The sequence below is a fragment of the Bufo gargarizans genome, chromosome 10, assembly GCF_014858855.1.
Source record: "Bufo gargarizans isolate SCDJY-AF-19 chromosome 10, ASM1485885v1, whole genome shotgun sequence".
Classification (NCBI taxonomy): domain Eukaryota; kingdom Metazoa; phylum Chordata; class Amphibia; order Anura; family Bufonidae; genus Bufo; species Bufo gargarizans.
Genome location: NC_058089.1, coordinates 99,633,340 through 99,886,251, shown reverse-complemented (window position 1 = coordinate 99,886,251; position 252,912 = coordinate 99,633,340). Strand labels below are relative to the sequence as shown.

The 252,912-nt window shown below is 45.5% G+C and overlaps 4 protein-coding genes and 1 pseudogene across 9 annotated transcripts; 3 read left to right on the top strand and 2 right to left on the bottom strand.

The window, feature by feature from the left end:
• Positions 1 to 9,389: 9,389 nt before the first annotated feature.
• Positions 9,390 to 154,339, bottom strand: NLRC5 (NLR family CARD domain containing 5). Of its 6 annotated transcripts, none has more exons than XM_044269918.1 (47): positions 154,265 to 154,339; positions 149,576 to 149,874; positions 148,397 to 148,462; positions 146,595 to 148,305; positions 144,874 to 144,957; positions 140,582 to 140,665; positions 137,692 to 137,775; positions 134,338 to 134,427; positions 134,201 to 134,248; positions 133,470 to 133,529; positions 131,795 to 131,875; positions 128,335 to 128,418; positions 127,192 to 127,281; positions 127,022 to 127,087; positions 124,985 to 125,068; positions 124,815 to 124,898; positions 121,459 to 121,548; positions 121,327 to 121,374; positions 108,220 to 108,285; positions 105,960 to 106,043; positions 105,369 to 105,452; positions 101,758 to 101,847; positions 93,721 to 93,783; positions 85,702 to 85,785; positions 81,944 to 82,024; positions 72,858 to 72,923; positions 72,415 to 72,498; positions 58,800 to 58,883; positions 57,726 to 57,812; positions 55,271 to 55,327; positions 53,026 to 53,061; positions 52,654 to 52,737; positions 51,346 to 51,429; positions 50,075 to 50,158; positions 48,083 to 48,166; positions 45,198 to 45,287; positions 44,450 to 44,533; positions 43,691 to 43,774; positions 40,211 to 40,294; positions 39,096 to 39,179; positions 37,328 to 37,411; positions 22,565 to 22,648; positions 19,390 to 19,473; positions 17,606 to 17,689; positions 15,530 to 15,613; positions 13,881 to 13,964; positions 9,390 to 11,037 (listed from the first exon to the last, which is right to left on the bottom strand). In XM_044269918.1, the coding sequence occupies exons 2-47, from the start codon at positions 149,865 to 149,867 to the stop codon at positions 10,965 to 10,967; spliced, it is 5,451 nt and encodes a 1,816-aa protein (XP_044125853.1). In that variant the 5' UTR covers positions 149,868 to 149,874; positions 154,265 to 154,339; the 3' UTR covers positions 9,390 to 10,964. The 6 variants fall into 6 exon arrangements, with proteins under 6 accessions (XP_044125853.1, XP_044125854.1, XP_044125855.1 ...); XM_044269919.1 differs by having other exon boundaries at positions 154,239 to 154,309; XM_044269920.1 differs by lacking the exon at positions 53,026 to 53,061.
• Positions 154,340 to 172,815: 18,476 nt separating this feature from the next.
• Positions 172,816 to 189,417, top strand: LOC122920091 (annotated as a pseudogene).
• A 19,534-nt stretch (positions 189,418 to 208,951) lies between these two features.
• Positions 208,952 to 217,174, top strand: ATMIN (ATM interactor). Its single transcript, XM_044270078.1, has 4 exons — positions 208,952 to 209,226; positions 211,007 to 211,132; positions 211,955 to 212,154; positions 215,107 to 217,174. Exons 1-4 carry the CDS (start codon positions 209,035 to 209,037, stop codon positions 216,824 to 216,826), a joined length of 2,238 nt encoding a protein of 745 aa, XP_044126013.1. The 5' UTR covers positions 208,952 to 209,034; the 3' UTR covers positions 216,827 to 217,174.
• Positions 217,175 to 222,032: 4,858 nt separating this feature from the next.
• On the bottom strand, positions 222,033 to 233,080 carry C10H16orf46 (chromosome 10 C16orf46 homolog). Its single transcript, XM_044269299.1, has 4 exons — positions 232,798 to 233,080; positions 224,802 to 225,011; positions 222,983 to 223,108; positions 222,033 to 222,951 (listed from the first exon to the last, which is right to left on the bottom strand). The coding sequence occupies exons 2-4, from the start codon at positions 224,994 to 224,996 to the stop codon at positions 222,136 to 222,138; spliced, it is 1,137 nt and encodes a 378-aa protein (XP_044125234.1). The 5' UTR covers positions 224,997 to 225,011; positions 232,798 to 233,080; the 3' UTR covers positions 222,033 to 222,135.
• A 16,283-nt stretch (positions 233,081 to 249,363) lies between these two features.
• On the top strand, positions 249,364 to 251,149 carry LOC122921060 (protein phosphatase 1 regulatory subunit 3E-like). The gene has a single exon (XM_044270953.1). It carries the CDS (start codon positions 249,458 to 249,460, stop codon positions 250,475 to 250,477), a length of 1,020 nt encoding a protein of 339 aa, XP_044126888.1. The 5' UTR covers positions 249,364 to 249,457; the 3' UTR covers positions 250,478 to 251,149.
• Positions 251,150 to 252,912: the final 1,763 nt, after the last annotated feature.

The following is a 252,912-nucleotide window of genomic DNA, read 5'->3' as shown; positions in this document are numbered from 1 at the left end:
CCCCCCGTACACACGAAATTTCTTTCATTTCTTCACGCCATACCTCGCCCGCTTTGTGGGAATATATTGGCGGAAACTGAGTCTCCCCTTGAACACAACGAGAGACTCATCAACCGCGACCTCCCTTCCAGGTACGTAGGCCTGCTGAAATGTGGCCCCAAAGTGATCGATGACCGGCCGTATCTTATACAGACGGTCATAGGCAGGATCACCTTGGGGTGGACATGCTGCATTATCGGAATAATGCAGACATTTCCGGATGGCCTCAAACCGGGGGCGTGTCATGGCCATACTGTAGAGTGGGGTCTGGTATAGGACGTCCCCACTCCAGTATTGCCTGACACTGGGTTTTTGGACTAGACCCATATGCAGCACGAGGCCCCAAAATGTCCTCATCTCGGCTGCACTGACCGGCGTCCAGCCACCGAGTCTAGCCAAAAATGAGCCTGGGTTTTGAGCGACGAACTGTTGGGCGTACAGGTTCGTCTGCTCCACCATCAGATTCACCAGTGGGTTACTGAAAAAAAAACTAAAATAGTCAATTTCAGTAAACCCCACTGTGGAAATCTGGATTCCAGGATTGCCAGCAAAATCCGGAATCTCAGGCTCAAAGTCCACTGGGGGACACCAATTAAGTTCATCGGCAGGGGCTGGTGGAGGGGGGCAAGTGGCAGGGGGGGGGGGGTCTGATAGATGGATCAAAGAAAGTTTAGAATAAAAGTGCTTTTTTTTTTTTTTTTCCTAACTAACTTTTCCCTTCTTTCCCTGCCTAACGGTGCCTCTCCCTCACTGACCCTAACCTACCTGGGTGGTGATGGGTGCAGGAGGGTGATGGATGGCGATTAGGGGGGACTCAGGAGCTGGTGCTGGACGATGCTGTCGGGTGCTCGTGCAGAACAGGAAGAGGAGGGGAGAGAGGAGCGCAGGAAGTTTAAATCTCGCGCCTCTCTCCCCTGCACCAATCGGCACCCTGGACAGCAGTGTTCAGCACCAGGGCCAGCACCGCCTCTCCAAATCCTCGGACTGCGATTGGTGGTGTATAATTACGCCACCGATCGCAGTCTTTTTCCGGTTCATCGGGTCACAGGACACCCGAATGGACCGGAAACGCAGAAAACCGCAGGTCTGAATTGACCTGCGGTTTTCTGCGATCGTCGATGCGGGGGGGTCAAATGACCCCCCCTGCATTGTTACGGGATGCCGGCTGAATGATTTCAGCCGAAATCCCGTTCCGATTAACCCCTGGGGCGCCGGAATACCGATTTCAAGTTAGGACGTACCGGTACGCCCTGAGTCCTTAAGGACTCGGGAAATAGGGCGCACCGATACGCCCTGCGTCCTTAAGGGGTTAAAGAGGACCTTTCACTGATTTTTACACTGTGAACTAAGTATACAGACATGTAGAGCGGCGCCCAGGAATCTCACTACACTTACTATTATCCCCGGGCGCCGCTCCGTTCTCCTGCTATGCCCTCCGGTATCTCCGGTCACTAAGTTATAGTAGGCAGAGATTTCACCAGTGACCGGAGATACCGGAGGGAATAGCAGGAGAACGGAGCGGCGCCCAGGGATAATAGTAAGTGCAGCAAGATCCCCGGGCGCCGCTCTACATGTCTGTATAATTAGTTCACAGTGTAAAAATTGGTGAAAGGTCCTCTTTAAGCCTGTATTACACTTGCCTATTTTTTGGAAGATGACCTCTAACGAGTGCTTGTATGAACGCTCGTTAGCAATCATCTGCCAGTGTAAGACTGCTGCTGATTTCCCAATGAATGAGCAAACACTCGATCATTGGGCAATCATCGGCATGTAATAGCAGCGATCTCCTCAGCTAGCTAGCAAGCGATTGCTGGGAAGGACACATCGGACTGTGTAATACCACTTTATGGTCCTTCATTCTCGACAATAGTGAGGTCCACCAAGGGTTGTCTGACTAATGGCAGGTCATTAAAGTAGAGTAATAAACAGGAGTATTAAACAGTGATGGCACAGTACAGGAGTAATATTGATGTCACAGTACATAAATAATAGTGATGTCACATTACAGTAGTAATAAACAGTGATGTCACAGTACTGGATTAATAGTGATTTCACAGTACAGGAGTAATAAACAGTGATGTTACAGCACAGGAGTAATATTGATGTCACAGTACAGGAGTAATATTGATGTCACAGTACAGGAATAATAAACAGTGATGTCACACTACAGGATAATAAATGCATTTATGTCACAGTACAGGGAGCATTACAATTTATAGGGCTCATATGCATATGGATTATAACAGAACATATCATATGTTCATCTGTCTTGATATAATTTAATTATATATTTTCAGCAATAAAAGTTTATTGATATGAATGTATCAGTGGCATTTCAGTGTGGCTATCAGGTTAAAAAAAAAAGTTTAAAAAGTGTAAAGTGCCCTGAGCTAAGTAACAATAAGGTCCCAAGACAGCCTTTCATAGCTACTGGCATTGTATCTGGAGATTCATCTGAAATCAAAAATCATTACGGGGAAAATGATATTACTTTGGTTTACACTGTCTAGGAGCTACCTCTGGGTTAGGCTGTGATCACGGTGCTAAACGTGGTTAGTTTTTATCTATTTACAGCTATTTTTGTCTCTGGCAGCACTAATGCCCATGAGATATATCCATCTCACAAGGAGATTCATGCAAGAAATGAGCAGTTGCTACACGTAATTAGTTTGGTAATGTTTCAAGGTAAATTAAATATCTGACGTTGAAAGGGTTGTCTCATGACACCCTGGTGCTGGATGGGAATTTGGTGGGAATTTAAAAATGTGAGCGATTTTAATTTTTGCTAAATTATTTTTACAAATCATTTAATTTTTTTATTTTGGTCAAACGACCCCCGGACATTTTAAAAACCATTAGAGTTAAAAGGGTTATCCAAGATCTATAATGCCCCCCATATGCCCGGGCCCTCACAGAGGTTGCACTTACCTCGTTTCCCGACACCCGCATCGCTTCTCATACCGGCACGGCAGCCTCTATATGGGGAGGGGGGGCATTACAGATCTTGGATAACCCCTTTAAAAGAAACGAGATCTGGAAATATGTTTCTTGTTGGGATCCGAATGTAATCACAGGCTCTCTGGATTAGAACCGTTCAGAGTGAATCATGGGTTACATGTCTCCACAGATTGCTGCATTTAATTTTGACATTTTTATTTCAAGGACTTCAAGGCAAGAAGAAGAAAAAAAAGAAAAAAAGAGGAAGGAGGCTGAAGATGTTTCAGCAAATAATCTTTATTTGACTGTCAACTATTTTGCTGACTCCACCATAACCGTGCATGCTTACCTTGGCCAAGCTTGCATGTTTATTGCAATGGGAAAAGGAAAGTGAGCCCCTCCAATACCCTCCTGGCAATGGTTTAGGGTCTATTTACCCTGCAAACATCAGAGGATTTCCCAATTTGGTGAACGGTTGGGTGTATGCTCCAGGAACTTTCCCAGCTACAATCCACCATGCCTGATCTGTTTTGTGTTAGTGTTCATTAAAAGGGGGTTGGCCCCAATTAGATGCAGAGTCCAATAAAAACAAAGGTTCAGCATCTTTTTTGAATAAATGGTCAAAAAATGTTGTCAAACATTTATCGACAGAAGACACAAGAACGCTCATGAACAACTTCAAACATACTGAGTGGTACTTACAGAAAGACATAAGAGGCACCCTAGGAAAGTTGAAAGTTACATGAAAGGAGACATAGGTATAGGAGGTGTATTACTCTTCATGTAGGCAAGGTAAAAAGGAGGAAAAATATAGTATTAAGGTGGAGTTACATCCAGACAGTAGGGGTTGGGTTGAGGGAGGGGGGTGTTGAAATTTGTTTATTATTCATTCACCAGATCTAGTGCTCCTTCTTTGGCTATTGTCAGAAACGATATAATTGCTATAAATTGATGCTCAAGACTTGTGAAATATATGTATCCTATATATGTGAGTATTTCTGTAAAAATTTTCAGTCTGCAAAATGGAATAAAATGTTTAAAAAAAAAAAAAAAAAAGGGGGTTAGCCCATCTCGCACTTTGTTGGCATATCACTAGAATACGCCACCAATGTCCGATAGGTGCAGGTCCCACCTCTGGGACACACACCTATCTCTAGAACGGGGCCCCTTAAGTGAACGAAGATGCACTGTGCAAGCATGGCCATCCTCTATTCATTTCGGAGTGACGAAAATAGTTGAGCGCTGGTTTAGCTATTTTCAAAACTCCCCTAGAGGCCGGGGCTTAAAGGGAACCTGTCACCGGGATTTTGTGTATAGAGCTGAGGACATGGGTTACTAGATGGCCGCTAGCACATCCACAATACCCAATCCCCATAGCTCTGTGTGCTTTTATTGTGTAAAAAAAACCGATTTGATACATATGCAAATTACCCTGAGATGTGTCCTTTACGTGAGATGAGTCAGGGACAGGACTCATCTCAGGTTAATTTGCATATATATCAAATCGGTTTTTTTACACAATAAAAGCACACAGAGCTATGGGGACTGGGTATTGCGGATGTGCTAGCGGCCATCTAGCAACCCATGTCCTCAGCTCTATACACAAAATTCAGGTGACAGGTTCCCTTTAACTACCATAGCAGCAGACCATGTGAATGCTTTGGGGCCCAGGGCAAGACGGGGCCCAGTCTTAGTTGGGATTATCTCCTCTTCTACCGGAGGTGAAAACTTGGTCAGGACTCTACCCTGTAAAGGAACAATTTTTAGCAAATGAGGCAGTGGATAAATGGCCCTTTCATTGAAAAGGGTTTAGGCACAAACCCTTCTGTCCTGTGTGGGGGGCCCCTATGGGGCCCTTACTTCTCTATCTACGCCACAGCCTAGAGGAGAATGGATAAGTGGCCGCACTTGCGCGGTGCGCTCTTCATTCACTTCTATGGGAGTTTTGGAACTAGCCATGCACACTTACTCGGCTTATTTTGAAACTCCCATAGAAGTGAATGGTAAGCACATGTGCGGTGCGCTCTTCTATGCATTGCGGGCCTATTTAAGAGGTAGGTGTGGGTCCCAGAGGTTTTGGACATTGGTGGCATATCCTGGCCATATGTCACCAGTTTGAGATGGGCCAACCCCTTTAAAGGGTTGTCTGGGGTACAGAGAATGATGGCCTATAAACAAGCTAGGACATCAGTATGGGATTGGAACGGGACTCACGTTTCTCCTACTGAATTACTGTTTTGGGCAGCCATGGTACAGGAAACTATACAGTGCACAGAGTGGATGTAGAAGGCTCCATACACTGTGTAATTTCCGGGCCTGTTGTACTGCAGTTCAGCTTCCATTCACTGCTACTACACAGTATATAGAGCTGTCTGCTTTCAGCTCCGTGCGCTGTACAAATCTATCTGCCGGTGGCAGCACTGGGAACAAGAGAGAGTTGAGGCGAGTCTATATCCTTTGTTATTTTACCACATTTAGGCACTTTGGGAGGTTTTAAAATAAGTCGGACAACCCCTTTAAGGCTCATTTACCCAGATTTATGAAACCGTCTAAAATAAAAAATGTTGTTGCCCATAGCAACAATAGCAGCACCGTTTCCTTTCCAAGAGCACTATTAGACATGAAAGCTGTGCTGTGATTGCCTGCTATGTGCAAAACAACAGGTTTTCTCTTAGACAGTGCCATAAATCTCACCCACTTTGTGAATCCAATTTTCATGCAAATCCATGTTCTTGAGCAGTGCTTCATTTACACAGCCAGACTTAAAACTTGCAATAAAAATGTATGGTGTTATCAGCTCTGTTCTGAACAATAAGAGTAGTCAGACTATTTGGGTACAGTACCCCCTTTTGTATGAGGCCTACCACCAAAATTAGCTGAATATATACATTTTGAACCATTAAACAGCAATGACTCCTACAGAATACGTGGAAATATGTAGTAAAAAAACAGACATACACTTTCTAAAGAAATAAAAGAAATTTTTTAATGAAGATCTACGGTATTTGGTAACCACAAAAAAAGAAGTATTTTGGGAGCAACAAAGGGCATAGGAATTGAAGAATAAGAATAAGAATTCTTAGACTGGAATCACACATGCAGTTTTTGAAACAGTACAGAAGTGGATAAAAAGAAGGAGAAGAATCAGTCTTTCCTCTTATACTTTACATTTTTTATGGATCCTCTCTGCTTGTGTGATACCAGCCTAAGGGAAGCGAAGTGTGTGACTTAAACAAATACCTAAGAACTCAGACAGTGTACCTCTTGTGTAGTTTAGACCAATGAAGTTGATTTTGCTCAGAGAGTGTAGCCTCATTAGCTGTCTACAAACTGGATACATCACTGAGGCTCCTCGTGGGCTGAACCAGCAGCCACAAGAAAGCAACCAATCCTCTTTCAGGAGCTAGGGCTGCTCACAAAATAGCATGCAAAAAATTTGCTGTATCATTTCAGCTTTTTACTAAACCAGCATAACCCAGATCATAAAATAAAAATTGAGCAAGAAAAAAAGTGCATGTTCAGGCTGACCTGAGGGTTCATAGCTGCCACTTGATCAACATTCTCATCTACATTATATACATGTGCAAACTTGTCACATAAAAACCAATACATCATCTACAAATTTTATGTAAACATACTGGCCTCATTCATGAAAATTAGTGTAGGCAAAAAAGTGGACCAATACGTAACCAATCCGATCATTGCTTTAATAGAAACCAATCAGATCATGGCTTGTACAGAAACCAACCAGATCTCTGCTCTTATTAGAAATCAGACAGCACACAAAATACGTATGGCAGCACACTGTTATACATGCACACTGTTATACATGCAAACAATTTGGGATTAGGGAGTATTCTGGATTACAGTGTTACTACATGAAAAATGTAAGCCCTTCGCGCACATTTTTGATCAAATGTGTGTCGGGCCCATCTACCAACGTCAAAGTGACTTCTGCACAGGTACCCATCTGCAGAAGTCACCTTGATGTTGGTAGATGGCCCGACACACGTTTGATCAAAAATATGCCCAAAGAGTTTCCATTTTTCATGTATCGTAGGTATAGTACCACTGTAATCCAAAATAATCCCTAGTTCTTTTGTTAGCATGTATAACAGTTTGCTGCCATACATATTTTGTTTGCTGTACGCATGTTAGCTTTATGGATGTGCACCTGTGATTTTGGATATGCTAGTCTTAATTTTCTTGCAGTTTATTAGAAATCAGTCAGATCACTCCTTCAGACAAATGGCAGATAAAATGTGACTGATTCCGATGGGTCGCACATTCCCTTTATTTGATTACCCAATTTTTTTTTTTATGAGACCTATTATAAATACACATCCGATTATCTATGAATGATCTTTGTTTTAATGAAAGATAATTGTCCGACTATCGGACAAAAATTTCAAACATCAGCGGACTACTGTTCAGATGGTCTGTCATCAGTGATCAAAATATCATTTTGGTAATGTGTCTGGCCCAGTGGCGTAGCGTGAGTTGCCAGCACCCGGGGCAAGCCAAGTATTGCGCCCCCCCCCCACCTGTGACCACGCCCCTTTTTACAGATAATGTAGTAGATGTCACTTGCACTCATGCGTAACACCACAGATAACTCTCTGAGGACAGATAATGTAGTAGATTGGTGTGAGGCCCCAGAACACGCACAGTGTGACCTGTCTGGGGCCAGGCTGCTGCAGTGTGGGCCAAATTCTATATCTACCCTCCCATCACTACAGAACATACAGGGTAATACAGCGCCACATACCTCTTACATCCAGGGACGTCTCCTTTGATGTAGTTTTTCATCTCCCACCTTCTGGACAAATCATCCTACCACCCCCAATACTGTGCTCCCCAATATTATACTGCAGAAACAGATAAACCCCCTGATAATACTAGTACCACACAGATAATGCCCCTTCAATAATTATTGGCACACAATGCCATAAAATAACTGCCCCCAGCAAGAAGTGTAAACATAACATCCCCCAAAAATAATTGTGGTAAGCTGATACTGTGCCAGGGAGCCCCCACAGTAATAGTGCTCCCAAAAGTCCCACAAATAGTAATAATTCTCTGCTAGAGAACACATGGTAGTAATAATGCTCCCATAGTGCCCATACTAGTAATCATGTTCCCCATAGACTCCCAGTAGTAATAAAGCCCACCATAATGTCTCCCAGTAGTAATAATTCTTGTGGCGAAACCAACCTCGCCACTGGGTTTTGAAGAGGGCTGTTTGAAGGCCTCTTGCCTCAGGATTATGGCCCATAGTAACTTTAAAGGAGAAGACAGACCGGCCGCACAGCTTAAATCTGTCTGTAGAATTGTATTTTATGTTATTATGCGTTCGGTTAAATTGTATGTTATGTGAGGGCACCCAGATAGCTAATATTATTGTATTTGTGTATTCTGAGTGCCATTCACCTAATGATATGCACTCAGACTTGAGCTATCTGGGGATATGTTAAATGTCTGTGTTTGCTGTGGGGGTGTGCCATTGTGTGTTTGGGTGGTGATTCCTGTCCTGTTGTCTCCACATGTGTATTGGTGATCTCCCCTTTGTCCTGAGAGATAATTGGATTGTCTTCGGTCGTCTCCGGGACAGAGGGGAGGAAACCATGATGCATTGTGGGGATATGTTGTATCTGCAACAAACTGTAATAAAAACCAGGCTGGGTGTGCCAGCACTTCAGATCACTGCTTGACCCTCAAGACGGAGCCTTGTCTCGTTATTGGGGGGATTCCCTGTATGCTGTTGGAGACTGATTGCCAGGAGTGTAAGCTGACGGATACGCTTTTCCTGTTCGTCTGACTGACAGCTATTTGTGAGGTTCCAGTTTGGATTGCTATTTTGTATCCAGTTCGGGAGGTTGGTGTTCTGCAGTAGCTGTGCCTGTCTCTCGGAAAGGGGCATATCGCCTAAACGGATCTTAACCCCTTGTCTGCCGAAACGGTGCCGTTACAATTCTCCTTATAATGTTCCAGTGCAAAAAATACTCCCTTATAATGCCCCCAATTGAGCTAATGTCCCCCTTAATGTGCCAGCATAAAATACCCCTATATAGTGCCCCCAGTAAATGACCCCATAGTGCTCCTCTCCCCCCTTCCTCCTAGTGCCCCCCATAATGTACCAGTATAAAATGCTCCTATACAGAGCCCCCCATATAAAATACCCCTTATTTGTGGCCCCCCAATAATGTGCCTGTAAGAAGTGCCCCCATAGATGCCCCGATAGTGACACTCAATAATGTGCCAGTAAAAAATGCCCCATACTGCCCCCAATCATGTTCCAGTAAGAAGTGCCCCACATAGATGCCCCCCCAAACATGTGGCAGTAAAATGTGCCCCCAATCATGTACCAGTAAGATGTGCCCCCCATAGATGCCCTCCCAATCATGTGCCAGTAACAAGTGCCCCCTAATCATGTGCCAGTAACAAGTGCCCCCACAGCGCTTCTCTCCTGTATTGTACCATATAAAAAAAAATAATACTTATACTTACCTCCATCAGGCTGGCAGCAATGCGATGCAGGACTCTTCCGGGCTATGTCCCACACTGTACGGCTCAGGCGGAGCGATGACGTCATTGCGCCGCCTGCACCAACCTCTGATAGACTGATAGGCACTAGGCCTGCAGCCTATCAGAGGAACGGGGAAGGGAGACGCCTCTCCCTCCCCGGCCCCGCAACATCCACCTGTATCACTGTCCTATTTTGCGCACGGGGCAACGCCCCCCCCCCCCCCCCGGCCCTTCCACGCTACGCCACTGGTCTGGCCACCTTAATGCGACCCTCCTGTTTAAGAAAAAGAAAAATCTCATTAACTGGGAGGCGATCAGAACACTTATCTGGTGTCTTCTTTTTAAGATGGCCGCCCTGCTTCTCAGACTGGTTTACACTGTGCTTCAGAAGGTCAAGACACTTCCTGCTTGTCCAGCCCTGCTCTTTTATTGACCAGCAATATTCAGTGAGCAGTGCTAGTCAATCGGAGGGCAGGAGGAACTGTCTTTGACTACCTAATACACAGTGTGTAAGTGCATTAGGCAGCCTGAGACGCGGTGCATCCATTTTGGATAAGAGAAGTCCAGGAAATGATGTAAAGGAGGTCACATTGTTAAGTGTTCTGTTTGTTCCCCAGTTAATATTATAATTTTTTCCTAAACTAGAGAATCACTTTTAGGTTCAGTTCACATTTTGCTATACTGCACTGGCTTTTATTGTTCTGTACCACAGTTAAACCACACACAACATAAATGCAAATAGTTTTTGCTATTTTAGGCAAACACTATATGAACAGGATTCTTAGAAAACGCTCACATGTGTAACAGCAGGCCACTGCACTGATCAGTAGGCTCATGCAGAGCTTTACAGTCGATCAGCAGACCTATAGGCTATGTGCAATTTGCAGTCACACAAGGATGAAGCAACTAGTAGTCTCCATTAAAAAAAATGTGTATACAGCTCCTATGCAGATGTATGCATCTCCATGATAACAGTCTACAGACAAGCCATCTGATCCTGTTATCATGTGTTGTTCTGTTTCATTTGTGTCCCCTCATATTGCCAAATTACAGAACTTGAAAGAGGGGCCAGATGCAACAGAGTAAGGTGAGACAGACTCACTAGCTGTTGGCCATGCAATCTTTCCCAGTCCCTCTACATACATACTTACTTGGCTCGGCCAAGCATGCATGTGTCCTGAACAGAGAGATTGGGGAGAAAGTGGCTGTCACACACCTCAGGCAGTGTTTTTTCCCCTGAGGACAAAAGAATTGGCTGCGTCGGGAGGCCACTATAGGCATCAGATGGTCGGCTGGTCCTGCTGAAATTGGCAGGTTTGACCAACCTTTATCTTACGTCCATGTCCAGCTAAACACAAGTCTGCAGGATCTGATTCTTTTTTCTCAAGCCTATTTGCAAAGTTGCTTCCTTGTTTTGTATTTGTTTTAGAAGCAGCTTTTTGAAAGCCTTTAAAGTTTTTTTTTCAAAAGCTGAGCCTTGCATTTTCTTTGTGTAGCTTCTCTGCCATCTCCTTTGTTAGGAGATTGCCCCATAAGCTGTAAAAAACACAAGAATGTTAAATCAACATTGCGCTCATTTTAATTATGAAGGAATCAATGAAAGCAATAATGGACGCGGCATAAACACGTTACTAACCCTTTCCTTACCACAAGAACATACAGAATCATTGTGTGTCTCTATGAGGAACTGGAATGGGTGGGTGGGTCATACTATAGAGAGAGATAAGACCCACTGTTTATATAGTAGGTAGGGGAGGTCAGTGGTGACCTGATCAGTAGGGATAATTCCTACATACAACATCTATTCTGTGCACAGGAACCTGCAGTGAGAAAAGGGGTGATCATAAACAAAATGGACTTGGCTTCGGCTACATTTACATGACAGTGAAAAAAAGACTATTAAAAACGTCTCACTGGCTATTCTGCATCCATGTGTGCATCCATTTCCTGGCCGTTTGTCCGTTTTTTTTAATATCTGTTTTTCATGGCTGTTAAAAATGGCCATGAAAAACTGATACATTTTTTGAAGCATCGCAACCCCTTTAGTGCCTTCAGTACCCCCCACAGTGCCCCCAGTATCTATAATGCTCCCCTGTATTGCCCCAAGTGTCTATAATGACCCCCATAGTAGCCCCAGTATATATAAGGCTCTATACAGTGCCACCCTATATATAAAATGATGCCCCCTGTATATTAAATGTCCCCCAATAGTGTTCACCTAGTATAAAATCTGCCCCAATGGTGCCCCCTGTATATAAAATGCCCACCCAATAGTGCCCCCCTACTGTATATATAAAATGCCCACCCAATAGTGCCCCCCTGTATATAAAATGCCCTCCTAATAGTGTTCCCTTAGTATAAAAAGGCCACTAAAAATACCCCAGTATAAATTAGGCTCACCCCAGTAGTAGGTGACGTCATGACACAAGATTCTTCCAGTTTTCCTCCAGTGCAGAGAGAGTGTCAGCGCATTCAAGTGGATGAGGTGAATATATACAGTATATCTTTTTTATTCTAATCCGTTTTTAATGGCCGTTAGACAGCTGCGCTCCTGTCTACATGGCCATTAAAAGTGGGCCCATTGATTTCAATGGGGTCGGTCTGCCTGTGAAAATGGCCAAAAATAGTACATGACCCTTTAAAAGCATCCATGTGAATAGCCCCATAGACTTTGGCCATGTGACAGCCGATACTAAAATGTGAATGTAGCCTTCTTCACCCAGATCCTTACCTTACATTGCCAGATTCTTCTGAACCGTTATAATTCTATTTTGTAATCATTAAAGGTTTTTTTCAAGTCTTCAACTTATTTCCTAGAAAGTTTTGAGGAAGAAATCGGCAGCATACACCACAATTTATTTCTTAAAGGTGTAAGTACTGTACTGTATTTTCAGTTGAAAGAGGCTAGAACGGTCCGAAACGCATCCTGACTGAATACTGTACTTATGCTATAAGAAATCATGGAAAATGTAAAGAAAATATTGTGGCGGATGCTGGGGATTTCTTCCTCTAAACTTTTGGGATTATCCTACCCAAATGATCTGCTCATGCTTGGATCGAGTGTCATTCTATCTTTAAACTTATTTCCTGCCCATAGGCTGACTTCTGGGACCCACTACTGATCACAAGAACAAGGTTCCTGTGTCCCCGTCCCGGATGAAGAGAGCAACAGTAGAGCATGCATGGTGCCGCTCCATTCATTCTTTACAGTACTGCTAGCTGAGTACAGCGCTCAGCCGTCTTATAGAGATAGAGTGTCAATGTGCATCTTCATAGACTGCCATTCTATTCTCAGGAATATATAAAAAAGGTCTCGTCTGCACTGGATACGTGCGGCGAGCCAATGGACTTAAGGCGCAAATCACAACCCGAGCTTGGATACGAGATTTTTTATTTTGAAAAGACAACGCGTTTCGGGGTACTCAGGACCCCTTTATCAAGTTTGAAAAAACATATGGTTGTTACAGACCGCTGTAACAACCATATGTTTTTTCAGACTTGATAAAGGGGTCCTGAGTACCCCGAAACGCGTCGTCTTTTCAAAATAAAAAATCTCGTATCCAAGCTCGGGTTGTGATTTGCGCCTTAAGTCCATTGGCTCGCCGCACGTATCCAGTGCATACGAGACCTTTTTTATATATTCCAATACCCACCCAAGTGGCGGTTTGGCCCCCGCCCAGGGTTGTTTCGGACACCATCCGGCAGCACTAATCCAGACAACCTCAACTCTTCAAACCTCCCTCCACCAAGGTTGCACCACAATCAGTGCAAACCAAACCAGGTGAGTAACTTCACTCATCTTGGTCAGGGGGAAGGGACATCTATCTGTTTACCCTCACCTATGAGCACCTTCTCTCCTCTCTTGGCCATCTGATCATTCTATTCTCAGGATCTGTGGCATTGAGTATCAGCAGCAGTGCATATATTGTGGGATACAGTCAGGAGAGGAGCTGTACGTGCTGGTGGACTCTACGCTAGATTAGAGTGGTAGGTCTTTTTTGTATTCATAATGGCAGATATGTGGTGGAGTGGCAGAGAGAAATGGTAGTTAGGTATTATAGGTATTGTGTAATGGTAGGTAGGTATTATAAATAAGAACAGTAGGGATTAGTCGGGAAGGGAAGGTGACTGATTGTTCAGCTATCAAACTGTACTTCACGGGTCCAGGGTGGAGAAGACACATCCTGATGCCTCCTCTGCCCCACCACTGCTTGAGCTACCAGGAGCAGCTTAGGGTTTATAGGTATCTGGAAATTCAGGTTATACTGGTGGGTTACTCGTATTTTGATGGATTATTATACTAGCCACTCAAGAGAATGTTTTTTTCTTTATGTTCTACCTATGAGGTTCCATGACTATAATCAGTATTTCTCACTTACCTTATCACTTTAATCCAAAGACAGACACTTAATGCTTGGGCCATCGCTTCTGCGCCTTTCACTCTAATCTGGTTTTTCTCAAGACTTCAAGGAAAAGATAATTGGGATATATCAGATGGGTCTCCAGCGTGTACAGTATAGGCTCTGCTTCATCCTAATTCTATGTCTACAGGAACAATCCATGTCTCCTACAGTTTCTAACATTGGACTGGGTTGGATTTTAAACCGTGTAATTCATCCAAAGAAGTGGTGTGTCACATTTAGTGGACGTGGATCCACTATGTCAAATGACTGGTTTAAATTTAGGCTACTTCTAAGGGCGTTATCCTGGATGTCCCCTGGTATTCATCCAATTACCCTAATACAGGGATCTGGGCTTCACTGCAGAGGAGCCACCAGGCCGCTACCTCCTGAAATAACAGTTGACCCACAGGGGTCAGAGATTCTGGTGCATAGCAGTGAGGGATCAGGCTAAACTTGTGGTCGGTAACAGGCCGAGATCAGGGCATGCAGAGTTTGTGCAAACCTGAGAAACAGTCCAAGAGTTTGGGAAGGCAGCCCCGGGTTAGTACAATGATTCAGACATGGTTCATGTCAGGCAGCAGAAGGTCAGAATCCGGAAATCAGGCAGAGGCTGGTATACGTGCAGACAAACAGATTATAGCACTTTTATAGGATCTAGCATTCTAGAAAACCTATTACTCAGGCATCTCTCCCTTGGAAAATGTGCCTTAAAGGGGTTGTCCATTAAAAATATTCAACAGTTTTTAAGCCGGCACCTGGATCTGAATACATTTGTAATTGCATGTAATTAAAAATTTTGCAAAGCCGCTGAGTTATCCAATAAAATGTATCTATATAGCACCACCTGTTTTTTTTTCTTATTTATTTGTCCTGCTCATTGAGAAGGCCACACATGCTCAGTTTCATCCTTCAGCTTCCTCCTGAGCTGTGATAGGGAGAGCTGAGACACGCCCCCTGAGCTGTGATAGGGAGAGCTGAGACACGCCCCCTGAGCTGCAGCAGAAAAGACACTCCCTTGAGCTGTCAGCTTGATATAAATCTAGCAGATCCATGAATGTGGAGATCTCTGGATCCATGTGAGGTACAGGGCTGGTTCTAGCTTTGTTAGAAAGAGATTGACATGTACTATTTGATGTCTGATTTTCATTTTTTACATTAGTCATAAGATAACCCCTTTAAGTAACCATAGGTGTCCAGCCATTGCCTGGCAGAGACTAGAGTAATTGCGTACTAGCCGTTTAAGAGGCAGGAAACATGTGTGTGTCCAACTGGAGACAGGAAGAGGCCTTCCAGTCTGGCACAGGCCGTGTCCCGCAGCAAGGGACACAGGACGCTGAAAGCCAGTCCCGCTGCTGGAGGGAAGATGTGGGCCAGCAGGGCCCAGCTGCCGGACAGGGGATAGATGAGTGAAGTAGCACCTTGTACCAGAATAGCAGCGAGCACAGAGACAGGGGGTTAAGTGGCTGTTAAAAACATATGGCACCATGTCATGGCAGCACTCTGTGCCTGCCGCCATTCCTCTACCCAGGGTGGGCATGCCCATTTAGCCAAATCTAAGTTATCTATTAGCTTATGAATATCAGTCTACATCCTAAATGTATTGAGTAGTTAAGATTTGCACTTACTCCATCTTCTTTAGTCTTCTCATGTGTTTTAAAGAAGAAGACAGAGCACACAATCCATCATCTCCAATTCTGTTCCAAGACAATCTACAATGATATTTTTATTAATTGTGATCAATGTATATTATCATGTTATTATTGCAGTATATGATTATATGTCTATACAAAGTATGACATGGTAGAAAAATCTATCCAGCTTTTATCTAATCTGTGTTTTTTCACTCTGTTAATTGTACTGTAGAAATATTTTTTTTATGTTTGGCTTTACAACTGCAGTGGACCATTGGAACATGAGGGATGTGCTAGCACCGTGAAAACTGTCCTGCCAGAGGTGAGAGAAGTACTGCAGTGTCGGACTGGTTTCTTGATTGACTCCATCAGCTCCAAATGTTTTTTTTGTCTTTTTTTTATCCTGGACCTTTGGACTCCCCTATGGCATGAGAGCCAGGGGCCCACAATGTACTCTGTTGGTCCAGTCCGACCCTGGAGTTTTGCCAGAGAGTTAAAAATGTGTTTAACATAAAGACCTGATATTAACATCAGGTCATTTTCTAATGACACATTCCCTTCAAAGGTCCCACAGAAGAAGGGCACACAAAAGAAAAGGATGCCTTTGAACAAAGTAGACAGGGGCTGATCATTTGTGCATTGCATGTAAAAAAGATGAAGGGGTTGGCTAACAGGAGGAGATAAAGCAATACAACTCTCCTCCAGGCTTGTGAGTCTCCGCTGGGCTCCCTCAATGTAAACGTCTAGTTTTACATCTTTGCAGCCAATCACTGGCCGCGGCAAAGAACAGATCCCCCTACGTCATTTGACCGTTTATCGGTAACCTCTGCTGCTAGGGATTGGCTGTAGCGATGTCAAACCGGATGTTTACATTGTGGGGGCTCAGTGAGCATCGCAGGCCTGAAGGAGATGCGAGGAGCCAGCATCGGGAAGGACGTAAATAATCTTCCCTTTACAGGTCAGGTAAAGTGGGGGAGTTTGCCAATCCCACTTTCTTGAAAAACCCCTTTAAAGGGGTTGTTCCACAAAAAATATTCAGCATTTTTCAAACCAACACTAACAGCGAACTCTGTGCGTCGCTGTTCCCCCACTCATCACCGTGGTCCCGGGCGCCGTGATCATCTGTGATCTCTACTTCCAGTCTCTGTTTCAGCTCTGGACTCTGCCTATGCGGTTGGTATTACCTATGTGGACTCCACTCCACAATTTCCATTTATCCTGGAAACTGCTTGTACTCGGATGCTGATGTGGCGGGGCTGAGTCATGTGATCTCGTTAACCTACCCTGGCTCTCCTGCAGGTGTTTAAGTGGCTCAGCCCTTTCCCAGATGCCTCAGAGTCAACGTCCTAATCTTGCGCTAAAGAGCTTGCTTACCACTCGTGTTCCTGAATTCCTGGACCAGCTGCCACTGACTGGTTTACGCTCTGGAGTAGCCCCTGGCAATTACCGACGGTCAAGCCTATCCTCACCATCTGAGGCTCTAGTGAAATCCGGGTAGTTGCTTAGTTACTCCCCTCCAGAGTATTGCTATAGTCAGTGGCAAAGTGGGTTCACACCTGCTGATCCGTGACAAACACTTGGATCTGAATACTTTTGTAACTCCATGTAATGAAACATTTAGTATAGCCAGTGAGTTATGCAACAAAACCCTGTATAGCGCCACCTGCTGTCTGTTCTTTGTCTTACTTCTCTGTCCACCCACCTGAGGTGCTCGCACATACTTAGTTCCATCCTTTATCAGGCACCAGTCCTATCTACTGTCACAGTTAGGCCTCTAGCACATGAACCTGTGCTGCCCGTGCCTGTCCTGCGGACCGCAAATTGTTATTTACTATATGATGTCTGATTTTCATTTTTTTTTACATTACTTAAGAGATAACCCCTTCAAATCTATGTGATGGAATGCAGTACTCTTATACAGTAATACATTATATAAAATAGACTTTACCATATTAAATAGCTCTGATATAACCGAACAGCATTGCCTTTTTCATAGAATCTGGTTATTTGCTGCCACTAATTTTCATATTATCGAGTGTTTCGTATTCTCTACACATTTTACATACTTACACGATTTCTTCCAGGTTCTGGCAGCATCCGAGCACATTTGCCAGAGATTTGCAAACACTGTCAGATACGCCACATAATTTTAGGCTGTGGAAACACAGAGGAAAGGGTTAAAGTCACTTCAGCAATACCTACGAGCAGTGAGGCATTTTTTCTGTAGAAGCAGAACGGCCGGAGAATAGATTACGGTTTACATGATCTTCATCATGTAGACACCATAGAGCATCATTCTGCAACCTGTGGTATGTGAAGGGGGTGCATGCCTCAGGTCTAAACCTGTCTATATGGAGTGTGCCAGACTATTAAAGGTTTGCTATGTCGTGGGGGCACCCTTGCAGGCTACCGCTGTTATAGCAGCACTGTGGAGCACTATGGTTTTGATTCTAATGGAGGAGATGTGACTGGCTCGGTTATATTGGTAAGGTGTCTGACTCCTTTATGGAATAAATGTGGCGCCTTAAAAATGTGCCAAGATGTCTACATCACACCACATATTTATGTTGCTCTCTCCATCTAAAAAAATTTGAAATATCTACTTACTTCTCCCTGGCCTTGATATGACTAAGGGCGCATTCACACGACCGTAGTGTGAGTTCCGCAATTTCCGGACCGCACACGGCCAGCACTGTGATAGAAAGGCCTATTCTTGTGCGCAATTGCTCTATCTTTGTGGAACGGAACTACGGATGCAGATAGAACATCTTTTGCGGCCCCATTAAAATAAATGGGTCCGCACCTGTTCCGTAAAATTGTGTCATGTGAATGAGCCCTAAGCCATATGGAGATATCTAACTCCATAAGCCCAGACTCCAAACATGAATCACAGCAACATTTACTGTACAACAGAGGCAGCCTTGGAGGTACTTGGTTGAAATTTCCTTGACTAATATAGTGAGATAGTTTGTAAGGCTTAAAACCCCTCAATTTTCCTCACTTTAGGGGAAAAATTCCTTCCCGACTCCAATCAGGCAATCAGATAACTCACTGGATCAACGACCCCTCTCTAGTAGCTATAGCCTGTAATATTATTACACTCCAGAAATACATCCAGGCCCCTCTTGAAATCTTTTAGTGAATTCACCATCACCACCTCCTCAGGCAGAGAGTTCCATAGTCTCACTGCTCTTACAGTAAAGAATCCTCTTCTATGCTTGTGTAGAAACCTTCTATCCTCCAGACGCAGAGGATGTCTCCTCGTCTTAGTCCTGGGTATAAATAGATGATGGTAGAGATCTCTGTACTGACCCCTGATATATTTATACATGGTTATTAGATCTCCCGTCAGTCAACTTTTTTCTAAACTAAATAAACCTAATTTTGATAATGTTTGGGTACTGTAGACAACCCATTCCAGTTACCGGTATTTCTTTTGTTACCCACTTTTGACCCCTTTCTAGCTCTGCTATGTCTTTCTTTTGCCCAAAGTTGTACACAATCCTCCATGTGAGGTCTGGCTAGTGAGTCCTCAACTAGTAACATCAACTAGTCTGTAACTGCTGCGTGGGGGAAATACTTCTTACACTGGTCGTCTACTATAGTAATAGCCCAGTGATGTGCAAAATATAATAAAATAGTCTTCTGCCTTGATAGGACTTTTAGGAGGCCCCTGGACAAATAAGATGGTCAGCAGATCTTGCCGAAATCACAGATGGGGAGCTACAACCTAGTAGACAATTTTAGGAATTTTAGCATTTTTAAAGCTATGTCATTTACACAGGATCCATTGAAGAACAGATCTGCTATAAAGAATGTAGAACAAAGAGACTTTGAGAAGTAAAAGGTCTTACTCAAGTTTCCTTAGCAAACTCAAATGTGGAAGTTGTTCTGCAAGTTTCAGTAGGTACTGCTCCGTAAATGCGTTTTCTGACAAACTGTGGAGAATATAATAAGAAATGTTAAAATACAGTCCAACACAAAACACATTCAAGCCTCAAAGGCAACAGTTCAGTTACTCTAGCCCTGTAACTAGATTTTGCATACAGAAGTTTGGGGACGCTAGGTCATAGTTGGTCATTTAGTTTTTCCTTATTTATTAAAACAGTGGGGGGATATTAATCTTCCAAAACAGTAGCATGGCACACAACTGTGTTTTTTTATCTGTGTTATATGGGGTTCATAGACTATTATGGGCACATACTGTGCCTATGGTAGTATACTGGGCAAACAGTAAAATCATGACATGTTCCATCACATGTCTTATTATGGATGTGCCATGTCCCTCTAGGCCACTGCTAGTGTAACACCCCAAAGTGGCATTACCAACCCTCCGCCTTGCTACTGTCTTTATTGTTTAACCTAATGTCATCTTATGTATTAATTTCCAGGTCTAGCAAAATGTGTATTTCTATTTCTTGTTATGTGACTGTTCAAGTGTAGTGTGCCTGGTTCACCAGCAGATGGCGGCAACATTGGCAGAGCTACACTTGCAGAGGATGGAACCTTCTTTCCATTCTCTTACCCCCCTCTAGGGAGGAGTTTAGTCTAGTTAGTCAGAATCAGTCCAGCTTTCCCCCTGCTAGGGGAGAGTCTAGCTTACCCCCTGCTTGGGAAAGGAAGCAGGAGCTGTCCCCGCTGGACGAGTCCTGCCTAAGCCAGCTAGAGCACCTTCAGCTCTGCTGGACACAGAGGTCAAAGCCTGAAGCCTCAGAAGCCAGGAGGAGAAAGTTCCCAGGATAAAGTTAGAGACAGACTACCAAATAAGAAGTTGCAGCACCCAAAGAAGCTGAGTTCCATAGTCAGCCTGTTAGCAGAGCAGAGCCAGAGAGCAACAGATGTAGCGGAGCTGAGTTTGTTTGCCTGCCAAAGTTAATGCCAAAGCCTGCTGCAAACCAAGACAAAGCATGTAAATCGTTTGGAGAGAAGTTTATTCAAGTAAAGCAGTTATCAACTTCATCACAAGGTCTGGACTCCATTTATTTCATGATCCCCTTCACCAACCATCCCTTTTTCCGCAGTTTCGGAGGGCCACGCCTGGGGATCCAGTGTATCCATGTAGGAGCACCGTGACAAGTGCAACACCATTAAGGGACATGAGGCCACCCTACACCCAGTGGTGTATCTTGGTTTTGTGCTGCCCTAGGCGAGACTAAACTCGGGCACCCCCCTAATATAAATTTGACCCACCCCTTCCTTGTTAAAAAACAATGTGCAGCTAGAGTTAGTACAGTATTAATCCCTCCCCAATTCTCCCCCCTCTAACCACCCAACGGGTCCCAACCCCCTTACCCCATAAAACAACTAAGTAATTGTTTTTTTGTGAATTACTGTAATTTAAGTACTTACAGTTTTTGAAGACCGCAGGCTCAGGGATCAGTGCATTGGTGGCGGGGCCTGGCCTCAGTGTTCACGGTGACCGTGTGCAGGATCTGTTCTGCACTTGGAGGAGATAAGGCTCACCCTAGCATTGCCGGCCCGTGACTCCACCTCCGTGTGATGACACGACGGCAACGTGAGAACGCAAAAGGCAGGGGAGGTCGGGAGAAAGTCAGGAGGGGGAGGAAGTACGTTTTTCAACTCCTTCACTATGTGGCGCCGGCGATGCCGCTTGCATAATGAAGGATCGGACAAGGGGCAAAAAATATATTTAGCATATTGTGTAACTATCACTAAGCAAACAAGGCATTTTGCCGCCCCCCTTTTCAAGTGCCGCCCTAGGCAAATGCCTTGTTTGCCTTGTGATAGATACACCCCTGCCTACACCACTCTGGCATTCCTACCATCCTTATAACTAAAAGGGGCCCTGTGCCCTTGTTGCTTCACTGCCACTGGCGTCACGACAAAAAATATGTACTTTAAAAACAAAAAGCCCCAGGCAGTGCGCCCCCCGTTTACCGCACTAGTGTTTAAAGCATGAATATTCTATAGGAATTCATGTGGTGTTATATATTCCTGATGTTCTGCAGTGTTATCATTTTTTGCACTGCTTTACGCCATTTGCATGTAAATGGTCATTTGCGCCGCAATCGGCGCCAGAAATATGCCAGATAGGCGTATTTCTGGTTAGTAAATGACCCCCAAAGTTTTTTGTCTGTGAGGGTAATGCACATCTATGGCTGGTTTTTAGGTTTCCGAATCCCTTTTCCTACAAGTTGGCAGCTTACATAGTTTATTTTGGAGTCTGAACCTTGCTGCCTCTGACCTCGGACTTTGTTTACAGACCTTGCTTGATCTCTGCCTGCCCTGACCACATACTTCCCCTCGGGGCTTGCATCGGTATCTCTGATCCCCTGGTCAGCTGCCACTGACTCGGGGACTGCTCTGGAGTGGCACCTGGCAACTACCCTAACGGCCCAAGCCTATCCTCACCATCAGAGGCTCTAGTGTAGACCAGGTAGTTGCTTAGTCACGCCCCTCCAGAGTATAGCCAGTCAGTGGCGCAGTGGGTCCAAGGAATTTCTGTGTAAAGATTTGTATCTCAGAGGGACTTTGTAGGATACCCATGGTGCAGCCAGAACTTATTGGAACCGCTGTACTAAGATTTGTGCCTCCATCGTGTGTGGAAGTGTTTGTAGCTGCTGCACATTTCATCACTCTCTGCTATTTTTTTCAACCGCACTTTGCTCCGCTCTGGTCAGCTAGGAGACTCCAACCAGGGTGTGCCCTGGGGGAAACAACTACTACTCCTATCTGCGGCCTCCCCATCATTGTGCCAGCCATGGGAGTGTGGAAGGAGGAACCAGCCACTGTGAGTACTGTGACGACTACCACTCCTATCCTCCTCCTCCGCACTCCCGCTGGGTTGCTGCAGATGTATTATTCCTCAGTACCATATGGCTGCACAAGTATTGCTTACAGCACAGGGTCTGTACACATGGCTTTGCATGGATCCTTCCATTGAAAAAACTAGTAACAGCAGACATTTCTAACATGCTTTAAACTGTGTGGCTCCCAGCAATTTGTTTTGATCAGATTGCTAAATTATGCATTAGAAAATCCAGAAGAAAAAGCATTTGTTGCAATTACCTGAGATCTTCCATTTGCTGACATGATCCCAAAGCCTCCGTAAGTGCACTTTCAGATTTCACCCCCAAACCGCAGGTGCGCAGACTGTGTAAAGTAAACACATTGTCATGTAATGGTGGAAATTAGATGTCATCATATTAGATTATCATAGAATAAAAACACATATCTCTACCAAGAAACACATTCTGCTGCAAAACGTACCCCGCGACCCGCTCTCAATTGTTAAGTAAACATGTGATGTGCGCCATTCTATGCCATGCAAGCCAACATTATGTACTCGCAGAAACACCAGAAGTGTACTACATACAAATTTTAATTTATCCATTACATTTCCATCTTACACCCACACATCTTCTAAGCAGAAAACACTCCATTCATAAAGTAGCGCTGCTACATAGTACACCAGATCCAATTAACCCTTGTCTTTCCAGCCATAGCTGCAGTGTAGTTGCTGTAGTGCCAAAGCGACTGGCGAGGGAAAGGTTACCCGTGCCCATTGTGCTCAATGCACACAGCAAAAATGACACTGTATTTTACATGTTTTCTGTTATTATTTGCTAAAACCAATGCAATAGCCGTTGAAACACTATATAAATATATAGAAAACAGAGGGTGGTTATTAACGGTACACACTCAGATTGGGTCACTGTCACTAGGGGAGTACCTCAGGGGTCAGTACTGGGCCCTATTCTCTTCAATATATTTATTAATGATCTTGTAGAAGGCTTGCATAGTAAAGTATCAATTTTCGCAGATGACACTAAACTGTGTAAAGTAATTTACACTGATGAGGACAGTATACTACTACAGAGGGATCTGGATAGACTGGAGGCTTGGGCAGATAAGTGGCAGATGGGGTTTAACACTGATAAATGTAAAGTTATGCACATGGGAAGGAAAAATGCAAGTCAACCGTACATACTAAATGGTAAAACACTCGGTAACACTGACATGGAAAAGGATCTAGGAATTTTAATAAACAGCAAACTAAGCTGCAAAAACCAGTGTCAGGCAGCTGCTGCCAAGGCCAACAAGATAATGGGTTGCATCAGAAGGGGCATAGATTCCCGTGATGAGAACATAGTCCTACCACTTTACAAATCGCTAGTCAGACCACACATGGAGTACTGTGTACAGTTCTGGGCTCCTGTAAACAAGGCAGACATAGCAGAGCTGGAGAGGGTCCAGAGGAGGGCAACTAAAGTAATAACTGGAATGGGGCAACTACAGTACCCTGAAAGATTATCAAAATTAGAGTTATTCACTTTAGAAAACAGACGACTGAGGGGAGATCTAATTACTATGTATAAATATATCAGGGGTCAGTACAGAGATCTCTCCCATCATCTATTTATCCCCAGGACTGTGACTGTGACGAGGGGACATCCTCTGCGTCTGGAGGAAAGAAGGTTTGTACACAAACATAGAAAAGGATTCTTTACGATAAGAGCAGTGAGACTATGGAACTCTCTGCCTGAGGAGGTGGTGATGGTGAGTACAATAAAGGAATTTAAGAGGGGCCTGGATGTATTTCTGGAGTGTAATAATATTACAGGCTATAGCTACTAGAGAGGGGTCTTCCTCTGGATCAACTTGCGGGATAACAGGCCGAACTGGATGGACAAATGTCTTTTTTCAGCCTTATGTACTATGTTACTATGTAAATATGTAATATACCCCTAAAAAACTAGGATATTTATCCTCCCTTAATGAGCGCCCAGGACCGGTCGTGACTGCACCCTAAGTAACTACAGCCCTGTTACAACACATTATTCCGCAGATAATACGGTCATCGTGTTGTCTATAATGAACGTGGCTGACAAGGGATGGAGTTGCCTATAGGCATATTAGGCCTGTTCCTATAGGCAGCCATAGAGGAAGGGCTACAGAGCATATTTGCATGTGCTTACACTGAACAGTCTTCACACTGTATGTAAGTCTGCATATCAATGTTTTTTTTTGGTTATTACAAGTTATCCCCTATCCACTGAATAGGAGATAACTGTTTGGTGGGGGTCTGACCCCTGGGACCACCACTGATCCCAAGAAGAAGAGTCCCAAGAAGAAGGGTATTGAAGGAGCAGCGGGGTGAGAATGCTTCCTGCCACGCCATTCATTCTCTATGGCAGGGATACTCAACTAGCGGACTGCGGTTCAAATCCAAACCACGGGTGCCAGCAGTCCGGAGCTTTGCATGTCCTGCCTTCTACAGCATGCTGTGGTTTTATCTCCGTCCAAAATTCCGGAACACTTGCCAGAATGCCGGATCCGGCATTTTTTCTCATTGACGTCCATTAATCCCGAGTGTTCCGGCAAAACGGATCCGGCATTGCGGTCTGCGCATGCTCAGACTGAAAAAAAATGTGAAAAAAAATAGATGCCGGATCAGGATCTATTTGCCAGACGGATCAGGATCCTGATCCGTCTGACAAATGCCATCAGTTTGTGTCCGTATTGCCGGAATCCTCTGCCGCAAGTGTGAAAGTAGCCTAAGGTGCAGGTGGACAGACAGAATGATACACAGTGCATTTAACTCTTTCTTTCCTGTGAGCAGGCAAATTCTAAACAAAAAACTCATGTCTGCCACAGTGACGCAGAAGGTCGGTGTAATCCCTGTAAATCTATGGACACCTTCGGGGCATTTCTTTTAATCATTGCATATTACTGATTTTGGGCTAAAATAATTTGTTTGGTCTTTATTAAAAATTTTCAGCAGTTTTTGTGATGCATGCGATTAAAAATCTGTCTATTTGCAGAATGTCCCTCCTGAGTTCCGTCAGCTGACGGCTCATGTGAACCCTTATCTCTGATCTCCTGTTCTCATAAACAGTCTTTGATAAGAGTATAGCTATATCAAATGTTTATGAGGTCAGGTGATCAGAGATAAGGCTTAACATGAGCCATCAGCTGATGGAACTCAGCTGGGACATTTTGCAAATAGACTGTTTTTAACTGCATGTATCATAAAAACAGCAGAAATTTTTTAATAAAGACCGAAATAAAAACTGAAAAAACGATTTTTAGCCCAAAATGAGTAAAATGCAATCATAAAAAAATTGCCCCAAAAGTATCTATAGCCTTTAAGAATCAATCCTTTCTTACCCGTCGTGCCTTTTTATTGTGCAGGGCCATGGTACCATATACTGTAGATGTGCGCTTGATTGCTATACAATGTATATAAAAATAGCACTACGTTAAAAATTATAGGGCCATGGCCACCATGTGTAAGTGGGGTTTTGACAGCCTTTCAGTAGCTCACGCTCAGACAGCAGCACTGCGCTGTCTGAGCATGAGCTGCAGCAACTGACTGAGGCTTCTCTCACCCCCAGTCAGTCACTAGAGCCCGCAGACATGGCTCCCTGTGGCTGACTGAGGAAGAGAGAAGCACCCCAGGCTGCCCCCAGCTCACATTCCCCTCAGAAACTTCTTCGCTCTCCTCCCCCCGTTTTTTAACCTGCCCGCGATGGGGCGTGGCTTCACGGGGCTGGGTGTCGCTTAACTGAGCCAGGCGTGGCTTGTCCATTTGGGGGCGTGGCCGGTGAGGTCCGGCTTTCTGGGATGAAGTCAGTGGCCACCCTAGGCAGACCATGCGACTGCTATAGGGCCCAGGGCAAGAGGGGGCCCAGTCTTGGGATTATCTCCTCTTCTACTGGAGGGGAAAACTTGGTCAGGACTCTACCCTCTAAAGCAGGGGTGTCAAACTCAAATTCATCGGGGGCCGCATCAGCAGTTTGGTCACCCTCAAAGGGCCGGTTGTATCGGACTTATGGGGGATCTGTGGGTGACACTTATGGGGGATCTGTGGGTGACACTTATGGGGGATCTGTGGGTGACACTTATGGGGGATCTGTGGGTGACACTTATGGGGGATCTGTGGGTGACACTTATGGGGGATCTGTGGGTGACACTTATGGGGGATCTGTGGGTGACACTTATGGGGGATCTGTGGGTGACACTTATGGGGGATCTGTGGGTGACACTTATGGGGGATCTGTGGGTGACACTTATGGGGGATCTGTGGGTGATACTTATGGGGGATCTGTGGGTGATACTTATGGGGGATCTGTGGGTGGCACTTATGGGGGATCTGTGGGTGACACTTATGGGGGATCTGTGGGGGATCTGTGGGTGGCTCTTATGGGGGATCTGTGTATGACAGTTATGGGGGGGGGGATCAGTGGATGACACATATATAGCATTTTATGCTATGTGTCATCCACAGATCCCCTCCATAAGTGTCCCTGTAGTGAATGACCCTCAATACACGGGCTAGGGGCCGGCATCTGCTTTTATAATGACAGCGGGGCCCGTGCAGTGACTATTCTACTACACGGGCCCCGCTCACTGTATAATCGTATCTCTAATAGTTAATGGTTACCGTATGTATATAATCGCATAAGGAGCGCTGTGTATTACCGGTACTTACAACTACAAGCGCTCGCCGAGAGGAGGGAGGAGGCAGGCCGGAAGGACAGGCGCTGGCAGCGTGAGTCATACGTCATGCGCCCACGCCGCCTGCTTCATTCATAAAGTGGGCGGCGCAGGTGCGTAACGTATGACTCACACTGCCAGCGCCCATCCTCCCAGCCTGCCTCCTCCCTCCTCTCGGCGAGTGCTTGTAGTTGTAAGTACCGGTAATACACAGCGCTCCTTATGCGATTTATTATCACTTCCTGCAGGGGCCGCCTGCAGGAAGTGATAATAAAAAGTGAAGGCTGGCGGCCAGCGGCGGCTACGCGGGCCACATGACGAGGTCTGGCGGGCCGGATTCGGCCCGCGGGCCTTGTGTTTGACACCCGTGCTCTAAAGGAACAACTTTTAGCAAATGAGGTAGTGGAAAAATGGCCCAAGGGTCATTGAAAAGGGTTTAGGCAGAAACCCTTCTGTCCGGTGTGGGGGGCCTGGTTTGATCCTTGCTATGGGACCCTTACTCCTTTATGTACGCCACTGTTCACATAACTGTATGTATTTTGCGGTACGCGTGCATCCTGCACTTTCCTCGATCCCCATTATAGAAATGGCTATTCTGGTCCACAAATAGACAAGAATAGGATATGTTCTATAATTTGCAGGCATGCGGACAGAACATGGATGACATCCGTGTGCTGTCCACATCTTTTGCAGCCCTATAGAAATGAATGGGTCCACATCCAAACTGGAAAAAATTTGCATCAGACACGGACCAAAATTACGGTAGTTTGCATGAAGCCTTATAGGTCCCCTGGTCAGTACGTCTATTATGCGTCATAATTATGTTACAACTGATCCAATAATAGGGAATGTAGTAGTACCACAATGATTATTGCTATGACTGGTAATATTCGGTCAGATCTACTAGCTATGTGCACATTTAGATATTGTGTGCTGCAGCCGCAGCTCCGTCCTATTTCCCGGGCAGGGTCAGACAGCCATCAGCTGAAAAATACTTCAACTGATGAGATCATTAGCCTTTATAAAGAGTTCACACCTTGCATAATGTGCGACGGGCATCAAGCACCTCCTGCTCCGCCATTCCAATGCCATGAGACTATGGATAGTCGGTATCACTGGCACACATGTGCTCCAGGCATGTGCCTCCCATGGAGATCTAGGACCTCCTTGACTGCGTGCATTATGTGATATCATCGTGCACCCACCACATAAACAGAAGCCTATGTAGAACAATTGTCTTCTCCATATAACTGTAAGTTTGCATGATAGCCTTGTATAAGAAGGTACCTGGAATCATATGTGTCACCGAGGTTCCTGGCCTCTGTGAAGTAAGAGCCGGTATTTTATGCGTCAGCAGCAGCTATTGCTAATTGACAACTTGAGAGTTAGCATGGCTTTCATAGCTGATCCGGGACGGCTCTTACTGGGAGTAGTAAAGTGCTGGGTGGGTGACTACTCCCCATGTTCCAGGTCGGGTTTTGCCAGGCATAAAAACCAGCCAGCACTGTCAGGTGTGGTGGATTTACCTCCCTCTGACAGTGTGTAACACCCCAGAGTTGTGTTACGAAACTCTTTTACCCCGCTACAATCTGTTAGAAGCATTTACATTGTCATCAGATGTATTTTTACATAATATCCTCACAAATGTGCATTGTAAGCCTTGTTAAATGTATATTGTTGCAATTTTCATGTTCACCAGCAGATTGCAGCAATGTGTTAGCAAGGACTTAAAGGGATTCTGTCACCTCATTTTAGGTTATAGAGCTGCGGACATGCACGGCTAGATCGCAGCTAGCATGTCCGCAATATACCTGTCCTATAGGGCTGTGTCCTTTTATTTTGTTTAAAAAATGATTTGAGATATGTAAATGAGCCTTGTAAGGTCCCCAAGGGGCTGTACTAACCTTCTTGGTGCCCAGCCACGCCCCCTGTGAAGGAGCCCAGCACCGCCTGTGTCCTCCGAATCTCCTCCTTTCGTCACAGTTAGATTGCCGTAATCTCGCGATGTGCGAGCTCGCGCATGCGCAGTGCCAGTATAGTGTTTCTTCCCTGTGCTGGCATCAGCCTCTGGGAAGGAACTGCACATGCACGAGCTCGCGCATTGCAAGATTACGGCAATCTAACTGTGAAGAAAGGAGGAGATTCGGAGGACACAGGCGGTGCTGGGCTCCTTCACAGGGGGCGTGGCTGGGCACCAAGAAGGTTAGTACAGCCCCTTGGGGACCTTACAAGGCTCATTTACATATCTCAAATCATTTTTTAAACAAAATAAAAGGACACAGCCCTATAGGACAGGTATATTGTGGACATGCTAGTGGCGATCTAGCTGTGCATGTCCGCATCTCTATAGCCTAAAACGAGGTGACAGAATCCCTTTAAGTCAGTTTAGTGTTTCTGAGCTGGAATAGTTCATTCCAGTTTAGCTCCCCCCTCTGTGAGCAAAGTGGGCTGTGCCCATATCCTGCCTCATGGGGAGAGAAGGAAGTTAGAGTTAGTGTGCGAGCTACCCCTGCTAGGAGAAGGCTGTGTGCGTGTAGGAGCTCCCAGATATAGGGATCAAAGCCAGGATCTTGTCTCGGCTGAGATAATTAATCATCATACCCAGCCTGAGCCCTTCAGCCCCAGCTGGAAGAAGCAAGCAGACAACTCCAGTTCCAGGAAGAAGCATACCCTGTGAAGATAACTGTGAGTAAAGACCAGAGACCCAGGAGAAGCCATATTCCTCCTCAGCTAGTCAGTCCCCAGACAGCAGAAGATAGAAAGTGCAGAAGCCAAATTCCTGCTACAGTTTAGAGCTAACAAGCAGACGTCCTTTCCTGCAAGTACATGATAGAGCAGAAGATATATTCCTGCCACACATTGCCAATACCTGCTGGGACCAAAGACTAATGCTGTATCTTGCTTGGATGAAAGCTACAACCAGTAAAGACAAGTTTGAACTTTACCCAAGGTCTGGATCTCAATTACTGCTGCAAATCCCTCTATTACTCCTACTAGCACCACACTCATTCCTAACCTGGGACGTGCGTTATAACACTCTTAAAGGGACCTGTGATAGTACCCTGCGCACGCTGCAATTGGCGTCACGGACAAAACCTATAGACTATCACCTACACCTGACTCAGCCATTGCATAATTGGGCGTCAGAGTGCATACCCCGATCCAGCTCACCGCAAGTGGAGCTCAGGAGTCTGTGATGCTGTGAACTGAGGGCTGTGCTGGGATTTGAGGTTTGAGCCGGGCTGGAGGACTCAGGCCCCTCTAAAGGCAAACAGGCTGCCTATGGACTTGATGAGGATGAACGGCCAACAGTGATGTGAATTAACACCCAGGAGAAAAGGTGACTTATTGTTTATGGACTTTCCTTGTGTGTGAACAAACACCAAGCCACCTGCGTTTTGTGATACACATTATCTGCATTTTGTTATACACCAATGTGTGAATAAACACCGCTACCAGAGAGAATCCCCACACTTGTAAGATATAGATGCAGCAGAGCTGAGTTTGTTTGTGCATCCCCTCCCAGGACTGCAGTGTATTATCTTAGCACCAAGAATCTGCAAACAGAATTGAAGGCTGCTATAGCAGTGGCATGAATAGGGTATGCCATATTTAATAAGCACATGAGTGCCCCGTGTACGAGCCGCATGAGCGCGATGCTGTGCGGCATTATTCTCTGTGATAGATCTGAGCCACAGTGACAGAAGCCTGGTGCTGGGTGCAGCCCGCGCTTGGCAATAACATAGGTCAGCACACAGGATATTAGCTCTGGCATGCACAGCGAAGAAAATAAAATGTTCTTTTCACTTGCTGCTAAAAAGGAAGTTGCCATGGCAACCTGTCAGTGCCTGTCTGTGTACACGCCTCACAGGTGATGTCATCAGATGCCCCAGGACTACGAGCCCATGAAATAAACAGCAGCTGACATGGGCGAGCCGTTAGGAAGTGTGTGGGTTACGTAAACAGTCGTGTGGTGGCACTTAGTACTACCGTCGTACACCAGGGGTCACCGACAGCCCGGCGCCAAGTCATTAGTGAGAATGACGGCCACTACAGTTGTGACTGTGATAGGAATTGCAGCTTGTAACAACATCACATCTGAAATGCATTGTACACATCACTTGGAATGGATTATATATCATTCGTGCCAATCAGAACAGTCTGTGTGGCACGGTGGCATGTGTGCCTGGTGCACCGAGGCTTGTTACAGCATCCCTGTGATCAGACGCAGAACGCATCTGTCCAAGAGGCAAATGATCCAATATGGAAGTATTAAGGGAATGGAATTGTACCCATCCCCTCCAAATATTGGGGGGAAAACTCCCATTCATTCCGGTGACATGACATTGAAAGGGCAAATTTACTATTAAAGGGCATCTGTCAGCAGACATGTACCTATGACACTGGCTGACCTGTAACATGTGCGCTTGGCACTTGATGTTTTATTTTATGCAAATGAGCTTTTTAGAGCAACGGGGGCGTTGCCATTACACCTAGAGGCTCTACTCTCTCTGCATTCTATCTGCTCTCTCTATTCATAGACTTCTCTGCTGGATTAGGGAAAATTCCTATGATAAATAGCGCTGCTAAAGTTAGATGGTGGAAAGGATATGTGCCAAGAAGTTTACAGTTTACATTCATGATCGCAGTCTACCGCCAGACCCTTGCGGTTTCAGACTACTCATATGTATCTAATATCTACTCATATGTATCTATACCAGTCATACACAGTTCCGTTAAGGGGGTGTCACGAACATTCCTGTGACAAATGCCAAGACATCAGTGAGACTGGCAACACGTGGTTTGATCTGACAGGTTCCTTGTGGATCAATTTGTGTCTGTGTTGTTTCTGGTAACTGCCACACCTCTTGCCTCAGGTGTTGCTTATGTGGTCATTTTACCTTCCCTATTTATTGTAGCTTCTCCCACCAAGCTTCAGTCTTTGTGGATTGCTGGTGTTTGGTTCTCGGTGGAGTTCTTGCGCTTCCATAGCTATTTGAAGTTAAGTGTCTTCTTCCCCTATTGTGTATTTTTGGAGTTTTCTTGTGTTGCTCTTTTCCCGTCCATTTGTGTTTAGGCCTGAGGGAGACTCCTGTTTGTCCTACCCTTTGGAGGAACAGGTTGTCTCTTGTCCTGACATTAGTACCAGCAGGGCTGGCGTCGGCACCCGGCAAACCCAGGCAAGTGCCGGGGCCCACTGCTCCTAGGGGGCCCACTCAGGTCTATGCTGAAGATCGCTGTACAGGGAATCCCCCAGTGTTACTGAACAGTCAGGACTCTAGATCCTGGCTTAGGAGTCCCTACTCTGACTCCATATATGGCTATGTCCATATATGGATTTAGTGCTATGAATATGAAGGGGGTATCCCCAAGCATTATCAGTATGCTTGGGGACACCCAGTGTATTTAAGTCTAATTTAGCCTCTATTTCAGAAATGTTTCTGCCCAGATTTGAACTCACAACCTTCTACATTAGAGGCAAGAACCTTAACCACTGAGCTCAATGCTAAACTGTGCTAGAAAAACCTCATAGTAGTTTCTCATGCATTAGGTATTCCTATACAGCAGAAGTATAATTATATATATATTTTTTTGTAATTGTAAAAAAATGTATGGCACAAAATAAATGCGTAATTACAAAAAAATTATATATATATATATATATATATATATATAAAATCATACTTCTGATATATATATATATATATATATGAATGCATAATATGTGGGAAACTACTACTGAGGTTTTTAGCCATAATATATGGACAGCAGGTGATCGTGAAGCTCTTTAGCCCAGTGGTTAAGGTTCTTGACTTTAATGTAGAAGGTTGTGAGTTCAAATCCCAGCATAATCATTTCAAAAATAGAGGCTAAACAGACACACCAACTTCTTTAATTTGTGTAACTATTATTTTTTGTTGGGAAAGGTGGCAACCCTAACAGAACCTGCTCCTCGGTGACCCCCATAACTTTTTTTTATAGTTATGTCTACAGAGATGTGTGGGGGCTCATTTGAGGGAAATCTGTCTTATTTTACAATACTATTTTGGGGTGTATATGACTTGATGTCACGGCCTTTGGTTTGCACTTTGACACTGTTGCCACACTTGCTGTGAGAGCATGCGGTGGCAGTGTCTCGGCCTTCTGGGTGATTGCCGTGACATGGTTGCCACGCATGCTGTTGCCGGTGGTAATGTGTGGTTTGGTATGCTTGTGTGTGCACTTCCTGTTTAAGTGGCTTCCTTCCTCTGTCTGGTGTTGGAAGGGTTAACTCCCTTCCTAGTGTTTTGTGAACACTGGGTTTATGTGTGTGTGTGGGTGTGGCTGCTTTGGCTATTTAGCCTCTGCTGTATGCCTGAGGCTCAGGGTTCCTCCAGCCTTGGTGTATGCTGGTGGTTCACTGTTCCTGGCTTTTACCATCTGTCCAGTAAGGGCCATCCTTGTGGTCATTGATGTTATTATGGTGTCTCTTTACCTTCTTATCTTTTGGTTTGCGTGGGTTATGTTCAGGGTGTTGTGTTACATGGCTGGTGATGTTTGGTGTCCAGCATGTTTGCTAGACATTCCCCTGTCTCACGTTTATTGCAGCTATGGGTGTCCTGGGTTCCTGTGTGGTTGTGGTTTGTGCTGTGTCCTTTAATGTTGGTGTGGACACCAGTACTTGTGCACGGGTTCCAGTCAGTGTGTCTGTGGCAGGTAAGTGTGTTATGGGTTTCGCTTACCTGCCATCTCCTTATGCTGTATGTGTTCCCCTCTCCTTGCAGCCTGGCCTCAGATAGAGACTCCTGTTCCTCCATGACTGGGATGAACAGGTCGTCTCTTCCCGGCTCCTTGGTGAGAGATTACCAGGGCGACTTAGGGTCTCTAGAAATCCTGAGTATGAGTCGTCCTACCATCGGGGTCCGCTCATACGGTGAGGAGTCAGAGAGAGGATTAGGGACGCTGTAGGAGGTGACCTGCTCCCTTATTACTCCTTTTGGCCAGGCTGATCCTCTTTTACCCTTTGACACTGTACGGGGAAGGGGGGGGGGGGGTGTTCCCCACCGTGACACTATCACTTTTTATTCAATTCTCTTGGGAGATAAAGTGATGAAAAAACGGCAAATCAGCCTTTTTTTTATTTTTAATAGTATGGGTGTTTTGGCATGCGACAATGCCTATAATTTTATTCTTTTTTTGTTCATTTTGGGGGAAAGTGAGGTGATTTTACGTTTTAAGTTTTTAAAATATTTTCAAAACTTTTTTTACTTTTTTAAAGTTACTTTTAATCAGATTGCAACTTATACAGAAAAATGGAAATTGCTCCATTATTCTCTATAGAAATCACTACATCACAGTTTAGTGCTGCCACCCAGTGGCCTGAACTGGGATATACTAACAATAAGCCTGGAAACCTAGTACAGGCTACGGCTCATTTTAGAACAGGGTGCTTTCTCTGATCTCTGCTGGGGGAAGGCGCGTCTGAGCAGGAGGCCCACGCTTCAGTTTTTTTAACACTCTCAGATGCTGTGGTATCATTTGACAAATGCCATAAGGGGGCCCACTGAGATTTATCGCCCAAGGGCCCACATGAACCTGGAGCCGGCCCTGAGTACCAGGGTCCTACAGGGAGAGTTAGGACTTTAGGTTCCTGTATATGAACTCACCTACCTCTGGGGTCAGTTCATACTGGCAGTCAGTCAGGACTTTGATTAGGGTATTTCTAGGAGGTGACCTGCTCCTTTCCCTAGTTTCCAGGCCTTTACCCTTCACCCCTTTCCCTCCTCCTAATAGGGGGTTGTGCAGCGCTCCAATATACGATAATCTATCTTCAGGATAGGTCATCAATATTATATCAGCAGGGGTTACACCCTTGGTCATGGTTTGGAGGGGTTGCGGCACTCGTGCAAGAACTGCTTCTTCTTCAAAATGACCTGCACTGGAGCAAAGTAATTACAATACATTCACTTGAATGGGACAGAGCAGCTGCAATTACACTGTGCCACTCTACAAATGAGATGATGTGCAGGCAGAGGTGCACCTAGCCTTTCTGCTGCCTTAGGCGAAAATAGAAACGGCGCCCCTCCCTCCCCAATAGCCTACATGCACACGAACATGGTTTGGTTTTGCATCCGAGCCGCATTTTTTGCGGCTCGGGTGCGGACCTATTCACTTGAATGGGGCCGCAAAAGATGCTCTATTTTGTCCGTTTGCGGACAAGGATAGGCATTGTTACAATGGATACGGAAAAAAAGAACGGATGCCATACGGACGCGATACATTTTTTTTTCTTTAGGGATCCGCAATTTGCGGCCCGCAAAACACAAACGTTCATGTGCATGTAGGCTTTTGCTAACCCCTTCCCTTCAGCCTATGGCCAATATTTGTAAAATGGTGCCAAACTTTAAGGAACATCAGAAATATAAATCCTTATGGAATACGCACTTATCTGGCACTAGTAGTATTTAGTGGGAAAATGCACAAGAGGGGTAATGCTCCTCTGATTCAAACTGAACAAATGTGCCCACAGCTTCCTAACTGGGTGAGAGGGACCTTATTATCTTTAACATTTCACTGATGTGTGATTTATGTCATTAGAATACTAATACCATCCGCACTAACAGCCTGTTATACAGTAATTGCCAAATCACCCCAGTGCATGAATACAATTGAGTGTAATTACCGCTGTCCGAATATATATTACAAAAGTATAGGAAAGAGGTGTCTCCCAGGAAAAGAGAACTGTCACACTAGCACCACCTTTTGGAAGTGGTTCAGCTCCCTGTGATCTAGCAGTGCTAGTATATGAATATGACCTGACCTAGCAGTGCTGTCTATTATATGAATATGTTCTGATCTAGAAGTGCTGTCTATTATATGAATATGTTCTGATCTAGAAGTGCTGTCTATTATATGTATATGATCTGATCTAGAAGTGCTGTCTATTATATAAATATGACCTGATCTAGAAGTGCTGTCTATTATATGAATATGACCTGATCTAGCAGTGCTGTCTATTATATGAATATGACCTGATCTAGGAGTGCTGTCTATTATATGTATATGATCTGATCTAGGAGTGCTGTCTATTATATGAATATGTTCTGATCTAGAAGTGCTGTCTATTATATAAATATGTTCTGATCTAGAAGTGCTGTCTATTATATGAATATGTTCTGATCTAGAAGTGCTGTCTATTATATAAATATGACCTGATCTAGCAGTGCTGTCTATTATATGAATATGACCTGATCTAGCAGTGCTGTCTATTATATGAATATGACCTGATCTAGGAGTGCTGTCTATTATATGTATATGATCTGATCTAGGAGTGCTGTCTATTATATGTATATGATCTGATTTAGGAGTGCTGTCTATTATATGAATATGACCTGATCTAGAAGTGCTGTCTATTATATGAATATGACCTGATCTAGAAGTGCTGTCTATTATATGAATATGACCTGATCTAGCAGTGCTGTCTATTATATGAATATGACCTGATCTAGGAGTGCTGTCTATTATATGTATATGATCTGATTTAGGAGTGCTGTCTATTATATGTATATGATCTGATTTAGGAGTGCTGTCTATTATATGAATATTATCTGATTTAGCAGAGCTGTCTATTATATGAATATGATCTGATCTAGTGGTCCTGTCTATGAGTTAGATTTTTACGTGACATAATTTTTTTTTCACATTGTAATATTTCAATAGTGTTTTGTTTAACATTGTTGTTGGGTGACATTACATTATTAACTGTGGGGTTATAATAAATTGGCCCAAAACTGTGGAGTCTAGCAAGCCGGGCTGTTGATCCACATAAATCCCAGTACACCTGGCCTCAGTGGTTTTTCAGTGGGAATCAGTTAGGTTGTCAGGCAGTAATGCCATGATTTTACTATAAGTTTTACTATGCAGGCCAGACTGCTAATTTAAAAAAATTAATTTAAAGGGAAATACTCCTATATTTTTTTTCTCATTTTGAGATCTGACATACGTATGGTATATTAGCAGTAGATATATGTTGGCTGAACCCACTGATTTGTTTTTACATGAATGGCCGACTATCTACTCTATGTGCGTTTCCCAATCTGCCCTGGTTTCAGATGTCGAAGAGGATGTCAGCATGTCCAGTCCTTTCGTTCTCAGGGTAGATAAGTTGCTGCCAGAGCTGTCTGCTAATGATTGTTCCCCGACACTCTGTAACACATGCATGCTTGGCCAAATGTGTACAGCATGTGGGGTCAGGAGGAGTAGCTGTCAGCAGAACAAGCATTCCACTGACAGCTACTGTTGTGTTTGGCTATTCATTGTGATATATAAATTGTAAAAATCAGTTTTGCTTACTGGAGAACCTTTAAATGCTGTACTTGAGCCAGAGCAGCGAAGAGATGACACGTGGCTTTGTTTTCAAAATTGTTTCCAGATAAACTGCAAAGAAAGTGAAATGTATTGTAGTTATGTTATATTGCAAGTGACATGCATGATATATAATGCGCCCACATCAAATTCTATTGATCTGTGTTAAAAGACAGCTCCAACCAAGAAATGGTTAACAAATATGAAAAAAAAAGGGTAAATAATTGTAAGTGTCTGGGCATAATCTTAAAGGGAATCTATCATGAGCAACCTCCAACTATTTGCACAGTGACATAGCTGTGGTTCACCCGATTAAAATATGGTTTTTCTTTTCTTGATCCGAGACTCTGTTCTCGAGTTATGATATTTTTTCCTAATATGTAATTTAGGCTTTTGGTGCAATGAGAGCGTCACCATTGCTCTTTTTGCACCCAAGCTCTGCTCACTTCTGTGGTTAGCCCATCGCTCGCTGCTTTGACGGACAGGGCCAGACAGTAACAGAGCAGTGAGGGAGGAGCTACCCACAGAAAGGAGCAGAGCTTGGGTGCAACAAGAGCAATGGTGATGCCCTCATTGCACCAAAAGCCTTATTTGCATATTCTGAAAAAGTATCATAACTCGGGAATGAAGCCTGATAGTAATATATATAAAATAGCACTTTAAGTAGGTGAACCACAGTTATATACCCAATGCAAACAGCTGGATAGGGAGGTTGCTGGTGACAGATCCCTTTTAATTCACTTCTGATCTTCACCCTCCCACAGAAATGCAACTAGAGCCCTGTAATGAGATGTCGGATCTTCAGGACTCGGCGTGACCATTTGCAGTGGTACGCTGCTATCATTTGACTGTGCACCTTGTAATACCAGATTTCTCCATTATCTGCTTTCCCTCACAATAACAGCTGATTGCCAAAGGTTTCATCAGTCAGACACAAGGTGATCAACTGATCGTCAGCAGATTCTCATGTGGTAGAGAGTTGTGCAGGTATTCAAAAGCACCAGTCAGCAGGATCAGCCCTATTAAACCAAGCATACTGAATTGTAGGGTTGATTCTGCTGATTAAAATGACACCTGTTCTGCAGGGGCGGACTGGGAACTTAAAGTGGCCCTGGAAAAAAAAAACGAAAAGTGGCCCTGTTTGTAGTCAGGTCCAAGTTGATGGAAAGCAGGTCTCAGCAATACCATATTGCGGTACATTATACCACCCCCAACAAAGCCAAATACCACAGTCCATCACAAAATACATCCCCAAAAACTTCCACTGGCCGGCAGTGAGGAGGGCTAAGGCAGCCCCCTGGGTATCGGCCCACCGGGAAATTTCTCTGTAAGGTCTATGGACAATCCGTCCCTGCTGTCCTGTGAAAAATCTGTTGCAAAGTTCAGAGAAAAAAGACTTTTATGCTTCATGCAAATTAGGGCTTCAGTGCACTGAGGGGTGGGGCCTAGCACCCGAGTGCACTGGAGCTCCTCATCTTTCTAGTGCTGGCCACGCCCCTCGGTGTACTGAATCCTTCATTCGCATGGATATAGAAAAAAAGTATTTTATCTCTGGAACGCCATAATCGATTTTAGGATCAACCCTACCAGGCAGTATATCGGGTTTGAGAGGGTTCATCCTGCTGAAAGGTGCTCTTTAAGGATAATCAAAGAGAGAATAAATAAATAAAAGTAGATGATTCCCAGACTGTGGTGTCCATGCTATGGGACAGAGTTCTCTACTTATTAAATCAGAGGATATCTGTAGGTGACTCACTCGATCTCTTCCACAAGCGGGCACTGTCTTAGCGCTTCTGCAAGTTTGAATCCTCCTGTCGAGCTGATGCCACATTGTGGGAGCCTGGAAAGTAGTATGAGGATTCACGGTTTACAACACAGCTCCAATCCTAACTGTACTTGCACACTTGTATCCCCCTTACATGTGACCTATAGGATCTGTAGAAAAATTCACTGTTTTGGAACCAAGGCACAGCTATAACTAAGAGTACATTCTATCCTAAAATGTATAAGCATGTGCAGTACCCCAGAACAGGGTCACTGCAAAGGGTAATCTGTTATGTTATATTGTTGAGAGAAATGTTCTAATTTACTGGACAGCATTGTATGGACAAGCAAGGGTTAAAAACCTTGGCTCATCCCCTTAGGTTACTAGGAGATGGACCTGGGTGTGCCCCCCTAGTTAGTGAAGAGTCTATGTTTAGCTGAGGAAGAGAGAGGACCTATGTTGTAAGAGCATCTTAGAACTAGGCCTGAGCTCAGAGAACCTTCATCTGTGAGGCATTCACAGCCATTGCTCCAGACAAAGAAAGGACACTTGAAGGTCTAGAATCAACGAGGCCGGGTACTGGAGTCAGACAGCAAGGTGTTGTGAAAATGTATGGCAGACACAGACTTTGCTGCTGTGAGAAGGAATATTGCTAACGCACTCTTGCACACTTTGAGATCATTTGGCCAGCCATATCTTAATTCTGTACCCCTCAGCAGATTTATTTTAAGGGCCCAGGGAGCAGTGAGTATAAGCGCTAGAGACTGACTGGGGGTGAGAGAAAGCCTCAGTCAGTCTGTAGCTGTAGGAATGATGCTGTCTGCGCGTGGAGTCAAAAGAAGACCCATGCGTCCATCCAGGTCTTGCGCCGGACAGAGAACAGGCAGCCAGGAAGCCGGACTGTCCAGCCTAAAGCTGGGCATCTGGACACCCTAGTGTTAGTGGATTCAAGGCAAAAGTATATGCATGCAAGCAAAAGTGCCCCATAGAGCTCTGCTAACTAGGATGAACACTTATGGGTGTCATACCTGTATGGGTGTTAAAGGGAAAAAATAAAGTGTGGCTTAGGAGCCATGGTCAGCTGTAAATAATGGACTGGAACTTACTTAATTTTCTTCAAGTTCTTCAAATTTGGCAAAAGTGCAGCAAGTCTTTCAATACCGATATCAGCAATGCTATTGCAGCCCAAACTGCAAAATAAAAAGACTGTCAGTGGCATCTGCCAATATCAAGTGCGTTTATCAGACATCACATACGGTATATCTAAAATTAAAAGAATATACAGCACCTAATGCAGAATTATTTGTCTCCATGATTACAGACCATAAACAAAACCTGTGTAGTCTGTTTCTGCAGTCACACTCACTCTTATGCTTCATCTACTTCAACCACCGGCCGCTGTGGTGATGTCAGTGAGGTCAACATGACACTTCATTGCTGGAGCGGCTTCCACAAAGAACATTAGTGGAGAAGCACTGGGAGATCTGAAGGCTGAGTAGAATGTATTCTTTTATTTTGAATATTTTGAAGGAAATGTAATTGTTTAAAAAATATGGGTCTAAAAAAAAACTTAAAGGGTCACCCCAAAGCTGGTCCCAAAAACAGCTGATAATGCTGGAGGAATTCGCAGCCAGACAGGCATTTCCCCTGCATGTAGCATTAATGGTGGCCATTCAGATGACTGGTCCACCATTTAATACAAGGATTGCTTGAGTCTCTCCTTTTTAGCTAATAGAGGGGGGAAACACCCTTCTCTGAAATTTATATGCCCTATTAGCGCCAGGTGTCATCATGAGACAATTCCTTTACAGATGGGCTTTAAAGATAATCTGTCTTCAGGACCAACCCTATTAAACCAGGCACAATGCTTGAGTCTACCACAGCGTGGGATCAAACCCCTTGGAACACCAGAGCTCCACTGACCTGCAACTCTTGTCACAGTCCCCATCCCCTTAAATAACAGTGCCCCTGGCTCTGTGATCTCATAAAATCAGTGCTGTAGTTATGTTGGCAGCCCGTGCCCACCACTCTCCGACTACTCTGGGCGTGCATGGGTGCCACTTCAATTACCTTGCTGCTGCTGCTGTGTTTTCCAGTGGCCCGGACCTGCTGGCCCTCCTCTTACCTACAGCAGTGGCCCCGGCTGACGGTGTTCTGTGCCCCAATCTTCAGCTACAGACCACAGCCTGTGATTGTCTGCTGAATCTCCACTGCCGAACCGTAGAGCATGCGTCTTCCCCAGCTCTTAAAGTGCAAGAGCATGCACCCCAATCTACTGCAGCCAATGGATGGTAGCCCTGGGGTACTTAAAGGGGTTGTCTCATCATGGACAATGGGGGCATACTACTAGGATATGCCCCCATTGTCTTATAGGTGCGTATATCGAGAACAGAGCCCCATAAGGTGGTGGCTGGAGGATTCTGGTCAAGCCACCACGGAGCCGGCTCCCCATAGAAGTGAATGGGAGCATACTACGCACATGCGCGGCCCCCGCTCCCATTCATTTCTATGGGGCCGATGGAAATAGCCGAGCCAGCACTCGGCTATGTTCGCCGGCCCCCAAAGAAAATGAATGGAGGGTGGCTGTGCATGTGCAGTGCGTCCTCCTTCACTTGCGGGGCTCCATTCTAAATATAGGTACTGGTCCCAGCCATGGGACCCGCACCTATAAGACAACGGGGGCATATCCTAGCGATATGCCCCCATTGTCCATGATGAGACAACCCCTTTAAAGGGGTTCTCCAGGAATAAAAAAATGAAAATACTTAAATATTATTTTATAATAAATTATATTTACAAATACCTTTCATTCATGATAATGGCTTGTTATGTCTAGGGAGCAATCATTGTGAGAAATAAAATGGCTGCTGCCCTATTAGTACACACAAAACCTGTCCTAATCAGACAGGAGGACAAGTTACTTTACAACACTGAGGTAAAGAGCTGCTCCATCCTCCTCCCCCTCCTCTCTACTTGTCAGGGATTATGATCCTGAATACAGATAAGAACTTTAGCTGCATGTTTGGGGAATTTAGTTCATAAAGAGACCTGAAGTACAAAGAGGACGGACAGGACAGACTGTGGTAATGTGTTGCTATGGTCAGGGGCGTAGCTAAAGGCCATCAGGACAGGTTTTGTGTGAACTGATGGGACAGCAGCCATTTTGTTTCCCCTGATGATTGCTCCCCACACAAAACGAGCCATTATAAATAATGAAAGGTATTTGAGAATATATTTATAATAAAGTAATATTTAAGTATTTTCATTTTCTTAATTCCCGGAGAACCCCTTTAAGGCACTGTCCTCTATGGGAGGGTATCTGAGCAATAGGCTAGTTTTCTACTAGTCCTGCAAAGGTGTGCTACTCTGTTTGTCTGCCCATGTACTGATTCTTGGCTGTTACCCGTACCTAACCCTACACTGCCTGACCTATGCCTGTTCATCATATTGACCCTTCATTGCCTGCTTTCACCTAGGATTACCATATCAGATTGCCTGTATGGTACCTGCCCTGACCTCAGACTGTCCCTGACTTTTTGTTCTCACCTGATTCCCCGGTGCTACTACTCACTAGTGTCTCGGGCCCCTGTAGGCCAGCTGTCAACAACACCAGGACTATTCCAAAAGGTTGAGGCCTGGAGGCTCCCCCACAATGAAGTCCAGTTCCCTCTATAGGGTTGAAAGGGTGAAAACCATGGGACCGCCAAGATAACGCCTTTAGGGTCCATTCACACGTCTGTTGTTTCTTTCCTGATCTGTTCCGTTTTTTGCGGAACAGATCTGGACCCATTCATTTTCAATGGGTCCTGAAAAAAATCGGACAGCACAATGTCCGATTCTTTTTTCAGGACCCATTTAAAATGAATGGGTCCAGATCTGGTCCAGATCTGTTCCGCAAAAAACGGAACAGATCAGGAAAGAAACAACGGACGTGTGAATGGACCCTTAGGATTAGACCAAAGTCAAACCGTTTAGTTGACACAGTGGTTCCACACCCACTGCTTGTAACAGATTTAGTTCTCCCTATCGGATCATGCGCAGTGCATTTGGCTCTTCTTCCCCAGGAGTTTAGATGACTACTGCGCATCTGCCGCTGACGTAGTCCTTTGTTGATAGAGGATAACGTCATTGGCGAATGTTCAGTAGTCACCTGTGCAGAGACAGATCAGAAGCACAGACAGATGCACTGTTCATGCACCAGTAGTGTCATTTACAGAGCAAGGAGAGATACCGGACTCTGTCAATCAAGGGAACAGGGGGTTAAGAGGAGGTGCACCGAAGGGCTCTGACCTGCTTGTCGGTGCACCGAAGACCTACTTTACATATCACCCCAAAAAATTATATATCTCAGGAACAGCACAGCAGAGACACATACATAAGATATCGTTTTTACTGATCAGAATAAACAATACCAGGCATTATTCCTGGTTTAATAGGGTTGATCCTGATGACAGATGCTCTTTTAAAAGTCATGAGAGATGTATAAGATGTACTCTCTGTACAGAAGCTCAGTGCTGAGAAAATCATTGATGATAAGAGAATGAAGAGTGCTTTATAATCGGATGTTGCAGCGTAGTCAGACTTACTCTATGCTCTCTATGGCAGTACAATGGTTGATATTTTCAGTCAAGTGAAAAACACCTTCATGGGTTATTTTGTTGTTGGCGAGCCTAAAGAAATATGACAAAAAAAGAATAGATGATGACGCCTCTAAATGACGCACAGGCTTTTGGTGAGAGGTAATTACACAGTTAGGGTATACATTACACCAATGTGATAACTGATCTCTAGGAGCAAGTCTATACATACGTCATCTTGGCACCAGGGTATGCAACAGTCATATGGCCAGATTCAGCCATATAGACTTGGCTTTCCATCCTCTTAATTTGGGTCGATCATAAAGCAATGACAAAGGATTTTTTTTTTCCAACTGGGTGTAGGGATTTCCTTGCACAGTCTGACAATATCCAATCAATGCTCATATTGTCAGACAGAAAGGACACGGCCTTAACTGGTAACACCCAGCAGGACCTTCAATGCAAACTGCTGGCAAATCATATATAACTTCTAGTAGTAATAATAGAAGAATGGCACAACATAGAGTCATAAGAATAGATGCTCTACCATTGACATATCATGGGGGATGCAAGTGGTTGCTACAACAGACATGTCAGGAGAGGGGACAGCTCCTCTTTAAAGAGTTTTTGGGGGCGATAAATAGTTAATGATGGGTTTTTTAAATATATATATATATATTTTTACGATTTTTTTACTGATTACAAAGGACAAGCATCTATTCTATCAATGGTGTATTAGAAGTGTACACTACAAGCTCACAAACTTACATTAGTTTCCGCATTGATAACATCTGTGGAAATGCTTGGCACAGAACGAGGAGAGAGTCATCATCCGCCGACATATACTGCAAACTGGTCAAAAGAGAAAACACTGTGATAAATGCCATGTTAGGTATTTCCAGCGTAAGGCCTTATGCACACGACTGTTTTTCGGGTCCGCATCCGAGTCGCAGTTTTTGCGGCTCGGATGCGGACCCATTCACTTCAATGGGGCCGCAGAAGATGCCGACAGCACTCCGTGTGCTGTCCGCATCCATTGCTCCTTTCCGAGGCCCCGACCAAAAAAATATAGCATGTCCTATTCTTGTCCGTTTTGCGGACAAGAATAGGCATTTCTACAATGGGCCGCCTGTTCTGTAAAATGCGGAAAGCACACGGGCGGCTTCCGTTTTTGCAAATCCGCCGTTTGCGGACCGCAAATAACGGCACGGTCATGTGCTTGTAGCCTAAGTCAGATAATGAGATTTCAGCATAAACATACATTGAGGCGGAGGGGGGGGGGGGGGAGAAGGGATTGGTTATGTTGAAATAAAAAATTCCTGACCCTTGTTTCCCAAACGGCAGATGTCCACAGAGAAGCAGCTGCCTGACACATCAGGTTTCGGCAGTTCTGGACTATATCAGCATGTGCATAGATTATCTAATTATCATTACTTATCTAATCTATCCAGTTTGTTGTTATATAATATGTATAATATATAAAATTATAATATGTAATATGAATATGCTTTCTTACTTCAATTCTTGAAGATCATGACACTTGGTTAATTCTGCAATAAATTGTCTTCCTTCTTCTGAAGTTGCTGAGAAGTCACAGCCACATACACTGAAAAAGATTTGTTACAGCAGTCTTTTGATGCAGCTTTAAGAGGTTGTTCAACACTTTATCTGATCAGAGGGGGTCTGACCCTTGGGACCCTTGTCGATCAGCTGTTTGAGAAGGCGCAGCGCTCCCGCAAGCAATGTGGCCTTCTCGCAGCTTACCCTAGGCCAGTGACGTCACATTCATCGGTCATGTGGCCTAGGCGCAGCTCAGCACCATTGAATGGAATGGGGCTGAGTGTAATACCAAGCACAGCCACTATACATGTATGGCGCTGTGCTTGGTTAGCTGTGAGAAGGCCGTGGTGCTGCTCATAGGCATGCCGGTGCTTTCCTACACAGCTAATAGCGGGGGTCCCGGGTGTCAGACCCCCACCGATCAGATATGCCTTTAAAGGGGTGTTCCCATCTGGTAGTGGCAGATCAGTAGGATATGCCATAAATGTTCAATAGGTGCGGGTGCAACCTCTGGGACTTGCACCTATCTCAAGAATAGGGTCCCCGACGTGAACGAAAAGCAAACCACGAATTCACTGCTATGGAACTTATTTTCGGAAATCCCATAGTGGTCAATGGAGGGGTGGCTATGCATGCGTAGTGTCCTCTTAGTTCACTACTATGGTTCTTCTGAAAATAGCTCAGCTATTTCCGGGAGTCCTATAGCAGTGAATGGAGGGGACAGTGTGCATGTGCAGTGTGCTCTTCATTCATGTTGGGGCTCTGTTCTTGAGAAAGACGCGAGTCCCATAGTTGGGACCTGCAACTATTGGACATTTACGGCATGGCCTAGTGATATGACTTAAATGTCCAGATGAAACAACCCCTTTGAATGTATTTAATATTTTATATTCATATGACATAAAGATAAACTTGATCTTCCCCATCCTATACAATTATGGATGGATGCAGATATATAAAGCTAAGTTATGTGTAGGTTGGAGCTCAATTCAGTAAGTTTTAATCCATGGATGAAGATACACTACATGACCTATTTTCTTAACTACGATAAGATAGTATTTTAGTCAGATCCAACCAGCTGTGATCCAGTAGATTCTTGAGCAAGTCATATTGTCTTTTTTAGATATAAGAAGATCCAACTCAATGGAAATAGAGTTGTACAGGAATCGACTGATGGACGCTACTGTAAGTTATGCAGAGATCTCCTTCCCTCTAAAAATATGTGAGGCTATTGATAACTGTTATACATATGGTTTGTATAACAGTATCCAAACTGTGTCAAGTTATGAAATTGTGTATGTGCAGCAGGACCTATTGGTCCCATGGCCCTCTCCTGAGGGTCATTGAAACAGAAAGAGACCAGGCCCCCTGTAAGTGCATGTACAGTGGCAGGGCAAAGAAAACTGGAGTCTGCCATGTGTGGTGGAGCAGCCTGGCCGCTAAATATCCCCTGCAGTGTCCAAGTGCAGTACCAGAGTAATGTCTTAGTGGGGAAGATGACTGCACATTGCTGTGGTGATACAACGGTGGAACCAGCCACAATTTGAAGGAACAGCCTAGGAGGAGTTTTGGCGTCACACTTGGGGTCTCAGCAGCCCCCTGGTTCATTTTGGTGCTGAGCATGTCGGTCCGTCCTCACGCACTTTCGTAGCTGATGTTCGCCTCTCCCATCAATGGCACATGGTGCTCTGCAGGTTCCACATCGCATATTCACAATGGTGCCTTTAGTCCACTCATGATACACTTTCACCACAGCAGCACCGGCCAGAAACTGCCCAGTTTCAGAAATGCACTGGCACTGTTGGCCCGAAAGCCAATAATCATCCGTTTTTGCTCTGACAAATCGGCCTTTTTATCCATGACAGCAACGAAGGATATGTGTGTAGGCAGCCTACCACACACCTTATATACCCACCGAGCCAGCTCAGCACACATGACTTCCTTCATGAGCAACATGCTGCCGTCGTCGAAAGTAGGAGGTGGTCATAATAATGTGACCCGACGGTGTATATGTGTATCCTGTGGGCTGTATATCCTACAGCAACATAGCAGTTGATTTCCACCACTGCCTCAGTGCCGGGACGTCCTCCTGTACATTTTATACAACCACTGAAATCCTAAACATTCCACTGAAAGATATGAAGGACACAGCACAGAAGACTGGACATTCTGAAGAAACCACGGAGAAGGTTTGCTCATTGATGATATCCAGTCTCTATATAGTACAGTGGTCCATAAAGAATAATCAGTCTTCTCGCGTATACAGGTGAGACTCGAAAAATTTGAATATAGTGCAAAAGTCAATTTATTTAAGTAAAGCAAATTAAAAGGAATTGCATTAATGGAGCTTAAAATTAGAATTTTGTGAAAAGGTTCAATATTCTCGGCTCAAAGTGTCGCCCTCTAGTCAGCTAATTAGTCCATATCCCCTGAGAAAAGGGGACCTGAGATAGTGACCTTTGGGGTTTCATAAGCTGTAAGCCATAATCATCCAAATTATAACAAATAAAGGCTTGAAATATCTCGCTTTGCCTGTAATGAGTCTCATGTGTTAGTTTCACCTGAAGTTTCATTACTGAAATAAATGAAATTTGCGCAATATTCTAATTTTTCGAGTTTCACCTGTATAGTACCAACCTATTGTGCAGTGTTTTACAACTGGGACGATACCACACATGTAAAATGAGAGTCAAGGGGATATGTCTCTGCCCGTAAATGAATCTAAAATTTCAGCAAAGACTGGACCAGTTTATCCTGAATGAGGATGCACAAGGCAACTGTCAGCTTCTCCCCGCAGCTCTCTGATATTACAGTCCGTCACCTTTTTTTAGTGAAACTTACTTGATGGCATTCAGTGTCCTCTTCTGTGTCAGTAAATGTGTCAGAGATTTTGCTCCCTCTTCACCAATGGCATTACTGGACAAACTGAGAAATACACAGAGGGGAGCGGTGAAAATAGTAGTAGTGAAAAGATGACATCATAACACATGCTGGAGACCACAAAGGGAGAGATTTACTTAGACTGGTGTTCTATCTGCTAGTCTTACTCTAAATCACCAGCCTCTTGTTCAGTTTTTGACTCTCCATATTTATGCAGCTATAACTTCTTATTTATTTTCTTTGATTGATATAGTGGTATACGGCCTGGTTTTATGCAAGAGATTCAGTCAGGCTCGGACTGGCCCACAGGGGTACAGGTGATCCCCCGGTGGGCCCCTAGTCTTCCACCACCTGCACAAGTGGCACATAACACAGTAGACTTACAGCACTACATACATATATTCAATGTACAGCACCTCAACCAGCCTATGTTCATATAAAAAACCTGATAACTTATTAAAGAAACTCCCCAGTTTATTATTATAGACACGATCAGAGCTGAGATGACTTCTAGGTATAGAGGAAAGCTACCACTGTCCTCTTCTCCCCAGGACCTACCTTCTCAAAGTTGCTGCAAGGACCCCCATATTCAATCATTTGATAGCATCTTGCTGCTGCGTGAGCAAGTCATATTTGAATGTATCTGTACAGTGGGCCCCCCAGTCCGACACTGGATACAGTGATCCCTCAGGATACAATGGCCTCAGGATACAATATTACATACAATGGTCTTTTCTGACCCATCGTAAGTTGAAAACAGACTCAACATACAATGTCTCAGACTCAGATCCAACCAATCAAGGTCACTTCTCTGGTAAAATACCTGTATTAGGCTCCTTTTACATCACCGTTTCTCCTTTCCGTTCTCTGGCTCCGTTGAGGAGCAGGAAAACGGAAAGGACGGATTCTGCAGATAACTGAGACCTAACTGAGCGTAACGGAGCCTAAAGACCCCATAGACTATAATAGGGTCCGTTCGCTGTCCGCTCAAAAATCTGAAAAAACTAACAAAACTGAAGTGTCTCCGTGTGCATTCCGTTTCTGTATTTCCATTCCGTTCAAAGATAAAACATGTCCTATTATTCCTCGCAAATCATGTACAAGTCAATGGGTCCGCAAAAAAAACGGAACACATACGGAATGTATTCCGCATGTCTTTCATATATGTTCCATTTTTGCGGAACCATCTATTGGAAATTTTTTGCCCAGCCCAATTTTTTCTATGTAATTACTGTATATTGTATATGACGAACGGAAATGAAACACAACGGAAAAAAATAAAAAAACGGAACAACGGATCCATGAAAAACAGAATGCAAAATACTGAAAAAGCCATACGGTCGTGTGAAAGAGGCCTAACAGTAGGATTACTGGATTTACAGTCCTGGGGTCTTTTCTAGGTTTGACTGCAGAGGGCTTACCTATCCTCCGATCAGATCACTAGGACCCCTTTGATCATACTGTAGTGCCATACTGCGACAATCAAAGGATTAATACTTGGGAGTGGAGCTACCGCCGATTCGGGCTGTAGACAAATTGCTGCTTAAAGAACCGGAGCTGTTACAGTTTATTTGTAGAGCAGGAGTATTCACTAAAGCGCTAACACAGCATACAACAAAAGACAGTGGGTGGTCCTTAAGGTGTTAATTTGAGGACGATGTGCCGATTTTATAAAAAGAAATGTGGTGTTGAACTGTGGTCCAACCTAAGGACACGATTCTGGGGTGCACCGTCCATCTACGTGTCCACTTTTAATTGCAAACAATGTTATTGTACACACAGGGCATATCATCAATAGTTGTGGACAAGAACCCACGTGATTTGAAATGCATAAATGCTTGTGGACTATATTGCCTATGTTTTATAGATATTGAAAACAACCTTTTGATTTTAATGATTGATTGGGTTGTAAAAAGTTGTACAATTTCGACACTAGGGGTTCGCAGTACTTACTCAATGTCTTTGATTGCTTTGCAGTTCTTCAGGCTTTCTGTAAGAGGAATAATGCCGATATGGGACATGTTTACAGATGCCAATCTATTATAAAAGTTAAAAAGAAAGGATTATGTCTTAATCATATAGATCAATGTCTTTGAGCGTAGGTGTTGGAGAGATGTTGGACATGCTCAAGCCACTTCCACCTGAAGAACAAATCTCATTATAATTGATTTATGAGAAGGTCCAGTGCACTGAAAAAAATCCACCAAAGAGGATGGCAACACGAGGGATGATATTGATTCAGAAAGCACATAGAAGCTACTGAAGAGCTTCAAGAATTCACAACTTTCCATAACTCTCATTTATACTCCAGAGCTGTATGCAAGTAACCGGTATGGCCACGCACAGCTTCTATGACTCTGTGTTATGGAGCTGTAGGCAATCCAAGTGCCACCATATTGTGCTTCCATATGGCATTCAATCTAGTGTACCACAAATTATATCTGAATTCAGAGGTATATCAAGATACAATGTGATTTCACTGTTACTGTGTATGTAGAGGTCATTGGGTCCCACTGCGAAAATCAGAATGGTTCCCTTTCTTAGCTGGATTATCCCACCATCATACCTAAAAATGAAGACCCAGTAATTGTAATCATCTTCCAATCTCGTCAGACAGGAGGGTAGCCCAAGATTTCTTTTAGTCTTTACTCATTATTATTGTGGAGCCCTATGGTTTATACAGGGGTGCACCACCAATGAGGCCAGGTGAGGTGATCACCTCAGGCATCACCAGGTAGGGGCAAAAGGGGGGCAGTGGAAGAGCCATGGGCATTAGGCGATTTCATTGTGGCAAAGTGGTTAGGTTAAGAAATTGGCATTGGAGGGGGTGCCGTTTCATTTTTCGCCTCAGGCAGCAGAAAGGCTAAGTGCACCCCTGGGTTTATACCAACCAAGAGGAAAAGGGATGGGGAAACCTGAGATGACCCCCCCCCCCCCCCCCCCACATCCATGCAGCCCACAGCATGGCTGAATCTCTAGTATGTGCACCCTTGCCTCCACACTTTACAGTTATATTTTGGACCCAAGCTTGATATATGTTCCACCACTGTATGTCCATGTTATAGAATCCACCATGTAGTTCTAGCAGAAGAAGAGAGAATCTTACAGCAGAGCTATAGAAACCTGAACTCTAAGAATATAATATATCCAACTCAGAGTAGTATTGACTAGTATTGACTCTAAACGATTACACCCCAGACTGGAAGTGAAGAATTATTACTCACTTGATGATCCTAAGGGTTGGAAGTGAGGTCAGTAAACTCGAAACAATCTGAACTCCTGTATCACCAAGGTTGGTTCTCGATAAACTGTGAACATGAATGGAACATTTCCGTCTGAGAAACAGCACTTTCTAAGGAAATAACAGGGGTTTGCGCTAGGAGTAAAGCATCACTATAGTAAAGTATCAGGTTTCTATAGTTTATCGACATAAAAATAAATGAAACTATTTGTCACCGAACCGGTTGTTGAGATCATTATAAGCCACACATTCTAAAAAGTATTCTGTTTCATTATTGAGGTCACTATATAAACCAGAGGTACTCAACTGGCTGATCGTGGTCCAATTCTGGACCTCAGACTCCTGCTGTCCAGACCAGAAGCAGTGTTCTCATCTTGCCCAGCCGGTATGACATACAGCAGGCAGACTGGGCAGTGAAGGTAAGCGCTAGGTGCTGCTGCAGCATTAGAAGGACATTACTCTTCTAACATGTAAGTGGCCACTGCCACCAGTTAAATAAAGTTTAGGTCAGTAGGAAGACTGAAAAGGAGGAGGTAGGGAATGCGGAGACAGAAAGAGACACAAGCATGATGGGAACAAGCTACTGTAGCAAGCAAGGACTGCCTATCAATGTTAGTGGCACATTCTTGTTTTGTCTGCGTCAATTGCTGCCACAACTATAATGAATTTTGGTCAATTTGGACATTAGGCTGGGATTAGGACAGCTTTAACAGGCAGAGGTTGGGCATGGGAGGACAGAGCTATATAATAGCACACTTTTTTTGCAGGACTAGACACGCTGGGAACCTAAAGCTCAGGCACTTTCCTATAGGGAAAGGCACCCTGTATACCCCAGGGAATGCTAACAATGGTTGGGGACAGATTAGCTCATGTATAATAGCCTGGCTTTAAGTGCCGGGAAAAGAGTGTACGCTCTAATGGAGCAAACACCAGTAAGCAGTTGAGGAAGGCTATGAGCAGCCTACATCATGGAGGAGAAGGGCAAGAGTAAATTCTGGGGTGGCTGTGCCTGGCGGAAGTGAGGAGATGCTATTGGGCATGGACCGCTGGCATCACAGAAGTTCTGCCTCCAGTGCACTTGCAGGAGCCAAATCTGGCAGAATAAAAATTCATATACACACTACTCCTGAGGATAAAATCTCCACAAAAAGTATGTTTGTTCTGCTTTCCCCAACCCCTACCTAGTGCAGTTTAGCATGCTCAAAGCTGCTGACAGACTGTCTTTAGTAAATCTTGTCTTTGGGTAAAATATGTCTTTCTCAGACTTTTTCATTATGAAGAGTTAGCTCACCTTAGCTCAGTAAGACTTGTAATGTGTTTAATCACAGGATCTAGAGATTTCATGTTATCAATATCTAGTCTGCATTCATTTAACCTGAAACATAGACAACATTTATGACAAAAAATTAAATTGATAATATGATTTATGCCCAATATGGTATACACTTCCACATGTATTTTTAGCTTGCGGTCTGGGATCTAAAAAGATAGCTCTTCATATAATTTAATTTTAATTTTAGTAGAAATGCAAGAAGGGTCTTCATTAGATTTCTCAGTTAACTGTTTCCTTTGTTGCTCTGGATCCATGTTCAAGGACTATATGCTTTAAGTCTTTATCATGTAAAGAAGAAAGTACTGCCTTAATAAAGCCAGTTCTTTTTACCTTAATAACTTCAGAGCCTGAAAACCTGCAGCAACGCTGAAATCCAAACATAAAAAGTTAAACAAATACGTGCCTATTTTTCCAGACATAACTACAAATCACAAAGTTGTTTTTCAGTGACTCTTTCTAGTGCTGCGGAAATTAGCTAAAGTGTAGCTCCTAACAACTTTCCATAAATCCATGGCACAAGCAAAGATCAGAAACTTTGTAATATGTCTAGAGAAAAATGCCTCTTTCTCCACTTACCAGGTTTCTTCTCTCCTCTGCCCCGCCTCCTGAACTGATCTGTCACTTTAAATTCACTGTAAACTCTGTCTAACGAGAAGAGACTACTACTGTATTGAGCTTCACTGATAGATCAGGTTAAAGTTGCCAATTGAGGTCTATTCAGAGGAGGAAGAAGCTGGAAGAAACTGAAAAGTGCTAGAGACACAAACAGGAAGGTTGCCAGGACCTGCTGGTCAGTGGTCTGCCATCCATAGATATTCATTTCTAACCACTGGATATGTGCAAGTGCCATACATGTCTGACAGGCGTGGGTTTTAGACAAAGCGTGGCCCTGGGAAAAATGTTAAGTGGGGCCCCAAAAGAAATATTGCACAAACAACACATTCACACATAGCCTCCCTGCACTGATTGCAGATTACACATGGTTTTTACACGCAGATTCTCGTGCAGAGAAACTGCCGTGTAATACAGTACCAGCAAGGTGTATAAGATTATCTTTAGGATAGGTCATCAATATCAGATCGGCTGGAGTCCTTCTCCCGGGACACCTGGCGATCAACTGTTGGGAGGTCAGTGATGTCACTGTATATCAGTCACATGGCTTAGTTGCAGTTCAGTCCCATTCAAGTGAAAGGAGATGAGCTGCAATACCAAGCATCGCTTCTGTGTAATGTACGGCGCTGGGCTTGGTGAACTATAAAGAGACCGCAGTGCTCACCGGAGCTCTGGTCAACGCCGTGGCATCTTCAAACAGCTGATTAGCAGGGGTGTCAGGAGTCGGATCTCCACTGATCTGATACTGATTACCTATCCTGAGGATAGACCATCCATATCAAACTCCCAGGTAAACCTTTTAACTGAAAAAAACAAGAAGCAGGTTTCCCCCACACAGTAGTTTCCCCCACACTGCCCCCACACAGTAGTTTCCCCCACACTGCCCCTACACAGTAGTTTCCCCTACATTGCCCCATATAGTAATTTGCCCCCACATAGTAATCCCTCCCATAATAATTTGCCCCCCCCCAGTAATCCCACCATAATATTTTTCCTCCACATAGTAATTTGCCCCCATACTTCAATTTTCCCCCAATGTACTGTCTCTTCACATGTCCTCCTGTGTGTGTCCCCCATGTCCCCCAAAGTTGGTACATAAAAAAAAAAAAAAAAAAAGCTAAATACTCACCTATGTCCAGGCGCGCACATTTCACTGTGCTGTGTCCCAACACAGGCGCGCAATGACGTCATCATGCACGCCTGCGCCAGGATTTCATTACCGCATAGACTTCAGGCTTACTAGGCCTGAAGCCTATGGCGCTGAATGGCGGTAGGGCAGGGAACCATGCTCTTCTGTGCCCCGCCGCAGTATGTGGCCGGCGTTGGGTGACGGGGGCCATTTGGTGACGGGGGCCCAGGGCAATTGCCCAGTTTGCACACCCCTGCCGCCGGCCCTGGGTGGGACCCGCTCCGATCTCAAGAACGGGGCTCTGTCATGCGCTGACAGTAATGGAGAGGAGGCTGTTTCTGCACAGAACTGTCCACTTACTGCTATAGGACTTCTGAAAATAGCTAAACATGCCTACTATTATTTATGCATGTGCAACAGCAATGAGTGGAGAGGCTTGGCTTCTTTTTCATTACTAGCGGCATGTGACTGGGCCCTGTTCTTGGGATAGGAGTGGGTTCCAGAGGATTAACCCATACCTATCTAACAAAGGCTTCAGCTGCTTTCACTCCTGACCAGATTTATAAAGGCCATATCTCCCGATCTAGAGGAACTAATGCTGGTATCCTCGTCTTGTTTTAAAGCTTAGATAGTCAGCTTTCAAACAAGACCACAGCCTGAGATATAAAGAGTTAAAGTAGTCCTCCCTCCACCCTGCTGGCCAAGCTCTCCGCTCAGGCTAAACTGCTAGGTCCTTTTCTCAAAGCTCGAGCAGAGCTTGGGCAAAATTGTTAGGTAGTTAATGGGGTCCACTGTCATAGGCATCTTCAAGTTAACCTGCTGAGAGATTTTTACCTTTGGTCTTGACTGTCCACATCATTCATTTCTATAGTCAACTTGTTCTGAAATACTCTAAAATGACAATATTTATTATTCATTGGTGGATGTGAACTGCGATAATCCTGCTCACACAGTCATATTTATTCAACATATGCATACTGTATAATATTGCCACATTCTCAGTGTTAAAAGTGAACATCACGCCAGCATAGGTTGCTTTTAGACTAGAAAATATGTTCCATACCCTCTGAAATCTACACTAGTAGGCCCAAAGTTGCAAAATAATTGGCCCCAAGGAGAAAAGCACAGATCCAAAAGAACAATACTTGCATCACAGCAAAAATAGACCTTTTTATATGTTCTGGAGTCAATTCGTGGTTATGTGACTCTCCAACCCCTAAATCTCTCCTGATGACTCACAGAAGGGAGAGACATTTAATGCTATTAGTGTTAAAGGGCCCTGATTAGTGCTTTGGGTGTGATGGCACCTTTTAGATTAGTTTTACTGGGGCATAATAAAAGGTCTAAAAATCATATTGTGCATCCTGCTGTTAACTGGTAAGCATGGCAATGATGCCAAATGATTACCAAATCCCTGAACTTAATTTATGTTTTAATTCTTAAAGGAGTCAGCTGGGCTTTTAATATTGATGTCCTACCCTCAGGATTGGCGGGGGTCTAGCTCCCGGCAGCTCCGCTGATCAGCTGTTTGAGGAGACCGTGGCATTCTCCAGAGCTCCAATGAGCACCACGGTCTCCTCACAGTTTGCCAAGCACAGTGCTGTACATTGTATAGTGGCTGTGCTTGGTATCGCTGCTCAGCCCTATTCACTTGAATGGGGCTGAGCTGTGCCTAGGACATGTGACCAACCGATGTACCTTGATATTACTGGCCTAGTGCCGTGGCCCAGGCCCGTCGCTAACAGACAGGCAAAACAAGCAATTGCTTGGGGCCCCGAGCTGGCCCGGGGCCCCAAGCCCCGGTGCTTGTTTTGCTTCCTTTAAGGCTGCAGCCGCCTGAGCGCTCTATAGAGAGCCTCAGGCGGCTGCAGCACTCCTGGTTACCACGGCGGGCGGCGGCGAGCTGAGTCTGCCCGGAGAGAGAGAGGACAGACTCGGGGCACTTCAGGAACCTAAAGCTCGTGTATTGTTTCCACGGGAAAGCTTATAGTGATGCACAAGAACGTCCTAGTAGCCGGTTGTAAATTGAGCTGAGGTTTCACATGTAACCATTCCACAATGGGAAAAAAAAAATTTTTGGGGCGATACAAGGAATGACGCGAGATGAAAGCTACAATATTTTATAAAGCGCTGTAGTGGAGCGGCCAGACGAGTCCGTGACGAATCTGCCGAGGTGAAATCGCGCTCGCCCCGCCCACGTGATCCCCCTGCAAACGAGGAGAGCAGAGAGAGGTGCTGCTGCAGCGGGAGGTCAGTGACTACCGGGGTGCAGAGGAGGCCGCCACATGTGTGTATCCCCATGTGCAATGCTGTGTCCTACCGCCTAGAAGGCAGCATGAGGCTTGTCTGGGGGGGGGGGGGGGGGGCCTCCATGTCTATTTTGCTTGGGGCCCCCAAATTCCCTCAAACGGCCCTGCCGTGGCCTCTTCATAGATCGTCAGGGGTCCCAGGTATGGGAAACCCACCTATCTGATATTGATGACCTATCCTGAGGATTAGTCATCAATATGATATTCCTGGATTTAAAACCATGAGATCTCATTATTAGAAGACAGATTTTTTTTTTCCTTTTCATTATCGCCGCTCATGACCAACTAGAGATTTCAGACATTTTCCAAAATACTATTTATTTTGGACAGGACTAAAAATAATATACTCTGTTAAATATTTGATATATAATAATTTAAACATTTCATGCGTAATTAATACTAATTAATACTGTATTTATAATATATCTCTAGTTAGTTAATGTAGCTCCTCTTCAGGACGTAGCTGTGTTTAAAGCATAACTTTTGCTATGTCATAGTGACATTTCAGAAGTTATGATTGGTGGGGACATTCTCCTGAAACCTCCACCAAAATGCTGGACCCCGTCGTCTCATCTCAGCGCTCAGTGCTCTCTATTACGTTACAAATATTCTGTACCTAGTTGGGTTCTCTACTTGACAAGTCAATCATGCCAAACAGTTCTGCGTCCCATCAATGGAAGTCAGAGGCCATAGATTGTATGTCATTTTAATTTATGACAGTGTTGTCCAAGACGACATCCTTCACAGACCATTTCCTTTGAATGTGATTTCCTTTGAATGTTGAATAATGCCCTTTTAGGGATTACATCACTTTCCTGGTAAGGTTCCACGTTTAATGCGGTTCAGATTCAACATCGCTGGTTATGGACAGTCAGGTGAATGTCATAAACTATGAATTCACATTTTAGAAAGCCTATCTCTCAAGTCAATTTTAGGTTCCCCTACGGCAGTTTATTTCAACATCTGATTTTCACTTTTACCTGATACATTGAACTCTTGTAGAAATGTGCACGAAATGATGAAGGGCCGACATCATATGTTCTCCACCCACCCACGGCTCATCAATACTGAAACACAAAAAGCAACAAAATAATTAGCTAAAGGTGCTATCAGTGATGCTGAAATATCACTAGGTATGGGGACTTGCTTGACTTTTTTTTTTTTTGGAAAAGTCATTTGGGTACATCTATACACACTTTTTTTGGCTAACTTTACATCCCCTATTACTTGACTTAATTTGTGACAAAAGTTTGTGCCAATTTGCGTCACAATTTTGACACATATTGGCACACTTTATGCCTTGCTCCTCTTGCCGAAGAAGGCAGAAAAAGTCTAAAACACATAATAAACGTAGTGCGAAGAATGTACCCTAGTTTTTAAAATGAATGGGCTTGTGCAGTGGGTAAATATTGATGACCTATCCTCAGGATAGGTGACGATTATCACTTAGGCGGGAGTCTGACTCGCGGCACCCCACCAATCAGCTGTTTGAAGCGTTAGCGTCACTAGTGCTGCTTCTGCCTCAAAGTTACCCGTGGGTCATCTCACGTGTAGGGGGGGCGCAGTATAATTACAACTGGTTGACTCATATTGTAATCACACTGCTCCGCCTCTGCGAGTGAGACGACGCACAGGTAACTGTGAAGTGGAGGCAGCGCTTGCACGAGCCCCACTACTGCTTCAAACAGCTGATCAGTGGGATGTCGGGATTCAGACCCCTGCCGATCTGATATTGGTGACCTATCCTGAGGATTGGTCATCATTATTTATCTTACGTGTAGAAGGGGTGCAGTGAAATTACAACTGGTCGTCTCATTCAAGTGAATGTATTGTAATCACACTGCGCCACCTCTGTGAGTAAGACGACGCACAGGTAACTGTGAAGTGGAAGCGGCGCTCGCATGAGCGCCACTACTGCTTCAAGTTGCTGATCGTCGGGGTGCTAGGATTCAGACTCCCGCCGATCTGATATGGGTACCTATCCTGAGGATCATTATTTACCCACTGCACAACCCCTTTAAGAATTCTAGCACATTTCATTTACTTAATCTTACCTTAAGGTAAAATAATGAGGTTTTCTAGACTGAACCATAAAAAGCTCTTTCGTTGCTTCCAAAGATATGTTGTTCTTCTTTAACCTGCATGCATACATTTTAATTAGAATTAAATACAGAAAATTTAAAATTTGGTATGGAAGTCATTAGTCTTTAGTAAAGGTATCCTGAAGTCCCAGTCATGGTTTCCAACACCTAAAACCATCTTCAACCTCCAAACCCCTGTGTCCTCATTCACCTCTACCTCTAGTCCTATGTAAACTGTCAGAAGTGGCCCTAACAAGTAACAATTAGTGTTGAGCACGAATATTCGAATAGCAAATTTTTATCGCCAATATCGCCACTTCGAGAATTCGCGAATATTTAGAATATAGTGCTATATATTCGTTATATCGAATATTCTGCATTTTTTTTCCATCTGAACACATAATTCCTCTCTGCTTCTTGCTTGTGGGCCAATGAGAAGGAAGCCATGTCAAGTTCACAACAATACTTAGTGCACCAATCAGTAATCTGTAGTCAGACCTGCGAAAATGTGAAGTGTAAAAAAATATTCCAATCACTGCCAATTAGTGCAATCACGAATATATTGGAGCACTTGACTCTGTCTGCATATAAAGCTATTCTAATGTTCTGCCGTGCCAACCATTTTCTCCAGTCTCAGGAAACTTCTAGCAGCTATTGCTGATTTATCGCATTCAATAAAATAATCTCGAAATTTGCGAATATATAACGAATACTCTACAAGCTATTCGTGAAATATCGCAAATTTTAATATAGCCCCTGCCGCTCATCACTAGTAACAATGAGGTCCCATAAAAATCCTAGTGAGACCCCACTCTGCCTCAGTTACCAACTGCAATTATACTTCATGGTTCTCTCTTCCCCCCACCCCACCATATCCCTTACTCCATTGACAATAACAAAGTGATCAGTTACACCTGACCTATGTGGCTTCTTCAGCAATGACGCTACCCCCTAGCCAACCAATTGCGGTACCCATATTTTTGTATTGCTGCCAGGCAGGTCCTTATTATAAAGGTATTCTAAAGATGTCAGCTAGTTTATCTTTGGCTATGTGGGAGCCACCTTCTCAACTATTAAGCTGCAGACTATGTAATGTGTAGCTGAAAAACAACCCAAAACCTGATAATTATGACATATATTTACACTGGACCCAAAAGACTCTCCAGCCCCATATCTGCCTCTAAAACCTGAAACACAACCTTATCATTTATCATGTAAATAAAGTTAATACAAGGCACTTACTAATGTACTGTGATTGTCTATATTGCCTCCTTTGCTGGCTTGAACGCTATAGGAAAAAGCACCGACCTATGCCGTGGTCTCAGCCAGCAGAGAGGCCGGCGCCTTTTTTAATAGTGTGCAAACACGGCCACCACTGCTGGGTTGTAGGGTGGTCGTAACCATGGAAACGAGCAGTGTATAATGTGATGGAAAAATGAATGAAGCCAACAAAGGAGGCAATATGGACAATCACAATACATTAACAAGTGCATGGTATTTAACTTCCTCCGCATGATAAATGACCCCTTTAAAGGGATTCTGTCATCTCGTTTAAGCCTATAGAGCTGCGGACATGCACAGCTAGATCGCCGCTAGCATGTCCGCAATATACATGTCCCATAGCACTGTGTGCTTTTATTGTGTTTAAAAATTGATTTTATAGATATGTAAATGACCCTGGTAAGGAGCCCAAGGGGCTGTACTAACCTTTTTGGTGCCCAGCCACGCCCCCCTGTGAAGGAGCCCAGCACCGCCTGCGTCCTCCGAATCTCCTCCTTGCTCACAGTTAGATTGCCGTAATCTCGCGATGTGCGAGCTCGCGCATGCTCTGTGACGGTATAGTGTTCCTTCCTTGTGCTGGCATCAGCCTCAGGGAAGGAACTGCACATGCACGAGCTTGCGCATTGCAAGATTACGGCAATCTAACTGTGAGCAAGGAGGAGATTCGGAGGATGCAGGCGGTGCTGGGCTCCTTCACAGGGGGCATGGTTGGGCACCAGGAAGATTAGTACAGCCCCTTGGGCTCCTTACCAGGGTCATTTACATATCTATAAAATCCATTTTTAAACACAATAAAAGCACACAGCGCTATGGGACAGGTATATTGCGGACATGCTAGCGGCGATCTAGCCGTGCATGTCCGCAGCTCTATAAGGTAAAACGAGGTGATAGAATCCCTTTAAGCCAGGGCAAAAATTTTGTTTGCTGTCTTAACAGGGGCTGTGGAGTCAGAGACAGTTTTAGGTGGAGTTGGAAAAAATGTAGCGTCTCCAACTTTGCAAAATAAAAATGTTAATTGCGTTCATAAGATTTAATAAAATTTTGAAATTTGAATCATATAAATATATGTTATGTCAATTTAAAGCCCCCATTTATTAAAAAAGCGACTGAGATCAGATTTGAGGTCATCAATGTAGGAGGATCTGACTGGTTGAATACTAATTCTGAGAACAAACTCAAAGACTTTTTCAAAATATTAAAGGGAATCTATCAGAAGTTTTGACCATGCTAAACTGCTGACAGTGCTAGGTAGGGCTGGGGAGAGCAGTGCAAACATACCTTTTGTGAAGGTTTTATTCAGGAGTAGTGTGAATATGAGCTTTTATTCTCCCAGGTTCAGCAAGTGGGACTGGAAGTGGAGCTTTACTGTCAGGCCTGCATTGACCTGCTTCATAGTCCCTCCTCTCTGCATACAACAGGGCACCACTACAGCTGTCACTCAAAGCAAAGGGGAGGGGCTGTGAAGCAATTCATGCAGACTGCAGAGAGATCTTCATGGTGAAGCTCCGCCTCCTAGACACTTGCTTAGAGATGAGCGAACCTCTGTTTTAAGTTCGGCGTCTAAAGTTCGGGTTTGGATTAGCGGAGAATCCCGATCTGGAACCGGATATGGATTCCGACTTCCGTTGTGGTCCGTGGTAGCGGAATCAATAATGGCCGATTATTGATTCCGCTACCACGGACCACAACGGAAGTCGGAATCCATATCCGGTTCCAGATCGGGATTCTCCGCTAATCCAAACCCGAACTTTAGACGCCGAACTTAAAACAGAAGTTCGCTCATCTCTACACTTGCTAGATGTTTGTACTGCTCTACCCAGCACCCTACCTACTGCTCTCAGCGGTCAAAACTGCCAACACTGTCCTTTAAAATGCATGACAGTGTTTTGTTTGGGTTCTTTGCTGTTGTTCCTAATGTTGTGCATATATTTATTAAATGGGTTTTCTGGGATTTTTTTTTATTGATAACTTATCCTATGGATATCAGTACCTGATTGGTGGGAGTCTAACAACCGGGACCCTCTGCTGATCAGCAGCTTGAGAATGCACTGGTGCTTGTGTAACGGTCAGCAGAGGAAGAGACCGTAGAGCAGGACTCAAGTACAGTGCAGCAGACAAGGAGGCTGAAGTAGAAACCGGCTTTATTAAAAGAGAACTCTAACTGCCGGAGAAGCAGATTTACAATATGAACAGCTTGAGAATTCACAATAAAGATAATGGAAATTTGCATAAAGAACACAAATGAATCACAACCACAAGTACAGACAATAGCAGGCTACTCTCTTCTAGGTAGTCCTATCTGTCCCCGCTACCCGGGGTGCACCTCTACGGTGCACTAAACTAAATCCTATTCCACTATGTCCTAGCTCAGGTTAGCATCAGTGCACTCACAGTTCGGTGTCCGGCACATGCAGGCAGATACAGTCTGGGTCCCGTTCTGGTTGCTTGCTTGCTTGCTTGCTTCAGCGTGGCTCAGCTCTGGCCTCTCTTTGTAGTCTCTGTAACTCTGGTTAGAGATAATCAGCAGCTCTGGACGTGTAATCAGGCAGGGCCTGGAATTCACTCACAGTTCCTCTGGTAAGTGCCTCACACTACAGCAGACAGCACACAGATACTGTGTCACAGCAGGCAGGGAGAAATCGCTCTAATCTTCCCTGTGGATCTCCCTCTCAGTGCACAGCGTCCTTCTTCCTGTGTCCTCAGACACCTTCAGCCCAGGCTCTCTGCTCTGCCCGGGAAAAACACTTAACTCCTTGTCCTCTGGAAACAACTCCTCTCACTGTCCTACTCAGCCACAGTGGCCTCTGGTGGCTGGAGGGAAACATGACAGTCTGCTATATATATATGTGTTGGAAATGTTGCTGGATGATCAGGGCTGCCTCTTACATGCCTCCCCACTTAAAGGTGGCCGTCCTCGGCCTTGCTATATAGTCCATAGAAATAATGGTTAATGTAACTTTTTATACAGCAGTACAACATTGTCCACAATACATACAGGTGGACCAAATGAACTCATCAGCAGCGTACCTGTTTGGTGGAACCCCTGCAGTAAGCCTACTGGATCTCCGGAGGTCCTGGCTATCTGTTACGACCTGACTCTCTCCACTAGGAACTGCCAGTCTGGATTCATCCACCACAATAGGAGGTTCGGGTGTGTCCGAGGGCCGATATCTATTACGGGCTGGCAATGGTTCTGTGATAGTGCCTTCATCACCTGTAACCTGGGAGGCTTCTTCAGTGTTGGGAGCAGTCCACCAGTCTTCACCATAATCTCCATCAGAGATAACAAGTTCTGAGTATGGGGCAGGAGGAGGTGTCCTCTGAACAGGTGCGGGATCTTTGGACCGGCATGGCCGTAACATATTCCTATGTAGAGTCCGTGAAGCAAATTCCTCATTCTCAACCTGCACTTCGTAGACCGGACCATTAGGGTACACTCTCTTGATCACTTTATACGGCTGTACTTCCCAACGCTCACTCAACTTGCCTCTGGGACGTTTCTCTCGTACCAGTACCCGAGCCCCAGGCTGCAATGGAACCTCCTGAACTGGAGGACGGTCTGTATGAGCTCTCTCCTGTAACCGCTGACCTGCCAACCGGCGAATGGTCTGGAGACGCCGACGGTGTTCTTTCACCCATGAGGTGGTTGATCGCTCTATTAGGTCTTCTGGCTGTTCTAGGTTTAATTCCACGATCTCTCGACCAGCCCTACCGAACAGTAACATGTATGGGGTGTAACCGGTGGTGGTGTGGACACGATTATTGTAAGCCCAGACTAATTCTGGCAGGTAGTCAGGCCAGTGTGCCCTCTTGTCTTCCTCTAGCGTCCTCAGCATTTGCAGCAATGTGCGGTTAAAGCGCTCACAGGCTCCGTTTCCTTGGGGATGATAAGGAGTTGTCCTGGATTTTTCAATGCCGTACAGTCGATGTAGCTCTTCCATCACTTTTCCTTGAAAGCACGCCCCTTGATCTGAATGGATCCGCTTTGGACACCCATAGACCCGAATGAAGTCTTGACAAATGGCTCGTGCAGCGGACTCGGCCGTCTGGTCCCGAGTTGGGGTGACTACTGCAAACTTGGAGAAGTGGTCGATCATGACCAGGCAATACTGTGGACCTCTTGACGATTGTCCCACAAGAAGATAGTCTATCATCAACACTTCCAGCGGTTCTGTGGTCTGGATGGACTGTAGGGGTGCTCTCTGTTCTGTACTCTTCGTGAGTTCACACACTCGACACTGTCGGCAAACTTCTTCAACTGTGGCCTCCAGTCGCGGACAATACACATAACGCTGCAGCCACTGGTATGTCTTGACTGGCCCGAAGTGAGCTCCAAACTCATGAGCCTCTTTGGCTATCTCCCGTGCCATTCTTCTGGGTATCACTACCTGCCACCTCGCCTCTAGGTCGGCAGGCTGTTGCCACTTGCGGAACAAAACAGCTCCATGCACTTCCAGTCTGTCCCATTGATGTAGAATGGACTTCATCTCGGCATCCAGATCAGTCCTTTCTTCTTTGTTGGGTTTCCTGCACTGGGTTACCCAGCTTTTCATTTGCTGCAGTCCAATGTCTTCATCTTGCAATCTGCCCCATTCTTCATTAGTTCTCCCCAATGCTTTGGGTAGCTTACGGGCCTCCCCACTTGTCTGGGCCGCGACCAGTGGCGTAACTACCGGGGAAGCAGGGGAAGCAGCTGCTTCGGGGCCCGGGCTGCCAAGGGGGCCCGGCGCCCCAAGCAGCGTGTGTGACAGTTTATTTTCAAGTTAGATAAATATCGTGTTCAGGGCCCCTTCACAGCCGCTAGAGTGATCTAATTTTACTGTCTGCTAAAAGTCTCCTGGTCTGGGATTCGAACCCACAACCTCCAATCTATAAGTGAATCAGTGGCAAAGCATTTACCCTCACAGCCATAAAGGCTGCATTACAACTGACTGTAAAAAAAAAAAAAATACATCTATACACATGACAGCTGCCCAAACACACCTAGCACTGCTATATCTGTATATGACAGCTGTCCCTGCACATTCAGCTCTGCTACATCTCTATATATGAACAGCTGCCATGTGTATAGATGTACACTTAGCCAGCTATAACAGTAGAAGTCTCATATTTTTTCACTCAGCCTCAAGGCAGCTCTTATGGTCTAGTGGATAGCTGCTCTGCCTCTGAAGCAGAAGGTCCTGGGTTCGAATCCCAGCAGACTCTTTTCTGAAATACAAGCACTGACTCCATATAAGGGCATACAGGGCGGGACAGAATACAAGGCGGGACACAGGAAGAGGCTGCATCGCATCGCTGACATGGAGGTAAGTAGAAGTGTTTATTATTATTTTTTTAATACCCGACTGTTACTGCCATGGGGGAGCGGAAGGCACCTGATACTGGCACATGGGGGGAGGGGGGTTGGCACCTGATACTGGCACCTGGGGGGGGGGGGTTGGCACCTGATACTGGCACATGGGAGTGGGGTTGGCACCTGATACTGGCATGGGGGGGGAGGGAGAGAGGCACCTGATACTGGCATTGGGGGGGGGGGGGAGGGAGAGAGGCACTTGATACTGGCACTTTTTTTGTGGTGGTGGTGGGGGGGGGGGAGATGGCACTATGATACTGGGACATAGGGGGGGGGGGGGGGAGGCACCTGATACTGGCACCTGGAGGGGAGAGGGGGGGTTGGCACTTGATACTGGCACATGGGGGGGGGGGGCACCTGATACTGGCACATAGGGAGGGGGGAGGGAGAGAGGCACTTGATATTGGCACTTTTTAGTGGGGGGGGGGAGATGGCACTATGATACTGGGACATGGGGAGGAGAGAGGCACTTGATACTGGCACATGGGGGGTGGGAAGGAGAGAGGCACTTGATACTGGCACATGGGGGGAGATGGCACTATGATACTGGGACATGTGGGGGGGGAGAGGCACTTGATACTGGCACATGATAGGGGCACTTACTGGCACATTATTGGGGGGCATTATGGGGGACACTAGGCCGGCAGCCTATCAGAGGCCGGACACTGAGCGGCATCTACTGGGGCACTATATATGGGGCATTTTATACTGGTACATTTTGGGGGGGCACTAGCAGGAAGGGGGGAGAGGAGCACTATGGGGGAAGTTACTGGGGGCACTATATAGGGGTATTTTATACTGGCACATTTTTTGGGGCACTATGGGGACATTAGCTCAACTGGGGGCATTACAAGGGGGTATTTTTTGCACTGTCACATTATAAGGAGAATTATTACTACTGGGGGGGGGGGGGGCATTATGGTGGGTTTTATTACTGCCCCATGGTATGACCCCCTAGTAGCGGCACCAGCCTCTCCCTGCTCTGCTATCCCTCTGCCCCTTCTCCAAATCCTTATTATAAAATCTTTCTCATTAGGATAAAACACAACATCAGCTCCGCCGAGCCCCCGGCCAAAGTGTGGAAGTGGCGTCCGAGATCCCCAAGGACCAAGCCATGTAACTGTAAGTGTTCATGTGGAGTATGTTTATGTTATACACATATAGCCTACACTGTGCCACACAATATACAGTATACCGCTACACTGTGCCACACAATATACAGTATACCTCTATACTGTGCCTCACAATGTACAGTATACCGCTACACTGTGCCCCACAATATACAGTATACCGCTACACTGTGCCACACAATATACAGTATACCTCTACACTGTGCCTCACAATATACCGCTACACTGTGCCACACAATATACAGTATACCGCTACACTGTGCCTCTCAATATACCTCAACACTGTGCCACACAATATACAGTATACCGCTACACTGTGCCTCACAATATACCTCTACACTGTGCCACACAATATACAGTATACCGCTACACTGTGCCACACAATATACAGTATACCTCTATACTGTGCCACACAATATACAGTATACCGCTACACTGTGCCACACAATATATAGTATACCTCTATACTGTGCCACACAATATACAGTATACCGCTACACTGTGCCACACAATATACAGTATACCGCTACACTGTGCCACACAATATATAGTATACCTCTACACTGTGCCACACAATATACAGTATACCGCTACACTGTGCCAAAGGAGTGGGGTTTACACAGGAGGAGGGAGGTGCGAAGCGCGCTGAGGGGGGCCCTTACAAATATTTGCTGTGGGGCCCAGTCACTTCTAGTTACGCCCCTGGCCGCGACTGTTGGGGGAGCGAACTTGCGGAAGTCAGGAGTTTCATCTTCTTCCTTTTGTTCATCCATATCCCCTACTGGAGTTTCAAAAGTAACCCTCGAGAGACCATCAGCATTAGTGTTCTCTGTAGCGGAGCGGTAGCGAATTGAGAAGTCATACTTTGCGAGGCGAGCCGCCCAGCGTTGCTCCAGGGCTCCCAACTTGGCCGTACCCAGATGGGCCAGGGGATTGTTATCCGTCCGTACGAAGATCTTAGCTCCTGTCAGATATCCTGCAAATTTCTCCGTCATAGCCCACACCAGGGCAAGGAGTTCCAGCCGGAAGGAACTGTAGTTATGGGGGTTTCGCTCCGTATCTCGCAAGGATCTACTGGCATAAGCGATCACTCTCTCATGTCCATCCTGTACCTGCGACAGGACTGCCCCAAGTCCGTAGAGGCTGCCATCAGTAGCTAAGATGAATGGTTTATCAAAATCGGCATAAGCCAAGATGGGGGCCGATGTCAGGGCTTCTTTCAGGGCCTGGAAGGCCTCTTCCTGTTTCTGTCCCCAGGGGATACTTTGGCCCTTGGGTTGCCCAGCCGTTCCTCTCAACAACTCATTCAGAGGGCCCGCTATTTTTGCGTAGTCTTTGATGAACCGCCGGTAGTACCCAGTCAGTCCCAGGAAGGCCTTCAACTCACGCAGTGTTCTCGGCACTAGCCATTGTCGTATTGCAGCCACTTTGTCTTGGGACGGTAGCACTCCGTCTTGGGACACCCTATGGCCCAGGTACTCGATCTCCCTCTTGAAGAGATGACACTTCTTTGGCTTTACCTTCAGGCCATGGGATCGCAGTCGCTCGAGTACCTGCCCTAGCCGATTCAAGTGTTCTTGAAAAGTAGCAGAGTATACGATGATATCGTCTAGGTATATCAGAGTGGCTTCAAAATTCAGGTCTCCCAGGCATCTCTCCATCAGCCGCTGGAAGGTTCCAGGGGCATTAGTCAGTCCGAATGGCATCCTGTTGAATTCAAATAACCCCATGGGGAGTATGAATGCTGTCTTTGCCTTGTCCTGCTCAGCCACTGGTACTTGCCAGTACCCACTTGCTAGATCCAGGGTGGAGAAGTATTTGGCTCGTCCTAGAGCCGTCAGAGACTCCTCGATGCGTGGCAGAGGATATGAGTCTCGCGCAGTGCAAGCATTCAACCGCCGGTAATCCACACAAAATCGAATAGTGCCGTCCTTCTTCTTGACAAGCACCACTGGGGCTGCCCAAGGGCTCTGGCTTCCCCGCACCACTCCGGAATCTATCATCTGTTTCAATAGCGTCTTCACTTCCTGGTACAACTTGGGCGGAATCTGTCGATATCTCTCCCGAATTGGTGGAGTGTCCCCCGTCGGTATCTCATGTGTGATAGCATTCGTGCAGCCAAAGTCATCGGCGTGGCGGGCAAACGCAGCCTGATTCTCCCACAGCATGGTTTCAACTGCTCGCTGTTGGTCTAAACTGAGAGCCTTAACATCTATCTCCATTTGATCCAAGATGGTTCCCCCATTCCATTCTGGGGTCGGCGCCTCTTCTGCACTGGCAGTAACTGCCAGGGTCCAACCAGCATCCTCTACCGGAGCTAGAGTCACTTCTCTCTGACTCAGGATTTCTCCCTGATGTAGGTACACACGAGCCAGTTCCACCCCTGGCGTCAAGGGAACTTCTAGATATCCCACATTCACAGCTCTTATGGGTACTCGTCCATTCTGGACCACTCCCAGTGTCCGGGCCACCAGGACGTCCTGACCCAGCTCTCCTAGGCCTGTTGGTTCAACAAACACCTCCATGCCTTCAAGATTACGGAAAGTTCCCACGGGTAACGTCAGCACGGTCTCCCGACCAGGGGGAAGGGTGAAGGTAGCCTTTCCTGGCGCTCGGATCGTTCCCACCGTCTGGTGTGCTGGTACACTTTTCTGTGTTCCACAAAAACGGATTAGCCGTTGAAATGCTTTCTGGGTAGGTTTGTGCGGGGTGGCTTGTTTCCAGTAACCCGGCCCCCGTTTGGTGAACATGATCTGATCCAATTCTCGCAGGATATTCATGCCCATTATCACCGGCACATCTTCTTTGAACGTTTCGGGGACCAACAAGATACTTTTACGCCCCACTTCCTGTCCACACAGCCGTACATTCATCCACACGACCCCTGTGACAGGAATCTGTTGTTGGTTAGCCGCTGTAACCCGGACCAGTGTCTCTCGTTCTGGCTTGGCCAGCGCTTGAAAGTAACGGTAGAAGAATGACTCGGGCATAGTTGTCACCTGAGACCCAGTATCCACTAAGCAGTCGACAGGAACACCTTCGAACTCAGCTCGTATAGTGGGGCACCCTGCGACCAGGTGTTCGGAGCTTTGCTGGGTAACTTGGCTCTCCACCTCCCCTGCAGTACGCCCCACTACTGCAGGGGTCGGTAGTTTAACGGCGGCTCTTGGCGTCCAGCTGGATTATTCCGACACTCTCTGGCGAAATGTCCTAGATCTCCACACCGCCAACACTGTGCCTCTTGACGGCCCACTTTTAGCCTGCGAGTGGGAGGTGCCCTCAGAGCTTGGCTGGATGGCCCCACTGAAGGGTAATGAGGGGCTTGATGGTATGGTAAACTAGCATACGGGCATTCGGGTGTAGGAACCCACGGAGTCGCCTGATAGGTTTGTTGTCGGGCTGGATAGGCAGCCTCAGTAGTATGGCGCGACTCTATCCGTTTCTCCAGGTGTGTCAACTTTTCGTGCATGGCACTCAGGGAGCTCTGCAAGTCTTGTACCACTCTGACCAGGGCTTCCTCATTTCTTGTAACCCCGGGGGGTGTAACGGTCTGGGTCCGTATTACTCCAGAAGCATAGCCGTCTTCTTTGTTTCGCGTCACGGCCTCTGCCAAAATTTGTCGAAAGGTTAGGGTAGGGTCTACTCTGACTCGTTCCCGCAGAGCCTGTTTCAGGGGATTGCTGTAGAGCCCCAGAATAAATTGTTCCCGCAGTATCCGGTCTATGGGTCCCATGCCAGTAACCCCATCTGCCTCTTTTTTTTGTACCTCGGCCAACACAGCCTGTAGGGCTGTAGCGTACTGAGAGACACCTTCGTCTTCCCGTTGAATCCGGTAAAAAAACTTCGCCCGGAGGTGCCCTGCACTGGCTGTTTCCCCATATATTTCTTCCAGGAATCTCACCATCTCTTGCAATGTATTGCGCGTGGCTTCTGGTTGTAGGAGAACATTTCTTCGGGGCTCACCCTCGAGAGCGGCCAAAGCAATTTCTACTTGTAGTTCTGGGCTGACATTGTAAATCCTAACAGCACTCTGTAACCTTGTCACCCAGTCTGACAGTGTCATGTTCTGGCCATCAAATTTGGGTAGCAAGTTGAACAACGTGCCAATAGGAAGGGCCCTTGCAAGGGTTCCACCATTGCCTGAGGTACTCACATTAACATCATGCACATTGCCTTCAGCCGCCTCCATCTCTGTAACTGTACCCTGCTCGCAGCGCCACTTGTAACGGTCAGCAGAGGAAGAGACCGCAGGACTCAAGTACAGTGCAGCAGACAAGGAGGCTGAAGTAGAAACCGGCTTTATTAAAAGAGAACTCTAACTGCCGGAGAAGCAGATTTACAATATGAACAGCTTGAGAATTCACAATAAAGATAATGGAAATTTGCATAAAGAACACAAATGAATCACAACCACAAGTACAGACAATAGCAGGCTACTCTCTTCTAGGTAGTCCTATCTGTCCCCGCTACCCGGGGTGCACCTCTACGGTGCACTAAACTAAATCCTATTCCACTATGTCCTAGCTCAGGTTAGCATCAGTGCACTCACAGTTCGGTGTCCGGCACATGCAGGCAGATACAGTCTGGGTCCCGTTCTGGTTGCTTGCTTGCTTGCTTCAGCGTGGCTCAGCTCTGGCCTCTCTTTGTAGTCTCTGTAACTCTGGTTAGAGATAATCAGCAGCTCTGGACGTGTAATCAGGCAGGGCCTGGAATTCACTCACAGTTCCTCTGGTAAGTGCCTCACACTACAGCAGACAGCACACAGATACTGTGTCACAGCAGGCAGGGAGAAATCGCTCTAATCTTCCCTGTGGATCTCCCTCTCAGTGCACAGCGTCCTTCTTCCTGTGTCCTCAGACACCTTCAGCCACAGGCTCTCTGCTCTGCCCGGGAAAAACACTTAACTCCTTGTCCTCTGGAAACAACTCCTCTCACTGTCCTACTCAGCCACAGTGGCCTCTGGTGGCTGGAGGGAAACATGACAGTCTGCTATATATATATGTGTTGGAAATGTTGCTGGATGATCAGGGCTGCCTCTTACACTTGTAGTAGCGCCACGGTCTTCTCTCTTCTCACCAAGCACAGCGCTGCCCATTTAATAGCAGCTGTGCTTGGTATCACAACCAGGTCCCATTCACTTTAATGGGGATGAGCTACGCCTAGGTCATGTGACTGATGAGAAGGTGCGGCAATGCCTTCTCAAACAGCTGATCGACAGGGGGCCCCAGATCAGATACTCATAACGATCAAGAGGTTTGGTCATCAGTTAAAAAAAATATACGAAAATCCCTTTAAAGGACTATGTGTCTGAATAAATGATGCTTATTATTTTTTTGTTAATTCTTATCCATTTATCGAATGCATTGTGCATCGCAATTTTCAGAAATTGTAAATGGATTATTTACATGATGCTGTTGAAAAGCCTGATGTCACTATTATATTACTAAGGCCTCATGGAAACGACCGTTGCTTTGGTCCGCATCCGAGCCGCAGTTTTTGCGGCTCGGATGCAGACCCATTCACTTCAATGGAACCGTGAAAGATGCGGACAGCACACAGAGTGCACACGGACCGCAAAACACTGAAAAAGCCATACAGTCGTGTGAAAGAGGCCTAAATTTGCTACATTATACATGAGCCACTTATGTAAGAGCTGGAGTCAGAGTTGCAATCGAAAGTTTGGCTTGCCGACTCCACAGCCCTAACTGTGTATCCGAGTGGTTTGTTGGCATTTCTTTTAGGCACATGCCATAACAGCCTCCCGCCGGATATGTACTTAAACTTCCTACATGAAGTTTATGGATATTCTGTTTGGTAAACTCACTTTACATGGTTAACATGGTCACTCTTTTCCAGTACAGCACAGAGCTTCTTAAGATGGTCTGCATGAAAGTTATACCCAGATAATCTGAAATGGGATTCAAAAGAGCAGCAATTAAGAAATGCAGACTCGGTTTTAGTCGCGCATCGGTGAAAGAACTAGAAAATATCAAATATAATGATGTCTCTGTATAAAAGGGAAATCTCTGTGGAAATTGGCCAATAAGGAAGCAAGGCAGGAAAAAGCGCTGTGACCCTCATACTTTGATGTTGCTGAAGGCTTTTGAGAAGTCACCAGCAACATAATGGATGGAGGAAATCACAGAAATCATGATATTTATTGAGAAGCCTGAAGACCCAAACATATAAAAAAGAAAAATGCCACTCACATGGTCTCAGGAGTCAAAATTAACTTCAAAGAATATAATTATAAGATGAAATAATTACCCTATTTTTCTTGACAAGTCTCCAGAAGATGAGAAAACAACATGGATTTCTTCATTTGGGTTCAAACTAAAAAAGACAACACAAAACATAAAAGACAATAAAAACATAAAAATCATTATGAGGTCAGGGGGTCTAGACAAACCCATTTTTATATACCGTACTAGTGAATTCGGGGTTATTAGAGGGACAAGATCCAGGACCTCTGTTCAGGGCCCTCATTCCTATCCTGCATTGTATGGACAGTCTACTGGTATGACACTGTGTAATACTTTATTTTCCCTGTAGTGGCACTGCAGGAAGAAGGGGCGTGTGATGTTTAGGTCAAGTGGTGACCTTTTTCAGACACTATTTGCCAAAGGAAAAATCAGATTGAAGACGATGGCCCTAGGAATAGTGAGACCTCACAGTGGTATGCGCATACTACTCTAGTGAGTAGTGTTTAAATAGGGTCACTACTGAATAGGGTCACCATGAATTATAGTAAATCTACCGAATTTTACATAAAAAAGTGGTATTGCGATAATTTCAAGCTGTCTCCTATCCACAGCATAGGGGATAACTATTAGATCAGACAGAAGTCCTACCAATAGTACTCCAACCGTTCACAATAAAGGAGGCACTGTACCCTGCAGGGCCCCCTGAACTGAATGGAATGGCTGGTCAAGTCTGTGCACTGCCATTTCATTCATCTTTATGGGACTGGCCATGGGACAGCACTCAGCTATTTGCGACAGTCCCATAGAGATGCTCAACCTGCCACTCTGTCCATTTCATGGGACCCTGCGGGTTACAGATGGAAGCCCAATTTAACACCCCTGCCCATCTTTAAACACATTGCACACTGGTATTGACAATTTACAATAGCAAAACTATATGTCTAATGAAACTGGTATATAAATGCCGTTATTGCAGCCCAGTGGGTTTACTAAAACGGCTGGTATATTGATGCAATACAATGCATCAATGCTTTACTGGTATATAAATGCTGTTATTGCAGTGTTCACTAATCATTCATGGTAGCTTGATGTGGTATAATGCATTAACTGTTATATAAATGCCGTTGTTTTATAAATGCTGTATAATTTTCAGGGGGAAAAAAAGCCAAATAAAATAAAAATAAAAGCCAGTGATTGGCTGCAAACCCTCCTTCCTCCCTGCATCCATGCACAATTCTTGCAGCACCACCACAGGAGAAAGGAAGTTGTGAGAAATTGACAATCTTTCTCATAGCTTGTATTATCTGTGTACAGTTTTTTCTATGTCGTGTGAGTCTTTATATTTTAATGCCATTCTGTAAGACTGTCTGTATGATGCCATTCAAGTCTGGACCGGTAGGAGAAAATATATATTCACCTTGACAGAAATTAGCTAACAAACTAGTGGTAACGAGGTTTCCTGGACGGAACAGTTAGAAAGTGTCCCTTTGCAAGTGGCAATGAAGATGCTTCCTGGAGCCCATACACACCCAGACAGCATGGCACCTCCCACAGTAGGGGTCAATAAGCTTTTCAGATAGAGTACCAGAAGATGAAGAAAATATATCATAAATGATAATTCTGGTACAACTCACATATTAATTATTGTAATAATTGTATTCCGTATAGTGTGGGCATCTCAGGGAGTCCAAACATCACCCCCGCCCCACGACACCCAGCAGTCCAGCGTAATGAGAATCTGTCATTCCAGGACCTAGTCATATTTGGTATCAGAACAATCAGCCTGATGAAAAATGCATGATTAAAACACATCCATTAGTATGGAAGGGAAGCCATGTTTTAGTAATATTTTCTGCTTGCCAGCCCAGGGATAGAGGTGGAGCACGCACCCATAATGAAGGCCTTCCCAGTAGGCTGGGCCAAGGATGAGGGGGAGACCCCCCTCATCTCCACCCTCTGCCGAATAGGTATAAAAATGTGGGATTTGGAACCTTTCATTGACACAATTTGAGGATCCGATGAAGGTTGAGTTGTGTTCCACATTCTCCTGTCCCCGGAACCAGAACGGATTCTTATCACACAATTCGTTAAGTAGTAAGAACCTTTCTGTTTTTATCCTTTTATTTTTATAACTTTTTTTTTTGCATGTTTAGGTATGTCTCTTATTTCTTGAAATTTTGTAACTAAGTACTGTACTTAATTAAAGAACTGAGCATGGGAGGTTCTGATATGAGTATGGGGGGTCTGATCTGAGCATGGGGGATCAGATCTGAGAATGGGGAGTCAAATCTGAGAATGGGGAGTCAAATCTGAGAATGGGGAGTCAGATCTGAGAATGAGGGTCAGATCTGAGCATGGGGGGTCAGATCTGAGAAGCGGGAGATCTGAGCATGGGGGCTCAGATCTGAGAAGCGGGAGATCTGAGCAGGGGGGGAGATCTGACACTGGGAGTCTGATTTGTGCTGTCTGATCCGAGCATTGGGGGTCTTATTTGGAGGTCTGATGAGGTTTGGGGATCTTATTTAAGGTCAGATGAAGATTGGGGATCTGATTTAGGAGTTTGATCTGAGGTCTGATGAAAAATATATTTTTAATTTTTTTTCTCTGCTAATGAAAAATAAGAAAAAAATGTTTTGATCAGACCTCAGATCAGATGAAAAATATATATATTTTTCTCTTATTTTTCTTTTTTAAAACCAAGGTGCATCTTGTAGGGCGAAAAATACGGTGACTCGTGTGTAAATGTATAGCTTGTGGCTCCTGGTAGTCATACCTGTTTTTTTTGGGCTCTTTGTGTCTGTAAGGTTGGCCACCCCTGATCTAGTGGTATGGCAATTTACTATAATTTACTTCATCACTAGAGCTAATAAACAGAAGCAATAACCTATATGATAACGGAGCTACACCATGACATATCACCAACGTTCTCTACTGTCTTTCCCTTTGCTGAAGCGTTAACCATCCCTGCCGCCGATTACCAGAGTCAGTACAAAGGTTTCTCACAACGTCTGGCCTTTTACTAAGCTCATTAGCAGTCTTATTTTAAGCGAAAGGATATTCAATAAGTGCAGTATGTGCACATTTATCATAACCATCTGCTAGAGGAGAACGCGCTTGTTTGGTGTCATGGGCTGAATCAGCCCAAAAGAATCAATGTGTCTGTACGGTCTTCTGCAGACTTCATGTCCTGGGGCAGATGGGCCTGGCAGGATATTTCCCAGTATACCCAAGATGAGGCATGGTTAACTCATATCTCATGGGGGTTTCTTGGGAGGAAAGTATGTGCTCCCTATGATATCACATTCTCTGGAGAACTGTACAGGAAGAAAGCATTGATTAAAAAAAAACTCCATAAAAAAACGCCAACACACATTACATTAAAAATAACAATGGAGGTCTGTGGGAGAAAAATGGCAGCCGATGAGGGGAAAAGCTCCAGATTCAGAGGTTGCTGTGATTTGAAACAAAAAACACCATTGACCCATAATACGCACCTCAAGGGTGAAAAAATGCCACAATTTTTTTTTTTTGTCCTGCACATGGGAGTAACTATATAGCTGCCATAGCACTTGATATGAGGCTCTGGGGTTTTAGGGGAGTGTGGGGCCCTTTCAGGTGTGAAAACATTGTACCTTTTTGGGTAATAACAGTATGCTGGCTTTTGCTACAGCTATAAGGTGAGATTTCTAATATATTGTGCTATTATACAGATTTTAATTATAACTAGTTGCTGCTGTTTTCATTTCCTTAAGGCCTTATGCACACGACCGTTGTGTGCATCCGTGTCCATTGTTCCGTTTTCCGTGATTTTCTGTGGACCCATTGACTTTCAATGGGTCAGTTGAAAACTCGGAAAATACACCGTTTGTCATTCGCACCGTTTGTCATGCACCTGTCCTCTTTTTTTTTTAAAAAAACAACGGTTCGCGGACCAATTCAAGTCAATGGGTCCGTGAAAAAACACGGAGGCACACAAGATTGTCATCCGCGTCCGTGATCCGTGTCCGTTTTTTTCCTATCATTTTCAAGGCAAACTTGACTTAGATTTTTTTTTCAGTTTTCTGGTCTGGTGATCCTCCAAAAATCAAGGAAGACACACGGAAGAAAAAACGGACACGGATCACGGAACCTCGTTTTGCGGACCGTGAAAAAATACTGTCGTGTGCATGAGGCCTTACACTAGGTGGTGGGAATCCGATCTTATTTTGCTATGGGGCTCTATGGATTGTGATTACGCCCCTGATCCTGTGTTTAATATTTTCAATTAATTTCAATCTGGAACTGGTGTTTCTTGTTTAAAACGCTGGAAAACCACTAGCAAAAAATGAACAACCCCCCCTTCACAAAATGACATAAAAATGCCCCTCAAAAAGTTTGGCACTAGCCTAAAGTGTGTATTTTGGCATGGAGTACATACTTATTATACATCAAAATTTATGTGAAATCCAGCAATAAAACATGTGCCATTGATTTCAATGAGAACTACTGTATGCTGCATGGTTCATACAGGGCATAATTTTCCGCACACTGATTTTAAACGCACGCAAACTGATAAGCCGTTGCGGGAATCTGAGGGTCTGCTTTGGATTTCTGCTTCAGATTCCACAGCAAATATATATTGTATTTTTATGACGTTTATATCTACCGTGTGCCACATAGCCTTAGCAGGTGTAATGCTCATGTTATTACCACCCAGCTTTTCCAGAAGCAGATATGACTAAGAATTGGTGGAACAGTTCATTGTATTATATGTATTGATGATTTACTGACTTTAGGAGGAATGTATATGCTTAGAAGCTTTATATAATAAGCTAGAAATATCATTAGCATCCATAACCTCCTACTCGCCTCACTACACGTCACATAAAGCACTACAGGCATATACCACATTTTTTATGTCCCTTCCCCTTTGGTGACATTATTATTATTATTAGTAGTATTGTACTCATTTTGAGCTAAAAAATATTTTTTCAATTGGTCTTTGGTAAAAATGTTGAGCCGTTTTCCCTGCACAGCTTCGAGTTTATCTACTCCTTATTTCCTCATCTCTGACCATATCTACACTCATTATAGCTCAATTTTTTTCTTACTAATAAGAATGTGGCTTCAATAAGTGTTTATGACCTTTTAGTAATTTAAAGATAAGGGTTATTAGATGACAGCACAAAGTGAAAGTAACATTCACACAGCTAGAAAAACAGCCCTTTGTGACAGATCGGCTCAATATTTTTAATAAAGACCAATTGAAAAAAAGATTTTTAGCCCAAAATGAGTAAAATGCAGTCATAAAACAATTATCCCCAAAGGTGTACATAGCCTTTAATATATTTTGTTTTCACTAAAACATGGTAATTTGGTTATCTCTGCCCATATTAAAAATAACACTAAAATGCCATTGCAAATGCTAAATCGCTTCACCATGCAGCTACCAAATACATACCCCCCTCTATGATCAAGAAAGAAGGGCTGCTCTGCATGGGCAGCTCTTGTTATGGCGGATCCAAGACATACTTGTATTGCAAGGATATACATTCATCTGAATGGCCTCTGTGTACAGTAATACTATATTTCCTCTGCAGTGGTCATTTGTCTGCGTCTACCCCAGCAAAATCAGCTGCCTGCCAGGGCTACTGTATGTAACTGTGCAAAGGGTTGTTTTTCCCCACCTTTCTCATGTATCTCTTTATAAGCCCACTCTGTTTCGGTCACTGTATCAGGCATATATGTCAGCTTTTGACTGGATAAAAAAATCCTACATGCAGCATTTATGTCTGTTCGAAAGCAGCACATATTCCAGAAAGTGACCGGAACCCCGCTGGATGCCATTATAGTGAATGGGGATCTGGCGGTGCACGGTGGTATCTGGCTGTGCCGGATATAGTGAACTCCAGCAGTCTGCTCCTCCGCCGGAACAGACTGCTGAAGATCACAGCACAGATGTGAACATGGCCGAAGTTAATGTTAGTAGTAGGGTGGGTCATACATGAAAGGAAGGGGTGCTGCATGCTGCAGATTTCAAATCCGCACTAAAATGTGAATTTACAGTATGTCAAGATTTGTTGCGCAGTGTATGTATGATTTATGTTAAAATCTCATCCACTTTTGCTGCTACTGTAAAAAACTGTGGAATTTCTTCACAGAAAACCACACGAGTCGCCGTACCCTTAAAGAGTCGAAATGCACCACAGATTGATGTTTGTCGTGCCCTACTGTCTATTTGTAGACCTGTGAGTTTTTACTGGCATGTAGAGTTCTTTTCCCGTCAGATCCCATAGGAATTAGCACCATGGAAACACACATTCCATGTACCTTTGTACAGGCTCCATGCACACAGCTCTGACATGTGCCTTACACCTATGTAAGGGTGGGTTCACATCTGCTTTCTGGATTCCGTTATGGCTTTCCGTTATAACATGGTTATAAACGGAAAATAACGGAATCCATAAGACGGAAGTCACAACGGAAGCCTTTAAGAGGCATTCCGTTTTGATCCGTCTCTTAGAAGTCTATGGGAATCATAACAGATCTGTCTGGTTCCCGTTATGCAAGACGGAAAACAAAGTCCCGCCGACAGGACTTTTTTGTCCATTCTGCATACCACAAACGGGACGGATCCGTTATGATTCCCATAGACTTCTATTAAGACAGAATGCCTTTTAAAGGCTTCCGTTTTGCATTCCGTTATAATACAAGTCTATGGGCAGTATAAGGCATCCGTCCTTCCGTTTTATGGATTCTGTTATTTTCCTTTATAACCATGTTGTCTTTCCGTTATGGCTATTCCGTTTCAGTCTTTTTCTAAGCTGGACAAGCCAAAGCCCAAGCCAGAAAAGACTCCCCAATTATTAAAGGTGTTGTCCTACCATAACAATTTACCACTTATCCACAGGGAAAATCCATCTAGCTTCCGTAGATGCCATACTCATTCAATTGCTGTTGAAAGATTATTTGGCTGACCGGTATCTCTCCTGAGTCCCCCCCATACACTTTCAGAGCATATATGTGTTGTCAATGAGAAGAGGGGAGAAGGCCGTTGTCAGAGAATTCTGGCGGCAACTTATCACCTCGGAGAACAAGAGGATCGGGAGAAAATATTCACTTCACCTTCTCTCCCCCCAACATCACCTGTCAGGTGAGAGTCGGGAGCTCCCTATCACATTGGACTGCCTATCAGGGTTGCCAATTTCTGGACAGTCTGTAAAAATAGGCAACTTTTTTTTCTGTGTCCAAGATAAAAAAAAATAGATGCATCCATAATATTTATGAGGCTGGTGGTACTTGAATAGATTATTTTGATGGTAATCATGATTATTTAGCAGCTCACAGTAAATTCTAGTAATGGGTTCTTATCAATATATTAAGCTATAGACATGTATTACTTATAATCTTTATCATTTGTTATGTTTTTCAGTTTGACAATCTTGAATGTGATTTTGTGATAAATTGTCCTAGAAAAGAGAAAAATCTGGTTGACAACCCTGCTGCCTATCCCTGTATTTCCAGTGGGTTTGGCTGACAATAAAAAAAAGGGTCTTAAAGGGGTTCTCCGGGAATTAAGAAAATGAAAATACTTAAATATTACTTTATAATAAATATATTCCCAAATACCTTTCATTATTTATAATGGCTCATGTTGTCTAGGGAGCAATCATCAGGGGAAACAAAATGGCCGCCGTCCTGTTAGTACGCACACAATCGTTCTAATCACACAGCAGGACAAGTTACTTCACATCACTGAGCTAAAGAGCTGCCTCATCTCCCCCTGTCAGGGGTTATGATCCTGAATACAGATGATAAGTTCTTCAGCTGAATCTCTGTGGGAATGGAGTTCATGAGGAGACATGAAGTACAGAGCGGACGGACAGGACAGGCTGTGGTAATGGAGACTGCATACAAGTGCTGCTGCTAATTATGCACACCCTGCCCTATGTACTTCATGTCTCCTTATGAACTCCATTCTTAGGCCTCATGCACACGACAGTTGTTTTTCTCGGTCCTCAAAATGGGGTTCCGTTGTTCCATGATCCGTTTTTGTTTCTGTGTGTTTTCCTTTATTTTTGGTGGATCTCCAGACATGAAGAAAAGTAAAAAAAAAAATCTAAGTCAAGTTTGCCATGCAAATGATAGGAAAAAACAGACGCGGACACGGATGACAATCTTGTGTGCCTCCGTGTTTTTTCACGGACCCATTGACTTGAATGGGTCTGCGAACCGTTTCCGTGAAAAAAATAGGGCAGGTTATATTTTTTTGACGGACTGAAACCACAGATCACGGACGCGGATGACAAACGGTGCATTAGCCGAGTTTTCAACGGACCCATTGAAAGTCAATGGGTCCGCAGAAAATCACGAAAAACAGAACAACGGACACGGAATGAAACAACGGTCGTGTGCATGAGGCCTTAGAGAGATTAAGCTGAAGATCTTATCATCTGTATACTGACAAGCAGAGCAGAGAGGAGGATGAGGCAGCATTACCTCAGTGTTGTGAAGTAATTTGTCCTGCTGTGTGATTAGGACAGGTTTTCTATGTACTAATAGGATGGCAGACATTTTATTTCTCCTAATGATTCCTCCCCAGACAAAACTAGCTATCTTAACTAATATAAGGTATTTGGGAATATATTTATCATAAATTAATATTTAAGTATCTTCCTTTTTATAAATTATCGAAGAACCCCTTTAACACTCTGATTCTGACAAATCTCCCCAAACACAGTTCACAGGTTTATAACGAAATTGCATACAAATCAGTGGTATGGTGACCGCCTTCTGGAAAATTCACAGTTTTAGACTAATGAATCGATTTGTCTCATTACCAAGAGTTTTTCACTGGTGAGGGGCTATCCCCACAGGTGAAGAAGCACCTACCTGACTGTAGATTGCCTGTAGATTGAAAGAGCTGGACACCTCGCCCGCCCGACAATCTGGTGTCTTCACCCTGCTCGGAGTAGTGGAGCCTCTGCGCCACTACTTGGTGCAGCGACACAGGATTGCCATGGTCAGGTAAGATGTCTAGACCCATCAACCATAAGGCAGGTGGGTGCTTCTTCACCTGTGGAAACAGTCCCTCACTGGTGAAGAACTCTTGCTAGTGAGTTTCTCATCCCTAGTTTATACTGTAGTTTTGTTAAAGGATTTCTCCCTTACCTGGCGCTGACATCTGTACCATGTTTAATAGATGAAAGCAGCTGCAGGATGCCGTCCTCTGATAGATGGTTGGAGCACATGCTGTAAAAAGATCATTGTGTTAAAGTGTAACTGTCATTTCAGATAATTTTTCAAAATAAGCTGGCATGTTAGTGCACATGAGGAATAACACTATTTCTGACATTATATGACTAGTATTTGGTATTTATATCAGTTTTTCTCTTTGTAATCTGTCTAACTTTTTTCGGAGGTGGTGGTGGAAATTAGCTGGTGTCATGTCTGCCCGTAGACTACACATGGATAAACAGGGGGATATTGCCCTGCTTCCTAACTCTCTGTAGCACACCCTCAGAAACAGCAAGTGTAATGGAGGACAATATATAGCAGCAATGATCAGTTTAGATATAAATCCAGCAGTTAAGGCTAGTTTCACACTAGCGGCAAGTGACTCCGGCAGGCTGTTTCAGTGGGTGAAGAGCCTGTCGGATCCGTCCTGCCGCTACTGCACACGTTCCCCTAGACTACCGCTCCAGCCCCATTGACTATAATGGGGGCAGGGCGGCAGTGGCGTACCGCCAATATAGGCAGGGTACGCCACTGCTATGGGGCCCGCGGCACAGGGGGGCCCGGAGCGCACGGAAGGCCCCACCCCCTGCAACTGCACTCACTGCAGGCTCAGCTTAGGGCAGAGGCGGTCCGGCTCCCAGCGCCGCCAATAACACCCAGTCCGCTCCCCCCCCCCCTTCCCGAGTTCTCACTGGCTCCGCCTCCCAGTACTTCCTAGTACTTAGCCTGGCCGTGCGCTCCCTCGGCTCGTGCGACTGCACAGCTTCACACAATGGGCCAATCAGCATTAGGAGTGTGCAAAGATCCTGCTGCTGATTGGCCCAGTGTTTCGCTGGCAGGCAGCAGGTGCGCACCCAGAGTGGAAGAAGTTGAGAATGACTTGTGCTGCCCGCCTCACCTGTGTCACCAGCCAGACCGGACCTGAGCCACTGCCAGCCCGCCCACACAGTAAGACTGCCCCAGCCCCTAGTCACTATCTTTCCAACCCCAACCCGGATCATTAAGCTTCACTGGCGTAATTATAAATGACTGGGCCCCACAGGAATTTTTTTGAAGGGGCCCCACAGCAAATTTTTGAATGGGCCCCTGCAGTTGTCTGTCACCTCTGAATGGCAGAGACCCTTGACTTCTTCCCTAATACAGTCAAATTATTGTGCAATAGACAGTGTTAAAATATAATATTACAGTATACATATATTTCCATGACTTGTCTATTGGACAATAATTGGACTGTATTAGGGAAGAAGTCAAGGGTCTCTGCCGGACAACTGGGGGGGGCCCATTCAAAAATTTTCTGTGGGCCCTAGTCATTTTTAATTACGCCAGTGTCCCTAACGTATTCAATAGGTCATGTATATTTCCTTATTGGCAAATAGGGGTGTGGAAGGGGAGGAGCCAGGTCAGGAGGTGGAGTGGGCGGGGTTAGGGGGCCTAATTCAGATTCTTGCTATGGGGCCCAATGATTTCTATGTACGCCCCTGCAGGGCGGACTTCCGGCAGCAGCACGGCAGCGCACGCGAGAGGCCGTCGGAATAAAAGTACGACATGTAGTAGTTTTATTCCACCAGCCTCTCGACGTGTGCTGCCGTCGTCACCCCGCCCCCCACCCTCATTATAGTCAATGGGGCCGGAGCGGTAGTCCAGGGGCACACGTGCACTAGCAGCAGGACGGATTCAACAGGCTGTTCACACTCCAGAACAGCCTGCCGGATGTCTGTGCCGCTAGTGTGAAAGTACCCTAATTAAGACAGTAAATCACAAGCCACCAGCAGTCTCTCTCCTTCAGTCTCTCTTACTATACCGGTCAGCAGAAGCCCCTTTGTTCTCCTGATCCCCTTTCCCTCTCCATAGACAATGTAACCTGATCCTTCAGTGAACAGGCAGTCCATCTTCACTAAAGACAATTCTGAACAGTGAATTGAGTTAAAGGGGCATTCCCATCTTGGACATTGGAGGCATATCGCTAGGATATGCCCCCAATGTCTGATAGGTGCCGGTCCCACCTCTGGGACCCACATCTATGCTTAGAACAGAGCCTGCAAAGTGCCAAAGGGCACACTTGGCATGCACAGCCATCCTCCATTAATTCCTATGGGAGTGTCGTAAATAGCCGAGTGCTTGCTTAGCTATTTCTATAAGCCCCATAGAAGTGAATGGAGCAGTGACCGCAGTACATTCATTTCAATTGAACTTCCGAAAATAGCTGAGCGCACTGCTCGGCTATTTTCGGCACTCCCATAGGAATGAATAGACGGCAGCCGCGTATGTGTGGCGCGCCCTCCGGCGCTTAGCAGGCTTCGTTGTAGGTATAGGTTTGGGTCCAACCTCTGTGATTCTGACCTATCAGACATTGGGGATTAATCCTAATGATATACCCCCAATGTCCAAATTGGGAATGCCCCTTTAAGGGCCTAACAGACCGCATGATTATCAGCAAATTATCAGTAACAAGCCTTCATAGTAACGCTTGTACACAATGATTGGCTCATATAATTGAGCAGCCGATCAGCTGATGAACGAGCAAACAAGTTTTTCTTAGCTGATATCTAAAAATCATCCTTTCTGCTGTCAGATTTCCAGGACAGTGTTTTTTTAAGTGGTACCCCACTGATCACTAAAATAAGGGGACGTAAGCACTTATTCCCTATTTACAGTAGTATATTATTTAGTCACAGTATAGTTATATTATTCAGTTATTCAGCTAAGGGCTAATGGTATTATTCAAGTCACTATGTGGCTGTATTGTTCAGTCATGATAAAATTACTGCAAGGTATTATATTATCCACTCAGTGTATGTGGTATTATTTAGTCACTGTATTGTGGTGTTATTCAAAGACTGTGTGGTTGCATAATTCTATTCAAAGACTGTATGTTTGCATAATTCTATTCAAAGACTGTATGTTTGCATAATTCAGTCACTCTATAGTGGTATTATTTAGTTAATGTACGTCACGGTTATTTACTCACATTATTAAGGCATTGTATGGCTGTATTATTAGTGTAGAGAAGTATTAGTCACTGGTGGTACAGTATATTTCAAGTGCTTTGTATATAGCAATATTAGGTACTGTATGGTGATATTCAGTTTATGTAAAATTATTCAGTCATTGTATAGCAATATTATTCAGTCTATGTATGGTGGTTTTATTCAGCCACTGTATGCTGCCATTATTTTTTTCAATGTATAGCAGCATTTTCAGTCACCGATTTGGGGTTTTATTCAGCCATTGTATGCCGGCATTATTTATTCCCTGTATAGTAGCATTATTCATTCTATCTATGGTGGTTTTATTCAGCTATTGTATGCCGGCATTATTTTTTTTTCACTGTATAGCAGCATTATTCAATCACTGATTTGTGGTATTATTCAGCCACTGTATGAATATTATTCATTATCAATGCATAGTGATATGATTATGTTAATGCTATTCTTATAGTATAATAAAAGCATTAGGCTACAATCAATGGACTCAAGTATTAGTGATGAGAGGTATATTGTTAATAGGTGCAGATAAAGGTTTATAGCCCTCCAAAAAATTTGCACGCTAGCACACCGCACCCCAGGCTTCCATGATGCTTTGAGATTTTAGCCCTGAATGTATGAACGTTTTTGCATTTCATTTATTCTGTTTGTGACACTGCGTGGAAGACAAAAAAAAAATCAGCCTACGAGGACTTATAAGACACGTACCTGACTTCAAATAGGTTAGGGTTCTGCTGGACTATTTTCAGAAGGTTGTCGATTTCATTCTTGCCAATTTTACAATTGTTAAATCTGAAAGACGAGAACATTTTACCATGGTTGTAGGTATAATAAATCTAGTAGTAGCTGTCATGTTGACTGACAAGCCCTGTCGTGTAATACTACTCCGCTCCTCTGCTTCTTGCCAGCTCATTCATGCATTTACAATTTTACAACATACATCCAATACATGACATTTGGTATAATGGAGGGTAACAGGAGGTCTGCTGTACGGCTACAATGTGACAAAGTAAAGCAAAATGCCACAAAGTCCCAGGAAATCATATACTGGTAGTTTATTTAACTTGTATTTCTATAAAAGATTAAAAAAAAGAGCAAAATATCACAGATGAAAGGTCTTTATATTCAAGGGAAATTTGTCATTTCTTAGCATATATCAATTTCTTAAAGGGCATCTGTCAGCAGTTTTGTACCTATGACACCGGCTGACCTGTTACATGTGCACTTGGCAGCTGAAGGCATCTGTGTAGGTCCCATGTTCATATGAGCCCGCATTGCTGAGAACAATTTTTTATATATGCAAATGAGCCTCTAGGAGCAACGGGGGCGTTACTGTTACACCTGGACGCCCAGCTCTTTCTGCAAATGCTGCGCCTCTGCACTTCAACTGATAGGGCCAGGAATGATGACATTTTCACTGCCCGGTCCTGTCAAAGTGCAGAGGGCGCAGCAGTTGCAGAGAGAACAGAGCCTCTAGGTGTAACGGTAACGCCCCCGTTGCTCCTAGAGGCTCATTTGCATATAATAAAACATCATTTTCTCAGCAATGCGGGCACATATGAACATGGGACCAACACAGATGCCTTCTGCTGCCAAGCGCACATGTAACAGGTCAGCCAGTGTCCTAGGGACAAAACTGCTGACAGATGCCCTTTAACCACTTCAGCCCCGCTAGCTGAAACCCCCTTCATGACCAGGCCACTTTTTACACTTCGGCACTACACTACTTTCACCGTTTATCGCTCGGTCATGCAACTTACCACCCAAATGAATTTTACCTCCTTTTCTTCTCACTAATGGAGCTTTCATTTGGTGGTATTTTATTGCTTCTGACATTTTTACTTTTTTTGTTATTAATCAAAATGTAACGATTTTTTTGCAAAAAAAATGACATTTTTCACTTTCAGCTGTAAAATTTTGGAAAAAAAACGACATCCATATATAAATTTTTCGCCAAATTTATTGTTCTACATGTCTTTGATAAAAAAAAAATGTTTGGGCAAAAAAAAAATGGTTTGGGTAAAAGTTATAGCGTTTACAAACTATGGTACAAAAATGTGAATTTCCGCTTTTTGAAACAGCTCTGATTTTCTGAGCACCTGTCATGTTTCCTGAGGTTCTACAATGCCCAAACAGTAGAAAAACCCCACAAATGACCCCATTTCGGAAAGTAGACACCCTAAGGTATTCGCTGATGGGCATAGTGAGTTCATAGAACTTTTTATTTTTTGTCACAAGTTAGCGGAAAATGATGATGATTTTTTATTTATTTATTTTTTCTTACAAAGTCTCATATTCCACTAACTTGTGACAAAAAATAAAAAATTCGAGGAACTCACCATGCCCCTCACAGAATACCTTGGGGTGTCTTCTTTCCAAAATGGGGTCACTTGTGGCGTAGTTATACTGCCCTGGCAATTTAGGGGTCCAAATGTGTAAGAAGAACTTTGCAATCAAAATGTGTAAAAAATGACCGGTGAAATCCGAAAGGTGCACCTTGGAATATGTGCCCCTTTGCCCACCTTGGCAGCAAAAAAGTGTCACACATCTGGTATCGCTGTACTCAGGAGAAGTTGGGGAATGTGTTTTTGGGTGTCATTTTACATATACCTATGCTGGGTGAGAGAAATATCTTGGCAAAATACAACTTTTCCTATTTTTTTATACAAAGTTGGCATTTGACCAAGATATTTTTCTCAGCCAGCATGGGTATATGTAAAATGACACCCCAAAACACATTCCCCAACTTCTCCTGAGTACGCCGATACCACATGTGTGACACTTTATTGCAGCCAAGGTGGGCAAAGGGGCACATATTCCAAAGTGCACCTTTCGTATTTCGCAGGCCATTTTTTACACATTTTAATTGCAAGGTACTTCTTACACATTTGGGCCCCTAAATTGCCAGGGCAGTATAACTACGCCACAAGTGACCCCATTTTGGAAAGAAGACACCCCAAGGTATTCCGTGAGGGGCACTGCGAGTTCCTCGAATTTTTTTTTTTTTGTCACAAGTTAGCGGAAAATGATGATTTTCTTTTTTTTCTCTTTTTTCCTTACAAAGTCTCATATTCCACTAACTTGCGACAAAAAATAAAAAATTCTAGGAACTCGCCATGCCCCTCACGGAATACCTTGGGGTGTCTTCTTTCCAAAATGGGGTCATTTGTGGGGTAGTTATACTGCCCTGGCAATTTAGGGGCCCATATGTGTGAGAAGTACTTTGCAATCAAAATGTGTAAAGAAATGGCCTGCAAAATCTGAAAGGTGCACTTTGGAATATGTGCCCCTTTGCCCACCTTGGCAGCAAAAAAGTGTCACACATCTGGTATCGCCGTACTCAGGAGAAGTTGGGGAATGTGTTTTGGGGTGTCATTTTACATATACCCATGCTGGGTGAGAGAAATATCTTGGCAAAAGACAACTTTTCCAATTTTTTTATACAAAGTTGGCATTTGACCAAGATATTTATCTCACTCAGCATGGGTATATGTAAAATGACACCACAAAACACATTCCCCAACTTCTCCTGAGTACGGCGATACCAGATGTGTCACACTTTTTTGCAGCCTAGATGCGCAAAGGTGCCCAAATTCCTTTTAGGAGGGCATTTTTAGACATTTGGATCCCAGACTTCTTCTCACGCTTTAGGGCCCCTAAAAAGCCAGGGCAGTATAAATACCCCACATGTGACCCCACTTTGGAAAGAAGACACCCCAAGGTATCCAATGAGGGGCCTGGCAAGTTCATAGAATTTTTTTTTTTTTCCGCAAAAGTTAGCGGAAATTGTTTTTTTTTTTTTTTTTTTTCTCACAAAGTCTCACTTTCCGCTAACTTAGGACAAAAATTTCAATCTTTCATGGACTCAATATGCCCCTCAGCAAATACCTTGGGGTGTCTTCTTTCCAAAATGGGGTCAGTTGTAGGGTGTTTGTACTGCCCTGGCATTTGAGGGTCTCCGCAATCATTACATGTATGGCCAGCATTAGGAGTTTCTGCTATTCTCCTTATATTGAGCATACAGGTAATGAGATTTTTTTTTCCGTTCAGCCTCTGGGCTGAAAGAAAAAAATGAAAGGCACAGATTTCTTCATTCGCATTGATCAATGTGGATGAAAAAATCTCTGCCAAAAAAAAAAAATGGAGGGGAAAGGCGTCTGCCAGGACATAGGAGCTCCGCCCTACATCCATACCCACTTAGCTCGTATGCCCTGGCAAACCAGATTTCTCCATTCGCATCAATCGATGTGGATGAATAAATCATTGCTGGGATTATTTTTTTTTTTTTATATATATACAAAGTGTTTGCCAAAGCATAGGAACGCCGCCTCCTCCTCAGCTCGTATGCCTCGGCAAACGTATCTGTCACTGCAGAGGAGAAAATCCCGTCTTGCAGCGCCGCATACACCGACTTGCGTGTAATCTGACAGCAGCGCAATGCTTCTGTCAGAATGCACATCGGTGCTGCAGCTGGTCGATCGGTTGGTCGATCGGTTAACTTTGCAACAGAACATGTAACTTTAACTTTTTGAACTGAACATTAACGTGTTTGCTTACTGGTGTGTTTTTTTTTTTGTTTTTTTACCTTTATAGAACAAACCTCTCCTTCCCCATGGGTCAATGTGCAAAGCGCAAATTGCCCAAAGATGTGGCGAAGTGCGTTATGCACTTTGTCCCATGTGAAAGGAGACGTTTGCAGCAGCAGTGAGTGAATGGGCCCTAATAGCCCTGTGTGCCTATCCTGGTGAGATGATCCCTATGCTAATAGTGTACCTGTGAGTGGTACTTCCGGAAACACTCTCCAAAGCATAGGGCAGGGTGGTCAGGACAGTCAGGACAGAAATAGCGGGTGTCACGCCTTATTCCACTCCTGCTACAGACACGACATCTTTTTCGGGGTGACGGTTGGGTTTAGGTACCAGGAACGACATTGGGGAAATGTCGCTCGTGTAGACGGCTAACTACACTGGTGGATGGGGCCACGGAACCTCCTGGGTACAGGAGGTTCTCGATGATCTCTTCCTGAAATTTGAGGAAGGATCCAGTTCTCCCAGCCTTACTGTAGAGAACAAAACTATTGTACAGAGCCAATTAAATTAAATATACAGACACCTTCTTATACCAGCGTCTGGTTCTGCGGGAAACTAAATACGGAGACAACATCTGGTCATTGAAGTCCACCCCTCCCATGTGGAGGTTATAGTCGTGGACTGAGAGGGGCTTTTCAATGACACGGGTTGCTCGCTCAATTTGTATTGTCGTGTCTGCGTGAATGGAGGAGAGCATGTAAACGTCACGCTTGTCTCTCCATTTCACCGCGAGCAGTTCTTCGTTACACAGTGCGGCCCTCTGCCCCCTTGCAAGACGGGTGCTAACGAGCCGTTGGGGGAAGCCCGCGCGACTAGTTCGCGCTGTACCACAGGCGCCAATCCGTTCTAGAAACAAATGCCTAAAGAGGGCCACACTTGTGTAAAAATTGTCCACATAAAGATGGTACCCCTTGCCGAATAAGGGTGACACCAAGTCCCAAACTGTCTTCCCACTGCTCCCCAGGTAGTCAGGGCAACCGACCGGCTCCAGGGTCTGATCTTTTCCCTCATAGACACGAAATTTGTGGGTATAGCCTGTGGCCCTTTCACAGAGCTTATACAATTTGACCCCATACCGGGCGCGCTTGCTTGGGATGTATTGTTTGAAGCCAAGGCGCCCGGTAAAATGTATTAGGGACTCGTCTACGCAGATGTTTTGCTCTGGGGTATAAATATCTGCAAATTTCAGGTTGAAATGGTCTATGAGGGGCCGAATTTTGTGGAGCCGGTCAAAAGCAGGGTGGCCCCTGGGACGGGAGGCGGTGTTGTCACTAAAGTGCAGGAAACGCAGGATGACCTCAAATCGTGTCCTGGACATAGCAGCAGAGAACATGGGCATGTGATGAATCGGGTTCGTGGACCAATATGACCGCAATTCATGCTTTTTTGTCAGGCCCATGTTGAGGAGGAGGCCCAGAAAAGTTTTAATTTCGGAAACTTGGACTGGTTTCCACCGGAAAGGCTGGGCATAATAGCTTCCCGGGTTAGCGGTTATAAATTGTGTGGCATACCGATTTGTTTCTGCCACAACTAAGTCTAAAAGCTCCGCAGTCAAGAACAGCTCAAAAAATCCCAGGGCCGAACCGATCTGAGCTGTCTCAACCCGAACTCCAGACTGGGCGGTGAAAGGGAAAACTACAGGTGCGGCTGAAGTTGGGGACTGCCAATCAGGGTTTGCCAGCACCTCTGGGATTCTAGGGGCTCTACGGGCACGTCTTTGCGGTGGCTGCGACGGGGTCACTACTGCACGTGCCACCGTACCAGCTTCAACTGCCCTTCTGGTGCTCGCTACTTCACCAGGTTGTACGGCAGTGCTGGTACTATTTCCAGGAAGGGCTGGGCTTCTGGTGTATGCCTCACCACGTAATCCGACAGCACCAGCCCCACTCTGCTGCTCTTGAAGCGGATCCTGCGCAACCTGCGGTCTAGCGACACGGGGCCGGGTACGCCTGGTGGTATCAGGGACCTCAGCCTCCTCGTCCGAACTTTGGGTCAGAGAGCCACTGCTTTCTACAGGTTCGTATTCTGACCCGCTGGATTCATCAGATGAGGGTTCCCACTCCTCATCCGACTGGGTCAGAAGCCTGTAGGCCTCTTCAGAGGAATACCCCCTGTTAGACATGTGGGCAACTAAATTTAGGGGTATTCCCTGAGACTACCCAAGAAAAAAAAGCAAGCCTGTCTTACAAAGGGGAGGCTAGCGAAGTACCGGAGGCCGCTGCGGTTGATAAAAAATATCAAAACTGATTTTTTTATCGCCGCAGTGCGTGTAAATTGAATGTGCAGCGATCGCACTGTCACTGCGGTGGGCGAACGCACGTGTGGGGGCGAGCGATCAGGCCTGATCGGGCAAACACTGCGTTTTGGGTGGAGGGAAAACTAAAGTGACACTAGTACTATTATAGATCTGACCGTGATCAGTTTTGATCACTTCCAGATACTATAAAAGTACAAATGCTGATTAGCGATACGCTAATCAGCGAATAACGGACTGCGGTGCGGTGGGCTGGGCGCTAACCGATCCCTAAACTACCTAACCAAGGGGCCTAAACTATACTGAAACCTAACGGTCAATACCAGTGAGAAAAAAAAAGTGACAGTTTGCACTGATCACTTTTTTCTTTTCACTTGTGATTGACAGGGGCGATCAAAGGGGTGATCAAAGGGTTAATTGGGGTTCAGGGGGGTGATCTGGGGCTAAGTGTGTAGTGTTGGTGTACTCACTGTGAAGCCTGCTCCTCTGCTGGATCCAACCGACGAAAAGAACCAGCAGAGGAGCAGGCAGCCATATAACAGATCATATTTACAAATATGATCTGTTATTCGGCTCTCTGATTGGATTTTTAAAAAATCAGCAACCTGCCAGCCAATGATCACGGCTGGCAGGTTGCTGACGAAATAGTCCTGAACGAAATGCCGGCGCGAACTGCGCGGGCGCATATTCGCGTCGTCTCGCGAGATGACGCGTATATGCGTGACTCTGCGCAGCGCTGCCACCTCCGGACCGCACATCTGCGTTAGGCGGTCCGGAGGTGGTTAAAGAGCTGGATGACAAGCAGTGGGACCACTATCATTGCTCACAACTGAGCTGTCACCAAGCTGATATTCCTCTTATCATTTATGTTTCATAGTGAACATCCATTGCGTGTCTTAATGTGTTTTATACTGTAGCCGTACTGCTGGGAAAATATAGAATGCATATATCCCCCTCTAGTGGTTGTCAAATGACATATCATGTTAAGTAAAAAGGAAACAAAAAAAGGCAAAAATAAGCAATGAATTATGGGATTTTTGTTAGCTGCAATAAATTATAGCAAAAACATAATGTATGTAAGGAACATTTTGCTTTACAAATGAACTTTACAAATTATCAGTATACTGCTTATTATTAGTCATATATTAAAAATATCTGTCCCTAGCTGCCGATACACCATCAATAGCTGGAGGCCAAATGCATGCTCAACTGCAAGCTATTCCTCGTCATTCACATGCATGCTCAGCCAAGCATGCATGTAAGAGAATAAGCTGCTGCCAGGCATCTTCAGCTACAACTTATCTCCCATGAGAACAAATGATTGAGGATTGTTGAAGCTCCAGACAGATGCTCTTTCTCTCCCGAAATCATCTGTAGCGGAAGAGTCTGGAGACCCCATATATATAGGATAGTCATCCATTCCCTCCAAAAACAGAGGATTCAATCAGCATTGCTCTTAGGCCTCATGCACACGACCGTTTGCACTTTGCCGTCTGCAAATTGCGGAACTGCAAAATACAGATACCGTCCGTGTTGCATCGTATTTTTTTGCAGACTCATTCACTTCAATGGGTCTGGGATCCACATTTTACAGCCAAGTATAGGACATGTTTTATATCTTTGTGGAAAGGGCATACGGATGCAGAAAGCACACGGATCATCCATACGCATCTGCATATGTTTGTCCTTTCCGCAAAAGGATAGAATATGTCCACGAAATGGGGACCACGGGCACAATCATGTGCATGAGGACTTATTTGCATGGACACCTTAATAATATGCCATGGAAAGTCCCTTAACATTGTGTAACCTTCTGAGTGCCTGCCAAACACGCACCTATAGTGCCAGTCATAGAACCCGTCTGTGTATGTTTATATTACATACCTGCAAATGACTTTGCTGGCCTTCTGCTGCCTTTGTAAATGCAAGCAAATGTATTCAGCAGATCTGCAATCAGAAAAATGAATCAATACATGCACATATTAAGGGCTCATTCAGACGACCGTATGTTTTTGGAAAAAGCTATCCAATGACGCCGTGCGCTCCTGCACTAAGCAGGATGCCAGTCCGGTTTTTCACGGACCATGTTCCACGGACGTGTAAATGAGGCTTAATAAAGCCCGACCTAGGGCCCTTGAAAAAGCATGGCAAAACCTGGCTCAGGCTTGCCAGGACATCTGGTTTTATTACATGCGTGTTTAAATAATATCCTGGATCACAGGAGGAGGAAACTATTGGTATACTCTATATATTCTTATATATGTAATATACATGATATTCACACATGGTCATTACATTGATCCATGGGCGGATTGGCCATAGACCTTACAGGGAAGTTTCTGGGCTGAAGCTCAAGGGGCCAACTAAGGGTAATTTCACACTAGCGGCAGGACGGATCCGACAGGCTGTTCACCCTGTCGGATCCGTCCTGCCGCTATTTCGCCGTGCCGCCGGACCGCCGCTCTGTCCCCATTGACTATAATAGGGACGGGGCGGAGCTGCGACGCAGCACGGCAGTGCACGGCAAAAGGCCGCCGGACTAGAAGTACTGCATGTCCGACTTTTTAGTCCGGTGACCTCTCACCGCGAACTTCCGTGCTGCGCCAGAGCACCGCCCCCATCCCCATTATAGTCAATGGGGACGGAGCTGCGGTCCGGCGGCACGGCAAAATAGCGGCAGGACGGATGCAACAGGGTGAACAGCCTATCGGATCCGTCCTGCCACTAGTGTGAAAATAGCCTAAGCCCTCTTCTCTGCCGCTGGGCAGGTAGACTATGAGCTCTTAGTGGTAATTGTAAGAATCAGAAACTTATGTACCCCACCAGTGACCACACATGTCCTCTGAATTCAACTGCTGTGGCCCCATATCTCATCTCCCAAGCCCCTGCTCCATATCTTGATCAGAGACAACTGGAGGACAACAGAAAATGACACCTATTAATGGCCACAACAGAAGGACAGCTTTTTGTGCTGCACTGTGGTATTTGGTTCTGCTGGGACTCTATTTTGCACTAGCTTGTTGCCAGGGCCGTCTTTAATATTGATTGGACCCTGGGCAAAAATTTACTTGGGCCCCCTGGATCCCGTCTTCCCACACCTTAGCAGGCAATCACGGCCTCCACCACAACACACACACAAAAAATCCACACACCTGGTAGAGTACAGTGAATGACTGTAAATACTTCCAGTTCTGAAGACTCCAGCGGCTCAGGATCAGTGCTCTGGGCTCAGGCTGGAAGTGGGCACCGCTCTGCAGGAAGGAGACCAGGGCTCGGCTCACCCTAGTGTTACAGTGCACCCCAGCACCCCACAGTATGCAGTATAGCACCCTATAGTTTACAGCAACACACAGTATGCAGTTTAGCACCCCACACTATACAGTACCCCACAGTATATAGTAGAGCAGTATAGCAGCCCACAGTATACAGCACCCCACAGTATACAACACCTCACAGTATACAACACCCCAAACTATACACAATACAGCCCCCCACACTATACAGTACAGCAGTATAGCACTTCACACTATACCGCACCCACAGTATACAGACCCCCACAGTATACAGTACAGCAGTATAGCCCCCCCACTATACAGGCCCCCCCACTATACAGCCCCCCCCCACTATACAGACCCCCCCACTATGCAGGCCCCCCCCCCACACACTATACAGGCCCCCCACAGTATACAGCCCACCCCACAATATAAAGCCCCAACACAGTATACAGTCCCACACAGTATACAGCCCCACACAATATACAGCCCCACACAATATACAGCCCCCACACAATATACAGCCCCCACACAATATACAGCCCCCACACAGTATACAGAACCCCACTATACAGTAGTTTAAGGTATATTAACATAACAGCCCCTGTCACCTTTTTCTGATGTAATCTTCACACAAAAAAGCTCCACAGTTAACTTCTGCAACACTCCACAGGACCTGTGATGACCTCATAGCCATGTGACCAGTAATTGCTAGGTTACTGGTCACATGGTGATGATGTCATTAAGGTCCTAGATCAAAACTTTAACACAGTACGATCGTGATGCCTGGACTCAGTGCCAGCTTGACACCCGGGGCAGTAGCTAGCAGGGCTTAAGAGGCAGCTGTCTTGGGCCCCCTAGGAGCAACTGGGCCCTGGGCAGCTGCCCCTTTTGCCCCTTGGTAAAGACGGCCCTGCTTGTTGCTCAGTTTTCTGAAAATTTGGACCCCCCTACAACATGGGGCCACTTTTAGTTTTTTTTTCCAGGGCCACTTTAAGTTCCCAATCCGCCCCTGCATTGATCTAATATTGGAGTACATTTAATTAGTCCAATTAGATGTCCTCCACATGTAAGGCTACTTTCACATTAGCGTTTTTTTGCAGATCCGTCATGGATCTGCAAAAACGCATCCGTTACCATATTACCACCGCATGCATCCGTCATGAACGGATCCGGTTGTATTAGGTCTTCTATAGCCATGGCGGATCCTTCATGAACATCATTGAAAGTCAATGGGGGACGGATCCGTTTTCTATTGTGTCTGAGAAAACGTATCCGTCCCTATTGACTTACACTGTGTGCCAGGACGGATCCGTCTTGCTCCGCAACACATGGCGGACAGAAAAACGCTGCAGCTTTTGGTGTCCACCTCCAGAGCGGAATGGTGACTGATCGGAGGCAAACTGATGCATTCTGAGCAGATCCTTTTTCATTCAGAATGCGTTAGGGCAAAACTGATCCATTTTGGACCGCTAGTGAGAGCCCTGAACTGATCTCACAAACGGAAAGCCAAAACGCCAGTCAATAGGTAAAAATGGTATGAGAAGAAACTGTGGTGAATGAGCTGAGGTCACATTATTCTGGGCATTAGTAGGTTCCTTCTACATAAGAGCTATAAACCTTGCGGTATCTGGGCCTGATAATCGGAATAAAGCTTCATCTCTGGAAAAGAACTGAAGACCAGAGGCGGCTCTTCCATTAGGCCACTTAGGCCACCGCCTAAGGCCTCGCGCTGGTGGGGGCCTCGCTCTGGCTCCCACAAGCACCTGACACCGCCGCAATTTAATTGTCTGCTTCTCCGGACCAAGTGCTAGTTAAGTGAAGACATTAACTTAATCATGATCCGCCGCGGCCAGGCCACTCAAGCCCCTCTGCTCTCTGCCTCTTTAAGAGAGCAGAGGCTGCTGGGGCTCATAGCGTGCCGCCGCACAGGCACCTCTCTAAATGCAACGGCAGACCCGCCCTGCCCTCAGAGTGCTGCGCAGGCAGGGAGCGCCAGCCGCCAGTTCCCTGCTCACCTCACTGGCTCTGTCTGTTGTCCGGTGACCCGATCTGACCATTCTGGCTGCCGCCAGCTCCGCCCTGAAGACAGTGTCAGTGGTGATGGACTGTCACTGTGGAGTGTGGAGTGTGGTCTGGTGCCACTGAACCGAAGAAGAATCCTCCAAGGTGTTCAGGTGTGTGTCCTTGTCCTGCTGGCTGCTGTACCCCCCTCCGAGTCCCCCCTCCCTTGCAGTGTGGGGGGCAAATTACTTAATGGGGGCAGTGTGGCGGGCAAATTACTTAATAGGGGCAGTGTGGGGGGCAAATTACATGATGGGGGCAGTGTATAGGGCAAATTACATTATGGGGGCAGTGTGGCGGGCAAATTACATGATAGGGGCAGTGTGGTGGACAAATTACTTAATGGGGCAGTGTGGGGGACAAATTACATGATGGGGGCAGTGTGGTGGACAAATTACTTAATGGGGCAGTGTGGTGGACAAATTACTTAATGGGGCAATGTTCGGGGCAAATTACTTAATGGGGCAGTGTGGGGGGCAAATTACTTAATGGGGCAGTGTGGGGGGCAAATTACTTAATGGGGGCAGTGTGGGGGGCAAATTACATGATGGGGCAGTGTGGCGGGCAAATTACTTAATGGGGGCAGTGTGGCAGACAAATTACTTAATAGGGGCAAATTACATAGTGTGGGGCAGATTACATAATGGGGGCATTCTAGAAGGGAATTACTATTGGTGGAGCACCATGAGGAGCACTATTACTATTAATATGAGGAGCACTATTACTTTGGGGGCACTATTATTTCTTCAGGATAGTATTTGGGGGTTTTGGGGGGCACAGCGAGCAGCAGGATAACACTGTGGGGACTCTAGGTTGGGGGATGATGATAGAAATATGGGGAAGCTAAGATGTCCGTGTGTCACATTCTGCAGAGATGAGGTGGCTGAGAGAAGAGTCCGGACTGAATGGAGAAGACAATGACAGAGAAGATCTACATCGGTGGAGACGTCACCTGGGAGGCACTAGATGTGACAGGTATGTGCTGCTGTATAGCGAGTACAGCAAAATGCGGTGTGTGGGGGGAGGGTCGATTTAGAGAACTGGGCCAGGGTTAATGCAAAGTGTTAATATGCACTGTGAATATAAGCCCTGTACTGTGTTGTCACTGTGCATATTAACCCTTTACTGTGATGTCACTGCATATTAAAGGGGTACTCCAAAGGATAGAAGATAAGTGTCTAATCGGCGGGGTCTGGATGTTGGGATCCCCCACGATCTCCTGTATAGTGCTCTGGATCTCCTTGTGCCCGGAGCGGTGGTCAACACTCCCCCTCCATGTATCTATGAGAGAGCCGCAGATACAGCACTTGTGTATCTCCGAGTCTTCCATAGAGATACATGGAGGGGGAGTGTTGACCACACCACCTCTCCGTGCGGTGGTTGACACAGCTTATTTCTTGAAGACCGAGCCGGGGCGCCGTACGGGAGATCACGGGCATCCCAACGATCTTCGTGGGGGCCTCATGTTTAAGTTTCGCCTAAGGCCTCACAAAGTCTAGAGCCGCCTCTGCTGAAGACCACCATCATTTTAATTATTAACAACATTGTGGTGCCGTGACAAGTGACCAGAAGAAGCTGTGAAGATTTGTCACCCAGAAGTGCAGGTGGTGACGTACGAGTCTGTGCCTGTTTCAACAAGAGATGACCCAGAAAGAAGTTTTGGACATCACAACCCAACAATATTGTGTACATTGGAGGACTCTGTTGCCAGAAAGGCTAGTGAGTATACTATATTTATAGCACGTATGGCTAGTGGGGAAAGTATTGTTAATGATTGGCTCATTAATGACATAAGTCATGGTGGACCATATGAGATCCCACAGGAATGTAAAAATTCATGGGATAAGAAGAAATCTTTTCTTGATAGGGAAGTATTTGAGTATTTAAGAAATGTAGAGAGAAAAAGAGAAAAGGAGTGGTAGTGCAAGGTCTATTGTCCTGTTGTGTGAAATTGATGGAGATTGTGGCACGAAGAGATGAGGAACTTAAACAGCAAAGGTTTGAAAAAACCGTAGCATGGAAAAGACTTTTGAGTAGAAACGTTGCTTCTGTTCGGTGCTATTGAATTAATGATTTGATTGTAGATTGGGAGTGCTACGTTTTTTTCAAAATTTTTCAGTAATTGAGGGGTCCCTTGGGCTGGGGCCTGACACCGCGAGCACCGCTGCCAAATGATGGACTAACATACGTCAGTAAGTGGTGATGTCCTTTTTCTATGCTTTCTATATGAAACTGCCCCGAAGGATTGGGATGATAAAATGGCTGAAATGAGATTGCATGCTGAGACAACTGGGGAGGCTCTGATTGAGAAAGGAAACTTTGTGAGCACTTATCTAATGATAATGAGGAATTGTCAGTAAAAATACAGAGGGTGGAGAAGGAGCTGGTGGAATGTAAGCGTGCCACTAATATTGCATTTGACAAATTGGCTAAAAAGTACGTTGTGAATAATGTAGATCAAAATGTAACATCAAAAAGTGTTAATCCTAATCCCATTAATCCTTGGGGGATCTACATAATATTAAGACTATTCCAGCAGCTCCTACTACCACTACAACTTTATTAAATGCTGATAATTCGGGTGAAGTGCAGCTAAATACAAAACAGCTGAAGCCAAAAGAAATGGATGTTATTTTGAAAGAATTTGGGCAGGTCCTACGGCATGATATCAACAGGTTCCTGAAATGGTTTTGTGATCTGCACAGAGTTATAGAGGGTTATGACTTGAATATGGATGACATGGATTGGGTGTTACAAAGAGTGGTAGGGAATGGATTGTGGATTAGAGTTACGCAAAACTGTAGACAACCAAGAAAAATAGGAGACATTCTTACAGAACTACTGAAGGCATTGTACGAAGTTGCTTCAAATATATCTTTGTTGGGAAAAGTTCATCAAATGAAGCAGGAGTGTCCCTATATGCTGTCTAAAAGAATTGCTACTGTCATGGAATATGTGCTTCGTGGAGATCCTGGTTTTGAACATGGCGGCTTGGTTCATAGTGTCATGTTGTTAGAAGCTTTGGATGAGGAGATTAGAGATGGAATTCTGTCTGTAAGTCCGGATCCAAGTGATTTAAATGATATTTTGTTAAGAGCAGATCATTTGTGGCAAAGGAAGAACAGATAGGGAGGCTTTACAGTGGATGCAGCCAGAATATTCAGAGCTGAGGGGCAGAACAGGAAAGAAAATGTTGATTTCTGTAGACCCCAGTAGGAAATGTTTCTATGGATCATAGCAAAGAGATGGGGGCAATATGATAGAGACAAGGTCCCTAGACCTACGTGGATACCATTTCGTGTAATTAAACATTAAAGAGAGAAACTGAAACAAGAATTAAATACAGTAAAATATGAAATAGATAAGTTACAGGAAGAGTTGAGTAGGGTAAAAATGGAGCTGGACTAATTAAAAAGTGTTAAATGCTCACTTCTTAGACTAACTCTTAACTGAATTCATTGCCCCTTCCTCCCAAACCATGCAACAATTGCACTTTTAAAATTGCTTCTTTCTTTTTAGACAAGTGTGTTACAGTGTGAGACATCAATAGTTTCAACGTGTTGCTTCTGATCTGACAATAGAAAACTTTATAATATAATGTCACCGGAGATTCCTTTTCTTGCATGGTTTGAAAATGCAAGTAGGAGGAGAGGAATAGGGTGTGACAAGTCAGAATCAAGAATAGTAATGAGGACTAATGTTTGTGGCTCACATATGTTAAATTGAAAGCATTCAAAATAGAAAACAAAAGAGAAAGTTGTGTAAACTTTGTTTAAAATGTAAGCCAAGTATTGTCTTTCAGATTGTGAAGATGGGGTGAAAAAGGAAGAAGAGAAAGAAATTATAACTTTTTTATTGGGTGTAAAAAAAATCTGCAAGTGAGGGAGTGGACTCTAAGAAAAAAAATAATTTAAGAAAGTCAACCATCACTTTATTTTTAACAACAGAAACCAGGAGAGAGAGATTGACTGTGTGCTCGTTTGGAGAGGAGGAACTTGGTCTTCCCAGCTGCTTTGGATTTCCAGTTCGGGATATTGGCAGCGTGGATCTAAATATCTGAATTTTTTTGCGGTGAAGGTGGCCTACTTCTACAAATACTGCAGCACCAAAAAACTGTGAACAATAAAGTTTTATATTCTTTGAATTCAATGGGGCCACAAAAGATACCTCTGTTCTGTGGCCCCACAAAAAAGATAGAACATGTCCTATTCTTATCCGCACTTGTGGACAAGAGTAGGCATTTCTATCATAGGGCTGGCTGTTCCCTTCTGCAAAATGTGGAATGCACACGCACGGTATCTCTGTTGCAATTTGCAGACCGCAAAAACGGATACGGTTGTCTGAATGATCCAGAAGTAAAAGATTTGAATTATCTACAAAGGCCCTGTCTTCTCCCAAGCAGTAGTCATTTGTTTAATCAAATCTCAGTAAATAGACCCAATTGACTAATCATTTATAGCATATTCTGTTGATAAATATATTTAAAATGAAAACAAAACACACCATTTTTGGGGAAGCCCATCAATAGCTCCAGTATTGGCTGTAAAGTCAAAGAAGAGTTGTAACATAGAGTGTCACTGCTTACCTCACTTCTACTTCCGTAATGCGGTCACAAAGGTTGATCGATCCGGCCAGTAATGCCACACAGCTTGGGGAGAGGTCACTCGTACTGATGCTGGGAGCACAATGAAGAAATGATCAGCTTGTTTTCAATCAGGAGTTAGGCTACTTTTACATCTGCGTTTTCCTTTCTGGTTTTGAGATCCGCCAGAGGATCTCAAAACTGGAGGAAAACGCTTCAGTTTTGTCCCCATTCATTGTCCATGGGGACAAAACTAAGATGAACGGAACAGAGCGCACCAGAATGCATTCCGTTCCGGTTTGTTGCGTTCCCATGACAGAGACAAAACCGCTGCAAGCAACATTTTTGTGTGCATCATAGGATACTGATCAAGATGGAAAAAAATTGATCCGACACCATTGGCATACATTTGTTTCATGCCCGATCCATTTTTTCGGATACGAATAAAAAACAGATCCGGCGCCCATTGACTTACAATGTTTTTAGTGTCAGATCCGTCTTGTTCATTTTGGAGATAATACAATGGACGCAGACGGTTGTATTATTGACCGGATGCGTTTTTGCTGATCCCCTGATGGATCCAGCAAAAACGCAGATGTGAAAGTAGCCTCCCTTTTTCACACATATTCAAGACCTCCGACATGAATAGAGTCTCAATCACTTCTGCGTATTTGTCCACCTGCATTCCAAAATGTAGTCATATGTTTGGCAAAACAGAAGGTCGTCTACGTGGAAGTGAGGTTTGCTTTGAAGCGTCACATGAACTAGCTCTTAATATTTAACCCATGATAAAACAACCCCGCAGAATTCTTCGGTGTTCTGATGGATGATTAGTAATGTATAATGTTGTCTCATTAGGTCAACCTGTACTGTACCACCGTGTCCACCGTCACCAGCTCTTATATGATCCACATAACCTCTACCTATAGGCCAGACTATTTCTTATTAACTTTCCTATGCACCATACTGATCCAAACTGATCATAACCCACCCGTCAGCCATTCTTTATGACAAATTGGGCTTTTCCCAACCATCTTATTTGCTAGACCACTCCTTCTCAGCTCTTCTATCTCCTACATTGTGTCTTCCCCAGCTCTCATGTGGTAGGTCCTTCTATCCCGAAACTCCTTTGTATCCTATGTATGTACCAGATCATTTTGATCTCCCATCTCCAACATGAGGATGAGCAAATATGTTCAAATTAATTTCGTTCCAATTTGTCCATATCTGCCAAGACATTTTATTCAGGTAAGAATTGATTCTACCTGAACTGAAAGAAGAGAAGTGGAGAGAGAGAGAGAATAGGCTAGCCAACACACATAACATTACCCTGGGAAAGACATCCGCAAATCAGCTTTTCTTGCAAAAGAAAAAAAAAGAAAGCTAGCCGTCTCATGCCACCAGATGTAATGTAGCTATCCTAGGTTAATGTACTCAACTTTTTTAAATAGACCTTCAAGCATAACTTGGATAATGGGTAAGCCAGCATCTCATCTGCAGGTAAGAGGCCTTGGTCAGGATTCACAGGATACTATTTTTCCTTATGGAGAGTGCCTAGTAGTAGCATGTGTGTGGAGTATTCTAGGCTCGGCTTCTCTGGGAAGAAATTATACAAATGATCATATTTTCACATCTGATTGCATCAGAAAGGCTTAGCTTTCTTTTTTTTTTTTGGGGAAGAAACTTTATCTCAGAAAGTCAAAGAAGTGTTGCCTGGCCTGGAATACTCCGCACACATACTAAACATACTAGGCACTGTCCATAAGGAGAAATAGTACCCCCGGGATCCAGACAAAGGCCTTACACCTGGAGATGAGATGCTGGCTTAGTTAGCATCAAAATTATGTTTGAAGACCTGTTTAAAAGATGGAGCATCGACTTAGGATAGCTACATTACATTGGGTGACAAAAGACAGCTTTCTTTTTTCTTTTGGAAGGAAGGCTGAATTGCATGTCTCTTTCTCAGAGGACTGTTACATTTGTTGGTTGGCCTCTCTCTGTCTGAAAAATTGAGGATAAATTCTGAATCGGTTTGCTCATCTCTACTTTGACACTACTCCTTCTTCAGGTAGTATCTACCAGTGGAAGACTACTCCATTCCATTTCTTCTATGTCCCAGGCTATTCCTTCCCAGCTCTCATATTGCCAAACTACTACTTACCGACTGTACAGTGGGGCAACTCCTGGGACCTCCATCAATCTCCAAAACAGAGGTCCTTGATTCCCCATGTGAATGAAGCAGCAGTGCACATGTGTGAGTACTGCTCCGTTCACTTCTATGGAACCGACAGAGATAGTATTCAACTCTATTAGTCTTATAGAGGTGAATGGAACGATGGTCACGTATGTACACTGCTCCATTCAGATGGGAGATTCTGGACCTCTGTTCTCATGATCAATGGGGGTTACCAATGTTCAGCCCCCCTCCCTATCCCCCGCAATCAGGTACATATTCCCTATCCACAGGTTCTGTCATACACACAGGGGATGGGGAAGTGACCACTGAGCTCAACTTGCACCCCTGTCCCTGCCTACTTGCCTCACAAGTCCTAGTGACAAGGGACAACTGGTCAACAAGCCCTCAGCTAGGATAAGTGCAGGGATGACAGACAATACATGCAACAGAGTAGTCAAACAAGCCGAGTCAGAAACCAAGAGAGCAGCACAGTACCAGAGGAGCAAGCGGAGGATCGTCTGGAGAAGCCGAAGTCAGACCCAGGAGGAAACGCCAAGACCAAGGGATGAGATGGATGGGTAATCAGAAGACAAGCAGGAGCAACAAACCAGGCAAGTAATATCACAGGAAGGACCTCAATAATAGGCAATCTGTGGCCAGCAGATTGCCTGTTTAAATAGGGCGCTCCTGAGTTCCAATACAGCCGAGCGCCGAGTGATCAGCTCGGCACTCAGCCCCAGTGTGGTTACCACGGGAACGTGTGACGTCGGGCGCGCTGATGACGCGAGCGCGTCTCGGCAGTCCCCACATCCTGGAACCATGCACAGAGAGCATCGTGACAGGTTCTTACTGGGAAAACGCTTATACATCTCAAACTAAAGTTTCCTGCATTTGTGTATTTAATGTGATGAGCGTCAAGTTATCGTTTGTTACATCTGTATGTGTCAGACCATTTCTTGTCTGCTTTCTGATCTCCTGCTTTCTCCATCTTCAGATGAAAGGGCACAATATTACATAAAACATTTAACATTTTTGGCCAGATGAAAACTGGTTAAAAAACTAGTAATAAAACGTGATGGTCCAGCTCTAAGGACTCAAGGTCAGTTAATCTTGGGCATGTGATATCTGTATCCTCTATGGACAGCACACAAATCTACTGTAGTGAGACATGCACTACTTTGGTCCATGCTGTGGACCAAAGATGCCCATTGAAGAATATGGCTCCATGAAAACCACTAATAGAACATGGAGGGCATTAGTGTTTGCCAGTTGTTATTACTGACTATTGGTTGAAGGTGCTCTGGAAAATCCTTTTTTCAAGTAGGAATGCATATGGAATACGGGTGCATCACAGACATCTTCACTGAGGCTTTAGTGGCCAAGCTCTAGATGGTACTATACGTTGAAGGTAAAAGTCTAAACATAGTGGATTTCTTACTTGAGCATTGACATGTGGGGAAGCTGAGGAAAGTGGTTCAGCAGGATCTCAATCATTTGATAGTTCAGTGCATTGTTGGATAAACTGCAGAAAAAAGGTGAATGAAAACAGTTACATTTAAGGCCTTTTACACAGAGCAATCCATACACGTGTCCCGTAAAGGGAATCTGTCAGCAGTTTTCTGCTGCCTTCATTCTTAAATCCTAACATCTCCAGCACATGCCAATCAGTTCCCATATTCATGAGCCCACGGCTCTCCCCGCCCACCTGCCTCTGATTGACAGTTTTTTTCCATATGAATCAGCAGCAGGTGGGCGGGAGAACCATGAGCTCATGAATATGGGGACTCGTTCGGCATGCTCTGGAGATTTTTTGCAAGGTTTTGGAAAAATGGCTGGGTCAATTAAAGAAAGTTAATGTTGCCCTTACTTAGTTAAAGGGGTTCTTGTGGAATTAAGATCTGGCAACCCATGTAAAGGTTTGTAAGGTGTTACAATCATGTTACAATATAACACTATATTGCAGCGTTAAAAACCCTTCTGTGCACTCCTATACGTCTACATCTATGAAACCACATAGTGAAAACCATACTTTATCCGTGTGAGATGAGAACACTGGATCAGAGTCAGTAGGAGCCTCTGTAACTTCTGGGTAGAAATGTGGTATCCTGTCAGGCTGCAATATAACAAGTACAGATTTTAAAAAACCAAATTGTTATTTGCTGTGATGAATATCAGGTAAATGATAATGTATTTAGAGAATTAAAGGAAGTATTTGGAGAAGTTAGAAATTAAAGGGGAGGGGACCTAAACCTTTACTGCAAGCATGGCTGGTGCAGCGGTGCTTCTCAGAGCACTCTGCACCTTCGGCTTGAATTGCCTCGCTCTGCTTTTCAGCGTGAAGAATACTGATCCTATAGGCTTTTTATGGATCGGTACTCCGCATGCTGGAGAAGCAGAGCAGAGCGATCTAAGCTGAAATTGTAGAGCGCCCTGAGAAGTGCCACTGCACCTTCCTTGCTTTCAGTAAGTCTAGGGCCTTTTGTGGGGCAATGTGATTTTAAAGGGGTTATCCAGGAAAAGATTTTTATAACTTATCCTCAGGATAAGTCATTAGTTTTAGATCTGTGGGGGTCCGACACCCGCTGATCAGCTGTTAGAAGAGAGCTTGAGTGCGACAGCCTCTTCCTAGGCCATTGACATCACTGTTCATCGGTCACATGGCTTATTTGAGGCCAATGGGGCTGAGCTGCAATGCCAAGCACTGCCACTATACGATGTACGGCGCTGTCCTTGGAAAGCTGTTGGAAGCCTGCATCGCTAACCAGACCTCTGCACAGTGGTCCAAGGACTCAGACCCCTGCTGATGTGATAATGATAACCTGTCCTGAGGATAAGTCATCATTATCTTTTCCAGGATAGCACCTTTAACTATTGAATGACAAGTCCATAAGATTGTATTTAACTGAATGCATTCATTTGAAGGGCAGCTGTAGTTCAATAGTTAAAATCATCAGTCGCGCTACTAAAAGTTGCAGTGTAGCCCTAACCTAAAATAGTGGCGCCACAGCAAGTTGCAGACAAGTGCAAGTCACGTGTATTTTTGTTTCGTGCAACTTTTCGGCACCTTGCTGTCGCACGACACGCGTCGCTGTAGCCTAAAGGTTTAGGTCTCCTTTAAAGGCCCTTTCACACAGGGCAATAATTCGGAATGGACGTTCATACAGACATTAGTTTGCTTGATCATTGCGCTACGTAAGCAAGCTCCTGATTATCTGACAAACAAGCGAACACTCATTTGTCAAATGACGCATCTTTTATACGGCATTAAAAAGGCATCACTTGGCAGGCAGCACCCTGTGTAAACAGCAGATGTGCTGCTCATAAAGGTGCTGCGGACAAACAATGCTTTTTGGTGCTGCATGAAACATGAACTCACCCAACAAACTGACTTGATAATCTGCATGTTTAAAAGGCCCTAAAACTATTTTCATTAAAGGGATTGTCCAGGATTTTACTTTAGATGATCTTGAGGGGGTCCTGACCAAATCCTTTAGTCCTCCTCCTCCTGGATGGGCCCCTTCTGGGTCAGGGCCCCAAAGCAGCCGCTTCCCCTGCTTCCCCTATAGTTACACTCCTGCTTTCCTCATAGAAGTGAATAGGGGGCAGAGCTGCAGTTACCAGCTGCGACCACTATACAATGGATGAGGCGCTGTAGTTCCGACGGGACTGAGCTCCAGTGCTGTGGCTGCCCTGAAGTAGCAGATCGGGGAGGGCGTTGAACCGCAGCCGAGTAGATATATGAGCATAGGCCATCAGTAGTAAAATCCTGGAAAGGCTGGAGCTACACCTAGACTTTTTGTAGCACTATTTAATGAGACAGCTGAAGTCCAAAGCAGTGAACTGACTTGTATGCAGTCTTGTGCACCGCAGCTGTCACTCAACAGTTAAGGCTGAGTTCACATCAGCGTTCAGCCTTACCGTTCTTCTGTCAGGTTTCCGTTCAGAGGAAGATTTCTTCCTGCATGCAGGACTTATGTCCTTGCTTAAAAAATCTTGCTCTGAGCGGAAACCTAATGGACCCCATTATAGCTTACGGGGTCTGTAGGCTCTGTTCGGCTCAGTTATGTGCCAAATCCGTCCTCTCCATTCTTCTTCTCCTATAACGGAGCAGAAGAAAGGAAAGGATGAACGCCAATGTGAACTCAGCCTAAAATCAACTAAAAGTGCTGCAACAAGTCTAGGGTAGCTCCAGCCTAACAACTTTTGTTCCGATACCAACTGAATCAAATAATAATTGCTCATTATGAAGGCACAAAAGACATAAAACTATAGCGATGATCTCTATTCACCTGAAGGACTTTGGCAGTTGAGATGATGCAGATCTCTTTTCATTATGGATTAGTAATGGTCCTTTTCTATAAGACAAAGTACAGTTAATGTGGCTATAAATCAGCTCAGAGCTATTGGATACTGCACATTGTAACATGACAAAATCATGGTGCAATTGGTGCTTTAATGCTGTCTCCTGTGAGTCCCGGGGGGTCAGTAGGTGCCAAAGCTTCAGAACTGCAATTTTTGAGAGGTAACAGATGTGTTCACCCTTAAAAGATAGGATATCAATCTGGTATCACCCTCTCAACATCAATACCAGATCAGTCGTTTGCAGCAGCCACTGGTGCTGGAAGCATAACAGTGGATGGAGCCAGAAGCAGAAGGCTCTGTCCACTGCATAGTGGCCATGCTGCCTTACTGCAGCTCAGCTGCCATTTAAGTGAATGGCAGCTGAGCTGTAGTATGCTGGCACGGCCCCATCCTACATGGATGATGTGAACCTACTTGAGGTTTCTAATCAGTACGAATCTTTAAAAATAAAATGATATTAAGGCTCTATCAATCTCTTTATCAGACTATTAAAAGTCTATTAATCTCTTCTATTATTCTTATAAAAACCTAAACTATCTTTCTAGCGCGCATCTATCTTTCTAATATCACGTCCGAATATCTTTAAAAATAAAATTATATTAAGGTTCTATCCTAACTATCTACTGTATGTTTCAGCCATAGTCAATTGGCGGTATGTAAAAGAGCGCTACACACTCAACAAAAACACAACATTTTTATAGCCTGTTTTACAACCGCCTATGCCAGACTCGAATTATACACACTCCTAGACAGATTGCAAGAACGTTGTCTTTATCACGACTGGAAGTCGAGACGGCGACTGGAACCCGCCATTGGGCGATTTTCTCGGCGAACTAACTAGTGAAATACCCGCTGACACATACAATATCTGCAGGTCCAAAGACGTACGGCTATAAACTCAACAACGGAAAAACCGTATTAAAGGTAAAGGGTATAACTCTCAATGTCGCTAACACTCGACTTGTTAATTTTCACAGCTTAAAAGACCTTGCGTTGGATTACTCACGCAATCCCGATCCCAAGACAATGGGTATAGAGCAAAACGGCATTTTCAGAAATAGGAAGCGTTGGGGCATAGAGACAAGACCGTCACGTAAAACGCAAAAGTGCGTCTACACAAAGAGACAACTGACGACAGACTTTACAACGTTACCTTTTGGCTATTAAACATGGCCGCGCAATTTCAACACCCGTTTTCTTGTATTTTAGCAGGACCCTCAAATTTCGGCAAGAGTTTTTTTGTAAAAAGGTTGTTAATACAAGCGGATACGCTAATGACGCACAAACATGGTTTTACGCATGTTGGCAGAAATTGTACGACGAGCTAACCCGTTTGTTTACAAATATTAGGTTTATCGAGAGAATATCGCTAAATTTTACAGACGATGACCTATTCCTGCAGTACAAGGTAAATTTGGTGGTTGTTGATGTTCTTATGGAGGCCGCTTGCGAAAATCTTGAAATACAAAATGCTTTCACCAAATACGTGCACCACAGAAATTTGAGCATCATGTATCTCGTTCAAAACATTTTTTGTCAGGGTAAGAAAAGAAGGACCATAAATTTAAACACTAAATACTGTAAGGGATCATCTCTTTTCAGGGGGTCACACTCACAGATATTTCACCAGACAACGGATTTTCATGTCCAAACTGTGCATTTATTTTGACAGTCTTCTTATAAAGGATAGTCCAGTTATACATCACTAGGTGTGGTGAGGTTCCCGCACCGCCAACACTTAAAACACAAATAAACTCCTGCCTGTCTAGGCACTACCTAAACAAAATATGTCCCTACCTCACTCATAGAGCACAGTTCACACATGGACATTATATGCGGCTTTCCTCAGCCAACATCAATACTGCAGCCTCCAGGCTGTGGCAACTCCAGTACCTTTTGGGGGAGTGTGTCCCAGTAGTCCTCCAGACACTGGGCGTGAAACCCTCGTTCTCTAGGTGTCGCTAGGTCTTCCAAACCTCAGGCTATTCAAAGCCTTGTGGCCCCTCAGTCCTCCTGACTGAGACCACACACACAGAGCCTCTGCTTCACAAAACAGTCTCGCTCTCCCTCCTCAGACTGACCTACTCTGAGGCGCTTTATGCCAGCCTGATTACAGCAGGCATCACCTGCGATCACCTCAGGTGGAAAGGAAAACCCGTACTGGAAGGGTGTGGACTGGGAACTCCCTCCACCAAGCCCAGCCACCAGTCCAAGTCAAATCCAGCCCAGAAAATGTATACAGAAATGTCTCAGCAAACTATGCTTTGCTGAGACTACTGCCACTCTCTGGGTTTTATCTGTCTCACCCATCTGAGGTACCTGAAGTGGGACAACACACCTTCCAGCACTGTTCACATTACCACAATACATGGTCCTTTTCAAGAACCCACGTGATAAATTACGTTATTACGTTGGCTCGGCAAATGTACCCCGGTAAAACACGTTTCTTTTTAGAAGCTTTTGAAGATGCTACACACGCGCCTCACGGCTATTTACTAGTAGATTTAAGATCTGACACACCCAAGGAACTAAGAACCTTGTTGTTCCCGACAGATCTTCTGGCAGTTTATGTGATATTTTGCATCTCGATGGTCATTCTTGGTAGCGTCCCGCTCCTGTAGAGATGTTGAACAGGATCCGACGTAATTGGGATCTTTTAAAAGCGTTGGTCAAAACAAAACCGACTATCAAAAAAATCAATATTACGCAGCGCCAGTAATGATTTGATATCCGCTATTGGCGAGATCGCTCTCAACATCCTTAAAGAAAAGATAGTTCTTAGAGAGCGACAAAAAAATATATTGAAAAGATGGCGCAAGGCCATAAAGAAATTAAGTGATAAAAGCCACCCCATTAAAGACAAGAAGCGCATTGTGAACCAGAGCGGCAGTTTTATAGGATCGCTGCTCGGCTTTGCAAAACCTTTAAACACTAGCTTGATAGCTAATAGAGTCGGCGGCACATAATGGAGTATGCAGAGAAAATGTTCCTGGTTTCCAAACACGAGCTGGACCGCCTAAAAAAAAAAACATCTGTAGAAACACCAGACATACGTCAAACCGCTATACAGCGTTTAGATGACGAAATTAGCGAAATACTACACAGAAATTACCTTTCAGATGATGAAAAAATTAAGAGATACACTAACGTGTTACAGTGACGCTCAACACACAGACCGGTAAAGAAATGTCAACCCTAACTTTGATTACACAGCCGCAACCCGATCAACAACGATTGACAAATGACTCTTTTAGCAGAGAGGATGTTAAAGAGATACTTGACAATGTTAATATGAGGTATAGGAAAAAATCCTAAACTTTTGTTAAACAAACTGCGATGATCGGGTAACAAGCTGTACTGGAACGCTAGGGGTGAATTCATTTGCAAAGATCAAGTTATACCAGAATCCAACATCATCGACCTGATTCGCTCCGTAACGCAGAGTCAGGGTTTGCTTAAGGCTAAAACGCCTCGCGGGTGGAACTTCTTCATGGAAACCATCACCGAACTGAACGTGCCATCAACTGTGATCGGTAATACAAGAATGAGAGAACTTTACGATAATTTAAAAAGAGGGCGGCGGCGGTGAACCTTTTGAAGCGGTTTGTAACCCCTTTTAGGCAGCAGCCGTTCGGAACAACAACCCCTGTGTTAACGTGAGGCTCTTTATTACCTAAAAAGAGAACGCCACCTTTGTTACAGACGTCTTGGCTAACGTTGTAACTTTTACTTTGAATGTATTTGTATGTAGTGCCTGATAATGTTTTTATTTCTTTTACATAACTTTGTTACAGACTTTTTGTTTAACGTTGCAAATTTTACTTTGACTGTATATAAAAATGTATTTGTATGTAATATCTCAATGTTTTACATAAAATTACTTTTTAAATAAAAATGTAGTCTGTTTTTCTTTTTACAATAAATACACTATCTTGATTAATTAAAATTGCATAAACCGTGAGGGCGCACCGGTGATAGCAGGTACTTAAAAACATTGCTAAAAGGACCGCAAACGCCGAAATATTGAGAAAACAGCACTACATGCCAAAAGCTGTTGGTTCTTACGGCGGCATTGAAACCTTATTCAGAGAAGTACGAAAATTTGGAATAAGAAAAGACGCTGTCAAAAATTGGTTGAACAACGAGGATACTTACGCATTGCACAAACCGGTTAAAAAATAATTTAAAAGAAACAAAGTCTGATATAGACGACCAATGGCAAGTCGATCTTATGTCGATGATAGATTTTTTTCTAAAGAAAATAATGGTATAAAATACTTGCAAACGATCGTTGATATTCTTTCGAAATACGCTTGGGTGACTGGACTTTCCAATAAATCCGAGGCGACAGTGGCCGCCACTTTTGAACAGATATTTACGTTAAGCGGGCGGTCCCCCAGGAAATTTCAGATGGATGGGGGTCGAGAGTTTATAAACAAGCCTATGGGAAAACTTTGTGACGCCTTTAAAATACATAATTTTTTAACTTCGAATACGGTCAAAGCGTCGTTGTTGGAGCGTTTTAATAGAATGCTGAAAACAAGAATGTGGCGTTATCTTAGAGATCAAAACACATACAGATACATTGACAAGTTACAGAACCAAAAAGTGTCACCCTGTTGATGTGACAACAGAGAACTCTTTAACCATTTGGAAAAATATCGACAGTGATTACGCACTATTAAAAAAGCTAAACCGTTTATAAAAATAGGCGACCACGTCAGAATTGTGTGCTATAAGGGAATGTTCGCGAAGGGCTATGAACAAACCTATACGGACGAGATATTTACAATTTACACTGTAAACACTAGGGGCCTCAGACCCCTTTATGAGTAGAAAGACCTGTCCGACGAGCTCATTGAAGGATCGTTATATGCGGAAGAAGTTCAAAAAGTACCCCTTGATAATCGACGCGTTTACCAGATAGAAAAAATTGTGAAAAAGAAGAAGTTTAGGGGGAAAACGCTATATTTTGTAAACTGGATAATCCGAAAAGTTTAACTCCTGGGCTCCGGAAAAGCAGTTGGTGAGCGTGTAAACTATGGAAGATGGATCGTTTATTATTATGCTACCCTGCAATGCCTCCACCAAACTTTCCCCCGAAAATACCATCAGCGATTACACCACTAAATTAGCAAAAGCCGTCCATCTTCGCGAACCTTATGAAGCGGCGTTAGTAGAGAGTCAGTACCCTCATATGTGGGAAACCTTTGGGCTCAGAGATGGTGTATTCTACGTCGCACATAGCGATGATCCGATCAGAGAGTTTTTTTGTTAAATCGGGGTATTACCCTAATATGAACGAACTGATCAAAAACATTAATACCAAACTTGATTCTACAAAAATAGCGCCTGATCAATTGCGCCTAAGATACGACGATATTGACAGAACCATTTTTTATGTAATGAAATCGCCCTTATACAAGTTCACGCCTGGTGAAAATGTAGGCAATATATTGGGTCTTCAGTGGTATTTGCGCGGTTGCGCGAACAAGAATGTAGGTGCGAGCACATCGTTTTGTGCTACAACGAATCTGGTTTGTCAGTTTTAGAACATTTTAGAACGAATACTGATTTAGTTTTCTCGTTCGCATATTGCGATCAGATCTTGTGAAGGGATAGACTCTTTCAGTCCCAGTATTCGTAGGTTGCTCCTACGTGAGCGATTTTCCAGATCGTCCACCTTCATTTTTATGGACGTTGTCTCCCTTTCTGCCTTCTCCAGCAGCATGCGTAAGTCGGAGCACGACTCTTCTAACATTTGTATACGTGTCTCTGCGTTCTCCAGCCTTGACCCGTGCTCTGCTGCAGTTGCTTGTAGGGACTGTAGTGTGTGTCCCACCGTACTAGCCAGGGATTCTTGCAAATCAGGTAGGATCCGATTAGCCACTTCTATTGCCAGCTTTACTTAGTCAATGCCAGCGTCGTCTCCTCTGATCTCAGTTTCATCTGGCGCTGCTTTTTCTTCCATTGTTGTCTGTTGCACAGACTTGAGCGCGCTTTCCTCCTCTCCTTCGCTTTCCCGCGATGCGGACTTCAGAGCTTTACTTTGGCCTTTTAATTTACTTCTTGTCCCCATATTAAGTATATAACGATCTATAGACTCCTGTTAAGCTAGCGGTATTGGTATTCCCGAAACTTGTCCAGTATGTGGGGGAGAAATAATCCACAGAGGCTTGACTGTACGGAGCCGAGGTTAGCTGCGTCTCACCATGCTGGCGCCGGAAGTCGATTTAGTTTTAACAAAAGAGAATGATTCTTTACCTATAAATAGAGAAATTCACCCCGATATTAAAGCAGGATTTCATACAATGTTTGTTTATACCGATATAATTCAGCATCAACTTGTTAGCTATAGTTACATACAGCTTTTAAAAACTATGGAGCTAAGCGGCAAAAATGGCAAAATAGTCGCGCAAAAGTATAACAGGTCGGACTATATACCTCTCTGCAAACAACAGTTTGATACCATTACAATATCGATACTCATGGATAAAGTGTCACGACAGGTGGGTAAGCGGGGAAACAACCAAACACAGGGAAAACCAACAGAACAAATGACTAGGCCCAAAAGCTAGGGAGAAAAGGGTCACCTCCTAGCGATCCCTAAAAGCTTTCCCTAGACTGCTGTGCCCATGTGTATACCCTTAGGGTGGATATGCACATGCCCTCGTGCCTAAATCTGAACACTCTGGGCAAACCCTAAGCAGCAGGGAAAAGGGAAGAGGCAACCTGCTTCTTCTAACCAGGAAGAAGAAAGTGTCTCCCTAGAGGCCTAGATAACACACACAAAGGGAAAGGAAAGAGAGGACTTATCTTGAGAATAGCTGGAGCAGACGATCCACCACAAATCAAGTGCTAGTAGAAAAGAACTATAACCCGCACAGGCCACTGAGGGAAGGAGGGATAAATAGCCTCCCTAACGATGAAACCCAGTACACCTGAGGGAAGGTGGATCCAGCTCAAATCCAAATCAAAACAAACCAAGAAGTCAGACATGTGCAGCCAGTCTGACAGATCTCCACACATTCACAGGGCAAGGCGTGACATTAAGCTAAACCTGTGTAAGGGATTGCTCTCTCTCAGGGGGTCTCAATCACAGATTTCTCGCAGACAACCGGATTGAAGTCCAAACGATGCTTTATTTTTTAGTACTTTAGCACAATACAGTAACCAAAATAACTCCTGCCCGTCTAGGCACTACCTTATATATAATTCATTCCCTGACTCACCTCTAGAGAACATAATTCACACATGTGATCAGATGCTGCTTTCTCAGCCCAAACAGTCCAGCAGCCTCCAGGCTATGACTACAACAACATGAGTACCTTGTGGCCCAGAAGTCTGCCTGACCCTGGCCGTGTGACCCTCTCTCCGCAGGCATCGCTAGATCCCCCAAACTCAGGCCTCCTCAGCCTTTCCCTCTCACTCTCAGCCTTTCCTTCCCCGTGACTAACACACAGAGGGTTGGTTTTATGTCTCCTTGATTAGAGCATACCTGACCTGTGATCACCTCAGGTGAAAGGGAATACCTGTGCCGGGAGGGTATGGACTTGCAGATCCCACTACCAAACTATCTGCCAATCCAAGTAAAATCCAGCCCTGAAGAAAATGTATACAAAACTGTCTCAGCAAACTATACTTTGCTGAGACCACTGCAGCTTTCCAGATTTTAGTTATCTCACCCAGCTGAGGTATCTGGGTGGGATACACATGCCTTCCCAAACTGTCCACATTACCACACCTGGTAAATTTAAATACGGGAAAACTATTGTGTGATTACACTTTAGACCTCGCGCTGTGACGACGCGTTAAAATGTTGTCCCAGAGAGTATACGGCAACCCGGATGCGTATACACATAATTATATAGCGCAAGCGGGTCATGGTTTGGGCGGCTTTCACGGCTCGAAATTCATGCACGGTTCTGTTCTCGCCGGTTTATTTCATGGGTTGTTCCGGCGAGTCGTTCCCCCATTCAAGAAAGTTTTGGAACTTGTAAAACCGCATGTAAAAACATCTGCCAGGAATATCGCTAAAGATGTCGCTACGGCATCGACCGCTGTTATGGATCGAATAAATAGACCTACGCAAGGGCAGGAAGGCTCTGGTGTCGTGCAAATTCGGAGACAAAACGCTGAAAAGAAAACGCGGTCGCGACGCCGTCATCTTGCCAACTTTTATGAATAAAGTAGAACCGACTAAGAGACTTCGCCGCCAGAAAAAAAGAAGCCGCTCACCGAGCGACATCTTCTAATCAAGCGCTATGGCTTTTGTACATGACTCATCTGCCTAGTACGCAAAATCGGAGTTGGATATCTTTCAAATACCGCCCACGCAAACAAGAATTGAAAAAAAAATGTATGTAGAGGTACAACCAATAGTGGCCATTGCCTACAACGCGCCTTTGGAGTTCTTCATCTTGGGCAGCGGTGACCATTATTACGACCTAGATAACACTCTGTTACACGTCGTTTGCAGAATCGTTAGCCCGGGTAAACACACCCATACCCGACAGATCCCGCGTCGCCCTTATTAACTACCCTGTTGCCAGCCTTTTTAATCAATTGGACATAATGCTCGGCGACACATTCATTTTAAGAAGCGACAACCTTTATACGTATAGAGCGTATATAGAATCCCTAATAAATTATAATTCACAAACTTTAGCGGCCCAATTTACAGCCGGCTTATTATATAAAGATACCACGGGGCATCACGATGACCAGGCTCTCAACGGTCGTAATGTCGGTTTCGTCAAGAAAGCTCAGTATACGACTCGCTCTAGAAGTGTTGAATTAATGGGCCCCTTTTACGCCAATATATTTCATCAGCCGAAGTTAATACTGAACGGCCTAGATATAAAGATAAAGTTGACCAGAAACAAAGATTCCTTCTGTCTTATGTCTGCCGAGGTGACCAATTTTATAGTCCTAATTCAGCACGCTTCACTGTTTCTCAAGAGTTTGAGTATCGCCCGCTGTGAGAATCGGACTCAGTCGCGCTCTGTTAACCGCTAACGCAAAGTACTCGTGCAGCTTCCCACTGTGTGTACAAGTGGTCCCCTTAAATTTGTATTGTATTTCCCCAATATCAGGCTGGCCTTGCCACTACATTTATTCGCCCCTAGGTGGTGCTGGCGCCACATACTATATATAGCTTGAGGTTTGCTGACTTAAGAGAGAGTGGGGGAGTAAGAGGAAGTGGAAGGAAGTAGTTCAAGTTGAGAGAGGAGAAGGAAGTGTAAGGAGGAACAAAGAAGGCCCAGTCCAAAATGTAGCTACCTTTCTTTCCTCTGGGCCCTGATGAAGCCTGGAGAGGATAAACCAAGAGTTTACTGCAACCCAGCACAAGACAGTAAGTCTAAGTATGAATATAAAGCAAGTCTAGTGAAGATTAGAGCTGAGTCTAGCAAAGGGACTTCACCAGCACCGGGAGGAACTTAAAGGTACCTGGACACAACTGGATAATTAGTGCGCAGAATTATCCTTTTCCACTAAACGCCTTCTGGGAGATAGTGGACCTGAATATTTCAGGAGAGCATCCTGCATCAAATAATGTAGCAGAGAGTTTGCCTGCCAAGAGAGAGAATGCCCTTATTGGAATGGTCAATATAAAAGTAAGGAAACCATTATATTCAGTACCCGAGTGCTAGAAAGTGGACTTAGTGCAAATTTACCCATTCTTTGCCTGTAAAGTAACAGCATTAAGAGAACTCCTCAACTGACAATTGCGAGACTTGTTATAAGGAATTCCAGTTAAGCCAACATCTGGATTATTGCTTTTGCTGTATTGATGAACTGTAACAACTGCCCTGAGACGATTGATTCAGTAAATGTTCAACTGTTTGTACTACAACTGACTCCTCATCCTTTCCACTACTCTCAACATTTGCACTTTACGGTGCTGGTGTCACGAACACAGGGGCCCAGCCACCAAAGCACCTTAAACACCTATACCATCAAGGGCACCTTAACTTCCACCTGGCTGGTGTTCCCTGCAATAGAGAGTGCCCCAGAGGATTTAGTGCTGACTTCCCCTCCGCTGCGCGCCATCCCAGGGAGCTACAGAAAAGTGAGTACAACTACTCCACCCATTCGGCACACCACCACTCACTACACCCCTGTGGCCCGGTCATCCCACTTGGTCAATCGCGCGTCGCTTAAAGTGTATAGCATTCCCGCCGGTACTCGTATATCTAACCACAAGAATCTTTTTCTGGGAAACATCCCAAAAACAGTAATACTAGCGTTTGTCGACAATGAATCATTTTCCGCGAACTACCAAAGAAATCTATTGTGCTTCAATCACTATAATGTGAATTATGCCGCTATATATTTGGACGGACAACGGATACTTGCAAAACCATTTCAGCCTAATTTTCAAGACAATTCGGCTGTTCGTGAATATATGTCGCTCGTACACCTATACAGTATGTCGCTTTATCCGTGGATTGGTCAGAATCGCTTTTGATTTATCACCAGATCAAGAGCTTGGCGGACATTTTTTTAATTATATTATATCTGAATGACGTATCTATTTTTTTTATAGTTATGGATTATCGCCCGTGAATGAAATATTTACAGGTGAATTTATGAAATTTTTATCCAAAATTCTAAGACTATAAGGTATCAAAACAGACAAATACAGGACGCCATTAGTTCGGTCTGCAGACATTACTGCATCTATATCTTGCATTGTATCGCTAAAGGAATGTCTTTTGAAAATGTATTAAAAATATTTACGAGTGATTTTAGAAAAAATTACCGTGTTGTACGTACCTTTTGTAACAAAGCGCATGAAACAATTATGTATATGTTGCTGTAATTACATACAAACGTGTTTACCCTACTGAGTTATTGAAAAATGTACCGTGATGTGTCATAAATAAAGACATTTTGCTTAAATCACTTACGCCTTCGATTTTTATTAAACATAATTTCGGAACAAAGCTAATTTCTGTGTTTTTGTTGAGCCGAGCGTGTAGCACTCTTTTACATACCGCCAATTGAGGATAGAACCTTAAAGGAACACTGACAGGCACAATAAGCATATTTAGGTATATATATCACAGTACAGGTCTTCTAAAGTGTATTAAAATCATCTAAGTATCCCCCCTGTCCACCTCATAAATACAGTAAACCGAAGTTTTATAACCTGGGTGATGGAGGCCGATGCCCATAGGATTGTATTGGGCATGCGCCGGATCTTGTGAAGTCGGGGACAGTAGTAGCCGCCCAGCGAAGTGAATATTGATGAGCTGGGCGGCGCTTCAAAACGGCAGTTGAGGGAGGCTGGCTGGGCGCCAGTGGAGATGAAACGCCGCCCCTTGGGCAGATTGAAGACGCTTCACCCAGGTTATAAAACTTCGGTTTACTGTATTTATAAGGTGGACAGGGGGGATACTTAGATGATTTTAATACACTTTAGAAGACCTGTACTGTGATATATATACCTAAATATGCTTATTGTGCCTGTCAGTGTCCCTTTCATATCATTTTATTTTTAAAGATATCAGGACGTGATAGATAGATAGACTGACAGAAAATAGATTAAAAAAAATTGGGTGGGTAGATAGATAGATAGATATGTGATAGATAGATAGATAGATAGATAGATAGATAGATAGAGATAGGCACTAGTTAGATACAGTGGGATGCGAAAGTTTGGGCAACCTTGCTAATCGTCATGATTTTCCTGTATAAATCATTGGTTATTACGATAAAAAAAATGTCAGTGAAATATATCATATAGGAGACACACACAGTGATATTTGAGAAGTGAAATTAAGTTTATTGGATTCACAGAAAGTGTGCTATAATTGTTTAAACAAAATTAGGCAGGTGCATAAATTTGGGCACTGTTGTCATTTTATTGATTCCAAAACCTTTAGAACTAATTATTGGAACACAAATTGGCTTGGTAAGCTCAGTGACCCCTGACCTACATACACAGGTGAATCCAATTATGAGAAAGAGTATTTAAGGGGGTCAATTGTAAGTTTCCCTCCTCTTTTAATTTTCTCTGAAGAGTAGCAACATGGGGGTCTCAAAACAACTCTCAAATGACCTGAAGACAAAGATTGTTCACCATCGTGGTTTAGGGGAAGGATACAGAAAGCTGTCTCAGAGATTCCTGCCGTCTGTTTCTACAGTTAGGAACATATTGATGAAATAGAAGACCACAGGCTCAGTTCAAGTTAAGGCTCGAAGTGGCAGACCAAGAAAAATCTCGGATAGACAGAAGCGACGAATGGTGAGAACAGTCAGAGTCAACCCACAGACCAGCACCAAAGACCTACAACATCATCTTGCTGCAGATGGAGTCACTGTGCGTCGTTCAACCTTTCGGCGCACTTTACACAAGGAGATGCTGTATGCGAGAGTGATGCAGAGGAGCCTTTTCTCTGCCCATAGCACAAAAAGTGCCGCTTGAGGGGGACTAAAGCACATTTGGACAAGCCAGCTTCATTTTGGAATAAGGTGCTGTGGACTGATGAAACTAAAATTGAGTTATTTGGCCATAACAAGGGGCGTTATGCATGGAGGAAAAAGAACACAGCATTCCAAGAAAAACACCTGCTACCTACAGTAAAATATGGTGGTGGTTCCATCATGCTGTGGGGCTGTGTGGCCAGTGCAGGGACTGGGAATCTTGTCAAAGTTGAGGGACGCATGGATTCCACTCAGTATCAGCAGATTCTGGAGACCAATGTCCAGGAATCAGTGACAAAGCTGAAGCTGCGCCGGGGCTGGATCTTTCAACAAGGCAACAACCGTAAATACTGCTCAAAATGCACTGAGGCATTTATGCAGAGGAACAAGTACAACGTTCTGGAATGGCCATCTCAGTCCCCAGACCTGAATATAATTGAAAATCTGTGGTGTGACTTAAAGAGAGCTGTCCATGCTCGGAAGCCATCAAACCTGAATGAACTGAATTCCACTTCGTCAGCTTCGATTCACTCATCTCTAGTTATAATGTATTTCAGTCCATTATAGTATGCTTGCTTTCTATATAGTTTTTCTATGTTTACCTGTTGGCCTCCTGAAATGTTAGCAGCACTTTCTGTTGAGTTCCAAATCTACATATAAAGCATAAAAACATTCCTTGACTTGTTTGAACAGTAGATCATACAGAAAAAGAAGGTAATAGATCAGGAACTTGCCTAATGGTGACATCCGTCAGATTCTCCACCCTAGATAAAGACTCCGCCAGGCTCGTAATGCCACCCAGATTGATTCCATTTCCACTCAGACTGTAAGACACAATGCATTCAGATACAGTGGCGGAAATAATTATTTGACCCCTCACTGATTTTGTAAGTTTGTCCAATGACAAAGAAATGAAAAGTCTCAGAACAGTATCATTTCAATGGTAGGTTTATTGTAACAGTGGCAGATAGCACATCAAAAGGAAAATCGAAAAAATAACTTTAAATAAAAGATAGCAACTGATTTGCATTTCATTGAGTGAAATAAGTATTTGAACCCCTACCAACCATTAAGAGTTCTGGCTCCCACAGAGTGGTTAGACACTTCTACTCAATTAGTCACCCTCATTAAGGACACCTGTCTTAACTAGTCACCTGTATAAAAGACACCTGTCCACAGAATCAATCAATCAAGCAGACTCCAAACTCTCCAACATGGGAAAGACCAAAGAGCTGTCCAAGGATGTCAGAGACAAAATTGTAGACCTGCACAAGGCTGGAATGGGCTACAAAACCATTAGCAAGAAGCTGGGAGAGAAGGTGACAACTGTTGGTGCGATTGTTCGAAAATGGAAGGAGCACAAAATGACCATCAATCGACCTCGCTCTGGGGCTCCACGCAAGATCTCACCTCGTGGGGTGTCAATGGTTCTGAGAAAGGTGAAAAAGCATCCTAGAACTACACGGGAGGAGTTAGTTAATGACCTCAAATTAGCAGGGACCACAGTCACCAAGAAAACCATTGGAAACACATTACACCGCAATGGATTAAAATCCTGCAGGGCTCGCAAGGTCCCCCTGCTCAGGAAGGCACATGTGCAGGCCCGTCTGAAGTTTGCCAATGAACACCTGAATGATTCAGAGAGTGACTGGGAGAAGGTGCTGTGGTCTGATGAGACCAAAATAGAGCTCTTTGGCATTAACTCAACTCGCTGTGTTTGGAGGAAGAAAAATGCTGCCTATGACCCCCAAAACACCGTCCCCACCGTCAAGCATGGGGGTGGAAACATTTTGCTTTGGGGGTGTTTTTCTGCTAAGGGCACAGGACAACTTATTCGCATAAACGGGAAAATGGACGGAGCCATGTATCGTGAAATCCTGAGCGACAACCTCCTTCCCTCTGCCAGGAAACTGAAAATGGGTCGTGGATGGGTGTTCCAGCACGATAATGACCCAAAACATACAGCAAAGGCAACAAAGGAGTGGCTCAAGAAGAAGCACATTAAGGTCATGGAGTGGCCTAGTCAGTCTCCGGACCTTAATCCAATCGAAAACCTATGGAGGGAGCTCAAGCTCAGAGTTGCACAGAGACAGCCTCGAAACCTTAGGGATTTAGAGATGATCTGCAAAGAGGAGTGGACCAACATTCCTCCTAAAATGTGCGCAAACTTGGTCATCAATTACAAGAAACGTTTGACCTCTGTGCTTACAAACAAGGGTTTTTCCACCAAGTATTAAGTCTTTTTTTGTTAGAGGGTTCAAATACTTATTTCACTCAATGAAATGCAAATCAGTTGCTATCTTTTATTTAAAGTTATTTTTTCGATTTTCCTTTTGATGTGCTATCTGCCACTGTTACAATAAACCTACCATTGAAATGATACTGTTCTGAGACTTTTCATTTCTTTGTCATTGGACAAACTTACAAAATCAGTGAGGGGTCAAATAATTATTTCCTCCACTGTAGATGAGTAAGGGTATGTTCACATTGTAAGGATTTTGTTGTAATATACAGTATTTATTGTCAACTCTCCCAGATTGTCAGGAAGTTTCTCGAAAAAAAAATGGAGGTCTCATATGGCTCCAGGGGAGTCCCACAAAGCCTGGCTTCATATTGGTGGCTCAAATTTCATCTCCTGTAATGTGCAAAGATGCTGGATTATGGCCATCTTAAATTGGTTGTTCGGGTTGTTGTTTTTTTAAATATGCAGCCAGCGGTACCTGTTGAAAAAAAAAATCATACTCATCTGCTGAGTCCCAGTCGACTAATTTCCCAGTTTGTGAAATTCCACATGCAGCCAATGACTGGCCTCAATGGTGAGGTGTTCAAGTGGAAGTGCTGGGTCATGTGCTGTTTGGGGACAGGTCATCGTTAAAGACGGTCTTTGGCTGCAGCAGCGCACATGACACTGTCTGTATAGTGCCCTGAAGCAAGGGTACTTTGGACTACGGACATTTGTGGAAATTTGCCCTTATTACTACTATGCAAAGCTATTAATTCCCTACTTAAATGCACTTTGAACTTGCACAATGATTTATGCTGTTGTGTGCATTTATACAGTGTTATATTGTTGAGCTGCATTTATATGTTTATTGTAATATATCCTGTTCATTTGCACTATTACACTATAGCTGCACTGCACTGTGGAAAGGGTTAATATACAGCTAGCTAATACTGAGAGACTTTATGACTTTCTACCTATACAACGTTTTGGAGGGAAAAAAACAGACACACTGACCTTCTGACTGTCTGGTTTATGTCTACTGTTTACATCTGAAGACTTGTTTATGTCTGAAAAACTGCTTATTTGTTATTGCATTGAAGCTCTTTACAAGTCTATGATAGACAGAAATTGTAACAATGTTTCTGTTTAGGCTGTGCTTCTCCACTCCACCCCTCCCAGTAAAAGGTTCTAGTTCAGGTAGAAACTGTATATAAAGAGAGCAGTCAGAGCTCTTAGTTGTCGGCAGATAGGGACCTGTGCTTAGCAGGAGAGACTCCTCAAGACTGCATGAGTGACCAGAAGAAGACGTTGAGATGGGGATACTCTGCCACAGACCCTGGGTCATCAGCCCTGTGGCCAGAAAGCCAGCTGGACGACTGAGCCACAGACCCGGCCCTTTGGCCAGGGAGCCATCCTTCTGAGACAGAGAGAGAGAAGGACATCCTGCTCAGGCCTTTCCTCAGCACAGAACCTTCTGCTACCAGAGGACTGACTGGAGAAGCCAGCTCTGTGCCTTGTCTGTATTGTTTTCACTTGAGTTCCTCCAGTAAAAAGGACTCCCCTGCATAGCAGAAACGGTGACGGATCTGTTTTGCAGCCCATAGACTTCTATTATGACGGAATGAATAACAGAATGCCTCTAAAGGCATTCCGTTATTCATTCCGTCATAGAATTGCGTTATGGTCCGTGGTAACGGAATCCATAAAGCAATTCACCTTTTACCAACAAACGAAGTGTGAACGAATTTCATAAGCGGAAATCACTCATCTCTAATTATGACCAGTAGTTGAGGGCCAACCAGGGAAGGTAAAATCTGAAATATCCCTCAGAGTAAAGACTGACAACTATGCTTTACCATAACTTACTTTACTGAGCGAAGCCATTTTAGTTCAGAAAGAATCTGGGTTATTCCAAGAATTCCACCACTTTCCAATCTATTGTCAGATAAACTGCAAGAAATCAAAGTAACAGAAGCCTGTACGTCAACATCATCAGAGACATACAATGTGATGTACAGTATAGGAGAATGACTTACTCCAAATGTGCTAACTCCTTGCATTGTTGAAGGACCCGGCACAGTTTCTCCAACACTTTCGGGCAGTACTTGAAACCAGTTATTCTAGAACATGATATCAACATATGAGCTGCTGGAATATAACCGTGCATTTGGCAAAGAACAAATGATCAGTGGTGAATGATTAATTATTGATGTCTTTGCTGGAGACAGTGGATGATCCAGGAAGCATCCGAGACATCCATCAAGTCTAGAGCGAACTATTATGAAATAATTTGTATTTGCATATGGCTGCCCCACCAAACTAGAAGGGCCTTGGTAAGAGAGGTGACCAAGAACCCAATCGTATCTCTGGCCGAGCTCTAAAGATCCCCCAGAAGATCAACCATCACCGCAGCACTCCACCAATCAGGGCTTTATGGCAGAGGGGCCAGAAAGAAGCCTTCCTTCCTTGAGCAAAGTACAGAGATATTCTTAAAGAAAACCTGACCAAGAGTGCTCTGGACTTCAGACTGAGCCAAACCTTCGCCTTACAACAAGACAATGATTGTAAGCACACAGCCAAGGCAACACAGGAGTGGCTTAGGGACAACTTTGTGAATGTCCTTCAGTGGCCCAGACTAGAGCCCTGACTAGAACCCAATCGAACATATCTGGGGAGACCTGAAAAAGGCTGTCCACTGACGGTCCCCATCCATTCTGACAGAACTTGAGAGGATCTGAAATGAAGAATGGCATAAAATCCCTAAGTTCAGGTGTGCAAACCATGTGGCATCATACCCAAGAAGACTGGAGGCTGTAATCACTGCCAAAGGGGCTTTAACTAAGTAAGGCCCCTTTCACACGAGCGAGTATTCCGCGTGGGTGCAATGCATGATGCGAACGCATTGCGCCTGCACGGAATCCAGACCCATTTATTTCAATGGGGCTGTGTACACGTGTGTTGGTTTTCACGCATCACTTGTGCGTTGCGTGAAAATCGCAGCATGTTCTATATTCTGTTATTTTCATGCAACGCTGGCCCCATAGAAGTGAATAGAGCTGCGTGAAAATCGCATCTGCAAGCAAGTGTGGATGCGATGCGTTTTTCACGGATGGTTGCTAAGAGATGGTTTTTGTATGCATTCTGTTTTTTATCACGCACGTGCAAAATGTATCAAAACGCATTGCACCCGCGCGATAAAAACTGCGAAATCTCGCCTTTTTACACTGAACGCATTCGCAACGCATCCGGACCTAATCCGGACACGCTCATCTTCAAGGGGCCTAAAGAGTCTGAATACCTATGTCAATGCAGGAGTTTAGTTTTTCCTTTTCAAAAATTAGAAAAGATTTCGTACATCCAGTTTTCACTTTGTCATTAGGGGATATCGAGTGCAGAATGATGGGGAACATTTTTTTTTTTAAAACAAGGTTGCAACTTCACAAAATGTGAAAAAAGTGAAAAGATCTAAAGACTTTCTGAATGCACTACAAATGAGAGTCAAATGTGAGGCATGGCTTATAGTCTAGTTTCTGTGACATGATGGTCAGAACACATCTAATACTACAATATACAATGCAGACACTGTAGTACTGTGAAAGAGCAAGAAAGACAGCAAATCATGTGTCCTTAAAGGGAAACAATCGGCTGTGTTTGGTTTAGGACCTTACAAATGCAGAAATTAATGTGCATTTGCCTTGGAACCCACGTCAGAAATCCAAGGCTGACCTTTGGATTTATCCCATGGTTTGCAGCATGGACACTCTTGTTCTCATATTTCAAATTCTCATTACAAACAATGGCAGGCTGGATTTTTTAATGTGGATTTCTATGCAGAAAATGTCAAAAATTCACCGTAAGAAAATGCCCTTACTGATGGGATCCCTAAAATGCTCAGTCGCAACCAGCCATGGACTACTGAAGTTTCAAACAAGGCCGGAAAGTAGACTGCTGCTTATATTAGTATATTATATTAATAGAACATGGATAGTATGTCAGATTGTATTGATTAGAATTTCGGGAACTTAAAAATTCATAAATCATAATTCATTTCTCATCCGCAATGTAAATGTGACCTGATCTCTCTTGGAGAGTCATCGATACCGGTGAAGAAGAGGATCTCCGCCGTCTGATGAGAACCACTAGAAGAAAGATTAAAAAAAATACAACATAATTAACCATGTTATAATGATTATACTACAGAATTATAATGACTCATAATAATTATTTTCATGAAAATCCTTACCTGGCTTCTACCCGTTTTACATTGAGACAGGTCACCATGAAGCAAACAAGATGGGACATTCCTTCTTCAGATACCAGCGTCCTGTTGAGTCTAAGAACGTAACGGGGGAGATTTATCAAAACTGGTGTAAAGGGAAACTGGCTTAGCTGCCCATGGCAACCAATCAGATTCCACCTTTCATTTTTCAGAGCTCCTTTGGCAAATAAAAAGGATTAATCTGATTGGTTGCTATGGACAACTAAGCCAGTTTTCCTTTGCACCAGCTTTGATCACTCTCCACCTGTGTATTCTGTGTAATGTGTGAACACATGAGCAATATATATATGGTACCAAACCATGATCTGGAGAACCACATCCACCATCACAATCATGGAAAGATTTTTAAAACAATTGTATTACATAATATTGTAATTTGCTTATGTAACATATCAAAGAAAAAGAAAATTAGAGGGGTTGTCCTCTGAAAAATATTCTACATTTTTCAAACCAGCACCTGGATCTGAATACTTTTGCAATTGCATGTAATAAAAAAATTAGCATAACCACTGAGTTATAGAATAAAATGTATCTTTATAGCGCCACCTGCTGTTTATTTTTTCTCATTTCTTTGTCCAGCTCACCTAGAGGGCCACGCATACTCAATTTCATCCTTCAGCTGACTTCTGAATTGTGATAGGGAGATAGTTGCAGAAGAAAGGACAAGCACCCCTGAGCTGCAGCAGAAAGGACACTCCGCTGGAGCTGGCAACTGGATATAAATCTAGCAGAGCAATGAATGAGGAGATCTCTGGATCCATGTGAGGTACAGGGATGGTTCTAGCTTTGTTAGAAATTGTCTGATTTTCACTTATTACATTTTTAATCATTGGACAACCCCTTTAAGCGCTATGGAGGCCAAAATAATAAAATTAAATTAGGTGTTTCTTATACTTAGGACCACCACTATTAGAGAAGCTGTTTTTGCGGTGGAGGACCCAGCAACATGATTTTTAATGGGAATGATGTCAGTCTTTATTTATTCCTGTGGGGGCGCTGTAAATTGTAATTGAGGATATTAACACGCATTTTGATCAGGTTAGAATTGGAAGATTGTATGAATTATGGACCATATAGAACAACTTCTTTAAAATAAACTAATCTTACTCTAGTTTCCTGGAAATATGTATATCGGGAAGCCTGTCCATCAACTTCTTACAACCATGATCTCCAAAAGGATTCCCAGATAAACTGAAATAAGAAATATGAAAAAAGATGTCACAGACCGGCCTTGGTTACTAACATGACTGAACAGTTACGGTATATGATCTTATTTTAGATATCGATAGGATAGGCCATATACAGTATGTCCGATATGTGCCTGTCGCTCATTTGGGTCTATCTCAAGAAAGAAGACCCTGACATGAATGAAAAGCATGATGCACACGCTCAGTGTCCCCTCCATTCACTGCTATAGGACTTCTGAAAATAGCCAGTGCTCAGCTATTTTTGGAAGTCCCATAGCAGCATGCTTTCCATTCATGTTGGGGCCCCCTCCTTGAGCGAGTCTTCTGCCTGCTCCCATACCGAGGCTTCCCTGGTTCGCCAACCAGTCCCTGTACTTCCGCTTCCAGCGATGATGCGTTGACACCTGTGACTAACGAAGCTGGTGATTGGCTGCAGTGGTAACATGTCGACACGCTATGAGAGTGAACATCTGCGCCGTGCGATATATATTTTTCACATTCATCGAAAGGGGCCAGTAAACAGAGACCACCAGGGGGGTCAAGGGAGCTTCTCCACAGAGACCGCAGAGGACTGGGAAGGTGAGTATACTGGAATTTTTATTTTAGACAATTCCACCGCATTGGTGGAAAATCTTCAATACAAGCATTTGTTTGCAGATTTTCACTTACCCATTGAAGTCACTAGGGAAAATCTGCAGCAGAAATTGACATGTTGCCGATTAGTCTACACCACAGGTCGGCAGGGTTGGACTGAGGTTTCTTCGGCCCACCAGACAAAATTATTCTCTGGGCCCAACCCTCCTATCATCAAATCATTCAAATAGTGGCAATTTATTGTCTCCGAAGGCAGCTTTAATTTTTTTTTTATTTACCCTGGACGCTTGGGGCCCCCTTTGTTATCAGAGCCTGGGCCCACCAAGGCAGGGCCATAACTACCATAGTGGCAGACCATGAAACTGCTATGGAGCCCAGGGCAAGAGATTATCCCCTCTTCTACTGGGGGTGAAAACTTGGTCAGGACTCTACCTTCTAAAGGAACAACTTTTAGCAAATGAAGCAGTGGGAAAATGGCCCAAGGGTCATTGAAAGGGGTTTAGGAGGAAACCCTTCTGTTTTGTGGGGAGATGGGCGGGCTGGTTTGATCCTTGCGATGGGGCCCTTACTTCTCTATGTACGCCACTGCACCAAGGGATCCTCTGGTACTTTGGTGGGCCAGTTTGATGCTGCATTTCGGTGCAGAATTACATTTCCTTAGCATGTGGATTGTTTTTGCTTAAACCTCATCCACTTTGCTACTACTGTATTCAGCTGTGGATTGAATAGGTCCTTAGGATAGATCATCAATATTAGATCCGCAGGGGACTGGCTCCCCAAACCCCCACCTATCAGCGGATTGCTGAGCACGCAGCACACTGGAGCCAGGCACAGCGCCGTACACTGTGTAGTGGCCACGCCTGGTTACTGCAGCTCTCTCCCTTTCACTTGTGTGAGATTGACCTGCAGTTCAACTTCTACGTTTTCCCTTTAGGTGCTAGGATAAGGTGTGTTAAACAACAGCTACTTTCTATTAATGTCCTTTAGGACTTATTGACACCTATTTTTCCTGCCCCTACCAATTACCTAAGACTTAGCTTTTATTACTTATTAGATAAAAAATCCTTATTGTAATACACCAACACACAATAGTGATTTAAAATTCCCAGTGTCACTGGCTTTTTCTTATCAATTGGGACGTATTGTCATTGTCTTAGCTGACTTGATATATATCTAGACACACTGTCGCCATACCAGGCTGCGCGCTTGCCTGTGTTCGTAAATGGCACTGTATCTAGTGTTATTTGCTATATGTAGGCCATAGTGGTTACTGTTTTAAAATTCGAGCCTCACGCTGCCCCCCGACATTTTTCGCCGTTTCACGGCGTCCTCAGGGGTTAGGGCCCTAACCCCTGAGGACGCCGTGAAACGGCGAAACATGTCGGGGGGCAGCGTGAGGCTCGAATTTTAAAACAGTAACAACTATGGCCTACATATAGCAAATAACACTAGATACAGTGCCATTTACGAACACAGGCAAGCGCGCAGCCTGGTATGGCGACAGTGTGTCTAGATATATCAAGTCAGCTAAGACAATGACAATACGTCCCAATTGATAAGAAAAGGCCAGTGACACTGGGAATTTTAAATCACTATTGTGTGTTGGTGTATTACAATAAGGATTTTTTATCTAATAAGTAATAAAAGCTAAGTCTTAGGTAATTGGTAGGGGCAGGAAAAATAGGTGTCAATAAGTCCTAAAGGACATTAATAGAAAGTAATTGACCTGCAGTAACTCGACACGGCCACTACACAGAATATGGAGCTGTTGCCTGGCTCCAATGAGCTGTGTCCTCTGCAATCAGCCAGGGTGAACTGGGAGTCATACCCCCGCCAATGGAATATCAATGACCTATCCTAAGGATAGGTCATCAATATTAAAGTCCTGGAAAATCCCTTTAACTCTCTCTGCAGGGTTGCTGAGATTGTGCAAAGCACAGAATATATATATTTTTTTATTCATTAGGCAGGTTATTTGGTCAGATAAGTAGAAGATAAGTAGAAGTTGTCATATTTGGTGCAATGCATGGTATAGTTGGTACACAGGTTTCTATGAAATTCCAGGTTTCCTTTTCTTCACAGTCAGTGTTTGATCAGTATTTGATCAGCAATCTCTATCACTGATTGTGAGCCAAAACCAGGTGCAGATCAAAAACAAAGAACAGGTGCAAATTATTCCATTATACCTCATCTCTGTGTAGTCTTCACTTCTGGTTTTGGCTCACAATCACCGATGGAAATCACTGATCAAACACTGACTAAACACTGACACTGTGTGAAAGCGGGCCTAAACAGAAATTTAAGGGGAGTTTAATATTGACAGACAACTCTCTGCATTCCCACCAATCAGCTGTGGGTGAGCGTTGTGGCCTCTTCCTAGTCCAGTGATGTCAAATTCATCAGTCACATGGCCTATGTGCACCTCAAACTCTTTTTAGTGAATGGGCCTAAGCTGTAATACCAAGCACAGGCACTATACAATGTACGGCACTGTGCTTGATGTGCTGTGAAGAGGCTGCAGTGCTCACTGCAGTACCATGTCCTCCTCAAAAACCTGATCGGTGACTGTGCCACACCCCTGAGGATCTCTCATCAATATTTTACTCCCCGAAAACACCTTTAAAGTAGCACTCCAGGCAAAACTAATACTCTGAACACCCCAGTTCACTAATTTTCACACATGAGGCCAAATGAATTTTATGTTATTCACAATTTTATTTTAATTATTTGCTCTTTAAAATAATAATCAGCGGTTGAGGAATTTATTTTGTCAATTATTTCCATACTTTACGTGAGAAAGCTGGAGGCCTGCGAGTATCTCAGCCAGCTGAGGAATGTCTTCAGAGGTTAGACTGCAGTTTTCAAGACTGAGAGAAAAAGTAAAAATTAGTACGTTTTTTATAGATTGTAAAAAAGCAAACCAGCAATAAAAATGTGCAACATGCATGCAGTGTATAAAAAGTGCAGCTTGTGTAATAGCTATTACTAATATTCTAATGAATGCTTCTAGAGACTCATTAGGGATAATGTGATGATTATGGGGGCATCTACTGTATTTTTTGCCCTATAAGACGCACCTAGGTTTTAAAGGAGGACAATAAGAAATAAATATTTTTCATTAAAGGGAGTCTGTCACCACATTTGAGCCTATTAGACAGATCCAATAGCGTTATATGTGCCACCCAGAAGTTTAAAACGGTACCTTTGTTGCATATACCCGAGTCTTGTTTCAGCCAAAAATGAACTTTGTAGATTCTGTAAATGCGCTCTCTCAAGTGCCCAGGGCGGCGTCTCAATCTTCCGAGCCCAAAACCAGACCTCCCCAACGGCTCATAACCCCGCCCTCCATGTGCCTCTGCCCGCCCGTTTACGCTCCTCCTCTCTCCTTTTCCACTGCGGCGCCACCTCCCCTCACTTCCAGCGCTTCTCCTGTTCTTCCTGCCGTCGGCTGTGTTGTGACCCGACGCGCACACCGTGAGGTCATAGAGCGCCCTCATGCTGTGCGCAGCTACTGCACAGCCGACATACGAGGACCAGGAAGTGATGAGTACAGAGCCTGGGAAGCGCTGCATTCACCGCTTCCTGGTCCTCCTGGAAGCACTTATTAGTATTCGCCCCATAAGAAAGAGTGACATTTTTCTGCCACTTTGGAGAAAAAAAGTGCGTCTTATGGGGCAAAAAATACGGGTATTTTTCAGTAAATCCATTGCAGTCACCCTAGAATACCTGATAACAGATAATAAGAGATTGTGTTCACCTGCCAATCAATGTATTTTAGAACTAAGGCCTTGTCTAGTGTGGACAATCCATTTTCGTAAAAAAAAAAAAAAAAAAACTGAGGATTCCCCTGCTGAAACCTCCAGTGAGCAGCTGTAATCTGTGGAGAGCAAGTGTTCAAAATCCTTGAAGCGCCACCACAGGGGTAATGAAGAAATACATTTTGTTTCCATTGAAATCAATGGACTATTTATTTAATGCACTAACGTGCTGTGTCTAAAGGTCCTTTTACATGTACCAATGTGCCAAGCAATTATCAGAAATGAACCAGGTGATCCCGATAATTGCCTGATCTTCAGTGAAGATGAGTGCTTCATTTACATGCAGCAATCACCTCTGCAGAGTTCCTGGAAAGCAGATCACGGAAGACTGTACTTTCTGCTGCACAAGGAATTTTGGTGCATGAGCATTCGGGTGATCGCTGGGACCTTTTACACATACCAGTTATTTATACAAATGCTTATCTCTGATAATCAGCCTGATTATCGTTCTGTGTAAAAGGACCTTTATAGAGTGATATAGGCTCTTGGTAGCTGGCTATGATCACGAAATGAGAGTGTTAAGCCCCTCTATGAATTCCCTGTGAAATTTGTTTTCTAAACCAGATAATGGTTTGAAGCTTTGTTACATTCTTGTTACTTGAATTCAATTTAAATGATGTCTGATCCACACACAATGATTTACCTCACGTTTTTCACATTTATATCCGTGATTTCTTCTCTGGCTTTTTTTACCTTTGGAGCACTGAAACAAAATATAATATTACGTCTGATCAGCTTAACCCCTTCCTGATGCAGCTATTTTCCATTTTTTCTACTCCCTGCCAGTATGATTACAGTGATACCACATTTTTAAAAAAAAAATTATGTTTGAATACTTAAAAAAATAAAAACTTTCCTTTCATCACCACATTCTGGCATCCGTAACTTTTTTATATTTATATCTACTGAACTGTGTAGGGGCTCATTTTGTTGCTTGGAGTTCCACAATTTTAATTGATACTATTATGGAATATATATGGATTTTTTATCACTTTTTATTACATTTTTTTAAAGGCAAAAATGATGATTTGGGGTTGATGGGAACTTTACTATGGCAGACCTGGGAGCCTTCAGAAGGCCTCCAGGCTGCCATAGCAGCTGAACGACTCCTGCGTTCTGGTTGCAGGTGGGGCATCTGGCCACCGGGAGCACTGAACTCCAGGTAAATAAGTGCTCAGATGAGAGCATAAAAGTCAGTGATCGGAGTTGTCTCTCATCATAGATTCTGCCACCAGGTGTCTTCTGTATAAGGTAAAAACAGCCGGCACCTGCTCAGCAACTGTGAGGATTCATCTTTAAAGACCTGGTGAATATCGGGAAAGGGTTAAATATAAGAAGCTTATGCAGAACATATATTTGTGCTCACAAATGTACCTTTCATACCAGCTCTGTGAGGAGAAGACGGCCGTGGTAGTGTCCCCTCTAAACAACAGAATAAAAAATAAAAAATATGTATCTAGCACATTAATTTTAGTTTATTAAGAACTACTATTACCACTACTATTACTCACATTATTTGGATGTCCGTTATGCTGGGACAATTGACAGCTGACTTGAGCAATTTAAGAACTCCAGTAACATTCATATCATTGTGGCTAAGGCTGGGAAATAGAAAAGAAACAAATAATTTAGCATTGTGAGTGTTCATACAGATGAGGCCGCCTCAACCCCACCAGTGTGACAACTACGACATTAATGTACGGGGCCTAGGCTATCTGTATAGCATGCCAGTCGTTCACTTAGCATGACGATGGCCGTGGTTCACGCACAGCCTATCAATGGTCTGCACTTTACGCTATTAACCTAGCATGCCAAACTTTCATTTAGAGGCTGCCACATCTCTATATATTAAAAGGGTATTACTCTGTTATGAAAGGTGCCATATTACTAGGATATTCCATCTTTTATGATCGTTGGAGATCCAACCACTGGCACACCCACTGAACCTGGAACGAAGGGGCCACACTGCCAATTTAGCTTTGCATCCTTTCTTGCATTTTCCCTGCACAGTGGTACTCCCAGCCACAGGTCTGTGCAGAGAACTGCAGCCATCCCTATTCACTTAAATGGAGCAGCTCTCTGCACGTCGGGTGGCCGGGGTGCCACCATGCAGAGAAAAACAGCGAAGGTAATGCAGCGCTAAATCAGTGCTGCAGCCCCTTCATCCACTGGATTAGTAGAGGAGTCACAGAGGTTGAACGAGCCCCTGAGAAGCCAGTGCAGAGGATGGGAGTGGTAGTGGCCCGGATGAAGTGTTGTGTCACGGTGTACTCCCTCAGGCCATTGTGGCGATTGGTGCAGTTAAAATGTAGAATTGAAGAATGAGGTCAGAGTTAAACATGACAAAGTCTTTGATTTCAAGTGCAATTCTCTGGCACCAGTAAGGCATATGGAGGCAGGTAGGATGGCTGCAGTTTAGCAGTAGTATTGTGTTGGCCTAGTAGTAGTCTAGGTGATAGGTGTCTTAGCCGTAGTCCCTCACAGTGCTGTCTTTAATGCTGGTTTTAGCTAGTCACTCTGCTGTCTGTCTTCTCAAGGATTTACTTGAGGCTGTATCTCTCTTAGGAGCAGGAGCTCAGACATGGGCTTCCTCTCCACACTCAGGTTGCTCTCGAATTTCCCCTCCTGGCAGGAAGCAGGACTAGCCCACTCCTACCAAGAGAGGAAGAGCAGGATGGTTAGCCATGTTCACAGCCAACTGTTCCTTACTGGAACAAACGGCCAAACATATAATACATAACAATACATCATTATTTGGGGTACTGAGGTCTGGGGGACTACATAACCGCATCAATCATTAATTGATTGCAGATCCTATTTCAGGGGTCGGCACAACCTTCGGCCCTTCAGTTGCTGTGAAACTTCATGAACATTTGCTTGGCTGTTCTTGTAACTCCCATAGAAGTGAACGGAGGATTGTGGGAGTTGTAGTTTCAGAACAGCTGGAGTGCCATAGGTCCTTGTGATATGCCACCACTTTATAAGATGGGAATTCCCCTTTAAGATGGATGACACTAAGCTATGGATTTCCCTCTTTCTGACTTCTGCTATATTTTACATTCTATTGTGTGTGTATTTTGTGTGGCCTTTATTCTGTTTCCTTTTTTTTTTGTAACCATTATGGTGCAGATTTACCATAGACTTTGGCATAAGTCAGTCTATGATAATCAGGCACGCGGCCGGAGGCTGCGCCTGAATTGATATTCATACCAGCCCCTGGCATAGATTTCAGCGTTCTTTTATGCCAGAAAACTGGAGTAAAAGATTATAAATGTGGTGAAGTTGCTGGCACTGCCCCCCCCCCCCCCTCGCCAAGCCCCCCAAGCCCCCTTTTGCCCCTAGCAACCAATCAGATTACACCGTTCGTTTTCCAAAGGAGCTCTGAAAAATGAAAGATGGAATCTGATTGGTTGCTTTAAGTGCTGAGCGAATTGAAGTCCACGAAGGGGGCTTCGATTTGAGATTTTTAAATCTCCCCAAAAGAGTTTTTTTTTTTTTATTAGACAGCTCTGATAAATGAGGTCCAATATCTCTATATCTCTTGTCAGATTATATTTTTTACCCTGTTATCTTCTCAGTAACATTTCTACAGCCTCCCAGGTGACAACTTCAGTCACACAGGAGCAAGGCACTATCAGGGCAGTCTAAAAGTCAAACTGTCTTTGTTGCCCATAGCAACCAATCACAGGACAGCTTTCACTTTTCAGTAGCAGATTATGAAATGACAGCTGAGCTCTGATTGGCTGTCATAGGTAGCAAAGAGTTCTTCATTTAGACAGTTTTGATAAATGTGGTACATATCTCCTGGCAGGTCCTTTTTGCCCTTACTCCCCAATTCTTAACAATACCTCTACAGCCTTGAAGGTGACAACTTCAGTCACGCAGGAACAAGACACTATAGGGACAAATTAAACTGTCTAAAAGGCAAGCTGCTGTTGTTTCCCATAGGAACCAATCACAGCACAGCTTTCATTTTTCAAGAGCAGATCGGAAATGAAAGCTGAGCTGTGATTGGTTGCTATGGGCAACCAAGGCAGTTTTTTCTTTTAGACTGTTTTATCCATCTCCCCATGGCTTTTCACTTTTCTGAAGTACCTTATTTCTGCAGTAATTTGCATAATGGATAATTATAATGAGAAATTGATTATACTGGAGTATCGCTGTAAAGAGACACCGTGTGGGACATTAATCAAAAGCGGTGTAAAGGAAAACTGGCTTAGTTGCCGATAGCAACCAATCAGATTCCACCTTTCATTTTCCAAAGGAGCTCTGAAAAATGAAAGGCGGAATCTGATTGGTTGCCATGGATAACTAATACTGAATCTACCCCATTGTCTCTCTATCATGGCTGAAAGGGTGAGGGGGGGGGGGGGGGGGTCCCAAGCAGATCTCTCTAGGGTTGTCTTCATAAGGAACCCCCTTTAATCTTAGTATTATTTGACTATGGCATACTTACCAATGTTTCCGTTAGTAAAATTGGGGCATATAAGCCCCACCCTTGGGAACGCCCCAAACCCAGCTGGAAAAAAACACTTAACCGCCCATTTTAAACCCAGGACAGCGCAATTTTTTGCCGGGACTGTCTCTAAAAACCAGGGACAGTGCTGCCAAATTTTCTAATCCCCCCCATCCACCAACTGTTATATAGCTTCTATCATCAACCCTTTTAACATGAAGAATTTGATAGAAAATCAGGTCTAGGCATCCCTGGGACATCTAAGGACGCCTTCACACAAAGCAGAAATCCATGTGCTTGCCGCCAAAACAACCCCATTCAGATAAATGGGACCGATTTTCGTTTGCTGAAGCCCCAATAATCTAAAGTTTTCAATACACCATAAACTGCAAAATGTTGCGTCACTTACTCCAACACTCTCAGCTGCTCCATCTTTGAAAATAATTCAATTAATGAAGTCATGTCCTCAACCTTTAGATGGTTATTTTGCAAGCTAGGAGAGAGTAAAAAAATGAATATTTCAGAATAAGCGTGAGTATGCGGCAGCTCCCGCCCTGACCTCCCAGCACTGCCGGTGTCATCAGCACTATATTGATTTATGATCATATGTAACCCTAACAGTTCTGGAATGTATTGGATAAGGCTACTTTCACACTGGCGTTTTGGCTTTCCGTTTGTGAGATCCGTTCAGGCTCTCACAAGCGGTCCAAAACGGATCAGTTTTGCCGTAATGCATTCTGAATGGAAAAGGATCTGCTCAGAATGCATCAGTTTGCCTCCATTCCGTCACTGAGCCAAACGGATCCGTTCTGACACACAATGTAAGTCAATGGGGATGGATCCGTTTTCCATGACACAATAGCAAATGGATCCGTCCACTATTGATTTTCAATGCTGTTCAAGACGGATCTGTCTTGGCCATGTTAAAGATAATACAAACGGATCAGTCCTGAACAGATGCAGACGTTTGTATTATCTGAACGGATCCATCTGTGCAGATCCATGATGGATCCACACCAAACGCGAGTGTGAAAGTAGCCTAACACTGACAGCATTATGTCAGTGTTATCCAATACATTTCAGAACTCCCACTACGTTCTTGCTTCTTACCCTAGGCTAGTGACATCACGACTAGTGATAAGCGAAGATATGAAAAATTCAATTCGACTGCTTTGCCGGAATTTCACTAAGAAATTTCATTCGTGACGCCCCCCTCATTAAACCCCTCAGATCCCATGTTCAGCAGCATCTGATGCTTCAATTTACTCCTTTCAGGGGTTAATCATACTCAGCTTATCCATCTGTTCGCGGAGAGGCCGTTGCGGTCATCTTGATTGAGGAGACCAGGCGAAATCTTGCACGGTGACGTGATGACGTTTGTTTGGAATCGATTCGCTAGTCACAACCATCAGTCAAGTGGCCTGGGCACAGCTCAGCCTCAGGTCTCTTTCACACGGGCAATTCACGGGCACCGACCGTGGGCCAGCCGCATGCGGATCACTGACCAATTCACTTGAATGGGGTCCGCGAATCCGTCCGTTCGGCAAAAAGATAGGACAAGTTCCGTCTTTTTGAGGAACGGAAGCACGGAACGGAACCCCACGAAAGCACTCCATAGTGCTTCCGTTCCGCACCGCATCTCTGGATTTGTGGACCCATCCGAGATGTAGAATGCACACGGCTGGTGTCCCGTGTATTGCGGACCCGCCGTATGCGGGCTGCAATACGGCCACGGGCAGCACACGTTAGTGTGCACCAGGCCTCATTCAAGTGATTGGCAGGGCTCCAGGGTGTCGGACCCACAAGATGCTGATGACTTACCTAGAGGATAGGTCATGAGTTTCAAAGAGTCGGATAACCCCTTTAATTAATATACCCAGTTTGAGATGCTGTATGCTGCCTATGTCTATGTACTATCTTGTGCCACTTGTGCAGGGGATGGGGGGCTAGGGGCCACCTTGCTCGGGGGACCACTAGGGGATTCACCTGTGCCCGTGTCCCTGCGCCTCTACATAACTTTGGCACATCCGCCGCCAGCGCATGGGAATGTAGACCGGCGTATAAATCGCAGGTCTTAATAAATGACCCACTATGTGTTTGGTTGCTGAAGTTTGTCCCTGCTTTCTCCCTGTAGCTCCTTTCTTCTTCCTGTGTTTGGCTGCCGTTTCTCATATATGCGGTTCCTGTGAATATCTTCCCTGGCAAAGATAAATTTTTTCACCTGCTGTGCATAATTTCAAGGATTCAGCCCTTGTGCAATCCACAATTTGCGGACCGCACATCGCCGGCACTATGATAGAAAATGCCTATTCTTGTCCGCAATTGTGGACAAGAATAGGACATGCTTTATCTTGTTTGCGTGTCTGCGGAACAGAACTACTGTGTGCTGTCCGCATCTTTTGAAATGAAAGGGTCTGCACCCATCCCGCTAAATTGCGGAATTGATGCAGACCCATTGATACGGTCGTGTGAATGAGCCCTTATCATGTAGACCAGGGATCAGCAAGCTTCGGCACTCCAGGTGTTCTCAGAACTCCCAAAGAAATTAATGGAGCATGCCGGGAGTTGTAGTTTCACCACAGATGAAGTGCCGGAGGTTGCTGATCCCTGATGTAGAGAAAGTTAATGCAAGGCACTTACTAATGTATTGTGATTATCCATATTGCCTCCTTTGCTGGCTTCATTCCTTTTTTTATCACATTATACACAACTCGTTTCCATGGAAACGACCACCCTGCAATCCAGCAGTGGTGGTCGTGCTTGCACACTATAGGAAAAAGCACTAGCCTATGTGCGCTCCCACTGCGCCGTTTCCTATAGCGTGCAAGCGCGACCCCCGCTGCTGGATTGCAGGGTGGTCGTAACCATGGAAACGAGCAGTGTATAATGTGATGAAAAAATTAATCAAGCCAGTAAAGGAGAAAATATGGACAATCACAATACATTAGTAAGTGCCTTGTATTCACTTTCTCTACATGATAAATGCCAATTCCTTTAAAGACACGTTTCCATATTTTTCATGTACATTACTTACAGCTAGTTTTTGTAATGGGATCTGCTGTGGACGATTTGTACATACATTTCAAATTAGTAGCTGTATTATATTGTACATTTTTATGGGGGAAAACGTAGAAATCGACTTAGAACAGGAAGCCAAAAAAGAACAAAGAAATAGAACAAGCATGTTCACATTCGAAACTCCCTTGACTGCTCTTAGTATGACTTGCTATTAGTGCACACAGGGTTCCACATTGATACAAATGATAGCACATATACCGTAAAATACAAAAAGCAGTTACTTGATTTCCTGCAGTGCAGAGCAGAGGAGGAACGACATTATTAGAGCCCTGACCCCATCCGCTGTGAGCCGCCCCGCTGTCACTCTGAGAAACAGAAGCAGAAATAGAGCCTATAATGTAATAACAGTTACGTAAGCCAAACATGAAGCAAGGCTCTAGTGTCGAGCCACTTAAAAGGAATGCATCACCTACTACGGTATATATTTTTTCTTTTTTTTTCTTCTTTTTTTTTATTAAAACTGTTACATATTTCTTTTTTTTCTAATCTGTTTTTATTTTGTAGTTGTAGATTTTTAAAATTCTATTTTCTGTACATGATTAGGGGGGCAGCCATGTTGCCTGAGCCACTGTTAACATCAGATATGCTTTACAACAAACACATAGACCACTGGGCCCAATAGACTGGAGATGAAAATGAAAAAAGACATGTACAGTGGGGCAGATATACTAAGATTGACGTTACAAACGCCAGTCTTGGCATAATGTCCGTTGGCATAGAGTGCACCAAATTTATTATGAGACATAGTCCTCTTAATAAATTTGCCCCATTTCCAGGCAGTCTGTGCACCAGTTTTTGGCTAAATTATAGTAAATCTGTCGAGCCATGGAGGCAAAGCCCCCTCCCGCTAAACCCTGCTCACTTTTTAAAAGTGTCAAGAGAAATGAAAAGTTGCTAGTTATGTTGCAAATATGGCATGCGTCATCATTTGTGACTTTTTTACACCACAATTGCCCACAAATACCCCTAGTTATCTCTTTCTGAATTCCTTCAAGATGCTTAAAGGCAATGGACACCCATGGGGGCAATTTTTTTTTATAGCATGTACTCATTTTGAGCAAAAAAATATTTTTTTTCAATTAGTCTTTATTAAAAATGTTGAGCCCCTTTCTCTGTACAGCCTTGAGATTCTCTGGTAGCATGCTGTGTATTTTTACTGTTTTCTGTCAGGCAGCTCAGCTGATGGCTCCTTATCTCTGATCTTATAAACACTCATTATAGCTCAATTCTTGGCTGAAATAAGTGTTTTTGATTAGTAATTTAGAGATAAGGTTTATTAGATGACCAGCACAAAGTGAAAGTACAATTCACAGGTGCTGCTGAATATCTTTAATACAGACCAATTGAAAAAATAATTTTAAGCCCAAAATGAGTAAAATGCCATCATAAAAAATTGACCCTGAAGGTGCACAAAGCCTTTAAGTTAAGTGCTGTCTAGAGGTAAACAGCATATAAAAGGAAAATTAAACCCATAAATAAATGGTAAAAGTAAACAGGAGAAAATCTTGCCCCGTTGTTTGTCAGTTTGCAGGATTTTCTGCAAGTTCCTGAAACAATGTTCCGTCTTATTGTCCTATTGTAGACAGAGTAGTGGAGGAGGTTCCTGCTTTAGCACGTTGTCTTACAGACAGACACAGGACAGTGGGGAGGAGGAGGAGGACATGGCTAGTCTTCTGGAAAGTATAGATCTATTTGCATTTTTAGTGTTCCTTTAACCATAACCCTGAATATACTTAAAGTGTAAGTGTATTTTTTATATAGTGTAGGGACAGGGATATTAAACATTTTTATAATATACAGGTCCTTCTAAAAAAATTAGCATATTGTGATAAAGTTCATTATTTTCTGTAATGTGCTGATAAACATTAGACTTTCATATATTTTAGATTCATTACACACAACTGAAGTAGTTCAAGCCTTTTATTGTTTTAATGTTGATGATTTTGGCATACAGCTCATGAAAACCCAAATTTCTTATCTAAAAAAATTAGCATATTTCATCCGACCAATAAAAGAAAAGTGTTTTTAATACAAAAAAAGTCAACCTTTAAATAATTATGTTCAGTTATGCACTCAATACTTGGTCGGGAATCCTTTTGCAGAAATGACTGCTTCAATGCGGCGTGGCATGGAGGCAATCAGCCTGTGGCACTGCTGAGGTGTTATGGAGGCCCAGGATGCTTCGATAGCGGCCTTAAGCTCATCCAGAGTGTTGGGTCTTGCGTCTCTCAACTTTCTCTTCCCAATATCCCACAGATTCTCTATGGGGTTCAGGTCAGGAGAGTTGGCAGGCCAATTGAGCACAGTAATACCATGGTCAGTAAACCATTTACCAGTGGTTTTGGCACTGTGAGCAGGTGCCAGGTCGTGCTGAAAAATGAAATCTTCATCTCCATAAAGCTTTTCAGCAGATGGAAGCATGAAGTGCTCCAAAATCTCCTGATAGCTAGCTGCATTGACCCTGCCCTTGATAAAACACAGTGGACCAACACCAGCAGCTGACATGGCACCCCAGACCATCACTGACTGTGGGTACTTGACACTGGACTTCAGGCATTTTGGCATTTCCCTCTCCCCAGTCTTCCTCCAGACTCTGGCACCTTGATTTCCGAATGACATGCAAAATTTGCTTTCATCCGAAAAAAGTACTTTGGACCACTGAGCAACAGTCCAGTGCTGCTTCTCTGTAGCCCAGGTCAGGCGCTTCTGCCGCTGTTCCTGGTTCAAAAGTGGCTTGACCTGGGGAATGCGGCACCTGTAGCCCATTTCCTGCACACGCCTGTACACGGTGGCTCTGGATGTTTCTACTCCAGACTCAGTCCACTGCTTCTGCAGGTCCCCCAAGGTCTGGAATCGGTCCTTCTCCACAATCTTCCTCAGGGTCCGGTCACCTCTTCTCGTTGTGCAGCGTTTTCTGCCACACTTTTTCCTTCCCACAGACTTCCCACTGAGGTGCCTTGATACAGCACTCTGGGAACAGCCTATTCGTTCAGAAATTTCTTTCTGTGTCTTACCCTCTTGCTTGAGGGTGTCAATGATGGCCTTCTGGACAGCAGTCAGGTCGGCAGTCTTACCCATGATTGCGGTTTTGAGTAATGAACCAGGCTGGGAGTTTTTAAAAGCCTCAGGAATCTTTTGCAGGTGTTTAGAGTTAATTAGTTGATTCAGATGATTAGGTTAATAGCTCGTTTAGAGAACCTTTTCATGATATGCTAATTTTTTTAGATAGGAATTTTGGGTTTTCATGAGCTGTATGCCAAAATCATCAATATTAAAACAATAAAAGGCTTGAACTACTTCAGTTGGTGTGTAATGAATCTAAAATATATGAAAGTCTAATGTTTATCAGTACATTACAGAAAATAATGAACTTTATCACAATATGCTAATTTTTTTAGAAGGACCTGTACTTATTAAGGAAAAGATGTTTCTTTGTACCAGAAAACAGGATGTAAAGAGTCTTCTTAGCAAAGATCTAACAGCGTTGCTGTAACGGGGAGCCAGCTACGCGCTTCGTCCTTGTGGCACAACCGGCATCCCGCATCTGTGCGGCCGGCATCCTCCTAGCTGAAAGAGGTGCTGAGCGCCAATCACAATTGATCGGCGCTCAGATGGTTTGGGCTGGACTTGAGTCACGTGACGCTGGCCACCTCATGTGACCCACTTGTTCTGCTATTTAAACAGGCAGCCTGCTGGCCACAGGTTGCCTGTGAATGGTCACCAGCATTTTCATATTGTGCCTTCTGTTTGTTCTGGACCTTGGCTCTGTTTTTGACCTCGACCTTGTGACTTCCCTGATATTGACGTGACTTCTTGGCTTCTGACTCCGGACTGTGTTTTGACTTCGTTATCGGATTGCTCCCTCTGTACCTGTGTGACCTCCTGGCTTTGACTTTGGCTTGTCTGACTCTGTTACGGTACTTCTGTTATCTTTTTATGCTCCTGCACATATCTAAGCGAGGGACTGCTGCCAAGTTGTACGCAGTCGGTTAGGATGGGCCGTGCAAGTAGTCAGGGACAGAGGTGGGGTGGAGTTTAGAGCTGCGCTTATCTTGACAGTTGCTTAGGAGAGTCTGTCTTCAGTCTTCAGTTCTACTGAGCGCTAATGATGCCTGTGTGTAACATGCAGAAGCTTCCAGCCTGCCTCTTGTCACTACCCCAGTCCCTGACTATGTACACGTGCCCTTATTATCACTGCCCATCACCATGGGCAGGTGTTGGACACGTGCCCTTATTATCACTGCCCATCACCATGGGCAGGTGTCTTCAGCGCTCAGTAAATGCTGAAGACAGATTCTCAGTTAGAACTTTGCTAAGAAGACTCTTAGACAACAGTTACTGTACACTTTAAATTTTGTAATACAGAGTTACCCCTTGTAAAGCAATGTATCATCATTAACTGCATAGTAGATCAAGAGACATGAAATGTAATTTGTCCCTTGATAATAACTGAAAGTATAGAAGAACATTAACAGATGCACTTGCATAAGAAGATAAATGGTCTGTGAAGTACCTAATTTTCTTCATATTTTCCATGCCAGATATCACAGGTGAAAGAGCTTGTGCAAACAGGTCACCATACTTTTGGTGTCTGAAACTAAACCGAAACAGACCAGTCAACGTGCAGAAGATTACTGAAATATACATGCACATAAAGCCATGAAAGAAAGTTTCAGCCAGACATCCATTTGGTCAAAATGTCACTAAATGTCACTGGACAGCTTAAATGGGTTTTCTCGTAATAAGAAATAATGGTAAATTAGCTTCTCTAGGTCAAAACTTATAGGGACCAAGCCACGGTTTTGCCCATTGTCCCGTGCTTGGATACTGATGGCTCTGTTCCCAATGTTCACTCTCATAGGCCACAAGCCACTAGACATGAAGCCTATGAGGGTGTAGAGCAGCACAGGCAGTGGCCATGTAATGATATCATCATAACTTTCTGCACCAAGTCTCAGGCAGCACAATGATGTCATTGTGACTGCCTGGACCAGGACACAGATGACATCATTGTGACAGTCTGCACTAGGATGCAGGCAACTCAGATGGCAGGCCTGAAGAATGGCTTGCATAGCCGACAGCGGGAGTGGAGTGAGTATTTGGGTTTTTTATTATTTTGTCACTACTGCTGGAGGCGCTATAACTATTGGGGCACTACAAGGGGACATTTAAATATTCAGGGCTCTAAAGGGGGACAGTATAGCTACTGAGGGCACTGCATTGGGGGGCATTATGAATACTAGGGGCATAACTTATTATAACTACTGAGACACTACTAGGGCACATAACTACTGGGGATAGTACAGGGGGCATTATAACTATTGGGGCACTCCAGGGGGCATTATAACTACTGAGGGCACTATAAGGGAGCATTTTTAACCACTGGAGGTGCTATAGGGAACATTATAACTACTGGGGGCACTATAGGCGGCATTATTACAGGGACTTTGTTACTACTGAGGGCATTATGGGGTATAATTAATACTGGAGGCACTGTAGGAGGGTTTCATTTCTACTGGGGGTATGGTGGGGGGCATTATTAGTGAGCAGTGGGCATAATATGGAGGGCACTACTACTAATGAGGCACGCATCCGTACTTCCGTAGGGCAGGCCATGTGCGCAAAATGCGGAACACACACGACCATACGGTCATGTGAATGTACCCTAATCCTTCACTGATTTTGCTTGCACAGCAATGCTCCCAATCACTACAATGCAGTGGCATTCATTTGAATGCAGCTGCTTGAACAGCGGGTGGACGGCCAGAGAACTGACAAAAGAATATCTGTCCCTTTGCTTGGTATTGAAAGGAGTCCCAGATATCTTCCCCCACTCATCATAATGTTATGGCATATCCCAGCTACATGGTATATCATTTGTCAATGGGAGTGGGCTGAGCGGTCCATTGGAATCCATTCATTTGTGTACAGAGTGGGACCCTAGTGACATAAGGCTGAGGCCCAGTTGCAGACAACTTTGCACTGACTACCATATCATGGCTGGATAATAAATGTCTTGTCCCATTGCACACCATAGGGCAGTGGGGCTTCCCTACAAGCTATGTAACTATATACTAATAACTATAACATATGATATAGTTATAGTATATATAGATTCTGTACCGCATAATTTCAGTATTTACTGGGGCATATAGTGTAATTGGAAGTCTGGAGGTGAGCCCAAGTTATTGAGAAGCACAAAATATACAGTAAGTACAACTGATTCCCACCTACCTTAGAGATTGTATGTGCTTACATGTTCCGAGAATGTCTAAGCACTCCAGCTCCATCGGACATCCAGCAAAATCTAATGAAACTAAACACGATCCATGTTTAACAACATACATCAAAGCGGTCATATCAACCGGAGAAATCCTAAAGTTTCGTAGCTCATATTTCATAGCTGTCAACTTTCCAACGTGTTGGGCTAGATTCTCATTCTGAGTTTCGTATGTACAATGACACAGCTCTATCAGCTTAGGCCCGGTGAGCTGAGCATCTGCCAGTCTCTTGAGAGATTCGATAATGGTGTGTTGTTTCTTTAGTATCAGATTCTCCTGACCTCCTAACTCATACAGAAATGGCTGACAATCTTTGGATGACAGCCCAGAAAGGAATATATGAAGATTATCCGTGAGCTCACCCTTTGTATTTTGCTTCGAGGTCCATTTTGACTTTAGAGACAGTTTTTTTTGTAGTTTGTCCTCCGTTATTGAGTCACTAACCATCAAATGCAAAGCGGCGAAAAACTCCTGGGAACTAAGGTGCACAAATGAAAAGCCAACATCAGTGAAACTGTCAAACCTTTTGACGTCAAAGCTTGATATAAGTTCATGACTTGAAGCAAAACGCTGAAGTTCTTCAGAAATTTCTCCAGTGTAAAATACAGACTTTTTATCATCGAGTCCGTCATGTGCAACAGAAGACAGCTCAAGGATGAGAGGTCTGAAGGTCTTTACTATGGTTGCCTCCTCCATAAGTTGTGTCATTCTTTTCTGAATGAATATAATCAGCATTTTCACATAGAACTGTGTAATTGTCTGCGGAAGTTGGGACTTTTTAGGCAAAACGTTTTGTAAGTGTTCCAAGCAAACACATATAATGTGACATAAGGCAGGAACAAAGCACATGTGTATTAGCTTATTATTGTCTCTTACGTAAGCTAGGACTTTGTCTTTCATGGGATTCTGGTAGAAAAAGTCATCAATATATAGCTCAACTCTTTCTTTGTCAAAGCCCAGAACTTCAGCTACATGGTCGACAGAATCTAGTGGAAGACTATTTAAGATTTTCGACCGGCATGTGACAATGACTGTACATCCTTGTAGGATTGTGCCATGAAAGATGTTGGTGAACAGTTGAGAGATGGAAGTTATCTGAAAAATGTCCTGTTGAGTCGTCAGGAAGTTGGCTGTAAAATGCCCTAAAAACTCATCCAAGCCATCAAATATGATCAGAATCTTCATAGGGTTCTTGATGATGTAGTCATACACTTCATCAGAATATGTCTCAGGCTTCAGAAACAAATCAAAGAGAAGCTCCCTGAGAGTAAAATCTCTGTTGATCAGGTTAAGCTGCCGAAACTCGAATAAAAAAGTCAACATAAACTGACTGAACTTTCCACTTGCCCAGTCGTGGCAGATTCTACGAGTCAACATTGTCTTGCCAGTGCCAGGCATACCCACCAGTAGAATAACATGAGTCTTAACTAAGCTGTTTCTCCTGAAAAGATTGTTTGTTTTTACAGTGTCAACGATCTCCTCTGTAATTGAGGTTTTTTCAGGGTCAACTTGAGCTCCAAGTTTCTCCTTGGACATCTTGGCTCCTTTGATCAATGGTTCCACAAACATTGGGTTGCACTGTCCTCTAGGATCTTGGACATCTTTAAACCCATACTTTTCCAGCAAAGAATTTTGGATTTGTTGTTTGTAACGTTCTGCAGATTCTGAAAGAAAGAGAAAATACTAATTACCATTGAGCATGAAGGAATAATGTAAATCACATTGAGCCGGTGGTACTGGATGTTCACGAATTACCTTGTAGTCTCCTTTGTCTGCCTTCTTCATACGACAAAGAGCATTTCCATGTCACTTCGCTTGACCCTAAAGCAATAAAGCATGGTTCAGACGTATGAATGTCACATTGAAAGTGTAACAATAAAACTATACAAGTATGTTCTACATGATAACCTTACTAATGGCTCGTTCCCATTACTGTGTCACATTAGGTGCCCTACTGAATATTTCAGAATTTTTGCACATCCATCGATCTTAAAGGGGTTGAATGAGACTTGGAAAGACGGTTGGTTGGGCTTTTTCCAGAAACAGCAATAGTCTTGTCCCTGAGTATGTGTCTGGTATTGAATCTCGGTCTCATTTACTTTAAAGGGGGCATACTGGTACTTATAAGTTAGCCCCTATCTTTAAAGGGCATATGTCAGCAGATTTGTACCTATGACACTGGCTGACCTGTTACATGTGCGCTTGGCAGCTGAAGACATCTGTGTTGGTCCCATGTCCATATGTGTCCGCATTGCTGAGAAAAATTATGTTTTAATACATGCAAATGAGCCTCTAGGAGCAACAGGGGCGTTACCATTACACATAGAGTCTCTGCTCTCTCTGCAACTGCTGATCCTGCTCCACTTTGATTGGACAGGGCCAGGCTTTATGCCACATTTACAACCTGGTTCTGTCAATCAAAGTGGAAATGGTGCGGCAGTTGCAGAGAGAGCTGAGCCTCTATGTGTAATGGCAATGCCCCCGTTGCTCCTAGAGGCTCATTTGCATGTATTCAAATATCATATGAACATGGCATCAATACAGATGCCTTCAGCTGCCAAGTGCACATGCAACAGGTCAGCCAGTTTCATAGGTACAAATCTGTTGAAGATGCTCTTTAAACTTTGCATTGTGCCCTTCCTCTACTATTCCTCCTATAAATGTATTTACCAACTGACAACAGGGTGATACCATTCTCCTTGTCCAGGGCTGTACCACTGCACAATCTGACACAGTTCAATCAGTGCTGACACGGACATACTATAGGAGTACACCCTTTGAACAAGGGTGATGGCAATATTGTCATACATTTCTATAAGGAATAACAGAGGAACAACACAATGTAGCATTGTAAGAAAAGATACCCCAGAACTGTTAAATTATGCAGAATCCAAATACATTATTTACTATAATAGACATGTCAGAAGAGCTAACCTTCTCCTGTTAGACTAAGCAAAGGAACCTCGAGATCCATGGGAAGTGCACAGTCCATGCAGATGCTCCCTATAAGTGTCTTCCAGGCTGCCGGGTGAGATTTCCGTAGCATATGAATAATAGCGGCGACTTTTTCTTTGTCATCGTTGGTTATTGGTATATGGTGGTTAAGGTCTACTTGAGGCACCAAGGCCTGTACTTTGCCAATCAACCAGTCTACATCTTGGCAAAGAAAGTCCACCAGCTGAGGCATGATGATATCTATTTCAGCTTGTGCTTCCGTGTCTTCCATCCTAACACTGTAAGAAAAATTATATTTTTCAAAGGATTTTGACCATATATTTTTATTTTTGTTCCTCAAACCAAACATATAAAATGTTGAACGATTTGACACTAGACTAAGAATGATTTTAAAATTAGGATGATGGTACCTGATCTGCAGTATCCAACATTTATATAGCCGTCTCACCCTGCGCCAGATCTATCATTTAATCCTAAAAGGTTTCCTGTACTTTACATGTGCTCTAAATGATTATACATAATGGGGCAGTTTTATTAAATGGGCATTCCCATCTCATACCTTCAACCTGGAGGTAAGAGTATGGTATAGGCTGAGCCAGATGTGTTACTCTGTTTCTGTAGGTGACCTGTGATGGGACAGAGGTGGGACAAGCATCTATCAGACATGTATGACATATCCTGTGGATTTGCCATAAATTATGGGATGGGAATACCCTTTTAAAGGGTTTATGCCATGATTTATATATATAATTAAAATCAGACATCATATAGTACATGACAATCTCTTCTTACGAAGCTAGAACCAGCCCTGTACCTCACATGATTCCATAGATCACTCCATGTATTGCTCCAGTTGCTCTGCTAGATTTATTTCAGGCGGCAGCTCAAGGGGGCTTGCCCATTCCTCTGCAGATCTGAGGGGGGTTTATTTTTTCAGAGGGTGTGTTCTTTCTGCTGTAGCTCTTTCCCTGTAACTGCCCCAGCTTTTAACAGAAGATATGACTGGTGGCAGCTAAAGATTTATACTGAACGCGTGCGACCATCTCATTGAGTTGAATAAGGTACATAGAACAAACAGCAGGTGGCGCTATACAGATACATTTTATTGAATAACTCACTGGCTATACAATTTTTTTTATTACAGGCAATTACAAAAGTATTCAGATCCAGGTGCTGGTTTGAAAAAAGCTGAATATTTTTCATGACACAGCCCCTTTATTATTGCCTGAAATGAAGATAGCCCAAATCTAGAGTAGCTAGGCCAGTGATGGTGAACCTATGGCACGGGTGCCAGAGTCGGCACTAAGAGCCCTCTCTGTCGGCACCCGCACCCTGGAAAAAGTCTATGGTGTACCAGTTGGCACTTTGCGATAAATAAGTCGTTTGCAGTTTGGGCACTCGGTCTCTAAAAGGTTCACCATCATTGAGCTAGGCTGAAGATGTACCAAATAAATCAATGAGGCGTGGGCTGTTTGATTTGGTGCATCTTGGCAGAAGTTAGACTCCAACTCTTCACTTTAATTCTGGCCCTATTCGTGACTCAAAAAAAGCCATATCCTTTTGACACTTTTGAAAAGTTTTTAGGAAGGCACTAAAAGTGTCTAAAACAGATAATAAATGTGGAGTACAGCATTTGCCCCAGTTTTTTGTTGCATTACAAGGGAGACAGTTTTTTCAGTGTAAGAATGAAACCAATACATTTGTCAGAAGCATAACACATACGGGCATTAGAGGGGGATTTCCAGCCAAATAAACTTCAGAGGGGCTTAAAAACATGAAATAATCAATACTCTCATGGATGCCCCGCCGCTGCTATTCTACCCTGCTCCAGTCTCTACTAGTTTCCACCTCCTGTCCTGGTGCAACAAGCCGGAAATGCCAGGAAAGGCCAGCTCAACCAATCACTGGCCTTACCAGGAACACAACTCTGCTAATGACTAGCCAAATGGGTCTTGTGTCAAGCCAAGACAGCCGGTGAAGATCATCAGGGACCGGAGCAGTGGCGGAACTTCATCTCAAGGTCTGGACCCAATTATTCCCTTTATTTATTGCTTCGGAGCCAAAGCCTGGGGTCCAGCAGTATCCAGGTAGGAGTAGGGTTGGACGATATAAAAAATATTCCCACGATAACGATATTAATAAATTTATCGCGATAACTATATATATCGCGATAAATGCCCATTTAGAAGGAAAAAAAACACTTGGGGCCACAAGGAGACATTATACTGTATGGGGCAGCCACAAGAAGACGTTACACTGTATGGGGCAGCCACAAGGAGACGTTACACTGTATGGGGCAGCCACAAGGAGACATTACACTGTATGGGGCAGCCACAAGGAGACGTTTCACTGTATGGGGGCAGCCACAAGGACACGTTCCACTGTATGGGGCAGCCACAAGTAGACGTTACACTGTATGGGGGCAGCCACAAGGAGACGTTATACTGTATGGGGGCAGCCACAAGCAGACTTTGCACTTTATGGGGCAGCCATAAGGAGACGTTACACTGTATGGGGGTAGCCACAAGGAGACGTTATACTGTATGGGGCAGCCACAAGGAGACGTTATACTGTATGGGGCAGCCATAAGGAGACATTACACTGTATGGAGTCAGCCACAAGGAGACGTTATACTGTATGGGAACAGCCACAAGGAGACACTATACTGTATGGGAGCAGCCACAAGGAGACGTTACACTGTATGGGACAGCCACAAGGAGACATTACAATGTATGGGGCAGCCACAAGGAGACATTACACTGTATGGGGGCAGCCACAAGGAGACGTTATACTGTATGGAAACAGCCACAAGGAGACACTACTGTATGGGGGCCACAAGGAGACGTTATACTGTATGGGGGCAGCCACAAGGAGATATTATACTGTATGGGGACAGCCAGGCAGCCACAAGGAGACGTTATACTGTATAGGGACAGCGAGGCAGCCACAAGGAGACATTATACTGTTTGGGGACAGCGAGGCAGCCACAAGGAGACATTATACTGTATAGGGACAGCGAGGCAGCCACAAGGAGACATTATACTGTATGGGGACAGCCAGGCAGCCACAAGGAGACATTATACTGTATGGGGACAGCCAGGCAGCCACAAGGAGACATTATACTGTATGGGGCAGCCACAAGGAGACGTTATACTGTATGGGGGCAGCCCTAAGGAGACATTATACTGTATGGGGACAGCCAGGCAGCCACAAGGAGACATTATACTGTATGGGGACAGCCAGGCAGCCACAAGGAGACATTATACTGTATGGGGACAGCCAGGCAGCCACAAGGAGACATTATACTGTATGGGGACAGCCAGGCAGCCACAAGGAGACGTTATACTGTATGGGGACAGCCAGGCAGCCACAAGGAGACGTTATACTGTATAGGGACAGCGAGGCAGCCACAAGGAGACATTATACTGTTTGGGGACAGCCAGGCAGCCACAAGGAGACATTATACTGTATAGGGACAGCGAGGCAGCCACAAGGAGACATTATACTGTTTGGGGACAGCCAGGCAGCCACAAGGAGACATTATACTGTATGGGGACAGCCAGGCAGCCACAAGGAGACATTATACTGTATGGGGACAGCCAGGCAGCCACAAGGAGACATTATACTGTTTGGGGACAGCCAGGCAGCCACAAGGAGACATTATACTGTATGGGGACAGCCAGGCAGCCACAAGGAGACATTATACTGTATGAGGACAGCCAGGCAGCCACAAGGAGACATTATACTGTATGGGGACAGCCAGGCAGCCACAAGGAGACATTATACTGTATGGGGACAGCCAGGCAGCCACAAGGAGACATTATACTGTATGGGGCAGCCACAAGGAGACATTATACTGTATGGGGACAGCCAGGCAGCCACAAGGAGACGTTATACTGTATGAGGACAGCCAGGCAGCCACAAGGAGACATTATACTGTTTGGGGACAGCCAGGCAGCCACAAGGAGACATTATACTGTATGAGGACAGCCAGGCAGCCACAAGGAGACATTATACTGTTTGGGGACAGCCAGGCAGCCACAAGGAGACATTATACTGTATGGGGACAGCCAGGCAGCCACAAGGAGACATTATACTGTATGGGGACAGCCAGGCAGCCACAAGGAGACATTATACTGTATGGGGCAGCCACAAGGAGACATTATACTGTATGGGGACAGCCAGGCAGCCACAAGGAGACATTATACTGTATGGGGACAGCCAGGCAGCCACAAGGAGACATTATACTGTATGGGGCAGCCACAAGGAGACATTATACTGTATGAGGACAGCCAGGCAGCCACAAGGAATCATTAATTGTTATACTTTTATATGTCATTTTTCACCATTTCGGGTATCTGTTACTAGTCGATTGACTTCTAGTAACAACAAAAACATTACAGGGTTAATTCTGTACCAGAACGAGTGGTTTATAGTAATCTTGTGTATCATCTCCTACTAGAAGGTGTATTGCAGGCTGTAAGCAGAAGTGTTGGTGGCGCTCCTGTCCTGTTCAGGAGGTACGCACTGCATCTAGTAAATAATATCTGTGAGGCAGGTCTTCAGGTCCACCGCATCCGTCATCTACATCTATCTACCACATATATAACAGTAATGCAAAATACACAGAATTTTAACTTACAATCACATTTTCTGGTGAAGACTTACGTTGCATGTCTGTTATCTTCGCCACCAGATGAATATTACTGCATACTGTATATGGAAAGAGAAAGTAAATGAATGATGGAAAGCCCCTTCCTGATTAAAAAGGGGTGTGACCTTCTGTTATAAAAGGTGGCCGAATCAAACCATTAGGTATGTTGGGGGGAAAAAACTTATGACAATTCAAAAACTTTTCTAATTTTTTTTCTTTTTTGTGCAGTCTCCAAACCAGACAAAGAAGGAGAAATGTTGTCCATTTGTGCCCAGACAATGTGCTGCAGCTTACGTGTATTTTCACTTTCACATTTCATCGTGCAAGTTGGATTAATTTACCTCGCTCAGTGCGGCCCGCTGTCATTTTATAGTGCATAGTGCAGGAATTTACAGGGATTGCCCAGGATTAGAAAAACATGTCTGTTTCCTTCCAAAAACAGCACCACCCCTGTCTACAGGTTATGTTACAGGTTATGTGCGGTATTGCAGCTCTGCCCCATTGACTCCAGTAGAGCACAGATGCAGTACCAGACACAACCCACGGACAGGGATAGTGCTGTTTTAGAAGAAAGCATTTATTTTTTTCCAAATCCTGGACAACCTGCTTAAAGCCACACCATTGGCACATGGCACGGGTTTAAAGCTGGTAGATCAGCATGCATATGAGCAGTTAAGTGCACCGAGGTCAGGCCCAAGTCAGTCTGTGCACTCTTGCTCCTCTTGCTTCCTCTGCCAGCCCCTCCCTCTCTTTCTTGATTGACAGGACCAGGAACCTGCATATTCATCTCGCCTGTTTCTAAAAGGGAGGGGCTGGCAAAGGAAGCAGGAGGAGCAAGGATGCACAGACTGACTTGGGCCTGACCTCGGTGCACTTAAAGGGAACCTGTCACCTCCAAAACACATTTTAAACCGACATCATTACCTTACAGTAGCCCCCAGTGTGTTCCTAATCATGTTTCCTATTCCTCCACTTTATAAAAGCGCTATGGGACCCGCACCTATCAGACAAAGGGGGCATATCCTAGCGATATGCCCCCATTGTCTAAGATGGGATAACCTCTTTAATAATGATGACCTATCCTCAGGATAGGTCATCAGTATCAAATTGGCAGGGGTCCGACACCCAGGATCCCCGCTGATCAGCTGTTAGAAGAGGCCAAGCACTCCGTGGCCATGTGCCAACATCACCGTGCATCAGTTACATGGTCTAGTTGCAGCTCAGCCCTATTCAAGTCAATGGGGCTGAGCTGCAATACAAAGCACGGCCACTGCACGGTGCTGTGCTTGGAAAGCTGCCGGGAGCCACTGCACTCACCAGAGAGCTGTGGCTTCCCGAAACAGCAAATCAGTATGGGTGCCCCTGCCGACATGATATTAAATGGGGTTATTCAATATCTTAAACTGAGCCCCCATGTGCTGGGCCCCTCACAGGGAATATACTTACCTGGTCCCCGCACCGCCACTGCTGCTTCTCCCCGTGCGCGGATGAAAACATCCGGTGTCGGGGGGAGCAGCCGATGGCAGGCGGGGACGGGGATGAGCCTCCCCAGCGTCACCCGCAATGCTAAGGAGGCTCTTCCCCGTCTCTGCCTGCCATTGACTGCTCCCCCCGACACCAAATGTTTTCATCCGCGCATGGGGAGAAGCAGCGCGGGGAGCCATAAACTGCCCAATCCCTGTGTCCCCCCCCCCGTTCCCCCCCCCCCCTTAGGTTCTGTGGTCTGTTCCTTTAAATAAGCGTCCTTCAATAACTGTCATCACAGACCAGCCGATGAAAGAATTTCTCTGCTCATTATATATAAAATATACACATTTTAGGTTTAATTCACACAATGACCATGAGCTAGGATGCATTTTTAGCTATTTTACACCATTCCTTCCCTTCATACACATAGCTGTGCTCCATATTCTGCTGGCTGCTCCTCTACACACAGCATGTCAGCTGCACCATCACACATTAGCTCCGACAAATATGCAAATTGCATAAACGACAGAATGCACGGGTTCTACAATATGGGGTTAAAAGAGAGGAGTAAAGCCCTGGAAGGGTTAAACCCTCACTATGATTTCCCGCATGGACCCCTCATAGATGGAGGAGAGCGCAGACTTACCTCTCAGTGATTGCATTACAGGAAAACGAAACTGAAAGGGACTGAACAGACTGCCAAGAACTGCACCCAACCACCTTACATCATGTCTTCCCCCAGCAAACAAATAACCACACCAGAACAACGACTCTTTGTTGGAATGAGGGTCGGTCACAGCTTTATTTAACTTCTTATTATATTTTCCTTCTTTAATTTTGCAAATTACAAAACTTTTCTCCAAAACCACAACCACTTCAGGAGTGTAAGAAGCGATATGCCACCACTGTACCCCAGTGGGCAAATCCGCCTTCTCCTCCCTCTTAGTATATTCTTAGAACCGACCTCCACAGAGGAGCCCGTGTAAACCTACACGGCGCTCTGACCCCACCCAACAACAACAAGGCCTGTTCCACCGCATCCTGAAGGCCAGAAAGAAAAATATCAAGGCCAATCTCATTTAAATGCACCCCGTCTGGCCGCATGAGTGTCACGACCCATGGTCTTGCTCGTGACTCTGGATCCGCATGCGGTTGCCTGAGGTTCGGTTATATTGTCAACCACATGGTGAGGGCTGCTTGTAGGTTGCCTCATGTGTGGTTGCCGCTGGCAACTTGATTGGGTACTTGGCAGTATAGCAGCCTGAGCTGTTGCTAGGCAGCTTACTGTCAAGTGCATGCGGTTTCACCTGTGGTCTGTGTTTATGTATGCACTTTGTCTGTTTGTTGTGCACGAGGTTATGTTTGTATGCACTAAGACACCTCCCTTCACTTGCGGGTCAGAGGGGGTTCTTCAGCCATGCAGTGCTGGAGACATCCTCCTGGATAATTACCATCTGCCAGTGGGGGCCACCCTTCTGGTCATAAAATTACGTTACACGGTGTAATGAAGGTGTGTGTGGGGTTTCCTTATTATTGCAGCTTATGGTCCTGGGTTCCTGTGTGATGTCTGGTGTGTGCTGTGTTCGTTTGTGTTCTGAACCGCAGCACTTGCACATGGGTTCCAGGCTTTGTTGTCTGTGGCAGGTGAGTGTTGTGTTGGTTGCATTTGCCTGTCACTGCCATAAGTTGTTTCTGTTCCCCTTGTAGCTTGGCCACTTTAGACTCCTGTTTCTCCGTGTCCAGGAGGAACGGGCTGTCTACCCAGCTCCTAGTTCAGGGAATGACGGAGGGTCATTAGGGATCCGAGGTTCCTGAGCATGGGCCCTCCTACCTTTAAGGGCGGCTCATGCAGCTAGGAGTCAGGGTCAGATTAGGGAAGCGCTAGGAGGTGACCTGCTCCCTAATTCTGTGGTTCTGGCCAAGTAGCAACCTTACCATCACCTGGCACCGCACGGCTGAGGGTTTTCCCCATCCTCAGCCGTGACAATGAGGCGCTGATTATCCCCCTCAAGTTGATGATGATGTACCACAACGCCCCCCCCCCCCCCTGGAGTGAACGAAACGAGAAATTTTGGCATTTACAGTACGTCTGGCTCTCTCAATTGCGCCCGCGTCCCTAGCACCCTGCCAAGTGACTCTTGAGACAATCTCCAACCAAACCAAGATCACCTCTGAAAAAAAGGACGGGATCCTCTCCATGTCGGCTCTGATGAGGGTAATGAGCTCCGCGACCTTGAGCATACATAAATCATTCCCTTCAGCGTGTACCACAAGAATGACTGGGGTTTGTACCACCTTACTGAGCTCGACAGCCTCCGGGAGGGCCTGCGACCGGTGGAGCCTGTGAATACCACGCCACACAACCTCCACGTTCCTGAAACCCAGGCTTCGGCCACCCGGCCTGAACTCAGCTCTCTGCCCGGCCCAAAAAATATACGAATTCCCCAGAAAACAAACCGTGGGGCGAGGGGGGTCTGAAAAGAAAAGAAAAACTAATCATAACAACTCTGGGTAACCCAGCTTCTAGCAGCCTCCGTGGCCGCCCCGATCCTGAATGAATGAGAGCCGTAGTCAGAGGGAGGTAGGCCGATGGTAGCGAGGCATCGCCGAAGCACGGCGCAAAACTGAAAACGGGTAAGGGGAAATCCGGAGCCATGGCATAAGAAAGAGGGGCTATCGGCCCTAGAGGCGGAGTAATTCACTACGGCTCGGTAAGGGCAAACCTGGCCATCAATGCGGTACAACGGGACCCAGGATCCGACGGAAAAAACATCAGTTTTAGAGCGCCGAATACAAATACGGACAGATGTATCTGAAATAGAAACGTCAGAGGGGGCGAGGCCACCCGGCCGGTGCCTGGACTGGGGAAGAAGTTCGCCGATCCTAAAAGCGCCGAAAAAAGCGAGGCAAAAAGCGGCAGTAAAGAGGGAAACTTCAGCGGGTGGGCAGACGCTGTCTAAGCCTTGTATGATATGGGTGAGAACCTGGTATGAAATAGGGCGCCTGCATTCCTTGCGAACGTACTCTTTTCGCCACCCCTTAAAGGCTTGGCAAACTATAAAGAACTTGGTGACATCCGACCATCCTTTTAACCGAAAATGGAAACCGATAGCCAACGCTGCGCAACAACCGCCGACACCCCCGCAGTGCGCAACGACAACAAATAATCAATGGTAACGCTGAGGCGTGTAGATATGGAATTGTGAACCAGCTGGTCCGCTGCAAAAGAAACACATTCTGACTATGCCTTACCATAACCAGACCAGGTCCCAGGCGCCACTGAAGCTCGAACAAGGGGCATCAGCCGTTCAACTGTACTTCCCAAAGCTGAGAAGGGTACGGAAGACTCTCTAGCGCAGCGTCCGGATCAAGCTCCTGAAATTCCTGCAAACGAAAACGTGAGAGAGAATCAGCAGCCACATTGATCACCCCTGGGATGTGGGAAGCCCTGAAATAGATTTTTAATTCCAGACAGTGAGGAACAAGGTGACGTAATACAGACAAAACTGGAGGGGAGGAAGATGTCAATTTGTTGATACAATAAATCACCGCCATATTGTCTGTCCAAAAACAGACTCGCCGGTTTTGCAGCCGGGAACCCCACAATTCAATGGCAACTATGATGGGAAACAAGTCTAACAGGGTAATGTTAGAACAAAAACCAGCGCCGCTGTACCCAAAATCGCACTAAAACCTGTGGATCCCGCTGCGTCAGTGAAAAGGGAGAGGTCAGGAGTAGTAATCTCCGGAGACTGCCAGCATGTGTGACCGTTATAACTCTGCAGAAAATCACGCCATACCATAAGGTCACGTTTTAACTACAGGGTTAAACGAACGTGGTGATGGGGTTTTGAAACACCTTGCATGGCCAAAGATAGACGCCTGGAAAAAACCCTGCCCATTGGCATGACCCAACATGCAAAAAAAAAACAATAAACCCAGAAGAGACTGGAGCTCTTTTAGTGTAACGGATTTAACTGCACAAAAACCGCCAATAAGGCCTAGGAGTTTTGATAGCTTATCCTGGGGGAGTCGAAAAACCATCAGGGATGAGTAAATCTCGATTCCTAGAAAGGTAATGGAGGTGGCCGGACCAAACGTTTTTTCCGCAGAAAGGGGAACGCCAAAACGGGACATGAAAAAACAAAAGGAGTTCAAAAGGAATTGGCACTGAGAAGAATCACCAGGGGAGACGAAGAGGAAATCATCTAGGTAATGAATGATGGAGCAGGAGCCGGTTTCGTAGCGGATTACCCATTCTAAAAAGGAACTAAATAACTCTAGAAAAATGGCATGAAATGGAGCAACCCATGGGGAGGCAGGTATCATAATAATAATACCCGTCCACCATGCAACCCAGCAGATGGTAACAATCTGGGTGCACCAGAAGGAGCCTGAAGGAGGAGCCTGAAGGCAGATTCTATGTCCAACTTTGCCATCAAAGCCCCTCTGCCTGCTTCCCTGACTAAAGTGACTGCCCTGTCAAAAGACACATAGGAAACGGATGCATCGTCTTTTGAAATGCCGTCGTTTACTGAGGCACCCTTGGGGAAGGAGAGATGGTGAATTAGGCGAAACTTCCCGGTTTGGGAACAATACCCAACGGGGAGACCCGGATGTCCGAAAAAAGTGGGTAACCTAAACAAACACAGCCCGGAGGATTCAACCCGGCGGGTAACCAATTACCCATGGTGTGAGCCACCTTCGGCCTGCGATCAATAAATCTGTCTGAGTTGGGCCTGCGTTCCTTGTCCACCGTGTGCTGGTCGACGGTAATCAAGGACCATATGTCCACTTACTGGTTGTTGTTAGTCATTATCTAAATGTGCTCCCAGAGAGGAAAGGCCACAAAATAGAGACCAGTGGGCTTAGGAGGCGGAAGGGAAGCACCCGGATCCAATTGAGATAGTAATGCCTTAAGGGCCAGAACTAACTGCTGCCCCATAGAAGCTGAACCCCAAGCCCCAGTAAAGTTAAACTCACCGCCAGCGGAAGTCGACGGAGGCTCCACAGGTACCGCCGTAGGAACTGGCTCCTGGACCGATCTGACCCGACTGGCCCCGCGAGACGACCTACTGGCCGAATGAGTAGATACCCGCCTACGTCGTGGATGTGGCCTGCCAGAACAATCGCTACAGGAACTGGCATTCGAGTAGGATAAGGGCCGCCAGTGTGAGGACCTAGAGCAGACATCTCTGAGATCGCGCCGAGAGGACCTCGACCGGTGGCGGGAACAGCCATGACGAGGAAATCCCGACCTGCGCCTAGCTCGGCGGTCAGAGTGGCGCTCAGGTGATGTTGAAGGGGAACGCCCTCGCAGGGATAAAGAATGGCCGGGCTGAGCCTGGGAGCTGTGCATGTCCAGGCTAACAGGCTGTTGCAAGCTTGCAACCATGTGCAGGGCCTCCTCGTGGGGCAAAGGGGCTGTGATAAGGGCAATGTGAGTCCCGGGCTGCGCGCTGGATACAGCGCCCCCAACCGCTTAGAAGACCTGGTAACTTTCTTCAGGGAGGAGGGAGGGAGTAGGCTGGGGCTAAGGCGGCATGGTGGGCGGGTGCGGCGAGCAGTCCGCCGGCCACCAACTGAAGGAGATGCTGGAGGAGCAGGAGGGGGCTCCTGCAGGCCAGCCAGCAATCGTGACCGGAAGCTTGGACCCTCAGCTTGAATCCTGGCAAGATGGCTGCCAGGATCACCTTCTCGTCGGCCATACCTTACAGCAACTGCTTGGAGAAACAGCTAGATGACGGTGCCGGTGAGGAAGAGACCGGGGAGAAGGTAAGCCCTCCTATTTAATAACTCTAGGGGAGGGACGACCAGTACCATAATGAATATCCCAGGGGGGGGGGGGAGAAAAGGGAGTGACATAACCAGCCAGGGGGAGCAACCATAGACAAACGCCCCCCTGTGCGGAACAAACCACGAGCTGCAGGCAGAAGACATGAAAATTAACCCCTCGGACTCTAACTCCTAGTCTCTGCAGTCAAAAACGCCCTTGCTATGCGCTGTGGCGTTAACTAGAAAGCAAACAACCAGGAACGGGTACGCTCACGCCACTTATGCAGTGGACCAGGATACGGGTGGATAATAGTTCTGTATTTGTTGTGACGCCAATTGCAGCGTGCACGGGGTACTGTCCCAAGGCCCTTCTAAGGTGTTATAACAAACGTCCCACATTAGGAATGCCAGAGTGGTGTAATGGCCTATAATGTCTCTGTAGGGTTAGTGATAATTGTGTCACGGTGTCTCCTCCCTCCTCCTCCACTAATCTTGAGACTGGGGGTCCTGTGTCTCTCCCTTTAAGGGCTCGTTCACATGAATGTGTGCTGCCCGTTGCCGTATTGCGGACCGCATTTGCAGATCCGCAATATCCCGGCACCGCTCTGTGTGCATTCCGCATCACGGATGCGGACCCATTCACTTCAATGGGTCCGCAAATCCGGAGATGCGGAAAGGAAGCACGGAACGGAACACTACGGAAGCACTATGCAGTGCTTCCTGGAGTTCCGTTCCGTGCCTCTGCACCGCAAAAAGATAGAACATGCATTATCTTTTTGCGGAATGGAGGGATCGCGGATCCATTCAAGTGAATGGGTCCACGATCCCCATGCGGCTGCCCCACGTACGGTGCCCTTGCACTGTGGACTGCAATAGCATGGGCACGGGCTTCACACGTTCGTGTGAACGAACCTTAACGGAGTAATGTCATCTCTATAGAACTGTTGTAGAGAAGCCTAGTGCAGTCCCATACGGATGAATGGAGCAGAAGCACAGATGCCTGACAGTTGCTCCATTTGTACCCCCATTCTTAGCCATCAGACCCCCAACAATCAGACGAATAACTTATCATGTGAATATGTCATATGTTTCAATCTTAGTTCAAGCCCTTTGTTTAGGAAATATTTTGTAAAATTTGAGTTTTATTCCAGTGATTGATAAGTTATCTCAATGACACATATGAGATGTGATCATACCTCTCAACTTTTGAAAATCGCAAAGAGGGACAATATGTGTGCCGTGCATCGTGGCAATATTTTTGTATTCTAGGCCACGCCTCTAACTCCGCCCAAAGCATAATTACTGCAGCAGCTGGGGATTGGTAGGTGAGTGTAAGTTTCTTTATCTTTTTCAGCATGTGGAGCCCCGGGACATTTTTCTCTTGTGCTTCGATATCAATATTTAATTATCTTTTAAATCATGGGATTATAGATATTTTATGGTCCAAATTGCACCAAATAATGAAGTTATTGTCTAATATACAGGTAGAACCTGCACATTTATGCATTAATTCCTCAGGTCGTGCCCTCTATTTTAGGGTGACCATACGTCATCTTTTTCCAGAATATGTCCTCTTTCTGGGACCTAAAAAAATTTACGGCCAGGATTTATAAGTTACTAAAAACATCCAGGATTTTCAAAGAAAAGGATAGGACGTGCCTAGCGCTTCCTGCCCCGTGTCCTCTTTTTTGTCCTCTCTGACGCCAGTCTTAATATGAAAGCTTATGGGCATACAATTCAAGGAAGCCTCTTAATAATTTCGCTGCATCCTTGGGAGGTCCATGTGCCAGAAAAAGAAATGGTGTAATGTGCATCACTTTTCTGGTGCACATGTTGAGTCAGGCCATGGAGGTTCTGCCTGCGCTCCACACCCTTCCCAAACATACCCAGCCCACTTTGTTTGTATCAAGAGTAGTGGAGACAGCTAAAAAAAGTTTGAAAATTTGGTGCAAAAGAGGACTTGTGCAAACATTTTGACTTTTGCATGCCGGTTTCTATGGAATACAAGTTTAATGCACCCCCCCTCTTGGGCAGAGTGGAGAGCAGTTACAAAGAGAACCTCTCACTCTGGTGGACCTGTTAGATTTTCCCCTGTGGGGTAGCTGCAGGGAATTGAACAGTTACTGCCAGGTTCTCTAATAGATTGCATCTTATTACTGGTGGTCCTGGCCACATATACCAATATCCGCTCTGCAGCTTTTTCACACATGGAGGAAATTGCTAAATAATATCTATACCACTTTCTGCCAGACGACCTCAAGCCATAGTGGTTAGTATAGCTACCGCAAGACACGTGGCCATGGGAGAACTCTGCATGAGCTTTTGCTTTTCTCCCACACTCTTCCTTCCACACAAAGCTAAAGGTGACAAGATAGTAGACTGGGGAGTGCAAGAAAATTTAGACTAGCACATCCAAAGTCACAGGTGAACATCCATAAAGCTAACATACTATACACATGTGTCCTGACTATGGTATTAGTTAGACCGCTCGGGTCTCACCAACCCCCACCTTATTAACTCCTACTATTAAATACATCTATTCTGATTGATTTGGCCACAGCAGCAGTTTTATTAAATAACAAATAAATATCCAACATAAATAACGTAAATGACGAGGGAGGTCCTAGAAGACCGAAACACAACTTCACCCAAATAAACTGGCAACTCCTTTTTGCCCCAGCCGATAAATGCCAGCTCGGAGGCACTAACTGATGGACGCCTAATTCCTCCACTCCAGTTCAATCATGAGAGTCCAGCCCCACCTGTGGGGCCCTCCCTTTCTCAACTACCACCATATTCACTAATTTCGAGGACCTCCCCACCGCCAACAACTCGCAACTTGACCCACTTAAGTTTGCGCGTCTCTCCACATTCTCAGAGCTGTTTCGATCCCTCCCTGAATCCCCAGGGACCACATATCTATACCTACTGCATTGAGTTGCACCCCATCTGCTCTCCAAAATTTGCCCACTCCCGCCTTCAATTCCAAATGCCGCACCGCAGCCTCCCCGTTCCTTGACACAAATCTACTCACCGCCCATGATTTACCATGATCTGAGCTTTATTAATTCGCTCGACCAACCTCGCACCCCTCCAAGACCGCCTCGGCACGATGTCCGACCACACTGTAATCAACTTCGGGAATAACTCCCAGAACCTCAGAAAATCAAATTTAATGTCCCGAATGAACTCCCGGAATGGCCGAGCCCCCAAATTGTTGCCCTCGATGTAACATAGTAACATAGTACATAAGGCCGAAAAAAAGACATCTGTCCATCTAGTTCAGCCTGTCATCCTGCAAGTTGATCCAGAGGAAGGCAAAAAAATAAATAAAAATAATAATAAAATAAAAAAACTGAGGTAGAAGCCAATTTTCCCCACTTTAGGGGGAACACTAAAACGTCGGGGGGGGGGGGGGGGGGGGGGCGATCCAGCCTCAGAAACCTATGCACCTCCTGTAACCTATGCACCTCCTCGCGCCCGAAACCCAGTTGACACCCATTCTGTCTCACGTACGCCCTTATTGCCCCCCAGAACACGAACTAGTGTCCCAAGATCCATACCAACGCCACCCGTAAACCTAAGAACAGTAAAAACATGAAATATTAATCATTAATTGATCATCTGTCACAACCAGCCAGCTGAGAAGCTCTGACAGAGGCCTTTCAGAACCTCCTCCTTGAGTTTCTGTGTTGTGGTATTCAGCTCCTCCTCTCAATAGCCTCTCTCAGCTGTCATGTGTTGGACTAATTGCTTCCCTTTAAATTCTTCCCCAGAAGGCTTTTCTGGGCGGCTTATACTACTTCCTGGAGTGTGTGTGCACGCTGACTCTGTCCTCCTGTTTGCTTCAAAGCTAAGTGTTGTACCTTTATCTGTTATTTTCTGTTTGCTGGATCCCAGGTGACCCTGACTCCCTCCGTATCTTGTGTAGGGAGCCGGTGGTCGTGTCCCCTCACTATTGTAGGGTGCTCAGGGCTTTATAGTCAAGGTTCGTGGATATGCAAACCTCCACCATTCGGATCTTTGCATAGGCTGAGCAGCCAGGGAAAGTGCCAGGTCTTCTGCAGGGGTCTCCCTTGGTTCCTTAGTTTTTGGATCCAGCGAGTCGTTTATACATGTTGCTTTGCCTTGTTTCCTGTACACCGTCCGTGACATTATAAGCCGCCACAACCGTCTCAAGCACGGATCCGGTTTCACTTTTGGCTGAACGCTTCCAGGGTCTTTCATTGGAGGTAGCTGATCTCCGTAAGACTTTTTCTCAGCTTCAAGTGACCGGTTCAGCTTGCGTTCATGGAGTTTGTTCTGAGCCTAAGATCTCGCTCCCGGATACGTTCTCCGGGGGTAGTGAGAATTTTGTGCGTTTTAGAGAGGCTTGCAAACTCCATTTTCGCCTTCTTCCCCACTCCTCTGGTGATGAGGAACGGAGGGTGGGGATCATTATATCGCTGCTCAGAGGTAACGCTCAGTCCTGGGCCTTTTCGCTGCCGGAGGGGGCACGGCCTCTCCGTTCAGTGGATGAATTCTTTTTAGCCCTGGGTCAGATATATGATGATCCGGATCGTATTGCTCTGGCTGAGTCTAAACTACGTCTATTATGCCAGGGTAAACAATCCGCAGAAATATACTGCTCAGAATTTCGGAGATGGGCAGTTGATACTGGTTGGAATGATGCTGCGCTCCGAAGTCAATTTTGCCATGGTCTTTCAGAGGGATTGAAAGATGCATTTGCCTTTCATGAGAGGCCTATTTCTTTGGACTCTGCTATGTCTCAGGCCGTTCGTATTGACAGGCGTCTTAGAGAGAGAGGAGAGATGTCTCCTTCCTGTCATACGCGGTCCCAGGACAGTGCAGCGGTCCCATTCTGTGCGCAGGGGTCTCAGTCGCCGTCAGCCCCTTCTGAGCAGGAGCCCATGCAGCTGGGGTTGATTGCTTCTGACAATAGAAGATTCAGCTCGCATGGGAGGGTTTGTTTTTGTTGTGGAGGTATAAATCATTTGGCAAATATTTGTCCCTCTAGGAGATTCAGGCAGTTTTCTGGGAGTAATAAAGAAACAAACAGGAAAAAATCTTTTAAAAATGTTCCGTCTGTTACTATTGGCAGGGTTGAGGCGGAAATTGAAGGTTTTCCATTTGCTTGTAGTTCCCGTTTTGTCCTAGAGAGCAAGAACATTTTTTGTGAGATTTTTGTGGATAGTGGAGCAGCGGTTAATCTCATTGATAATCAATTTGCGATAACTCATGGTTTCCAGGTGCGCACTTTGGGAAAGGATATTCCTGTTTTTGCTATCGATTCCGCTCCACTTTCTCAAAAATCATTAAAGGGCATAGTTCACAATATCCGTTTAATTGTGAGTGATGCTCATGTTGAGGATGTGTCATGTTTCGTCCTTAGCGGTTTACCCACCCCTCTGGTGTTGGGGCTGCCCTGGCTCACTAAGCATAACCCCACCATTGATTGGCAAGCGAGGCAAATAAATGGTTGGAGTGACTTTTGCAGAGAGAATTGCCTCATGACATCTGTTTCTGAGGTTGCTACTAAGACTGTACCATCTTTTCTCTCTGAATTTTCGGATGTCTTCTCTGAGAGTGGAGTTCAGGATTTGCCCCCGCACAGGGAGTACGATTGCCCTATTAATCTCATCCCAGAAGCCAAGCTGCCTAAATCTCGTTTATACAATCTTTCCCAACCTGAGAGGGTCGCTATGCGTGCTTATATCTCTGAGAGTCTGAGAAAAGGACACATACGACCCTCGAAGTCACCTGTTGCCGCTGGTTTTTTCTTTGTTAAGAAAAAAGATGGTTCTTTAAGACAGTGTCTGGATTTCAGGGAGCTGAACAGTATCACTATTCGTGACCCTTATCCGCTTCCTCTGATCCCGGACCTATTTAACCAGGTTGTTGGGGCTAAAGTCTTTTCCAAATTAGATTTAAGAGGGGCATACAACCTGGTCAGGGTCAGAGAAGGGGACGAATGGAAGACGGCCTTCAATACCCCTGAGGGCCATTTTGAAAATTTGGTTATGCCTTTTGGTTTGATGAATGCCCCAGCCGTTTTTCAGCATTTCGTGAACAGCATTTTTTATCATTTGATGGGAAAATTTGTATTGGTGTATTTGGATGACATTTAGATTTTTTCTCCCGATTTCAAAACTCATAAGGAACATTTACGTCAGGTCTTGCTCATCCTGCGGGAGAATAAATTATATGCGAAACTGGAAAAATGTGTGTTTGCGGTTCCAGAAATTCAATTTCTGGGGTTTCTTCTCTCCGCTTCTGGTTTTCGCATGGACCCCGAGAAGGTCCGCGCTGTGCTTGAGTGGGAGCTTCCTGAGAATCAAAAGGCGCTGATGCGTTTTTTGGGCTTTGCCAATTATTACAGGAAGTTTATTTTGAATTATTCTTCTATTGTTAAACCACTCACTGATATGACCAGAAAGGGGGTAGATTTTTCTTCTTGGTCAGTAGAGGCGCGTAAGGCTTTTTCTGATATCAAGGAGAGTTTTGCTTCCGCTCCCATCTTGGTGCAACCTGATGTTTCTTTACCCTTCATAGTTGAGGTTGATGCTTCTGAGGTGGGTGTGGGGGCGGTCTTGTCTCAGGGTTCCTCTCCTGCCAAATGGCGACCGTGTGCCTTTTTCTCAAGAAAACTCTCCTCCGCAGAGAGAAATTACGATGTGGGAGATAGGGAATTGTTGGCCATCAAGTTGGCTTTTGAGGAATGGCGCCATTGGCTAGAGGGAGCCAGACACCCTATTACCGTATTTACTGACCATAAAAATCTGGCCTACTTGGAGTCAGCCAAGCGTCTGAACCCGAGACAGGCCAGATGGTCGTTGTTCTTTTCTAGGTTTAATTTTGTTGTCACGTTCCGCCCTGGAGTTAAGAATGTGAAGGCAGATGCCCTGTCACGTTGTTTTCTGGGAGGCGGGAATTTTGAAGACCCGGGTCCCATTTTGGCTGAAGGTGTGGTGGTCTCTGCTCTTTTTCCTGAATTGGAGGCAGAGGTGCAGGCAGCCCAGTCAGAGGCTCCTGATCTTTGTCCTCCTGGGAGGTTGTTTGTGCCTCTCGCTTTAAGACACAAGATTTTTAAAGAACACCACGATACGGTCCTTGCTGGGCACCCGGGGGTAAGAGCCACACTGGATCTCATCGCTCGGAGATTCTGGTGGCCTGCGCTTCGTAAGTCGGTTGAGGGTTTTGTGGCAGCCTGCGAGACTTGCGCTCGTGCCAAAGTCCCTCATTCACGGCCATCAGGTCCTCTCCTTCCCTTACCCATTCCTTCCCGTCCTTGGACACATCTGTCCATGGACTTCATAACGGACCTGCCTCGTTCCTCGGGGAAGACTGTGATTCTGGTGGTGGTGGACCGCTTTAGCAAAATGGTGCATTTCATCCCTTTTCCTGGTTTGCCCAATGCTAAGACGCTTGCGCAGGCATTTGTTGATCACATTGTCAAATTGCACGGTATTCCTTCAGACATAGTCTCTGATAGGGGCATGCAGTTTGTTTCCAGATTCTGGAAGGCTTTCTGTTCTCGCTTGGGGGTTCGGTTGTCATTCTCTTCTGCTTTCCACCCGCAGTCGAATGGCCAGACAGAGCGCGTCAATCAGAATCTGGAGACATATCTGCGTTGTTTTGTGGCGGAGAATCAAGAGGATTGGTGTTCTTTTTTGTCCCTTGCTGAGTTTGCTTTAAATAACCGTCGTCAGGAGTCCTCTGATAAGTCACCATTTTTTGGTGCATATGGGTTTCATCCACAGTTTGGGACTTTCTCGGGAGAGGGGTCTTCTGGTTTACCTGATGAGGACAGATTCTCCTCGTCTTTGTCATTCTATTTGGCAAAAGATTCAAGATAATCTAAAGAGCATGAGTGAGAGATATAAGCGTGTGGCTGATAAGAGACGTGTGCTTGGTCCGGACCTGAATGTTGGTGATCTGGTGTGGTTGTCTACCAAGAATATCAAATTGAAGGTTCCCTCCTGGAAGTTGGGTCCTAGGTTTATTGGGCCTTACAAAATCCTATCTGTCATCAATCCTGTTGCATACCGTCTTGATCTTCCTCAGACTTGGAAGATCCATAATGTTTTTCATAAGTCCTTATTGAAACCTTATGTTCAACCCATTGTACCCTCGCCTTTGCCTCCTCCTCCGATTATGGTTGATGGGAATCTTGAATTTCAGGTCTCTAGGATTGTGGATTCTCGTCTTGTCCGCGGTTCTCTTCAGTACCTTGTTCAGTGGGAGGGGTATGGTCCTGGGGAGAGGATGTGGGTCCCAGTGACGGACATTAAGGCCTCTCGTCTCATCAGGGCTTTCCATAGGTCCCATCCTGAGAAGGTGGGTTCTGAGTGTCCGGAGTCCACTCGTAGAGGGAGGGGTACTGTCACAACCAGACAGCTGAGAAGCTCTGACAGAGGCCTTTCAGAACCTCCTCCTTGAGTTTCTGTGTTGTGGTATTCAGCTCCTCCTCTCAATAGCCTCTCTCAGCTGTCATGTGTTGGACTAATTGCTTCCCTTTAAATTCTTCCCCAGAAGGCTTTTCTGGGCGGCTTATACTACTTCCTGGAGTGTGTGTGCACGCTGACTCTGTCCTCCTGTTTGCTTCAAAGCTAAGTGTTGTACCTTTATCTGTTATTTTCTGTTTGCTGGATCCCAGGTGACCCTGACTCCCTCCGTATCTTGTGTAGGGAGCCGGTGGTCGTGTCCCCTCACTATTGTAGGGTGCTCAGGGCTTTATAGTCAAGGTTCGTGGATATGCAAACCTCCACCATTCGGATCTTTGCATAGGCTGAGCAGCCAGGGAAAGTGCCAGGTCTTCTGCAGGGGTCTCCCTTGGTTCCTTAGCTTTTGGATCCAGCGAGTCGTTTATACATGTTGCTTTGCCTTGTTTCCTGTACACCGTCCGTGACATCGTCGCTCACAATCTACCCAATCTCACATATGATTAATCTAATAGACTCCCAATGACCTATCCTTTTTATCATATCCTCACTTAAACCTAAACGCGCTGCCTCTGTCGCTGCCCCAATTCTAAATGAATGTCCCATATAACCCTTCTCACTAATCCCCAAGACCTTCAAGCATCTCCTGAAAATGGCAAGAAATTGGAATCGCGACAGAATCGATCCATCCTCATGCCTAAGAAGAGGATCAGTGCCCTCCCCAACAAAAACAACCCGGGACCTCAAACAAACTCAACTGCCTACCCTTTCCCACCTAATCTGTTTTAGACTTCCTGATTCGAACCACCACCCTGTCCGAATACAATTTTAGGTTAGGACTCACTCATAGAGGCAACCTTGGCGTGGTGAGTGGGCTTATTGCCTTTTGATCAAAATGTACACAAATGCCTTATTTAGCATGTAGCATGGAGGTGGTACACATGCGCTATTCAGTGCTGTCTCCTGCAGGGATGAGATCATAGCATTAGCAATGGGTGTGCGATTCATTTCTTCTTTTCTCTCATTATTTAATACATAGAATCCTGTCCGAATACATGTCTACATCTTCAAGCCTTAACCCCTCAGCTCTATTAATGCTACTACTCACCAATTCCCCCAACCTAAAAGCCCCCAAAAATGCCAGTGAGAAAGCAGCCTTAAATAAACTAACCTCCCATGACGACCTACAAACCGAGACTAAGGCCTCATGCACACGACCGTTGTGTGCACCCATGGCCGTTGTTCCGTTTTCCGTGATTTTCTGCGGACCCATTGACTTTCAATGGGTCCGTTGAAAACTCGGAAAATGCACCGTTTGTCATCCGCCTCCGTGATCCGTGTTTCCTGTCCGTCAAAAAAATAAGACCTGTCCTATTTTTTTGACGGACAACGGTTCATGGACCCATTCAAGTCAATGGGTCCGTGAAAAAACACGGATGCACACAAGATTGGCATCCGTGTCCGTGATCCGTGTCCGTAGGCTACTTTCACTCCGTGAAAACTCAGATACGACAGTATATTCTAAGGCCTCATGCACACGACCATTTTTTTTTGCGGTCCGCAAAAATGGGTTCCGTAGTTCTGTGATCCGTGTCCGTTTTTCCTTCCGTGGGTCTTCCTTGATTTTTGGAGGATCCACGGACATGAAGGAAAAAGTTGTTTTGGTGTCTGTCTGGCCGTGCGGAGCCAAACGGATCCGTCCTGACTTACAATGCAAGTCAATGGGGACGGATTCGTTTGACGTTGACACAATATGGTGCAATTGCAAACGGATCCGTCCCCCATTGACTTTCAATGTAAAGTCAGGAGTCCCTATTATACCATCGGAACTGAGTTTTCTCCAATCTAATGGTATATTTTAACTTGAAGCGTCCCCATCACCATGGGAACGCCTCTATGTTAGAATATACCATCGGATTTAAGTTATATCGTGAAAACTCATATCCGACAGTATATTCTAACACAGAGGCGTTCCCATAGTGAAGGGGATGCTTCAAGTTAGAATATATTACGAACTGTGTACATGACTGCCCCCTGCTGCCTGGCAGCACCCGATCTCTTACAGGGGGCTTTGATCCGCACAATTAACCCCTCAGGTGCCGCACCTGAGGGGTTAATTGTTCCTACACTGCTCTCCTCTACATGTTCCGCCCTCCCTCCTAGTGTCTCTCTCTTTCTGCAACGAGCCATGGACGCGGCGGCTTGGTTTTCTCATCTAGTAGCAGCTTTGAGTTGTCCGTAACTGCATTGGAGTTCTGAGACGCCTGGTTTGTACGCCGTGCTTCACTCAAGGTCCATGCTTCTCTACTCTAACTTCCTGAACCCATGCTGATTGCCTGTTTGTTCTTCTCTTTTTTTGAGTGGTTTCTCCTTCCCTCCCTTCCCAGCCCTGGAAGAGATCTTCTATAAGTTTAAGACTGGGTTCACACCTGAGCGTTCTGAAAGGAGCACTCTGTATGCGCGATTGTACCGGCGTTTACAATCGCGCATACAGAGACAAGCGAACGCCCATTGTCGCGCGTTCCCGAAAGTCTATGTACGGGAACGCGCGACAAAACGTCCCAAAGAAGCTCAAGAACTTTTTTGAGCGCAGGGCGTTTTTCAGCGCGTTCAAACTCGCTGTAAAACGCTCAAGTGTGAACCAGGGCCATAGGGAAGAATTGGTTTTCATGTGTTGAGCGTTTTACAGCGCGTTTGAAAAAACATGGGTCCTAAGCAGAATAGGCAGTCAATAGACTTGTCGCTGTCTAAAACTGGAGAGAGATCTGCAGAGTCTGTAAAAATCAGTCAATTCTTGAAATCGCCAAATACAAACACCAGAACTAGACAAAAAGGACTTAACGTGGAAAAAAAACATAGCTGGATTAAGATCCGAGGAGGCAATGGAGGACTATTCACAGAATGGAGATAGGGAGAGGGCAGAGGAAATGGACATTACTGCAGGGGAGCTTAAGGTGATACAAGATATTGCAATGCAGCTGGGGACAGTGCAGTCGGACGTGTCTCTAATTAGAGACGAGGTAACTAATATACGAGACAGAGTCACCGCTATAGAAAAGACACTGGAATATGAAGGGAAAATATTAAAATCTGAAACTGCTACACTGAGAACAGAATATAATAATCTACAAAAAAAGGCCGTGGATCTAGAAGACAGGTCGAGACGATCTAATGTGAGAATTCTCGGACTCCCTGAGGGTGCAGAGGAAAAAAATCCTGTTGCAATGATACAGTCTTTGATCCTTGAAAATTTTGGAAAGGAACACTTCTCGTCTTTATTCTTGGTGGACAGTGCCCATTGGATCCCCGGGGGTAAACCAACTGCTGGAATGCATTCTCAGGTACCCCTGGCAAAGATTCTTGTTTCACGCGATAGAGACATGATTTTAAAGAGGGCCAGGGAGTTTCATTTTAACAGATGCCTGTGCAGGCCCAGGAGGGTGAGAGATGGCAAACTTGCTCAACCTTACAGAGAGGCAAATCAAGATCTGGTTCCAGAATCTGCGCATGAAATACAAAAAATATCAAAAAGGAAAATCCATGTTAACGTCATCGGGTGGCCCCTCACCATGCCAGAGCCCTGTACCTCCACCAGCTGTTGGGGGTTATCTGAACTCTATGAATTCTCTGGTAAACAGTGTCCCTTATGAGCCTCAGTCTCCCCCAGCGTTTAACAAACCCCACCCAAAACTCCTATGGTGTGCCTGCTCCATACCCCAGCCCTCATCATAACATCTGCCCCCCTCATCAGAAGAGATACACAGGAACTGCTGCTGTCACCCCAGAATATGAGCCTCATCCACTCCAAGCCAGTGGTGTATCTGGCCAGCTAAGACCTGTCCTAGGTTGCTAATATGCCTTATATGTGTGCAGTGTCCCAGGGGGTCAGTAGTGTATGCTGGGCTTTGTAGTGCAGATTGACCACTAACCTGGGATCCACTGTCGTCTTCAATTGGGGCAAATACTGGAACAGGCAGGTATTTAACAGTTCGTGACGCCAGTGTCAATTAAACGGTGACACGCCGTGTATGGTATTGTAGAAGAATGAAGCAAGCATAGGATAGCCAACAAAAACTGGAACTTTTACTGAATATCAGTGGATACAGCTGGTTCTTGGGAGTACAGAATGGCCGGTCTTAGCAAGGCATTATATAGAGTGTTGATTACAGGAGATGCAGTACAGGCGGCTTGCTCACTATTCCTGACTGGTCCTGCTACATGTGACTTTCTCTCCAAGGTCTAATGCCCTTTATCTGGCGTACCCTTGAAGCTGTCCTTATCTAGTACCTCCTCTGTTATCTTGAGTACCTCTTGCTTTATCTGATCGGCCTCTGTGGTATTCTGTGTCTTCAGGCTGATTAGCTATGCCCTTCTGACTTCTATGCATGGACTCAGGAGGGAATCCTCTCTGCACTGAGTCTGGAAACTTCTAACTTCCTGAGCTAGGCCCTAGCCTATTTATACTGAACTGGGGGCTCCCTCTGCTGGCTGTAATAAGGATTGCCTGTAACCGGCCTGACTGGCTTAAAGGGAACTACACACTCAAATCTAGCAGTGTCGGGTAGCCTACCCGTATGCTGCACACCCCCAGACTTTAACGTGAGTAAGGCCTCGTACTCACACACATGCCTGAACCAACATAAGCTGATGCATAATTTAAACATTACATTATAAATATAATAAACAACTATTTCACATAAAAATATAACATTTGCAATAAATGACGCAAGAAAAAGGGGCGTCTTCTTTCTTCTTAGGCACGGCCGCTGACCTGGCACAGCGGACTTAAGGTGAACCAGGTTAGTCTATTTTTCTTGACTGAGGTATAATAAGGAACTACACAGGATTTCCCCGTGGGTGTAGAACAGGCAAGGGCTCACGTGGAGGAGTCCATTCTTGCGCACAAACATCAAGCAGGCTATTTCCGATAGTAACTGTTCGGGAGGAGACACCACCAGCATAGTCAAAGTCTCTTAAATGGACTGGCGGACGTCCCCTGGTCATCCGGGTGGACCTTCTCAACACAGGGGTTTCCTCTTCCCTTAGCACCGAGGTAGAAGAGGGAGGAGCAACAGGAGGATCTCCATCCGTGAGACCTTGGTCAGGAACAACGGGAACAACAGGAACAACAGGAACAACAGGATCCACTGGAGGGGGAACTGGATCCGGGGCATCTTGAACCGGCTCTTCTGGAAGTAAAGGTACAGTAGGTGCCGGAGCGGGCACCAACAAGTTCAACCATGGTGTCAGAAGCCAATGCATGGGATCGGCGTCATACCTTAGATTTCGGACAGCCTGCATAGGATCCTCGGGCTGTATCGATGACTCTGACACAGGGGGTTCAGATATAGAACTCTCGGCACTGGGTCCTGGTGTCAGGCAGAGCTTTAACCGGTTTCGGTGTACAATTTGGGATCCCCTGCCCTCCCGGGTGATCTCATAAGTGTGAGTTCCAACATTTGGGATTGCAGTGACAACATAAGGACTTTGCTCCCATTTACTGTCCAGTTTACTGGTACGGCGGTTATTTTTTAACCATACCACAGCCCCTATTGTCAAGGGTTCTGCATGGGCTGCTTGGTCATAGTCTCTCTGCTGCCGGTCTCTAGCATAGTCCATACGTTCCTGAACAATAGCTTGGGCCGTATTCAATCGCCTTTGGTGTTCAGCAACCCAGTCGGTATTAGGGAATGGGTTGATGCAATCAGGTACGAGTACATCCAAGGAGTGGTCAGCAGGCAATAATCCTTGGCGCCCAAACATCAAATAAAAGGGGGTATACCCGGTGGAACAGTGTATGGTATGATTGTATGTGAACATGAGCTGTGGCAACAGATTAGGCCAATCTCCCCTGGTTTCAGGAGGCACGGTCCTCAGCATCTCTATCAAGGTCTGATTCATTTTTTCACATAATCCATTACCTTGCGGATGGTAGGCCGTCGTCCGGATCTTCTTACAGTTGTGCAGGCGGCACAGTTCATGGAACAGATGGGACTCAAAAGCAGGACCTTGATCGGTGAGGATCTTCTCTGGACAACCGTAGGGCAGGAGGAAGTGTTTCCAGAACAGTTCGGCTGTAGTCTTGGCCGTCTGGTCTCTCACAGGCACCGCTACAACAAACTTAGTGAAATGGTCAATAATAGTCATAGCGTACACATACCCTGAGCGACTAGGCTCCAGTTTCACATGGTCGATGGCGACAAGTTCAAGAGGACGAGTACTTACAATGGGTCTCAGTGGTGCCCTCTGATCATGGTGTTCACCTCGTTTCAAGGCACAGGCTACACACTCCCGACACCACTTCTCCATGTCTTCTCTCATGCCCACCCAGTAAAACCGCTGGCGGATATTTGCCTCAGTCTTTTGGACCCCAAAGTGACCGGATTGATTGTGGTACATCTCCAACACCATACCTGCATCTCGTCGGGGTATGAGAATTTGATGCACTCTTTCGTTGGACACTGGGTCTAGGCTTCTCCGTAGCAGCAGGCCCTTTTGTATGAAGAGTTGATGGCGCTGTCTCCACAGTTTGATGAGCTCAGGATCTGTACTCTTACGCCGAATCCTCTCAGGGGTTCTGCCACTGGTAATGAAGTCCATCAATTCACCCAGCACTCTACTTTCAGACTGTAGTTTCACCCACCTTTCTTCTTTGAGTTCCGGCCTACTGGAGGGTGAAGGAACTGCAGCGCTGTTACTGGTAGCCCGAGCCTGATCCTGTTGAGCAAATTTATGGTAGAAGGCCGGCATTTCTACATCTTCCCAGGCATCTCGCACATCATCAGGAGCTGTCTCTGTGGGAAGTCTGGATAAAGCATCAGCATTGTCATTAGTACGTCCAGCACGATATTTTACAGAGAAATCATAGTTGGCGAGGCGAGAGGCCCATCTTTGCTCCAAAGCCCCCAATTTAGCTGTATTTAGATGTGCCAGAGGGTTATTATCAGTGAATGCAATGAATGGGGTAGCGGCTAGATAATCTTTGAATTTTTCCGTCACTGCCCACACTAATGCCAGGAACTCTAGTTTGAAGGAACTATAATTCTGGTCATTTTTCTCAGCTCCTTTCAGGGAGCGGCTTGCATAAGCTATCACTCTTTCTTTTCCCTCTTGAATCTGGGCTAACACAGCCCCCAGGCCTCGTTTGCTAGCATCAGTATACAGATGGAAGGGCTTGCTGTAATCTGGATAACCTAATACGGGAGGCTCGGTCAGTTTCTTTTTTAACAACTGGAACGCTATCTCTCTTTCTTCATTCCACTCAATGAGCACTGGAGTTCTAGGACTTTTCTTGGGCTGCCCCCTCAAGAGTTCCTGGATAGGATCGGCTATTTGAGCAAAATGGGGGATGAAACGTCTATAGTAGCCGGCAAAACCAAGGAAACCCCTCACCTCTTTGACGGTAGTGGGTACCGGCCAGTTACGGACAGCCGCTAACTTATCAGGGTCAGGTTGTACGCCCTCTCCGCTTACCACATGCCCCAGGTATTTTACCGCAGGTTTGAGCAAGTGGCATTTAGATGGCTTTACCTTCAGGCCATATTTGACAAGGATTTCAAAGACCTCTGCTAGGTGTTTCAGGTGGTCTTCATATGTTTTTGAGTACACAATGACGTCATCTAGATACAGCAGCACTGTTTCGAAGTTTTTGTGACCCAAACACCGCTCCATTAGTCTGTGGAAAGTTCCTGGGGCATTACATAACCCGAACGGCATACAATTAAATTCAAACAGGCCCATGGGAGTGGTGAAAGCAGTCTTTTCCCTATCTGCCGGGGCCATGGGTACTTGCCAGTAGCCACTGGTCAAGTCCAATGTGGAGAAATAGGCAGCGGAGCCCAGAGCAGTTAGTGACTCTTCAATGCGGGGCAGTGGGTACGCGTCTTTGTGGGTTATTTGGTTAATCTTCCTATAGTCCACGCAGAAACGGATACCACCATCCTTCTTCTTTACAAGGACCAGGGGTGCCGCCCACGGGCTACGACTGTCCCGGATTACATTAGAGTCTTTCATCTCTTGGATCATTTCTTTTACAGTCTGATATGAAGTAGGCGGTAAGGGTCGGTATCTCTCCTTGATAGGAGGATGAGAGCCAGTAGGTATGGTGTGTTGTATGGCACTAACCTCTCCATAATCAGCAGCATGTTTACTGAAGGCCTGGTGGTGCTCTTTGACAAGCCGTAGTATCCCTTCTTGTTGATGTTGGGGGGTAGTCTCGTCCCCGACATGTAGCTCTTCCCACCAGGGTACCTGTGACTGGGGCACCGGCGGACATCCGCTGCCTGCAGCTGTCGGCTTTTCTGTCACTGGAAGACGGATGATGTCTTGGAAGAACACCTGAGAAAGCTGGGCAACAGGGTAATGCTTAGTAAGCGCAACAGGATGGTCACTCAGGTTAATCAGACGGACAGGTACTTTACCTTGGGAGACATTCACCAGGCACTTGGCAGCTCTCACATAAGGGTAGTTCTCCATCTGGATAGGTTCCACCAGGGCTGGATAATCTTGGCCTTGGACTCCCAGGACAGCACGACACCATAAGAGAGTTTGGGAATTAGGAGGCAAAGTCACAGGCTTATTATCACGAATCTTGGCAGTACAAATTTCTCCTTTCCCGTTAGCAAACCTCTGCTGGGCACTTAACACAGTGATAGTCTTTTGAATCACCCTCTTGGATGCAGAGGAAGCGGTGGGCAGAGTCTGGTGTAATACGGCAAGGATTTCTGCATAACAGTTTTTGAAGACATTGGTGCCTAGAATGACAGGATGTCCTCCTCTGTCGCCGGCCTGTACTACTATCACCCCCTGTTGAGGCAAGGTTACTTCTCCCACCTGCAGGGTGGGTTCCCAGTATCCATGGATCTTTACCGGTTTGCCATTGCTGGCGATAATCTCTACCCAGGATTCAGGCGGCTGGGTCAATTGATTGGTGTCCCAGAATCTTTCAAAGGTGGGCAGCTGAATAGTAGTGACCTGAGACCCAGTATCTAATAGGGCTTCAAAGGGGACCCCGTTAATCTCCACATTGATTTTAGGATGGGATCCTACATACCGTGGCATCCAATTTGGATCTTTTGGACCTAGTGTTCTACCTCCCGAGGGGTGGTCCTCAGCCTCAGGGGTTGCCCGTTTAACTGCCAGCAAGTGGATTCTGTGTGTCCCATCTTTTTGCAGTATGTACACACGGCCCGCTGGCGACCCCTATTGCGCCTCCCAGGATCCCTGGGGTGAGTCTCTTGGTATGGAGGTGAGAACGGCTTAGAGGGTGACAGGAACTCCTCTTCTGACATCATAGGTTTTTCCCATTCCTCCATTTTTCTGCACACTCTCTCTAGGCTTTTAGTGAGGTGATTTACTTGCTCTGTCAGCATGGCGATAGTATCGGTAGCTGTAGCTTGAACAGCTTGACCGGCCTCAGCTCTGTTAATGATAAACGGTTTTGACCTGCAGGCTGATAACTCAGGTGGGGTGCTCAACTCTGTAGATACTGCTGACCCCAGAATTTTTATAGCCAGTTCTTTAAAGTCCAGAAAGGTACTGTTAGGGTGTTGGGCGGACAGCATCTTTAATTGGGTCCTTATTTGCTCACTAGACACTCCGGTAATAAATTGTTCCCTCAGGGTCTGATCCTGGTTATCAGCTTCCTTGGGATCTATCTGGATTACAGCCCCCAAAGCCTCCTGAAGTGATAGGGCATAGTCACGGAGGGACTCACCGGACTTCTGTTTCTTGCCAAAGAAGTGCATCTTTATCTCTGAGGCAGTCCTCGTTTCAAAAGTGGCCCTGAGGCGGGTGAATATCTGCTCTAGAGTACTCCTTTCAGCAGCAGGCCAGGATAATACCTCTCTGCGGGCAGCCCCCTCCAGTTGCGCTAGCAAGATTTCCATTTGCTGATCGGCATTTATGGGGTACAGTTTGAATAAGGCCAGCAACTTTTCTTTAAAGTCTCTTAGGGTATGGACCTCTCCGTTATAGCGGGGAAACCATGGGGCCCCAAAGTAGTAAGGCATGGTAAAGGGCATCATGCTGGGGGCTATAGGATGATTAGGAGCCGCAAGCTCTCCCGGGTCCGGCCGCTCGGCAACTCCCGGATCTGACATGTTAACTTATTACGAGGTGGCCGCTGGTGACTAAAGGGGCCGGAACAATCCCCTTCCCTCCGGATACAAGTTCTTACCGGTTTCGCCGGGTGTGCGCAGGCCAAATCTCGTGAGACTCCGGACGTCCTGTGTACGCGGTGACGTTGCTGACGCAGGAAAAGCAGGGCCGCGGCGGTGTGATGATGAAGAGGGGCGAGATTCTCTGTGTCTTTGAAGGGATCCGCCCACGGAGGTCCTCAGCAGCGCGGGAAACTTTACTCCAGGCGGCCGGTGGCCATCTTGATCACGATTCCCTGACAGCAAGCAGGGTGTTGCAAAGTCCAATAAATCACAGTCCACAAATACGATTTCCTCTCTGGGGGTGGCGCAACACAGTACAGCGTCTCTGATTCCTCCCAGGCACAATTTCAATCCACCGGCTTGGAAATAAAGGGTACAGTCTTCGCAATACGGTGGTGGAATAGTTAAAGCACACAGTTCACACTTCTCTGCACTGTAGAAGTATGCGGATCCTGTTCGTGACGCCAAAAAGAGCGATGCAGTGTCCCAGGAGGTCAGTAGTGTATGCTGGGCTTTGTAGTGCAGATTGACCACTAACCTGGGATCCACTGTCGTCTTCAATTGGGGCAAATACTGGAACAGGCAGGTATTTAACAGTTCGTGACGCCAGTGTCAATTAAACGGTGACACGCCGTGTATGGTATTGTAGAAGAATGAAGCAAGCATAGGATAGCCAACAAAAACTGGAACTTTTACTGAATATCAGTGGATACAGCTGGTTCTTGGGAGTACAGAATGGCCGGTCTTAGCAAGGCATTATATAGAGTGTTGATTACAGGAGATGCAGTACAGGCGGCTTGCTCACTATTCCTGACTGGTCCTGCTACATGTGACTTTCTCTCCAAGGTCTAATGCCCTTTATCTGGCGTACCCTTGAAGCTGTCCTTATCTAGTACCTCCTCTGTTATCTTGAGTACCTCTTGCTTTATCTGATCGGCCTCTGTGGTATTCTGTGTCTTCAGGCTGATTAGCTATGCCCTTCTGACTTCTATGCATGGACTCAGGAGGGAATCCTCTCTGCACTGAGTCTGGAAACTTCTAACTTCCTGAGCTAGGCCCTAGCCTATTTATACTGAACTGGGGGCTCCCTCTGCTGGCTGTGATAAGGATTGCCGGTAACCGGCCTGACTGGCTTAAAGGGAACTACACACTCAAATCTAGCAGTGTCGGGTAGCCTACCCGTATGCTGCATGTGTATACAGTGTAAGAAGGAACAAGGAGCCGTCATTGACGGAAGATACGTGTCACCGAGGTTCCTGGCCTCGGTGAGGTAAGAACCAGATTTTCTTCCTGAAGTGTCAGTTCTGTAGTGCAGTCTGACACTTCAGCTGTCAGAATGGCTGTAAAGCCAATCCGGGCCGGTTCTTATTGGGAGCAGCCAAAGAGCAGGGTGGGTGGCTGTTCCCCACGGTTCCAGGCCGGGTTTTGGCTGGAATATAAAAACCCAGCCAGCATGTTCAGGTGGGGAATTATCCTCCCTGACAGGGGAGCTGAGGAGTCTGTGGTTTGAGACACTGAGGGATCTGTTTGTGTGAGCCATAGGCTGGGGAAACAGGCCACTAAAGACTGCTGCGGACTCTGGGTGAAAATCATCTGCTGACCAGGTGACGTCTTTTGCACTGTGAACTTTGTGTGGTGTGAACAGGCACCAAGACTGAACACTTTCTTTTGGCTTGTTTTCTGGCTATGTGTGAATAAACACTGAACTTTGATTTAAACCTTGTTTTTGCCTCTGTACTGCGTCTGCTTACCCTGCCTACCAAAGCGAATCCCCACATTTGGTGTCGGATGCGGGCAGACGCAGTGAGGCAGGCCTGAAGGCCGAAAAGTTTTTGTTTATCCGGGCACAAGTGCATGTCCTACATTAAGCCGGCAAGGTTACGACCCGTATCCCCTGACAAAATGGAGGCGGTCGTGAAGGCCCTCGTGGAGGCTAACTTGCAGCAGCGGGAGGCTAACAAGCAGCAACAAGAAACGAACCAGCTGCTATTGCAACATGTGATGGCGTTGCAGGCGTCAGGAGCGTCCCAGAATGTCCACGATGCCCGGAAAGCTGTCCGCGCGGCGTTTCCGAAGATGACCCCCTCGGATGACGTCGAGACCTATCTGGCGGTCTTCGAAAAAGTGGCCGTGAGGGAAAAGTTACCCCGAGACCAGTGGGCTGAGGTCGTTGCTCCGTTCCTAGCGTCCGGTCCCCAGCAAGTATTGTTTGATCTCCCCGATGATCAGGCGGCCGACTACCCGACAGTAAAAGGTGAGATCCTGGCGAGACTCGGGGTGAATGTATTGGTCCGGGCCCAGAGGGTGCATCGGTGGGAATTTAACCCGGCTGAACCCGCTAGACCACAATATTATGATCTGCTGCACCGTTTGCAAAAATGGCTGCAGCCGGACATGTTGACTCCCACTGCTATGTTGGATCGGCTGTTGGCGGATGTGTTTTGGAGGGCTTTGCCGTACCCTCTCCAGCACTGGATCGGCCAGGTGTCTCCGAATAATGCCCTGGAGATGGTGGACCTGGTGGAGCGCTATGAGGCCACCAGAAATCTACAGGGGGGTTCTTTTGGGAGGGGGCCAGTCAAACCCCGGAAAACTCCGCCCCAGACCCGGCGGCCGGTGCCAGCTAGACCCGCCCGGGATGTACCCCCTGCCGACCTGAACCCGGTGGTCTGCTGGCGTTGTCAGGAGCCTGGACACATAAGGGCGGACTGTCCCCATCGGGGGGAACCCATGGACACCAACTATGGCTTCCGCCACTCATTATATGCCAGGATGTTGTGTGCCACAGGAACTTCAGAGACTATGGACAATAGCCACCTGTGCCAGGTGGAAGTGGGGGGCACTCTGGCGGTGGCTCTGCTGGATTCAGGGAGCCTGGTGTCCCTGGTAAGAGCTGCCCTGGTGCGGCCGGCTGAGTATACTGGCCGAAAAGTCGGTGTTGTTTGCATACATGGGGACTTAAAGGAGTATCCCACCGCCCGGTTCTCTCTGTCAATGGTGGCCGGCAGGTGGATGCATGAGGTGGCCGTCGCCACAAAGCTACCATATGAATTGATCATTGGCAGAGACTTCCCCGGGTTCCCGGCACTCTGGCCGGATACGAAAGTTACCCGGGAGACAGATGTACCCCTAGCAGAGTGGCCTGACTCAGGGGGGAGGCCAGAACCTTGGGAACCGGAGTCAGAAGGACCAGCTGTAGGGGTGACCGCCACTTCGGTGGAAGAGGGGGAGACAACCCCGTTAAGTGTGATGGTGGGAGACGTAGAGGATTTGCCGCCGGGTCCTGAGCTGGCAGACCTCAATGTCTCTAGGGATAATTTCGGTACAGCACAACACCAGGATCCGACTCTATCTCGAGCCTGGGAAAATGTGGTAGTAGTTGAGGGTGAGCCACAACAACCGGGGGCCGAATCTATGTTCCCCCGTTTTGTGGTTCAACAGGAGATGCTGTACCGGGTAAATAAACTACGGGCTGAACATATTGAACAGCTGGTGGTGCCCCAGGCATATCGCAAGCTCGTGTTGAAATTAGCCCACCAACATGTTCTTGGGGGACACCTGGGCCAGCAGAAAACGCAGGACCGGATTTTACAGCGGTTTTACTGGCCCAGTGTGTTCAGAGAGGTAGAAGAGTTTTGCAAGTCTTGCCCAACCTGCCAGATAACCAGCCCCCAGCCACATTTCCGTAGTCCTCTGGTCCCTCTCCCGATTATTGAGGTTCCCTTCGAGCGGATCGCTATGGATCTTATAGGCCCAGTACCGAAGTCAGCTAGAGGGCACCAGCACATCCTGGTCATCCTCGACTACGCCACGCGGTACCCGGAGGCGGTGCCATTGCGTCATACGTCAGCCAAACTCATAGCTAAGGAGTTAATGGAAATGTTTTCTAGAGTGGGTCTGCCTAAGGAGGTTCTAACTGACCAAGGGACCCCATTTATGTCCAAGGTCATGAGGGAACTCTGTAAGTTGCTCCAAATAAAACAGTTACGGACATCCGTGTATCATCCGCAAACGGATGGCCTGGTAGAGAGGTTTAACCAGACGTTAAAAAATATGCTGAAAAGAGTGGTGTCTAAGGATGGGAGGGACTGGGACCTTCTTCTGCCCTATCTCATGTTCGCAGTGCGAGAAGTGCCCCAGGCCTCTACTGGGTTCTCGCCCTTCGAACTACTATACGGCAGACACCCTCGTGGTTTATTAGACGTCGCCAAAGAGGCGTGGGAACAACAAACCACACCGCACAAAAGTGTAGTTGAGTATGTCACCCAGATGCAGGGACGGATGGAAACAGTGTTACCTCTGGTTAGGGAGCATATGGAGGCAGCGCAGCGAGCCCAGAGTAGGGTCTATAATCGGCAGGCTCGGGTCCGAAACTTTAACCCGGGTGATCGGGTGTTGGTTCTGGTACCAACGGTAGATAGTAAGTTCCTAGCTAGGTGGCAGGGGCCCTACGAGGTACTAGAAAAAGTTGGACCAGTAGATTACAAAGTACACCACCCAGGGAGGCGAAAGCCGGAGCAGGTGTACCATGTGAATCTGCTCAAGCCGTGGAAGGAAAGGGAAACCTGTACGGAAGACAGCCCACGACCAGGGTTCCTAGGGGAAGCGGTTTTGGCCCCTCAGTCTGAAGCAGGGGAAGCGGCTGTCACAGTGAAAATTGCTGACAGCCTCTCCTCTAAAGAGGCTCAGGAAGCCAGGGAGTTCATTAGTCGGAATACGGATGTGTTCTCAGACCTCCCTGGACGCACGTCCGTAATCCGGCATGACATTGTCACTGAGCCTCAGGCGAAAGTCCGGTTAAAACCTTACCGGGTACCCGAGGCTAGGCGACAAGCCATCACGGAGGAAGTGCAGCTAATGCTCCAGCTGGGTGTCATCGAGGAGTCAAAAAGTGAGTGGGCCAGTCCGATAGTATTAATACCCAAGCCAGACGGGACGTTGCGGTTCTGTAATGACTTCCGCAAACTTAATGAGGTGTCCAAGTTTGACGCGTATCCCATGCCCCGAGTGGATGAGCTTATTGAAAAGTTGGGCCAAGCCCGGTATTTTTCTGTGTTGGACCTCACCAAAGGGTACTGGCAGGTACCCTTGACGGAGGCTGCCAAAGAAAAAACGGCTTTCGTCACGCCAGAGGGGCTGTATCAGTACAAGGTATTACCCTTTGGTCTACATGGCGCTCCCGCCACGTTTCAAAGGTTAATGGACATTGTACTCCGTCCACATCGTCGGTACGCTTCGGCGTACCTGGACGATATCGTTGTCCATAGCACCGACTGGGAAAGTCACTTACCTAAAGTACAGGCTGTAGTGGACTCCCTTAGGAAAGCTGGATTAACCGCTAACCCGAAAAAGTGCTCAATAGGGTTAGAAGAGACCAAGTACCTGGGGTATGTCATTGGGCGCGGAGTGATCAAACCTCAGGTGAACAAAATTGAGGCAATTAGGAATTGGCCCCGACCTGTCACTACTCGGCAAGTAAAGTCGTTCCTGGGTATGGTGGGGTACTATATGAGGTTTGTCCCCAATTTTGCTACAGTCGCTGCACCATTGACAGGCCTTTTGAAGGGACGCAAGTCAGTGACGGTCCACTGGAATGAGCAGGCGGAAAAGGCTTTCTCCGCTTTGAAGTCGGCCCTGTGTGGGTCCCCGGTTTTGGTGACACCCGAGATATTGACGGGGAGGAGCATCCCGTTGTCTTCCTCAGCCGGAAGCTCACCCCAGCTGAGACTAGGTACAGTATAGTGGAGAGAGAGTGCCTGGCCATCAAGTGGGCACTCGAGTCTCTCCGCTACTACCTTTTGGGGAGAAGGTTCCGTCTGGTGACCGACCACTCCCCCCTGAAATGGATGAGCCAGGCCAGGGAGAGGAATGCTCGAGTCACCAGGTGGTTCTTATCTTTGCAAAATTTTAAGTTTTCAGTGGAACACAGGGCAGGCAGGTTACAAGGAAACGCGGATGCCCTGTCCCGCGTACACTGTCTGGCAAGTGTTCACCCCCTCAGGGTTGAACAAAGGGGGGAGGTATGTAAGAAGGAACAAGGAGCCGTCATAGACGGAAGATACGTGTCACCGAGGTTCCTGGCCTCGGTGAGGTAAGAACCAGATTTTCTTCCTGAAGTGTCAGTTCTGTAGTGCAGTCTGACACTTCAGCTGTCAGAATGGCTGTAAAGCCAATCCGGGCCGGTTCTTATTGGGAGCAGCCAAAGAGCAGGGTGGGTGGCTGTTCCCCACGGTTCCAGGCCGGGTTTTGGCTGGAATATAAAAACCCAGCCAGCATGTTCAGGTGGGGAATTATCCTCCCTGACAGGGGAGCTGAGGAGTCTGTGGTTTGAGACACTGAGGGATCTGTTTGTGTGAGCCATAGGCTGGGGAAACAGGCCACTAAAGACTGCTGCGGACTCTGGGTGAAAATCATCTGCTGACCAGGTGACGTCTTTTGCACTGTGAACTTTGTGTGGTGTGAACAGGCACCAAGACTGAACACTTTCTTTTGGCTTGTTTTCTGGCTATGTGTGAATAAACACTGAACTTTGATTTAAACCTTGTTTTTGCCTCTGTACTGCGTCCGCTTACCCTGCCTACCAAAGCGAATCCCCACAACAGCTAAACCTGCTAATAACCTTAATATAGTTTCTATGTTTATGTGTTAAAGACAAAAGCAGAGTTATTTACTGTGACATCATGTTTTGGATGTCATATACAGTACAGACAAAGTTTGGACACACCTTCTCATTCAAAGAGTTTTCTTTATTTTCATGACTAGGAAAATTGTAGATTCACACTGAAGGCATCAAAACTATGAATTAACACATGTGGAATTATATACATAACAAAAAAGTGTGAAACAACTGAAAATATGTCATATTCTAGGTTCTTCAAAGTAGCCACCTTTTGCTTTGATTACTGCTTTGCACACTCTTGGCATTCTCTTGATGAGCTTCAAGAGGTAGTCACCTGAAATGGTTTTCACTTCACAGGTGTGCCCTGTCAGGTTTAATAAGTGGGATTTCTTGCCTTATAAATGGGGTTGGGACCATCAGTTGCGTTGTGGAGAAGTCAGGTAGATACACAGCTGATAGTCCTACTGAATAGACTGTTAGAATTTGTATTATGGCAAGAAAAAAGCAGCTAAGTAAAGAAAAACGAGTGGCCATCATTACTTTAAGAAATGAAGGTCAGTCAGTCCGAAAAATTGGGAAAACTTTGAAAGTGTCCCCAAGTGCAGTCACAAAAACCATCAAGCGCTACAAAGAAACTGGCTCACATGCGGACCGCCCCAGGAAAGGAAGACCAAGAGTCACCTCTGCTGCGGAGGATAAGTTCATCCGAGTCACCAGCCTCAGAAATCGCAGGTTAACAGCAGCTCAGATTAGAGACCAGGTCAATGCCACACAGAGTTCTAGTAGCAGACACATCTCTAGAATAACTGTTAAGAGGAGACTGTGTGAATCAGGTCTTCATGGTAGAATATCTGCTAGGAAACCACTGCTAAGGACAGGCAACAAGCAGAAGAGACTTGTTTGGGCTAAAGAACACAAGGAATGGACATTAGACCAGTGGAAATCTGTGCTTTGGTCTGATGAGTCCAAATTTGAGATCTTTGGTTCCAACCACCGTGTCTTTGTGCGACGCACAAAAGGTGAACGGATGGACTCTACATGCCTGGTTTCCACCGTGAAGCATGGAGGAGAAGGTGTGATGGTGTGGGGGTGGTTTGCTGGTGACACTGTTGGGGATTTATTCAAAATTGAAGGCATACTGAACCAGCATGGCTACCACAGCATCTTTCAGCGGGATGCTATTCCATCTGGTTTGCGTTTAGTTGGACCATCATTTATTTTTCAACAGGACAATGACCCCAAACACACCTCCAGGCTGTGTAAGGGCTATTTGACCATGAAGGGGAGTAATGGGGTGCTGCGCCAGATGACCTGGCCTCCACAGTCACCGGACCTGAACCCAATCGAGATGGTTTGGTGTGAGCTGGACCGCAGAGTGAAGGCAAAAGGGCCAACAAGTGCTAAGCATCTCTGGTCTGTACTGTAACTGTTATATTTTGTGTTCACAGAAGCAGAAAAAGATAATATGCCTTTAAGATTCATTTTGGAATGTAAGGTAAGCTCAGTGACACAGCAGAAACAACAGAAAGCATAGTGTTAATCTGATGTTGCTGGGCAGAAGTCTAGACCAATCACAGCCAGCTTCTCACACAGCAAGAGTTTTCACCAATCACAGCCAGCCTCACACACAGCCTGTCTGGGAATCCCCCTAGCAGGAGCTGCTAGAATCATTATTTACCATAGACAGGAGCTGAAGAGACATTCATTCCACTGAGAGCTGTGTGTTTATGGAAGCAGAGAAGCCAAAATAGTTATTTAAAACTGTTATATAATGTTCCTACTGTTAGTATAGTGATTAGAACTGTATACTGAAGCAGTTATATGTGTGTTTACTTACAGTTCCACCAAATTAAAATTGCAAGTTACAAATTGCAAGCATACAAAGTTCACAATCCAAATTCTAATTCCATATTGCAATCCAAATTGCATACAGCCATACCAGATCATACTCAACCAATCTGCAAATAGTTACTTCTAACGGCATACTGAAAATTGCGACCAAATTCAGCAAGTGAACTATTAGTTAGACCTCAGATATACCTCCCAGAGAGATCACAAAGTGCTTAAATAACTTAAAGTGAGAGTACAGATACTCAAGAGAGAAATATATCCACCATTTTATGTTGAATGACAAGATTGAACAGTTGAACCAACATCTTATGCATACCGCCATTTTGTGATATCTTTTCAACACGTGTTATGTACATGGACTATCTGCTGCGGAGGCGGCAGTGTTATATATGAAGAAAAGTTGAAGTTAATAAAGAAGTTATTTCAAGCATTTGATGTGCTCTTTAAACCTACTGTTTCCATAGAACGGCGCTAGAGGAATTACAGAGTAGTAGACAGTCTGGTTAGACTTAAAGTCAGAGATATCAAAATTCTTCTAAATTCTTCTAGCGCAAAAGGCACTTCATAGTGCTGTGCCTGCCACAAGTGGTGGTTATGGCAATCCTCAGGTACAGGGAAGCCCCGTTTATATAGGGAGCAATTATGTGGAATCCATGACTAATTCAGGGCCCTTCAAGTTTGATCTAATTAATCTGACTCATTTCTCCTCCAACATGGACTACAATTGACCAGGACCCATGAACAGTAGTCACCACCATGGACCTTGTGAAACCTACCCCACCTATACAGAATTATCTTCTTATCATTGCTCTCAGGGAAGAATTCAGGAAGCACCCAAGTTGACACATTTGTAAAGACACCAATATGTGTAGGGGACATCGATGACATTCTTATTTTTTTCTACCTTTACTTCAAGTAATTCCCTTATTTTATATTTTTTACTTTATTTTTGGTCTGCAAAATAAGTTAAATTAAATCATTTTTTTTGCCTAGTCCCAGTCGCCTACTATGAACACTACCTGGAGCAGATATCTTTGTATTCTAATCAACACTTTTATCAAACAGGGTATAAGAACTAATTTTTAGATGAAAATATCTTATTAAATGTGAATTGTTTCTACATTTCTCATCTCACAGGGAAACAAATTAAATTATTATTGCACTTCCTTTAAATTACTAGACAAATATCCTAAAAAGCGCTTGAACAGGGTGATCAGCCTGGATCATTACAATTGTTATAGTCATTAATGTGTGCACGCTGGGGCATCAGTTCCAGTTAATTTATTATTATTTTTCGTCTGCATACAAATACATGGACTTTTGTTTGATGGGATAATGGCACAGGCAACGATGGTAGCAAAGAATAATTCTCTTTAAAGATGCAATAAAATGGTAGATATAAAAATTTGCCTAACCAAAAAAGTCTTTGTATAATCCGGAATACTACGTACACGAAAACAGAACGCCAAACCCACCACACACCTATTTAACTGAGATACTGACCACCCTTCCTCCCTAACATGCCCTAATAGTAGTAACAAAGCCATTTCCCAATCCTCCTAACTGCAAACACCACCGTTCCCAGGTCTCCCAGGCCTTACCATATGCAGCCCGCGTGCCAGGACTCAAAGACGCCCACAAAAGCCCAGAGTTGACCTCCCAGATGAGAAGGGGGGGACCATGCTGCAGAGAGCGGGGGAGGGGACTCCCCACTCCGCTCTGGGTCCCGCCATGGGAGTGCATAACTACTGTCTGCTGCACCGCTCTCCGCCGTGGAGGGCCCCCGGAAGGGCTCCTCAGTCGGCGCCGGACCCTGGGAGTAACGTCAGGGCTTAAGCTCGCCTATGGAACGCAGCAAGAAGGTTGCGGCACTACTGAGAGCGCCGGTGTCTTCTCAAACAGCTGATCGGCAGGGTCCCTGATGTCGGACCCCCACCAATCAAATACTGATGACAGTGTGCTATCCGTGTCCATTGTTCCATTTCACGGCCCGGCAAAAAAATATAGAGCAGGTCCTATTTTTGTCCGTAATCGCAGACAAGAATAATGGGCGGCCCATTCCTTTCCGCAAATTGCAGACCGCGAAACACGGTGGGGTTGTCTGAATGCACCCTAACGCTGACCATAGTAGGCATTTTTACTACATTTTTAAGGCCACAAAATGCAAAATACAAAACCGTGTGGCAGCTCCCTAAGGGGACTGTTACACTGCCTTTTTTAGTCTTCTTTTGGCAGTTTTTACGAGTGTTTTTAGGGGTGTCATTTTTGTAATCACACAGCATTTTTCATAGCCCTCTTTTCAGGCATTTTCTTTTCTCTATAGAGAAGTGTATGGGAAAGAATCTGAAAAATTTCCACACCCAGAGCACCACTACAAAAAAAAAAAAATGCTTGTACCGCATCTGTCTGTGCCAAAAATCTGACATGCTTGACAAGGAAGCGGGCCTTAGTGGGTGGAGCTTTTTGGAAAGAGGGCGGGCCTAATATGCAACATTTTTTACTAAAATTTCAGCACAATTCTGGCATAAAACGAAAATGAGCGTGTGTGTATCGTGCTGCGGACCACAAATAGTGGTGCGCAATGCACAAGTACCGGCCGAGTAGTGCTTCGTAGTGCTTCGGTGGACTTCCAATCCATGCCTGCACTCCGCACCACTCTGTATCTTGGGGATTGCAGAGCCATTCAAGTTAATGGGTCCTCATCCGTAATACGGAGTGCACATGGCCGTTACCTGTATATTGCAGACCCGCTGTTTGCGGTCCTCAATAAGGCACATGTGCATGAGCCCCTAAAGTAAGCCGAACAATAATTGGTATAGAGTCAGAGATATGGTTGTTACTGGTTGTGAACACTAGAGGGCAGTGCAATCCTATTTATTAGTCCTTAATGGATTACTACTGTGGTGGGACAGCGGCTGTCCGTAATTTAAAGACAAGCTTTTTTGGCTAGAAGACTTCAGTGATGACAAATTTGCCTCACCGGAGCCCATACATTTTAACCCCTTAAGGACTCAGCCCTATTTCACCTTAAGGACCATTTTTTGCAAATCTGACCAGTGTCCCTTTAAGTGCTCATAACTTTAAAACGCTTTGACTTACCCAGGCCGTTCTGAGATTGTTTTTTCGTCACATATTGTACTTCATGACACTGCTAAAATTGGGTCAAAAAAGTTTATTTTTTTGCACAAAAAAATACATTTTTTACCAAAATTTTTGAAATATTAGCAAATTTCAAAGTTTCAGTTTCTCTACTTCTGTAATACATAGTAATACCCCCAAAAATTGTGATGACTTTACATTCCCCATATGTCTACTTCATGTTTGTAGCATTTTGGGAATGATATTTTATTTTTGGGGGATGTTACAAGGCTTAGACGTTTAGAAGCAAATTTTGAAATTTTTCAGAAATCTTCAAAATCACACTTTTTATGGACCAGTTCAGGTTTGAAGTCATATTGTGAGGCTTAGATAATAGAAACCTCCCAAAAATGACCCCATTCTAGAAACTACACCCCTCAATGTATTCAAAACAGTTTTTTCAAACTTTATTAACCCTTTAGGTCTTCCACAAGAGTTAATGGCAGATGGAGAAACAATTTTGAAATTTCTATTTTTTGGAAAATTTTCCAATATAATCAATTTTTTCCAGGAGTAAAACAAGGGTTAACTGCCAAACAAAACTCAAAATGGGTTGCCCTGATTCTGTAGTTTGCAGAAACACCCCATATGTAGTCGTAAACTACTGTTTGGCCGAACGGGAGCACATAGAAGGAGGGGAACACCATATGGGTTTTGGAAGGCAGATTTTGCAGGACTGGTTTTGTTTATACCATGTCCCATTTGAAGCCCCCTGTTGCACCCCTAGAATAGAAATTTCAAAAAAGTGACTCCATCTAAGAAAGTACACCCCTCAAGGTATTCAAAACTGGGTTTACAAACTTTGTTAACCCTTTAGGTGTTCCACAAGAGTTAATGGCAGATGAGAAACAATTTTGAAATTAAAATTTTTTGGAAAATTTTCCAATATAATAAAATTTTTTCCAGGAGTAAATCAAGGGTTAACTGCCAAACAAAACTCAAAATGGGTTGCCCTGATTCTGTCGTTTGCAGAAACACCCCATATGTGGTTGTAAACTACTATTTGGCTAAACGGCAGGACATAGAAGAAGGGGAACGCCATACGGTTTTTGGAAGGCAGATTTTGCTGAACTGGTTTATTTACACCATGTACCCTTTCAAGCCCCCCTGATGCACCCCTAGAATAGAAACTCCATAAAAGTGACCCCATCTAGGAAACTACGGGATAAGGTGGTTGTTGTTTTGGGACTATTTTAGGGGTAAATTTGATTTTTGGTTGCTCTATATTACTCTTTTTAGAGGCAATGTAACAAAAAAATTACATTCTAAAATTGTTTCTACATTCGCTATTTAGTTTTGTGGAACACCTAAAGGGTTAACATAGTTTGTAAAGTAACTTTTGAATACCTTGAGGGGTGTAGTTTCTTAGATGGGGTCACTTTTTTGGAGTTTCTAGTCTAGGCTACATCAGGGGGGGCTTCTAATGGGACATGGTGTAAAAAAAAAAACTGTCCATCAAAATCTGCCTTCCAGAAACCGTATGGAGTTCCCTTCGTTCCATGCCCTGCCGTGCGGCTATATAGCCATTTACGACCACATATGGGGTGTTTCTGCAAATTACAGAATCAGGGCCATAAATATTGAGTTTTGTTTGGCTGTTAACCCTTGCTTTATTACCGGCAAAAAGGATTCAAATTCAAATTTTGGCACCGTTTTTATTTTATATTTTTAACACCGTTCATCCGAGGCGTTTGGTCAAAAGTTATTTTTATAGCGACGACTTTTACGCACGCGACGATGCCCAATATGTATGGCTCTCAGACTTTGGAGACACTAAGCAGGCATCCTAAAACTGCGGCCCTCCAGATGTTGTAAAACTACAATTCCCACCATGCCCTGCTGATGGCTGTAGGTTGTCTGGGCATGCTGGGAGTTATAGTTTTACAACATCTGGAGGGCCGCAGTTTGAGGATGCCTGCACTAAAACTAATATTTTTTGGGGAAAGAAAAATTGTTTCCGTGTCTCCAAAGTCTGAGAGCCATAGTGTTTTATGTTCTCTAGTGAACTGTTGGGGATTATAAAAATTTTGTACTCCATGGAAGTGTGATACTCCCTGAAGCAATCGATAATGCAGAGGCCCGGATGATCGGGGCACGTGTCACATTGAGTAGTGGTGTCCTTCCGTATCCCCCTCCTGTGACACACTCTGCACTTTTTTGGGGTTCGTCCCTTCTTTCCAGTATGGGGGACCACACCTGGAAAGTGTTGGCCAGGGACGATCCGGGCACCTCCAGTTCCCGAGGTACTCCGGCCTGCTCTTTCCCGGTCCGAAAAGATCAGGGCCTTGAGGACTGCCTCATAGAATTGGAGGAATGTCCCTGTGCTGCCAGCGCTTCGGGATAGTACAAAAGAGTTGTACATGGCAACCTGCACCAAGTAGACCGCAACTTTTTTGTACCATGCCCGGGTTTTGCGCATGGCGTTATATGGCTTGAGGACTTGATCAGAGAGATCAACTCCTCCCATATACCGATTGTAGTCGACGATACAATCGGGCTTGAGGACCGTTGCCGTGGTACCTCGCATAGAGAGACGGGGGTGGTGCTGTTACCGTGGATTGTGGACAGCATAAGGACATCCCTCTTGTCCTTATACCTGACCAGCAACAGGTTTCCACTGGTAAGTGCACGGGTCTCACCCCTGGGGATAGGTACCTGGAGGGGGTGGGCAGGGAGGCCACGTTGATTTTTCCGCACGGTCCCACAAGCGAACGTGGATCTGGCGGCAAGGGACCTGAACAAGGGAATGCTGGTATAAAAGTTATCCACGTACAAGTGGTAACCACTATCCAGCAGTGGGTACATAAGGCCCCACACGAGTTTCCTGCTAACACCTAGAGTGGGGGGACATTCTGGGGGTTGAATACGAGAATCTCGCCCCTCGTACACACGAAATTTGTAAGTGTACCCTGAGGTACTCTCACAAATTTTGTATAGCTTCACGCCATACCTCGCCTGCTTTGTGGGAATATATTGGCGGAAACTGAGTCTCCCCTTGAACGCAACGAGAGACTCATCAACCGCGACCTCCCTTCCAGGTACGTAGGCCTGTTCAAATTTGGCCCCAAAGTGATCGATGACCGGCCGTATCTTATACAGCCGGTCATAGGCAGGATCACCTTGGGGTGGACATGCTGCATTATCGGAATAATGCAGACATTTCCGGATGGCCTCAAACCGGGGACGTGTCATAACTGTACTGTACAGTGGGGTCTGGTATAGGACGTCCCCACTCCAGTATTGCCTGACACTGGGTTTTTGGACTAGACCCATATGCAGCACGAGGCCCCAATGATAGATGGATCAAAGAAAGTTTTGTGTAAAAGTTCTTATTTTTTATTTTTTTCCTAACTAACTTTTCCCTTCTTTCCCTTCTTTCCCTTCCTAATGGTGCCTCTCCCTCACTGACCCTAACCTACCTGGGTGGCGATGGGGCAGGAGGGTGATGAATTACGATTAGGGGGACGCAGGAGCTGGTGCTGAACGGTGCTGCACGGTCAGGGTGCTGGACAGGAAGAGGAGGGGAGAGAGGAGTGCAGGAAGTTTGAATCTCGTGCCTCTCTCCCCTGCACCCTGGACAGCAGTGTTCAGCACCAGGGCCAGCACCGCCTCTGCAAATCTTCGCACTGCGATTGGTGGTGTGTAATCACGCCACCGATCGCAGTCTTTTTCCGGTTCATCGGGTCACAGGACACCCGAATGGACCGTAAACGCAGAAAACCGCAGGTCTGAATTGACCTGCGGTTTTCTGCGATCGTCGATGTATGGTCAAAACTGCTGACAGACTCCCTTTAAGGTACTCCTAACATGGCTATTTATGGCCAATTGACAGATGCTCGTCTGCTTTTGTCACCGCGATAGAAGTGATTAGAGACAGTACACTTCCAGACCACTTGCCCCATTCCTGAACTTGCCTAATTTTGCAATGCTTTTACTTCTCCAAACCATTCTGAGACTGTTTTCTCTTGACACATTGTACATCATGTTAATGGTAAATTTGAGTCAATATGTTGTACTTGAAAGTTACTTTTTTGAAATTTTTACTATTGATTTCCCCTGTAGCTGAGGCTGACATAGGTATAACCCCAGCCACCAGAGAGGCTGTACAGGACTATACAGCGCTGTACAGCCTCCGTGCAGGGCTGATCGTGGTCTATGGATGACCCAACAGCTCCTGCAGTCTACCAGCGCCGGTGGTCACAGAGCAGGAAGTGGCACATGGCTTCCTTAGCTGTATACACAGCGCTCATTCAGTGCTGTGTATACAGCGATCCAGAAGGCAGGGACAGCCAGAAACGGTCCATACCTTCTCCCTGGGGTGCCCTGCTGTCACTGACAGCGGGCCCCCGCCACAGCAGCTGCAATCTCTGAATGGACATTCCAGGACATCCATTCAGAGATAAACCCGACCACACAGGACGTTTATAGTCAATGGGTGGTCGGGAAGTGGCTAAGGCTACCTTCACACATTGCGGAATACATGTGCGACACCCACCAGCGGCTAGGGGTCCCTTTTAGAGTTGTATTCGTGATGCCAGTTGCAGTAAAGCAATAAGGGCACAGGGCCCCTTTTAGTAATGTAGTAGATGGTACCCAGGTGTAGGAATGCCAGAGTGGTGTAGGGTGGCCGAAATGTCCCTTAATGTTGTTGCACGTGTCACGGTGCTCCTACCTGGATACGCTGGACCCTAGGCGTTGTCATCCGAAGCAGAGCAAATAGGGGGGATTATTGAGGGATATGAAGAAAGGAATTGAGTTCAGACCTTGAGATGAAGCTGATAACAGCTTTACTTTGGTAAACGTTCATCAGAAACAAACTTCCAACTTTGTCTTGGTGTCCAGCAGGCTTTGGCATTAACTGTGGCAGGCAAACTCCTCTCTGCTATGTCTGTTGCTCTCTGGCTTTGCTTTGCTAACAGGCTGGCTATAGAATTCAACTTCTTCTTTATGCTGTACTTCACTTTCTGTGGTCTGGTCTGTCTCTAGCTTTGTCCAGGGAAAACTTTACTCCTGGTTTCTGAGCCTTCAAGCTGTGGCTTCATGTCCAGCAGAGCTGAAGGTGCTCTAGCTGGTTCAGACAGGGCTAGTCCAACAGGGACGTGCACCTGCTGCACACCCTCCCTTGGCAGGGGGTAAAACTGCCAATCACTCTAAACTAAACTCCACCCTCTCTGCAGCCAGACAGGGTGTTAGAATGAAAGGAAAAGCTCCATTCTCTGTGAGATAGCTCTGCCGTGTTTGCTGCCACCTGCTGGTGAACCAGGCATGTTACACGTGAACAGTTACAAAATAAGAAATATGAATACACATTTTGCAAGACCTGGGAATAAAAACTCAGGATAACATTAGGTTAACCATATGAGATAGTAGCAGGGTGCAACAGTGGCAATGCACCTCTGGGGCGTTACACATGCCGTTTTTCCGACAGCATATTGCAGTACCAGCAAAGTGTATGAGAATGCACAAATCTCATGTCCACTTTGCAGATTTTATTCTGTGCGGAAATTGACCTACCCTGCAGTTTTCTCATTTATCAGCATGTCGATTATGTTTGCGGTTTTAGCTGCGGATTTAACCCTTTTCAATGGAAGGGTGAGATCTGCAGGAAAACCGCATGAAATCCACACCAAAAACCACAATTAGACATTGCGGATTTTGGTGCAGATATGCTGCAGAAACGTACAAACGTGGAGATCTTATATGCGTTCACCCGCCTGGGTTTTCCAGGCTCCTTGGTGGGGATCCGTCTCCCAGCACCCATGCCGATCCAATGTTCCCTACAGTCTCCAGTGCCCGAAAGAGCACTTTGAACCGGAGCCGGAACCACAGCTGCTTTACAGCCATTTACCATACAATATGCATGAAGGAATAATTAGCTTTTCTCTTCCATTACAAGAAAGGTGACAGATCTGGGACAGGGGACAGCACAGCATGTCCTGCCGCTCCTCATTACTGTTTTATCACCATTACTGCTTGGTAGATAAGTGCCGGCTTATGGAGCAGACATTATCATTGCAATATTAAGGTGACATTTTTATTTTTAGGCACATTTTTATTAAAGGGGTTATCCCATTACTAATGTAAAAAATGAAAATCAGACATCATACAGTACATGACAACCTCTTTCTAACAAAGCTAGAACCATCCCTGTACCTCAAATGGATCCAGAGATCAATCCATTCATTGCTCTGCTAGATTTATATCAATCTGACAGCTCAGGGGTGTGTCCTTTCTGCTGTAATTCTTCCTATCACACACAGCTCAGGGGTGTGTCCTTTCTACTGTAATTCTTCCTATCACAGCTCAGGGGTGTGTCCTTTCTGCTGTACTTCTCCCTATCACAGCTCGGGGGTGTCTTTTGTGCTGCAGCTCTCTCTATCACAGAGCAGGAGGCATGTCCTTTATGCTGCAGCTTTCTCTATCACAGCTCAGGGGTGTCCTTTCTCAGGGAGCATTTCCTTTCTGCTGCAGCTCTTTTCCTGTAACTGTCATAATTTCTAACAGAAGATAGGGCAAGTGACAGTGGAAGGATTAAACTCAGCATGTGTGTCCACCTCAGAAAAAGAACAGCAGATGGCGCTATACAGACACATTTCATTGAATCACTCAGTGGCTAGGCTAAATTTTTAATTACATGCAATTACAAAAGTATTCACATCCAGGGGCTGGTTTGAAAACTGTAGAATATTTCTCATGGGACAACCCTATTAAAGGGAACCTGTCATCAACTTTATGCTAACCTCACTGAGGACATCATAAAATAGTGACAGACATGCTGATCTCAGCGGTGTGTCACTCATGAGCTAAAAGTAAGTGGTTGCCGAGAACCAGCATCATAACCATTGCAGCCCAGGCCTGGAAAAGAGTCAGATTTACCTGAGAAGAGTCCTGGTTATCCATAATCCCCTGCACTCTCCGCCCGTCTGCTGATGATTGGCAGTTCTCTCCTAGAGAGAAAGGGAGAAAACTAGGTATTAGACTGTCAGTCATCAGCCGGGGGCAGGAGAGCAGGAATTCATGAATAACCAGGACTCTTCTCAGGTGGCGATGACTCTTTTCCAGGCCCAGTCTGCAATAATTGTGATGTTGGTTCTTAGTAACCACTTACTTTTAACTTTTAAATGACAGCCCGCTGAAATCCACTCACCTGTCAGTACTTTATACTGCCGTTAGTATGGGCAACATAAAGTTGATGACAGGTTCCCTTTAAGTATCTATTCATAAACAAATCTTTTATTAATTTCCAATGGAAATTAGAAAAGTACCTATATGTGTGAGTAGATAACTTCTATAGCATTTGTCAAACTAAAAGTTACAGGTGGACACGCCCCTTTCCCTGCCTATAACCGCCCGCCGCACGCCCCAAACTACGCCTAAATACCGCCCATTCAACGCCCTTTCTATTCTGTTAGATCTGATAACGCGTCAGTAATTTAATTAAGTTTTTTTTTTTTATCAATTGTCTTTTTATTGACGATTTTTCCAAGAATAAACATGAACATAAAAAAAAAAAAAACATGACTTTGGAGTACATTATTCATGATACAAAGATATAACTGAGGGCATTTGAGCAGAAAAATAGCATACATCATATTTTTATGCATATATATCCTTACATTGAATAAGTCTGAGAAACTACATACACAATAGTCATGAATGAGTATTACTGTAGTAAGAGCCTATAGGCTACTAAAGTAACAAAGTATCTATATTTGCACTAACTATGCAGAGTTATACAAAATTTACTGTAAGAAAGATTCGGACGTACAAAGGGGAATGACAAGACTAGACACATTAGGGTTAGGATGGATGGGATAAGGTGCAGGCTCAGTCAGTTTGAGACATCAAACACCATGTCCCATTGCTTCCAAACTCGGTCAAATTTATCCACCGAGGCAAGCAGTGTAGCCGACATATGTTCGAAGCGTCTGACTTCTAATACACTATTTATGAGTTCAGCTCGTGATGGGCAATCTGTCCTTTTCCAAAATCTTGCTAAGGGTACTTTCACACTTGCGTTTTTCTTTTCCGGCATAGAGTTCCGTCCTAGGGGCTCTATACCGGAAAATAACTGATCAGGCATATCCCCATGCATTCTGAATGGAGAGTAATCCGTTCAGTTTGCATCAGGATGTCTTCAGTTCAGTTGTTTTGACTGATCAGGCAAAAGAGAAAACCGTAGCATGCTACGGTTTTATCTCCGGCGAAAAAAACTGAAGACTTGCCTGAATGCCTGATCAGGCATTTTTTTCCATAGGAATGCATTAGTGCCGGATCAGGCATTCAAAATACTGGAATGCCGGATCCGTCCTTCCGGTCTGCGCATGCGCAGACCTTTAAAAATGAAAAAAAAAAAAAAAACGGATCCGTTTTGCCTGATGACACCGGAAAAACGGATCCGGTATTGCAATGCATTTTTCTGACTGATCAGGCATTTTTCTGACTGATCAGGATCCTGATCAGTCAGAAAAATGCCTGATCAGTCAGAAAAAATGACATCTGTTTGCATACAGTTTGCCTGATCAGGCAGTCAGTTCAGGCAACGGAACTGCCTGCCTGAATCAAACAACGCAAGTGTGAAAGTACCCTAACAAACGCCTAGCCGCAGTCAAGATGTATAACATTAACTTTAATAGGTGTTTCTTCAAAGGTATGTGTGGGATATTCAGCAAATATATGTAAGGATCTAAGGGGAACCTCACTTCAAACAGGCTATATAGGACTTCCTGTTTTAATTAAGTTTGAACATCTTTAAAAATAAAATGATATTAAGCTTGTATTAACCTCTTACTAAGCAATTATAAATATTGACAATGGCTAGCTTCCTAAAGCAAAAGGACCTTTGATGATGTCACCACAGGTCCTGGAGGGTAACTGGTGCAGTCCCTTTGTTAGTGGCCCTGCGATGTTTGAAATTTGCTTTAATTATATACGATCGTATTTAAAAAAAAATCGAAGGCGTCTGTGATTTAATCAAAATATTGGATCACAGCATCTAACGCAGATATGTATCATTTATAAATATTAACAATAGCTAATTGCGGCACCCAACTTTCCCGGGTGCCGATAACGCGTTGAAGACATCTTCGGGCATGTCCTAAGACGTACCGTCAGTAATTCAGATGGCCTAAGACACTATTTAAGAGCGCCAGCCCCGACACCCAACTTTCCTGGGTGCCAATTCTGTCTTCCCATTTTGTCCTATTTCAAAGCCGCATCTATCACAGATGTTCAACATAGCTATCTAACACAGATATGTAGCATTTATAAATATTCACAATAGCTAATTGCGGCACCCAACTTTCCCGGGTGCCGATAACACGTATCTATCTTCTAATAAACCATCTGTCCATCAATTTGTACAAACATCTGCCAAATTTAAAAGTCCACACTGTTTATACATGTGTTACGAGACATAGTCAGCCTAATGTATGAGCAGCTGTGACAATAGCAAACAGTTGTCAAAACATAAAAACACAAAATGCAATTGCACTCTGCAACCAGCACTCTGCCCTGCCTTTATGCTGGATGTTGAATGAGGCATTGGTGTACATTTTGGCCAAAGCGTAATAAGCCACTCACCACGTCAAGGTCGCCTTCATGAGTGGTCCCTAACACTAGTTCCTACCTTTTATGCGCCATGACAGCCACACAAAGTCCAGGGAGCGCAGGCACAGCATGCACGCCAAGCACACTCTGCTTTTAACCCCGTCCGGTGCCATTACAGCTTTCAGCGGATCCAGGGATGCAAGTACCAACATGCATGCTGAGCCCACTGTATACTTCTCCTGGAGCCAAATGGCTACTGGTAGGTGCTATATAAGCAGACTCAGTTTTATACTGACTTTAAAACCAGCCTCCAGGGCAGACTAACTGGTCAGGTGTGCTTGACTGCTTGGAGATCGCCACGCCTCCAATATATACTACAAAGAATAAAATGTGGGGGGTTCAGTCAGCACAACCCCTAGCAGGTGCAGATTGCTATGGCGAAATACAGATACAAATGCAAAAACACAAATGCAATGGCACTCTGCACCCAGCACTCTGCCCTGCCTTTATGCTGGATGTTGAATGAGGCATTGGTGTACATTTTGGCCAAAGCGTAAAAAGCCACTCACCACGTCAAGGTCGCCTCTATGAGTGGTCCCTAACACTAGTTCCTACCTGTTATGGGCCATGACAGCCACACAAAGTCCAGGGAGCACAGGTACAGCATGCACGTCTGCTTTCATAGCGCCTACTAGTAGCCATTTGGCTCCAGGAGAAGTATATAGTGGGCTCAGCATGCATGTTGGTACTTGCATCCCTGGATCCGATGGAAGCTGTTATGGCACCGGACGGGGTTAAAAGCAGAGTGTGCTTGGCGTGCATGCTGTACCTGCGCTCCCTGGACTTTGTGTGGCTGTCATGGCCCATAACAGGTAGGAACTAGTGTTTTTTCCTGAACGGAATACACAATCATATTAATAGTGTTTAGCACCGGCTCAGCAAATCTAATTTCAGCTCTGAGATTTCCAGTTTTTACTAGAGAGAAATGTCCGCCAGGCTCTTGATCGGGCGATAAATAAAAATCAAACAAAGTGGACCAATCCACGGATAAAGCGTTGTCAGCCTTTTGCTTCCCCGAAATGTGTACGAGCGACATATATTCACGAACAGCCGAAAATTAGACTGAAACCGTTTTGTAGGTATCCGTTGTCCGTCCAAATATAAGGCAGCATAATTCACATTATAGTGATTGAAGCACAAAGGATTTCTTTGCTAGTTCCCGGAAAAAGATTTGTTGTCCACAAACGCTAGTATTACTGTTTTTGGGATGTTTCCCAGAAAAAGATTCTCGTGGTTAGATATACGAGTACCGCGAATACCACTGAAGACCCAATATATTGCTTAACTTTTCACCAGGTATGAACTCGTATAAGGGCGATTTCGTTACATAAACGGTTCTGTCAATATCGCCGTATCTTAGGCACAATTAATCAGGCGGTATTTTTATAGAATCAAGTTTGGTATTAATGGTTTTGATCAGCTCGTTCATATTAGGATAATTCCCCGATTTAACAAAAAACTCTCTGACAGGGTCATCACGCCGGGCGACGGAGAATACACCATCGCCGGTCCCAAAGGTTTTCCACGTATGAGGGTACCGAATCTCCACTAACACCACTTCATAGGGCCCGCGACTTGTGCTAATTTAGTGGTGCAATTGCCAACGGTATTTTCAGGGTTAAGTTTGGAGGAAGCGTTGCAGGGCAGCGTAATAAAAAACGATCCGTCTTCCATAGTTTACATGCTCACCAACTGCTTTTCCGGTACGCAAGAGTTAAACTTTTCAGGGTGACCGACCCACTTCTTCCTTTTCACGATTTTTTCTATCTGGTAAACACGTCACTTATCAAGGGGTACTTTATGGACTTCTTCTGCATAGAACAATCTTTCAATGAGCTCGTCGGACAGGTCTTTCTACTTATAAAGAGGTCTGAGGCCCCTAGTGTTTACGGTGTAAATGGTAAATATCTCGTCCGTATAGGTTTGTTCATAGCCCTTCGCGAACATCCCCTTATAGCGCACAATTCTGACGTGGTCGTCTGTTTTTAATAACGGTTTAACTTTTTTAATAGCGGCGTAATCGCCGTAGATATTTTTCCAAATGGTTAAAGAGTTCTCTTTTGTCACATCAACAGGGCGACACTTTATGGTTCTGTGGTACCTGAGATTATAACTATACACCGGGTCTTGTAACTTGTCAATGTATCTGTATGTGTTTTGTTCTCTAAGATAACGCCACATTCTTGTTTTCAGCGTTCTATTAAAACGCTCCGCCAACGACGCTTTGACCGTATTAGAAGTTAAAAAATGATGTATTTTAAAGGCGTCACAAAGTTTTCCCATAGGCTTGTTTATAAACTCTCGACCCTGATCCATCTGAAGTTTCCGGGGGGACCACCCGCTTAACGTAAATATCTGTTAAAAACCGGCTGCCACTGTCGCCTCCGGATTTATTGGAAAGTCCAGTCACCCAAGCGTATTTCGAAAGAATATCAACGACCGTAAGCAAGTATTTTACACCATTATTTTCTTTAGAAAAATCTATCGACACAAGATTGGCTTGCCATTGGTCATCTATATAAGACACCACAACTTTGTTTCTTTTAAATGATTTTTTAACCGGTTTGTGCAATGTGTAAGTATCCTCGTTGTTCAACCAATTTTTTACAGCATCTTCTCTTATTCCAAATTTTCGTACTTCTCTGAATAAGGTTTCAACGCCGCCATAAGAACCGACAGCTTTTGGCATGTAGTGCTGTTTTCTCAATATTTCGGTGTTGTCATTTTATCAACGTTTTTAAGTACCTGCTATCACCGGTGCGCCCTCGCGGTTTATGCAATTTTAACTAATCAAGATAGTGTATTTATTGTAAAAAGAAAAACGGACTACATTTTATTTAAAAAGTCATTTGATGTAAAACCAGACGTCTGTAACAAAGGTGGCGTTCTCTTTTTAGGTAATAAAGACACACGCGTTAACACAGGGGTTGTTGTTCCTAATGGCTGCTGCCTAAAAGGGGTACAAACCGTTTCAAAAGGTTCACCGGGCAGCCCCCTTTTTAAATTATTGTAAAGTTCTTGCGTTCTTGTATTACCGATCACAATTGATGGCACGCTCAGTTCGGCGATGGTTTCCATGAAGAAGTCCCAGCCGCGAGGCGTTTTAGCCTTAAGCAAACCGTGACTCTGCGTTGCGGTACGAATCAGGTCGATGATGTTGGATTCTGGTATAACTTGATCTTGGTAAATGAATTCACCCCTAGCGTTCCAGTACGGCTGGTTACCCAATCATCGCAGTTTGTTCAACAAAAGTTCCGCATTTTTCCCTATACCTCATATTAACATTGTCAAGTATCTCTTTAACATCGTCTCTGCTAAAAGAGTCATTTGTCGATCGTTGTTGATCGGGTTGCGGCTGTGTAATCAAAGTTAGGGTTGACATTTCTTTACCGGACTGTTTGTTGATCGTCAAGTATCTCTGTAACACATTAGTGTATCTCTTAGTTTTTTTCATCTTCTGAAAGGTCATTTCTGTGTAGTATTTCGCTAATTTTGTTGTCTAAACGCCGCGTAGCGGTTTGGAGTATGTCTGGTGTTTCTACAGATGGTTTTTTTAGGCGGTCCAGCTCGTGTTTGGAAACCAGGAACATTTTCTCCGTATACTCCATTATGAGCTTCCGACTCTATTAGCTATCAAGCTAGTGATTAAATGTATTGCAAAGCCGAGCAGCGAACCTATAAAACCGCCGCTCTGGATCACAATGCGCTTCTTGTCTTTAATGGGGTGGCTTTTATCACCTAATTTCTTTATAGCCTTGCGCCATCTTTTAGTATATTTTTTTGTCGCTCTCTAAGAGGTATCTTTCGTTTAAAGGATGTTGAGAGCGATCTCGTCAATAGCGGATATCAAATCATTACTGGCCCTGCGTAATATTGATTTTCGGACCGTCGGTTTTGTTTTGACCAAAGATCCCAATTACGTTAGATCCTGTTCGACATCTTTACAGGAGCGGCGACGCTACCAAGAATGACCGCCGAGATGCGAAATATCAAATTTTAGAACTTCTTTTTGCACACATAAACTGCCAGAAGATCTGTCGGGAACAAACCGGTTCTTAGCCGTAGTTCCTCGGGCGTGTCCGATCTTAAATCTACGAGTAAATAGCCATAAGGCGCGTGTGTAGCATCTTCAAAAGCTTCTAAAAAGAAACGTGTTTTACCGGGGTACATTTGCCGAGCCAACGTAATAACTTGTAATTTATCACACGGGTTCCTAAAAAGGACCATGTATTCAGTGTTTACATTTATGGTCCTTCTTTTCTTACCCTGACAAAAAATGTTTTGAACAAGATACATGATGCTGAAATTTCTGTGGTGCACGGATTTGGTGAAAGCGTTTTGTATTTCAAGATTTTCGCAAGCCACCTCCATAAGATCATCAACTATCTCCAAATTTACCTCATCCTGCGGGAATAGGTCATCATCTGTAAAATTTTGCGGTATTCCCTTCGATAAACCTAATATTTGTAAACTAACGGGTTAGCTCATCATACAATTTCTGCCAACATGCGAAAAACTAAATGACGTTGTCAGGTTTGTGCGACATTAGCGTATCCGCTTGTATTAACCATTTTACAAAAGAAATCTTTCCGGAATTTGAGGGTCCTGCTAAAATACAAGAAAACGGGTGTTGAAATTTAATAGCCGACAGTAACGTTGTAAAGTCCGTCGTCAGTTGTCTCTTTGTGTAGACGCACTTTTGCGTTTTACGTGACGGTCTTGTCTCTATGCCCCAACGCTTCCTATTTCTGAAAATGCTGTTTTGCTCTATACCTATTGTTTTCTGCGTCTTAGGATCGGGATTGCGTGAGTAATCCAACACAAGGTCTTTTAAGCTGTCAAAATTAACAAATCGAGTGTTAGCGACATTGAGAGTTATACCCTTAACCTTTAATACGGTTTTCCCGTCGTTGAGTTTGTAGCCGTAAGTCTTTAGACCCGCAGATACAAACTCGGTAATGTACGTGTCAGCGGGTATTTCACTAGTTAGTTCACCGAGAAAATCACTCAATGGAGGGTTCCAGTCGCCGTCTCTGGGGGGGTGCTAATGGAGGCATTATTTATCCATGGGGGGCACTAATGGAGGCATTATTTCTTCTGGGGAGCACTAATTGGGGCATTAAAGGGTTTCTGTCACCTAAAAAATGGGTATTAAGCTGGATGACATTAGCGATGTGATAATGTCAGCTGAACATAACTATATTGGTGCCATCTCACTGCCTGCAGCCGTTATTGAGAAAAACAATTTTTTATAATATGCTAATTAGCCTCTAGCCTCTGTTTTTTTTCTCTAAAATATAGTTTATTATTTCCCCCGTTGATCATTGGTGGCAGTGATGGTCAGTTCGCAGTGTTCGCCAACACATGCGGGCTGCCATGTTTAGTAAGGTAGACTCACCCGTCCGGCGATGCACAGGTAAGTCCTTACCTGTGCCTGTGCCAGGAGCCGGTCTGAAATCAAATGCGGTCTCCGGGAGCAGGCAGTTCTAAGAACAGCCGCCGGGGGCCTTCATCGGGCTGTTCTCGGAACTGCCTGCTGCCGGTGACTGCATTTGATTTCAGACCGGCTCCCGGCCCAGGCACAGGTAAGGGCTTACCTGTGCATCGCCGGACGGGTGAGTCTACCTTACTAAAGATGGCAGCCCGCATGTGTTCGCTGGCGAACAATGCGAACTGACCATCACTAATTTGTGGTATAAGTGGGATTATAGCGCTGGGCAACAAAGAATATACTTACCACATAAAAGTATCCTGCGACGTCACTCGAATCTCCTCCTTCTTCTCGGCGATGCCGGCTGTATTCTCTTCCGGGAGCTCGCAGTGAGGAAGCCAGCAGCCGCCAAGCGTCCTTCCCTCACTGCGCCTGCGCCGAATACTGAATGGGACGGCGCAGGCGCAGGATTTTCGCAGTAGAGAGGAGAACAGCGCTGCCCTGGTCCTGTCAATCAAGAGAAGAAGGGCATGAAAAGAGGTGGGCGAACTGAGCCTCTGGGAGCAGGTGCAACGCCCCACCCCCCCTGCTCCTAGAAGCTAATTAGCATATTATAAAAGTTTGTTTTTCTCAATAACGGCTGCAGGCAGTGAGATGGCACAAATATAGTTATGTTCAGCTGACATTAGCACATCGGTAATGTCAGCCAGCTTAATACCCATTTTTCAGGTGACAGAAACCCTTTAATATTACTGAGGGGCACTAATGTGGGTATTATCAATTCTTGGGGGCACTAATGGAGGCATTACTATTACTGGAAGCACTAATGGAGGCATTACTATTACTGGAAGCACTAATGGGGGCATTATTAATATTGCGGAGCACTAATGGAGGCATTATTAATTCTGGGCGGCACTAATGGAGGAATTACTATTACTGGGGGCACTAATGGGAGCATTACTATTACTGGGGGCATGAATGGAGGCATTTTCAATTCTGGGGGGCACTAATGGAGGCATACTATTAATCTGGGGCACTAATAGAGGCATTATTAATTCTGGGGGGCACTAATGGGGGCATTACTATTAATCTGGGGCACTAATAGAGGCATTATTAATTCTGGGGGGCACTAATGGAGGCATTACTATTACTGGGGGCATGAATGGAGGCATTATTAATTCTGGGGGAGGACTAATGGAGGCATTGCTATTACTAGGGGCACTAATAGGGGCACTATTAATACTAGGGGCGCTAATGGAGGCATTATTAATACTGGGGGGGGGGCACTAATGGAAGCATTACTATTATTGGGGGCACTAATAATACTGGGGGGTGCTAATGGAGACATTATTAATTCTGGGCTGCACTAATAGAGGGATTAATATTACTGGGGGGTGGGGGACTACTGGAGGCATTAATATTACTGGGGGCCACATTATGACATACACCCTGTGTTAAGCCACCCCTCCCCCACCCTTTGGGCTGTGGCTTAATTTGGCCGGTATTTTATGTTGGGAAAGGTGACAACCCTAGCCGTCACTGGTCTAGACTCTAGGAAAAGGATCACTGGAGCGCCACGGCCTCTTTAAACAGTCGATTTGCGGGGGTACCGGAATTTGGACCCCCACATATCAGATATTAATGACCTATTCTGAGGATAGATTATTAATATATGAATCCTGGAAAATCTACTTAAAGGGGTAGTCGAGGACTAGAAAAACATGGCTGCTTTCCTCCAAAAACAACGCAACCCCTGTCCAGGGGTTATGTCTGATACTGCAGGTCAGCGCCATTGACAGGAATGGTGCTGAACTGCAACACCACAGGCAATCTGTAGGCAGCAGCCATGTTTTCTAATTGTGCACAACCTATATCAGACTAGTATATATTTTTGCATTCTTTTTTCTGTAAACTTTGCCCTTAAGCACTGTAGAACATGACAAATGGTGTTATAAACCATATTCATAATGATTATGCTGCAATATATTTAGATAAAGGTAACATACACTAAACATACAGGGTATATACCACTCTACCCTGGAACTATTTTCCAGGTGTAACACCACGCGGAAGGTTACGCAAACTAGGCGGAACTATTTGCCGTCAGAGAACTCATAGCCACGCCCACCAGCATACACCGCCTACATATGCAAATTACTAATATCCCTGACAGTAGCGGGTGGCTTTTTGCCCCTTTCCCCGCCCCGGAAATAGGTCTGGCGGCGTACAGGGTAGTGGGGGAGGGGAGTCGGATGCACGCTGTCTGTGTGTGCGGCGCCGTTGTCGTGGTGCCATGGCGGCCCATGGAGGGCCCAAGGTACGGGCGCCGTACTCCTGCGAGCACTGGGAGATCGTTAAACCATCGGTGAATGACCTTTCCCGGGAGGTCCGTACAAACATACTGTGTACGGTGAATGGATGCGGGAAAGTGCTCCCTAACCCCCCCGCCCTGAACATGCACTTGGTGAAGTCCCATGGAGTGCAGGTGAGATATTTGTGGGAAGTACCAAAAGGCAGTAACCTAAGGGGGTGCAATGAGAAACACAGACATTCCATAGTGGTGGTGATGTGATTTTATGGCTCCCATAACGCAGATGTGTGCGGTGGTACCCAGGTGGGTGGTGGTACCCAGGGGGGCGGGGGGCTGCTGTTCCATCACCGTCCGGTGTAATGGTGGCAGCTCTCCTGACATGTCCTGCTTGGAGAAAAACAAATCTGGAGCATTTTTTTTTCTCCATAAAATGAGATGTTGCTCCTCTTATTCCTCTGGGAAAGTATGAATAAACGGATAAAAGGGCGTCGCTGTTACCCTTAGCAATAGGGTTTATCCTTATACAGTCTGATCGGATGGGGCCTGTGGACGAGCAGAATATTCGCTCTCGTGAAAAAGTATTTGTCAGGAAACCCCTCTAAAGGGCATCTGTCAGCAGTTTTCCCCCTTTGACACTGGCTGACCTTACATGTGCGCTTGGCAGCTGAAGACATCTGTGTTGGTCCCATGTTCATATGTGCCCGCACTGATGTTTTACTATATGTAAATGAGCCTCTAGGAGCAACGGGGGCGTTACCATTACACCTAGAGGCTCTGCAACTTCCACGCCCTCTGCGCTTTGACAGGGACAAGAAGTAAAAACATTATGCATAGCCCTGTCAAAGTGCAGAGGATGTGTCAGCTGCAGAGAGAGCAGAGCCTCTAGGAGTAATGGTAACGCCCCCGTTGCTCCTAGGGACTAATTTGCATATAATAAAACATAATTTTTCTCAGTAATGCGGGCACATCTGAACATGGGACAGCGCAGATGCCAAGTGCACATGTAACAGCATAGCCAGTGTCATAGGTAGAAAACTGCTGACAGATGCCATTTAATAAACTGAATATGGTTGCATCAGGGTTCAGCTGCAGCCCGCGCATAACTGGCCAATGTGAGCGTCCGGTCACCAGCCAAACGCTGACAACATGGCTTCTAGAAGGGGAGCTGGTTTTGTGCAGTGATACTTTGTACCTTTTACTAGACATAGGATTGTTCCAGGCAATGTCTATTATGAATAGTGCAGCGCCTAAGGGGGAGGAGCATGACACAGGGCTCTCCCTGATTTCCTCTCATGCCACACCCCCTTATATCCTGCGCTAATGATAATACAGAGAATGCGTTTGATCCGTTCTCTCCTGGTGATATGTACTGATGATTCAGCTTCAGGATAGGTCACCGGTGGGGGTCCGACCCCCGGGTTAGAAGATTCTGGTGCTCCGTCAGCGCTGCAGCCTAGGCCGTGTGACGTCCCCGTAGATCGTCACCTGGGGCTCAGCTGCTATACTATGTATGGTGCTGTGCTTGGTGAGCTGCGCGGTCGCCGGTACTACGACCTCCCGCCGTTGTGATGATGACCTGTCCGGAGGATCGGTCGTCATTGTAATTTCCTGGATAACCCGTTTAAATTGATGAGACACTGGCTGAATCCAGCGGCGGGGACCAGGTGAGTATCATCGCCACGTGTGGAGGTCTGCGTTAGTCTCGGACACCCCTTTAAGGTTTCCATGGCATTGTGAACGTGACGTCCTTGAAGATTTTCCACTCCTTGACGGTTTCCTTCTGCTGCTGCTTCTCCCCGAGGGAATTCATTGATTTGTGCTCTGGAGCAGGTGTATTGTGTCGCTCGGTGACTTTGTGCCACGTTGTCCCTGTTATTTTAGGAACTGTCCGTCAGGACTTTCGTCCGTCAGTCTGCCCCCTCGCGCTCTTATAATTTAATATTTTTTCTGGCAGGCCGGCGTAACGAACCCCACGTTACGGAAAGATTTCAAAGCTCCACAGAAGCTGTACTGCTGCCCAATAGAAGGATGTCCTCGAGGAACCAACCGGCCTTTCTCTCAGTTCTCCCGCGTAAAGCAGGTAAGTGGTTCTGTCTGCTATGTACTACACTGAGAACAGGGCCCGCAAAGTTGTGGAGGGCGCACTGCACATGCGCAGCAGCCCTCCATTCATTTCTGTGGGGCCGCTGAAAATAGCCGAGCGCTGGATCGTCTATTTCAGTCAGCCCCCATCCATGGGAGCCGTGGCTGCGCAAGCGCGGTGTGCTCTTATTCACTACTATGGGGAGAGGGCTTGGTGGTGGCTGGACCGGGGGGACTTGGTGCGGGTCACCTCTATCGGACAATGGGGACATATCCTAGCGATATGCACCCATTGTCTCAGATGGGAATACCCCTTTAAGGGCGTTATCCAGGATTTTGAGATTGGTGTGATCTTAGGACAGATCATCAGTATCAGATCGGCAGGGGTCTGACTCTGCGCCCCCTGAATGTGAAGAAGCCCCTGCACTCGCCGCTCTACATTGTGTAGTGGTTGTGTTCGGTATTACAGCTCAGACCCGTTCACTTCAATGGGACAGAGCTGCGCCTAGACCATGTGACCGATGAACGTGACGTCATTGGCTTAGGAAGAGGCCGCAGTGCTCGCCAGAGCACCGAGGCCTCGTCAAACAGCTGATCGTCGGGTGCTAGGTGTTGGACCCCCAATGATCAGATATTGATGACCTGTGCTGACGATAGGTCATCAATATTGTACTCCTGGAAAACCCCTTTAAAATTTGACATTCTTCTCTTCCTAATTTCTCCCCTTATTTTTTTTTTTTTTACCTTTTTTGCACCCTATTAGCAAAGTTTTCCATAAACATCACATTTTCTGTATCTTGTGTCTCCTTGCATGTTCCAGCACTTCATGAAAATGCACGCTGAAAAGAAGCACAAATGTGACAGATGTGGAAATTCATACGGCACAGAATGGGACCTGAAGCGACATATTGGTTACTGTGGGAAGACGTTTAAGTGCACTTGTGGTTGTCCTTACGCCAGCAGAACGGCCCTGTTATCACATACCCACAGGATGGGCCACGAGATTCCTATTGAGCACAGGTAAGAGTTATACGTCATATGCGAGACAGCCCCTAGACACTGTCGGAAACTGGGCCAAAATTTGACATATTTTGGTGCATCTAGCTCGGGTCAGTGGAAGCCCGTAGCTGACCTAGACTAGAACCGGTTTATGGGTGGCTGTCCGATCAGATGCTGCAGACTTTCAGCGCCCTACAGAAATGGCTCCACAAACAGACCACCTGTAAAAAAACGGAAAAAAAATACGCTTGTGTGCATGATCCCTAAGGCAGCGGAAGCATGATTTTTGGTTTCAAGAGTAGCGCAAGGCCAGCCCCAAAAGAGGCATCGCATGAGTTCAAAGCAGGGAATTAGAAGAGACGCAGCCCACCACTGTGAGGCCTGGCCTATGTGCAAAAGATTGGGGGTTAGCTAAAAATCGACAGAGCAAAACAATGAGTCAATTTGTTTAATTTCCCCTAAAATTTATTTTATTCAGTTTTCTATCATGTTTCCCCACTACCATATCGCCCACCTACCATTTGGCATTCCAGTAAATCCCCTAAATAAAACGTATAGCTCTTGTGCCCCTAGATGAATACCTGGAGGGATTATCTGTAAAAACCCTCAAACCAAAGTTAAAAATCTCACTATACCCCGGAATCCGGTTGTATAGCGAGATTTTTTTTTTTTTTTTAGTTTTGGGGCCCAGAAGACTACACCGAGGAGTAACTTTTAGGAGGTTTCTAGGTTTTATGACTTTGCAAATGAATGGTCTTTAAAATAATGCCCATCCTTCTTTCCTTCTGTCTAGACCCCACATCCGGGGGTCTGGACAGCAAAATTATTCTAGAGCTGTGTTTTTACTGTGACCCCTTTGTAAAGATTCTGTCATTTTTGCTTTCCATGTCCCCAATTGTACAGACATTTCTGCCAACCTCTTGTGTTGCCCCCTATACCCCGAGATGAATCCCATGAGGTGTGGCTTTAAAAATCAGGTCCGACAAAAGCACTAAAATGGCTTATTCGAGATTGTACATCAGAAACTGCATTTTTAAATAAATAATTGTGACATGGTTTATATTTAATATTACTTTGCTTCATTTTTAATGTTTAGCTTTTCTAACAGTGTCCTGTCACATGAAGCTGTTATTTTCATTCTTGGTTCCTCTTTGGTCATCTGGGCATAGTCAAAGTTGGGACACCACTGTACATCTTAGAGGGTTTGCTGGTCATTAAGCTAAATGTGAAAAAATGAATCAAAGTAATAATAAATATACCAAGACACACCTAGGATTTGGTGGTAGAAAATAAGAAAAATATATTTTTAATCAGACCCCCAACCTGTATCCGTTATCAGACCCAATCACCGCCCCACCCCCATCAGACATAAAAAAATAATAATAATTACCTTGCTTGCTCCGGACTGCACTGCCAGGATTTACTACTCCATTGCTTATTCTGTCCCACGCTGCACTGTGACATGACGTCGCACAGCATCCAGTCATAGGGCGTGCCTACGTGAACTACGTCCTGATGCTGTGCATGGTCCGGACACAGTGCAAAGTGGGACCCGGAAGAATGCCAGTTAGTAGAGCCAGCGCAAGTGCTTCCCTCACCGCTCCTTCTGCATGCTTCCATAATGGAAGTGGTCATTAGCATTTGGACAATAAGACCCACTGGGCCCCCCCCCCCCCCCTTTGGGGGGGGGTGGGGGGGGTGCGTCTTATAGTCTGAAAAAACTTGGTGTATTATGTTGCAATAATTTCATTTTATTTTCCATCTATAAGCCATAAGGATAGGTCATCAATAGCTTTGCACTGCATAATTCATTTAAAGAGGTCCTATCACCACTCCTGACCTGCCTGTTTTTATAGCTACATGCATTCCCCATGTAATAATTCTGGCGCATCTACTCTTGTGGCTCTATGTTGTGCCATTCCTTTATTATTCCTACTAGAAGTTATGAATGAATTGCTATTGGCCTTCAGTAAGGGTACAGAGGGGTGGTAACAGGTTTGGGGTGTGTACCTGCACAGTCTGAAAATGGCAGCACTGACTGGATAGAGTGAGTCTGTTTTGGTACACCCCGCCCAACTGGTTTCCACCTCTCTGTACCCTTACTGAAGGCTAATTATTATTCCTACTAGAAGTTATGAATTGCTATGTGCAGCCGCCCTCTATTCATTTCTATGGGACTGCAAAAAATAGCTGAGCACTGGTTCGGCTATTTCCGTAAGCCCCATAGAAGTGAAAGGAGCAGTGTCCGCGCTTGCGCAATGTGCTTTCCATTCATCTCAATGGGACTTACGAAATAGCCGAGCAATATTTTCGGGGCTCCCATAGGAATGAATGAATGGAGGGTGGCCATAGTTGGCGCCATCCTAGCGATATGCGACCGAATGTCTGAGATGAGGAAAAACCCTTTTAAAGTGTGTGAGGTGGGGTTATTACAGGACAATCAGGCTGGGTTCACACCTGAGCATTTTACAGCGCGTTCAAACGCGCTGTAAAACGCTCAACACATGAAAACCAATGCTTCCCTATGGGAATGGTTCTCACCTGGGCGTTTTACAGCGCGTACGATCGCGCTGTAAAACGCCCTACGCTCAAACAAGTACTTGAGCTTCTTTGGGGCGTTTTGACGCGCGTTTGTGGCCATAGGACACTGCAGTCAATCACACAAACGCGCGTTTACTATTACAAAAACGCGCGTTTAACGCACGTTTGGGAAACGCTCAGGTGTGAAAGCAGGGTCAGGCATTCTGGATGAATACAGCAGGTTCCCCATTGCACCCCCTTCAATGAGCCAGATCAAAAGAGATCCTTTTGGAGAGCTTTGTGTTGACCTCTCACTGATGTCGATGTGGCTCATTGTGGGGGCTCTTCTGCTCATAATAGCTTATTTTAGGTGGTGGAGGGAAAAGCCACGAAAGTAGAATAGTTTATCTTCTACCTCTTGCTTAACATGGGCAATGTGTGATTTGCTTGCAGAGACCCGCCTGTAAAGAAACGAAAACTTGAAGCATCTAAGCAAAATCAGAAAACTGTGATGGAAGAGCAGCCCACTGTGTCCACAGCTACCATGAATGTTGACCAGCAGCTGGCAGACTGGAAGGCTGTCACTACCAATGAAACCTACATGAGTGCCCAAGTGACGGACATGCTTTCCATTCAATCAAACCAAGCACAAAAACTCCTTTTACCAAAACCAAAACTGATGTTTATCAAGTTACCAGTGGTGCAAGTGGCCCATCTGCCTGTCCTGGTTTCATCTACAGAGTGCTCCATGAAGCCCATGGTCATGGCGGTTAATAATCGAGGGTCAGTAATGAGTACATTACAAATAGTACCTCAGTATAATGGGACTGTTCTTTCTAACGTAGATTCCGAGGCTAGTAGTCCAGTAGGTTCTGTAAATACATATGTGCAGGTCAATATAGAAGGATCACAGCTTTCAGCCTCCGACGCAGTGAGCAGTGTGACTACTAAATCCAGAACCACGTCCGATGTCCAGACTGACTTGTCGTTCTTCTCACACAATATGGTGCCAAATAACTCTTGGACGTCTACTGAACCTTGTGTGTCGTCTTTTTCTCAAACAGACTTATCGTTCAGTGCCCAAATGTCTCTACCGATTAGTGTTGAGACTCAGACACTTCAAGAAAGTGCTGCTTCTTTTCCCACCAAATCTCAGTCTGAGGCCTCTGTCAGTTGTGGTGGCACTTACGGCGTTTCTCGGGAAACTCAAACAAACACTATGTTAAGAGACAACCTGTTGCTAGTGGACCAGTCGGTCATGTGTGATAGCATCTTCACAAGTGCTAGTTCTCTCTACACTGTATCTACCCAAACAAGCCAAGCAGGCCATAGTTACATTTCTGGATCCTTGGGACAAACCCTACTGGAGACCAATAATCTCAAAGACATCAGGGAAGAGGAGATTAAGCAGACCTCTTTCATGAATTTTAACACTCAAAACGGGACGTTCCCACCACAAAACATGATCGATAACCAAACCCAAACCATGGAACTTTTAAGTGATCTTGAAAAGATCCTGTCGGACAACATCTCCAGCCAGTCAATGTCCAGTGGAGACACTAATTTATCATCCAATTGTAACCAAAACCCAAGTATAGATTTTGACATAGAGGAATTCTTCTCTGCCTCGAACATCCAAACCCAAACAGAGGAGAGCGTGTTGGGCAACCTTAACTCTGAATACCTGGATATAGAAACTCAAACAGACTTCTTGTTTTCCAAAGACTCCACCCAGTCCTTCCCGAACAAAGGAAACTCCAACATTCTCAGCATGGAAATGTTTGATACGCAAACCCAAACCGACCTCGAATACTTTTTAGATAATAATTCTCACTTGCGTCTGGGGAACATCCTGAAGCAGTCAAGTTTCTCAATGAGTACGGATTCTTCAGATGGTGAGAGCCACGCTGAGGGGGCATCGACCGGCAAAACCCTACCCTGCCCTTCTCTAGAGAGCCACGTACGGCAGAACTGTGCTGAAACGCAGACGACCGACAGTTCCTTTGATACTCTCGGAAGTCTTTTCTTGACTAGTAATGAAACCCAGACTGCAATGGATGATTTTCTGCTGGCTGACCTGGCATGGAATACAATGGAGTCTCAGTTCAGCTCAGTAGAAACCCAGACTTGTGAGGAGAGGTTCTCTTTATTCTCAGAAAAATCTGACAACTGAAGATCTTACCTCAGAACTAATCATGCCGATAGCAGTGAATGAACATCACCCGTTTCTTTAATCAGTCTGACCATGCATGTCTTTATGCATCCTGTGAAACCAACCTTCCTCCCTGTCCTGCGACCGTCTTGAGACGTTGCGGCAGAAACTACTACAGCCCAACGACGCAGTGCTGTTACCGTGATTCTAAAAGCTTATGCATGTGTCATTGGACATTAGGCGGTCAGTCTATTTTTATATTGGCTGTGAAACCTCGAGAAGCACTTTATTTATTTGGTTTCCATTGTAAATTATTTATTCTGTCATGATAAAGGATATCGGGCAGCAAAATGTCTTCTCGTTTCATGAGGAAATGGGGTTTTGGATATGTTCGTTGGGTACCCAAAGTGCGGGTGTCTTAACCTTCACTATGCTGGTCTTCTCCACGTTATGGGAGTCTCAAATTGTGCTATATTAGACTCTTTCCAAGATGGGCCATGCAATCTACTTGGTGCTTTCCCTTCAAGAGTTAGGTCTTTAGTGCCTGTGAATATTCTATGCCTGCTGCCTTGCTAGACCACACTGAGAACTGCTCTTTGGTTAAAGGGGATGTCTAGGGAGAACAATTATTTTTTTTTTTTTTTATAATAAAGGGCAAGGATGGGTAAAAACAAGTTTTCAATTGCCTCACTGATCCCTTGTAGCTTCCGTTTCGATGCTGCTCTGCTCTCCGCTTCCTCGACTCACAGGAAATGACCACTCAACCAATCGCTGACTGCAACAGTGTCCTGCTTCAGCTAGTGATTGGCTGAGGGGGACAGTTCCAGCCATTTCCTGTGTCAAGCCGGTGCCAGGAAGTGAAGAGTGGTGGGGGATCGGTAAGGTGACTCCTTTTATATACTATTTTGACCCTTTAAAGAGTAGCTGAACTTTTGATTGATTTTTGGTAAAATGTCCTAAATGCCCTAATACTTTATTAAGGCACTTAAGAGTACTTTCACACTAGCGTTTTTCTTTTCCGCCACTGAGTTCCGTCCTAGGGGCTCAATACCGGAAAATAACTAATCAGTTTTATCCTAATGCATTCTGAATGGAGAGAAATCCGTTCAGGATGCATCAGGATGTCTTCAGTTCAGTCACTGAACAGTGTTTTGGACGGAGGAAATACCACAGCATGCTGCGGTATTATCTCTGTACAAGATTCTGGATCAGTTGCCGGAATGCCGGCATTAATTTACATTGAAATGTATTAAAACTACCGCAACGCCGGATCCGTCTGCGCAGACCGGTAAAAATGTGGAAAAAATATATAACTGATCCGTTTCTCCGGATGACATCCGGAGAGACGGATCCGTTTTTGCAATGCATGTGTGAGACGGATCCGCATCTGGATCAGTCTACAAATGCTGTCAGTTTGCATGCAGATTGCCGGATTCTGAAAGTAGCCTTAAATTTTTAATCTACTTTTCCCTCCCTAAGGCGCACCATTCCCTGTGCGCTTAAAATCCACTTTTCTGTAAACCAGCGGAGTATAGAGTTTATGAATGGGGCCGCAGAACACGGAATATGGGCAGGAGCGTACATTGCTCCCCTGGAGGTTTATTAATTGCTGGCATAGCACATGTACCCATGTGCTATTCCAGGATTAGCGGGGCAGCTCCTACCTGTACCTGCTTCTCTAAGCGAAAAGTCCTGCATGTCAGCTCTTAGTTTAGCCAAGGAGCCGCTCAGCTAATCCTGGCGTAGCACATGGGTAGAGGGTACCTATGTGCTATGCCAGTATCCAGTAAACCTGTGGGGGCGGCACAGGCAGGAGCAGCAATATCCTCATTGAGAAAATGTGTACTCCGTAGTCAGCGGTGTACAGAAAAGTGGGTTTTAAGCGCACAGGGGGGGAAAGTATATTAAAAATACATAAATAAATAACGTATATTACAAAAAGTGTTATTAGGGCTTTCTAGGACTTTTTACCAAAAACGTAATCAAAAGTTTAATTACTCTTTTAAAAAAAATTCAATTGTTTGCTTGGCAACACCTTTATTGCAGCCACCAGGCAGCTGCTGTTCACAATGACATCGGAAATTTGCTGCTGATTCTCCCTTCCATAGCTTTCGATGAGTGGCCAAGGTTTACGGCCACGACCGCATTGGGAAAGGGCATGCCCTTTATTAGCACAACCACTGATATAATCTGCAGCATGAAGGGCAGCGCGGCCTCTGGTTGAGAACAGTGCTGTGCTGATGGTGCCTTAAAGGGCATCTGTCAGCAGATCTGTGACACTGGCTGACCTGTTACATGTGCACTTGGCAGCTGAAGACATCTGTATTGGTCCCATGGTCATATGTGCCCGCATTGCTGAGAAAAATATTATATGCAAATGAGCTTCTAGGAGCAACAGGGGCAGTACCATTACACCTAGACGCTCTGCCACTGCTGCACCCTCTCCACTTTGACAGGGCCAGGTGTGATGACATTTACACTCCCTGGTCCTGTCAATCAAAGTGCAGAGGGCGTGGCAGTTGCAGAGAGAGCTGAGCCTCTAGGTGTAACGGCAACGCCCCTGTTGCTCCTAGTGGCTCATTTGCATGCATTAAAACATTTTTCTCAGCAATGCGGGCACATATGAACATGGGACCAACACAGATGTCTTCAGCTGTAACAGGTCAGCCAGTGTCATAGGTACAAACCTGCTGACAGCACTTTTAGCTGGGTTTACAAATTTAAATATGCCATATTTTAATTTTTTGCCAAAAACACTCCGGGCAGATATCACATCAAAGTCTACGGCTTGAAACATGCCAGAAAAAAAATGCAGGAAAAATGCCTCCAAAATTTGTGCGGGGTATGGCACTGAGTCTACACAGTACAGATGACACTCTGCTACACAGACGAGGATCACAGCTAGCCCCCTCTGCACGCCCATCAGTGCCTCTGCCGTGCTATTGCGAGGGGCTGATGGGTTGCCATGGCAGCAGGATGATGAAACAAAGGGCTGTCATGGACATGAGCCTCATGCTGTCTGAGCATAATACATTACACTACACAGTGCGGTGTATTATGTAAGCAATCAAATGGTAACATGTACAAGTCACCTGAGACCAATATATAGGAAAAAACACTAATGCAAAAACCCTCTTTCCCCTTTCAAAATGCTTTATTAAGCATGAGATGAGAAAACTACAGAAAATTGGTAGTGCTTAGCAACCAATGCTATAAGTTATCATGCAGGGTAGGGCTGAAACGGTTACTCGATTGAATTGAGTAAGGCTACGTCTACACGACTTATGATGGGGCACAACATTTTGTTGCACTAATGTCGCGCGGCAATTTTTATAATGGCAGTCTATGGTGTCGCACTGCAACATGCTGCGATGCAACAGTCGCAGAAAAATCCATCTCAAATGGATTCGAGATGGATTTTTCTGCGACTGTTGCGTCGCAGCATGTTGCAGTGCGACACCATAGACTGCAATTATAAAAATTGTTGCGCAACATTAGTGCAACAAAATGTCGCAAGACAAATGTAGTCATGTAGATGTAGCCCAATTCGACACACAATCCTCAATGCAGGATTCGTTTGTGTCATGTGACCAGAGCGGGAGTGAAGCGCTTGCTATTACTCACCGCTCCGTGGTCACCTGCCAGCCTGCTCCGCGCTGCACTTTTCTCCTGACACCCTACAGGAGATGTATGTATTTTATTTCACTGGTGCTGACGACATGGCTAGGAGGGGGAGATGGTGGCACTGATTGGCTGCTTATGAATTTTTTTTATAAATAAAAACATTTTTTTTTTTTTTTGTGATTGGAGTACTCTATTAAGGCTACTTTCACACTTTCGGCAGAGGAATCCAGCAAAACGTATGCCAACTGATTGCATTTTAAGACTGATCAGCATTGCAAGAACGGATCAGTTTGTCATACGGACAATTCTTTTTTTCTTCTTCACATTTTTACCAGTCTGCACATGCACAGACCGGAAGGACGGATCCAGTATTTTGAAATGCCAAATCTGTCACTAATACATTCCTATGGAAAAAAATCCTATGGCATTCAGGTAAGTCTTCAGCTTTTTTGGACAGAGATAAAACTGTAGCATGCTGCGGTATTATCTCCATCCTGATCAGTCAAAAAGACTGAACTGAAGACATCCTGATGCATCCTGAACAGATTGTTCTCCATTCAGAATGCATGGGGACAAAACTGATAAGTTTTTTTCCGGTATTGAGCCCCTAGGACGGAACTCTAGCGCCGGAGAAGAAAAACGCAAGTGTGAAAGTACCCTAATCGATAGAATACTCAGATTACAAAAAATAGTCGATAGCTGCAGCCATAATACATGGTAAAAAAAAAATAAATAATTTCAGTTGTACAAGTCTGAAAGGTTTTTGGTAACCTCTCCCCAGCCTGGGCTGCTCTGATTTGCCGCCTGCAGTGGTGACCTCTGCCTTTGTGTCCAGCAGGCATTTGTCATGATGTAAGGGGAAAAGGTCACCCATGCGGCCAGTGATTGGCTGCAGACGATGTCAAACCAAATGTTGACAGTGAGGGAGCCCAGGCCAGGAAGCAGGTAAGTAGGTTTCCCTTCACAGGTCTGGCCCTGGAGGGGAGGTCTGCCACCTGCTTTAAATAACTGGTTTTGGAATGCGGCGACAAAAAGACGTTTTCGAAACCTAACAAAAATGCAAATGTGGTAAAACACAAAGTATGTAAATTTGGTATTGTCATAGCTGTCATCGCCCACAGGAAAAAAGTTAACATGTCACTTATACTGCTGTGTGAAAAGCCCCCCACCCACACAAATTATTATGAGTGGGTCACAAAAATAAAGGTATAGCTTCTGAAATGTGGAGATGGGGGAAAAGAAAAGCATTGCATCTTTACCGGGTTGTCCCACCATAAGAGCTCGCCCCCCTATCCATCACAGGAATGAGGTGTGGGATGGAAAAATAAAATTGATATGCTGCCGATTTTAAAATCTGCATTGTGTACATGAGAATTAGAAATTCTCATAGAATACAATGTACGTGATCTACGGTGCAGATTTTCAGTGCATTCAGCCGCACAGCATGAGGATAGTTTAGCAGCCCCATAGCAAATGACAGTTTCCCTTTAAGTCATGCAAAGTACAGATGGATCTGCCCTGTGTGTACGAGCCCTAGTTCCTCTAATATTAGGAATTTTTCATAGATTTTCCTTTCTTCCTCATAATTAATATAGTGCAGAGATTTTTAGTTTTCTCCCCAGGGTTTATTGGCACCAGGTAACATGTAGTATTAATAGTAGAGGTAGCTGGTTACAAATGTGACTTGTATTACGTTACTATCATTATTAGCACAGTTTCATTTTGACTGGTATTTCTACTCTGGTAACAGTTAAAGCAGGTAACACTGTGTCAGGTACGTGGCTGGTGCCGGATTTTGCTCTTCTAACTTTAGAATCATTGAGGTTTTTCAGGTCTTGGCGGATATTTCGCTTGTTCTGTGTTGTTCTAGTGTGGAGGAAGCCCACCGGGGCAGAGTTGGCGGCGTGTTTTACAGAGTTGCCGTTTGCGGCAGTAGACCTCTGGGCTAGTAACGAGTACTGCCAGTGCAAACGCTCGGCGTCCTTGAGCGGTGTTTTTGGTGTGCAGGAGGTGATGAAGGACAGTGGTTCGGGTAGTCTTAGCTGCTCTGGAGGAAGGTCACTCATGGCTTCGAGAAGCTTCCGCTCTACCCTTAGGTCAATGTTCTGGAGAACTTGGCCAGTTAGGGAATTGCCCATAAATCCCTTTGAAGGAAGCTTTTCCAGCTGCTGGAGCAGAATCTCTTTCCTTCGCGCCATCTGCTCTGCGTGCCCGTTTCCAGGGGAAGCTTTCAGCGGTGGCAGTAAGATGGGAGTGTTAAACATTAGCGATGCCTTTGCGTTGTAACAGTTGGTACAAATGGGAATGGCTCTCCCGGAAAATGGTGAAGAGTTCCTCTGTAAAGTCTTCTCCTTGTTCTGTCTTGGTTCTCCAGTGGACATCTCACCACAGGTTTCTGTCTTGGAAACCGTGGCAGTCAAAGGCCGGTGACTTGTAAAGTCGGAGTCCAAGCCCATCTCTGCAGGGAGTGGGACATGATCCGTGACGCTCGTCTCACTCGTTGACTTCTGGTTGGTCACTGCGCTGGCTTTAGTGTCTGCAGCCTGTGTCTTTACTCTCGGGTATGAAGCACAGGTCTAGGCATAAGATGCAGTCTGTGGTCTCCCCAGTTTTAAGCTTCTTCTGTTTTTTTAGGGGGTGCAGACACGCAGTTGCTGAAACTGGACCCCAGCCGCACACCTGCAAAAGTAGAAACCACAAAGCATTAATTTTTTAGAGCTACACTGGATTCAAAGGGAAATGAGCACATGATTGTACATTGTTAGTCGGCCACTGAGGCATCCATCAGGTGCCAATCCATGTTAGGTCTGTACGATGGCATGAGAAATGGAAGCAAGACTGCATTCACATGGCACTAACGAGATCTACGATGCTGTAGGTTTGGATCATTAGACCTGTGGTCAGGGCAGGAACTGTAATAGAAATGCTAACTTATGGCCATCTGAATGAAACCTTAAGCTACCTTGACATGACTGTGAAAAATGACCGTGCGACGGCCGTCTTCAGAGCCAAATAGTCTATGGGGCTATTCACTTGTCAGTCAAAAATAGGACACGTCATGGCTAGACAGGGACCATTTTTAATGCCTGGGAGACACACTCCTTGTGATGGCTGCATTTCCTGGACCATACACTGCTCCTCCGACCAGAACTCACAGCAACGTGACTTGCTGTCAGTTCCTCTCTGACCACGGGTCATTGTGTACAGTAGGCCCACAGTCAGATATGAACGCACAGCATCATTATAATGCGGAGTTCGGTCTAAGAAATTCAGCCATCACACAGTGTGTTTCCCAGACCAAACACACTTGTATGAACTTAGTTTTGGCCTACTGCCTTCTATAGTGATCGAGGTTGTGCTAGATCTATGGTAGACCTACAGGCGTTTAAGACTTGCCATTTTTGTATGACTGCAATAGGGGCACATTTTAGCACCCAGTGCAACTAAACTGAGCAAAGATCAACATGTCTGCCCCCAAAAAATTGTGAGTTTGTCATCTGTGTAGGGTCCATTTTTTTTTTCCCTTCATGTGCCAGCCGTTTTCCATGTGCACATCTAGCCTGAAATGGGGATTTTCCAGATCCTCTCCTACCGATGGGCTGTAAAAACCACTGACCAATGGACTTTAATAGGCATGTTTGGTCTGCACCATGGACCAAAGTACTGCATTAGAGAGCAGCAAATCTATCTGTTGTTCAAATACTTTTATTAGCAAGAGCCAAAATAAGCACTTCACATTAAGAATAGCCCGAACATAAAACGGGACCGCACAAAATGTCATCATACAGGTAGGTGATCACAATAAATGTAAACAGATATCATGTAAACATGAATATGAGCAAAGAGATAACATAGGATCCTAACATCAGAGTAAAAGTATCACAAAGACCCAGTTGCGGGAAAGCAATATCGAAAGCTCCCACCAGCAAATCTATCTGTCTTTTCCACAAGAGTTCTTCACCTGTGATGAGCTCCCCCCTAAAGCTGGACATCTCGCCCGGCCCTGACAATCTCGTGCTGGTGCTGCTTCTCCAGTCCCGCTTCCCGGAAGTGTAGAAGGCGCATGCACAGTCACTGCTGTGGAAGTGGAGCCACAGGTGCAAGGTTGTCAGGGCCAGGTGAGATGTTCAGTCCTGTCAATCAAGTGGGGAGGACGACCCCTTGCAAGTGAAGAACTCTGGTTGAGAAGAAACTATTGGCGCATCATGATACTGCATGTCTCAGTTTTTTGGTTTTAAATGCACATTAAAATCGATGAATACCTAGGCATCTCCATGTCGTCTCACGGATCAGTGCCGCTGAGATCGAGGGGTTGCGCCTGTAAAAGTAGCCTTCACCTAAGCAGTGACACAGGGAAATATGAGGTACTCACAGCTTCTTCCCATCCTGTTCCTATCACCCACGCTGTGGCCTTCTGATCGTCTTCAAGCATCTTCTCGCTGACCTCCATCAATGCTTCTGTCAGCTCCTTCTCCCATTTCTCTTCACGAGGAGAGCAGACTTTTTGAGGAAATTCTTCCAGTTCTTGTACCGTTTCCAGCAGTGAATCATTAACTTGGATAGCCATTGATCAGCGTCGCATCTGCAATAGAAAATCAGAAACATGGAACCAATCCGGTCACACTCAAGCCTCATGCACACGACCGGATCCGCGGGTCCCAGCCGAGTGCATGCCGCCATTTCTTTTTTTTACTCCTGTAGAAATGTCCTATCCCTGTCCGCAAGATGGATAAGAATAGGACGTGTTCTGTCTTTTTAGCGGGACTGTGGAACAGACATAATGATAGTGCACGATATACTCTCCGCATCTTTTGTGGTCCCATTGAATCGAATGGGTCCGATCCTCAAAAAATGTGGATCGGACTGAACATACGGTTGTGTGCATGAGCCCATCACCCACGTCAGATTTTGTGGCAGAAATATCTGCAACTGGAAATCTGTTCCATTTACTTGAACTTTTTTTTGGCCTATTTTTACGCTATACACCACGCACTTGCTTGCGATTTTCACGCAGCCCCATTCACTTCTATGGGGCCTGCGTTGGGTGAAAAAACACACAATATAGAGCATGCTAAGATTTTCACGCAACGCACATGTGATGCGTGAAAATCACCGCTTATCTGCACAGCCTGATTGAAGTGAATGGGTCTGGATTCAGTGCAGGTGCAATGTGTTCACCTCACGCATTGTAACCGCGCGGAATTCTCACCCGTATGACAGGGGCCTTACTCTCGCAGATTTTTTCTGTTCTCACCTTCAAGAACCGACTTGCTGCCTTCGTAAAGTGCCGCTGTCACGAGACAATCAATGTTCTTCACTCATCAGTAATTTAATGTGGTGGCTGATCGGCGTGTCTCTCCAGGCAACCTCCCAGCATGGATAAGACAGCCTGATGACCAGAGCTCCAGATGGCTCGTCTGATTAATGGGTGTCTCCCAGTTAGGATGACCACGTTTGTCATTTATTTTTTTTAATTTCATGCTCCAGACGTTGCTCCTGTCTATTTATTAAATTACGACCTTTATGGCTGGAGGACATTAATAAATCTGCAACCGTGATCTCATTTTCTGAAGACAAACGCTATTATCTAGAAGAAGACCCGGGCTCGTAGGCTAGACATGGACGGACATATCGCCTGTTCAGCTGCACAGGGCCCAGAGAGGGAGGGGGGGGGCCCTTCCCAGTGCCAGCTTAGGTGTTTTTTTATTTTATTATTTTGTTCCTTCCCTTCCTCTGCCAACAGGGTAACCTGGTAATCTTGGGGTGGTGGTCCCTGATTAGGACTTTAGTGTGTTTAGCTCCATTCACACGTCCCTAGTTTGTCTTGCGGATCCGCAAAACACGGACACCGGCAATGTGCATTCTGAATTTTGCGGACCGCACATCGCCGGCCCTAATAGAATATGCCTATTCTTGTCTGCAATTGCGGACAAGAATAGGACATGTTCTATTTTTTTTCGGGAACTGAAATGCGGACCCGGAAGTGCAGGTCTGCATTTCCGGAGGCAGGCTGCACATTGTGCGGCCCTATAGATATGTCTGGGTCCGCAATTCCGTTCCGCAAAATGCGGACGTGTGAATGGATCCTTACTGTGAATCTGCTGCCCATTCAGCTCATACTCCATAGCTGAAGGACCTGCGATGACATCATAGTCATGTGATCTTTTCAGCAGTGGAAGTGGAGGTAGGACCTGTGATGAGGTCACCGTCATGTGACCAGTGCAGAAAGAGGCAGCTCAGCAGGGGAGACCTGTGATGCCATGGAATGAATGTAAGTGCCAGAGAAATGCTGGGAGATGTGGTTCTCCCCATTATACCTCCTCCCTAGTGGGAGGGAAATATGTTACGTAACTGGGACTGTATGTTAGAGGGGCTGAAGGGAGGTGATGGGTGTCAGTTACATAGGACTGTATGTTACAGAAGATTGGAGAGAGATGACTGGTGTTATTTACATGGGACTGGATATTATAGAGGACTGGAGGGTAAGGCTACTTTCACACTAGCGTTAATATTTTCCGGTATTGAGATCCGTCATAGGGGCTCAATACCGGAGAAAAACGCTTCCATTTTGTTCCCATTCATTGTCAATGGGGACTAAACATAACTGAACAGAACAGAATCCTCCAAAATGCATTCCGTTCCGTTGCTATACCGGAGAGCAAACCGCAGCATGTTGTAGTTTACTTTCCGTCCTGGGATGCGGAGCAAGACGGATCCGGCATGACCCACAATGCAATTCAATGGGGATGCAGATTTGAACAAGTGCAGGCCTACGCATGATGTAATTGAATTACAGCAACTTTGGTACTCCTCCTCGGGTAAAAATACTCCTCAAAAATGGTCAGAGGACTATTTTTACTATTCTGCAAAAAACGTAGTGCGACCTGTGCTGGTGGGAGAGGACTGGTGTTATTTACATGGGACTGCATGGTATAGAAGACTGGAGGGAGAGGACAGGCATGATAATTTATGGGGGCACTACAGAGAGGATTATAACTCCAGGGGTACGGCAAAAGGTATTATAATTACAGGGGGCACTGCAGGGAACATTATAAATACTGTGGGCAGTGGTGATTGGCATTACTACATAGTAGTGCCTTATAGATTGGCCTTATTTCTATTAGGGGTGCCTTATTAGTACTGAGGGCACTGTAGGGGTACTATAATGGGGGGGGGGCCCCTAATGGATGGGCTTTAGCGCTGCCTTTACAGCACAGGCCAAGGGGGAGCATCGAAGTATGAAATGTCAGAGGGGCAGAGTGGGGAAGAGAAGGTGATATGTCTGGGTTCAGTTCTGAACCCAGACAACTGCTTTAGGCTACTTTCACATTAGCGTTCGGGGCTCCACTTGTGAGTTTCGTTTGAAGGCTCTCACAAGCAGCCCCGAACGCATCCGTCCAGCCCTAATGCATTCTGAGTGGATGCGGATCCGCTCAGAATGCATCAGTCTGGCACCGTTTGGCCTCCGCTCAGCAGCTCAATTTTCAAACGGATCCGTCCCCCATTGACTTTCAATGTAAGTCAAAACGGATCCGTTTGCATTATCATGAACAAACAAAAAATATATATATTTTTTTTTTTTGTTCATGGTAATGCAAACGGATCCATTCTGAACGGATCTAAGCGTTTGCCCTGAACGGATCTAAGCGTTTGCATTATAGGTGCGGATCCGTCTGTGCAGATACCAGACGGATCCGCACCTAAACGCAGGTGTGAAAGTAGCCTTAAAGGGCATCTGTCAGCAGCTTTGTCCCTATGACACTGGCTGACCTGTTACATGTGCACTTGGCAGCTGAAGACATCTGTGTGGGTCCCATGTTCATATGTGCCCGCATTGCTGAGAAAAATTATGTTTTAATATATGCAAATGAGCCTCTAGGAGCAACGGGGGCGTTACCATTACACCTAGAGACTCCAGTTTCTTTGCAACTGCCGCTGGCAGTGAAAATGTGACCATACTGGGCCATGTCAAAGTGCAGAGGGCGCGGCAGTTACAGAGAGAGCGGAGCCTCTAGGAGTAATCGTAACTCCCCCATTGCTCCTAGAGGCTCATTTGCATATATTAAAACTTTAATATTTCTCAGCAATGTGTGCACATATGAACATGGGACCAACACAGATGCCTTCAGCTGCCAAGCGCACATGTAACAGGTCAGCCCTTTAATTGTGCAAGTGTATGAGGGAGTGCTGAGGGATAGCTGAAGGCCTAGGGAGCATTTAACTGTCAGCCATCTAAAAAATATGGACTTCAGTGGGGGAGGAAGCCAGCACTAAAGTACCTAGGGCGCGGATGCCAGAGGCGGCACTCAGAGCCCTCTCTGTGGGCACCCACACCCTGGAAAAGTCTATGGTGTACCAATATGCCTTAGGCCTACGTGTGCACGCCGTGGCCGTAATGCATGAACACCGACCATGGGGCAGCCGCAGTGGATCACGGACCCTTTCACTTTAATGGGTCCACGATCTGCAAAAAGATAGGACATGTCCTATCTTTTTTCGGAACGGAAGTACGGGATGAAACCCCATAGAAGCACTCCGTAGGGTTCCATTCTGTGCTTCTGTTACGCACCATTCCGCATCTCCGGACCCATTAAAGTGAATGGGTCTGCATCCGTGATGCGGAATGCACACGGAATGGTGCCCATGTATTGCGGATCCGCAATATGGCAACGGGACACCTACAGTCATGTGCAGGAGGCCTTAGACTTTTCCTGCCATTTATCAGCGCAGGCGCACTATGAACACCACAGGCAGCGCACTGAGTGTAAACAGGCTTTTATAGTGAAAAGTACATGGAAGATATACTATACCGGACTGTAGTATTCAGGGGAAATTCCCATGTTGGCACTTTGTGATAAATATGTGGGTTTTGGGGTGCAGTTTGGGCACTCTGTCTCTAAAATGTTCGCTATCACTGGCCTAGGGCAACATCAAATCTAAATACGGCCCTGGCTCCACAGCAGCAGCAGGATGTAGTGTCGCACATCACGCTGCTACGGTGAGGGGGGCACATATCTGGGCATAGCTACTGTGCGGACGTGTGAATGGACCCTGACAGGACCTTTACTAATCTCCAGAAGATCACTCTGGATTGAGCCCCATTCACACGTCTGTGCTTAAATCTGTGCAAAGGTGGTCAGCGATGCCTCCGTGAAGGATCCTCGTGTCCGTTTTTTGCTGTCCGTGTGTCATCCGTGTTTCACTCACCCTGCACAGCTGAAAAATAATTTTCAAAGCATCTCTTCCTAATGATCCATGAAACGCAGATGGCATCCGTGGCTTTCACGGACCCGTAAACTATAAAGGGCGTGCAGGATCTGTGGACACGGATAAAATAGAGCACGCATCCGCACTAAGAACACGGACCGTGGTAAAAACTGATGTGTGAATATTAAAATGAATGGGTACGTGTGCTGTCCGTGGAGAACACGTGGAACACTGATGTGTGAATGGAGCCTATTAGACGGCCGATTCCCGCTCCTTGCCGGTGGTCGGGTTTCTTCAGCGGTAACTGGATAATCAGGTCAATGAAATGCGGAAAATTACATCTTAAATAGACAATTCGCTTCCCAGCGATTCCTAGAATCAATGAGATTTAATTAGAAGACGAGTCTCGCGGACTTCACAACTCAAGGTTAGTGCGGCTCCAGGGCGCGCCGCTAAATAATTCCACAGGGTCTCGGATAACCTCCCATAAATCATACAGGCGCCATTACCATCTCAGGAGGGATGAACACCGCCACAGATACGGGATTACAGCCAACGTTATCTCTGGGCTGAAGATTATAAACCCACTAATTACTGTATGTATCCATGGGAAACTGCCACGCTACCAGTCACACCACGGTGAATGTGGTCACGCAGGAGCTCTGCTGCCTGTCATAAAAATCTACCGCGAATGTCACGGCTGAGGACACGGATTGGCCGGCAGCGGTCACGTGCACACAGGCTGTGAGCGGTATTGCAGCTCAGCCCCATTCACTTCAATGAAGCACAGCTGCAATACCGCACACAACCTATAGACAGGTGTGGCGCACTTTTTGTAAGAAAGCAGCCTTTCCTTATCCTGCACAACTCTCTCTGACCGCCCTGGACATTCTTCTAGTGTCTGACAACCCCTTTAATGGGACTGTTCCATTACAAAAACGTATCCCCAGCCCACAGGATAGGGGATAAGTTCCGACAGCTGGGGACCCCGGCGATCACGAGAACGGGGGCACGTCCTACCCCATTGGAATGGAGTGGTGGTCACTACGGCTCCTGCTCTAGGGGCTGCCAGAGACCGCAAAGTGCTCGGCTCTCTCCAGCAGCCCCATAGGGTTGAATGAGTGACTGCCGCTCCAATCAAAGGGGAGGGGCGGGTCCCCCCGGTTTTGTACCTCAGCGGTTGGACCCCCACTGGTCAGACGCTCATCCCCAATCCTACAGATCGGGCATAAGTTCTCTTAGGCCTGGTCCACATCTCCATTTAGGAGATCTGGCGCAAATGCCTGCTGTCGCACGCAATGTTTTTTTTTTCCAGCCGAAACGCGGCATTTATTCCAAAAAAACAAAAACGGTCAGAATACCGCCGGACCTCACTGCAGTCAGTGTGTCGGAACAGCCCGCCAGGTCTCCTAACGGACATGTGAAGGAGGCCATAAGGGCACAACCCCTTTAAGGACACAGCCACATGTGGCAGGTCCACTATGGACTGCGTTGTGGAAATGCTGCACTGCAAAGCGTGAAATCCACATGCAGGATGAGCGCACGCCGTCACAGATTTGGAATTTCGTGAAAATCTCATCCACTGTATGTTCTCTCCGTGTTTGCGCGGATTTCCTCCGGATACTCCGGTTCGGCTGGGCCCAGTTCGCATGTGTACGGCCAGCTTTAGGGCTCATGCACACAAGCAGTTTTCAAGCGCAGTCGCCGGCCATGTTCAAAACAGCTCCCGGACTGAACGCTGACCCATTAAGGCGACTTTCACATGAGCGAACGTAAAGCGAGCGCCTCGCATCCAGACTGAACCCTGACCCATTCATTTCAAGGGGTCGGTGCGCACATGACGTTTTCCAGGCATCATCTCTGCATTCAGGGGAAAAAAAAAAAAATAAAAAATAAAAATCGCAGCATGTTCTACCTTCTCCATTTTTCACGCAGCCCTGCTTCCATAGAAGTGAATAGGGCTTCAATGAAAAACGGTACAATGCGTTTTTTACCGATGGTTGCTGGGAGATGTAGATTGTTATTCGTCTGTTTTTGTTTATTTTTTCACATGCGTGAAAAACGCATCACAAACGGTGTTGAGCGAACTTGTGTTTTAAGTTCGGGTTATCAAAGAATCGCGTTATGGATTCTAAATTCCGTTATGGTCCGGGGTCGCGGAATCCATAACGCGATTCTTCGATAACCCGAACCTTAGAAGCCGAACTTAAAACACAAGTTTGCTCAACACTAGTCACAAACTGATCGCACCTGCGCGGAAAAAGCTGAAACACTGAACGCAATCGCAGACATAACGGACTAAACTTGCAAAACCATTGTTTTTTTCCCTGAACAGATCCGGACACAATCCGTATCGCTCGTGTGAGAGAGGCCTTACAATGGCAACCAATCAGATTGATGCTTTCATTTCCCATAGGGGCTCTGAAAAATGAAAGGTGGAAGATTATTGGTCGCTATCGGCAACTAAGCCCGTTCTACTTTCCATCAATCTTAATAAATCTCCTCCTCCAGGGGCTCCTGTTTTATCTACAGGGACCCCCGGAGGGCAGGAGCCCTAACCACAGGTGCAGATATAACCCTAAAGGGGTCTCATATCACTATATACAACCCTATCCAAAGACACAAGATTCACAGCACTACAAGCCCCAGCATTCTAACACAAGAAGGACTACAAGCCCCAGCATTCTAACACAAGAAGGACTACAAGCCCCAGCATCATTTACAGAACTACAAGTCCCTGCATTGTTACACAAGAACTATAAGTCCCATCATTCTAACACAAGAAGGACTACAAGTCCTAGCATTCTAACACAAGAAGGACTACAAGTCCTAGCATTCTAACACAAGAAGGACTACAAGTCCTAGCATTCTAACACAAGAAGGACTACAAGTCCTAGCATTCTAACACAAGAAGGACTACAAGTCCTAGCATTCTAACACAAGAAGGACTACAAGTCCTAGCATTCTAACACAAGAAGGACTACAAGTCCTAGCATTCTAACACAAGGACTACATGTCCCATCATTCTAACACAAGGACTACATGTCCCATCATTCTAACACAGGGACTACAAGTCCCAGCATTCTAACTCAAGAAGGACTACAAGTCCCATTGTTCTAACACAAGGACTACAAGCCCCAGCATTCTAGCAGAAGACTTACAAAAGTTCACAGCGTTCTTAGAACTCTTTTGGTAGTGTGGGACTACGACCCTCAGCATCCTCCCTCGTCTCCAGCAGCGGGACAGGACGCGGTGCGCTCTATGCGGTCTCCATCTCCGCCCTCCCCGCACAGAAACGAACCGCAGCCGTTGTCAGGGGCTACGCTTGGGTCACGTGTCCGGGGGCGGTGCTTTCCAGCGGAAGTGACGCGTCACGCGACCCTGCTGAGCCGCTGACCTTGGTTCTGATGTTGGTGGGGGAGAGGCTGCTGCGTCCTCGTGGCCCCTGTGCCCGGGCGTACAGCGGCGGCCTCCCCCTGAGGAGGGGCTGAAGTATGAGCAGGGACCTGAGGGGCGGGGCCTGACACGGGGGTTCTCTCTTTGTCATGCTCAGGCCCTGCACTCAGCTTTACTATCTCTTTGCTTGTGGCCACAGTGTTTCCAGGACTTCCCCTTTGATGACTTAAAAATAAATTAATGAGTAAATCCTGGAAAACCCCTTTGAGAGACTGGAAGGAGAAGTATTTGGCTGGTTTTAGTCCTGCCCTGTTACATTCTTACAAATAGCCCACACCGGGGTTGTCCGACCCTTAGGGCTCATGCACACGACCGTATGCCCTCCCAGACATGCAGTCCGTGAGCGGGCCATATGTCCCGGAGCGTCATACATCCTGCGCACAGCATCCTAGGTTACTACGATACTGTGCGCATCCGGCCGCCCGCAGGGCTATTGTCATATGATCATATTGTAACCTATGATGCCGTGCGCACCATGTATGCCGCTCCGGGACATATGGCCCGCTCACGGACTGCATGTCCCCTTAAAGGGGCGTTCCCATTGCTAGGATCAGGCCTCTTGCACACAAACATATTTTCATTCCGTTTCCATTCCGGTTTTTTTGTGGACCGTATACGGAACCATTCATTTCAATGGGTACTCCATGTGCATTCCGTTTCCATATTTCCGTTCCGCCAAAAAAACTAAAAACTTCCTATTACTGTCCACATTACGGACAAGGATAGGACTGTTCGATCGGGACACCTGTTCCGTTCCGCAAAATACGGAATGCACATGGATGTCATCTGTATTTTTTGCGGATCCGTTTTTTGTGGACTGCAAAATACATACGGTCGTGTGCAAGAGGCCGCAGTGTCATATAGGTGGGGGTCCCATCTCTGGAGCCGCTCCTATCTCCAGAACTGGCAAGTAAGCGCGCATGTACGACCACCCTCCATTCACTGCTATGGGAGTACTGAAAACTGCTCAGACCTCCCATAGAGATGAGATGAATGGAGTGGTCTTTAAAGGGGCCCTCTGACTTCAGCAAGTGGCATTTGTTATGTAGAGGAAGTTGATACAAGGCACTTACTAATGTATTGTGATTGTCCATATTGCTTCCTTTGCTGTCAGGATTCACTTTTCCATCACATTATACGCTGCCCGTTTCCATGGTTACCACCACCGTACAATCCAGCATCAGTGGCCGCACTTGTGCATTATAGGAAAAAGTTCTGGTCTCTCTGGTGGCCGGGACCGCGGTAGCTCACATGGGCTGGTGCTTTTTTCTATACTATGCAAGCACGACCACCACTGATGGATTGCAGGTGGTCAGAACCATGGAAATGAGCAGTGTATAATGTGATGGAAACATGAATCCTGCCAGCAAAGGAGGCAACATGGACAATCACAATACATTAGTAAGTGCCTTGTAGTAACTTTCTCTACACGATAAATGTATACATTTATTATAGATGTATTAGATACTTTTTTATAAACTTATTTTGTAGTTTAATATTGATTTTTATTACATCATTTATTATAGATTTATTCGATCATTTATTATATATATTTTTTTTTTTTATATAGTGATACATCCTCTCTTCCCATATTACTACATAACTATGCAGATTTATTAGATAATTTATTATATATTTATTAGATAATTTATTATAGATTTATTCGATCATTTATTATACTATTTATTATACTACATTGCGGTGCAGATTTGCTGCATTGTTCTGTAGGATGTCTCCCATGTAACCGGTAGCATTTTTCTGTCTGTTGCTTTCAGGCTATGGACGCAGGACCAGCGCCCTACAGTGTACAAAGGCTGGGTCCGGCTATGTCACGGCATATAATATGTGCCCCAGCCTAAGTCATTTTCTGACCATATTTGTCCCTGTACGTGGCTTTACTATACATTATATACAGTTTTGATGTCGTTCTATCACCTACGATGACTTATCATCTCCCACATAGGTGAAGAGTCACAGCCAGTCTTCACTAGGGTCATTGAAATGCTCCATGGATCTGCAAAGCCTCTGAAGAAACCACAAGCCTCTGCGGTAAGGGCAGACCACCGACCTCCTCCATTCATCACATCACATCTATCCCACAGAGATGGGAAAGATCCATACTTGTGAATTGATGTGAAGAGACCTCTGATACCCCCTGAGGTCTATTTCCCGCTTGTCTGTTATGGCCACAGTGATGGAGATGATCCATAGGCACATATATTATTAACTTGGAAATACGAACCAGTAGAAACCGAGGAGAAGGTGACGATGTCAGATGAGATGCGCCATGAAATATTTATAGAATGTATACTATTGTATATATTACTATTTGCATTTGTAAAAGGTTATATTATATGAACTGCTGATAAATATTCATGGCATTGAACAGACTCTGGGCCCCATCATACGAGTAGTCCTCCCGTCGTGATCCCTTCAGCCTTTCATGACCACACAGAGCTCCTCAGGACCAAACTGCTCCTATAATTTCCTATAGGAACTGTTATGTGATGCTGGACGTCTCCCTGCCCTGGACAGAGAACATGCAGGGGATTTCTGCCCAGCTATGGATACCGGACCCGGGCCCCAAGTGCACAGCTTTGTCATCAGTTGTGTCTTCGGCTAAGAGATGCTCAACCTGCGGCCCTCCAGCTGTTGCAAAACTACAACTCCCAGCCTACAGCTATTAGGGCATGCTGGGAGTTGTAGTTTTGCAACAGCTGGAGTGCCACAGGTTGAGCATCTGAGTTAGGCTTGTAGCACTCAGCTGTCTCCGGCAGTCCCATAGAAGTGTATGGAGCTATATTAGCGCTTGCGCGGTACACTCTACGTTCGTTTGTATGGGACTGCCAAAAATAGCCAAGCACTGACTCAGCTATTTCTGACAGTCCCATAGAAGTGAATGGAGTGATGTCTGCACATGTGCAGTGCGCTTGGCATTCACTTCTGTGGGACTTCCGAAAACAGCCGTGTGTGTTTGCTTGGCTATTTTAGGAACTCCCATAGAAATTAATCGAGATCACGCTGCGCATGCGCAATGCACTCTCTTTCACTTTCAGGGGTCCGTTCTGGAAATAGGAGCAGGTCTTAGGCCCCTTTCACACGGGCGAGTTTTATGCGCGGGTGCAGTGCGTGAGGTGAACGCATTGCACCCGCACTGAATCTGGACCCATTCATTTCTATGGGGCTGTGCACATGAAGCGGGGATTTTCACTCATCACTTGTGCGTTGCGTGAAAATCGCAGCAAGCTCTATTTTGTGCGTTTTTCACGCAACGCAGGCCCCATAGAAGTGAATGGGGCTGCGTCCAAATCGCAAGCAAGTGCGGATGCGGTGCGATTTTCACGCACGGTTTCTAGGAGACGATCGGGATGGGGACCCGATCATTATTATTTTCCCTTATAACATGGTTATAAGGGAAAATAATAGCATTCTGAATACAGAATGCATAGTACAATAGGGCTGGAGGGGTTAAAAAAAATATATATATAATTTAACTCACCTTAATCCACTTGTTTGCGCAGCCGACATCTCTTCTGTCTTGTTCTGTGAGGAATAGGACCTTTGATGACATCACTACGTTCATCACATGGTCCGTCACATGATCCATCACCAATAATACAATCTACACAACCTTGTACCCAAACATGAACTTCTGTGAAGAAGTTCGGGTCTGGGTACCACATTCAGTTTTTTATCACGTGCGTGCAAAATGCATTGCACACGCGCGATAAAAACTGAGCAACGGAACGCAATCGCAGTCAAAACTGACTGCAATTGCGTACCTACTCGCGCGGGTTTGCTACAACGCATCCGGACACGCTCGTGTGAAAGAGGCCTTAGAGATGGGACTGGCATCTATCTGACTTTGCTGGTATATCCTAGCGATATGCCACCTTTGTCTGAAATGACACATCCCCTTTAAAGTTTTACCGAATCTTTTCCCATAGTCACTCGGCTCAGCTCCTCCTGCTCTGTAACCTGCTGCCTGCAGACTGCGCCGGCTTTCGTGGTGACAGCTTCTCTCTAAAATCCATTAAGACGCCCGACTTCATCCATCTGGTTAAACGGAGTCCATTTGTAGTCATTGTGCTCCGCCGATGCAATCAACTACATTAAAATGTAGTACCGCCACTCACTGCACCATCACCGGATCAGGAAATAAAGCTCATGGATGGTAAATCCTGAATAGTCTAATGGGGTGTGACATGTGGAGAAGACATTAGAGAGGACATGTCTTATACCTGCGTGGTTTCATTGTCACCACAGCAGCGGTGACGTCCCTCCCTTTGAATGCCAGAGGAATAGACAATGTAGCTGTGACCTTCACTCGGTGCTCAGCGCCTGCTACAAAGTCGCGGCATTATTGCCTTCCTTGAGCTCTCCCTAGTAACGACTGTAAGCTTTGCCTTTCTAGTAACAAAATAATTAACAGCTAGAGAGAAAAGTGTGGACTCGTCACACACCCCGGGGTGAGAGCGCACAGGCCCATTGTGCTGATTGTGGTGCTGCGGTCTGTGGCGGTACACAGCTTCCATCAATGGCTACGGTACATTTGATTTCACTGCAGAAGCCTTTACATCTGGAATCAAAAAGACACTATTATATTTTTTATTATATATTTTTCTTATTATGATATTTAGATTATATTATCATTTACTGCGCTGCTCCCCCTCTTCAGGTTTTTCTTGAGGCAGCAGTCATCACGCCGGCCAGCATGGTGACGTCATAGACCACTGCACACAGGATTTCGTGCAAGATCTACAAGTAGGGTTCCGTTCCGTGCTTCCGTTCCGCACCTTTCCGCATCTCCGGATTTGCGGACCCATTGAAGTGAATGGGTCCGCATCCGTGATGCAGAATGCACACGGAACGGTGCCCGTGTATTGCGGATTCGCAAATGCGGTCCGCAGTACGGCAACGGGACACCTACGTTCGTGTGAAGGAGGCCTAAGTATGATTTTTATTAATTTTTTTATGTTTTTTACACCATTTAAGGTTTAAATTATTCGCAACCACGAAGCACGAGGAAATTCGGCTTCGCCGCAAATAGAATTTATCCTGAATTTTTTTTGCGATTCGCTCAACACTAGTCCTTATCTGTACAGGGGCGAAATCCTTGTAAGAGCTGCGATTACTTCATTTTTACCGTCACTGGAAATGTCTCTTCAAAAACCACTTCATTATGCAAAACTAATATGGAAAGTTCAGATGTAAATGGGTCATGGTGGTGACGGGGCCTCTAAGGGTACATGACCACACAACGTGGTTGTGTCGTGGTTGCGACGCAGCCTCTCTGTGATCTCTGAGGACTGCGTGGCCATAAAGGGTGCAGTGTGCCCTAATTAAACTAATGAGGACCGCAATGTTTAGTCTGTCCGTATTGCCAGTAGACGCACAGCACCCACATTACCTGGAACTCATTAGTTTAACAGGAGGCAGCCACGGCCTGTACGGCCACGTGGTACTTGACTGCAGTGAGGCCAAGTCGCAACCGCGGCACGACCACCCCATGTGGTCCTACCCTAATCCATGAGGCAGCACAGGCCCCCCTGACCACATTCGGACTCTGCACTTGACTGAGCAGAGTACTCCTGAATGACTCTGCCCAATGATAGAGAGAACTGTGCAGCCGTACAGTTACAGCTGCACGATCCTCTCTATCGCTCCCTGCACTTCTCTCTATGATCAGAGCAGTGAAGACACAGGACGTTACAGCCACTGCAACAGTGCAGACTGAAGTTTCATCATTTGTCTTGGCCTAAATTTCTTAGAAGCCTGTATACTTTAGGCTTCAATGAGTCGGGAGAGGTCAGTAACCTGGATACCAGCTATATGGATATTAACCCTTTCACTGCCCTAGACTACCAATGATTCTCACATTAATTCCTTTACTACCATAGACCTAACAATAGGCCCCCTCGCTGTCCTGGACCACTAATGATTCTCACATCAATTCCTTTTTATGATCATTATTTATTTGAAAGCATTATTAATTCCATGGCGCTGTATTATAAAAATACAAGAAACTATTAACAGACGGCTACAGAGGGGGAGAGGACCCTGCCCGCGAGAACTTACAAGACCTAACAATAGCCCCCTCACTGCCCTCCACCACAAGGTATATTGACATTAGCGCCTTCTCTACCCTAGACCACCAGGGATTCTGCCTTTAAACCATTCACTGCCCTTGATCTCCAGGAATATTGACATTAACCGTCTCACTGCCCTAGATCACCAGGGATGGTGACACTATTACCTTTTCTGCCATACCAGGCATTAACATGTTCATTGCCCTACACCTGGATGTTGTTTAATACTATTTGGCTGGGTGCATGGAAATGGGGAAGGGCCAAACTTTTGCACCAGGGCCCATAAGCATTTGAAGGGTTTGTTGACCGTTGGTGAGTTTTTCTTCAGATCCTTCCCCAGTGTGCCCGGACCTCCTGTGGTTACCATAATTACCTGATACCCGGGTTCCAGCTCTATCGCTGTCTCACCGGCTCTGCAGATTCCGGGTCTCCCCATGTCAACTTCTGACCGCTGCCTAACCCAGTGGGTGACACATCATGGGTGACTGCTGCAGGCAGTCATTGGCTGCTGCGGTCAGGTGACCTATGTCAAACTGGATGTTGATGCAGGGAGACCCGAGAGAGTGGTGCAGTTATGGAGTCGGAACCCAGTGGCGGGGATCAGGTATTATTACCAATCCAACCACGATGGGGGGCTTGAAGAAAAACTCACCAAGGATGAACAACCCTTTTATTTATTCCATGATAAGCGGCTTCAGCTGTGTCTGCCTGCCACTTATCTCTGTCCTCTATAAGAACAGGGCCACACAGTTGGGGTTCCTGATGCAGTTTTGGAAACCAAAATCAGGAGTGAATCATAAAAGGAGAGAAAGTCTAAAGGACGGATACAACTTTTCCACCTTCTTGAATTCACTCCTGGTGTTAGCTTCCAAAACCGCATCCGGAAACCTGACCGTGTAAAGGCTACAACCACACGCCGCGGTCGTGTGGCGACGGGGACGCTCTGTGGTCAAGTACTGCACAGCTGGCTCTTTTTAACTAATTTGGACTGCACTGTTTAGATGGTCTGCATTGTTAATGGCTGCATAGTAATGAAGGTGCCACGTGGCCATAAAAGGGGTATACCCATCTGAGACAATAGTGGGCATACCGCTAGGATATTTCCCCATTGTCTGATAGGTGTGGGCCCCACACTTATATCGAGAACTGAGTGGGGAAGTTGGCGGCTGGAGGAGGACCCCGAGCCACCACCACGTGCTCTCCCCATAGAAGTGAATGGGAGCGCACCGCGCTTGTGTGGACACGTCTTCCATTCATTTCTACGGGGCCCGACGCAAATAGCCGAGCCAGAGCTCAGGTATTTTCAGCGGCCCCATAGAAATAAGTGGAGGGCGGCTGCGTCCGTTCTCGGTGTAGGTGCGGGTCCCATTGTCTGAATACCCCATTAATTGACTAAACAGTGCGGTCTCATTCGTTTAATAAGAGCCAGCTGCGAACCATAGGGCCGCGCGGCACTGAACTGCAGAGCGGCCGCTCAGCAACCGCAACCTGACCGCACCACGGTTTCCAATTCCAATTATTGAGAACATTTTCTGTTATTTTTAGGTTTCAACTAGGAGACAACCCCCACAGCACTGCAGAACCCGGGGGGCACCAGGGTGCATATGGTAAGAGACGGCTATGGCATCACGGCCTATAATGAGGTGCAAACAGAATTATTTTGTTAAGCTGTCAATTTCCATGCAATAGTAAGATGATAAGCCCATCACATGCAGCAAGGATCGATGTCGGCTGGACGGGCCTGCAGAGCTCCGGAGGCTGCGGCTATTAACCTCGTGATGACAGACGCCACGAGTCATCCATCAGGGGGTTATGACTAAGCTAACGTGCAGCCGGTACATGAAGAGCTTCTTCATATCAGCGAGGCTTACACCTGTGTCCATGGCAACCGGCTGGATGAAGTGAGTGACCCTTCCCTTTAATACCATCCCCCGACCAATTACATAATAGGAACACCTAGCCCTAAGGCCTCATGCACACGACCATATTTGTGGTCCGTGTCCGTACTGCATTTTTGTATGATGATCACACGCAGACCCATTCATTAATATGGGTCCGCAAAAATAAAAAGCGGACAGAACATGGCTATCATCCGTGTGGCCTCCACATCGGCACAGCTGGGCCGCAAAATGATAGAATCTGTCCTATTTATTTTTGTCTGTTATATCGACAGGAATAGGCTTTTTTTTTTTACAGTGGGTCCAACAAAAATTGCGGGATGCGCACAGATCGCGTCCATATTTTGCAGACTGCAAAACGGATACAGTCGCGTGCAGGAGTCCTAGGTCTGTCTTCCTTGCATTGCCACGTGTAGTGCGCCGATATCAGGGGGTCAGGAGCCTCTGTCACAGGTTTGCACTATGGCTGGTAAAGTGACGGACACCATGACAGAAACCCAACAGACCCCCACCATAGTCAATAGGGCCCATCTGGCACCATCTGCATCCGTCATACAGTGGATTCGGTGCTGCCACTATTTTCACTGCTCTGCCGGAGACTAACTAGCTCAGTGCACAGAGATTTTTACAGCTTTCACTGCAGTCTATGGTAACTGCCTAATATTCCTATGCACCGATCTCCCCCCAGTGGTGGCTTCAGGCTGGTGCGCAGACATAGAGCCGTCTGGTGTAAAATCAATGAGAAATGTGACGTCCATGACGAGCAGCCCGTAGACTGTCACCAAATTCTTTAGACGCCTTTAAAGTAAACTTGTTATCTGATTTCTGCTGTTCTATCGGAGGGCAGGATATGATGGAGGAGGAGAAGCCGAGCTCTGTGAGATGACCGGACTCCTAGGAGACACCGCGAGAGTCCTGATGATCCCACCCTCACAGGATGATTGACGGCCTCTGTACAGGCCCTGATGTGTGGGCAGGGTAATCAGGACTCTGTGGGGGAGCTTTATCAAACTGGTGTAAAGTACAACTGGCTGAGTTGCCCATAGCGACCAATCAGATTCCACCGTTCATTTTCCAAAGGAGCTGTGAAAAATGAAAGGTAGAATCTGATTGGTTGCTATGGGCAACTCAGCCAGTTCTGCTTTACACCAGTTTGATAAATGTGCCCCTGTGTCTCCTAGGGGTCCTGCCCCTTTCACTTTACGTTTGGCTGCTTTTATGCCTTCAGATTTAGGACACCCAGGACCTCCCGTGGTTGATCAGACCTGGATTTAGAGTTGAAGAAGAACCTCTGTGGTGCTTACCTCCCAAGTCTGATGAATACTGAGAGCTCCAAGCACCAAGGCACCCATATTACAGACTATATCATATTGACTCCACGCCGGATTTCTAATGGGGTTTGTAAAGTTCTCTTCAGAGGCAGCAAAATGAAAGAAATCCATTACAGAAAGAAACTTTTAATAAGCTACATTTTCCCCGCTGCGATATAAGACACGTATGTAGGTCACATTATGTTTACTTGTGTTAAGGATGAGTAGGACGCCTTTTCATTTCCTGCCTCAAACGGCAAAATAGTTATGGATACCCCCTTGAGGTTTTTGTGTTTCATTGGAATATAGTTTTTTAATCCCTTATAAGGGATCAGCCATCATATAGTACATGACCACATCTCTCTAACAAACCTGGAACCATCCCTGTACCTCACACGGATCCAGAGATCTCCACATTCATTGCTCTGGTAGATTGTCTTCAGCCTGGCAGCACAGGGGACGTGTCCTTTCTGCTGCAGCTTTTCTCCCTTCTTAGGCCTATTGCACACGACCGTATGGCTTTTTCAGTGTTTTGCGGTCCGTTTTTCACGGATTCGTTGTTTCGTTGTGTTTCCGTTTCTGTTCCATTTTTCCGTATGGCATATACAGTATACAGTAATCACATAGAAAAAAATTGGTCTGGGCATAAAATTTTCAATAGATGGTTCCGCAAAAACGCAACGGATACGGAAGACATACGGATGCATTTCCGTATGTGTTCTGTTTTTTTTTTGCGGACCCATTGACTTGGAGCCACGGAACGTGATTTGCGGGCAATAATAGGACATGTTCTATCTTTCAACAGAAAAGGAATGCATACGGAGTACATTCCGTCTTTTTGCGGACCCATTGAAATAAAAACGGCCCGTAAACGGGAAAAAAAAACGGTTGTGTGCAACCTCCAGCTGTTCTGAAACAACTCCCAGAATCCTCCTTTCACTTCTATAGGAGTTACAAGAAAAAGCTGATTAAGTATGTATACTGGGAGTTGTAGTTTCACAACAGCTGGAGTGCTGATCCCTGTTCTAACAGAACATAAGGCTGAGCTCATCCGACCAGCTCAGTGACACGAGCAGCGCAGGGTGGTGTGTCCTTTCTTCTGCAGCGCAGGGTGGTGTGTCCTTTCTTCTGCAGCGCAGGGTGGTGTATCCTTTCTTCTGCAGCGCAGGGTGGTGTGTCCTTTCTTCTGCAGCGCAGGGTGGTGTGTCCTTTCTTCTATAGCGCAGGGTGGTGTATCCTTTCTTCTGTAGCGCAGAGTGGTGTGTCCTTTCTTCTGCAGCGCAGGGTGGTGTGTACTTTCTTCTGCAGCGCAGGGTGGTGTGTCCTTTCTTCTGCAGCGCAGGGTGGTGTGTCCTTTCTTCTGCAGCGCAGGGTGGGGTGTCCTTTCTTCTGCAGCGCAGGGTGGTGTATCCTTTCTTCTGTAGCGCAGGGTGGTGTATCCTTTCTTCTGCAGCGCAGGGTGGTGTGTCCTTTCTTCTGTAGCGCAGGGTGGTGTATCCTTTCTTCTGCAGTGCAGGGTGGTGTGTCCTTTCTTCTGCAGCGCAGGGTGGTGTGTCCTTTCTTCTTCAGCGCAGGGTGGTGTGTCCTTTCTTCTGCAGCGCAGGGTGGTGTGTCCTTTCTTCTGCAGCGCAGGGTGGTGTGTCCTTTCTTCTGCAGCGCAGGGTGGTGTGTACTTTCTTCTGCAGCGCAGGGTGGTGTATCCTTTCTTCTGCAGCGCAGGGTGATGTGTCCTTTCTTCTGCAGCGCAGGGTGGTGTGTCCTTTCTTCTGCAGCGCAGGGTGGTGTGTCCTTTCTTCTGCAGTGCAGGGTGGTGTGTCCTTTCTTCTGCAGCGCAGGGTGGTGTGTCCTTTCTTCTGCAGTGCAGGGTGGTGTGTCCTTTCTTCTGCAGCGCAGGGTGGTGTGTCCTTTCTTCTGCAGCGCAGGGTGGTGTGTCCTTTCTTCTGCAGCGCAGGGTGGTGTGTCCTTTCTTCTGCAGCGCAGGGTGGTGTGTCCTTTCTTCTGCAGCGCAGGGTGGTGTGTCCTTTCTTCTGCAGTGCAGGGTGGTGTGTCCTTTCTTCTGCAGCGCAGGGTGGTTTGTCCTTTCTTCTGCAGCGCAGGGTGGTTTGTCCTTTCTTCTGCAGCGCAGGGTGGTGTGTCCTTTCTTCTGCAGCGCAGGGTGGTGTGTCCTTTCTTCTGCAGCGCAGGGTGGTGTGTCCTTTCTTCTGCAGCGCAGGGTGGTGTGTCCTTTCTTCTGCAGCGCAGGGTGGTGTGTCCTTTCTTCTGCAGTGCAGGGTGGTGTGTCCTTTCTTCTGCAGTGCAGAGTGGTTTGTCCTTTCTTCTGCAGAGCAGGGTGGTGTGTCCTTTCTTCTGCAGCGCAGGGTGGTGTGTCCTTTCTTCTGCAGCGCAGGGTGGGTGTCCTTTCTTCTGCAGTGCAGGGTGGTTTGTCCTTTCTTCTGCAGCGCAGGGTGGTGTGTCCTTTCTGCCATAGTTCTTTCCCTGTAAGCGGCACAGCTTCTAACAGAAGATAGGGCAGGTGGCAGCTGAAGAATTAAACTGAGCATGTGCGACAAACTCAGTGAGGTGGACAAGAAATAAAGTAAAAAAACAAACTGCAGGTGGCGCTATACGGATACATTTTATTAAACAGCTCAGTGGCTACACTAAATTTTAATAATAGAAGTATACAGATCCAGAGGCTGGTTTTAAAAATGTAGAATATGTTTCGAGACCAGGATGGCTGCTTTCTTTCAAAAACAGCACCACCCCTGCAGACAGGTCACGTTCAGTATTGCAGCGCTGTCCTATTGACAGACACAACCCATGGACAGGAGTGGTGCTGTTTTTTGGAAGAAAGCAGCCATGTTTTTTTCCACCCTGCACAACCCCTTTGTCTCGTCCAGGATGTCCGCAGTTTTGTGACGCGGTGAAAGACTAGCCTGTCGGAGCGTCAGAATGTCCAGCTCAGCAATGCATATTTCTGTAGCCACGTTGGCTGATCTGGTGGAGCCTGTGACCTGGCTACTTGTCTGCGTATGTTAAGACAAAGCCGAATGTGACAGGGACACGATGTGGGGGAAGAGCGGGAGCTATGAGCAGCAAATACTGTGGAGGAAGTAGCAGCTTTCAGGCCTGGACATCCATACATACACATGGCAGCACACAGACTCCACAGTACCAGCCACAGTGCCCACATCACGGTGCCAACCGTAAGTCCCTATAACAGTGTCCACCTGCTGACCACTCCAATACTTTCCTCCTTGGGAGAGCATGGCGTTCCTTGCTGACAGTGTAACAGCGGGCATAGGCAGTAGAGGCACCTGCCAGGCCCTGCTGCCTCTCACTGACCCCCCAGTGCTTTAATGGCAGGCTTGGGGAGTACATGTACATGTGCGCTTGGCAGTTGAAGGCATCTGTGTTGGTCCCATGTTCATATGTGCCCGCATTGCTGAGAAAAATGATGTTTTATTATATGCAAATGAGCCTCTAGGAGCAACGGGGGCGTTGCCGTTACACCTAGAGGCTCTGCTCTCTCTGCAACTTCCGCCCCCTCTCCGCTTTTATTGACAGGACCAGACTATGTGAACATTGCAATGCCTGGTCCTGTCAATCAAAGTGCAGAGGGTGCAGCAGTTACAAAGAGAACAGAACCTGTAGGTGTAATGGTAACACCCCCGTTGCTCCTAGAGGCTCATTTGCATATAATAAAACATAATTTTTCTCAGCAATGCGGGCACATATGACCATGGGACCAACACAGATGTCTTCAACTGCCAAGCGCACATGTAACAGGTCAGCCAGTGTCATAGGGACAAAGCTGCTGACAGATGCCCTTTAACAACATTGGGCGAGATTTACTAAGCTAAATGCGCCAGAATTCTGACTTAAAGGGGTTGTCCTATCTCGCTGTTTCCACGGCGAGATCCGACTTAGCACAGGCCCCAGCATATATAAGGACAGATAAATCTATATATATTTTTTACCCTTTCTTTCTCTTTGGCAGTAAATCCCCTGGGACGCCGGAGCTCTGTGCAAATATTTAGACTGAGGAAATGGAATATATACTGTATTATTCTATAAAAAGCATCCGAGGTGGGAAAAAGACAGGCTTAACACTGATGATGATGGAAAGTGACTCCGGCAAAATTAACACTTTCATGTTTGCAGCCACTGGCATTCCTGTTCTAAACAATCAAATACCTTGCCATGTGAAACGTTACCCCACTCCACTATGGCACAGAAAGCTGTCGGAGCTCTGGTCCGGCGTCTCCAGTGTTTTATACTTTTCTCATCTAATGGAGTGAAGCACATTGATAAATGTGTCCTGGTGCACAGCAGAGCAACCCAGATATGTCAATTCATAGTCCAGGGTGTCTTAGTGGGCACACGTCCTCATACCTTGCCACCTTGGAAGCATGCTGGCTGTGGTCACAGATCTAGGCACGCTGGTACATATACCCACAGGCGGCTACAGCAATCGTAAGGCTTGCACGCCACAGTTTTACCCAGCTAGACATGGGCATGCCGCAATGGTCATGATGACTCAGTCCACGTGGTGCAGCAAATGGCACAATGTTATTGTACCCACAGCAGGGTAGCGTAGGGGTGCTCAGAGGGGGTAGAAGTAGGGCAGGTGGTGTGCTCAGAGGGGGTAGCAGTAGAAAAGGTGGGGTGCTCAGAGGGTGTAGCAATAGGACAGGTGGGGTGCTCAGAGGGTGTAGCAGTAGGAAAGGTGGGGTGCTCAGAGGGGGTAGCAATAGGACAGGTGGGGTGCTCAGAGGGTGTAGCAGTAGAAAAGGTGGGGTGCTCAGAGGGTGTAGCAGTAGGACAGGTGGGGTGCTCAGAGGGGGTAGCAGTAGGACAGGTGGGGTGCTCAGAGGGTGTAGCAGTAGGAAAGGTGGGGCGCTCAGAGGGTGCAGCAGTAGGACAGGTGGGGTGCTCAGAGGGGGTAGCAGTAGGAAAGGTGGGGTGCTCAGAGGGTGTAGCAATAGGACAGGTGGGGTGCTCAGAGGGTGTAGCAATAGGACAGGTGTGGTGCTCAGAGGGTGTAGCAGTAGGACAGGTGGGGTGCTCAGAGGGGGTAGCAGTAGGAAAGGTGGGGTGCTCAGAGGGTTTAGCAGTAGGACAGGTGGGGTGCACAGATTGTGCAGCAGTAGGACAGGTGGGGTGCTCAGAGGGTGTAGCAATAGGAAAGGTGAGGTGCTCAGAGGGGGTAGCAGTAGGACAGGTGGGGTGCTCAGAGGGTGTAGCAGTAGGGCAGGTGGGGTGCTCAGAGGGTGTAGCAGTAGGACAGGTGGGGTGCTCAGAGGGTGTAGCAGTAGGAAAGGTGGGGTGCTCAGAGGGTGTAGCAGTAGGAAAGGTGGGGTGCACAGAGGGTGCAGCAGTAGGACAGGTGGGGTGCTCAGAGGGGGTAGCAGTAGGAAAGGTGGGGTGTTCAGAGGGTGTAGCAATAGGACAGGTGGGGTGTTCAGAGGGTGTAGCAGTAGGGCAGGTGGGGTGCTCAGAGGGTGTAGCAATAGGACAGGTGGGGTGCTCAGAGGGTGTAGCAGTAGGACAGGTGGGGTGCTCAGAGGGTGTAGCAATAGGACAGGTGGGGTGCTCAGAGGGTGTAGCAGTAGGACAGGTGGGGTGCTCAGAGGGGGTAGCAGTAGGAAAGGTGGGGTGCTCAGAGGGTGTAGCAATAGGACAGGTGGGGTGCTCAGAGGGTGTAGCAGTAGGAAAGGTGGGGTGCTCAGAGGGTGTAGCAGTAGGAAAGGTGGGGTGCTCAGAGGGGGTAGCAGTAGGACAGGTGGGGTGCTCAGAGGGGGTAGCAGTAGGACAGGTGGGGTGCTCAGAGGGTGTAGCAGTAGGAAAGGTGGGGTGCTCAGAGGGGGTAGCAGTAGGGCAGGCGGGGTGCTCAGAGGGGGTAGCAGTAGAAAAGGTGGGGTGCTCAGAGGGTGTAGCAATAGGACAGGTGGGGTACTCAGAGGGGGTAGCAGTAGGAAAGGTGGGGTGCTCCGAGGGGGTAGCAGTAGGAAAGGTGGGGTGCTCAGAGGGTGTAGTAATAGGGAAGGTGGGGTGCTCAGAGTCTGTAGCAATAGGACAGGTGGGGTGCTCAGAGGGTGTAGCAGTAGGACAGGTGGGGTGCTCAGAGGGTGTAGCAGTAGGAAAGGTGGGGTGCTCAGAGCGGGTAGCAGTAGGAAAGGTGGGGTGCTCAGAGGGGGTAGCAGTAGGAAAGGTGGGGCGCTCAGAGGGTGCAGCAGTAGGACAGGTGGGGTGCTCAGAGGGTGTAGCAATAGGACAGGTGGGGTGCTCAGAGGGGGTAGCAGTAGGAAAGGTGGGGTACTCAGAGGGGGTAGCAGTAGGAAAGGTGGGGCGCTCAGAGGGTGCAGCAGTAGGACAGGTGGGGTGCTCAGAGGGTGTAGCAATAGGACAGGTGGGGTGCTCAGAGGGGGTAGCAGTAGGAAAGGTGGGGTACTCAGAGGGGGTAGCAGTAGGAAAGGTGGGGTGCTCAGAGGGTGTAGCAGTAGGACAGGTGGGTTGCTCAGAGGGTGTAGCAGTGCTCAGAGGGTGTAGCAGTGGGACAGGTGGGGTGCTCAGAGGGTGTAGCAGTAGGACAGGTGGGGTGCTCAGAGGGTGTAGCAGTAGGAAGGTTGCTCAGATTCAGGGGGTGCAACCACAGGCATGCTCTGTATAATGGTGCCCACAGATCTAGGCTGGCATTGCATAACTGTAATTCCAGACCCAGGTGGGTATGTATCTGCAGCCAGGTCTGTCACCCGGACCTAGAGAGCAGCAGGTATGGTTATCATGAGCAGAAACCCCAGATCCAAGGAAGACATGAGGTGCAGTCTGGCATTGGTGGAAGCCTCACACCCACCATGGATGCTCAGCGGCACAGGTTCCTGCCAGCAGTGGCAGCGTTAAAGATCTGCACGGTGGGGAGAGGAGTGACGAGGGAGGTGACACCAGTGCCTTGGATGAATGAGGAATGCACCAGAGATGGCTCAGCCCTTGCACCGAGAGGACAGTCTGCAGGACACATTCATGGACCAGCAGCAGGATTAACCCTCTCCAGGGCAGGGGCCTCTGCCAAGGGCTCCCATCTGCACGATGCTGAGCGCCTCCTCCAGCGGATCCTGCAGGGATGCGATGTGCGTCACCACACGTCAGCCTTCTGTAGTGCACACACTGCCCCTCTCATGTAGCGGGGAGACGGAGGAGAGCGCACGGAGCAGCTGCCTGCTGGGGTGTATGGACACCATGCCCACCCACCGCCACCTCCTGCCCCGCAACTTCAGCTGCACAGCGGTGCTCTACGGGGAAAGCCCCGAGACCCCAGAGGATGAGGACCTCGATGACCATGAAGAAGACACGGAGGAGAAGACCAAGGAACCCAGCAAACCGGTCACCCGAGGAAGAGAGATCAGCTTGGTGCCACAGAGCCCAACTGCCCGGAGAAGAGCTAAGTCCTTACCCACACCTGCTGAGAGGAGGCACCTTGAGGTGGTGGCTCCAAGAAAGAAGGAGGTACGTTTTGCTGACTCTCTGGGGCTGGAGTTAACCTCAGTCCGTCACTTTAACCATGCAGACTTGCCAAGAGTTCCCTACCACGTTCTCGCTGGGCTGCGGTGTAGGGAATCTTGTCCCGCGGGGGCGGAACTCACCACGCTGTTGCTCCGCCCCTCTCCTAATACCCCGCAACTGTATCCTCAATTCACCAACCCAGGCTCTAGACCAGACTTCCTAGAATTGGTGAGACAACGCAGGGTGTGCCTGGAGACCATCCACACAGATCCATTCAGCGTTAGCGGAGATCTCAGAGTCCTCAACCTGTCCTATGAGAAGGAGGTGATGGTCAGATACACGGTGGATTCTTGGAGCACGTCAACTGAAGTGACGGCCTCCTACCAGCGAGGATACAGCGACAGGTATTCGGACCGCTTTTCGTTCAAGCTGCTTTGCCCTTCTTTGTTGAACAAGGAAGGGACGTTGGAGTTTGCCATTCGGTACAAGGTTTGCGGGACGGAGTTTTGGGATAATAACGAGGGGCAAAACTACAAGGTCAAGAGTCACAAAGCCACTATGTCTCCACCAAAGGAGTACGAAAATGCTTGGATTCACTTCATCTAGGGCCGTGGAGGGTTGGGGAAGCCAGGCCTTTAGGTCTCTACACTATGTTAGAAGAGCCAAGATGAGGCCCCCATCCAAGGTCACCGAGGCATGGAGCCTGGGAGGCTTCAAAGGAAGATTGAGATAAGCCACGTTTTGGGTCATTATTAGACTATCATCGTTTTGTTTGATATAAGGTCTACGTTACTGAGCCACCATTGGAACATAGGCTATTGTGATACAAGTTCAAAAATGCAATAAGATTGGGTAAGCTGCGTTTCCAGGAACATAACTGTGAAACGTCACATTGCCCTTCAAGTGGAGAAGCTCGGGATAGGCCTGTTATGAAGAAGAAGACCACCGGCAACTCCAATAACCATCATGGTCACTAATCACAAGGAGATGACGTGTGAAGGACAATGACCCATACTTCTTTCTTCAAGACTGTTTTGAAGAACCGGTTGTCATAGTCACCCTGATTGTTTCCTTCCCATTTTATTCAGATCCTCAGTGTTGTTTCCTCATTTTGGATGACTCCTTCACCTGATGTGTACCATAAGAACCCTCATACAGTGGGGGCAAACATCTGGTCATGACTCAATGTCATCACATTTTCCAATCCAAGTACATGCCTACTGTTCGGTGCGCCAAATGGTTGCCCCCACTGTATGTTGGTTCCTATAGTTATCCTGTAGCAACATGGTGCAAGTTTACCACTCTGGTAGTATGGTACTTTTTTTTTTTGGGGGGGGGGGGGGTGTTACCATTTGTGTGCTCTCTTGTTTGGTCTTTTAAGTATTGTCTATTAATATGATTACCACATTCATTGCCTGTGCCAGACCTAGAGTGTCCTGGTGGCCTTTCCTACGACTAGTCCAGCTTTGGGATGTCTCTTAGGCTTCATGCTCATGGAAGTTTCATGGCTTCACCCAAGTTCCAGGTTGGCACCCACAAAAAATGTATGATCCCATAAGAACCTCTATGTGCCTATGATTTTGTATGGAGAACACAAATGGTGGCATGTTCCATCAGGTGCCATGTTACCATGCCGAGGCACATGGACTGTACGGAACTTCTGGACTCTGTGTGCCATCCTACAGTCTCTGCCGTGTGCATGAAGCCTTGTGGAACCTGTTCCATCAGCCTCATCCTCTTTGAGGGTCAGCTTTTGGGTTCCCTCAACTAGCTTGTGGGCCTTGGGTGGTTTCCTGGTTACCCAAACCGCTCTGCCAGCCTTGGCCATCCACATTGTATATTTTTATATCTCCTCACCTGTGCTTATGCTCATCTGATCCCTGTTACATATAGGTTCTGTGCGTGTTGGCCACACATTTTACAACCTATGGTGGCAGTTGTTTTATGTTTTATTTGTGGTTGTATATGGCCCAGGCTCGGTGCATGTTTCCTCGTTGGTCACGTCCACTGAGTGCAGAGCTGTGTTAAGCAGGTCATGCTGAATAATTTATAGATCCTGCACTGTGCATTGCCATATGTAGGCTCACTCGCTTTTCTCTCTACACTTCCACAAAATAGGGGTTTATATTTAGAGCCTGAGGTCGGAGAAGGTGCAGACAGACGTGTGATCTCCACCGCCGCTCACTACAGCGATGTTATACCGCAGCCTTGCACTGTTCACAATGTTTGCTGTACTCAGTAGCTGGACGTCTGTGGTACACTGCCTTCACATTGACCTACAGGACTGGGGGCCAGAAGTCTCATTTTTATTTCTTCCGGGTCATGTTTGAGAAGTGAGAATTTTCCTAATTGTGGCTGTGGTTACATTTCGTTAACTCTCCATTGACATGTTCTCATGTACACGACCGTATCCGTTTTGCGCTCTGTAAACCATGGATCTGCAAAATACGAATACCTGCCGCACTTTACCTTTCTGCATTATTGCGGAAATGCCTATTCTTGTCCGAGATACGGATGAGAATATGACATGTTCTATATTTTTGCGGAACAGACATACCGATGCAGACAGCACACGGTGCGCTGTCCGCATATTTTGCTGCTCCATAGAAAAAGGGTCTGCATCTGATCCGCAAAAAATGCAGATCCTGTTCATTTCTTGTAGGTACGTCAGGTTACTTTTGGACTCCTTGTCTTTTGAAGGCAGGTCAGATGCCAGTTTTGATAGATTAGCAAATTAATAATCTGATTGGCTCCCTGTCTAAACAAAATAAGTTCTATAATTGCAGAAATGTGGATTTTGCGCTATATTAGCAGATCGGGAGAATCGATAAAGGGGCAGGATCTTCAGTTGGCTGCAGTTTATTGCTCCCTGGTATCATCCGTTTTGGGCTGAGTAAAAACAAAGAGATTTGTGATGGGAAATCCAGGATAATTCCCGTCTCTACAATCGTTATTTTATCTTCTTGCATATCTGTATTTCTAAGAACCTCCATAGAAAATTATATTCTATCTATCTATCTATCTATCTATCTATCTATCTA

Coding starts and splice junctions, on each gene's coding strand:
- LOC122921060 (XM_044270953.1), top strand. CDS start 249,458: ATGCTGAGCGCCTCCTCCAGCGGATCCTGCAGGGATGCGATGTGCGTC.
- C10H16orf46 (XM_044269299.1), bottom strand. CDS start 224,996: ATGGCTATCCAAGTTAATGATTCACTGCTGGAAACGGTACAAGAACTG. Junction 223,109..224,801: donor GAACAGGATGGGAAGAAGCT/GTGAGTACCTCA, acceptor CTACTTTTGCAG/GTGTGCGGCTGGGGTCCAGT. Junction 222,952..222,982: donor TGTGCTTCATACCCGAGAGT/AAAGACACAGGC, acceptor ACTAAAGCCAGC/GCAGTGACCAACCAGAAGTC.
- ATMIN (XM_044270078.1), top strand. CDS start 209,035: ATGGCGGCCCATGGAGGGCCCAAGGTACGGGCGCCGTACTCCTGCGAG. Junction 211,133..211,954: donor AGTTCTCCCGCGTAAAGCAG/GTAAGTGGTTCT, acceptor TGCATGTTCCAG/CACTTCATGAAAATGCACGC. Junction 212,155..215,106: donor GAGATTCCTATTGAGCACAG/GTAAGAGTTATA, acceptor ATTTGCTTGCAG/AGACCCGCCTGTAAAGAAAC.
- NLRC5 (XM_044269918.1), bottom strand. CDS start 149,867: ATGGAAGACACGGAAGCACAAGCTGAAATAGATATCATCATGCCTCAG. Junction 148,463..149,575: donor GCTTAGTCTAACAGGAGAAG/GTTAGCTCTTCT, acceptor TTATTGCTTTAG/GGTCAAGCGAAGTGACATGG. Junction 137,776..140,581: donor TCTGCACTGCAGGAAATCAA/GTAACTGCTTTT, acceptor ACTCTCTCCTAG/CTTGCAAAATAACCATCTAA.